At 42.0% G+C, this 243,873-nt stretch overlaps 3 protein-coding genes across 13 annotated transcripts; 1 reads left to right on the top strand and 2 right to left on the bottom strand.

The window, feature by feature from the left end:
• Positions 1 to 49,808: 49,808 nt before the first annotated feature.
• Positions 49,809 to 185,343, bottom strand: BLVRA (biliverdin reductase A). Of its 4 annotated transcripts, none has more exons than XM_065583854.1 (7): positions 185,029 to 185,343; positions 60,486 to 60,613; positions 58,794 to 58,913; positions 57,783 to 57,880; positions 57,146 to 57,253; positions 55,835 to 56,006; positions 49,809 to 53,250 (listed from the first exon to the last, which is right to left on the bottom strand). In XM_065583854.1, the coding sequence occupies exons 2-7, from the start codon at positions 60,602 to 60,604 to the stop codon at positions 52,977 to 52,979; spliced, it is 891 nt and encodes a 296-aa protein (XP_065439926.1). In that variant the 5' UTR covers positions 60,605 to 60,613; positions 185,029 to 185,343; the 3' UTR covers positions 49,809 to 52,976. The 4 variants fall into 4 exon arrangements, with proteins under 4 accessions (XP_065439926.1, XP_065439925.1, XP_005287369.1 ...); XM_065583853.1 differs by lacking the exon at positions 185,029 to 185,343 and adding an exon at positions 176,669 to 176,716; XM_005287312.5 differs by lacking the exon at positions 185,029 to 185,343 and adding an exon at positions 100,267 to 100,650 and having other exon boundaries at positions 58,794 to 58,910.
• Positions 106,889 to 193,275, top strand: LOC101950079 (cytochrome c oxidase assembly factor 1 homolog). Of its 7 annotated transcripts, none has more exons than XM_042842856.2 (9): positions 106,889 to 107,121; positions 135,180 to 135,287; positions 158,345 to 158,527; positions 164,207 to 164,308; positions 168,217 to 168,368; positions 170,747 to 170,823; positions 179,663 to 179,735; positions 181,061 to 181,108; positions 193,050 to 193,275. In XM_042842856.2, exons 3-8 carry the CDS (start codon positions 158,497 to 158,499, stop codon positions 181,079 to 181,081), a joined length of 456 nt encoding a protein of 151 aa, XP_042698790.2. In that variant the 5' UTR covers positions 106,889 to 107,121; positions 135,180 to 135,287; positions 158,345 to 158,496; the 3' UTR covers positions 181,082 to 181,108; positions 193,050 to 193,275. The 7 variants fall into 7 exon arrangements, with proteins under 7 accessions (XP_042698790.2, XP_065439929.1, XP_065439927.1 ...); XM_065583857.1 differs by lacking the exon at positions 193,050 to 193,275 and adding an exon at positions 181,783 to 190,143; XM_065583855.1 differs by lacking the exon at positions 193,050 to 193,275 and having other exon boundaries at positions 181,061 to 190,143.
• STK17A (serine/threonine kinase 17a) lies at positions 186,052 to 243,562 on the bottom strand. 2 transcript variants are annotated; one of them, XM_005287310.5, is made up of 7 exons: positions 243,225 to 243,552; positions 223,474 to 223,686; positions 206,680 to 206,824; positions 193,450 to 193,576; positions 191,993 to 192,041; positions 191,719 to 191,898; positions 186,052 to 190,489 (listed from the first exon to the last, which is right to left on the bottom strand). In XM_005287310.5, exons 1-7 carry the CDS (start codon positions 243,401 to 243,403, stop codon positions 190,156 to 190,158), a joined length of 1,227 nt encoding a protein of 408 aa, XP_005287367.1. In that variant the 5' UTR covers positions 243,404 to 243,552; the 3' UTR covers positions 186,052 to 190,155. The 2 variants fall into 2 exon arrangements, with proteins under 2 accessions (XP_005287367.1, XP_008167875.1); XM_008169653.4 differs by lacking the exon at positions 223,474 to 223,686 and having other exon boundaries at positions 243,225 to 243,562.
• Positions 243,563 to 243,873: the final 311 nt, after the last annotated feature.

Raw genomic sequence — 243,873 nt, 5'->3', positions numbered from 1 at the left:
TGCCCTGAAGTTTGTACCTCTTTTAATCTTAATCTGGGGTAAATGATCTTGAATCCAGCAGAGAAAGGTATAATACAATCCAATGGTTGGAAGTTGAAGCTAGACAAATACAGACTGGAAATAAGGCATACATTTCTAACAGTGATAGTTAACCATTGGAACAATTTACCAGGGTTATGTTGGATTTTCCATCACTGGCAATTTTTAAAATCAAGATTGGATGTTAGATGCTCTAGGAATTATTTTAGGGAAGTTCTATGGCCTACATTATACAAGAAGTCAGACTAGATGATCACAATGGTCCCTTCTGGCCTTGAAATCCATGACTCTATAAAGCCATCTTTAGAAACAGAGAGCTGTACAGTAGACAAATGAAAAATACTGTTGCCCTTTTGGCCCAAGCAGTTAGCCAAAATACAGGGCCCTGCAGGGTGGCTTTAAGAGGTCTGAGATAGATCCAAAGACCAAGCCCCATGGCAATCATTAGCACCTTTCAGCATAACACCCTACCCCCACAGCACATCATCCTCAGTGAAGTTTAAGATAATGACATCCTCAATGACATATCCCAGAAAAAAAGAATTAAGCTTGTATATTTTAAAATTTCTTTTTACATACTGTTTTTCAGGACAATGTCACCATCCCAAATCAATTTTTATCCCATCCAAATCTCCTTGGAACTTCCCCTCCCTGTCTGTTATCCTTTCAGCCAATGGGGAAGGGATGATTTCAATGGACTCCCACAGCGTATCCACTTGTCCATTGTTTCTGTGGTGTCTGCCTGTTGGGATAGACTTCACCAATTGTATTCCAATGGGGATTTTGTTATTGTCACAAAATCTTCCAGCCTCAGCTTCGACAGCTACATGCTGTTTCTAGGGGTAGCCAAGTTGAAATTCTGGTACCATCTCAGATGGTCCTTATGCTCTTGTATCAACACTTCCTGCAATCTGTAAACACAATATTTCCCCTAATCTGTGTCTAATAATGAAAGAGGTTTTGAAACATGTAGGTAGGCTAAGTAGGAGCAGTTACAATAGCCTTATCAATTCTGAAAATACTAAATCCCACTCTGCTGACCACTGAAATGGTTTTCTTTCATCACCCCACCTATACAATGGTTTCACAATATTTGTAAATCTACAAGCAAACCTTCTGTAGTAGGAGTGGAGCCCTCTAAAACTCTGCACATCTGAGACTATTTGGACATTTTTGCACTGTCTCATTTTTATTTTTTATTTTTTGGTCAGTAGAAGTCCCCTTCCCCTGACTGTGTGCCCCAGGAAGGTTACCTCTTTTTGAAACAAGTCTATTTTTTTGAGTTTCAACCAACAACATTGGTTTCAATTTCAGACTCAGCCTTTAACTTATCACAGACCATTTGTAAATGCATCAGTTCCTGCTCAAGGGTTTTAGCATGCACCAAGGTATCATCTAGTTATAACAAGCAGGCTGAGAGAGGCTGCAACACCCTCTTCATAAGCCTCTCAAATTTGGCAGGTGCATTAACCAAGACAAGAGCCATCATTTTAAGTTGCACAAGTCTGGTTTTGCTAGATAAGCAGTCTTTTCCTTGTCTTTTGGATCCACTTCCACTTACCAATATCCACTTTTAAAAGCCCAATGTTGGAAAAAAAAAACATTGAACCTACTACAGCATACAGAGTATCATCTGTTCTAAATAACACTGCTCTACAGCCAAAATGCTTCTGAAATAAATTTAGTCAAACTTTACTAATTCTGGGTCACTGAGAACGAAAATGATGCTTAAAATTGTTGATTGGCTCTAGTTTTCAAGATATGCTATTGGGTCAGTATATACGACCCTTGACTTGGGAATGGCGGAGGAGAAGTGAGTTATAAAGGGAAGGGATCTCAATTTAAACCAGAAATGACTAAAATACATCTTTGACTGGATCTATGAATAAATCTATGACTGGGTTTGGAGTAATTGCTTTTTAAGCAAAACAATGAATGATGCAATCTGAAGCTGGTATTGTGTCATACATGATATGAATTGCGTCATGATATTCGTAGAAGTCATGGATGATGCAATCATAACGAAGCTTACATCACTCTGCTGAACAAATTGCCCTATATCAGCTCTAGAAATCATACAGTGTCGTGCTCTCTTATTTGTCAGTGTTTGATTTTGCAAAGGGACACATTTCTGTTTAGCCAAAGTGAGCAGAGATGCCCCGTACTTGTGTGAACAGTGCAGATAACTTCTGCTATGTTTGTGGTGAAGTGACTTTTGCATCACAAAAGCATAGTATAACCACTATGGTTAAGAAAGCCTATCACCTTTATTTTGGCTGCAAAATTGGAGATCGGGACAAGAGGTGGGAACCACACATATGCTGCAACACTTGTGCAACAAATCTTCGCCAGTGGTTGAACAGGAAAAGGAAATCTATGCCTTTTGCAGTGCCAATGATTTGGAGAGAGTCAACAGATCATACCAGCAATTGTTACTTCTGCATGGGAAAGGTGTGTCAAAGAAGAAAAAGTGGACTGTGCAGTATCCAAACATTCCATCAGCTATACGCCCAGTACCCCACGGAGAAGGACTGCCAGTTCCTGATGCACCAGAATCATTCTCACTTCAGTCAGACGAGGAAGAGGAAGACGATGAAACTTCTGGTCCTGAACTATCAATGTCACAGGACCCACATTTTCTCCCATCCTCCTCCTCTGAACCACACCTCATAACACAAGGTGAACTGAATGACCTTGTCAGGGATTTGGAACTACCCAAGAGTAAGGCAGAGCTGTTGGGCTCCAGACTACAGCAGTGGAATCTCCTGGCAGGTGACGTTAGGGTTTCCATGTTCCGTGACTGTCAAAAGGATCTTGTTCCATTTTTCTTCATGGAAGGTGATCTTGTAGTCTTCAACAACATCGATGGTGTGATGGCAGCCCTCAACATCGTTCATGATCCAGATGAGTGGAGACTGTTCATTGATTCATCGAAGACGAGTCTTAAAGCTGTTTTACTGTACAATGGCAATGTTTTGCCATCAATTCCAGTTGGTCATGCAGTCCATATGAAGGAAACCTATGACAACATGAAACAACTTTTGAGGTGCATAAACTATGACCAACATCAGTGGCAGCTTTGTGGCGATTTGAAGGTTGTTGCTCTCTTGCTTGGTCTGCAGACTCGATACACAAAGTACTGCTGTTTTCTCTGCGAATGGGATAGTGGTGCAAGAGATTCCCACTACATCAAGAAAGATTGGCCACTCCGACAGTCATTGGAGCCTGGGAGGAAAAGTGTTCAGCATCTACCACTTATTGAATCAAGGAAGATTTTGTTACCACCCTAACACATCAAGCTGGGTCTGATGAAGAACTTTGTCAAGGCCATTGACAAAACACAAGCAGCTTTCAAGTACCTCCGTGGAAAATTTCCAAGGTTAAGTGAAGCTAAGATAAAGGAAGGAGTCTTTGTTGGTCCTCAGATTCGTGAACTTCTTCGAGATGATGCATTTGACCATGCACTGCGTGGCAAGGAAAAGACGGCATGGAAAGCCTTCCAGTTAGTGGCAATAAATTTTCTCGGAAATAACAAGGCAGACAACTACACGTTGTTGGTGGAAAACCTCCTCAAGGCATACAAAAGCCTTGGTTGTAACATGTCACTAAAGATACATTTTTTGCACTCTCATCTAGATTTTTTTCCACCGAACTGTGGAGCAGTGAGTGACGAGCACGGCGAGCGATTTTACCAGGATATTGCAACAATGGAGAAACGCTATCAGGACAAATGGAGCCCATCAATGCTTGCAGACTATTGCTGGACAGTGACAAGAGATGCTCCATTTAATGAATAAGAGACAAGCCAAGAAGCGCCGAGTAGACACTGGATAGGACTAAACTATGCACATAATAGTTTTTTGCCTTTTGTTTCATAATAAATTTTATTTATATAACCCTTTTGCTGATTTTTAAAGTGTTACATAAACAGGACAGGTGAAATATTATCATGTAAAGCAACCATAAACACATGAAAAGACCTAGGTTTACAATTTATGATTAAAACTCTACTATCTACACAATATACATAGACATAAAATGTAAAAACTTAAATATCTTAGAAACAGTAGCCAATCAGTTGTTTTAATTGTCATATTTGAATTCAGCACATCAAAATACATAATAAATAGCACATTTTATCTCTGAAGCAGATGACTTTTCAAAAATTGTAGACCAGTGTAATGGACAGGAATCCTTTAAAGTATCTTCATTTACTTTTTAGAGCCCAGACAGAATCTGGTGCCACCATCTTTTTTCTTAATCAGAACTCTGAATGAAGCCCAAGGACTGGTTGGAGGCTCAGTTATGCCTTCCTGATACATTTCCTTGATAGTCTGTAAAGCTTCTTTCCTCTTTGCAACTGGTAATGGGCTGGTTTTCCCAGTAGCAATCCTGGGCTGGACCAGTGCTACATAATCTATATTTTTGTTGGGCCAGAAGAACAAATGAGTCTAACCAGAAAGTCTCTTAAACCATTCTGTTGCTCCTCATTTAAATGCATCATCTTGTGCTGGAACAACTAATAGAAACTCTGGAAGCTCACCTTCACTAGCATTTACGAGAATGGCTGGTCCAACATTTTGCAATTGTGGTTCCCTTTTTACTATTTCCCATTTGTCAGAAACATTCAGCAAATGAACAGAGATCCATTCCTGCTTCAGATCCACAAGCACTTTGTCAGATAAAATTCCCATGAGATCCTGGAGCTCAAAACAGGTCTCAACCATTCCCTGTATTTCCCTTGCTGGAAAGCTACCAGAGCATTTAGCTGTTATGCTTTCTGCCCCTGAAGGTAGGGCAACTTGCTCATTGCAAACCAGTTGCCTAAAAACCACTTGTTTCACTGAGGGCACATCTTTAAATGAATCTCCAGAGACTGAATTGCAGGGCATCTTTCCTGACATTTATTACACAGTAATTAGCCATAATGAAATCCTCTATCATGGCTATCCAGGCTTCTTGCTCAAGCTCCATAAGTCCAATTTTCAAACCCAATTTTTGGATGGGTGTGTATTCCCATTCACTTTCCCCCTTTGAGATTAGTTACATGGTTCAGTTTTGGATCCTCTCCCTCCCTAGTAGTTTACCTTGTCTGGTCCACAATTTGAGCATTTCACAGCTCTTATTACACATTCAATAGCCAAACTCTATTGTTGTATAACTGCCCAGAGCAAAACAAAGATGTGGAGCTGCTGCTTGTACTTGTTTTCTGAACTGGGTGTGGGACTTTCACTAGGCATTTGTGACTTTGTCCTGTCTTGCCTTAAATATATAACAATCCTTCTTTTTTTCACCAATTTTTTCACAATAGCAGCACTTAACTGAACTTTTTCCCTTCATTTTTGCCAATTTCCCTTGTTTCACAAACCTAATTAAACAATTTTTCCAACCATTCAAAAATGTCAAACCAGATTATAATCTCCTTTTTCCATCATCCACATTAGGCACAGATTGATACCTTCAGGGTTCATTGTGGTCACTTACCATGCTCCTCACTAGCAGCTGCTTTCTTTTCTCATGGTCTGCAGCAAGGAAGGATTCACATTCCTCAACAAATTCCACAGCCTCACAAAATGTTCTTGGCCAGCTTTCACTGATCTTGATCTGCAAATCCAACTCCAGCTGAGCATCCATAAATTGAACTATTGCTAATTTATCCTGAAATACCTTGTTGGTATCTGGATATGGCAGGAACAAGTCTTCTTAGATCCTCTACCGCTTCACGTGGAGTCTCTTCTTTCCCCCTGCTCTCTTGCTAAAAAGCAAAAGTGCTCAGAAACTAATGAAAGCAACTAAGAACATAAGAACGGCCATACTGGGTCAGACCAATAGTTCATCTAGCCCAGTATCCTATATTCCAACAGTGGCCAATACCAGGTGCTTCAGAGGGAATGAACAGAACAGGCAATCAAGTGATCCATCCCCTGTCACCCATTTTCAGCTTCTGGCAAACGGAGGCCAGGGAAACCATCTTTGTCCATCCTGGCCAATAGCCATTGATGGACCTATTCTCCATGAACTTCTCTAGTTCTTTTTTGAACCCTGTTATACTCTCGGCCTTCAGAATATCCTATGGCAAGGAGTTCCACAGGTTGACTGTGTGTTTTGTGAAGAAATACTTCCTTTTGTTTGTTTTAAACCTCCTGCCTATTGATTTCATTGAGTGACTTCTAGTTCTTGTGTTATGAGAAGGAGTTATGACACTTCCTTATTTACTTTCTCCAAACCAGTCATGATTTTATAGACCTCTATTATGTCCCTCCTTAGTCGTCTCTTTTCCAAACTGAAAAGTCCCAGTCTTATTAATCTCTCCTTATATGGAAGCTGTTCCATGCCCCTAATCATTTCGTTGCCCTTTTCTAATTCCAATATATCTTTTTTGAGATGGCATGACCAGATCTGCATGCAGTATTCAACCTGTGAGCGTACCATGGATTAATATGGAAGTCATATGATATTTTCTGTTTTATCTATCCCTTTCCTAATGATTCCCAACATTTCTGTTAGCTTTTTTGCCACTGCAGATTGAGTGAATGTTTTCAGAGAATTATCCACATTGACTCCAAGATCTATTTTCTTAAGTGGTAACAGCTAATTTAGACCCCATCATTTTGTATGTATAGTTGGGATTATGTTTTCCAATGTGCATTACTTTGCTTTTATCAATATTGAATTTTATCTGCCATTTTGCTGCCCAGTCACCCTGTTTTATGAGATCCCTTTTACTCTTTGCAGTCTGCTTTGGACATAACTATCTTGAGTAGTTTGTATCATCTGCAAATGTTGTCACCTCACTGTTTACCCCTTTTTTACAGATCATTTATGAATATGTTGAACAATGCAAAAATGAATGATCCCAGTACAGACCCCTTGGGGACACCACTATTTACCTCTCTCCAGTCTGAAAACTGACCATTTATTCCTACTCTTTGTTTCCTATCTTTTAACCAGTTACTGTATTTTCATTTTCTATGCTGTGCAAAATGCAAAAACTAAACATCACAAATGAAAAGTATATTATATTGATTTTTTGTAACTAAATTTTAATAATCTAATATCATTAGCAAAGTTCAGAAGTTAACAAAATTTTTCCATCAACAGTTACAAAAAAACCGAAGGTATCATATGCTTACACCAAAGACATTTGCAAGAAAATAAAGTGCCAGATCTTGCAGTCCTAACACTTCAAAACTTTACTTTATGCTTCTAAAAATGTACTTTAATTTGGAGTTGTACCTGAATGAGGACTGAAGAATTAGGTCTAAAAGTCAGTACAAATTGACCCGCCCTCATCAATAGGGTCCACGCCAAATTGGGTTAAATGCAGTCATAATTTGACTAGCAATATCACCTCTTCTGAATGTTCTCTGATGAAAGCTTAATCAAACAGTAATCATGGGAATAAGAGGAAGGGGAAGGTAGAAGAAAATTAAACACTACCCACAATATCTTTCCATAAGGATTCAACAGGCAATTAATTAAAACAGACTATGAGTGTTACTGGGAAACTTGATCCAAACCAACCAAAATGTGTAAGATTACCAGAGCCTTTGCAGCTAAATCAAAGCAAACAAAACATCAACAGGTGATGTTATGCAGGAAAGAAAGTATCTGACTAATTTATATCCTCAGAGCCTGTTGGAGGATGAAGAGGTTAGCCCCATCCTGTACCCTATGCCTAAGCATAGGTATCTTAGGGCCAGTGATTCTCAAACTTTTGTACTGGTGACCCCTTTCACATAGAAGCCTCTGAGTGTGACCCCCCTTATAAATTAAAAACTCTTTTTAATATACTTAACACCATTATAAATGCTGGAGGTGAAGTGGGGTTTGGGGTGGAGGCTGACAGCTCATGACCCCCCATGTAATAACCTCGTGACCCCCTGTTTGAGAACCCCTGCTTTAGGCCATCCAGCCCTCAAGCTTCTCCCCCTCCCCCCCATATGAAAGACCATGTCACAGGGTAGCTAGTCCTTGTGGATAGACTAACCCCAGTGTCCCTGGACGAGGCCAAATCCAGCTAATTAAAGAGGTCTGAGCTACCCCAGGGCCTATGAAGGGCTGCTGGTAGGTAGCTGGAGGCGGAAAGGCTAAGACAGGTTGAGCCGTGGGAAGGAAAAGCCACACTGGAGCAGAGCTAGCTCCTGTGGTGGGATCCTGGAGCAAGTGGTAAGGGGACCCTCTTGGAGCAACAGCCCCAGGACTGCAAGTGAGGCTGGGAAGCTGCCAGGAGCTGGCGTGCCAGCAGTGCTTAGTTTGTGCCGGAACTTAGCCCTGGCACCTCTAGGCTTAGCAGGTCATAGCCCCAGCACCTCTGGGCAGTGCTTAATTTGTGCTGGGGCTGAGTGCCAGAGACCTGTGGGAGTGGTGGCCCTGAAGCCTGGGGCCAAGGACTGAGTTAAAAAGTTTTCTGTGGTAACTTCTGTGAAAGAAAGACCCAGCTTGATGTATAAGGGTGGTAACAAAATCTTCCTTGATTCAACAAGTGGTGGATGCTGAACACTTTTCCTCCCAGGCTCCAATGACTGTCGGAGTGGCCAATCTTTCTTGATGTAGTGGGAATCTCTTGCACCACTATCCCATTCGCAGAGAAAACAGCAGTACTTTGTGTATCCAGTCTGCAGACCAAGCAAGAGAGCAACAACCTTCAAATCGTCACAAAGCTGCCACTGATGTTGGTCATAGTTTATGCACCTCAAAAGTTGTTTCATGTTGTCATAGGTTTCCTTCATATGGACTGCATGACCAACTGGAATTGATGGCAAAACATTGCCATTATGCAGTAAAACAGCTTTAAGACTCGTCTTGGATGAATCAATGAACAGTCTCCACTCATCTGGATCGTGAACGATGTTGAGGGCTGCCATCACACCATCGATGTTATTGCAGGCTACAAGATCACCTTCCATGAAGAAGAATGGGACAAGATCCTTTTGATGGTGACGGAACATGGAAACCCTAACATCACCTGCCAGGAGATTCCACTGCTGTAGTCTGGAGCCCAACAGCTCTGCCTTACTCTTGGGTACTTTCAAATCCCTGACAAGGTCATTCAGTTCACCTTGTGTTATGAGGTGTGGTTCAGAGGAGGAGGATGGGAGAAAATGTGGGTTCTGTGACATTGATGGTTCAGGACCAGAAGTTTCATCCTCTTCCTCTTCCTCGTCTGACTGAAGTGAGAATGATTCTGGTGCATCAGGAACCGGCTGTCCTTCTCCGTCGGGTACTGGGCGTATAGCTGATGGAATGTTTGGATACTGCACAGTCCACTTTTTCTTCTTTGACACACCTTTTCCAACTGGAGGCACCATGCAGAAGTAACAATTGCTGGTATGATCTGTTGACGCTCTCCAAATCATTGGCACTGCAAAAGGCATAATTTCCTTTTCCTGTTCAACCACTGGCGAAGATTTGTTGCACAAGTGTTGCAGCATATGTGTGGTTCCCATCTCTTGTCCTGATCTCCAATTTTGCAGCCAAAATAAAGGTGATAGGCTTTCTTAACCATAGTGGTTATACTATGCTTTTGTGATGCAAAAGTCACTTCACCACAAACATAGCAGAAGTTATCTGCGCTGTTCACACAAGTACGAGGCATCTCTGCTCACTTCGGCTAAACAGAAATGTGTCCCTTTGCAAAATCAAACACTGACAAATAAGAGAGCATGACACTGTATGATTTCTAGAGCTGATATAGGGCCATTTGTTCAGCAGAGTGATGTAAGCTTCGTTATGATTGCATCATCCATTACTTCTGGGAATAACATGATGCAATTCATATCATGTATGACACAATACCAGCTTCAGATTGCATCATTCATTGTTTTGCCTAAAAAGCAAGTACTGTCCAAACCCAGTCATAGATTTATTCATAGATCCAGTCAAAGATGTATTTTAGTCATTTCTGGTTTAAATTGAGATCCCTTCCCTTTATAACTCACTTCTCCTCCGCCATCCCCAAGTCAAGGGTCGTATATACTGACCCAATAGCATATCTTGAAAACTAGAGCCAAACAACAATTTTAAGCATCATTTTCGTTCTCAGTGACCCAGAATTAGTAAAGTTTGACTACATTTGTTTCAGAAGCATTTTGGCTGTAGAGCAGTGTGACATATTATACAAGGAGTGATCTGGCTCGTGGACAGGAATTATTTAATGGTGCAGAGAGCTATAGCTAAGAGAAATTAGGAAAGGAAAATTTTAGGATGACATGTCAGAATAAAAACCTGTCATATGTATTAGGCTGTGGAATTGCCCCTACAGGGAGTGGTGGAAGCCCTGTTATTTGGGGGACAAAGAATTGAATGATTTGATGAGACTCTTCTATCATTAACTTTTATGATTATATTACTGTGAAAGCCAGCACCTAGAGAATAATTACACACATAAAACAACATTAAAGAGAACATGTAGGTTGCAAAGTCAAGCACTCCAAAGTTAGGAAGTGTCAGAATTAAGGTTACCGGTTTATCCTTAATTCAGCTCCCTTGTGCGTATGCATTATGATACTGTCTTTAATTACATGATCACATTTTTTCCCACAGGACCCATCTCATTCAGTGCACAGAATGGACAGTGTGCACTGAAAGAGCAGCTATTCAGTATTTGTTTTTATCCTCAGCGTGCCTTATATAAGGCACATTATTCGAACCCTGCTCCAAATACAGAATTAGTTTCCTTATGGCCTTTTCTATCGTGCTCATCACTATAGTATCCGAGTGCTTCACAAACTTGAATTAAATATATATTCAGAACACCCCTGAGATGTTAGGAGGTGGTATTATCCCCATTTTACAGATAGGAACCTGAGGCGCAGCAAGATTAATGTCAAAAGTATCAACTAATTTTGGGTGCTAGATCTGAGACACCCAAGACCTGATTTTTCAGCATACTTAGCATTATATTTATATGTTTATAGCACGGCTCCCACTGACTTCAGTTACACTGGGACTGCAATTGGCACTTCTTCAGATCAGACCCCAGGTATCAAGTCAGGCACCCACAAAATGAGGAACATGTAATTAGTGACCACCTGTGAAAAAGGTTTGTTTAAGTAATTTTCCTAGCATCGTACAGGAACTCTGTGGCATAGTCAGGGAGAGAATCCAATTCTCCAGGGCAGCATTCAACTGCCTTAACCATGAAACCATCCTTTCTCTTCCCACAATCCCCTGCCTCATTCCTTACATACCTTCCAAATTCTGAAAAAAATTAAGCAAAGGTTCTGCAGATGACAACCTCTGTTACCACACAACCCTGATTCATACCAAAGTAGGTCCAGCCTGCACACTAAATGAGGCCCGGCTCCTGTGGAAAATTTAGTATGTGATAAATAAATTAGAAATTTCAGCATAATGCACATGCACACACACACAGGCCAAGTTATACAAGCAACCTTAATTCTGGCATTTCCTAACTTTTGAATGCTTCTCTTTTCAACTTTAATAATGTTTTAACAAAGTGTGTGTGTGTATGTGTATGTGTCACGTACACATACACACACTTTCCTAGGTTTTCAACAGAGCAACCTGAAAAAAAACCCCAAAAATTCTATCATGTGGCACCATACTCACACCCACATGGTTCATCAGCAGGGTTGAAACCTTTGCTATCAGAGTAACTGATAGCAGTAGTCAGTTATTCTCTATGTAGATCATCCAAAAGAAGGGCATGGGACATTTTGCCAGTGGGTTTCACAGATATTTGCTGATAGGAGAGGAATGGTGAGGCTCAGGAATACTCAGTTCCATTCCAGATCCCAGAGGGGAATGGTCTCTAGTGGGCAGAGATGATCTTCTGATCATTCCTAAGTGTGACCCCTTCTGTCCAGTCCCCTCCAACCTGTCCTTGTCATAATCCAGTCTCTTCCCCTTCTCTGGTTTCTCTTCCCAGCCTCATTCTGCTCACCTATCCAGTCCTGGTCTCCTTCACTCCTCAAACTTCTCATACCAGTCCCAATCTCCTTGCCCAGCAAACCCTAGTCACCCCTCCGGACTCTCTGGCTGACTCCTAGTTTCCTTGCCAAGCCAGTTCAAGTTTTCCCTGCTCAGCTCCTCATCTGATCTGTCTCTCTCCTCCATCCCATCTAGCTCCCAATCCCAGTCTCCTTCCCTGGGGTCCTAGCCTAATATTAGTTTCCCACTTCCCAGCTCCATGTCCTGTCACCTCCCTACCTGGCTCCTGGTCCAAGTCTCTTTGTCCAGCCAGTTCCAGTCTCTCTTGCTCCCAAGCTCCTCATCTGATCTCAGTGTTCTCTCCCACCCAATCAACTGGCTCCTACTTGTACTTGGGTGGATTTTCATGATAATAGCAATAAATAAATAAATAATCATGCCTCTGATACAAAGGACAGCATCTGCTGGATTTCAAGTCCCTATTACAAAGCATGGTGGCACCAAGCTTTTCAAAGGAAAAGTCACCAGAATGTTTTAATATGGACAAAACAACCTATTTTCTCAAACCTCCTTCTCGGAAACAGTTAAACCATTTTGGCTGAAGTTTTCCAGAAATCTGTCATGGAAAATTTCTGCCCAAACAGCCTCAAAAGCAGACACATATAATAAGGTTGCCTGACACTTCCTAATAGGCAGTGCTAAAGCCCAACTTATAATAAATAATTAAATACTTTATTTATAATTGCGCCCCTCCTGTGACATTGATTGTTCAGGACCAGAAGTTTCTTCCTCTTCCTCGTCTGACACAAGTGAGAATGATTCTGGTGCATCAGGAACCGGCAGTCCTTCTCCGTGGGGTACTGGGCGTATAGCTGATGGAATGTTTCAGGTACTGCTTATAGTGCAGGTAGCTGGGAGAGGAGACAGGTTGTGGTTAGCTGTATATGTTTGTATTTTTTAAGATCTGCCTGGTGCAGAAAATACCTAGAGCTGGAGCTGCCCACAGTGCTTCTGTCAATGTGTGATGTAGGACGGGATTTTCAAAAGTACTCAGCAATGGATGGATTCTGCTTCCGTTGGAATCAGTGGGAGTTTTAACGCCAACAGCATCAGAATTAGCTTAAAAATTCTATAGGAGGAATTGTGTTAAATTCTATAGGGACTTCAACTGAATACATACCCCCATACTGCCTTTTTCTATATAATCAGCTGGGGGGGGGGGGAACTTTGGGGACAGTTCAGATCTGGATGAAAACGTTGGTGGTTGCACACATCTTTATTTATAATCTTTGGCTGTTCCTAATAATTTCTTAACAAATAGATTTTCCTTTTATTTTGCAGTATTGACATCAATAATGAAGAGATTGAAATGAGTATAATAAAAAACAAGTCAGAATGGTACATAGCATAAAATAAATCTCCAATTACATAAACATCTCCAGTACAGCTGCACTTTAAAGATCATACATCAATCAGAGGCTTTGAACGGTGCTTTCCCCATGGCTTGGGTAGATTGTCACTTTTTCTTTTTATTAAAAGTCTAAACCAGGAGCATTAAGATGAGTGATTAATTTTTTTTAGATAATTATAAAAAGAGACCTAGGAGCAGAGCTTTGGTGAAACCTCTACTGGAGATTGGGATATATGACACCGTGAATAGCTGGGAAAGAAGGGAACCAGAATTTTGTGGGGAAAGGTGAAAAGAGGGTAGAAGGCAGAGGAATAGGAAAGAGACATAGAAGGAGAAAGAGATGGAGGACAAAAAATAAAGGAAGAAACACTTAATATAAATACATTCCCATTAAGTACATGATTAAAGCACAGTTCCAGTCTAAAAAGTGACTTGTACAAATGGCACTTTGACTTCTCATGTTTACTATCTCTCAATGCATGCTGTATAAAAGGTGCTCAGTTCACAAGCTGAAAGCTGTCTTTTCAGGGCTTGTCTACACTACCGCGCGGGGTCGATCTAAAATACAGTAACTCCTCACTTAAAGTCGTCCCGGTTAACGTTGTTTCGTTGTTACGTTGCTGATGAATTAGGGAACATGCTCGTTTAAAGTTGTGCAATGTTCCCTTCTAACATCGTTTGGCAGCCGCCTGCTTTGTCTACTGCTTGCAGGATGAGCAGCCCGTTGCAGCTAGCTGGTGGGAGCTTGGAACCAGGGTGGACTGGCAGCCCCCTATCAGCTCCCCGCTCCCCTAAGTTCCCTGTGCTGCAGCCGCCCAGCAGACTATCAATTGCCAGGCAGTTCAGCTGTCCCTCCCCCCACTGCCATGTGCTGATCCTGCCCTCTGCCTTGGAGTTGCTCACAGAGACTCCTGCTTGCTGTGCAGGGGGAGAAGGAGGGGGGCTAATGTCAGGGTGTCCCCCTCCCCCCGCTCCTGCACCCCGCTTACCCCTTCTCCATATAGAGCAGGGAGGGGACACGGAGGGAGAGAGACAGAGAGAGCTTGGGGCAGCAGCTGCGGTCTCAACTTCCTGATCCACTTAAAAAGACAATGCACTTAAGAGTGGGTCAGCTTACTTAAAGGGGCAGTGTGCATCTCTCTCTCTCTCCCACACACAAGGTGTGTGTCTGTCTCTGTCTGCTATGCTGTCTCCCCTCCCTTGTGTTCGTGCTGCCTTGTGTGAGAGGCTACATTAACAACAATGTGTTAACCCTTGAGGACTCAGCCAAGTGCTAGTTCATCATTTAGCAGCAAGGCATTCCCTGGGAAATATCCCTCCCTTTTCCACCCAACTTCACCACCTCAACCAAGCTTCACAATCATCATAGCTGTGAACAGTATTAAATTGTTTGTTTAAAACGTGTACTGTGTGTATATCTATATAATATATAGATTTTGTCTGGTGAAAAAAATTTCCCAGGAACCTAACCCCCCCCTATTTATATTAATTCTTATGGGGAAATTGGATTTGCTTAACATGGTTTCACTTAAAGTCACATTTTTCAGGAACATAACTACAACGTTCAGCAAGGAGTTACTGTACGCAACTTCAGCTATGTGAATAGCGTAGCTGAAGTCGATGTACTTAGATCTACTTACCGCGGTGTCTTCACTGTGTTAAGTCGACAGCTGACATTCTCCCGTCGACTCTGCTTGTGCTCCTCGTTCTGGTGATTACCGGAGTTGATGGAAGAGCGCTCAGCGGTTGATTTATCGTGTCAAAATGCGATAAATCGACCCACGCTGGATCGATTGCTGCCCACCGATCCGGGGGATAGCATAGACAAGCCCTTACTGTCAGCCCTGAAAACATAAGCTGGGCTCAGAGTCATACTGATGTCTTTCCCTCTCACTTATCACCACCAGTAACAAAAAATTTCTAAGATATAGCAGGTCCTTAATGACATTGATGGAATACAATTGCCATCATTGTCTTTTCACGGTTGTGAATGACTGAGATGTAGTACACAATCTCTTGAGGAATAGGCAGAAACAGAATCTGGCTCCCTCTCTCCCATTTGTGATAGCCTTTCAGAAGGAGCTCAGCCGGTTTCATTTTAGGGCACAGGGTAAATGTTTAAAGTACATATTTTTTTAGGGGAAAAACTGGCTGATAGTGGAAAACTGCTGTTAGAGGTTGCAGTGTTAAAAGTAGATGTGACAAAGTTAAGTTAGTGGGCAGAATGCAAGTGAAATGGGTAAAAAAGATCCAAACAAGGACCCAATCCTATAACCATTCTGCACACATAACTCACATTGAAGTTCATGAAAGCACTCCATGCCAATCCAGCCACAGAATCAGAACCTGTGTGCAGTTTAGTCCAAGACTGCAGATCATTGGTGCTTCTTCCATTGTTGCCCTGAATATATGAGTGGTTTAAGTAGAGACAAAGAGTTCTAGTTACTGGCTATGGTGACTTCAGTAAATTCTCCAAATCAGACTCTGTGCACTCCGAGATATTTTCTGTACCAAACATTTTTACATGATGTTTAAATGAAGGACAGAAACTAATAATGCTAAAATAATTGACTGCAAAACTCAAATTAAAAATCATATTTCTGACTTCTAGTAAGGCAAGCTGAGGTCAGATTAAGCGCTTTATCTTTCATACAGCAGAGAAAAAAGGGTGTCTGAAAATCTCTGACTAAATTTTGATTAAAACACACAATGAATGAGATTGAAAAGGGCATCATCTCTCTTCAAAGACATCAAAAGGACCAGCAGATTTCAGAGTGAACATTTTGAAAGCTTGAAATGCTCCCTAAATTGTGACCTGAAATCTCAGAATTTATCCATTTATCCTCAGAATATCTTTAAAGTAACTTCAGCCTACAGTGCCAAGAGATGATAAATAATCAAATTAGATATAATACATGCACTGAGCACCCTCAACTCCCATTCAAGTGGGCCCTCAGCATTTTTGAAAATCTGGCCAACATGGTGGTTTGCCAGCAAAGGAGGTCAAAGGACCTTATAAACATTAATTAGCTGTGAGTGACAAAATGTGTTATACCCAACAATTTATTGAATCTTTGAAGACAGGTCTCACCCCCTATTTTCACAGCTTCCCAAAACCCCCTGATTTTGGTGTCTAGAATAGTGATTTCTACATCCATTTATCTCTGGGTTGCTGTCAGCAGAGTGCTTAGTTCCAGTCTAACGTTAATTATTTAGACTCTCATGTCCTCTCTAATGTATCTCGGTGATCCAATGTTGGCCCACCCTAGGGAACAGACCTCACAAAGTCATCTTCCGTTACTGAATTTTTCACATGCAACAGAAACAGATTTTTAAAAATAAACAGTGTTTATTTGAATCCTTCGAGTAGGAGTTGCTCTCAACCTCATTAGTAAAACTGGCTTCCCCTATTTTCCTCTCCTCCTCAAAATTCTCTTCTTCTTAACCAAAATCCCTGCAATTTATCTTGTTAGTAAGCAGGTGGGACATTCTGTCTCCTGTGAGGCTGCTATCAAAGATACTAGATTAGCTGCTAGAATTGAAGGGAAGCACAGAGTTTAAAAGGCAGCAACCTGTGTTGCAGTCCAGAAAATAAATTCCAACCTGCCAAATACAATAAGAGGAAACAATTACTCTAAGTTTTTAAAAGGTTAAATAGATGTAGTGCTCATGAAAAGTGCTGGACTGATAAACAGAGGCAGCTCATTTCCAGGGTTATCTACAGCACACTGCCTACCTCCCTCATGCTGCTGGTCAATATATCTCACACTTTCCCTCCAGGGACCCCGTACTAGCAGAGAGTGTAGTTCAGTCTATTTAGTCTCTGGTCTCTTTATTGAGATTGCTAATCAGCAAAGAGTGCTGAAATTTTTTAAAAGTTTGCTTTACCCTGCAGCCAAGTTAAATTGAAGAGTGTAATCTTCTATCACAGTCACATAAACCTTGTCTAGACTAGGATTTAAATTGTGATGTTAACACATGCTAAGCTGGTTGGGTTAAAAGCATAGGCTCTCCCCAAGGCAATATACCTTCTCTACACTAGGCTTTTAATACATGTTAATTAGTACAGCCTGGATGCACAAAAGGAGTTAGACACCTAAGTGCCAGTTTTAAGCTCCACTGCAATGCATAAAACCCTGCGGGCACTTAAACTCACTCGGAGCCTATGTTTTTGCAGTAAAAATTCACAGGACATTTATGTTTCTGCCTCTGGACACATGCACTACAGCCTCCCTCTGTGTGTTTCTGAGCACCTATCTCCTGCCTAAGCCTCAGTAATTCACAAACCAGGGGAAGATTATATTCAGCTTTCTAAGTTCTGTGTGGGACCAGATGCAGTAGGCAAGCTCAGAGGGCACAAAAAACAGCCTGGAGAGGGTTGAGGGAGGATAACAATGACTTCCCTCATAACTTTCAGCTTAGTGGCCATAGTGCTCATTGTGGAAGAGCTCTGGTTCAAGTCTCCCTCTGCCAGTGGGGAGAAGCAATTTGAACAGGAATCTGCCACCTCAGGTGAGGGCTCTAACCATTGGACTATAGGATATTTTGATGGGAGACTCCCTCAATCTCTCCTGCTTAAGATGGAACACTGTGGATAAAAAATTAAGCAAATGGTGCAGGGGGACTGGCCCAAATGACTCTTGAGAGCGAGGGGTACAAGCATGAGAATGACTCTTCAGCCTGGTGATTAGAGCACTCGCCTGGGCGGTGAAGAGCCATGGTCCTATCCCCTCTTACTCCAATCTCCCTTTTGTTATTGATCCAGAGTGCAACAGCTCCAACAGGAGAGACTGTTGTGTATTCCCCCAGTGTACAATCTGGACTGTTGAACAGCTGTGTCCACTCAATTCTCCAATCTAGGGTGCCATTTACTCTGCTTTGCTGTGAGAACAACCACTCCTGACCAGTTCTCACACAGCCTCCAGCATGCAAAAAAATCACTCGCAGCTGAATTACATGAATACTCTGGCCAACCACTCATGCAGGGTGACATACAGCAAATTCCTGGTCCCAGACCTTCCCCCAGAAATGTGCGTCTTGTACTGCCCAGCACCTTCCTGGACAATACAAGCTCATAGAAAGTCCATTATTCCATTAATGGAAAATGATATGCACAAGCCTTGTTATCTCATGTGGAGGTTCCCAAACACTTCAATCCAAACACACTGGGTTAGGTAAAGCAAGTTTATTAACTACAGAAAGATAGATTTTAAGTGATTACAAGTAATGAGGCATAAAAATCAGAGTTGGTTACAAAGAAAATAAAAGATAAAATGCAGACTGATATCTAACTTAGCAAGCTAAATGGATTCAAAGCTAAGGATTTTTTTCACAATATGCTCTTTAGTTTTTGCTGGCTGGAAGCCTCCAGACAAGGAACCCTCTCCCAGTTCAGTGTTTCTTCAGACGTTGCTGCTGCTGTGAGCAGAGAACAGTGGAAGAGAGAGATCATTTGGGTTGTGTGTGTGTTCTCTATTCTTATACCATTCTCCCCTCTTTGAGGATTATCTCCAGCTGGGGTTCATGTGACAGCCGGTCTGTTTACATGGGAACCGCCAGTTCTATTTCCTATATGTAAAGTTCTTGCTTACAATCTTCTTCCTGCTGAAGAATGGCTATTTAAATAGATGATTGTCCAATAGGTTATGCTGACACCTGGCTGAGGTGCTGGCTAGCTTTCTGTCTCAGGAACTGGTTTGGGCTGCTTGTCTAAGCTTGGAACAGCAATGTAATACAGTAGAATCTTATAACTTTACATTACAATGTTGCCACACATTTGTCAGGACAATAATGTTCAGAAGATTATGAGTTTTCAAATGATACCTCACAAGTCATACTTTATACAAAATTTATCATGGTATTGTAAAAAGGATGAACATAGGGGTACTGTCTGTCACAACTGTATTTTTAAAAATAATTCCCGCACTAAAAAAAAGATTATAAAACAAATAAGTGGGTTTGTTTTATCTCTATTTTATTTTTCCAGCCCATACTGCTCATGTGTTTAAAATAATTTAAAAGTGTGATTTAATGTTGTAATTCACATCTACTAAAAATAACAAGAGCTTTAATGTTGCACATAAATTCTAAGTCCTAATAATCAAATATCTGAGTTAATGAGCATGCCATCCTCACTCTTATGGGAATGAAATACTTCCCAAACCGTTGCTATTTTTGTATTGAAGACAGAGAATGACTCAATGTTGGGTTTTTGTGCACTGAGGCTCTATTTTTTTTAGCTCATATTGTTGCTGAAACCCATCTGCTATAGCTAGGCCACCTGCTTCTGAAATAATCCCTCACCCCACATCCAGCAGAGTACTTAAGTGCATTCTTAACTTCCAGCATGTGAATAGTCTACACTGAGCAGGAAACCACATTTAGCATCATGTCACCTAACATGATTGTTGACAGCAATGTGCGGACATGGTAAAATTTCATTGTCTAGTAGGCCTATGCACTGAACATAAGACAGAACCTTTCATTCATAGGCTGTTGCCATTAGCTTGAATGCACCTCAAGTTGGTAATGACTGAAATCCATTATTTTGTGCTAGTTGTGTCATAGTCAATAAGATTAAGTTGATGGTTTCAGTCTAATTTTTTGTCTTTTTTAAAATCACAAAACCCACACATATATTGTGGTAGCAGGGCCGGCTCCAGGCACCAGCCCACCAAGCTTGTGCTTGGGGCGGCACCTGGAGGGGGGCGGCGCAGAGTGGTGCTCGGGCTCCGGCCGCCGGGGAGAGCGGGGCCAGGGCCGGGGCTTGCTGCCCTCCCCCCGGTGCTCTGGCCGCCGGGGAGAGCGGAGCCCTGGCCAGGCACTCCGCCCTCCTCCCAGGGCTCCAGCTGCCCTCCCCCCCGGCTCCCTCCTCCCGGCCGCCGGGGAGAGCGGAGCCCCGGCCGGGGCTCGCCACCCTCCCCCTGGGGCTCTGGCCGCCCTCCCCCTGGCTGCCGGGGAGAGCGGAGCCCCAGCCGGGCACTCCGCCCTCCTCCAAGGGCTCCGGCCACCCTCCCCCCCCCCCGGTGCCCTCCCCCTGGCCGCCGGGGAGAGCGGAGCCCCGGCCGGGGCTCACTGCCCTCCCCCGGCCGCTGGGGAGAGCAGAGCCCCGGCCGGGGCTCGCCACCCTCCCCCTGGGGCTCTGGCCGCCCTCCCCCTGGCTGCCGGGGAGAGCGGAGCCCCGGCCGGGCACTCCGCCCTCCTCCAAGGGCTCCGGCCACCCTCCCCCCCCCCGGTGCCCTCCCCCTGGCCGCCGGGGAGAGCGGAGCCCCGGCCGGGGCTCGCCGCCCTCCCCCCGGGGCTCCAGCCGCCCTCCCCTGCCATGCTGGGGCGGGGGGGCGGCCGGAGGCTTTTTTGCCTGGGGCGGCAAAAAAGCCAGAGCCGGCCCTGGTGATAGGCACCTGTCAGCATAATTACTACATTCCCCTGGTGGTCAACCTCATCAGAAAGGCCAAGCATAGAATGGGTTTTATTGTCTCCCCTCTCAAGGAGATCTCTCTGGAAGAATATGGATGGAGTGGCATTGAGGAATTTTCTTCTGTCACTGCCCAGGCTATACCTCATCATTTGACATCACTGGAGACTGAAATCCTTTGGTTATATAATGAATTCAGCAACATAAATTATCAGTTCAGTAATCACATTCAACACTATAAAGAGAGGGAGATTTAGAGCCCACTAAGACAGAGTAAGTGTGGGGCAAACTGTGGTATAAATCTAGTGCACACCAGCATACCACACACCCTCGCTGTCTGCGTGGACCCTGCTACCACCCACTAAAAATTTCTTAGTGTGCATGGACTGATTCCTGTTTGAAATAGGAATACATCAATGCACACTGGTGAACCTTTAGCGCATGACAGCAGGGTTCACATGACAGTTAGTACATGGTCCATTAGAGCGCTGTTAGATTTACATCCCAGCTTGCCATGGACTAACTTACCAGCTAGTCAAGCCCTCGGTCATACACCTTTGCTACAAATACAGTTTTGGCTCATAACTGTCAATACATTTGAATAACTACTTTTATACTGAAGGATCCACAACATGACCTAGGTAAGGAAATAAATGGTAGAGAGATGTCTCCCAAAACAATTATAGTGCTAAAATACTGATGAACTATCTAATGTTGATTAGACCAGGTAGCCATGTCATTTTACTTCCCTCCCCCCACTTTTTATGATTTACACCACTCATGAGAACACACTGTAAAATCAGTTCTATTTATTTAGAGTTGTTAACTGTTTTTAGGGCTTTCATGCTTTTAGGACCCAATCCAGTGCTAATGGGAGTATTTCCATTGACTTCAATAGGCATTGGATTGAGTGCTCAGGCTTTTGTAGGTAGAACAAAAATAACTTAACAGCGGTCAATAGTATTAGTTGTTTCCAGAACAACAAAATGACAAACATCCACTAGTTTCTTACTGTATAGGATTGCTATCAGTTTGTGTGGTGGCTACCAGCTGAGTCTAGTTTCATGCATAGTGTTCCCAAACTTGTTCTATGAAGTGCTGCTCAACTAGCCACAAGACACTGTTCCGTCACTCTTGTCAACTCCTAATCAGGAGAAAGTCAGATGCAATCAATCAAGTGTAATGTTCCACCTGGCATGAACTTTAGCAGACATATTTATACCATGAATTTGCTTGCAGAGTCTCTTTCACTCTGTGGATGTCACAAAGAAAAAAATTGAAGTTAGGCTGCACCATTTCTGGAACTCAAAAATGTCACTTATATTCATATCCCAGACAGGTGAAGGTTTCTGCAAAAGAATTACTGCCTGCTAAAGGCGGAGGAGTGCCAGATTTTCAGACAAGATTTGGGCTGCTTTGCAAAGACAAAGACTGTTTCCTCTTTGGAGAGTCAGTTAGTTCTACGTGAGTGCTAATTGCCATCAATATCCTTAGGTTTCAGGATACTGCAAACATACGTGATAATGAAGCATTATCATTAATTGCCTAGCAAGTAATGTGTCACCAGCAACTATAGTCAGACCCAGGCAGAAAAGAATAGCATGCAAGTCATTGTTCTTTTCTGCCCTCTGTGATTATTAGCCTCCATAGTGACATTAGTGATTACCTCTAGCAGAACCATGATTATTTCACTTAACTGTTGAAGTTTACAGCAAAAACGTTACTCTGTTGAAAAGGGTCAGAAATCTCATTTTGCATAAGTGACACAGAGCAAGACAGAGGGCTCATTGTACAGAATAATGCGCTGCTGGGATGCTGTCATGACATAGTCCAAATGATAGCATTCCACTGTATGAGAACCCAAATCCTGTGCATTACCAACTTCCCAGAGGAGCTGCGAGGCCATAGCTGGGGAACCAGCTCTTCTATGCCTGATACCATTCAAGGTGGAGGGAGGACTGCAAGCTAATAGGTGCTTCTTTAGTCCAAAGGAGCAACTTAGTGATTTACAATTATTTGATTATTTTTATAAGTTTTAATCTTGTGTTATTCATTTTTTAACCTAGTACACCATCATATAACCATCTTTATTATTTTCTGTGTTTTCAATTAACTTTTTAATCTATTTTAGTAATAAAACTGAAAATAACTGCTAATATTCTGTTCTTTAGCCAAGGAACCCTGAGAAATGTGTATGGGCAATTGGTTAACAGCTCGGGTCAAAAGGATTAACCAATTCTCAGGATCTTGCAGGTTGTTTCCACTAGATGCAGAAATTGATGGGAGAGTCAGGTATTTCTTTGATGCAATCCTGTTTATTTACAAAGAACATATATAAAGTCCTGTTTCCCTGAACAGAGTAGAAATCAGACAACAGGAGACAGTTTCTTTGCTCACAGTTCCCAGCCCTATTACAGCCAGCACTCTGCTTACAAGTTCTCTCAGCTTTTTCTCAGGATCATGCTCTAAGTGCTTCTCTAACTCTCTGGTGCCTCTTTGCTGCCTTTTTTGTCTTCCTCTGTAGAGTTTCTGACACACACACTCCTTCCTTCACATTCTTGACCTCTTCTCAACACTCTCCAGCCCCCTGCATTTGCACTCTGTCCACATAGCTGAGCTCTTCATGTGTGGCCTGTGCTTGTGTAACACCGACAGACCCCGGTCATCAGTGGATAGGATCAAACCTGGGACCTCTGGAGCTAAATGCATGAGCCTCCACTGCATCAGGGCCGGTTCCAGGCACCAGCGTAGGAAGCTGGTGCTTGGGGCGGCCAATTCAAATGGGCGGCATGTCCGGGTCTTTGGCGGGAATTCGGCGGCGGGTCCCTCATTCCCTCTCTTCCTCTTTGAGCTGCCGCCGAATTGCCGCTGAAGAGGAAGAGAGGGAGGACCCGCCGCCGAACTAGCGGTGCGATTGAGCTGCCGCCGAAGTGCTGCCGCTCCTCTTTTTTTTTTTTTTGCCCCCCGGGGGCAGCAGAAAAGCTGGAGCCGGCCCTGTACTGCACGAGCTAAAAGCCATGTGGCTCTTAGCTAAGGCTGTAGCAGACTCATTGATTTCTAAGTGGTCTCAGTGCCCAGGGTTACACTTTGGTCAGTGGCTCCTATTGTTTCAACTATGTTATTCCATAGAGGAGCTTAATTGCCTCTTACATTTATCTTGAATGAAGGGGGTCTGGTAGGTACACCAGCTTCAGCAAGGTTTCACCCAACCCCCAGCATAGCACTATATTATAAAAAAGGCCTTCACTGGAGGCTATAGACCAGTGGTTCTCAAACTTTTGTACTGGTGACCCCTTTCACATAGCAAGTCTCTGAGTGCGACCCCCACTTTTTAATATATTAACACCATTCTAAATGCTGGAGGCAAATCAGGGTTTGGGGTGGAGGGTGACAGCTCGCAACCCCCCCATGTAATAACCTCGCGACCCCCTGAGGGGTCCCCACTCCTATTTTGAGAACCCCTGCTATAGACATATCCCAAACCACTTCGCTGTGCTCATGTTTCACTGTGCCAACTATAGTACTGCTGATTGGGTCATTTCAGCCAGTAGAATTGCAGTATGCAAATGAAATAGCGTGGTAGAACACTAATTGATTAAGTTAGACTTGATGTCACAATACCACTACCCTTTCCGCCTCCCACCCGGAAAACTCAATAGAGAGACTGGATTCTGGCTATCTGAAGGATGTGTCAGCTAATAATCCTCTGGGGAAGCAAGCCAATATGGCGAGAGAGAAACACAAGGTAAATTCTGAGCTTCTTCCGGGATGCTCCTCTTCCTGCTTTTTTGTGGGTGGGGCAGGGGTGGGGGGGTCAGTACATGCATATTACATTTATTTGGTGAGTAACAAGAATAAAAAGTAGGGATGCGGGAAATGGGAAGAGGAAAAATGGAGTTGACAATGACAGAAAGACAAGAGGGAAAAGAATAGGTGAAAGAATGGAGTGACAGGAACAGAGGCAGAAGTGGGAGAGATGGGTAACAAGGAAGGCATCAAAGAATAAGGAGAAAGGAGTGGACTGGAGAGATATTAGTTTATCCATTGTTGGTTCCATATTAGCCTCCTAGGCTAGAGAGAAAATTGCAATAGCCCAGTCTGGATATAACAAGATAATCCATGGTTAGCTTGGAGTCTGATAGGATCAGGCACACTCTTCAGACTGGACAGTTTGTATCATTGTGCCTCTTTGGGTATCTGAGCGCAGTGGTAATATGGGGGGATGCCAAGCTGCAGACCAATTCAACTATCTGGGGAGCAAATGATTTTGATAGCTGTGGTTGTTATAGATTATTATTATTTGTATTGGCATAGCACCCAGGAGCCCTAGTCACTGGACAAGGACCCCATTATGTTTTATACAGCACCTAACAGAACAAAAGGATGGCCCCGGCCCCGAGAGGTTACAATCTAAGTAGAAGGTCAGAGATAGACAAGGGAGTACAAGGAAACAATCAGACGATAATGGTCAGTGTGATAGGCTGCTGGCATGCTGAGACTACTCTAACTATTAAGATATTTTGTAGGCATCACTGCAATGGAGAGTTTTAAGGAGGGATTTAGCAGAACATCTGACTTTGCAGATGTTTACTTCCCACCAGATGTTGTCTTCCCACCAACATCATCTCTGTTTTGTCTGGGGTCAGCTGTGGCCAGCTGGTGTTCAGCCACATACTGATCACTGTTAAGCAGTAAGAAAGCTTTGGGATGGTGCAGTATACATCTGGTGGCAAGGAAACATAATTGAGTGTCATCCATGTACATCTGGCCTTTCAGCTGATGTTGTCACTCTAATGGTTTCAAAGAGACATTCAGTAAGTTTGGAGAGAAAATTCAGTCTTGTGGAACCCCACATATGAGACTCCTGGGGGGTAGAAGAACAAATGCTTGCTGCTTCTTGTCTTGTAACGTGCTTCTCATTTTTCCCACAGGAGAAATGTTTATATTCAGCCTGTTGATCTAGTTCAGGACATGGGCAGCTGTGTGCACTGAGATGGGAATTACCCATTTGAAACCACAGGAACAGAATTTGGCCTGTAGAACCTTTGTGACTAGAGAGGTTGCGGAGCTAGAAAGAACCAGGACGCTGTGTTCTGAGAAACATCTTTCTACTTCCAACTCAGTAAATTTGATCTGGAAATCCATAAGACACAGCTTTATCTTAACCCTTTTCTCCTCAGGCTTAGAGGAAGATGCAGTCTTAATTTCCACTCCATCACTATGGACAAGTGTCTACTTCTGGACTTCGATAGGATGCTTTATGAGAGTCACCACCAAGTCTGCCTCTTCCACATGCAGAGATAAAATCCTCAACCAAATCCACACCTTGACCAGCTGCCTGGGGGTGTCTTTACTGAACCGGGACACAAATTTTGTCATTCACAATGCAAAGGAACTATTCCAGCATCAAGACTTCCATAATGTGATCCACTGACCTATTCTCAAGATGGATCAGCATTCTTATTACCCTTTGAGATGCAGATACTGCCCCAAAAGCCACTCACCAGGCACACCAGTATAAGATCTGGTAATGGTCTTGATTTAAATTCCATTTCCAAGATTGCACTAATAAATTTAGTCACAGGCCTCCTGTACTGCTCAGTTCAAATTCAGGTTAGCAACACACATCCACTATGCACTTAGAGGCCACCAAATACTGTGGGTCCATAGCTTTTTGTCCCTCACATTATATGCAGCCTGTAGTAGCTGGTGATAGCACAAGGAGGTATTTAGACTGCTTCCACTTCATACCAAACCAAAAGAAGTTTCAGGGGTTTTTTTTCTTTTAAACTTCACTGCTTTCCTCTTAAGCTGCAACTGTTGCTACAGCCTCTAATTTATTAGCTCTACTGACTAAAGGGACATTCCGTAGATTAACAATAGGAAAACCTGCTTCTTGCATTTTGCCAGATGCCTCTCCCAGAAGTTGCAAATTATCTTCTAATGAATTACTGGAGATGACATCATTCAAAGAATGCTGCTGAAACTTTCACAGTCCTACAGGATTTGGTTCATGAAACGCTGCACAGTTGCAGCATCCACACACAAACCAATAGGCATTCAGGTAGATTGAAACAACCTGTAGGAGTCCGGCATACATTTTACGCCTGGCTTCCCTTGGCTAGGATCACCTATCAATATCCTTTACTCATATACAGTGTAGTTACAGAGGGTAGTGACTAAATCTGGTACTTCATTTAATTTCCAACATCCAACCCATCTTTGGGAACAAAGCCTTGTCTACAGTGGGATCTTTGACTGTTTCATTAGATGTTTTTGCACAGACTGGAGAACAAACAACTCAGAGTGTCTGAATCGATTTAAGATTTTGCCCTGTTCATGTGAAGGCTTGGGCTATGTCTGCACTACACATTTTTGGTATAATTTATGTCACTCAGGGGTATGAATAATTCACCCTAAGGTATACAGACCTAAGCACCATTGTTAGACAGCGTTATGTTGGTGGGAGAGCTTTTCCCACTGACACAGCTATCACCTCTCGCAGAGGCAGGAGTTATTAAGCTGCCGGAAAGCTTTCTCCTGTCGGCTTAGAGCATCTTCACCCAGAAGTGCGGCATGAGTGCAGCTGCACCACTGTAAATGATGTAGTGTAAACATAGCCTCACTCTAAACTGAGGCATGTCTAGTGGGCTGTCATCTTCTCCGCTCCCTCAGCTGCTAAGTCCCTGTGTCTCTCCCAACACATGTACTAAGAGATCCTAACTCTCTTCTTATGCACTCTATTGCCCAGATACTCCAGCCACCTTGACAAGTACTTCCTTTGGATCTCATCTCCATGTACATGCACCACACTGCCTACAATGTAAGGGCAAACCGTACCTTTCCATTGCTTCTGTCTTAAATATAAAGGGAAGGGTAACAACCTTTATATATGCAGTAACATAAAATCCCTCCTGGCCAGAGGTACAGAATTACTTACCTGTAAGGGGTTAATCAGTTCAATTAACCTAGTTGGCACCTGACCAGAAGGACCAATGGGGAAAGAAGATACTTTCAAATTGGGGGGGGGGGTGATTTGTTGGTGCTCTTTTTGTTGGTTCCCTCTCGGGACAAAGAGAAAGACCAAGCAGGTAAACCAGCTCTTAACAAGATCCTGAAATGATGCATCTAAAATTACAGAAATTGTAAGTAATAGCAAGGAAATGCATTAGATTATCTTTTGTTTTAGCTTGTGAATTTTTCCTATGCTAAGAGGTAATTTTATTCCTGTTTTGTAACTGGGAAGCAGAGTCAGAGGGGAATCCTCTGTGTTTTAAATCTTTTTATTTACCCTGTAAAGAGATTTTCCATCCTGATTTTGCAGGTGTGATTCTTTCACTTTTTTTAAAATAAAATTCTTCTTCTAAGAACCCGATTGATTTTCAGTGTCTTAAAAACCAGGGATTTGGTCTGTGCTCACTTTGTTAACCTATTGGTTGGTATATTATTCTCAAGCCCCCCCACTCCCCCAGGAAAGGGGGTGAAGGGACTTGGGGGAATATTTTTTTGGGGAGATAGGGTTCCAAGTAGCCCCTCCCTGAATGTTTGTTGAAATCACTTGATGGTGGCAGCAATACCATCCAAGGACAAGGAAAGGAATTTGTGCCTTGGGGAAGTTTTTAACCTAAGCTGGTGAAATATAAGCTTAGGGGGTCTTTCATGCAGGTCCCCACATCTGTACCCCAGAATTCAGAGTGGGGAGGGAACCCTGACAGCTTCTCTAGATCACTTTACTATATTTTCGTCATATAAAGAAGTTCAGGTCAATGCTACATTACGTTAAAGAGCAATCATTTGGAAAAATTGTAACAAACCCCTTGTCCCTCATAGGCCTAGGCTTGTACTGATGTGAGCAGCGGTGTGCAGAAACTGGATAGAGTCAGACCATGTCTATAGGTACAGCGTTGCAGCTGCACCAATTCAGTTGTGCCACTGCAGCGTTTCTGGTGAAGCTGCTCTATGCTGATGGGAGAGAGCTCTCCTGTCAGTGTAAACAAATGCCTACACAGCTCCACAAGCAGCAGAAGCTACGTCGGTGGGAGAAGCTCTCCCATCAATACAGCACTGTGCACACAAGCACTTATGTTGGTGTAACTTATATTGCTCAAGGGAGTGGTTTAGTTACACCCCCGAGAGGCAAAAAAGTTATGCCGACATAGGTTGTAGTGTAGACACAGCCTCAGTCACTGTCACAATGCAACACAGTCCCTAGGGGCAAGTTCTGTAGGCGCTCCAACTATTTAAGCTGGTTGGGCAGGTAGGTTCATGCAGGAATTAAATGTACCCAAACAGACAGAGAGAGCTTTACTCACAGTCTGTCAGAGAGAAGATCAGACACAGGTTAGAGGGAATGCAGGGTAGTTCAATTAAAAGACTTATACTGAACTGCAGATACCATTAATTAGCGTAGAACCCAATTTTGAATGCTCATGATAATTAGAGACCCCAGACTCTCTCCTCTGCAGGCTGGAACTTGGACCCATACCTGCTACAGTCCTGAGGGAGAGCTTTCCACTCCTTTGGCCAATGATCATGGATGAGCCCTAGCCCAGCCCCCTGATTAACTCAGCTTGTTGACTGAGTTTCCCACATACATCCTCACGGAGCTCCCTTTTCAGGCTGCTTTTCCTGGTCCCTTTAAGAATGGTTCTACACACATAGGGTGACCAGATATCCTGATTTTATAGGGACAGTCCCGATATTTGGGGCTTTTTTTTATATGGGCTTCTATTACCCGCCACCCCCATCCCGATTTTTCACACTTGCTGTCTGGTCACCCTATACACACAGGACTAACTCAGGCCTCACCTTCCTTTGCCTGGATCCCCAGAGCTGCCTCCTCTCCCTTCAAACCTAGGCCGATTCTCTCTCACAGGCCTTTCATTCTTTTGGGCAGATCCCAGGAGCTTCCTCAGCAGAGAAGCTGCTTCATGGGCCTGTCCGTCTTTCTATCTCTCATTCTATCCCCACTGTGATCTGTTAGGCAAAGTAGAAGGGACAGAGAGCTATCTATCAATTCATTAGTCTCTGATGAGTCCTAATGTTGTAGCAGCTCACCCTGCTGCTGCAGAGACAGTATCAGCCCTTTCAAAATCCATTAAAATATTTCCATTATTAGGTTCTCCATAGACAAAGTGAACAAATTCCCCCTCCACACTCATCTCCTCAAATAGCCTTTCTTTCAGGATTGCCTAGAGGGAAGAGAATTAGTTCACAAGACAAAAGATTCCTCTGGGGGAAAAGAAACCATTTTGAGGAGAAAAGAACAAGAGGCACTACCACACAAAGTAAGCCAAATACTCCATTGAAACATCACCGTCTATTGAGTTATTGATATAATGAGTTTCCTCTAGGTCTATTTTAGTGTGGATAATAAAACAAACTGAAAAGAAGTGCAGAGACAAACCCTTGTCAGAGAATATAGCATAAGCAAACTGGGTCATCAAAATTTATTAAACCTCCATCCAGCAGAACATATCAGCATGCAAGGTGTCCTGTTGCCTGATGGGAATAGTTATGCTTAAAGTTAAGCATGTGCAAACATTCTTTGTTGAATTTGGGCCTTAACCTTACATATACAGAGTTTTGGATTATATTCTCCTTTACATTCTTACATATAACTTTTGGGCATCACATTGCATAGATGAAAGCTGCCAGTGAATGGTATGAACTTAACTGAATCTTTATTAATGACTAAAAACAATATATAATATTCTAATATATCCCACCACTAAAAAAGACACAATCTTGAAAAAGAAATCTGTAATTTCTGCTTCTAAAGCACTGCAAAAAATGCATCAAGAACTGGAAAATACATTATAAAACCCATCTTCCTTGTGGTCCAGTATGGTATAAGGATAAGAATATCAAGCCTCCTTATGAATTCATTCCTTATGAATTGAAAAACTCCACTTATGTTACATTTTTAACCAAAAAGAACAAGCTTATGTTAAATTTTTAACCGAAAAAAGATTAAAAAAAAATAAGACTCTTATGCCTCAACAGAACTATATTATCAAGCTAATCTGATCCTCCAAAATACTTAAAAATAAATGCCTCCTTCTAACAAGTGACCCAATTAACAATAATTAATCATTATAAATATTATTTCATGTTTTTCATAGATTCATAGATTCTAGGACTGAAAGGGACCTTGAGCGGTCATCGAGTCCAGTCCCCTGCCCTCATGGCAGGACCAAATACTGTCTAGACCATCCCAGATAGACATTTATCTAACCTACTCTTAAATATCTCCAGAGATGAAGATTCCACAACCTCCCTAGGCAATTTATTCCAGTGTTTAACCACCCTGATAGTTAGGAACTTTTTCCCGATGTCCAACCTAAACCTCCCTTGCCGCAGTTTAAGCCCATTGCTTCTTGTTCTATCCTTAGAGGCTAAGATGAACAAGTTTTCTCCCTCCTCCTTATGACACCCTTTTAGATACCTGAACACTGTTATCATGTCCCCTCTCAGTCTTCTCTTTTCCAAACTAAACAAACCCAATTCTTTCAGCCTTCCTTCATAGGTCATGTTCTCTAGACCTTTAATCATTCTTGTTGCTCTTCTCTGGACCCTCTCCAATTTCTCCACATCTTTCTTGAAATGCAGTGCCCAGAACTGGACATAATACTCCAGTTGAGGCCTAACCAGCGCAGAGTAGAGCGGAAGAATGACTTCTCGTGTCTTGCTCACAACACACCTGTTAAACTACAATAGCAGCATACACTTTTTAAAAGCATACAACACATATACCAACCAAAAATTAATTCTCTCTCTGACAATGAAACCAAGAACAAAATCATATTTCACCTGTCAGGCAACAACTATCTACTGTATAGTTTGGTTATATTAATGGTTTGTGGGTTGGTGATTTTGTTTTGTTTTGTTTTGCACAGATGTAGGAACAAACCCTTCATGGAATTATTGAAGAAATATACTGCCAGCCACACAAGAAACTGCTCTTTGTTCAAACCACTTTCTGTGTAAAAAGAAACAGTTTACTAAAGCAACTTGTGACCAAACAGAAAATCTTTTAAACTGACAAAGGCATCTCTTGGGAAGAAAACCAGCTGCCATACTGGTGTCAGAGAGGAGTTTTCCAGATGTTATTCTTTTTCCCACTTAGTGGAGGGTTGTTTCCCTCTCTTTCCCCTCCCCCCCTTCTGTTTTTGTCTCTTTCTCAGGAAAAACTATGTTACTAAATAAACATCACAATATGAATTCATGCACTCTCTGAATCTTTTTTCAAAAGAGTGTAAAATCCTAGGAACTGTACCCATAAAAAAACCCCACTTTATTTACAAAGAGTTACGGTTACTATCTAATTTCTGACAATTCAAAACACAAACACCAGGGTATATGGTTAAGCCATCACGACTACCCCCTGTAATATACCCCATAACAAAGCACCTGGAAGATCATGACATGGAAGGGTCTAACCAGCACAGATTCTGTAAAGGAAAATCATGTCAGTAATCTCTGAGGCTTTGTCTTCAGTAGGATCAAAGGTGCATCCTTATCACACAGCCTGTAAGGCAGTTAGTGGCTAAAATCCTAGGCTCCCCCATAGTCTTTATTTTCACCTGTTAACACCCGAAAACTGTAAACTGTCTTGTCTTCATTAGGATTTTTCCTTGTGTTAGTTACCACATGCTAGCTAACATGAGGTAAGAACACATCCCCTCCCTTCCCCTCCCCCCCCCAGTGATGACACCCCCTTAGAATTCTTTGATTGTGTTAATAAAACAGTGGATAAAGGAGAACCAGCTGACAAATGTATTTCACTTCCAAAAGGCCTTTGACGAGGTTCCACATAAGAGGCTGTTAAAGAAGCTAAGTAGTCATGGGATGAGAGGCAAAGTAAGAGACAGAAAGCAAAGAGAAGAATTTAATGGTCAATTTTCATCAGGGCAAAAGGTAAGGAGTGGGATTCCTTGAGTGTCTATACTGGGTCCTTTGTTAGTTAAAATATTTATGAATGTTCTGGAAAGGCTCTGAGGGGATGGTGAGGTGGCAAAATATGCAGACAACACAAAATTATTTGGGTTAGGACTAGAGAGGACAATTAACTTTAGAGAGACCTAAACAAGTTAGGTGAATAGGCAATATACTGACATTCAGTGTCAACAAATGTGAAGTAATGTACATTGGAGGAAAAAAATTAATCTACTCATTCACCTTACAGGATTCTAAATTAAATGTATCAACTTCAAAAAGGAACCCAGGTGTCATTGTAGACAGCTCAGTGAATACCTCAGCTCAATGTACAGTATAGTCAGAATGCTAACGCCATTAGAAAACATAAAGAATGGGATGATGAATTATATAAAGAATATTGTAATGCTTTTATATAATCATTAGTGTGGCCCCATCTGGAAGAATGTATATTTTACTGGTCACCCCATTTCAAAAAAGATATTGTAGACCTAGAGGGGGTTCAGTGAAGACAAACAAGAATGATCAAGGGCATGAAAAATCTCTTGTATGAACAGAAAGTGAAAAGAGTGTAACTGTTTACCTTAGAAAGGAGATAAACAAGAGGGGATGTGATAAAAGTATATAAAATACTGAATGGTATAGAGAAGGCAGATCGGGAATTTCTGTTCTCACTATATCGTAAAATTAAAAGATGGGGAATTCAAAATCAATAAAAGAAACATTTTTTGGCACAACATTCAATTAAGCTCTGAAACTCCTACTGCAGGAAGTCATTAAGGCCAAGAACTTACCAAAATTTAAAAAGGGATTGTATATTTATTTCGATATAAAGAATATTCAGAGTTATATAATTACATAATGCAGCTGTACTCATTTGGGTGTACACATGGGGGTGAGGGTGGTAACATCAGGTTGGGCAGTGAGATGGAATACAGTGAAATCCTTTGAAAATATGGTGAGCTTGTCACATAAACTGGAAAGGTTACACACATTTGCACCCAGCCATTTTGGCATATGGCCAGGTTCTTTCATTAGCAATAAGTGATGCAGAAAACAGATTTTATTGCTCGTGCATTAGATCTTTATTGATCATGCAACATTTTTCAATTCCAAAATTGGACAAATTCCAAAATAGACAAATAAGGAATTGCCATATAACTTCTGCTGTACCCAGAGGTACACAGAAATTACTTTGGGATATACACCCCACCAAAACATAGTGTGTAGTAGTATGTTAACTAGCTAGTATGGGAGGGAATCCACAGCGGGGGGAAATTCCTTGGGGAACATTTATCAACCTCACCTGTGAAGTGCAGAAGTTCCTCTTTGATGGGAACCAATGAAATCCTTGCTTAGTACCACCCATCTCTGTTTGCTCAGTCTTCTCAAGGAAGAAGAGATACAGGCAAGCTGAGGGTGACATTTTCCTTCCTTCTATACAAAAGAAATCTCTGCACTGCAACCAAAGACATTACCCATGCTAACTTTAATCCAGGCAGCACAGCTAAAAATAGCAGTGAAGACATGGCATCACGGGCATCAGCAAAGGTTGTCAAGCAAACCCAGGACTCCGGAGACATATTCATACTCCTGGCCTACGCTGACACCTGGTGCTACCGCAACTTTAATCCTATTTTTAGTCATGCTAGCTTGATTAAAGGTAGCCTGGGTATGTCTACCCAAGCTGCAACCACACCTTTGATTACAGCGTAGGCATACCCAAAGAATGTCTGCTGTTGTCTCTGAATCCAGGAGTACTAGAAGTCACGATACGTGTGTGTGTGTGTGTGTGTGTGTGTGTGTGTGTGTGTGTGTGTGTGTGTGTGTGTGTGTAAAAGAGACAGTCAGAAAGAGCAGTCTAACAAAGCTTCATGTGAAATATAATCTAATACTTCTAGAAGAAAAAAAAGAGGTATTTTATAAATGCTGTAGGCAAAAGAGAGCCTTTTATTGGGAAGAGGAGGGGAGAGACAAAAGAGAGAAGAGACCATTATTCATAGGGTTATTATTTCACTCGTTTTAATTTTAACCAGCTCTTGGAGCCAGTATGTCTAGAATGACAGACAAAAGATGGAAGGCGAATAGAGTGGGTTACCATAGTCTATTTTTTGTCATGAAACATTTTCCAAAAATATAAACGTCAGTAAAACAGTCAAGCACAGACAACAAACACTGGCCCAGACAAACTTTCAGCACCTGTAGAGCTAGTAAGACACATTGATGCTGCATCTTGTACACAAAGTTTTGGGTGATTTTTAATGATTAGTTCTCTCTTTTCGGCCAGCCAACAAGCTGAGATCTCATTTTTGCATGTGATTTTTACATGTAGCCAACTGAGCCCGGATACCTTTGTCAAACCATTTGTATGTGTACTCTGACAATCATTTGGATGAACTTAAATAGTAAAAGTAGGAAGTGTATTCTCCTTTTCAAATGCCATGAAGAATAGACAAGTACCCAATGGAACTTAGCATTAGTAAAGATGATCATTTGCTAAACGGGCAATCAAAGGAAAGCATGTGACCAGTCCTTGGATTTTTTTTTTTTTTTTTTAAGAAGAGACTTTCATGCTTCAGGGCATAATGGATCCACAACTTGATGAGAGTTAGGAAGAAACTCCTCCTTTAGGCATGTTATGCCATAATTGTCCATTATGGGTTTCTTGCACCTTCCTCTGAATCATGTGGTACTGGCCACTGACAGAGAGTATAATTTGGTTTGCAAATCCCTATTATTAGCAGTGATTATGGACAAGAATGAAAGAATCAGCTGTTTCCTGAGAGGCTAGTTTGAATCTGCTGGCAGTTACAACCTTTAAACTGAGCATATGTGATCTGGAAGCCATGGAGGGACAATAAACATGGAAGCCTTTGATGCTATTTTCACAGTTACTTTTCAGAATGGATTCACACTTTTAAAAAGACTTCCTCATATTTGCTTCTGACTATAATTAGGGCTTCTGATTTTTGTTTTAATGGATAAACACCGATAAAACACCACCAATAAAAAAATGAAACTGGTGTTTATTCAATAAACACAGGAAAAACACTAGAAAATGATTACTTATATCTGAGGGCTATCTACATGGAGCAATAATGCAGACTGTAGGGGTATGATTTCTGAAGTGAACTAATCTGTTGCACACTAGATGGTCCACGTAGAGCCTGCCAGTGTGGACTAAAGGTTCCTTAGTGCGCTTTATCATAGTGCTGTTTGAAACAGTACTGCATTAAAGAGCACTAGGGAATATTATAAAGAAATTGCTCATTACAGTATATACTCCTGTGGCATGTAATATATTTTACTAATTACAGTATATACAAAAAAAAGCCCGTCCATTAATGGCTATTAGCCAGGACGGGTAAGGAATGGTGTCCCTAGCCTCTGTCTGTCAGAGGATGGAGATGGATGGCAGGAGAGAGATCACTTGATCATTGCCTGTTAGGTTCACTCCCTCTGGGGCACCTGGCATTGGCCACTGTCGGTAGACAGGATACTGGGCTAGATGGACCTTTGGTCTGACCCGATACGGCCTTTCTTATGTTCTTATGTTCTGATTTTTGACATCATTATAAAACTCAAAAATTGAGAAAATATAATGCCAGCTTCTGAAAGAGAGACAAATGTATCCCTCCGTCTCTTCTCTTATATATTGCTGGCCTGCAGGATGCCATCAACCTATCTAAACCAATTTTAGTTTCCTTTCCCACATCAATCTCTTGCCTTGACTTATTTTCAGATGCCAGTTTCTTAAGGCTGCTGGCAAACCGGGGCAAACAGCAAAAAGAATAAATCTACTTTTCTTCTTATTGAAAGCTACAAAAGAAAGATCACCACTAATTCTCTAAGCACTTCCTAGTGTCAAGTAAACTTGAGGCACAGTTATAGTCAAAGCATGGGAGCTACCCCCTGGTTTGAAGTGGTTCCCATTATATGCAGGGTTTACAATTTGGTTCAATGGCTCTCAGCATCCCCACTATAAAAATTGTTCCAGCACCCCTGAGTCAAAGTGACCTTGTAAAACTCCCATGGTGTGGTTTCATGCTCAGTCTCTCTCAGAGACCAGATTAAGGTTACTAGATTACCCTTGTTCTGTATTCAGAAGTCCTGCTGAAATCAGTCAGAGTTTTGTGCAAAGTGCAAAGTTGCGATACAACCCCACACGTTCACTCAGCTTATTCTTAATATTAAAGTAGCAACCACAGGCCACAATTAGGATCAGGAACCCATTGTGCTGGGCGCTGTACGAACACAGGAAGAAGTAGTCAATGAACTTCCAGTCTAATTTAATGCAGAAGTAAAGTGGATTTAACAAATAATCAGAGGGGATGGGAAATGGAAGATGAGGCCAACAGTGACAGCAACACATGGTTACATAGACTGGCTATATGCTAACCAAAACAGGTTAAAGGGTTTTAAAAGACAGATATATAAACAAACATCAGAATTCCCTGTGGGCCATCTGTCTAGTCATTATCAGTTGGCAATTTTCCTCGGATATCATGGCAGAAGTGGGTCTTGAGGAATTTGCTGGAGTACAAGATAATGGCTTTACCAACTAAATTGGGCAGGTTGTTTCATACATAAGGAGCAGCATGTAAGAAAGCACAAAGATTCTTGTGGGAGAAGTGTGGATAAACAGGTGATAGAGACTGACATTGTTAATAGGGTGGGTGAGGTGGGGGCAATGGGAAAAGATACAGGAACTGATGAGAAGGGAGACGTAGAATTCTGAAGCACTCTAAAGGTGAACACAAGCAAGCTGCAATTAGATGCAGTGGAGAGGGCAGAGTCAGTGGAGTGATTCAGAAAGAGAGGCAGTCTGGGCTGAATGATAAAACAGGAAGATTAGCTCAGCAGCAGTGCTTGCAATGGACCCAGTCGGGATGAGGTGGGCATAAGGAAGGCTAGAGCTGTAGTAGACAGGAAGATGGGAGGTGATGAGGCCCTGGATGAGAGTTTTAGCTATGTGGACAGAAAGAGAAGTCTGGATCTTGGAACTGTTCTGGAGGAACAAAGTGGTAAAATTTCGGCCTGGCCTGGATGTGCGCAGCTACAGAAAAGGCAGGGTGTCACCCATGCTAAGCCCCAAGTGACAGGGGCAATGGCAGCGCTGTCAGCAGGGATAGAGATGAGGTAAGAGAGGAATTTGTTTTTGGCCGCCTCAAGCTGAAGTTGGCAAGGAGAGAGCTAATGGAGAATCCAGCACACTCCTCCATTATTGAATAAGCTCAGCAGTGCTAACAGGAGTAAACCTGAGATTTTGTAAATAATTGAGAACAGAATTTAGGCTAGAGTGTCTGCCTCTGTTCTGAGTCCTCCAACTCAGAATATTTCATTTAGGCATATCTGATTAACTACATACATATTTGTCAACTTAATATTTCTCTGAAATGGTTGGGTGGTCTGGGGATACATGAAGGAATATGTTGGTAAGTTAGGGTGACCAGACAGCAAGTGTGAAAAATCGGGACGGGGGCTGGGGGGTAATAGGAGCCTATATAAGAAAAAGACCCAAAAATCGGGACTGTCCCTATAAAATCGGGACATCTGGTCACCCTATGGTAAGTACTCAAGTCACTCCCCTAAATGGGAGGGATTGTAGTTTAGAGCCTGTGCACTAACACATTTGTCTGCCTCTGTGGAGACATCTATGTTATAATAGCTTTACTGGTGCTGTGAATGAGACAACATTATTACTTATTTCAGCAGTGCTCAGAGGCCCTGAGCTTGTGCCAAGCACTGTAGATTCATAGAGTCTAATGCCAGAAGGGACTATTGTGATTATCTAGTCTGACCTCCTATATAACACAGGCCAGAGGATTTCCTTGAAATTAATTCCTGTTTGAGCTAGCACACATCTTTCAGAAAAACATCTAATCTTAATTTTAAAATGGTCAGTGATGGAGAATCTACCTCAACCCTCAGTAAATTGTGCCAATGGTTAATAACCCTCATTGTTAAAAATGTGCACTTTAGCTGTAATCTGAATTTGTCTAAGTGCCAATAATATGTCTTATTTCAACGGGTGTACAAACATGCCTCTCCCTCCCCTGAAGAATGTATAATCTAAGCAGATTAGACAGACAAAGGAGAAACAGAAGTGAAGTGATCTGTCCAACCACACACAGCATCTCAGCAGTAGAGCCAGGAACAGAACTGAGGTCTCCTGAATTGTTGGCTAGCACCCTATCTCTTGGACCACACATATGTTATATAAACCAATGCCTTAGGGAACAATGTTGTAGTCTAGATTGACGCACACACAAAATTATACTTGATCAGTGGGTGGGCTCTTAATACTCTACTAGATGTACTCTGGAAATGCTACCCTAGTATTTTGCTGGTTGTCTAAGCCACAGCAGCCCAGGGAAAAATTCAACTCTTACCTTTGACTTTCCTTGATACCAATTGAAGTTAGAGGGGTTGGTTTGCTCACAAATTTGTATTCTTTATTTGCTTCTTGCCACCTGATGTCCTGTTTCCCATATTCTTACCACCTTCTGATTTATGACACCTTCATAAGAATGTCCTGTTAGTTTGAGTCTATTATTTAGGAGTTTATGTAAATGATAGAAAAATCTAGTTGCCAGCATTTTTAGTGTAGATCACACAAAAAGTGGCCTTGGAGTCTGGATTCTGCAAGATGCTCAACACTTTCAGCTCCCCCTTAAATGTGAGTTGAAAGCACTCAGCACATCACAGGGGCAGGCCCTAACAGTACAGATCACTTGCAGGATCTGAAGGCCTGATGTTCCTCTCTATATACTGATGTAACTACATTTACACAGGTTTACAACCAATGTAAGGAAGAATCAGAACCTAGGTCATTTCAAAATCAAACCTAAAGTGTGTGCTTCATCTAAGGGAATTTAGCATGTATATCTCATGCATCTTTCCTGTAAAATGAGTGGGCTGAATTCTAGACCTATTTGTTTTTTATTACTGAGGACAGTGTACTGCAGTGATTTAATTGCCACTAGCATTTTGGCTGGGTTGAAACACAATTTCTCATACAAGCAGATATGAATCTCTGAATTTAATCCCCAGCAGGTGTTTGTCAACATAACAAAAAACCCACGGTGCAATTTGGTACGATATGCAGATGAAGTTCAGGACTAGAGAAAAAACAGAAGTGGAGTAGGGGGAGGACAGCATTGCAAGTAAACACTCAGGCACAGTAGCAGAGCTGCCTACGGGGGTTTGCACAGTGTCTCCCAGCTCTGTCACTTCCCCATTTTCACAAATACTGAAAATGTCTCTGCCTCAGACAAACATTTATTTAAAGAGAATATAAAAAATCCCCACCTCCTTAGCACAGGAACAAACAGAACAGCACAAAGGGAGCATATTCACATCCCAATTGGGTGCCAGCTGCTATTTCTCCTACTCAAAGTAGCTCCGCTTTGGGGTTAGTTTTGCTTTGGTCTGTCCTTTGTGATTCTCAGAAGGATGGTAATTTCTAAAATAGCCCATCGTTTCAGAGGTTAGATGGAAAATGTGTAGCCATTGTGAAACATGAACAGCAGCGAGAGTACTTAGAAGTGACTCTGAAGTGGGGAGGGAAGATCAGCAACAAGCAGCCAGCAGTCCATTCAAAGCAGAGCGGAGAGGCGCAATCCTGGGACCTTACAAAGCTCCTCTTGGCAAATGAGATCTGCATCAAGTGCTTTGAGCTGCTCTGCATCATGCCTGTCAGAATACAGGGTTCCAAATGCATAGCGGATACAGCGCTAACAACATCATTACATAATGGGCCTAATTCTCCACTGTCTCACACCCTGTGTATTCATTCAAACCTGACCAAAGCAAATCTCAAAATGCTGCTATTCTGATTTGATAGCATTTTACACCCACCTCGAAAGAGAGCAATTGACAAAACAAGGTGCAAGGCCGTGGAGAATCTGACTTTCAAACGTTGTCCTGTTCAGGCTTCTTGATTTCCAGTTATGGTGTAATTATTTAATCAGAGAACAAGTTTGTTTATAACCTAGGGAAAAAAAGAGCTCAATGAACGTAAAGACTTAGTTAAAAATAATAGCGTACTTTTAAACAGTTTGACAAAACAGTGCCCAGCATACTGTGTGCCTGGCAACCAAAATTCTTGTGTGAAAAGCTGTTGGCAGTATTGGCGTGACTAGTTTGATGGAATCTACAAAAACAACAGAATCTGCAAAGCAGAGGCCAGCATATCATTCCCATGCCAAGTTGGAAAGTTTTGGAAAATGCTAATGCTAGTACTTGGAACAGGTTCCTATTTGTGCACTATGACTCAGATCACGATTCCACTTAAGTTAAATTTGCCATGAACTTCAAGATCAGGATTTGACCCCAAAAGACCACCTAAATGACGTCACTAAAACCCCTTCTCAACCATACTTCTGCATCAATGCTTTTCAGCTGTAACCCACCAAAGCTGCTAATAAATATAACAATAAATAGGGGGATAATCTACACCCCTATTTAAACCATTGCAGATTTCTTTGGTCCTGTTCATCTTGTGGTGTATACCGAATCCCTGCACTGAACACCCCAGATATTTGGATCTGGACCTGCACTGCTTGGCTGATCCTTGTCTCTACAATGCGTGAACCCAAACCCCAGACTGAAATGCCTCCAAAGTTTGGATTCCAACTTTGTGGGTTAGGTCTATCTCTAGTTCTAGTTATATGTTTTGAGCATCTCTGCTGAATTCTGACATCGTCAAATGGCGCCTGACCCTCACACATGTACATAGGGAGGAAGGGAGAACATATGTCTTGCGTGGCCAGTTCAAGGGTCAGGCACAGTTGCAGTCCCTGAATGAAGGGGAGCTTAGCACCTCAAATGGAGCAGGGAGGGGCTGGGAGGAGAAGGAGGATTCATGGCCACTCTGCAATAACTCACAAAGCAGGACTGGCACAGGAAATTGAGGGGAACTAAGCTGCACACCACAAAGGGATGTAAGCAGCAGGTGCCCCTGTGCACTCAGGAGCTTGAGGAGGAATTTCCTTCTCAAGGTTCTTCAAGAGCAGTGCTGTTCTGCACTACCCCAACATAGAGCTGTTCCTAAACAGCACAGCTTGGCCCCCAGAGGTAGGGACGATGTGTTGTACAACACTGAGAGTACTGAAAAAATCATGATTACACTGTGCTTCACTTCTATAAAAGCAGCTACGATCGTTTTATCAAATATACGCTCAGTTAGACTCTGACAGCTGGTGGGCTCAGGGTAGCGGTAATAGATGATCGATCCTTTCCCCTCTGGCTCATTGCTTCTAATCCAGCCCAAGTCCTCAGTAATCAAACATGGTTACCCTCTGATGGCTGATTGGCGGCCTGTGTGAAAAGAATTGATAGTCTTAGCTCCAGTTCTTAGAGAACAGCTGTCCAAAGAATAAAAGCATCACCACAACTGACAGCTGGCAGTGTCAGCGGAGACACAAGGATTGAATAGGTACGGAAAATCAACCACCCTATAGTGATGGCCCCTCCATGTCACGCTTGAGGCACATTGGCACAGCAGCCTGGATCACTGCCTCAGCTATACATGACGTGGGGATAAAATAGAGGCTATCAGTCTCCAGAGTAGGACTGGCTGGAACATAATCATTGAACTCTGCTGTTTCATCAAAGCCAAAACATTTCACAGCAAGCACGCAGTTGACTCTATAGCTGGGTGTTTACTGCACTGGCCTGGTACACAGATAACCCTGGTTCAGGTCCTCGTAGCACCAGCTTTAGCATGATCCAAGAGTTAAAAAAAGTCCATTCTGAATCAGGCCGAGCAGGGACTTCTGTGATTGAAAGGTTTGGGGTTTGTTCTAATGCAGAAAGAAAAAAATATTAAAACCTTGAAAATTGCCACAAACCAGAATGGTTCTCCTCTTGTCAGCTCTATTCCATAACTGCCAGGGGGCATCAATTTACTAGGCTCTCTGCAATTGTAGGATCTATTTGCTGTATTGGTTAATTCCTGCATCTGGGCAGATTTCCAATGATTCTCTGACTAATGAACATTGTCTGGGGTTCTCTGTATGGTGTTCCCCCATGAAACACCTTTGTTATACCTTTGACCCCCCACACCTATCCCTGCACCTTCGATTTGTCCCTTATAATCTATTGGCCCATTTCTCCCGTTTTGGTGGGTTGCTAATCTCGTTCCTCTGAGTGGGACCTTGAGGGAGCAGTCACCAGTCCTGGAGGTGGTCTTATGCAGAGCCTCCACTGCCTCCTAACTGGCTTTCTTTGGTTAGCCCCTGGTCAGGACAGTTCTTGGCTCCTGGCCTATAATTAGTGGTCTCCATCAGTCTCTTTTGGCTGCGTTTCTGGAGGCAGCCTGGTGCAGAGGTGTTGCTCCTTCACTATCCCAGGTCTTTCTACCTCCCTTCCATCGCTAAGTTCTCTCCTTTTATAGCAAGCATTCTTACCCCTATTGGTTACAGCTGTGGGTGCCAGCGTTCCTGATTGGCAATAGTGGCAGTTGCATGGGGGTGTAGTCAGGCTGCTTGCTTGTAAGCAGGAGAGGCTCCCCTCCTCCTTCTGCCTCTGCTCAGTATGGGGTTTGTAGGTCCCATTACAGGAGCCTTCCTTCCCCAAACTGCAGGTCAAAGAAGCAGCTGACAATTTATCAACACCATATGTCCATAACGACATGTGATTCTCCACCACCTTGCACTTTGTGCAGTCACTTACACTTATTCAAAGTGAGTGAAAAGTAGGTGTGGTGAAGCACCCTTCTGATATTGTAGGAGCTCACACGCACTTTGCACAGGTGTGAATGACTATAGGAGGTACAAGGCAGTGAAGGGTGGTCACCTTTGTTTGGCTGATTAAAAACAAAAGCGCATTATCAAGAGCCTGTTTAAACTGTGATTATTTTATGAATTAAGAAATGACAAACTATGTTGTTAGGATATTCTGAGATACTGACGTATCATAGCTAGTATCTTGAATTTCCAAAGAAAGGGTGCTACATTGATGGCCAGTATGGCAGCAGCCATTCCATGGCTAAGACTTACCACAGAGTGTAAACTGGGTTAATCATAAAGAGGACGGCCATCAATTGTTCTCCGTTTCCACTGAAGGCACGACAAGAAGTAATCTGCAGCAAGGGAGATTTAGGTTAATGGACTTGGACACACACACACACAAAAGAAATCACACACATGAAACTAATAATCCACAATATAGGAACACCCCTAGAAACAAAGAAAAGAGCCCCCATATGGGAATTCCATTTTCGATCATAACACAGATTCTGCACCTAATTTCACCAAAGCTGTATTTGACCCACAATCTTGTCAATTCATGGCACACTGAACCTGTGCTAATGTCCTGGTCTCATACCTTTAGTTCTCTTATGCCAAACTACTGTAGAATAAACCATCCTAGATGATGGCACAGCATAGTGTGCTGGCTAACGAGATGATCTCTTTTACCATTATGGTCCTGCTGCATTGACTAGCATATGCAACAGACTTTCGAGAGCTTCAGCCATTCAAGAGAGAAGTACAGGGGTTTCTTTTAAGAACTGTAAACTGTATGTTAATCGGTAATTAGAGAGAAGGAAAAGTTGGATTTGTTTATTGTATGTTAATTAGTGAATTTGAATCATTCAGAGAGAGAAAAGGAAAAGATGCATGAGTTCAGTCTATTGCCCTACCAATTCAGAATTATTCTCTACCACAGATTTATGAATACATTCTCTAGTCGGTGTTAGAAGTCCCAAGAGATGGGTCATCTAGAACTTTCCTAGGGCAAGTATTATGCAGCCTAATAGATCTGTGTCAGGAACTTTCCCCGGATACTCAGCCGTTTTGTAAAAGTAATTATTTTATCATCTTTCACTTGTATATCACCTTTAGCATGAGCCAGATGTGTCAATGATCATAAAACTCTTATTCAGAAAATTAGTTATTCATACAATTAAGGTAATCTGGCTTTCTTTTTCAGTGACAGGTTTGTGTGTGTGTGTTAACCTTTATCAGTGAATAACTGTGACTCATCAGTAATCAGACAGGATGGCACAGATTACATCGGGTACAATAGACAGTAATGTTATTAGGCAGATTGTGACATTAACAGGAATGACAAAAACAGGACGTTAGCTCATACTGAGTATGATTTAAAGGGTTTGGAGATTTACCTAACTTGAGTTCATGTCCTGTTCTTGAGGTAATAACCATACAATGGGAGGGCAGTGGGCAGGTCGGTACAGGAAGAATGAGATATTCCCACCCTCCACTAGTCTTGGGGTCACACCTTGAGTAAGTGTGAGTAATTCCTAACCCTCCCTGCCAGGGTTGCAGCAAAGTCTTCAGCTGCAGAGGATGTGGAGAGGATGATGATGAAGTATATGCCTTGTGCTGGCGACCTGAATTATATATGCAAGCATGGGCCAGTCACTACACCTATTGGCAGATGATGCTCTTTAGCTCAGGTCAGTAGCTCATCTAGGAGAAGCACAACTCTGAATAAAACTCCTGCACCCGTATCAGCTGCTAAGCTTGTGGCATCAGTTGCACCAGCGCAATGGATGAGAGTGTGGGAAGGGCTTTGCACAAACCTCTCTCACTTAAATCCATTCATAGTGCAGGTTGTTCAGCTACCTCATTTAACCCAATCAACTCACCGGAGTCCTGTGGCGATGGGGAAGGGGTGACAGGGACAGGTAAAGGATGCTGCTGGCCATCCTTAGTCACAACTCTGCACACAGGCGGCCTTAAGGTGATGGTCATTGTCAACAGGGCACACATGGAGCTTGTATCCTCCTGACGTGACAGAGGCCTTTTTAGGCACAGCGCTGCTCTCCCTAATCCTGAGAAAGGAGACTGAAAAGGAACCCTACACACAACCTGCCCTTTCAGTACCTGTCAGGCTACTGCTCCTACGTGGTCAGCCAAGTAAGCAATCAAAATAAAACTAAGATTTACAGATTGACATTGGCGTCAAGGAATGTCAGAACCCTTCTTGACAATGACCAAGGACCGGAATGAAGAACAGCCCTTATTGCCAAAACACTGAAGAGGTATAACTAGGGCCCCACCAAATTCATGGTCCATTTTGATCAATTTAAATGGTCAGAGGGTTTTAAAATTGGTCAATTTATCCTTTTCAGCTGTTTACATCTGAAATTTCACTGTGTTGTAACCGTGGGGGTCCCAACCCAAAAGGTACCAGGAAGTGGGTCTGAACTCTCCTCCCTCTTCTGCCCCCTGACCCCCCCCCCAGCTGCCATGCAAGGGAAGGACAAGTCCTGTCCCTCCCCAACCCAGCAGGGACTCACAGTTAGGCGCCAGCTGGCTAGGGTGCTTCCAGGAGCAGGGGGAGATCAGACCCACCTCCACAAGTCTCCTCCAGCTGCAGGAACCTCTGGGGCTGGAGCTTCCTGCAGCAGGGGAGGCACTTTGAGGTGGTCTAATCTCCCCCTGAGAGCGCAAGCAGCCGTGCAGGGGAAAGACAAGTCCTGTCCCTCTCCAGCCCAGCGGGGACTTGCAGTTAGGAGCCCCCTGGCTAGGGTGCTCCCAGCAGCAAGGGGAGATCAGATTTCACGGGGAAGGGCTTATTTCACAGTCCATGACACATTTTTCATGGCCATGAAGTTGGTAGGGCCCTAGGTATAACACAGACATCACTACCCTCAGTGAAACCAGACTTGTTGATGAGTCCCAGCTTGAGGATGTGAGAGCAGGCTACACCTACTACTGGATTGGCAAGGCCAAGGATGAGCTGAGACAGACAGGGATAGGATTCGCCATATGGTCTCATGTTGCCCGCAAGCTTGACTTGCTCCCCAAGGAAGTCAATGACCAACTTTAGATGCTCTGTGTAAACTGGTCCAGAGACCAGTATGCCATCATTATCAGCATCTATGCAACAACAATGACTGATACAGTTGAGATCAAGGAGGCGTTATAAGAAGATCTCAGCAGGGTCATCACAGGGGTGCCACACCAAGACAAACTCATTGTCCTTGAAGACTTCAATGCTCATGTGGGAGCTGATTCTGACATGTGGAGCACAGCGCTAGGCCAGTTACTTCTCAAGTGTGCTGAGTTCAATCTCACTATTACCAACCTGGCCAGCATCTTTCAACAGGCCAACAAATATATGACAAAATGGATGCAACCCAGTTCAAAACAGTGGTACATATTGAACTATGAAACTGTAGGGTCTAAAGCAGGGATCTCAAACTCAAATCACCACAAGGGCCACATGAGGACTAGTACATTGGCCCAAGGGCCACATCTCTGAAACCTTTTCGTACAACGAAACAAAAGTATAGTCAAAAATGAAAAAAATGAAGAGTAATATAGAATGCTATTAAAAGTCAATGTATTAACTTTTTAAAAATTGTAATGCAAAAAGTCAGTGCTAATTTTGACAGTCATTTCATTTTTGGCCACTTAGCTGGCAGCGTTTTGCATCAACCAGAGCACCAATATTAGGTTTGATATCCTGAGACGAAACCAATCTCAGTGTTGCTTGCAAGTGTTCATCAGTGAGCCTTGACCTTAATACGGATTTGTTAATCTTCATGGAAGAGAAAAACTGTTCACATATATCTGTACTTCCAAACATTGCCATTACCCTTGTGGAAGCAGAGATAACATAGGAAATCTTTCTTGTGAAAGAAACCGGTAGAATTCTGGAATTCCAACATCTGTATACTTCTGCTTCAAAATGGTATCACGCTGAAGTTCCACTAACTCCATCTGCATTTCCTCTGCAACATTGTCAATTTCCACAGCAAATGGTGTGGAAAAAAGTTGAAAATGTGGTGCAAGTGCCTTGAAATCTTTAAACCGCACATCAAACTGTTTGTGTAAGTTAGAAATGATATCTGCATATTCTTTCAAGGATTTGGGTTCAACTTTTCCTAAGGAATTCAGAGTCGAGAAATGGACCAAGTTGCCAGCAGTCAGCTGTTTCCCCCACAAAGTAAGCTTGACTTTGAATGACTTAACACTGTCATACATCTGTGTTATCACCTGTTTTCTACCCTGAAGCTTCAAGTTCAGTGCATTCAGGTGATCAGTTACATCTGTTAGAAAAGCAAGGTTGCAGATGAAAGAAGAATCAGCAAGCTGTGGAACCTCCTTGTTTTTTATTTTCATGACGGAATCAATCTCCTGTCTAAGTGCAAAAAAACCACTTCAAAACATTTCCACGACTCAGCCATCTAACTTCAGTGTGATACAGAAGTTCCCCATATTCGCTGTCCATACTTGCTAGAAAAGAAGTGAACGGTCTGCGATTCAGCCTTCGTGCACGTATAACATTTATGGTTTTAACATCTACATCCATAACTTCCTTCATTTGTAGACTTTTACTACACAGGGCTTCTTGGCGCAAAATGCACTGTATACTGGTGAAGCTAATTCCTGGTATATTGAGGCTGTTCAGTTTGGTCTTCAATAATCCAACCACACCAATGTTTTCAGAGCACATTGATGGCACACCATCGGTAGCCAAAGATACGAGTTTGTTCCATGGCAGTGCAGCTTTTTCAATGCATTCTGCCAGTCCTTGAAATATGTCCCATCCAGGTACCCTTCAGTGACATTAAGTCTAGCAATTCTTCAGTTATATTCAAATTCCAATCCACACCTCTAATGAACACTGCACACTGTGCGGTATCTGATACATTTTTGAATGCTTGGGCTTGACAATGCTGTTACTTAACTGTAGGGATTTTAGGGAACTAAGATGCACAAATGTAATTGAATTTCAATGGAATTTGAGCACATTTCCCTCAGTTGCCTTTAACGATCCCAGAATTAGTTCCCATTCCCCCTCATTCCTCCTCCTACAAATGGACAAAGAAGCTTTTGTAATACACCAGTGCTATCTAGTGGGCACTAAAAGTCCATTATCTGGTGAGCCTTGGTCTTGTTTATCATCGTACCCCATACCCTGTGTGACTTTCAGAACTGGAGGGAAAAGTACTTTGTCATCTTAAACAAGCAACAAATCTAGCTAGAACCTGCAGGGGAAACTAAAGCAACTTGCATTAGCTGATCCCAGTCCTTGGAAAGCCCAGTGCCTTCAGATCTCTCTTGCTGTCCTGTGTGATCAGCAGCAGACTGCTGGCTCCTGGCGTTTCTGGATGAACTTCAGCGCTAGCCCTGGAGGGGCTGTTGAACCATTGACCAACTCCTTCACTGCTAACTTAAGTCTGGACTGAGCTCCTGCTTCTGTGCTCCACTTGCAGAATTCGCTTGGCCAGCACTGCCTGTTGCGAGCCCTTGCTACAGCCTGACACTTTGTGGCTCATTAGCTGCCTTCGTGCACAAGTTTGGCATTGATGGCGGAGAGCACAAGAGCACCCGGCTCAGGGTGTTTAAAGACATCACGAGTGGCTTCCCTGCTGTTTGAATGACTTCACTCTCTGGGGGCTGGAGCGTGCACCCTGGGAGCTGGGCTGCCATTTTGTTTCCCAGCTTTGCATCTCAATGGCACCAGGTGGCCAAGCCTGACGGGCACTCTGTGCATGTGACAGGAAGCTGACATGGGGACTGATGGGCTAAGAGCCATTGGCCCTGAGCATGCGCTGAACCTCACAGAAGGCAGCTGGCAGCACCTTTCTGCCTCAGGTCACAGCCCAGAACAGCAAGGGGCTGGGATGTAGGTTTTGAATCCACCCCTCCCCCCCCCTTTGTAACCCTCTTGTGTCATCTCTCTGTTAGAACTTCCTTTGTGCGGAGCTGAGGTGCCTTCTCCTCCCACTGAGACCAGTGGGATCTCAGGGTGCTTTCCCTGCAAGGCGCTCACACAATCCCAGTCTTCCCCTGTATCCAGGTGAAAGAGCGCACCCTAGTCTCTTTTGCAGGCTTGGGTCTATTCCACTGTCTTGTCCCCGGACCATCTCCCAATGCCATTTGGCCACCTTAGGTTTTTGTAGTTTCTCTAATCATGAAACACAGCTGTGAGCTGAGCTTCACATCCCAGCAGCCTATTGGGCCAGAGCTGTTAGCTGTCTTCTCCAGGCCTGACACCTTAGGCAGCTTTTGGAGGGGGCCGAGTACGTACTGAGAGGTGGCTCAGCACCTTGGAAGATTGGGTCTTACCGGGGAAGCAATGGGAGTTGTTAAACTTGAAGGATAATGAAAACTACAGAGAATATGCTGGACTCCAACAGCTTTATTAATGTGAACGCAACACATTCATTAACACCTGTAGCTAGAACCACCACAATACATCAGCAAATTCACATCTCGGAAGACATCAAAGCAACTCTAGTGCATCAGACACTGCAGTGCACAGTAAAGGGAGTGCTCAGAGCAGTGGAGGGGCAGGTCACTGGACTGCCATGCGTAATCCAGAATGGTCACAAGTCTGCCTCCATTTTTCACAAATATTAGCAAAAAAATAAGTTGCAAGTCAAATAGAGTTCCACAGCATCACTAATAGCAAAGCGAGTAATAAAACCAAACAACTTAAAAAAAATATTTTAAGGTTGACAGTGTCACTTTAGGCCGTCAGCTTCAGTTTTCACGCGAGGTAAGTTTTCTTTTTAAAAAACATTGATATTTATAATTTTTCTTTAATCAAAGGCCTTTTGCCTTCATCTCAAGAAAATGGAAAAAAGGTGACATGCAAGAAATGAATGCGTGAAGGCTGTCACTGTACCGAGATCCTGCATTTCTAAGGCAGCACCCTTCGAGAGCAACGTGAAGAATTCCATTTTAACACCTCCACATCCCTTTGGAAAAATGACACAGATGCATGTAGCTTCCAATTTGGCCCCTGTGTACAAGTGTAACTACACCAATAGCATGGCAAGGGAAGTTTCAGTTAAGGTAAGCAGGGTAGCATTTCATACACATTGACCTGGCAGTACAAGCCGATAATAACCGGAAGAGCTTCTATAGAATGAATTCACAAGCAAGACATAACAGTGCTTGTTAAGGGCAGAACATTCAAAAATACTCAGCACTGGTTTCTTTCTTCTCTTATTGAAGTTAATGGTAAAATTCCCATTGAGCACAGATAGGACAACACTGAAAATCCCACCTTAAAGCTTTCACTCACTCAAAGTTTATGAAGTATTAGCGTGTAGTGGGGTGGTTATTTTTTTAACCAAAAACTCAACTTCACTGCTAAGTACAGTTTGTTTGATCTATTTTATCTGTTTGCCTCCCTGTTGAGGTTTTTTTTCCAGCTTGTCTAAGACACTCCCCTGCAGTGTGCATTTTTTTTTTAAAAAACAGTCAGGATTATCTGCAAAACGCTTCAAACACACTTAGCGTGATCTGATTAGGAAAGGAGGGACTGAGTCATCAACTCTTGCATCTACAGCATTTTTTCCTTTCTCAGCAAACAGGAGAAGGTCATAAAACCAGAAATATTTTGTGCATTGCTGAATATCCATAGCAGAAGATTTTAATTCTATTTTTAATCAGGGTGGACTCCACACATTTTGTCATAAAACTAGTGAGGATAAAATTTCCCTCCTTCCAAAGATGGCATTGTATTTGCTCCTGCAAAATATGTCCATGTGTAAAAAAGTCATTGTGAATGCAAAATAGACCAGTTTGGGACTCAAGTACCCATTTGGCTACACAATGCATATTCCGCAGGCATGTTTCCTGTTTGTGCACACGTGTATTTAAGGCCTGATCCAAAGCCCAATGAAGTCAAAGGGAGGCTTTCCATTGATTTTTATGGGCATTGGATCAGGCCCATATTTTGCGGTCACAATTTAGAAGCACATTAAAGTAAAGATACTACTAATTAGGTCTGGCTGACCTGATTTGGATTAAAAAAACCTAATCAAACAAACAACATACCCCATCCTACCCATCCCCAATCTCTAGTTGAACCATACCTGCTGTTCAGATGCGTTTGGTTAAAGTTTTATTTGGCCATTATTTTATATTTATTACATTGTATATAATTTATAATATATGTGCTTGGTTTTGGAGTTTATGCCTCCAGTGCCAATGTGGACAAGGGCTGCTGGCTTCCCATGAAGTATGTTCGGGAGACAACAAAACATTCTCCAGAGGGCTCTATTGCTATTATAACAGATGTGTGTTGTAATTAGAATATAATACAGGGAGACAAAGGTATTGCTTCAGTTTTTTCTCTATGTATGCTGATGACTTGGCACTTTTCGGGACTGCAATTTCTTTATGGCAGGGACCAAATCTTGCCATGTATTTATACAGCAACTAGCACCATGGGGTCTCTGGGCACTACTGAAAAACAACAAATAAATAATATCACAGTTGCATGGTTGCTATTTGCAAAAATGCTCTATTTCCTAACACCATGCTATAACTGGCATTACTATATTGTCCCTGTTTCTATAGATGTATTATTTATAGTTTCTATTAAATTAATACATTTCATTTATTCAGAGTGGTCCATTCTCACACTGAGTCACATGCAGAATTCTCATGAACATTAATAGGGGTTATGGGCATGCCTCAGTGTGCCAGTGAGCCCAGAAACAGAGTAGCCAAGGACTGGTTATGGGGAAAGGATCTTGAAAAGGGGCAGGTGATGCAGTGGTTTAATGTATTATACTAACCTTTCGCCTCTGGAAAAGTGGGTTACAACCTGGCATAAGGCAGCAGAGAAATCAGTTTAGTGATCTCGGCATAACGCCCAGTGAGAGGACAGATTCCAATCTAATTTATTCTGTGTTTAAACCAGCGTAAATGCCGTTGTAAGTAATGGATTTGGTTTGCACTGGTGTAAAATATCAGAATCTGGCCCACAGCCAATATACAAAGTATCGTTCAGGGCAATTACTCAGGGAAGGGACAAGACTGGAATATGTGAAGTTTTGCAGGTCAGGCGTGTGGTGCTATAACACCTTTGGAGGTAGAGAGGCTTGTAGAGCAGCTCTATGCCTCATTCTAGACAGTGCTATAAATCTCTTGCTCTCATATATATTAAAAAGAAGGAACTAAAATTATATTTAATAAATTGTAACTTCTGCAGTCTCATTGGGCCTGCTCCCATTGAAGTCAATGACAAAATCTCCCATTGACTTCTGTGGGAGCAACACGTCTGAATGCTCTTTGCCTGGTAGCTTTAAGTTTGACTGGAAAGATGCCATGTACTGGGGACAGCCCAATGCATCATCCAGTTCTGCCATGTTAAATATCTCACACAGCATAAAACACTTGTGGGGCCCAAGCTACTGAGCAAAGCCCCAGGGATTTTAATGGTAAGAACCAATCAAATAGAAGTTAACTGCCAACAAGCTGCTTTAGGGTAACACTAAGCTGCAGCTCTACTCAGCCTCTGACTACCACATTCCCTTTCTCATAAAGAGCGGCCTTAGGAATGGATTTTCGCCGGCCGTTCACAGTGCTGCTGAATCTCCTCTGCGAGGTCCAGGCACCGCAGGATGCGCCACTTCTCAGCGGCCAGCTCTTCTCTGGAGACCTGACCCAACAGTTTTTTGGCAAAGAGGTTCTGATCTTGCATGAAGAGGCCCACAGCAGACTTTGGGGCCTCAGGGAGGTTCTCCAGGCAGCCACTTTTGAAACAGAAGTTGATTTTCTTATCACGTCTCAGCCCTGGTCCCCTTTCTTCAATCCATGTCAGAGGTCTAATGTGAGAGAGTAGAAAAACAAAGGACATTTAGGAAGAAATAAACCCACAGGGTTATTCCGTTTTTCCCATCACTGGTTAACAGTAAATGCCCATCTAAAATGTTTTAAAACTTCGATACAGATGTAATCCAGGGCCTGAATAAGCTCTCCCCTAATGTCTTTTGGTGAACTGGGAAAAGACCTCAGGAGTAAACTAAATTTGCATAGACACACCCATTTTGCCTAAGTGATCAGAAGACAGACCTGCTTTGCCAAAGGGATCACTTTTGGCTATTCTGGGTGTTACGTTACACCCCATATTCTTCATAGAAATATGGTTATGATATAAATATGGCATAACTAAGATATACTTTATGCGAGGTGGCTCATGCAAGATATCATTCAAAAGGTTGTGATCTACTGAATGTGTTTATCCAATTTGTATGCACGTATAATTTTTTTATCTGGAGCTAGGAATATTGACCATGTATGTGTATTTCAAATGTGCTACTTTGGGTGACACCTAATACTAGCCCTTCAGGTACAACAATGAAAAAATCAGACAGGGCTGATGACCCATCAGCAAGGACAATGGCCTGTGAAAGAGCTTAGTCTTCCTGTGGACGCTCCAAACAGCCTGAGAGTAATGGCTGCTACGACCCCGGAGAGACATGTGACTGAGTCACCTGGTACTTTTCCACTGTAGGGGAATGGGGACCAAACAAAGGATTCCCGCCTTAGGTAAATCCTTTTTAAGGGCTGGGGAGGGGGTTGATCGTGACTCTCCTCCATTGCCTACCCAAGAAGAAGGACTGCTGAAAGAACCTGAAAGGACAAAGGAACTAACCTGAAAGGAAAAGCAGGGATGAGTCCAGACTGAGACAGGGGTCCAGTCTGTAAGAAGAAATAACTGGAACTCTCAGCTACTGAAACTCTGCAACTTACCTAAAATAACCTTTAGGTGAGGAATTACTTCTTGAAACCAGTCTCTAAGATCTTACGGTTAGTATGCATGTTTTATTTTATTTGCTCAGTAATCTGCTTTGTTCTTTTTGCTATCCCTTATAATCACTTACAATCTGCCTTTTATAGTTAATAAATTTGTTTTGTTTATTATTAAACCCAGTTTGTGCAATTTCTAATTGGGTGGGGGGGAAAGAAGTTCTGCACATCTCTCTTCACATTGAGGGAGAGGGAGAATTTTTATGAGCTTGCGCTGTGCAGATCTTTCTATACAGCGCAAGACAATATTATTTAGGGTTTATTTCCCAAAAGGGGTGTGCAAGTGAGTGCTGGGTGAATCCCCTCACACAGTGCTGACTTCAGTCTGTGTCTGCAGCTGGGTGTGGCCCTACCTGTCTCTGTGTGTGTGTGTGTGTGCGCGTGCGCACTGCAGGAGGCCAGAGAGCTAATTCAGCAAAACAGGGAGAGAGAATCCCGGTGGTGGAGCAGGAGGGGCTGAATGAAACCCCAGTACATCACGTGGCATCCCAGATGGGGGGTCTAAACCCTCACACTGGCTTAAAATTCACTTTAGTCTTAGACACAGGGGTAATGAAATGTTATTATGCTTATTGTATGAGTAAAGGGCAGCAGAACTGTATTTAATATGCCCTAATAGAGGGGTCACCCTAAACTAACATCACTTGCTAAGTAGGTGCCAAATCCAAGTAAAAGTCAGAGAGGGTGGGGACAGATGTTCCTACCTGGTGGTGTGGATTTCTTTAAAGGGTCCTAAAAGCCATTTGATCCTCCGCTTCTAGTGTATAAAGGCAGAGCTGACTAGACTCAGTTGAGAGTCCTGGTTTCTTCTCAGTGATCACTACAGCTAAAAACACTGACAGGCTCAGACCCTAAATGAGTTTAAGACCTGATAGCATGGACAGTGTTGTGGTGCAAGACAGCATAGAGGGAGCATCAGCAGTGAGGTTCTCTGCTGTGCAGTGAAATCACTAAGGGCTGAAATCACTAGGGCAGGGCTAGGCAGAGGAAGCTCAGAACATGGCATCGCAGCTGAAGGCAGAAGCGGTAGAAGCAGCAACACTGGCAAACGGTGACAGAGGTGGCAGCAGCAGCATTGAGCAGCTGTAGAGACAGCAGTGTCAAGCAGTGGCATCACTGGGTTGGGTCTCAAGTTGGTTCTGTTTGGTAATGCTGAGAGGAACCCCTAGATACTGAACTCATCCTGTGTTGCTGACAACATCGCCTGGCAGAAGGATTACATATGGTGTGTTCAGGTAACAGGCTCGAAGAGCAGTAATTAATGTAACATGGAAGGACTGGGTCTTGAGGTTACAGCAAAGGATTTTGAGTATAATCCCTGGGTACTATTCCCAACTTCTGCCTTTGATTCACACTGTGACCTTGGCCAAGTCCTGTAAACTCTCCCCACCTCAGTTTTCCCATCTGTATAATGGGGCAAATAATATCTAACCACCTCACAGGAGTGTTGTGAAGCTTAGTTCATTAGTGTCTGTAGAGTGCTTTTTGATTCTTGTATGAAAGTTGCTGTACAGGTGCAAAGAAGAGAAAGTGCCGAGTTCCTGCTGAAAATACCTAAATAGCATGGCTAATCTGCTCCTGTATCGTTACATTACTCACTTCTTGTTTGCAGTCTGAAAATGTGCTGTCATTCTGGAATAACTCTTTTCTTTGTGTTCCTCTCTAGTGGCTGAGGTGACAGTGAGGTCTCCAAAGAGGTCAACGAGCCAAGTCAGGCGGGCAATTCCGCTGAAAGCTGGGAAGCCTGATCGCTCTTCATCCAAGGCACCACCTATAGGAATAAGAATGAAAGGACTTGAGAAGTGGGAAAGGAACCCCCACCCCAATCAGCTACATGGAGTCAAGCAAGGGGAAAGCTCTGAGGGTCAGTCTGGGATGGGAGCCTCGCGGTTGGGACCCCAGTAAATCTAGTCTGCTGAAAAGGATCATTTGATGAGCTACACAACAGGATATGCTGCCCCTTTTCTGTTGTTCTTAAAGGTTCAAATCTATCAAACAAACCTTTCAAGTCTCTCTTGCCCTCCTCAAATCCTGATAACTCAAGGAAACTCTCCCACTATAGCATGTGTGTGCCATCTGTCCCATTTGGGCCAGGACCATCTCCGGTTTCTGCAGTCTTGGCCAACGACCCAGAAATCTGCTTGGAGCTTCTATTGGGACCAGGTGGGAAGTTTGAAGCTGCCTGTTTATCCCCTTTTCCAGCCTGAGCTGCTCTGCCCTATGCTGAGGGCTGCAAGAGCCAAACAGAGGGCAGCAAAGAGCACTGCCGGGGAAAGGCAGCAACCACCTACCCAGCCAGCTGTTACAGCTGATGAAGATGGGCAGGCAGAAGAGGGCATGGGAAAATAATTGCCACCCAGATCTCCATCTGAAGGCAGAGAGGAAGACAGACAATGATACAAGGAAAACCCTAAGGATATATTGGGGAGCACTAGTATATGGGTTCACACAAGGGGATGGGGGAATGAAACCTTTAATCTCTCCCAGCTCTTCGAAGACAAAAACAGGGGAGGAGCCTGGGGGTCCTCAGTGGACAGTGGGGTGATTTTCAGCAGCTCTCCATCCTCTCTGGAGACCAGGTGAGGATGAGGGGGCTAAAGGGACCTCCCCAGGTCACTGATACCCCAATGCAGAAAGAGAGCAGACGACAGCTGTGAAGATACTAGAGGGGAACAGGCTTGCTGTCCTCCATCAAAGATACTGGGGAGGGAGTAGCAGGCCACAGAACCTTTCTCTGACACAGGCAACTGCCAGTAGAGGGAGACAGTTGTTTGAAGGTCTCTCTGGATGGGTCCTGACTCCATGACTCAAACTACTACAGAACAAGCCCTCACACGAGTGAGTGAATGGATGAGTGAATGAAGTTGCTGGCATCTCAGCAGGACAGGAAGCCTGAGTTTAACAACCGACCTGTGAAATGTAACGTTCCTTTCACAAGCTCCTTCCCAGCCACCTCCTTTTTCAGCTGCTTGTACTCTTCTGTCAAAAGTTCAATATGCTCCACATGGAGGATTTTACCTGTCATTGAGAAAACGAAGATCAAATGGGATTACTAAAAGCTTTCTGCATGAATCCAAATCCACTTCTAGGCAGTAAACCTTTTAGCAATCATCAGTGTGAGCACACTTGAAACAGCCTTATCCGTGGCTGGCAGAATGGTGCCAAGACAAATCGTCAAGACATTGCACTAGGGATCCAACTTTGGTTCTGTTCTCATTGTTCTCAGGGGGCCACACCTACAGTCCACAGTTACAGCAACTTTAGCAAACAACGGCAGCATTTTAGCGATTGACTTTAATAGGAATCATGTGAATGAACCGACCGTAATACGGTGTTTTGAAAGTTGAGGCACTAGCCTTCAAAATGCAGGTTGGGTGAAGTCCTAAATCTTAGACTGGGAGTTCTGTGGAGCAAGCCCTGTCCTTGTGCTATGCCTCGGATAATGGAGCCCTGCACCTTGTTTGAGGTTCTTAGGCACTACCACAACAGATGTAATCTAACGTTGTTGTACAAAGCTAGTTACAACTTTGACATTAAGGATCATCACCTTTCTGCTCAGCCATCTCCCAGAGCTCACGTGCTGTGCTAGCGGACAGCGCCATGGGGTACTCGACAAGGACATGTTTCCCAGCCTCCAAGAACATCCTAGAAGATATGAGAGAGCGAGAGAGGTCTTTAAAAGATGCTACCTTATTCATCTCTCTTCCTCTGAACAAACTCTTTCTTACTCTTGCAGCCAACCCCATCTCTAGGGATGTGGAAATAGCATGAATGAATGTGTTGAGAGTGGGGGTAATAAAAGGCATTTTCTTAGGGTACGTCTATATTGTGATTAGACACCCATGGCTGGCCCATGCCAGCTGACTTGGGCTCACAGGGCTCGGGCTAAGGGGCTGTTTACTTGCAGTGTAGACATTCAGACTCAGGCTGCAGCCCATGCTCTGGGACCCTCCTACCTTGCAGGGTCCTAGAGCCCAGGCTCCAGCCCAAGCTGGTTAAGTCACATGCTTAGCAGATTTGGATTCTATTTCTGCCTCCACCACGGACGTCCTGCATGACCTTGGGCAAGTCACTTGGTCTCTCTGTGCCCCAGGTCCGTATGAGGAGGATACTGCCCTATCTCACAAGGTTGTTTTGGCGCTTAATTCATTCATGTTTGGAAAGCTCGATGAGATCCTTAGGCAGGTGCTTCAGAAATTCAGGTTACTAGGGAGAAGATGGCATGGATGAGAGTGTCAGGAACCAGTTGGTAGGGAGGGGAGGGGAGGAATTGAAGGAAATGGTATTTTCTGAATCCAATTCTTGTATTTCCTCCAAAATACATGTAAATCCAACAGTACTAATACATGCATGCAGCAGAGCACCTGTCTCATTTTACCTCAGGTGGGTAAACCTCACAGTCACATTTACTTTGAGAATATGGGGATTATTTTACATTGCTAACAAAGAGGAATGTTTCTAGACACGAATTCATTCTTTGATACAGCACGTACCATTGCATAGCAGCGCCTAATGTAAGGAAGTAATAAGCAGAGAAGAGGAAAAGAGAGACACATACCTGACATTCTCCTCATGGCTTTTGTTGTCAGTGCTGATGATGGCCGCCTGGATCTCTTTGTTTCCCAGAGCATCTTGCAAACTAATCTGCTTGACCTCGTTAATATTACCGAGGGTTCTTCTAGTTGTTCAATAGAAAGAAATAAAAAAAACCAAAACATCACAACCGCAGGCCGCGCTCCCCAATTATTATTGGAACCTCAGTCATAGACCAAGATCCCATTGTGTTAGGTGTTGTACAAACATAGATCAAAAAGATAGTTGCTGCACCAAACAGCTTAAGTACAAGACAAGAGACAACAGGGGGATACAAACAGACAAGGGACCAAAAGAAAACAGACAATATCGGTCAGTTTAATGGACAGTGGTCACAGCACACCAGTGGCCTAATCATTGTAGGAATCATGGCAAAGGAGAGTTTAGAGGAGGGATTTGGAGGAGAGATGAGGAGGATGTTTACAGGGAGCTCCTCCCAACATGGGGGGCAGCAGAGAAAAAGCACATAGATGCTTGTTTGAAAATTTAACAGCTGGGTGGTGAAGACTGGCATCATTGCTAGAGAAGAGGCAGGAGTCAACATCTTAATAGTGTATGTGAGATGAAGGTAGGATGAGGATAGGCCATAATGGCCCTTGAAAGTAAAGATGAGTCATTTGTGTTTGATGTACTAGAGAAGGTGAAGCCAATGGAGGGACATAAAGAGAAGGGTGACATGGTCAAAGTGACATGCTAGGAGAATTACCTCTGTAGCAGCATTTTGAATTGTGTGTCAGACTGGCAGTTTCCCAATAGAAGTGGTGGGTATTGCTTGGGTCATTCAATAGTAGATCTAGCACTAGAAAAAACACCCTAGGAACAAGGTTGCATTGGCAAGGAGATTTAATGGATGGCCTAATAGGGCTTTTCTGTCTCAAACAGATATGATTAAATATAGCTGGAAAATACATCCACAACCCGAGATCCCCATACGTTCCACATAACTATTTTAAACCATTATGCTTTGTTGCTATAGTGCAGAAAGACTGATAGGAATGCTCTGAGATAGCAGCACTGTTGTGCAGATTTACTTAAGTTTCAGCCACATGGTTGCTGAGAATAAATGATACTGCCACCTAAAAGGTAACCTTATTGCACAGCCTACATTATGATTTGTTCTTCAAAATCCACATCTGGCTTCAAAGACAAATTTTACGGCAGATTCGCCTTACCAGAGTTCTACAGATGAATTACTTATAGACACTGGCCCATCAGTGCAGCTGCTTAAAGCCTGTGCCATCCTACAGCAGAGTTCAGTCATTTAGTTACATTTCGAGTCTCTTTTAAAGGCCTGATCTTACAGGGCTCTGAGCTCCCTCAACTTTCCCTGAGCTAAGTGAGAACTGAGGTGCACAGCACCTCATTAGAGACACTCAGCATCTCTCTGGACTGAGTCCTAGATCTGCTTGAATGATCTCATTGAGGCACTTTGCAAAGCTTCCTGCAATCATTAATCACCTAACCTGTGGACACTATGCGCTGTCACATAAACTGCATTTACTGTGCACCCAGCAGACCTCCTTGAATTATTATATTGGAGAAATGTATCGTCTAAGATGAGCCTGGAAAGTTATACATGCAAAGGAGAGAGAGTACGTGGGGGGCAAAAATAATCTCTACACCATGCTCATTAAAACACATAACTGAAATATCTAACCTGGATACAAAGCCAAACAGTTTCAGGTGCTCAGAAGGGCTGGAAGGCATCGGATTCAGCATGTCTCTTATCCGCACAGACCCAGCAATTCCGATCCCCACCACCACAGTGCCAAACATTTTGTTAGCCTGAAACAAAACAAAAATAGATAAGTCTAGAAAAAAATGCATTCTGTTAATATGCTCCCCTTCCCCTGCATTCTACTCCCACACTTTAGCATCCAGGCAGCTTGCCAAAGACACCCTGATGTGTTGCATGAGGCTGAGTGCACTCATATCTTATTGAAGTCCATGGGATTTGAGGATGATCAGCACCTCACAGGACTGGGGCCTGAAGAATCTTGTAATTGACAGCCAGTATGTTAGATCCACAGTACAAGGCTGTTCTTTCCCCAAAACGGATAGGCAAATCTTAGAGAGGACAGGGATCTTCTCGTTATATAGCACCTTTTGCCTGGACTGATCCCAAAACATTTTGCAAAACTAACAACATTTGACACAAACTATATTCAGGGTTCACTCCCTGAGCCTCTGCAATGCAGCTTTTTCTGGTCTGAAACAAAGAGCATACAGCAATGTTTCACAAAACTTTAAGACAGGAAGTGAAGAATGCCCTTTTCCAGTTGAAACTGCAGGAGAATTTTAGAGATGCAAAAGGTAATGACCTAACTTATAATTTTGCTGGAATACTGGGGTGACATTTCTACTCTTCTGAAAAGCACCATGATCTCTTTAATGACAAGTGATCATGACCTCAGTTTTCCTTCTCACTGAAAAAACAGCACTTTCAATGGCAGTATCCCCTACTATCATAAAGGAGCATTAGCAGGAGACAGTGTGGTCCAGTGGTAGGGTGCTGAACTAGGAGTAGAGAGAGCTCAGTTCTATTCTCTGCTTTGCCTTTGACTCACTGTGATGATTTAGCCTTTGAGTGGCTGAGTATTCCCCCTGGGGATAATAATGCTTATTCACCCCATGTTCTGCTTCTTCTATTTCATCGCTCTGTCTTCTCCCCTTCTCCTTGGCTTGGTGCAATACGATCTGTTGATTAGTTACTTCCTTTCAAATCTTTCCTAAAACCTCATCTTTTCCTCAATGACTCTTGTCTGATGGGATCACAGCACAACATGGCACAGCTGCAGGCTCTCACTGCAATCCGTTTCTGCGACTGCATTTTCTAACTGTACTGACAATGCTAGAGGTCAACTGCTACTAAGAAATTCTATCAACTGGCACTAAAGAGTCTCACGTTGCGTATATTGCATCTGGGTTTTCGCCTCTATTTATGTATTGCTGTCACTGCCGATATGGCTCATGCCATGTTTATTGTCTGTACTGTATTATCCAGTGAAGTGCTCCGACATACCGTCTTGCTTTAATATAAAGCAAGAAATGATTGATGTTGCAAGAGTCTCCATTAGAATCACGGCAATGTGCAGTTACCAGAGGGTGGCATGTGATGTACTAGCTCGACTCACCAGGGAACAAAGATGTTGATGAGCCCCAGGCTTGATTTTATTTGGCCCACAGAGAGATGAGATCAGAAAGATCACCACCAGCGTAACCCATTTCAAATGATCGACATTCCCTCTGAACAAATTCTGGGCCTGATTCGCATTTACACTAATGCTCCTATAATGCCATTTTCCATTGCCAGGGCCGTGTCCTGTGGGCGTAAATTACACTTACACTTGAAGGGCAGGGTAAATGAGACTTAAGTCCTCTGACAGAGCAGGTGGCGTATCACTTGGTATAATTTCAGTTGATGGTATATTACCCAGAAATCCTACAATACATTCTGTGCCAGCAAGCGTAGAGTCTGCAGAAATGCCCACAACTGGTGAACAGTGGGGAGCTATGCCTTACTGATACTGCACAACACAATATTTTTTCTATTTGAGAAATCAGCTAAAGAAAAAAATATTTGCACATTAAGGCCAAATTTTGTCCTCTGATACATTACAGGAGCTTCCTGGGTGTCTCAACACAGCCAGAGAGTACCCCCTACATACAGTGTGGGCAGCCAGAGCTAATCACCATGTGATGATGGCAGAATTCTGGCAACAGACCAGCTGGTGAAGAGCATGGATATGATGTGTCCATGTAGTTTTGGGACCTGTTTTTAAGGCAACTGGTGTCAGAGGCTGCTAATATTTTTTACTGCTTTCAGGTATCTCCTATCTCAGTTATATCTGCAAGCAAGAGTACTGCTCCAATGGTTGCTACACTCTCTTGAAAGCTCTGTAGGCGTCTCACTCCCAAGCAGTGCCTTTCCCTCTCTAGCTGCTGAACTATATTTCAGTCCAGAAGGGGAGAGAGGGAGGGAGCTGAGCCTCTACTCTCATTGCCAGAAACAAAATACTATTTTTCAACAGATGCATAGGATATTGCACATGAAGCCTACGGCTACCCTTTGAAAATCTTCCCAAATTGTGCCCCATGTAAAATTAATGACCTCCCAAAGTACACACATTTGGTAGAGGCAGGAAAGAAGCTTTCAACCCTGTAACAAATCCTGTTACTAAGCAACCCGTTGTCATAGCAACTAGCCATTCAGAGCAGGTCCCTAGCTCTTTAGGGCTTTAGAGGTTAAAAAGAACACCTCAGTCTTCACCCAGAAACTAACCAATGTAGCCTGCACTTATATGTAGATAAAGGGAATCAATATGCTAGCATTACTGCTACTTGTATTTTATTCCTCTCAGTCCATTCACACACCAGATCCTGAAACTGTTCAACAACCAAAGAAAGATCAATCTGATGTTACTGGGTCCGCCACACATCTCTGAGAGCAGAAATCAGTCCAAATCATTATTTCTGTGATTAATTTTTTTATTGGTTTTCATAAAGAAACAAACAGTGAAAAGTACAAAAAGGCAAATGCCTCACAGCCTGTATACATTTCCAAACACTGCATGCTTCATGGGATCTCCAACAGAATTATGCAATTTGATAATGTGTCAAAGCTGCAAGACCATATAATGCTACATAAGCATAAACGTTAGAGTGGGGGGGGGGGGGAACAGTGTTAAAATAGAAGACATACGTAAATAGGGAAGAAAGAGAAAGGGCTAGGTAGAATGGAGGTCTGGCATTCTTTAAGCCATCTCAAGATTTTTTTATCCAAATGTATGTAGAAATGTGGTCCAAATTTCTTCAAAACCATATAATTGTTCTCTATGATGATAAACTCCTCTTTCTTTGGCTGCTAACTCAGACAGTTCCAAATACCACGGCTCAGTTCTAGGCAAAAGCCTACTCTTCCCCTTTTGTAAAACCACTCCCTTGGCGATCATTACAGCCCTCAAGAATAGGGTTGCCAACCCTCACCCACACCCCCTCCCATACCCCAACCCCCTGCCCCAGCCCTGAGCCCCCTCCTGTACCCAAACTCCCACCCAGAGCCTGCACCCCACATCCCATCTCACACCCCAACCCCCTGCCCTGAGCCCCCTCCTGCACCCAAACTCCCACCCAGAGCCTGCACCCCACATCCCATCCCACACCCCAACCCCCTGCCCTGAGCCCCCTCCTGCACCCAAACTCTCACCCAGAGCCCACACCCCAACCCCCTGCCATGAGCCCCCTTCTGAACCCAAACTTACCCAGAACCCGCATCCCCTCCTGCACCCCAATCACCTGCCCCAGCCCTGAGTCCCTTCCCATACCCCTGAGCCCCCTCCAACACTTTGAACCCCTCAGCCCCATCCCCCAGCCCAGAGTCTGCACCCCAACCCCCTGCCCCAGCCTGGTGAGAGTAAGAGAAGGTGGGGGAGAGCAAGGGACGGAGGGAGGGGGATGGAGTGAGTGGGGAGTCGGGGCCTTGGGGAAGGGGCAGGGCAGGGGTAGGGCAGTATCTAGACCAAATTGATATGTTAGCAAGTCTGGTAAGTACTGCCACTCCACTAAGGGTGGCAAGTCATCACGCTGCTTTAGTGCTAGAGAAGGGAAACACCCTCATGACTGATTAATTGGGAAATCCACATGATGCCCCTGCTCAACCAGTTCTTCCCAATTACAGGCTTGTTCCCAATTTGCAAGTTTGAGTTGCCTCAGATAGGTGCTTTTGCATGACAGTTAGGATGAAATGGTTACCTCATAGCCAGAATAGCCCAGATCCCTTAGCACAGCCACCACGGTAGGCACTTTTGTTTTTCTCCATCAGACAAAAAGAAGAACGGAGGGCACCCTCCGGGGGAACTGGATGCATTAACATATGTTCAATTTCCACCAACGTGAATATAAGGGTGTTAGGCTTTTATCATGTCACGGATGTCTAACAGTAGTTTGGATTTGGGAGGTAGGTCTGGGAGCCCAAACCTCTCCCCCCACCACCTACAGGTAGTTGGATTTTTTAAAATTACAGTTGTGGCCATTGACCAAGGCCCTGCTGGAAGGCTCTACTAATGCTATACATTTTTTAAATAAGACAGAGGGATATATATATATATATATATATATATATATATACACACACACACACACACACACAGGTGGCCCACTTAGAATAGAGGACCCTAGGCAGAATATTGATTCCTATTGTGTTAACTCTTCCCCACAAACATGGGGAGAGAGGATGCCCCCTATCTATATAATTAGCTATTTGATAAAGTACAGGATCCATATTTATCTTCACTAGTTTATTAATATTATTTCTTAGTACTTTTATACCTAGGTACTTGCATCAGTTTATTTGTAGAAATTCCTCTGAGAGAAAGTCCCACTACACGACAACCAGGAAATTGCCCAATAGTTCTGATTTTTCCCCAATTTATTTTGTAACCAGATATTAATCCAAATTTTTAATTAGTGACAAGGGGGCTGCAATTGGAGTTTTTGGCTTGAATATACAAAAGGGCATCATTTACATATAACATCAATTTCTACTCCATGGAACAGAGCTGTCTGCCTTAGATATCTGGATGAGCCCTACAGTTACTGCTAGGGGAAAACCTTTATTTAAATACGAAATACTGGTTCTCTCATTATTTCAAACCTTCATTCTGGGCCAATGGGTCTAGTTTTCCTTTAAATGCTGAAGTGACAAAAGAGAAAGTTCCTGCCACAACAACTGCACTCAGTACCTACCTGGGTGAATAAAAATCAGTGATGAGAATTAAAAAAAAAAAAAAAAATTAAACCATTTTTTAAAATTTAAATTAAATACAGGTTTATTTAAAAAAAAAACTATTTAAAATTAAATTTGAAATTGACAGCCTATGTTAAAAATCTATTAAATTGTTTAAATTAAATACAAAAAATAATATTAAGCATTACACAATTGCCTCCAAGTTTTAAGAGGAGTCAAAGGCTAAGCACCTGGATCCACAATTTGTTGAAGTGCTAAACCAACTTTTGACAGCAGTAGCCTCTTCTGCAGGTGCAGAGAGAATATTTTCTCAAGTTCAGCTGGTCTATACTACAAAGTTAGCTTGACATAAGTCACCTTGAGTCAACCTAGTGGTGTATGTGTATACACTCAAATAGGTCTCCTGCCACTGTAAGCAGCCTGTTATGGCAATGCAGTAATACCTTGTCCTGATTGGCCAGCTTGGAGAAGGGGTACAACACGGAGCTAGCTGCAGCAGTACTGCGTAAAAGTGAAGGAACTGTTAGGCGAATCAGAAGACCAGGAGGCCAACTGTCAATCTGCTGTCGAGCCACAAACCTGCTGTTTTTACAACAAGCTGCATGCCATGCTTGGCAGAAACCCCGCCAGCACTCTGAGAGCACTATGGATACCTCCAAGGAGCTCAAGACACAGATATCCACCTTGAACAGTGAGGAGGAGGAGGAGGAGGAGGAGGAGGAGGAGGAGGAGGAGGGAGGACATGCAATCGGGGGGCAGGGGTGTCCCGCTATGCTACGAGCCAGGATCTGATAGAGACTCCACTACAGTCTAGTCAGTCCTGGCAGTCAAGCACAGGTGAGCCTGATACAGGGGAAGGTAAGTGTGCGAATGCATTTCCCTTCACAGTGTTTAATTGAAGTGCCCAAGGTAGCAGGACACGAGTATCGACTTTTCAAGAATTCACCCATACTAGAAGAGGTACAACAAACAGAGGCAGACTAGTTATCTACTTTTCATTCTCCTGTAGAGTTAGCCCTACACCCCCAACATTTCACATGGCATCGGGGTAGGCATTCCTACCCCTATTGCTCCACCCCGGGGGACAGTAAGGAAAACTACAGCTTCACATATGCTGACCTTTGACAGCCATGGCTGGTGTAAGTGTAGCTGTAATGAACTGAAATATACATGAATGCTCTTTCCCTCTGTTAAAGTTCTGCTCCATTAATTTCACATTTTTTTTATTATATTTGTTTTTAATTGCAATTTTTTTGCACTGATTTTGATACCTAATAAAAATCGGTTTCTGATAAATTCATCTTTATCACTTCACAACAAATGCTGCAGAATACCTAGCGGGACTGAAAGCACTAACTACTTATTATTGTACAGGGCGACAGAACTCATAGGATCAGTGACAAAGAGCGTAATAATTGTGAATGAACAGCAAGCACTGCAAAATGAATAGGTGCATTAACTGTTATATTCACAGATGTGCACCAAACACCACACAGTTCTTAACAGCTCCCAAAACTGCAGGGCCAGATAGAGCACAGTCCACCACCTTACTGTGGCTCACTGTTAAAGTGCTCTTTCAAGGCCTCCCTCAGCCGCATAGCTTCGCTCTTGAACTCTTTTAATAGCCTTTGTGGCTGGCTGTTCAAAATCAGCAGACAGCCGCTCCACCTCCGGTAACCTCCACCGCACCGGTAACCTTTTCTACTTTGCCTCACAGGTATTATGCAGGACACAACAGATAGATATTGCCACAGGGATATTTTTCTCACTGAGCTCTAATCTTGTGAGTAAAGAATGCCAGCATCCCTTCAATCTACTTAAAAGCACATTCAATTGTCATTCTGCACCTGCCGTGCTGGTGGTTGAACCTTTCCTTGGTGCTGTCAAAGGGAGGCAGTGTATGCCTACATGAGCCAGGGGAGCAAGGGGTAGGCTGGGTCCCCTAGGATAACTATTAGCATTTCAACATCCCCAATGGTAATACACTGGTAGGGAAAGGAAGTCCCTGCTTGCAGCTTTCTATGCACTCCTGTGTTCTTAAAGACGCAAGTGTCATGCACCTTCCCTGACCAGCTAACATTAATGTTGGTGACACATCCCCAGTGATCCACCAACGCTTGCATAACCATAAAATAGTAGCCCTTTCTGTTGATGTACTCTGTGTCAAGATGGGCTGGTGCCAAGATAGGGACATGCGCGCCATATATCACCCCACGGCAGTTCGGAAAACCCATTGCTGCAAATCCATCCACTATGTCCTGCACATTACCAAGAGTCACCGTCCTGTGTAATAGGAAACAATTAATGTCCCTATACATTTGCATGACAACAGCCGTCACTGTGGATTTTCCAACTCCAGAATGATTTCCACTGACCAGTAGCAAGCTGGTATTGCACACTTCCACAGTGAGATCGCCACTTGCTTCTCAACTGTCCGTGCACCACTGATTTCACTGTCCCTGTGCTGGAGGGCTGGGGTGAGCTTGGCACACAAATCAAGGAATGTGACCGTATATATTTTAAGTTCTGAAGCTATTTTGCATTGCGATGCGATCCCACCAGTCAATGCTTGTTTCTCAGGCCCAGAAGCAGTGCTCCATCATATGCAGCTGCTCCATGACTGCCATCAAAACCTTGAATTGGCTCTCACTATGTCCCACAGCAATCTGTCTTCCATGAAACTGCCATGTCCCCCACTGCTGCAGTTCTTCCTGCGGATCTGCAAATACAGGAGGATAATTTATCCTGTGTTTGCATTGCTTGTGATGCTAGTGCAGAGCTGTGTGGGCTCCATGCTTCTGCCAGAGATGGCAGACAGCGAGAAGTGCTGCACAGTTTTGTGGGATTTTTAAGAGGCGCGAACATTATGGGATATGGATGGCATTATGGGATATAGAAAGAAGTAACCCCTGCATGACTTGTTTTTGCCCCACCATGCACTGCCATAATTTTCTAAAGAGACAACAAGGAGTCTGGTGGCACCTTAAAGACTAACAGATTAATTTGGGCATAAGCTTTCGTGAGTAAAAACCTCACTTCTTCGGATGCATAGAGTGAAAGTTACAGATGCAGGCATTATATACTGACACATGGAGAGCAGGGAGTTACTTCACAAGTGGAGAACCAGTGTTGACAGGGCCAATTCAATCAGGGTGGATGTAGTCCACTCCCAATAATAGATGAGGAGGTGTCAATTCCAGGAGAGGAAAAACTGCTTCTGTAGTGAGCCAGCCACTCCCAGTCCCTATTCAAGCCCAGATTAATGGTGTTGAATTTGCAAATGAATTCCTCTCCAAATGCAAACAGATGGACATCATACCAAAAGGACTGAAGGTAAAAAATCCATTGCAATCAACATACTACACTGAGTATGGTGAGAGACTGTGCCACACACTCTCAAAGAAACTGAGGAACCACCTGATCAGCATCCTGTACAGCAGACAGGAGAAGATCAAGAATGAGCTCTCAGAACTGGAGACTCTCATACAATACCAGCCTTCTACACAAACTTCCACGTGGCTGGACTTTACAAAAATGAGACAAGCCATTTACAATGCACACTTCACTTCTCTACAGAGGAAAAAGGACTGTAAGCTATCTAAACTAATACCTGCCACTGGGGGCTATAACAATGGTACCTTCAACTCATCTAACAACATTGTCAATCTTCCCAACCACACACTTAGCCCAGCAGAAGAGTCTGTCCTATCTCGGGGACTCTCTTTCTGTCCCACCATCCCCACGAACATGATACAGTTCTGCGGTGATCTGGAAGCCTACTTTCGTCGTCTCCGACTCAAGGAATATTTTCAACGCACCACTGAACAGTGCACTGACCCACAGGAACCCTCCTACCAACACTACAAGAAGAAGAACTCTGCGTGGACTCCTCCTGACGGTCGAAATGACAGACTGGACCTCTACATAGAGTGTTTCCGCAGACGTGCACAGGCTGAAATTGTGGACAAACAACATCACTTGTCCCATAACCTCAGCCGTACAGAACGCAATGCCATCCACAGCCTCAGAAACAACTCTGACATTATCATCAAAGGGGCTGACAAAGGAGGTGCTGTAGTCATAATGAACAGGTCAGATTATGAACAGGAGGCTGCCAGGCAACTCTCCAAGACCACATTCTACAGGCCACTATCCTCTGATCCCACTGAGGAATACCAAAAGAAACTACACCATCTGCTCAAGAAACTCCCAGCTACAGTACGGGAACAAATCTACATGGACACACCCGCAGAACCCCGACCAGAGGTATTCTATCTGCTACCCAAGATCCATAAACCCAGAAACCCTGGACGCCCCATCATCTCAGGCATTGGCACTCTGACAGCAGGATTATCTGGCTATTTGGACTCTCTCCTCAGACCCTATGCTACCAGCACTCCCAGCTATCTTCGAGACACCACCGACTTCCTAAGGAAACTACAATGCATTGATGTTCTTCCTGAAAACACCATCCTGGCCACCATGGATGTAGAAGCACTTTATACCAATATTCCACATGAGGATGGACTACAAGCTGTCAGGAACAGTATCCCTGATGAGGCCACAGCAAGCCTGGTGGCTGAGCTTTGTGACTTTGTCCTCACCCACAACCACTTCAGATTTGGGGACAACTTATACCTTCAAGTCAGTGGCACTGCTATGGGTACTCACATGGCCCCACAGTATGCCAACATTTTTATGGCTGACTTAGAACAACGCTTGCTCAGCTCTCGTCCCCTAATGCCCCTCCTCTACTTGCACTATATTGATGACATCTTCATCATATGGACCCACGGAAAGGAGGCCCTTGAAGAATTCCACCTGGACTTCAACAATTTCCACCCCATCATCAACCTCAGCCTGGACCAGTCCACACAAGAGATCCACTTCCTGGACACTACAGTACAAATAATTGATGGTCACATAAACACCACCCTATACCGGAAACCTACTGACCGCTATACGTACCTACATGCCTCCAGCTTCCATCCAAGACACATCACACGATCCATTGTCTACAGCCAAGCCCTAAGATACAACCGAATTTGCTCCAACCCCTCAGACAGAGACAAACACCTACAAGATCTTTATCAAGCATTCGTAAAACTACAATACCCACCTGGGGAAGTGAGGAAACAGATTGACAGAGCAAGACGGGTACCCAGAAATCACCTACTGCAGGAAAGGCCCAACAAGGACAATAACAGAACACCACTGGCCATCACATACAGCCCCCAGCTAAAACCTCTCCAGCGCATTATCCACAATCTACAACCTATCCTGGAAAATGATCCCTCACTCTCACAGACCTTGGGAGGCAGGCCAGTCCTCGCTTACAGACAACCCCCAAACCTGAAGCAAATACTCACCAGCAACTACACACCACACCACAGAAACACCAACCCAGGAACCTATCCCTGTAGCAAACCTCGTTGCCTACTCTGTCCCCATATCTACTCTGGCAACAGCATCAGAGGACCCAACCACATCAGCCACACCATCAGGGGCTCATTCACCTGCACATCCTCTAATGTCATATATGCCATCATGTGCCAGCAATGCCCCTCTGCCATGTACATTGGCCAAACGGGACAGTCCCTCCGCAAAAGAATAAATGGACACAAATCGGACATCAGGAATGGTAACATACATAAGCCAGTAAGTGAACACTTCAATCTCCCTGGTCATTCAATTACAGATTTAAAAGTCACTATCATTGAACAAAAAAACTTCAGAAACAGACTTCAAAGAGAAACAGCAGAACTAAAATTCATTTGCAAATTCAACACCATTAATCTGGGCTTGAATAGGGACTGGGAGTGGCTGGCTCACTACAGAAGCAGCTTTTCCTCTCCTGGAATTGACACCTCCTCATCTATTATTGGGAGTGGACTACATCCACCCTGATTGAATTGGCCCTGTCAACACTGGTTCTCCACTTGTGAAGTAACTCCCTGCTCTCCATGTGTCAGTATATAATGCCTGCATCTGTAACTTTCACTCTATGCATCCGAAGAAGTGAGGTTTTTACTCACGAAAGCTTATGCCCAAATTAATCTGTTAGTCTTTAAGGTGCCACCAGACTCCTTGTTGTTTTTGCAGATACAGACTAACACGGCTACCCCCTGATACTTTCTAAAGAGAGCGCACCAGACAATAGCGAGCTGCATACTGGGATACCTACTCATGGTGCACCACACCATGCATCGACACAAGCACTGTTGGTGAGTATGCACAGTGCCAATGCAAGAAGCCAAGTATGGATATGCATGAATGATATACTAATTGTGGAAGTTTTATGCCAATGTAAGGTGCATTGACAAAGTTTGTAGCATAGATATAGCATTCAACAAGTTCAGTTTACTGTCTAGTTCCTTCATAGCTGAGACACTGATTGGAAATTAAAAAACGAACAAACTAGAAATCTTGTTTGCCTCTTCCAATGAATAAAAAACTAGGTGAGAGGGCAAAATCTAGTTCTAAAATCTTGAAGGACATGGTGACAAAAACACAATCAGTTCAATTCATTAACTACACTTAACATTTCCTTTGATCAATAAATCATTTAGTTTTAAGTAAATAACGTGTTTTGATAAACTTTTTTCTTATGTATCCAGCACTTTTAAGGTAGTTTTATTTAACCCCCCAAAACAAACAAACAAACAAAAAACCCTTAAAATTGATTTTTTGTACATGGAATGTACATTTTTTTGTCTATGTATAATGGAATTTGAATTTCTATCCAACTAGAGCTTGATGCAAATCACAAATAAAAAATTAATTATCTAGTAAATAAAAAATGCATCATTCACCATTTTCTAACATGTAAATTAAGCTATCTTAAGTAAGTCTTAAACGAATGTGTATAGATATAATGTGTCCTCCTGGTTGGCAAAAAGAACACCAAATTTAGTGTAAAGGCTATATTTAGTTACAAATCAACATGTTTTAATGGATACCAATCAATGAGAATCAACCTCTCTTTAGGAAAATAATTTTAAAAGTTCAGATGCAACACGCTGTTAAAATTGATAATTTAAATGAAAGTTTCCTGCCTTCTGATTTAAATCATGATTGACAGTGATTTAAATTAATCCAGTCTGCTCAGTCCGCTGTATTCGTCAAGCAGTAAAGAAGCAAATACTGTAGTCTGATCTGATGAGATTTGTATTTGATTAATGAGTCAATTCAAATTCTCAGATGAAATTACCTATTAATAAATCTCATGATATTTTGGCATTTACCTGCCATGGGACCAGATGTGTCCAACATAGGGTTGAACAAAAATATCAATGCTCTGAGTTATTTGTTTAAACTGAGAACCTGAATCTATCCATATGTGAATAGTCATTAGTAGCAAAAATAGTGGAAACATGACCTGAATGCCCTTTCTCAGAGTGAGTATTCCCCCTTAGTGGGAAGAAATCATACATACTTGTTCTTGAGACATTTTTCACAACACAGAAGTAGGCTCCTATGTAAGATCATAACTTTACTTGTCCTTATTTCTACAGTTTGAATGCAGGAATACAATGTCTTCAATGTCCCAAATATCTGATGATGTAAACACCAATTGCAATGTAATCCATAAATATAAGTGCCTACTAACCAATGTTGCCAACTCCCGCCATTTTATCTCAAGTTTAGCAATATTTAGCACCTAGACACAAATTGATTACACAAGAATCTTAACATTCCTTTTTGCAGGTTATCAACACTTTTGGAAACCATCTCATAACATAATTTGAAGAGTAAACATCTACCACAGGTTCCAAAAACCAATATAGAGATGCTGGAGTCATAGCCACTGAGGACAGATCCAGCTGAATTAAAGTAAACGTCAAGGTAGGCAGTCATGCCTTTGGTTTCCTACTTGCTGATTTAAAGTGTGATTAAAATCAGTAATTTAAAATCGCTTTGATTAAATCAACCCACCTTGGTACCTGCTCTAGTTTTTTTGTTTATTAGTTTTTATTGTAACAAGAGCTTTGCCTGATGTTAAAGGATTACTGTGATATTGCTGATTCTACCATACCTTGGCTTCTACCATACTGGGAAAAAGTAGAATAAACCATATGACGATACTTCTAACAGCATCAAAAATTCATTTCCCCTGCTAAGTGACCTGTTCAAAGACAAAGTCTATTAAGAAGGACTAACTGGACTAAAGAACTATGCAACCTGTGAGGAAGGAGCACTTTGCATTGTTCAGCAGTAACCTCTCTGGCCTATTAACAGTCACCGCTGACAGCCTGCAAAAGAAGTCCTGTCTGAACTAGAAGAATGGTGGCTACAAAATGGAATGTGATGTCTTGCAGGATTGCAGCGAGTTAAAAATTACTCCCGTAATTGGGAGAAGGGACCACATGGGATGGTGGGAAGTGAAAGGAGGAAAACAAATCTTTTTACTCACTGGTAGCAGTATCTTCAGTTAGTTCTTCATCGACAACAATCCAATTCTCTCATTGAGATAAATTGCTGGGGGCTGTATTATTCTATGTAGAGCTACTGTTACCCATCAATTCTTCTGCTGCTCTTTCTAGGCACTTACTGTGCTCATGATGTCCACTGACACCCCCACTGGGAAATGCTTTATTTATTCAGCAGCAAATAGGTACATAGTACAGGAATATACATGGAAAACTGAGTAGCATAACAGGCATATTCTAGCTCAGTGGTTCTCAACCAGCGGTATGTGTACCCCTGGGGGTACACAGAGATCTTCCAGGGGTACATCAACTCATCTAGATATTTGTCTAGTTTTACAACAGGCTACATAAAAAGCACTAGAGAAGTCAGTACAATCTAAAATTTCATACAGATGACAACTTGTTTATATTGCTTTATATACTATACACTGAAATGTAAGTACAATATTTATATTCCAATTGATTCATTTTATAATTATATAGTAAAAATGAAAAAGTAAGCAATTTTTTAGTAATAGTGTGCTGTGACACTTTTTTGTATTTTTATGTCTGATTTTGTAAGCAAGTAGTTTTTAAGTGAGGTGAAAATTGGGGGTACACAAGACAAATCAGCCTCCTGAAAGGGGTATAGTAGTCTGGAAAGGATGAGAGCCACTGTTCTAGCTGGAGCTACCAGGGATATTCAGCAGCAGAAAAGTCATGTTCTACTTGAACATGCCTGAGAATTTAGTAGCACAACATATGCGTTCTACTTGGATGTAATAGTAATACTTAGCAGTCTTGTTGCACTTTACATCTTCAAAATGCTGTGCAAATACTAATTCTTACAAAACACCTTAAAAGTGAGTGAGTTTTCTTCTCCATTTCAAGTGACTTCCCCAAGATCACAGACAAAGCCAATGCAAAGATAGGATTAAAATGCAGATGTTCTTAATTCTTTGCCCCAAGTTCATTTCTCCAGCCATAAAGCCTCCTCACTGAATCATTAGAAAGTTCAGGAGTGCAGCAGGTGCATTTTGCCCGTACGTACTTAGAACCTTCAGCAACAGTCAGGCATTTAAATGTCTTACACCTCCTTCCTGCAGTTTTCAAATGTTGCTTTTAGTTACTTGTTCCTAATGTAGAAATGAATAATTCAGGACCAAAAAAATCAAGATTTTGCAATTAATGTAAACTGGACCAATTGTAACATGGATTTGTGCCCCCCCCCCGAGATTCTTCCATTTTCATCTTACTTAATGTGCTATTTTAAATGATTACCACATCACTTTCACACTTCTTCAGCGTCACAGATTAGCATACCTCCCACATAAGGTTACCTATCACATGATCATTTAGCTTAAAAATCTGACTAGTGGTGCTCGCTAGCTTTTTGTGCACTTGACAGTAGGTCTCTCGGATGCCCAGCTATTTCCCACAAAATACTCACTATTTTTCCACTCTGACCAAATTTCCCATTATATGGCTTTCATATGTGGGCCTGCCTGATATTAAATCAGTAACCCTCTCAAGCTTCAGTGCTGATGTACATATTTTTGTTTCCATTTTACCATTTAAAGACAGAGGATCTGATTCTCATTCACATTATGGCCATCTTACACTGCTCTGGCAGCATAAAGAGGCCTTAAACTGAGTATGAAGGACATTTACACCTATCTTAAGGCGCCTTTACTAAGTGGACTTTGTATCACTGAGATCAGGCCCAGAACTTTTGAGTGTCAGAATTTACCCTTTTCCAGCTGGTGCCTGTAAGAGAATGACTCACTTCAATTTATTCCTGAATCCTCTGTGTTTCTCTTAGGAACTTGGCAGTCAGACTGATCCAATACAGCATTTACAGTTTCCCCTCAGAAAGGGATCAAATGCAGTTCTCTCTGTAGTAAATTGTAGGAATCCAGTGAAACAATGGAACATTAAGCAATAGTTGTAGTAAAAATGCTGCTTCTAATCCAATTGGAGCAGATAAAGCAGAAGCAGAACTGACTAGTAGTCATTTTTTATTACTACTTAGGACTGTCATACAGCATTTTGTAGTTTTTTGTTTTGATTTTTAAAAAGAGCAGACCTGCTTATAGGCCTCAATTCAGCAAGGTAATTAAGCAGGAATATCCCAATGAAGTCCACGGAGTAGCCCCATAGGGAACTATTCATGTGCGTCAAGTTAGGCATGTACTCAATAACTTTGCTGAGTAAGGGGTACAGAGCTCACAGCAATCTTAACTAGACGGAAGATTAAACTTACATAAAAAGCAGAATGAAAGATGACGCCAAAAAATGTGTTTGAACAGTAACATGCAATGTGAAGAATCTGTTGCTTGCTCCACCTCTGCCGTGCCCTAAACACTTCTGGAAGCAAGAGATAATCAGGAAACAAATTTACACCTGCCCCACCCCCACAACGTACATTTAATATGTTAATGGAACACAAAATAAAAGTCATGCAGAACTTCTCTCCACACCACTGAAAGGGTTTTCAACTTTCAGTTGTTGAAACACCCTTGTATGGTTTCCCTAAGGGGGTTTGTGTGTACGTGCGCGCGCAGCTGTTTTTTATTCTTTGTTTTGTGGTCCTTGTGTATTATCATTCTGAATTCTCAAAAATAAAGTAGTATTACATTACAACCTTCCAGCAAGAGTATTTATGTTTTTATCTACTCTGTTCATAGGTCATGAAACTTAAATTCTATGACAGCTTACAGGAAAGCACATGGGTTATGGTAGGAGTGCTTTGACACTTTGGAGCCCACACTACTGCTCTTGCACGGGTTTGTCAGTAGATAGTACACTAACAATGGCCTTTGAAACAGAGCAAATTATTCCTTCCTGACTATTAATGACCATTTACACAACATACATGCGAATAGTTTAAAGTTTATAGATACACCTCTTTGCCCAGGACTTCCAAACTGATTAAACCCTAGTCTTCTAACTGACTGGCAAAATTGCAGGCAGCACAGTCTGTATTAAGATTTTCAGTGTCTCATCTTAAGCCATGTAATACTATGGTAATAGGTGCCTAAATGCTTGTAATAATAAATATGACTCATTATAAACATCAGCTGTTTCCAATATTAATATTTTAGGCAGATCTTAAGGGTGGAAAACAATCTTAAAAATACGTATCTCTGGAACCCCTCTTTCCACACTTATACCCTCAATTCTCTCCTGAGACAGTCTAGATTCTCAATACAGACTGAGGGTCCATTGCACTATCACTGTGTCCAGACATATGGGGAACATAATAACGGCCGTATTGGGTCAGACCAAAGGTCCATCTAGCCCAGTATCCTGTCTACCGACAGTGGCCAATGCCAGGTGCCGCTGAGGGAGTGAACCTACCAGGTAACGATCAGGTGATCTCTCTCCTGCCATCCATCTCCACCCTCTGACAAACAGAGGCTAGGGACACCATTCCTTACCCATCCTGGCTAACAGCCATTAATGGACTTAACCTCCATGAATTTATCCAGTTCTCTTTTAAACTCTGTTATAGACCTAGCCTTCACAACCTCCTCAGGCAAAGAGTTCCACAAGTTGACTGTGCGCTGTGTGAAGAAGAACTTCCTTGTATTTGTTTTAATCCTGCTGCCCATTAATTTCATTTGATGGCCCCTAGTTCTTGTATTATGGGAATAAGTAAATAACTTTTCCTTATCTACTTTCTCCACATCACTCATGATTTTATATACCTCTATCATATCCCCCCCAGTCTCCTCTTTTCCAAGCTGAAAAGTCCTAGCCTCTTTAATCTCTCCTCATATGGGACCAGTTCCAAACCCCTAATCATTTTAGTTGCCCTTCTCTGAACCTTTTCTAGTGCCAGTATATCTTTTTTGAGATGAGGAGACCACATCTGTACACAGTATTCAAGATGTGAGCGTACCACCGATTTATATAAGGGCAATAATATATTCTCCTTCTTATTCTCTATCCCCTTTTTAATGATTCCTAACATCCTGTTTGCTTTTTTGACCGCCTCTGCACACTGCGTGGACGTCTTCAGAGAACTATTCACAATGACTCCAAGATCTTTTTTCCTGATTTGTTGTAGCTAAATTAGCCCCCATCATATTGTATGTATAGTTGGGGTTATTTTTTTCCAATGTGCATTACTTTACATTTATCCACATTGAATTTCATTTGCCATTTTGTTGCCCAATCAAAATGTTCAAAAACTAATATAAAAGCAATGAGAGAGGCTGCCCTAATCTGACAAGCTGACTAAATGAATGTTCCACCCTTTATAAGATTGCATAGCAGAAGCCTTGCACTAGGTGGCTGGATTCTAAAGTTTATAGTTAGAGGGCCAAATTCTGCTCTTGGATATACACCCAGTTCTTATGTGGAAGTTAATCAGGGCCCACACAGCCATCCAAGGGAAGAATTAGGCCTTGACTAGGGTGAAAGGAGAAGGAAATTAACAAATAGATCTACTTGTATTTTAACAAAAAATCTCTCTTTTCAACTAGTTTTATAATGTAATTTTAAGATTCCATGAAGTACTTTGCATTATAAAATGCCTTATATAAATTCTGGCTGGAAGACAAACAACCCTGCTTACAATAGCTTCCCAACAGCATCCTTTAATTAAGAGGCTGCTTATAACTGATTTATACACACTTCCTGCATTCACATAATATGGAAGCAGAGCCAGTTTGGGTCAACAACAACAAACATATATGAGACTTCTCCTAAATCTGCAAGACCTATATCCATTTTTGCAAACACATTTTGCATTTGTGTGTGGGGAGATGTTGTGATGGATCAACTTCAAACACTTTCTAGTGAGGGTTCAATGTAGATAAGCATCCCAAGCATTTGAGAGATGGCAAGACACCACCAGCTATGGTGCCAGCAATACACCAATTGTGCTTCTCTTCAGAATCAGCCAATGATATCGCAGAGACCAGTACTTGCCTGAAGGCCAGATTGATCAAACTAAACCCAAGCAGGACTAAAGCAATGCCAGTCCAAAGGGGAAATGCTTTAAAGAATTAGCTGAGATGCTAATTCCACCAAAGACATGCTCCACCATTTGTCAAAGTGGTGTGAGGTCTCTGGCTGTGGCTGGACCAAGGAGTAACAGGCAGGTAGAGACAGTGACAAGAAATGCTATCTTTCACCTCTCAAACTGAAAAAGGACCAAGCTCCAGAGTTTCATGTATTTGTCACTTCCAGTGTAGGCAAATGAAATTTACTGTCTAGCACTGAAGATGGTAGCAATGGAGAGCCTCCAGATACTACAGAATGCAGTAGCCCACCTCTCTAATAGGATTGGCCACTGTGGGCACATTATCCTTGTGTTTTGATTCCTCCACGGGCTCTCTGTTCACATCCTGATTTTCAAAGCTAAACAACAGGCAGGATCTGGCTCCATCAATGAATGCATCTTCATCCACAATACACTGAGACAGCTGAGTTCCTCTGGGACAACTCAGATAAACCAGAGAACAAGGTGTGAGAGATCCCGACATAAGACACTCTTCCTTGAGGAGGCTCAGCAGTGGAATGAGCTACCAGAATCCATCAGTTCCTAAACAGGTGGCCCACAGAGTGCTGGAAGGTTACATGGAGCAGGCCCTAACACCCTTGCAAGTACCACAAGGGGCTGCAGCTGCTATTCCAGCCCATATGCTGAAGCAGCAGACACAGAGTTGTGCTGAAGCTCCGCAGCCTTCTCATCGGTTGTCAGAGGATGAGTCCAACCCACTTACTGCCCAACACAAAGTGTGTGTGGGGGTGGCGGAGGACAGGTTTTCATAAATTTCACCCATACATGTCAGTGTCCCTTCAATATACACACAGAACTCCTATTAACATTGTGGCAGAAACAGACATGAACTAGACATGTGGCTGAGGGAAGGGAAGAAGAGACTCATAAGAGGATCTACTTGTAGAATCTCTTTCTCCTGGCCAAACTCACAGGTACCATGGGGAGTCTGATGTCATAGGATTTACAGTAATGAGTCAGAAACTTTCAGGGGCTCCAGCCATTCCTGTGACTATAAGGAAACTGCTAAGTTTGTACGACTCATGCCTGAACCACAAAACTCAAGAAGAATAAATTCTAAATATGTTACTGTAAAATCCAGCTTGGACTGATACCCTCTGCTAGATCCATGTACTGGGCACACGTCTCCTCTCTACTGAGCAATAAGGCTACTGGAGTTTAAGTTTCTGTGATCTACATGTATAAGACATCCATATTCATGTAATTGAACATGTAATCATTTAGACTTCAATTAAGTACCTCCTGTTTCCCACTTATTGTTAATGCAACTTTCAAACAAAATAGCCTTCCTACTTTCCTCAAGAAATTGAAGCACTATGCATCTGCACACACATTTTTTGGACAATGTTATACAAAGGAAAACTGTCACCTTAGCATCTAGTCAAAATCATGAGAGGACTAGTGGATAGGACAGTGTTTCCCAAACGGTGGGTCCCGTTCCACCAGTGGGTGGCAGGAAAGTTCTAGATGGGTTATAGGCCTAGTGTGGAGCGGGGGACCCAGCAGGGGGTAGGGGCAGGATTAAAGAGCAAGTCCACCCTGCACTCACCTCACAGTGGTGGCTCCTATCCTTTGGGGCTGGGCCCAGCTATCTGCTCTGGATGTTGCAACCTGGCGCTGCAATGCCACGTGCAAAGTCGCAGTGCCACTCACTCAGATTTGGCCCGCCTGCCCTGCTGTCATGATGGAGGGGTGGCCAGGTCAAACCTGAGTGATTAGCATTGTGACCCCATTCGCCAAGCCATAATGCCCAGAATGGGGAGCCAGGCCAACCCCAACCGACAGGAGCTGCCATTATGGGTTGATTGTGGGGCAGGCTCACTCTCTAACCCCCTGCCCCTGGACTCCCTTCTGCACTGTACTAGGGGTATAGTGCTCTGTCAAAGGGTACTACTGCAGATTGTCAATGCACCCTCGGCATGGCAAAGAGGAGGCGGCAGTGGCGAAGGACACTGGCCTAGAACACGCCCCCCCCCCCCAATTTGGACCCTGGGTGGGCCACAAAAAAAGACAAAATGCAGTTGGTGGTCACTTTAGTAAAAGGCTTGGGAACCAATGAGATAGGAAAAGCCCTTCAAATCTGCAGATATCTGCTGACCACATTTGTGGATCAGATGCAGATACACATTTTATATCCACGCAGAGCTCTAGAGATAGGTCACTGGCCTAGGAGCTGTCCAAAGTTCTGCAACTGACCTGCTGAAAAATGGAAGGCAAGCCCTTTCCACACACCGCACCCCGTGTCTCTGTTTCCCCTTCCACCTCTCATCTGTGTTGCCTATTTAGATTACAAGCTCCTTGTGGCAGGGACTCTCCCGTCTCTATTTTGCTTAATACAAGGTTGGGGCCTGGCCCCAACCTCAGTTGTGCCCACCGGCCACTACTGTAATACAAATAAAAATAATAATGGTCATTTTAAAATATTATGTGTTAAAAACAGTTTCAGATAGTACAACTGCACCTGAGTGCCTCTGCCAATTTTGGGGGTTTTACCCCAGATTTCCTTTTTAGGGAGACAATGTGGCCTACAGGATAGATCACTGGACTGGGATTCAGGACACCAGTGTTCTATTCCTGGCTCTGCCACTGGCCTGTTGGGTGACTTTGGATAAGTTACTTTGCCTCTCTGTGCCTCAGTATCCCCAATTGATATGGAGCTTCATTATAAAGCACTGTGAAATTTACTGAAAAGCCCTATACAAGAGCCCAGATATTATTTTTAAAATGTTTGTCTTCCCTTTTGTTGTAGAAAATCCCACACAATCATCAGGGAAAACTGACTACAGCAACATTTTCATAGTCAGATAAACTATTCAATTAGTACATTAAAATGCACAAAATAAAGAAACTGAAGAAACAGAGAAAACATTTTTTCTGTAGTCTTGCAGTTAAACTAATCGTGAGCCCTGATCACGTATATACACAGAGTAAGCACAAGTAATCACATTGATATCAGTGAGATTATTCATACATGTATGTGATCCACTAAGAAATAAAGGCCTTAAATATTATCTATCAGATAAGTCAACTGTTGTCTTCTGGTGCACTTAAGGTCATAGGATCCCAGCTCTGTGACAGACTGGTCTACTTTGAGAATCATGCAAAAGAAAACAAAACACTTTACTGCCAAGGGCTGCAGAGTCCCCTTAAACATACTAACAAAGGGCCAGATTCTCCATTGGTGTAAATCAATGTAGTTCTATTGAAGTCAACAGAACAATGCCAACTTACTCCAGTTGAGGACCTGGCCCATATACTTGACATAGTAGACAAGGTACTTGAATAGATTGCAGCTAGTCAGAAATTTGACTTTTTTCATTTAAAAAAATCAAATTTAAAATTGTTTTCTGTGAAAACATTCTCACTACTGTAATATAAATTATTTGTAGAGGAATGAGTTTGTTTTATGTTATGGCTCAGAGTTAAGGTGAAATGGGTCAGGTGAAGTTTTATAGGTCAGTGTTGTCATTAGGGGAACGTGTATACACAGAATAAAGCTCGCGTATCTTGTTTCAAAGACTAGGTTTCTAAGTCCACCACTACCCCAGGACACCTAGAGGCAGTGATGGACAATCTTTGTCTTCATTAACTTTCATAAAACTACTAACACTGGCAATTGCCAAAGAGAAGGGGGGAGAGCGGGGAAGGAAGGGGAAAAGGAAGGGAAAAAGAAAACTAACAATAAGAGTTATTCAAATCCCTCTCAATTTTAGAATCCCATACAGTTTTCACATTGTTGGCCTACATAAAGCTTTAAGTGTATAGGTCAGCTATCGGATCTTACGTCTTGGTAGAAGTCTAGTTAGATTGCAATTCAATGCTACAAGTCAGTTTGTTCATTCTGGTACATCACTCCTTTATCTATTAGGCTACCTTGAGAAACTAAAGACATTTTCACATGTTAAATCAGCCACAAGAGGGAGCCTTTAGAAGCCATATAAATAATAGAGTGAGTTAAATATTTTATACATTGATTACAAAGATACTTAAAAAGTACATTCCTTTCCGTACATCACTCCACATTATACCCACATGCTATTTTTAGAAGGTGCTATTTTATATGTAAACAGGACACATTTTCAAAAGGAACCTCTGAATTTGCCAGGGTAAAGAATGAGCTCCTAAAAACATTTAGACTTGAACAAGGAAACTGCAGTTTTGTATGCAAATCAAGTAGCCAAATAATCTAGTTTTCTTATTTGCATGGATAAATCAGAATTTTGGAGCACTCCAGAATTTGAGCATGAAATTTTGAATACATACGCTTAGGGGCTAGATTGACACTATTTTGAAAGCGTCAAAGATGAAAAAGAAAAATGATTCCATTGTACAGCTAAATGCTCCCCTGCAGACTGCCATACTTATCTTCATCAGCAGCCTATGTTATTACACTACAAAATTGTACCAAAAGGAACAGTTATAATAATTATCCATCAAGTTTAGTCCTGTAGAGAGTGAAACAGAAGTTCTACATTGGCTCAAATTATTCCCACAACTACCAAAATTAAGAACATGAATAAAAAGAAAGTTAAAAAGAGAACATATTGCAAGTCACGAACCACTTTCTTAGCTGTTCCTATTGATTTTTTTAAAACAATGTTAATATTCTGATAACTATCTCCTATATCCTGGGACAGACTAGGTAAAATAATTCTGATATCTTATGCTATATGTTCATACTACTTATTTTTCTTCCCTAAAATAACAGCTCTCTCATGTACTATAAGATAGACTGTTCTGTACTAATTGTCTAGTATACTTTTGCTTAAGGCCTGGCATCTTATGAACCACATTTTTTATTAAACTGCAGCCACAAAAATTGTGGGAACATCCGTTGTGAGCACAAGACTCATATTTGTATGTGAAAATGGACATTTTCTACATGCAACACCAGGTAACTGTAATGCCCAAAGAAGCCCTTATTTGCACAATTACCTGGTTGCAACTTGCATGTACAAATGTTCTCTGACTGGCACAAGGGTGTGTTTTCCATGCACAATATTGAGTGCATACATTTTGCTGGTGCTATTAAAAGGCAGCCAACTTAGGAAATGTAGGCCAAAGATGATCTATAGCTCTGCCCTTGCAAGGTGACGTTCTTCATTCTCTTTTCAAAGGTCTTTTCCATTTTTAACTACAACATTCCTGTAACTGGACAAATGAGGACTGTAAGTTCAGTAAAAAGAAAGAGGTTGTACTGGCTGAGAGTGCTGCAATCCTGTGACTACTTAGCTAATAGCTAAAAAAATGTGAATACCCCATATATTCAAGGGTAATCAATGCTCAGTGGTTTATCCAGCCTTGCCCCCAGAAGCACCATTTTTAAAATCTGAATTTAAAGTCTCTTTCTTCTCATTAGCTTATGACAAACTCTCTCTACAGAGCATTTGAGATATTGGATTGAAAGCACCCTCTGCAAACATAAATTATATTGTGTTATTTAAGTCATGCATATCGCAGCAAGGCACGAGGCCAGCCCTCATACTGGCTTCTACAAAACAGGTTTCATAAGTATATAATTATTTTTACTTATTAGACTTGCTAGCAATGGAAGACACACGAGACATTGTAATATTGTGCTGTAATTATATACACTGCATGTGGGTACTACTAGGTCATTGCTTTTTTACAGAATCCTGCCTTAGATATCTTAAGATGTCACCTCAGTCCTCTCACATGCAATCAAGCTTCTATAGATAACAGATGTAGCAGAACCACAGTGGTTCAAGTTATGTAATTGGTTAATACATGTGATGATCTCTAAAAGCACTCCATTCACATTCACTTACTTTGCTTAGAATTAGATGGAGACAGCAGGGAAGCAGAATTTCCCAGCATTTCTTCTCCCCCATAAAGGATCCCATTCACCACTCTTCTCTTCTCCTATCCTTTCTTGTTCTCTCTTTCTGTATATATTCACAAGTAGCTAGGCTTTACATTTTGGTTCTATCTTTTTTTTGCCAGCTTGTATTCCCACTTGCAGTCAAAGTCCATGCCTCTATTCCAAGTATCATTTGATTAACCCTGTGGAGCCGGCTTTCCATTCACATTGTTTTGTGTAGGATGCTTTAAAAACTGTTAAAGAGCTACTTTCCTCCTAATTCATTTAGAGATAGTTATCCTTATAGATCAGACTTTCTGGAGAGGTCTGTCAGCCCTACTTCTGGGGGCTCGGGAGGGAGAGGAGTTAATGTAATGCTAGTGAAACATGCGAGGTTGTCAGTCCAGCAGAATGAAGTCCTCTACCACAGGAATAGGACAGAATGGGCAGCAACCAAACTACCGGTCAATGAACCTCAATTCCAAACCTGCAGGGATCACCTTTAGAAGCATGGGGGAGCGGGGGAGGGTGGGTGTTTTATTCCCCATGGGCTTTCCTTTGCTCATGCTCCTATTCTCTTTGTTTCATTCAGATTCCAAACTCTTCAGGACGGGGACCATGTCTGTCCTTTTTCTAATCCCTGTAAAAGCAGCAGGAGAAGTTAAGGTTTATGTAAGGGCTCAGTTGTGTCTCTTCGGCACAGGCATGTGCTGAGGTGATATAGACACACTGCTTCCGGCGGAACATACCCAATGCTGCACTCCTTTATGGATATTGCGTACTGCCCGCTGTGTGCCAGTCCTACTCTAAGGTGGGAGGTTGCACGGAGGGAGCAGAAATTTTGATCCTTAACAGTTCATCTGTTCCAAATACATATTCCCAAGCTGAAATCATAGCTGTGTGTTTTATAGGAAAGAGGAGAGAACAAGAATGAAGACTGGATCATCCAGCAGTTATAATCAGAGGGGCAGTGTTGCCTCGTGGATGAAGGACTAGACTGGGACTCAAGGCCTGAGTTCTAATCTTGCCTCTGCCATTGGTCCGCTGGGTGACATTTGGCAAGTCACTTCATCTCTCAGTTCATCACCTCGTCTCTAAAATGGGAACAAAGGTACTCGCCTCGTTTTAAAGTGCTTTGAGATCTACTGATGAAAAACACTACATATTATCATCATCCCAAACATGGCATAATTGGATAGGGCTCCAAACTAACTAAATTGCATGCATATAGGCTTCTCAGCAGCAATTTTACTATTAATTCTTTGGGGTTTTTTGTAACATCAAATTACATTGAATCGTTCTAGTATTTAGAATAGCAGTGTATAATCTTTACTTAAATAGGCATTTCACTGTCATTTATAACAAATAATGTATTCAACACTACCCTTTAGTTTTTCCAGAATATTCAGACTCGCAGTTTTATGCTTATACTAAGTATCTACATGGGTGCAATATGATTTATGTCAGAATTAGAGTATAGCCCCTGTTGTCGATAGAGTTAAATTTAAGAAAAGCAAACCAGTCTCAACTTCTATGTCCAGTTGCTTGTAAGTTGCTTTAAAATATACAATTCCTTTCAGACTGAAAATTCACACGTGGCCTTTTTCCTTAAAGAAAATTTCAGCCAAATCAGTTGGGCTGTTTTTAAATTAGAGACATGTGGAAAATACTCCGCCTCTCCCAGTTTTAAAATTTGTTCCTCCCATTTGCATGTAGCGAGGTAACTCCAAAATGGCCACACTTTAGAATTTGAAACTTGGCAGGTCACTATTTTCTCAGGAAGCAAGTCACTTGACTAAGGCTGAATTACAAGCAATCAAAATGTGACTTTGGGGCATGTGTCATACACAATACTAAATATGTTTTATATTAACTGGGCCTTGCTGTAGCTGGACAGCAGCAGCGCATGTTTCTGCCAGAAAATACACTGGACGCCTGTTACTGATTTAACTGCACAAGCCTGGTGTCAAAGGCACACAGGACCACACAGATGTCGCTCTGCACTTCACAGGATCAAGTCCCTTGCAAGCAATTCCTCCTGAGACCTCTGGGGGATTGCACTGAAGTACCTTCAGCTCCCACTGACTCCTATGAAACCATCTCAGAGAGGGCGCACTGCACCTTGGAGGACTGGTTACCCACTTCATGGCAAGGACACACTTACTAGTGGTTTGAGCAGGGGACTGGGAGTCGGGTGTTCCAAGTGCTATTCTCAGCTCTGCCACTTAACTAGTGTACGACCTCAGGCAAATTACTCAGTCCCTGGGGCTCTGTTTCTCGATGTGTAAAATGAAGATACTATAGCTCAGTGGCTCTCAACTTTTCCAGACTACTGTACCCCTTTCAGGAGTCTGATTTGTCTTACATACTCCCAACTTACACCTCACTTGAAAACTACTTGCTTACAAAAATCAGACATAAAAATACAAAAGTGTCACAGCACACTATCACTGAAAAATTGTTTACTTTCTCATTTTTACCATATAATTATAAAACAAATCAATTAGGATATTAATATTGTACTTACATTTTGGTGTATAGGATATAGAGCAGTATAAATCAGTCACTGACTGTATGAAATTTTAGTTTGTACTGACTTCACTAGTGCTTTTAATGTAGCCTGTTGTAAAACAAGGCAAATATCTAGACGAACTGATGTACCCCCTGGAATATCTCTGCGTACCCCTGGTTGAGAACCACTGCTGTAGCTAACACAGTGTGAGAAGTACAAGAAAAAATGGTTACTTACCTTTTTGTAACTGTTGTTCTTCGAGATGTGTTGTTCATGTCCATTCCATTGTAGGTATGCGCATGCCCACATGCACAGTCGTTGAAGATTTTTGCCTTAGCGGTATCCATAGGGCTGGCTGTGTTGCCCCCTTGAGTGCCGTGCTCATGTACTGGTATATCAGGTGCTGCTGGCCCTACACCAGAGGTGAAAGTAAACCGGTCTGGTCCAGTACGGCATACCGGCAAGAGCTGGTACACAGCGGACCATACCGGCAGGGGGCAGCTTCCCCAGGCCGGCAATTTAAAAGGGCCCTGGGTTCCTGGCAACAGCCGGAGCCCCTGGCCCTTTAAATCACTGCCAGAGCCCCCCGGGCTCCCAGCTGCCGCCGCAGCTACCACTACCATGGGGCTCCGGCGGCGATTTAAAGGGCCTGGCGATTTAAAGGCCCCGCCCCTTCCAGTTGAGTCCCCTCCCTTGCTCAGGACCCCAGCCCTGTGTACCAGTAAGTCCCTTAAGTTACTTTCACCCCTGCCCTATGCCCTCTCAGTTCCTTCTTGCCGACAACTCCGACAGAGGGGCAGGTAATGGAATGGACGTGAGCAACACATCTAGAAGAACAACTGTTACAAAAAGGTGGGTAATCGTTTTTTCTTCTTCGAGGGCTTGCTCATGTCGATTCCATTGTAGGTGACTCACAAGCTCCTTGGAGGCGGGCTCAGAGTTCACAACCTCGCAGATTGTAGCAGCGCTCTGCCAAAGCCAGCGTCTTCTCAAGCTTACTGGGTCAGCGCATAATGTGATGCGAACATGTGGACTAACAACCAGGTCGCGGCCCAACAGATCTCTTGTATCGGCACCTGTGCCAGGAAGGCTGCCAATGACACCTGTGCCCCAGTCAAGTGATTGCTGGCAGGGGAAGCTTAGCCAGCTCACGGCAGTAGCGGATGCAGGCTGTGATCCAGGACGAGATTCTCTGAGCGGACACTGGGTGACCTCTCATCCTATCTGCCACCGCCATGAACAGCTGTGTTGACTTACAGAACAGCTTCATTCTACCTATGTAGACAGCCAGTGCACTTCTGACGTCCAGGGTGCGTAGCCTCCGCTCCTCAGACGATGCATGAGGCTTAGGACAGAGGACAGGTAGAAATATATCCTGGACAGTATGAAACTGGGTCACAACCTTGGGCAAAAACGCCAGGTGCCGGCACAACTGAACTCTGCCCTTGAAGAAGACCATGTAGGGCAGTTCCGAAGTGAGTGCCCTGAACGCCGACACCCAATGGTCTGACGTCATAGCGACCAAGAAAGAAACCTTCTAGGAGAAGAGTAGGAGGGATCAGGAAGCCAAGGGAGGGAGGACTCATGAGCCTAGATAGCACAAAATTCAGTTCCCAAGGTGGGACTGGTTCCCGGACGTGCGGGTATAGGCGCTCCAGCCCTTTCAAGAACCACGGTCATGGGGTGGGCGAAGAGGGACCTACCCTGGACCGGGGGATGTAACATTGAGATGGCCGCCAGGTGGACCTTGACTGAAGAAAGGGACAACCCTTGAAGCTTAAAATGCAGCAAGTAGTCCAGGATATCCTGCAGCAAAGCCTGTGCGGCCCGAATGTTCCAAGGCCCAATATTTGAATCTTTTCCATTTTGCCAGGTAGGTTGCCCGGTCGAGGCTGCCGAACAAAACTTGCTGAACACTGGCCAAACATACTTTTTCATCCACGTTCAGCCGCGCAACAGCCACGCGGTCAGGTGCAGCACCGCCAGGTTCGGATGCAGCAGGTTGCTGTGGTTCTGCGACAGCAGATCTGGTCGAAGATGCAGTGGAAGAGGGACAGCTACCAACAAGTCCAACAGCATGCTGAACCAGCATTGACAGGGCGACAAAGGGGTCCCAAGGATAACTCTCGTCCTCTCCAGCTTGACTTTGCAGAGTACAGTCTCCAGCTATTATGTCCAGGACCCAACAGTCTAAAGTAATCTGCAACCAGGTCGAGCATTAGGGAAAAAGGCGGTTGAAGAAAGGTAGCAGTGGATCTGGGGAATCGGCTGGGGTGTCGCTCTTGATCGTGCCATCAATACGAGTGCTTCTGCCCTGACGACTGTTTAGCCTGGCTATGCTGCACAGGTGAGTGGGAGGAAGAAGGGCGGCAATGACCAAACGTAGTGTCCCTATCCCTTCTCCTGCCAGATCCGAAATGAGGTTGCCACGACCTTGGCGGTGGGAGGCAGTCGCAATGGCTTACGCGCTGACTGCGGCATGTGGATGCCCAGTGAATGGAGGTTGGCTCCGGTGTCATTCATCCCATGCAGCCTCACATCCATTTGACTGGAAAACAGCCCGTTCCCGCCAAAAGGAAGGTCCTGAATGGAGGTCTGCATCTCCTGGGAGAGTCCAGCAGTTTGAAGCCAGGAGCTGTGCCTCAGCACCACCGCAGACGCCACCAACCTGACCGCCAAGTCCACTGCATCCCATGCCACCCGCAGGGGCAGCGGGCTGCTGAAGGTCCCTGCACCAGGGTGACGAATTTCTGGGCCTGATCTTGTGGGAGGGACTCCTTAAAATTTATGGAGAGTGTGCCACAAATTGACGTTATAATGGCCCAGGAGGGCCTGGGAGTTACCCAGCCGAAACTGTAGACTTGCAGTGACATTTTTCTTCCAAACAAGTCTAGCCGCTTGGCCTCCTTATTTCTTGGGGTGGAACTGGAGTGCCCCTGCTTCTCCATGTCATTGGCAGTGGAAACCACCAGCGAGCCGGGGCAGAGTGGTATTCAAGATATTCAAAACTTTTGGCTGGGACAAAGTCCTTTTTCTCGGCCTGTTTTGAGGTGGGAGGGATGGAGAAGGATATCTGCCAAATGGCTGTCGCAATTTCGAGGATCCCTTCATGCACTGGTAGTGAGATACGGACAGAGGTTGAGGCTGACAGGACGTTGAATAGAGTGTCCTCCTGTTCAGCTATCTCCTCCACTTGTAGGCCCAGGTTGTCGGACACCCGCCAGGAAGGCCTAGTGGTCCTTAAAGTCATCAGGCGGGCTGGCACTAGAAGGGCCAGCGATTGCCTCATCGGGTGAGGATGAGGAAGACTTATTGGTGTGGGGGGGCTCCTCCTCCTCCTCTGCCGGGGAGGATGGCTTGGGGGTAGGCACAGCCTCTTGAGACTCGGCCACCGGGTGTGCCTCCAGTACCAGGCCCTGGCGGCCGCTGTTCCGTGGTGGCGGCCAACGAATGTACTGAAGGGGCTATCACCATGACTGGGACCCCCCAGGTATTCTAACATTGCCACTGAGCAGGCCACTGCCCTGCTGCCACCAATGCCGGCTCACATGCCCAATCTCACCACTGAGGTTGAGGTGACGGGCTGAACCGGCCCTCGGTTCCGGAGGAGCCCCCTTCCGGAGACCACGGAGGGGCTGTTGAGTTCTGGGTCTGCCTAGAGACCACTGACACCAAAGACCAGTGCCTCGCCCAAGGGGACCGGTACCAACGGTGCGGTGAGCGGGTCTGGTGCCGAGGAGATTGGAAGTGTGAAGGAGATCATTCCCACAGTGTCAGTGACCAGGATCGGTGCCAGGACGATGAACTTTGGGATGGCGATCAGCATTGGTAATAGGGGGACCGGTGCCTCCCTCTCGGTAAGCCGCATCAACACAATGGCCACCACGACCGCGGAGCCGGTAAACGACGGTAAGTCCACGCCGATCTCAATGATGGCCCTGGTGACTGGCAGTATGGAGGTGGAGAGTGCACCATTGTCTCAAGGGATTGGCGACACTCCACCGCTCCCTCAGGAGCCTTATCAGCTGGCTTGCCCTCTTGGGTAGCCTCAGCCGAAGCCTGTGGCACTGCTAGTGCTGGTTGCACGGGCAGAGGTCTGTGCTCCTTTGATGCCTGGGCTCTTGAAGGCATTGGTGCCGGCAGGGGAGTTGGTCCAGGCCCTCTCACAGGAGTCAGAGAAGGACCTTTCACCAGGCTGACGGCCCCGACCAGAGAGGTCTGACTGCGGGGCTCCGGGGTAGGCGGGCGGTTCGGGGCAGGCTCTTTGCTTACTGCCGACTGGCCTTTTTTGTCAGCGCCAGGGAGCCATGCTTCTTAGACCTCTTCTTTGGCACCAGTGACATAGAGCAGTGCTGGGTGGGCCCCTGGTGACAGTGATGCACTTTACACCGAAGCGGAGGTGCTTAGAGACTAATGCTGGGACGGCTCGGACGCCAGGCAGAGGGCGGACTCCATAAGGAGGGCTCTGAGCCTGATGTTTCTCTCCTGTTACGTGCGACGCTGAAAGTTTTTATAAATCCAGCACCTCTCTTCAACGTGCACTTCCCCCAGGCACTTGACACAGCTGCCGTGTGGATCACTAGCAGGCACAGGCCTATTACAGGATTCTCAGGGATTAAAGCCCAGAGACTGGGCCATGCCCCACTAGGGGCAAAGTCCCTGCTGGGACCTAACTACTAACACTAACTACTACAATAAACAGATAAGTAACACTAAAGATAACTATGTACAAAGCCTAAAGGCACAGAGTCCAAGATAAGAAAAATTGCAAGTCCTCCACGAGCAAGGAAAGGAGGTCCAACTGACCACTATGGGCGGCAAGAAGGAACTGAGAGGGTGTAGGGCTGGCAGCACCTGATATACTAGTGCATGAGCGTGGCACTCAAGGGGGCGACACAGTCAGCCCTACGACTAAGACAAAAATCTCCAATGACTGCGCACATGGACACACACACACACACACCTACAGTGGAATCAACATGAGCAAGCACTCGAAGACGTTGTGATGCTTAATCAATTATTGAACTTTTAAAATAGGTCAAAGGTGCTTAGAGCCTCAGATGGAGGGACTGATTTGCTACCATCCTGCATCTTGTGCAGCCATTTACCTCTGTGCGAAGTGGCTGTAAAGCACTATCAAACTGAAGAAGAGCCCCGTGTGGCTCAAAAGCTTGTCTCTCTCGCCAAGAGAAGTTGGTCCAATAAAAGATTTTACCTCCTCCACCATTTTATATTGGCATAAATGATCACATAAGAGAAAGAGCAACAGAGAAAGAGGCCCAAGTGCTCTTATTTGAATCAATCAAATGTCCCTCAAGCCTTTTGAGATGCTTTGTCAGAAGGCACTATAGAAGTGCAAGGTATTATTTAAAGACACAAATGTCTTTGCCAGTTAAGCTTCTGTTACCTAAAACAAACTACAACCTCTGCAGTCTGCTAAATGTTAGCAGCTCTATTGCTAAAGCTGACTGACTGACTCATTCAGAGGCATTTCCCATGTCCTTTAAAGCTTGTCGTGTAACAGCAAGAAAGAAATTTCTTCCCCTGCTTCAGCTTTATTTTGCTGTCTCCCTCATTCCTTGTTTGTATCAGGTACATGTCTTATAATACAGGCTAAAAATTTTCCCAGACTTCATGAACAATCAGGTTTCCCCAAGTTGAGCCATAAGGATTTAAGGGTTCACACCTGTTTAGTTCAGTCCAGCTGTCGGAAAGCCTAACAGCATTTAAAAAAACAAAACAGTAGAACACAGGAGGACAGGACATACATCTCTTTTGTAAACTGCACTTCCCCCATCTCCTTTTCCCACCTGTTGGTGGCAGCCATTTTGATGAAAAGTGAGAGTCTTTGTGACAGAGGCTGTATGGAAACCCAAAGGAAGAGACTGAACAAATGTGCGGCTTGGTGCAGCAGGGATTTAAGGGCCAGGCAAAGGAAATGTCGAGTCCATTTCTGTAATGCGGTGAGCCTCTGCACTGACTTCACTGGGAGCGGAGGAGACACAGCAGCTGCCAGGAGTTGATCACCACCTTGCAGGATCAAGCCATTCAAGTTTAAAAAGTGCTTCACAGTTAAAGGGCCATGCTGGGGGCAAATGTTAAGGTGCCCTGTCCCAGCAACAGTTCTGACAGCCATTGTCTCCACTCAGGTATGCTCTGGGGAGTACAAAGGGAAGACAACTCTTCCTTCGAAGAGGTGCAGCACATGCTTCCCATGGTCCTCAGCCCAGTGCAGAGGGAGCAAGACCATGGCAGTGCTGTTTTAGGTGTAGCTTCACAGAATCTTGTGCTCAGGGCAGTGAAAGAACCATATTGTCCCCAGCCTCTGAGCAGGGACATAAATGGAACGGAAAGGATGTGGTTCCTCTTCTCCCCTTGCAAAGTGATAGAAGACCAGACACAATCCAAACCCAACATTATTGTTGGGATGATTATAGCAGACGAATATGAAAGCAGACAGATGTTTTTTATGGTTTCTTCTACTAGGCTCTCCTTCTGACATTATCACAAATAGTATTATTTTAAAGCAAGCTGGTTGACCAGGAGTGGCTCAGGGACACCAATCAGAATAACACTATTTTCAAACCACATTCCACTGACTATTCAAGGTGACAAAGCTTATTTATTGGCATTTAGCTGCTAAGGTTATGGGTTCATTAGCAATGCCACCATTACATAGATGGGAATACTTCTTACCTTTGAAAATACTGTGCTGAGCAGAGCAACAGCAGTTTTTCTTTAATATGGAGGATAACAAATGCAAGATATGCTTCCAGTCATGATTATTGATTCCTTACTGCTATTTAAGAAGGTTACAAATCACAAATGAATAATGCCTGAAGGCCAAAATTCTCAACAGTGGCCAGAGATATTGGCTACCTCAATGTTTGGATGAGACAGCTTAGACCTGATTTTTGGATATGCTGTGTTTGTGAGGTCTTCAGTTGGAGTTTTGGGTGCTCAACACTTTTGAAAGTCAGGCCCAAGGTGCCTTGAGTTGGGCGCCTAAGAACTGAGGCGCACAAAATCTGTGGCCACCATTGAAAATGTGATTGCAAATAATATAAACATTGAAAACACAGCTCAAACAAATGCATGCAATCCTACAGCACTTACAGTCAGTGGCCTCAACCATGTTAAAACTTCCATACCAGCTGAGTTGTGTAACTCTATTTGTGGCATTCAAGCTCCTGGTGCATTTACCAAGAATACAGGTAATATGGCACCACTGGCATGTTTAGAAACCTATGGGGCTGACCTGAGAGTCATATTGGCATTTAAAAAAACAAACAACCTGATCTACAGCAATTTAACAATCTGGCTGAGCTCCTGTACAAAACACTTTAAACCAAATGCTACCAAATCTTTATTCATAGTAGATAAATGTATAGGCTATGGGCCAAATCATTCTTGGCTTACTCACACAAACAGGTTCACTGAGAACAATGAGACTACTCAAGGGAGTAAGACATACAGAATTTGGTTCTCTCTGAATGGAAACTCATCAAAAGAGTTATGCTACTGGAGTAAGAGAGTGGACAATACTGTGGTTACCACATTATTCTGTAGCCCTGATCTTCCCCCCTCATTCACCCCTTTCTATGCTTCACTGAAGTGCCAAAGCAGAATCTTTTAGTCTGAGTAGCAATAATCCACCCACCGGGTCATAGTCTGCTCAGGTGTTAAGATCATATGAATGTCATTCACATGCTAGTGTTCAAAAGAGCCTGGGAACAATTATAACAGTTTAACAAAAGCATAGTGCACAGAACCACCTTATTCTCTATTCAAATAGGAAAATGTATTTATTCCACAGCTATGCATTTCTAGAATTTGGGTGCCTGGGGCATTAGAATTCTGGAGCTCTTGGTTTTCATGGTTTTCCTGGACCATGCTTGGTGTATACTTCACCATTGTCTAGATTCTGAGCTCTTCATGGACGAGAGTTTGTGTTTATACTTGTCTGTAAAGAGCCTTACATACTTCTGGCACTCTAGAAGTAATTAATAAGGACATAGAGGTGATGATTTAATTAGCCTTTTCCATCTCTAATTTCTATGAACCTGTGATTTACTTCGTATGAAAAGTCTGTCCTCTACATATTGACATGTGCCCTTAAGAGTGAGCATACAAAAGAATTCTGCTGATTCATAAAGTCATATTGTTCACTCTTTCAGCTAAGTGGAAAGTGAGTACTTCTGAGAAATGTCAACAAGTTAGCCTGATGAAAAGTAAAAGAGCAAACCAGAGTGGTTTCTAAATCCACCACCAAATGCCAAATTAAAAGTCCTCCAATCCCATTCCTGTATTGCTATGTCCTACTGGCAGAGATACAGACTTTTTAATGTGCTGGGGGGTACTCTCCCTGACTCTGCCCCAGGCCCCACCCCCACTTCACCCCTTCTTCAAAGGCCCCATCCCTACCCTGCCTCTTCCTGCCCCCTCCCCCCGAGTGCCTCCCGCACGTCACGGAACAGCTGATCGCAGCAGGCGGGGGCAGCTGATCGGCAGGGCCACTGGAGAGGAGCTGATGGGGGGCTGCTGGTGGGTGCTAAGCACCCACCATTTTTTCCCCCCATGACTGCTCCATTCATGAAGCACCCATGGAATCGGTGCCTATGCCTACTGGAGTCCGTGGAAAATTGTTTAAATACCAGAATAATGGCAGTACTAAGGCTTTGATGCTGTAACAGGATCCACGCACCAGATGCCTGCATGGAGCCCCTTCTCCTTCAGTGGATCAGCTTGGAGGACTGGGGCCTATGTTTGTCCACAAAGCACCTTATATCCTGCACCGCACCTTTAGCTCATCTGTTGTTACTCTAGGTTTCTTGGGTTTTCTTTCCTTTAACAATCTTATAATCTCCCCTATAGCTTTTCATCCATGGGGGGGGCAAGGGAGGGAGGAGGAAGAGAACAGCAAGAACAAAAATAAAACCCCTATGAGGAAAGGAAGGGATTATTTTAAAGTGAAAACAACAGCTAAAGACAGAACACCAACTGAGCAAAGAAGTGGTAGAGGACAGGGTTCTTTACAGACATGTGCAACCCTTAATTTGGAAATTAATGTGTAGTTACCATGGTAATGGGCACATTAAATATGCCTTAGGTTGGCTGAACTATTTGGTTAAAATAGATATATATTTAAAAATAGAAATTCCTTTCCCTGTATTCTTAGAAAAACAATTTTTTAAAATCTAATTTATTCTTCATTATATTTGCCTTTTTAAAAAAATTTCATTCCACTCAAAAAATGAGACCAGACTGGTCAGTTTCATATTTTTTCTACAAAACCCATTACAAATAAATTGTAAACATGGGGCCTTAACACCTGACCACATGCCTTGGAATTTAAGGCTTGATCCTTAATTGCTGAATGATAGGCTTTTAATTGCCTTAGGTCTTCTAAGCTACAGTGGAACACACATATCTGCAATATGCAATTTTGGAAGTAGTAATTAACAGGAATATAAGCACAAAAAGTAAAAAAAAGAAAGAAGGAAAGAAAAGAGATTCTTCTTAGTGGTTCCATGCAATGTGCTCTGCCCCTCCTCTAGGAATAGCATGTACCAAAACAATTCCCTACTGAAGCCTCCTGTTAATCCCAAACGTTCTCAGGATTCATCTCTTAAAGAAGCTACTAGGGCTGGTCTAGGAAAAAGAAATTAATTTGGAAACCAATCACACGTGAACATGAACAAGGCAAGTTCCCAAACAGACTTGCTCTCAAGCGGAAAGGAAGTTTCCCTGTCCCAAAGTAAAGGTAATTTTAATGGTAAATTAATAAATATTATAGGCAGTGATGCCTATGGTTAAGGTTGCTTGACTCTTCACATTATAAGATCCTGTTTGCAGTTGCTTACAACTTAAATCACTTGGGCTAAAACTTTCTGTGCTGGGTGTCTGCCTCAGGTGGAATCTTTTAGGGAAGTTTTCAGCTAAAATACTTCAGCCAGTTCCAGGAAGGTAGTTAGGGAAAAATATAGTGTTCTGCCCATGTTAAAAAACAACAACAACCACCTCATATAACTGTTATGTTGAGAAGCTCTAGCACGTTGGCACTCTACACCAGTGGTTCTCAACCTATTTGCCATTGTGGGCCACATATATAGCTCTCTATGTGTTATGCAGGCCACATCCACACAATATATATACTATCTGTATGGCCCGGAGGCGGTCACATGGGCCGCAGTTGTGTGCTGATTAGGCCGCAAGCTGCCCATGGGTTGAGAACCACTGCTCTATACATATGTCAAAGAATGACATAGTTTGGGCGCTGCCAAATTCATGGCCATGAAAAACATGCCACAAACCATGAAATCTGGTCTTTTGTGTGCTTTTACCCTATACTACACAGATTTCATGGGGGAGACCAGCATTTCTCAAATTGGGGGTCCTGATACAAAAAGGAGTTGCAGGGGGTGGTTGCAAATTTATTTTAGGAGGGTCGCGGTATTGCCACTCTTACTTCTGCCTTCAGAGCTGGGTGGCTAGAAAGCAGCTACTGTTGGCTGGGCACCCAGCTCTGAAGGCAGAACCCTGGCAGCAGCAGCACAGAAATAAGGGTGGCAATACCATACCATGCCATCCTTACTTCGGCATTGCTGCTGGTGACGGCGCTGCCTTCAGAGCTGGGATCTTGGCCAGCAGCCACCGCTCTCCAGCTGCCCAGCTCTGAAGGCAGCGCCAGCGCCAGAGGCAGTGCAGAAGGGGTAGCAGTACCGCAACCCCCCCTACAATAACCCTGTGACCCACCCCCCACACAACTCCTTTTTGGGTCAGGACCCTTACAATTACACCACCATGAAATTTCAGATTTCAATAACTGAAATAATGACATTTATTATTTTTAAAATCCTAGGTCCGTGAAATTGACCAAAATGGACCGTGAATTTGGTAGGGCCCTAGACCTAGTCCATGTTGTATAACATTTTTAGTAACTTTGATTTTTTAATTCTGTTGGTTAGTTCTCTGGCTACAATTTTATAATGTGTTATCTGTTGCTTTTTACTTTGTGTGGGTTATAACTCTGTATTCCTGATGTGTGAAATAAAGAGTCAATTTATTTTCTTTTTCCACCATATTTATCTGAGCACACCAAAAAGATATGCAAACCCATATATATTGATCTTGGCATTTGTGCTGTTCAGTGTTAGCATCGATAACATAGAAGCAGGACAGGGCACCTGCAACACCCACTGGCTCTCCTGGCATCAGGATATTAAAATGGCACTAAATGAGGTGAGCTAGTGCAGTAGTACTGCAAGTTTCATATTATAGTGCTGTCTTCTGCCTTTCTTACCTGTTGACAATCTGTTCAATAAGCTATTGGCTCTAGTTAATACTAATTAGCTATCTAGTTTTGGACAGCTGCTAAGGTAAAGTGCAGTTATCTAGTTTGGCCCTTGGGATATTTCACAAAGGCTCTCAGTCTCCGTGTTTCCTGCCTCTAAAGAGGCAACAACCCAAAATCAAAGTTCTGAATATAACACCTACATAACCTATGTAACCAGAGAAAATAAAGACTTCTCCTTTATTTCTTCCAAAGGTAGTCCAGAAAAAATTATGTAGGCCTCAGTCCTGCAAAACTGTGCATGCAAGTAATCTCATTGAAGTCAATGAGACTCGCTACTCTTGTGTGTAAGCATTTGAAGGGGCAGGGCCTTACACTGTAACCTGGGATGGATGTTGGTGGTGGTGAAAGCACACACTGTGAGGGGATGTACCACCTCTCTCAATTTAAATAGAAAGTAGAAGCAAAATGGTACATTTTTTGCTAACTAAATTGAGTTATTTAAATCTGATTTTTATGAAGTCTTTGAATTTTAGCCATTTAATGTATTTTTTAAAAAAGGGGAGGAAGATCTTGTGACTAAAGCATAAGACTGATAACTAGGTCTGTATTCTGTTACTGACTCTATCAAAGACTTCCCATGTGATGTCAAGCATGGTATTTAATGTCTCTGCGCCTCACTTTGTTCCTGTGTAAATTGGGGAGCTGCCTTCACAGACACGTTGTAAACCTTCATTTATTAATGTTTTGTGGCATACTTTGAGATTCTTGAGTGAAAGCATCAACCAAAGTGTAAATCAATATAAAAATGCCTGTGCATATTCTTTCTACATTCTACTTAAGTCTGAGAATGTAATAACAGAACCACACTTCACACAGCCAGACGACTTTTCATCTGACGATCTCCCAGTGCTTCACAAAATAAGTTAAGCCTCACAAGACTTAGACAGGGTAGTATTATTATCCCCATTTTACATATGGGTAAGTAGAGAGGCAGTAAGGTTAATTTGTCTGATTTTTACATATGCTAAGCACCTGCAGCTGCCTCTGACTTCAAGGGATTTCTGGGAGCTTAGCAACTCTGTGGCCAAGATCAGATGCTACTAAGAGGAATAGAACCAGGAAACTTGACTCACCACATCCTATTCTAACTCCTAAACCACACTCCACTCCTTCTGTATGATGCACTCTTTTAAACTATTAACTACGATTAAAGAGAATATTCCTTTCCATTTCCAGAGGGCACTGGATCTCAGTTTTTCCAACCAAGCTCACTCTCTATCCTTTTTTAAGATTAGCCTGTGTTTTTTTGGGTTCATTTTTGCAGTGTGCATGAGGATTACAAAGTTCAGAGCTCTGGTTTTAGCCCTTTGAATTGCTAAGTGCTCATGTTTTGGTGGCTGGGATAAAATAAGCAGCATGAGCTACACGAATAGCCTCTTATCCTCCCATCCAAAAACCCAAACATGGAACACTATATGGTGGCAATGGCAAACAATTTTGGGGAGGGTGGAGGGACGGCATAATCAACCAGCAACAACCTCCAGCATCCTAATGATGTGAACGGGGCTGAATTAACGCTGCCACCCTCTTTAGTTAACCGAGGAGGGACGAGATCTTTGCTTACCCCTCTGTAGTTCCCTGCAGATCCTGCTTACACAACCAACTCTCCAGCTCCAGCGTATCAATGTGCTGCTCTCACTCTCCCCTTACACAACTCCTGCTGCCAGCGAGGCGCCGCCCCCTTCACAGGCGTCTGATAGAAGCAAGGGCGGGCTGAGAGGGTGACATATTGGCTAGGGGCCAGCGAGGAAGAAATCGGTCCGGAATGGGCACAAGCGGAATCACTTCAGCAGGGGCTGCTAGAAAGCGCTGCGCTCTGGGACTCCTTTAAGTTGCAGAGAAGACACGGTGTGCAAGGGGAAAGCACGTGGGGGGTGTAGCTAATGGGGCCGAAGGAAATGGGAGTATGAGCAAGCCCTGCCCAGCCTAGGCTAGAACGTCCTCCCGGTCGACTGAGCAAACTCAACCCTGCCCTGCAACGTGTGGGCAGGTGGTGCCTTCTACAGGAACCTGTGCAAACCCAGCTGAGCCCTGCAATGCCTGACCCAGGCTGGCTGCGGGCACACTCTACAGTAGCCTGTGCAAGCCCAGTTCTGCAATGCCTTACTCAGGCTGCATCTGCAGAACCTGTGCTTGCCCACCCTAGACAGTGGTGCCAGTCCACGGGCACCTGAGCAAAGCCAGCAGTGCTATTGCTGGGATGTCACAGCCTATGAAACTGCAAACCCAGTTCAGCCCAGCTGTGCCTGGCTCAGGCTGGCATGTTCCACGGAAACCTGCTCCTAGGACAGGCATGGGAGAGGTGGGACACAACCTCTCATTATAACTAGATGGGGGAGAGAAGACTTTACTTCTCTTTTCTTTCCTTTTCTATGGAAACTGATTCTCATCCTCCATCAGCTATCCCTCACATTCCTACTGTCACCCTCCCCTTGCTAATCAGTCTCTCATTTCTTCTCTGCTGAGTTAACTTAGGTGTTGCCCCCAACCCCCATCCTGTCTACACACAATTAAAGCCTCTCACCTGAGTTTAATGGTGCTTTCAAGCCCCGCCGGCCTGGGGCTGTAGGCTAATGCCTAGGTGCTGCTTTCACTGGGGCTTGTAACCCACCCACTGTGCACTGAGGATCCAGGCAGATGCCAAACACCAATAGTTGGATTCTAAATGCCACGGAACTTTCTGAGTTCAACATTCTATTCTCTGCTTCTTTTGAATGGTTGTTGTGTTTTGTATTAATATTTACAGCACTACATAGGTCCTTAGGCCCAGATCCTCAAAGTATTTAGGCATCCAACACTGAAATCAATGGGATTTAGGTGCCTAAATACCTTTGAGGATCTGAACCATGACTACAGACTTTTAGCTAAGGGCCAAATTCTGTTCTTGTTAACCCCAGTGTCCAGTAACTCTGGAGTAACTCCACATAAGTCAGTGGAAGCAGTAGAAGTAATGTACTTTGAGTTCCTCAATGGAGCTCAGAAATATGTTTGCAACTTTAGTTTCCTGAAGGACTGTGTTTTGAAATCATGCAGGAGGGATCAGGGACCATTTTAATGCTCAAAGGAGCATGATAAGCTTGCCTTCTTTTCTACTTCTCCTTTTTTATCTTTTCTTACCAGAGAGTAGTTTGGGCCTCCCTTATCTCTTCTGCCAGCTAAGCTTTAAATGTGCTGTTCTGGAGCAAACCACTTAACTCAGGCAAAACTCCCTTTGCATGAAGGGGGTCTGGTCTAAACAGTTTTTGTAGTGATATGCTGGTTAGGGTGTAATTTTTTTTCTTGAAATGGTTAAAACAATACAACTCCTAGTGTTGGTGCAATTATATCAGTATGTAGTTGCCCTATACCAGTATAACTTATTCCCATTTCTATACCAAAATAAGCCATGCTTATACGATCACCTTTTATACCAGTATAACGGTGTCCAAACTAGGTGGATTGTATAACTAACTCTACCAATATAGTTAAAGCAGTGCAACTTTGTGCAGAGACAAGCTCAAGAGCCTTAGGCTCTCAGCCATTGTCTGTGACTGAGCAGAGGAAGGGTATGTCTACACTACGAAATTAGGTTGTTTTTATAGAAGTTGATTTTTAGAAATCGATTTTATATAGTCGATTGCGTATGTTCCCACTAAGCGCATTAAGTCGGCGGAGTGCGTCCTCACTACCGTGGCTAGCATCGACTTACAGAGCGGTGCACTGTGGGTAGCTATCCCACAGTTCCCGCAGTCTCTTGGAATTCCGGGTTAAGCTCCCAATGCCTCATGGGGCAAAAAACATTGTCGCGGGTGGTTTGGGATACATGTTGTCAGTCGCCCCTCCTTCCGTGAAAGCAATGGCAGACAATCCTTTCACGCCTTTCTTCCTGGGTTACCCATGCAGACGCCATACCATGGCAAGCATGGAGCCTGCTCAGCTCACTGTCACCGCTGCTGTTGTGAGCATTTTAAACACCTTATGCATTATCCTGGAGTATATGCAGAACCGGGCTCAGAGACGCCAGCACGAGGTGGATTTTGATGAGGACATGGACACAGATGTTCCTGAAAGCAATTGGGACATCATGGTGGCAGTGGGGCTGGTTAATACAGTGGAAAGCTGATTCTGGGCCAGGCAAACAAGCACAGACTGGTGGGACTGCATAGTGTTGCAGGTATGGGATGATTCACAGTGGCTGCGAAACTCCGGGCTGTTCGAGCAGCTGCAAGAAGGGACTTACTTCCCAGACCAGAAAATTACCGTTGGGGATGTTGAAATGCCCATAGCTATCCTTGGGGACCCAGCCTACCCCTTGCTCCCATGGCTCATGAAGCCTTACACAGGCAGCCTGGACAGTAGTAAGGAGCAGTTCAACTATAGGCTGAGCAAGTGCAGAATGGTGGTAGAATGTGACTTTGGACGTTTAAAAGCTCGCTGGCGCTGCTTGCTGAGTAGGTTAGACATCAGCGCAAACAACATTCCCATTGTTATTGCTGCTTGCTGTGTGCTCCATATCTGTGAGAGTAAGGGGGAGACATTTATGGTGGGGTGGGAAGTTGAGGCAAATCACCTGGTGTCCAATTTTGAGCAGCCAGACACCAGGGTGATTAGAAGAGCACAGCAAGGTGTGCTGCGCATCAGAAAGGCTTTGAAAACCAGTTTCATGACTGGCCAGGCTTCGCTGTGACAGTTGTGTGTGTTTCTCCTTGATGCAAACCTGCCCCCTTTGTTGATTTTAATTCCCTGTAAGCCAACCACCCTCCCCCCTTCGAAATAAAGTAACTATTGTTTTGAAACCATGCATTCTTTCTTTATTAATTTTAAAAAAAAAGAGAGATAATGGACAACGTAGCCCGGGTGGGGTGGGGGAGGAGGGAAGGACAAGGCCACATTGTTTATTGTAGCCACACTAAAAATCAAACTGTTTGAATGATAGCCTTTTGTTGCTTGGGCCATCCTCTGGAGTGGAGTGGCTGGGTGCCCGAAGCCTACCTCCCTACGTTCTTGGGCATCTGGGTGAGGCGGATATGGAACTCCTCCCACTCATTGTTCCCTTTCCTTTTTCCTCAAGCCCTGTGGGTGTTGCAAGTCCTTGCAAGCTTCAGGTGTGTTAATCAACTCTCTGGCAGTAACTAGTGACCCTTTCATTCCGTGATACCTTTTGTCTGCAACAACAGAGTAGTACTGTAAAAAGCTGTGATCACTATTGAAGTGATTAGGATTTGATTGACACCTGCAATCCTTGCAGGGCCTGCAGTTTAGATTACAGCTATTAGAGGCCTCTCAATGGAGAAGACTTGTCATCATGTCCTAGAGATGTCAACAAGCTGTCAAATACAGGTACCATTAAACTAAATAGAACACCACACCAGAAACAGAAGTTACAACTGAAATATATAACAAGAATTCGGCAACCAGCTATATGAGGAAAGAAAGTGGCTCTGTAAGAAGGGTTTAAAAATACTTGAATCACTTAGTAAACAGCCCAGTGGCAATTATGTGACAAAGATCTAAAACTGCATGATGCAATAAGTAGTAGCAAGGGAGGATGCTTGCTTACTTCAGAAAAATAAAGCTTATTGCAACCTCAGATTCATGATTTCACAATCCTCCTCTGCAGTAACTAGAACACCATAGTCTAAATTCTGATCAGTTATACAAACTGTAAGTTGCTTCAAAGTTACAGTGGTGAAACAGATGAAGATAAATTTGGATTTAAAATATGGATGGGCAAAGGGTAGAGATAAATAAGGCCCCATTCCTACAGACATTTTTGCACCTGCTTAACTTGACTATTGTAAACAGTCTTATTGATTTCAAACATTCACAGTTGTAAAGTTAAGTAATGTCGGTGTATAAATGTGTGCGAGATCAGCACCTAATATTGGATCTGAACCTTCATTTGAAAATTAATGGTCTTTTTGGAGATTTGAAAAAGTTTGGAGATCTTTTGTTAAAAAAAAGTTTCCCTTTGTAACAGGGTCATTAGTTCCTAAGTGCCCCCTTGTGGCCTGGGTTACTCTGCAGCACCCTGCCTCACTTTCCGTTTCTGCTCAGGGCCCCTTAAAAAGCCCACACAGTCTAGATATTCGAAACATTCCCTTCTGGGGTCCAATATATGAAATCCTGAACATCCCTTTCTCAAGATGGGGCCAGATCTTCCCCCCTGAGAGTCTGTCTCCTTCCTTGGTGCTTCTCACAACTTAAGGAGCCAAGCTAATTGTTTCACAGGTGGGGTGGTGGTTCTATCTCCTCCTATTTCTGTGATGTTCCCATTTTGCATGTTTCTGCATTTGGGGGTTCTGGCCAGGAAAAGTAACAAAATACCATGGAAATGCCTGTTCTCAGGAGTTTTTGAGATCTGTTTAGGCTTAGGAAGTTCTGATGCTTTTAAAATACTTGTCTGAACTGAATTGGACATAAGTTTAAAATGCTTTCTTTGAAATGAAGGATTGTTGTACGTACTCAGTTACTTTTTCTATATGAGAGTAATATATTTTACTGTAACTATTTTGCATAAAGACCAGAACCAGCCACTAGTACAAAATATAGCTACCCACTTATTTAAGGGCCTATAAGCACCTCCTCTGTTGGTTTCCAGTTGATTTCCAGATGTAGTTCAATATATTCATTTTAATCTATGAAGCCCTATGTTTTTGGGATTTGGCTACTTAAAAATGGTATCTCCTTTTATGTGCCACCATGACAGCAGATATTAATGAGGGCTCCTTGATGGACCTTAGAATTGGACATCCAGAGGCTGGTAGTTGTCATGATATATGGAATCACAGTTTGGTTAAACAGGAGGCGGTTATTAAAGCCATAACTGGAACTCAAGCTGTGCGTTTGTCTTTGTCTCCCTTGTCTTGTTTAGCAGAGATTAAATCCTGTCTGGAAGTCTTTATTTGCTCATAGAGACATGCAGTTCCCCACAGCCCAGATCCACTTAAGTGTTGTGACACTCTGTGTCGCAACGCCGATCTAGAAAATCACAGGAACAATGTCATCCACAAAGCCTAAGTTAGGTGCCTAGGCACCCTCTACAATGGATGGGGAGAGATAGGCACCTTAAAATGAGATCCACAAAAGCCAGCACCTAGACAAGGAGCTGCCCAAGCTAGCCAGTGGGAAATGCCAATGAGAAGGGTGTGCCCTGTTCCCTAAGCCCAGCCCCCTCACAGAGCTGGGCACCTAAGTCCAGGCTGCCTCCTTTTGCCTGTGATTCACAGGCAGGAATCCCTTTCCTGGAGTCAGCTGGTTTAAGTGCCTAAGTTATTTCTTATGGGAAGGCATGAAGCCCACCTCTCTACTGTAGCTGACCTAGGGGCTGACCCCTCAGAAACCACTGTATTATAATGTATATCTAACCCTGCAAGATCAATAGATTAGGCTACATAACCTATACATCTGCTTGCTTTTGGAGCTGATGGAAGGAAAAGAGAATAAGCAGGAACCCAGTATCGCTACATATATTATGTGATCTCAGTTTCCACCTATTGTCAATTTTTCTTCACTTGTCAAATTTCAGTTTTTAAAAAGATAGGTTAAAAGTTTAAAAGTCCCAACAGAAATATGGGAAGATACAAAGCCCAGAATTGGTTAACTTTCCAAAATTAATTCTTCTGATTACAGGGTTTTTAATTGCAACAGATTGGGGGTTCCTATGTACACTGAACTCTGTCCAGAAATTCGAAAAATATGTTGAATATCTCAGCCATGAAAAACTAACCCAATAAAACCCATACCATAAATGCACTGTTATGGAATCTAGTCACCATGTACTGTGTCTGTTCTCTCACACTGTGGCAATAATTTGACTGAGGGGGAGTTCAAAAACACAGGAGGAGATTGCTTCAAAGGAGACATTTACTTACACAGTACAATCCTCTTCCCTCCTCCCCAAGGAGAGAGAGAGCCTGCAACGCACACAGCAAAATCCTCCTCTGTCTTCTAGCTCATACCTAAAGATGGGGAACAGACTGACATACGTATACCAAAATCTCATACCATCCCCAGAGCAGACACTATAACGTACGTGTGTGTATGTGTGCGTGTGGAATCCCACCTTCAGTCCCAGAGGGGGTGAGAGACTGACACAAAAAATTCCCATCTCCTGCCTAGAATGGAGAGGAGCTGTGACTAAGCAAAGCCCCTTCGCCCTCCACGTGGTGTCTTAAAAGTTCACCCCCTCCCCCATGACTGCTGACTCTCCTTCCCCAGCAGCTAGAGGCTGGGTGAGAAGCAGCAGCAGGCGGTTCTATACAGCGGCTCCCTTGCCAGGCGGAGTCCTGCAGGTGGCAGTGCCCCAAGCCTGTGCATCCTGCAGCTGAGCCCTACCAATAAAGTTATTGTTTATGCTGCCCGGTTACAATATGGCGGCTCCCATGGAGAGAGCGTGAATCTCTGCTGCCTGCTTCGGGTTCCTGCTGCAAGCGCCTCTGTAAGTCCCCGGTGACACAGCATCTGAGGCACGCGAGTGCACGAGGGGCTCTTTCTTACGGGGCGGTACAAGGAGTCAGCAGCTCCCCTGGCTCGGAGGCTTTGGGGGACGACTCCTGAGTGGAGGAGTGGAGTGGGTCTTGCCCAGTCACCATGCTGGTCGCTCGCATGTATAAAGGGAGGAAGCGGCTTGGGCGGGGAGGTTTGGCTTGAGTGTGGTGTATTTATTTTAAAACAGGTTGAATTAGTGAGTCTGGAGGTAGCCCAGAGCGGCTGCTGACCAAGACTCTAGTTTGATGGGAAGAATAGAGATTCACACACACACACACAGGCTGCTGTGTCCCAGGTTGTGGGGACAATTTGAACGAGGGGAGGTCTGGACAAATGAGTAAATCTCTTTCTGAGACGCAGACAGATCTTTGTTCCCCCCACTGGGAGAGGGATTCGCTCTGTCAAAAGGAGGGAGGCTCTCCTCCCAAATGGGTGAGGCCTGGCACTTCTCTGTTGGGGATTAATGCAACGTCTTTCTTTCCAAGGAATTGGGGAGACAGTTGTGCATAGCACTTTTCACTCGCTAGAAATCTCCCTCATTCAGATTGCCCTTGCGCTTTAAGACCAGCATTAGGTGTGTAAAATTATGTGACAGGCTGAACTCCGTGCTCACTTTCATTACCCCCACCCCCAATGCATTATATTGATTCTTTCCCTATCATTTAATTATGTTTTAAATTTAAATATTGAGAAAATATTAATTAAAAGTTGTGGTGTTTACCTGTGCTCATGCTGCTTTTTAGTTTGACTCATACTGGTAAACGCTGAAACTCTTAATTTAAAAACGAAAGTGAAAGGCATTTAAGGGTTTACAGTACATAGTGTGAATGGGAAGTGTGTTGTTTTCCTAAATAGAGATTTGTTTGTTGCAATAAGAGGAAAACGTTGGCATCATTCAAGAGAAATTAGGTTTTTTATGAAAAGGGGATTATTAAAAAAAGATGATGATAAATTGTTATAATTTAACTGGGATATAGTAGTGGCATCAAAATAAAAAACTTAATTGTAATAGAAGAGCCCTGCATTCCTGAGTAGCAATTAGTCTAGCAATTAGTCAGCAACCTTTCAGAAGTGGTGTGCCCAGTCTTCATTTATTCACTTTAATTTAAGGTTTCGCGTGCTGGTAATACATTTTAACGTTTTTTAGAAAGTCTCTCTATAAGTCTATATTATATAACTAAACTATTGTTGTATGTAAAGTAAACAAGGTTTTCAAAATGTTTAAGAAGCTTCATTTAAAATTAAATTAAAATGCTGATTTTACACAGCCCGCTGCCAGCCTGGGGTTCTGTTCACCTAGGCGGGCTGAGTGGGGCCTGCGGTTGGGACGCTGGCTGGCAAGGGGCCGGCAGCCGGGACCCCAGACCCAGGGCCGGCTCCAGGAACCAGCTTGGCAAGCAGATGCTTGGGGTGGCCACTCTGGAGAGGGGCGGCAGGTCCAGCTATTCGGCGGCAATTCGGCGAATGGTCCCTCACTCCCGCTCGGAGCGAAGGACCTTCCGCAGATCGCGATCGCTCCTTTTTTTTTTTTTTTGGCTGCCTGGGGTGGTCAAAACCCTGGAACCGGCCCTGCCCAGACCTGGGGGGGGGGGAGTTCAGGGGTCAGAGCAGAAGGCTGGGGTGTGTGGGGGGAGTTCAGGGGTCAGGGCAGAGGGCTGGGGGTGTATGGAGGTGCAGGACAGAAGGCTGGGTGTGTGTAGGGGTTCAGGGAAGAGGGCAGGGTGTGTGTAGGGGTTCAGGGAAGAGGGCAGTGGAGGTGTGGGGGGGGTCAGGGCAGAGGGCTGGGGTATGTGGGGGGTGTAGGGCAGAAGGCTGGGTGTGGGGCGGTTGTGGGGTCAGGGCAGAGGGCTGGGGGTGTGTGGGGGGTCAGGGCAGAGGGGTGTGGGGGTACAGGGCAGAAGGCTGGGTGTGGGGGGGAGTTCAGGGGTGTGGAGGTGCAGGGCAGAAGGCTGGGTGTGTGTGTGGGGGGTCAGGGCAGAGGGCTGGGGTGCTCAGCTTGTGGAGGTGCTCCCAGCCCCCTGCCCTGAGCGGCTTATGGCAGGGGGCTGGAAGGGATATGCCCTGTTCCACCCTCTTCCCCAAGGTCCCATCCCTACCTCTTCTCTGCCTCCTCTACGGAGCATAGAGCACACTGCCGCTCGGCTCGGCTCCCGCTCCCCCTCCCCCTCGCAAGGGCCATCAGCTGATCAGCGCAGGGAGAGGGAGGGGGGAGGAGGAGGAGGGGCAGGAAAGCACCACACTGGGGGAAGAAGTGGGAGAGGGAGGAAGCTTGGCTGTCGCAGGACCAAGCTTCTGCCTCCTGCCCCCGCAGGGGAGACCAGTGGGCGGGGGGGGGGGGGGGGGGGCTGAGTGGGGCTGGGACCTCGGCAGTGTGCCACTCAAAATTGGCTTGCGTGCCGTAGGTTGCCGACCCCCGGTCTAGCATTTTGAGAGGATAAGGCAGTACAATAATTCGTTTAAAATAATTCAATGTTAAGGTTCCCAGGACAACCTTAATTTTTTGTTTAAAATAAACCTTGCCTATGGTGTTGCTTTGTAGAAGGTAACTATTAAGCAAAAAAACCTATCACACTATGGTCATTTGTTAAATTAAAAATAAACACTCAAGAAACCAAAAATATTGAAGTGGGCATAAAAGTCCAGATTTCACACAACTTTTACACTGTTGTAACTCCACTGATTTTATTGTAATGACTCCTGATTTACACTGGTGTGAATGGAGATTCAGGGTCTTGGAATATATTTTTCTGTTATATTAGTGAAAATTATTTTCTTTCTGAAAATTTCCAGTGAAAAATGGGGAGAATGACTGTTTAATTTGATCCATCTCATTATAAACCCCAGTGTAACCACTAGAGGGGGATTTCTACTGCCAATCCCAAACTGACCATTTTTTTGCTGCAAGTTTAATCTTTTAAAGCCTGTTATACATCATATGTAAGCTACTACAATGCCCATGCTTAGGTGCAAGGGATTCCTTCCTTCCTTCCTAACCAATTGAGTCTTCCGTTTTGCTTGCCTTTTCTTTCTCTCACTGTTGCCCCTCCCCATTTTAACTTTAAAATCTCTTAAAAGCAAAGCTATTTTTTCACTTCACGCATGGTGCCACAAAAACATGAAAACCTCCTGCATTTTTCTCTTATGTACATAATAAGACAAAAGTTCCCATTGTTTAGCTTCTTATGCTTTGCTTTTTCTTGTTTACTGTGTATATTGCTTGTTCAACGATCACATTATGCTATTTTTCTAGTGTTTTTTTGATAAATGCTAATTTCAGATTTTAAAAGCTGTCACATTACATTACATTAACAGCTTAAATTGTTGCATTTATTTCCTAACTGAAAATCCTCTTGAGATAGATGTGTATATATAGATGGAGGTGAAAAGGTTAGAGGAACTTAATAAATTTCATTTTTTTTGGTTAGACAAACTCTTTTTTGGAGTATTGTGTATTAAAAAAATAAATGTGGAAGATGGAGATAAGAAGCTTTCAGGATTAGAAGCAAAATAAAACCCTTCATCAGTATTTTATAGCTTTTTCTAATTTCCTGTTGCAGTGCTGGAGTTGCTCAAGGAGGTTGCATGAGTAATTACTGTATGTATTATTTCATAATTCATATCCCTCTCTAGAAGCTGAACATGTCATTTTAACAGAGTAGTCCACCATTTATATTAAATAAGTCTGTGATTTATGTCTAGGAATGTCAGTTAGAATGGCCTAGAAATAAATTTTAGCAGCAGCCTTCAGGAGTCCATGGTAATCGTCCAGTGAATGACAAAGGGAAAGATGTACAAACATCAAAATAACATTTGTAATTGTAAAAATAAAAAAGCCCACAACCAAAACAAAACCTCATTATCAGAGGAGCAAATATTAAATCATCTATGGCAGGAGTTCTCAACCTTTTTCTTTCTGAGGGCTCCCCACCCCATGCTATAAAAAACTCCATGGCCCAGCTGTGCCACAACAATTGTTTTTCTGCATATAAAAGCCAGGGCCAGTGTTAGGGGATAGCAAGAGGGCAATTGCCCGGGGCCCCACACCACAGAGGCCACTGTGAAGCTAAGTTGCTCAGGCTTTGGTTTCAGCCCCGAGTGCTGGGGCTTGGTACCTCAAGCTGCAGTGCCATGCAGCAGGACTTTGGCTTTCTGCCCTGGGCCCTAGTGAGTCTAATGCTTGGCCGACCCCCTGAAATCTGCACATGGCCCCTGACCCCTGGTTGAGAATCACTGATCTATGGTACATCTAAAAAGAGTATTCCTATTATTTGTTGAGAATTGTGGCATGTATAGTCAATTTACTAGCCGGTTTTCAAGACACATTTTCTGTACAGGTTATTGTAGCAATAGAAGGGCAGGGCAAATTAGTCCAAAAAGATTTCTGTGAATATTTGAAATAGATCATTGCAACATTGTTCCTGCCTCATATGTTAACTTTTCACAAACTTCCAGGTGATAAAGTTCTACTGGCCTGAATGTTCTTGTAAAGGTGTTTTTCAAAACAATAGGACAAATGCTGTCCTACCTCTTAAGAGATACAGCATAGAAAGCACAGGGAACAGTGCTTTACATTTGCACCCCCCCAATTCTGGCCTCCCACATAACGTAGAGCAGCCCTGAGGTCTGATAATTGCAGCATTATTTGGTGCCTGTTTTCTCTGCAGTTAACTTGATTGTTGTCCCTAATTCGCGACCCTTGAGTACGGTGATTCCCTTAACTCAAGGTGGCTGGCTGGTTGAGGTGTATAGCCTATAAATAAGGCTAAGATTTTGTTATGGTTATTTTTAGTAAAAGTCACGGACAGGTCACGGGCAATAAACAAAAAGTCACGGAAGCCGTGACTTGTCTGTGACTTTTGCTGCTGCAGCTCAATGGTTCCCCGCTGCCTGCGGCAGCTGGGGAGTGGGGTGGGGGAGAGAGTCCTCCTCCCACGGCATTTGAGAGCTGCAGGGTGACCATATTTCCCAAAGAGAAAATGGGACAGCCCTAGCCATTCACCCAAGGCGCCACCCGAGGAGGCTGTCGCCCGTCACTGGAACCTTGCAGAGGGCCCTGCTGGCTGCCAGCTCCAGTCTCTCTGCCCCTGGGGCTGAAGCAGAGAATGTCATGGAGGTCTCTGTAAGTCAGGGATTCTGTGACTTCCACGACCTCTGTGACATAAACGTACCTTAGTTATAAAGTTCAAGTTATGCCTGCATCAGCTGCTAACTCAATCAATCTATGTAGCTCGAGTGTTATTTCAGAGTGTGGCTGTTGGCACTTGAGCTAGGCTAACTCAAGAGGAGTAACTCGAGTGTAGATAATTCCAGTTAACTCTGCAGCGAAGACAAACCCTCAGAGTAACTCTTAAGATTGCTTTAATATATGGCAGCCCTCCCTTTGCTGCATCCTGGAATCTCTTCTAGTGCTCAGCATTACACCTTGATCTTACCCTGATTTGTCTTCAGCCCTGCATGCAGCATACCCCCTATACCAAGGGCTATATTTGCTCTAAATTGCTCCTGTGCCAAGGGAACTTTTTCTGAGTCTGTAGTGGCCTGTTTAGTCTGCCGGAGTGGCATAGAAGAGCTCAGGTCAGAATCGGTTAGCCTGTGTGTGAATACGGTATCCAGAAGTGCTTGCAGGTTCTTTCAGTTGGGGAACAAAAATATGATGTGACTTATATAACCAATCTCAACTAGTAACCACACCTGCAATAAACTGTTTCATGAGTAAGCTATAGTTTTAGAAGTATGCATAGTTTTGAATAACCAGTACATTCAAGGAAATAGTGAGCTGTTCATAGACTGACTACAATAAGAAAGAGGTTGAATTATTTTATCAGTTTATTTACTCGGCCCTAGTCATTATTTCATTCTGATCAGACTTGTGAATACTTGCTTGTTAGAGGTGTAAACTGGCAGCATTTCATTTTTGAGGCCTGTGTGTTGTTTGAAATTGGTTTAGAAAATAGTTTCTGAGGAGTGGCTTTTCTCTTGGCAAATTCTCTGTTCTCTGTGCTCACGTATGTAACTTTACTAATACAGATAAGCTTACACTAAATTGGTGTTACATTATCTTAATTTATTTTCCACTGTGAGCAAATTGTAGCATTGTTGCCTGTTTGCACCATGAGCTTTAGATTTTATTCTTTGTTTCTGGAATGTATCCTATTTTTAGAACTACTTTGACTGCATGATAGAGGACACGGATTTTATATTAATGTTATGTGTTTCTGTTACATATTCTGTATAATATAAACACAATCTGGTTTCTTTATAAAAGGGGTAAACTATTGGATTTTTGGTCTCAAACGCCATAATTTATTATTATTGCCTGCAATGTGCTAGATGCTGTACAAACATTAAGGTACAGTCCCAGCCTCTGGCACTCATTGGTAAAATGACTTCATAGTAATTTACAGTTGCCACTATATGTTGTCTTTTCAGACTGATTGCTTCTGGCATTTATCTTTACGTGGTTACTGTTACTGTACTACAGAAACAAATACTTTATCTGGCTATAATCAGGTATGCCAGGAGGTGCTCAGCTGTCCTAATGATAACAGGCCAAGAAAATGGATAGACGGACAGGAGGTTGAAACATTTGTGGCTGTTTCTGCTTTGCAGAACAGTTTTGTAAGCTCCTCCCAGTAGTTTCTAATCTCTGAGTCTGGGCATCCTCCATGTCCCCTCGTACCACCCCGGCACCCCGCAGCAGTAGCAGTCATCCCTCCTTTTTCTGTCCATCTACATTCCCCTATCTTCCCCCCACACTTTTTTTTAAAAACTCTCTATTTTGCCCACTCACCAGAAGCCGATAGACCCCTTGTATGCTCTTGTTGCTGAGCACCATGGAGATAGGAAAAAAAGCAGGCTAAGGCTGGGTCTACACTACCCACCTGAATCGGCGGGTAGAAATCGACCTCTCGGGGATCGATTTATCGCATCCCGTTGGGGCGCGACAATCGATCCCCGAATCGACGTTCTTACTCCACCAGCGGAGGTGGGAGTAAGCGCCGTCGACAGGAAGCCGCAGAGGTCGATTTTGCCGCCGTCCCTACAGCGGGGTAAGTCGGCTGCGATACGTCAAATTCAGCTACACTATTCGCGTAGCTGAATTTGCGTATCTTAAATCGACCCCCCCCGTAGTGTAGATGTAGCCTAAGGCAGTAGGCTGTTGCCTAATCCTGTATTCCATCCATATCAGTCTACGTTTAGGACCACTGTTGGAGCAGGGAGGGGCTTTCAGAGGGTTGTCTGCTGCTTTACTTTCAGTCTCTGAAGTATATATGCAGTAAGGGGTGAGGTAAAGCTGAGGCCAGGTAGATTCCTCCCTATTGTTACACACCTTGCAGAACTGTCTGGCACACCCACACTCAGGAGAAAATATCTCCCAGGAGCTGAAACACTGCGCTAAGCCAGCTGGAATGTCACGGTGTTAGTGTAGACATAATTGTTTTACTGGCAGTTTAGGAATAGTGTCAGTCATAATGTTTAAAAAGGGTAAATAGAATCACCCAAGTAACCATAGGCCAGTTAGCCTGACCTCAGTCCTGAGCAAATCCTGGTTAGGCTGATATGGGATGAAATGAGTAAAGAATAAAAGGATGGCAGCATAATTAATACCAATCAACATAGTATAATGGATAGTAGGTCTTGTCAAACAAACTTGATCATTTTTTGATGAGATCACAAATATAGTAGATAAAGGTAACTTTATAGATATATCAGAGGGGTAGCCGTGTTAGTCTGGATCTGTAAAAAGCAACAGAGAGTCCTGTGGCACCTTTAAGACTAACAGATGTATTGGAGCATAAGCTTTCATGGGTGAATACCCACTTCGTCAGACGCAGTATTCACCCACAAAAGCTTATACTCCAATACATCTGTTAGTCTTCAAGGTGCCACAGGACTCTCTGTTGTTTTTTATAGATATAGCAGATATAATAAACTTCTGTACGGCATTTGACTTAGTCCCTATCTTCCTTGCGGGGTTCGATCTAGTAGGCATGCTCAGAACTTAGTCCTACTTCTTGTTCAGCCAGTCGCTCAGACAAACAAGTTTGTTTACGTTTACAGGAAATAATGCTGCCCGCTTATTTACAATGTCACCTGAAAGTGAAAACGGGTGTTTCCCATGGCACCTTTGTAGCCGGCGGTACAAGGTATTTATGTGTCATATATGCTAAACATTTGTGTGCCCCTTCATGGTTTGACCACCATTCCAGAGAACATGTTGAACAAGAGGTAGGACTGAGTTGACTTTTAGTTTTACATTGTTTTGTTTCTGAGTGCTGTTATGTAAAAAAAAAGTCTACATTTGTAAATTGCACTTTCACTATTAAGAGATTGCACGATGGTACTTGTATGAGGTGGATTGAAAAATACTATTTCTTTTGTTTGTTTTTTACAGTGCAAATATTTGTAATCAAAATAATATAGAGTGAGCACTGTACACTTTGTATTCTGTTTGTAATTGAAATCAATATATTTGAAAATGTAGAAAACATCCAAAAATATTTAAATAAATAGTATTCTATTGTTTAACAGTGTGATTAAAACTGCGATTAATCGTGATTAATTTTTCTTAATTGTTTAACAGCCCTAGTCTGAAGTGAAGTAGGATGAAATTCAGTAAAGACAAATGCAAAGTACTCCACTTAGGAAGGAACAATCAGTTGCACACATACAAAATGGGAAATGACTGCCTAGGAAGGAGTACTGTGGAAAGGGATTTGGGGGTCATAGTGGATCACAAGCTAAATATGAGTCAACAGTGTAACACAGTTGCAAAAAAAGCAAACATCATTCTGGGATGTATTAGCAGGAGTGTTGTAAACAAGACACAAGAAGTAATTCTTCTGCTCTATTCTGTGCTGATTAGGCCTCAACTGGAGTATTGTGCTCAGTTCTGGATGCCACATTTCAGGAAAGATGTGGACAAATTTGAGAAAATCCAGAGAAGAGCAACAAAAATGATTAAAGATTTAGAAAACATGACCTATGAGAGATGATTGAAAAAAATGGGTTTGTTTAATCTGGAGGAGAGCAGACTGAGGCCTTGGCTACACTTGGGGATTAACAGCACTGCTGCGGCAGTGCTGTGAAGCGCGAGTGTAGTCGCGCCGCCAGCGCTGCGAGAGCTCTCTTGCAGCGCTGCAAGTACTCCACCTCTCCGAGGGGAATAGCTTTCAGCGCTGCGAGCGAGCGTCCAGGGCTGCAGGCGCTGATTACACTGGCGCTTTACAGCGCTGCTGTGCTCGGGGGGGGGGGGGGGGGGGGGGAGTGCGTTTTCTATAGTTCAGCTTGCCTGGTTGCTAAGTTAGATTGGAATGCCCAAGGGGACCATCTGTGACTCCATGGTATGATTGTTATAGTGCTTTAGGAGTACACACTTGCTACTGGGTTGGTGAAACCTAATTATAGACTATACAACCAGTTTGGGGTTTCTGCCCTGCTTTTTGACAGTCTGCCCTGACATTGGCATTTAGGATTGTGAGTCACTCCTGACAACGTGACAATGTTTATAGTGAAAACAAGAATGTTTATTTAGCAAAGAACAAGTAGGATGAATGGAAACAAAGGGTTTCATATAAAATAAAATCATAACATTCCTTCTAAAGCTTAAACTAACAAGATGCCCTTTTGTCTGCTAAGGTGCTGCTGCCCCCAAATCCTTTTCACAGTGTTTTGCAACCAGGATGGCTGAGACCCTCCTTCCCTCAGATCAAGCCTGCTGGCAACTTGTCTACCCAGATGAAGGATGTCAGGGCATCTTTTTACACCCCTAGATATATTAAACAAGTCCTTTGTTCTTTGCCTGTAAACAGACTCCCCCTAGTCCCCCCCCCCCATGCTGTTCACCTCTTCCTGTTCATTTCATCTCTAGAAGTCCCTGCAATCTCTTCATTAGCGTTTGACTCAGTAGGCAGCTAGACTCTCATTGTAAGACATACAATGGTCAGCCAGGGAGATAAGAATCTCCCATCTCCTGTCTAGTGGAACCAGTCCTAAGGCATGTCACCTCTAGGTGACCTGCCTTTTACTACCAGGCCCTGAGAACATAATTTTCAATATATACATACCTATCTCCTTAGGTATTATCCACACAAACATTTCACAAAGAGAACAATGGCCAGACTTTCAGTAGAAAGCTTACATGAGGCACTCTGGTGAACTAGAGTGTAAATACCTGACCCAGAGGATCCCTGTAACCCTTTGCATCCCTGTGCTCTTTGCTGGTTGGCTTCAAGAGGTCTTTGAGAGACAGTAAAGTATCCTGTTTTTTGGCAGCAGCCAAAAAAAAAAAAAAAATGATGCTCCAGAGAAAGGCAAAACACCCTCTCCCTAATCCGGTTGCCTACAATACACTTGTTGATGGGAGAAATAAGGTTTCTCCATGATCCTTGTAGTGACCAACTTATAAAACTTGACTTATGAGATTTGAGTGCATCTCTAATACTTAAGGCAGAGTCAATTTTACATTTTATCATGCATGGTGATGAGTTATATGTATGGATGCAATAGTAAAGACAAAAATGGATGCATGGTTCTTTGGCTAGGAGTTCCATGGTCTAATTCAATCAAACCAACAAGTCTGCATTGTTTTTTGTGTTCGGCAGCATCTAGCACATCAGTGTTCCACGGCTGGAAACATCCATTGCAATAGCATTTAAAAAAAAAATGTGGTGGTTTAAGTTTATTTGGGTTTTTAAAAAAAGACTAGGAAAAATTGGGCTACTGGTGTAAAGAGACATAGTCAAAGCTGGTGGATCCAAATTGTAACCATCCACTGTGTTTTAGATCAAATTAACCAAGCAGTCGTTGAGGCCAAGGACTGAGCACGATTCAAAAAAGAGATTGGACATTAATATGGATATCAAGAATATACAGAGTTACAATTAATGCTGATTGATAAATTCTGGATATTAAACCTCATGTCTCAGGGCTTACGCCACTCTAAATATTAGCGATGAAGATGGGACTTAATGGCGGGGGGGAGGGTGTCTGCTGCAGGTTTCTTACGCCTTCCTCTGAAGCTGCCCATTGTCAAGAGGCCAGGATACTGGACGGATCTGGTCTGATCCAATATGGCAATGCATGTGTGCCTATGAAAGTTAAGGGGCTGTATGTCATTCTTCCCTTTTCTTTGTCCAGCTCTCCAAATACAACCCACCCCATTATCAGTACACACATGGAAAATAAAGAGGTGGTGCAAGTTAGACACCTTTCTGGTCCAGCTTCCTTACCCTAATGACACAGACTTGCTGGCTTGTAATGGAATTTAGGCTGGTGTAACTTACATGCTGAAGAGCAAAAACAGAATAAAAATTGCTTTTCTTGTTACATTGTCTCATGCCAGCTAGTGTTCCCTTAGGATACACCTACACTGCGATAGAAACCCTGTGGCACAGCTGCAGCTGGCCTGGGTCAGATGACCCAGGCTTGAGGGCTAAAAATTCTCTGTAGACCTTCGGGTGTGGGCTGGAGCCTGAGCCCAAGTCACCTGACCCGGGCCAGCTGCAGGTTTTTTTATCCCCATGTAGACGTACCCTTAGACTCACTCAGGTGCTGTGACCCAAATTCACATGTAATGGGAAAGGGGTGGGGGAAGTGTGAATGCACATTGGTAACTATGTATAAATGAGTGACTAAATCTAAGGGGGTATGAGTATGTATACGTTACACAAGCAGATCACTGTGGACTTGTAGACTAGCCTCTGAATTTGATCCTTACTTCTCACAACAATAGAGCAAAGAGGGAAAAACTGTTCTGTTTTGGGTGGGGTTTTTTTTGGGGGGGGGGGGAGGGGGGCGAGAAGTTTTATTCTCAGTAAAAGGACCCGTTGAAATCAGTGGAAATTTGGCTAATAACTTCAATAAGAGCAGGACTGGTCATTGGAGTGTATTCAGTGGGAGCTGAGCGTACTCAGGGCTTGATCCTGCACCTATTCAAGTCAGTGGGATAACTTTCATTGACTTGAATAGCTCAGGACCCAGCCCTCAGTACTTCACAGGATTGGTCACTGTGTGAAAACGTTTGAATGGTGTAGGAAGAGACTTTGTTTAGTAGAGAAGGACTCAAGCTACAACATTTAGGTTTGAATCTAACGCCCTTCTGAAGTTTCGATCTGAAATCCTGGGAGCCACTGACGTCAGTGGCAAAATTCTTATTAACTTCAGTGGAGTGTGGATTTTCACCCATGGGTGGGGTTTTTTAGACCCATCTTTGGCTTTTTTGTTTTTTAAGCTGTTTCAGCTCACACTTTTTTCCTCTTACATTTTTTTTTTCTATATTGCTGTGGTTCTCAACCAGGATTCTGGGGCCCCCTGGAGGACTGCGAGCAGATTTCAGGGGGTCCACCGAGCAGGGCCAGCTTTAGACTTGCTGGGGCCTAGGGCATAAAGCCAAAGCCCCACAGCATGGAGCTGAAGCTCAGGGCCCCGAGCCCTGCCACCCAGGGCTGAAGTCGAAGCCTGAGAAACTTAGCTTTGCGGTGCCCCCTATGGTGTGAGGGGCCCTAGGCAATTGCCCTGCTTGCTATCCCCTAACACTGGCCCTGGCTTTTATATGCAGAAAAACAGTTGTTGTGGCACAAGTGGGCGTGCAGCTTTTATAGCATATTAGGGGGGGCCGAGAAAGAAGAAGGTTGAGACCCCCTGATATATTGGATGTAGAAAAACTAAAATGCGGTATACTATAATGGGGTAATCTTTGGACTGATATATAGTTGCTATCAAAATAGTTCTCGAAATCTGGTTAAATATGAAACTTCTAGACAAAAACAGTATAAGTGCAAAGTATATTTTTGTGTGTGTGTTGAGTAGCGCATGTTAAAAATAAAAAGCAACTTGCCTTATTTTCCTACTTCATCCCCACCCCTTGTCTGTTGATCTATTCATATACTTATTGGCAAAGTCCTAGATTATAAAATCTCCGAGGCAGAGATCTTGTCCTTTGTGTTCCTTGTTTGTGAAGTGCCTAGCACACTGAATCTTGGCTCCTGATTTAGGTCCTTAGGCACTACAGCAATACAAATAATTTTAAGTTTTGATTGTCGGAAGAATGTAAGTGTTCATCTCTAGAAGAGAAATGTGTGTCCGATTTGGAAGGCAGGGCTAGGATTTTTCTTATATAATGTGAAGTTGTATTTTGTGTGTAAATATCTTTTATGGTGCTTGCAATTTTTTTTTTAAATTAGACCTGCAGAGGGAGACAGTTCCCACACTGTTGAAGCTGGACTTATTTTCCTGTTTAAAATAAGGACTTTAAAGATTTTTTTAAAACTCTCATCAAACTAAATGGGGAAGGAGATTCTTCATTCCGTTCCTGTTTTCTGAACAGGGACCACCCATAAAACACATTGAAACGCCGCAGGCACATATGGATTTTCTGTCCTTTAAAGCTGTTGTAAACTGGAAATAAAGTAACAAGGTAGAGGGGGAATAGGGTCAGAGTTCTGCTTATAGATTTGGGCTTCAATCATGTTGTCCTTGCACAGGCAAAAGTCCCACTGACTATAATGGGTAAAACCCCCAAGATATCTTCACGTTGCATCCAAACATGTATATTTTGTTGAAATGTCAATACTTAAATATCATTAGCCTCCTGGGAATGTAGTGGTAGCTCAGTATGAAATAATGGGGGCCTGATTCTCCTTTGCTTCTTGAAGTATTAAATCCTGTTAGCAAAACTCCCATAGACTTCAATAGGAGCCACATTTGGCCCTAAAGCAGGAGTAAAAATATTGCAGTCAATGGTGTTCTGCTACCTACTGCTTCCACCAGTGTAATTCACTGATGATTGGTTACTATTGTACATGCAGTAGTTATAAAGGATGTTTGGGACACCGAATTCAGCTGCATTTTGGGGGAGGAATTCTTGATTAAGGGTTATCAATAAGTATTTTCATTAGAGATACAATTCCCCAATTTCATCCTGGCTTCCCAAAAAAACGATTAGTCTGCTGTTACTATAAATATTCAATTATTTTTGGTGCTTTGCCAATACGAGAAGGGGAATAACAGCTGTTTATTTACATTCCATTTCTGAAGCAATGCAATATTGTGCAGTGTGCTGAATGGCACAATTAAAGGCGTCCCATCAGGAAGAATAGAAAGCTGCTGGGGGAGGGAGAGGGGGGCAGAATGACTTAGTAGTGTTAGGGGTTTTACATCTTCAATACACCTGGTGTAGGCTACTGTGGGAGATGGGATATCATGTTAGATGGACTATTGGTCTTTTGCAATATGGTGTTTCCTGGGTTATGTATTTGGAAAGCCTGCTAAAATGTAGTTTGCAATGACTGGTACTTCTAAAATTCCACATCTCTGAGTTCAGTACAGGGAGCACATTGATGTGCTGGCAACAGCAGACACCTGGGCTCATGTTAGTGTGAATAACTGTGATACTAACTCACACATCTTCAGTCTAGTGTGGATGTATTATAGGTGTATCTGGGGGCTTTGTTACTAAAGAATGGGAAAATGTTCCAGCATCATGGTATCCAAAGGATTGTCTTGGGAGGCTGCAACTGGATCAGCAAGTTGGCTTCTTGTTGTGGATGCCTACTGGGGCCTCAATTCTGAAACACAAGCATGTGTTCCAGGCTTTGCAATGAGTACATGTCAGCTGTCTAGGTCAAATGTATTTCCTCCCCCCCACTGATGGATTCAGTATAGATTCCATTAAAACTGCTATGATGTTTTTTGCATGCAATGTATTTGTAGCTGTCTTGGTCCCAGGATATTGGAGAGACACGGTGGGGGAGGCAATATCTTTTATTGGACCAACTTCTGCTGGTGAGAGAGACAAGCTCACCAACAGAAGTTGGTCCAAAAAAAAGATATCTCCCTCACCTTGTCTCTCAGAATGTTTTTGATAGGTGAGCTGAACTCTAGCAGGATGTATATACGTTTTACTAAAAACAAGGGACTTGTTTCCAATTACACATCTACAAATGTCTCAATCCTGCTCCCATGTAAGTCACAGAGTTTTGCTCCTGATTTAAATGGGAGCAGGCTCAAGTCCCAAACTAATTACCCCAATGGAATTATCGATTATAAATGTATGTGGTACTAGAATCAGGGGGTAGCCGTGTTAGTCTGTATCTACAAAAACAACAAGGAGTCTGGTGGCACCTTAAAGACTAACAGATTTATTTGGGCATAAGCTTTAGTTAGCTAGTCTTTAAGGTGCCACCAGACTCCTTGTTGTTTTTGTGGTACTAGAAGAATACTTTGTGGGTGAGCAGCTCGCTTTGCATTGTGGCTCACTAGCCCTTTTTCCTGAACCCAAACCGTAAGCAGAAAACCCTGCAACACAAGAAGAGTTACATATCAATTGCCACATACATTTACAGACGCTCCCCGGGTTACGCAAACCCGACTTACGCAAATCCGCACTTTGGGAAAAAATTCTGTAAGTTCCGTAAGCTAGTTTTTTGTGGGTGTGGTGTTGTGTTTTTTTTTTGTTTGTTTTTTTTTTTTTTTGGCGTAAGTTGGGGACTGTCTGTATAGGAAGGCATGAACAAGGACAATCCTGGAGTGAAATCCTGGCCCCAGTGGAGTCAATGGGATTTTTGCTACTGACTTCAGTAGAGCCAGGATTTCACCTCAGACACTAAAATTTCCTCTTGTCTTGCAGGGGATTTCCTGCACTACAAGGTAGATTCCACTGAAAATTGGAGTTCTGGTTTTTAAAAATCCCCAGCAAACCAAAACAAATTCTCCCCTCCTGCAGGACAAGTGGGATTCAAATGGATACTTTCCTCAGCCTTAGTCTCCTACCTCTCCTTTCAAATGTGAAATTAAATAAATATCTCTCCAGCAATCTGTGTGAGTAATAGCATCGGCATTGATTTTTACACTGGATTGCTCATATGTACTTGTATAGCATCTTCCATCAGAAAATTAACATACTCTATAAATATTAATTAAGAATCATGACCCTGTGAGGCAGGTAAGTAATAAGTTGTCTAAGTTTAATATTATTAAGATGAAAGGTGGATGTTCACATACAATACACCCTCTCGGTGCTCTTTGTCCTGTTAGACATTAATATTCTATTTACATTCATTTTCTGCACAGGTCTCTAGAACAGAACTAAATTCCTAATGCACTATAATAGATAGTTACACTAGTAGCAACACTCAACACTTGAATTTTCAAAGCACTATATAAACACTAATTAAACTGTATAAGACAACCCTGTGCTGTAGTAAAGTATTGCCCCTCCTTTTAGGTGGTGACACTGAGCCACACAGCGTTAAAACAAGTTATCCAAGGTCACAGAATTAGTCAGCGATAGAGGTGAGTTTAGTATTGAAGACCCGATTGCTAGCCCTGAGTTCAGTTCCCTATAGCAAGGGCTCCCAAACATTTTCATAGTGTGGGCTACATCTTGCTAGTGAGGCCATCTTCCTTCCAGTCCCTCTCTCTGCTTCCTCTCAGATTAATAAGGGGTTGCCAGCTATGGAAGAAGTCCCCTTCACTCTTCCCCACAGCCATTTTCTAGCCACTCTCCAACCTGAGCAGCTCTGAGGGCCTCTTTTCCCAGGCAGGGTCCTTGCTCTGGCCTCCTTTCCTGTAACAAGGCCCACTCCAGTTCTCTCTCCCTCTGTGCCCCATGGCCTAACTTTCCTTGAAGTATCTTGTGGTTTACTGCCAGCAGATCCTTCCGCAGCTCCTTCTCTAGATGTTTGGCTCAGTGGCTCCCAATGGAGGTTGTGGCAGCTGCTGATGTAGTCTGGTGACTGCTGCCATTAGTGGCTGGTGCATACTCAGTAAGCCAAATTCTGACTTCAGTGTGACAGAAACCACTTGCCGGCCAGTATTTGGCCCCGCAGGACCTGAAGTTTACTTTGTTAAAGTTCCCTCACAACCAGAAAGCATAGAAAAGGCATTTCAAGAATATATGTAAATAATGACCAAACAGTTCACACATGGCTCAGAGGGCAGGAATGTTCCCTGAAAATCTGGAAAATGCAACACAGTTCAAAGACAGTCCCTGAATCTGAACTCTCCACAGCTTTTGATTGTTTCCATTTGCTAAATTATTGTAATGAACACTGGCCTATTCCTCTGGTTCCATGATCTAGTTGACTGACCGTCCTGGCCCTGGCCAGCAGCCTGAGCAGTTGGGCTGTGTGTTGCAATGTTCTGGGCTGGAGGAAAGGAGTCCTTCCTCTACAAGCAATGGAGCTTAGAGGAGCCAGTCCAGCCTCACAGCTGGAGTAGCCTCCTTGTGATTTGTGTCCTTCTCCTTGAATTGGAGGGGTGAACAGAACCAGTAGCTTCTGCTTTCCATATACCACACAGCAGAACTGCACCTGTTCAGACGCAAGACTTCTCTGTGACTGAGGGGCAAGATTGGCCCTAAATGCTTTCCAAAGGCTACAATGTTGGGTAAATATAGTCAGCTTGAGAGGGTAATATAGTAAGATTATTAGAGGAATCATTAGAAACAGAGTTTAATCATTGATTGGCACTGCTGTAAATTACGGAGTTTTAATAACATTGGCCCATTTATTTTTATTCAGCTGTTATGGCACATTTTATACATTCTAAAACAGGGGTCGGCAATCTTTCAGAAGTGGTGTGCCAAGTCTTCATTTATTCACTCTAATTTAAGGTTTCGTGTGCCAATAATACATTTTAACCTTTTTAGAAGGTCTCTTTCTATAAGTCTATAATATATAACTAAACTATGGGTGTTTGTAAAGTAAATAAGGTTTCAAAATGTTTAAGAAGCTTCGTTTAAAATTAAATTAAAATGCAGAGCCCCCTGGACTGGTGGCCAGGACCCAGGCAGTGTGAGTGCCACTGCAAATCCGCTCGCCTGCCATCTTTGGCACCCGTGCCATAGGTTGTCTACCCCAGTTCTAAAACGAAGTGGTGCCATGTGAACACTTTCCCATAGATATGCAGTGAGTGAAGAAAGTCTGGTTCTGGAATGCTCAATGTCCGGTTCGCTTATAAAGTCAGCTATAAATCCAACAGAGTGGGAAGAATTAAAACTACTATACCACATTTTTTGTTTTGAATTGCATTGTTTAAATTAGCACAACCCTTAAAGTAATCCTAGATCAGATGCTGTACAGCTTTCCACAGTCTTAAAACAAAACTAGAATTACTCTGAGTATATGATGCTGTAGCATTGTGTCAGCATTTCAGTAACACTCAGCTTTATTGTATATTTTATAACTTGGCCTTAAACGTTTGTTCTGGATTACAATTTACTGTACAAAATTTTTGCCCAGTTTTGCAAGAGTTGTAATAATAAAACTATGACTTTGAAGTTGTCTTCGTAAGTCCCGTTTTCAAACGTGTCCAGATTTGAAAACTGTGCTTCCCACCTGCTCCAGTCATAGAAGGTTGAGGTTTAAATGTATGTTTTTACTTAATACCACCCCTTTTGTTTTCTGTAAGTGGAAAAAATAGACATACAATATCCCAGGAAAGTGAATACACACAAAATGCACTATGGAAAAACCCGTAAATCTCAACTCAATCCACGTGGATCTCTCTTTAGGGCTAAATTGCAGCTAAAAAGAAAGGGTTTTATTTTCTATAAATACAGAAAAAATATATAAATATCTTCCTCCACCGCTGATGAATTCACCCTCCACCCTATTGAGAGAGCCTTTAACATAATGCAGATTCCAGACCAAATTAATTCCTGGTGTAATATTGAATTCAGTGGCATTGCTCCAGGAATTAATCTGACCCTTCATCTCTGTACAAGTGAAAGGCTGGTAGCCAATTGTTTCAGAGGTATGTGGTATAATATGCTTTTGGATTGTAGACAGCTAATCCTCTTTATGCTTTGCTGACTGAAGCCTGTTTAGGTCTTATATGAAGTGTCTTCACTTTCTATATTTTGTTATGGGCCCACTTCAATGCCCAGTAAAATCAATGCAAAGGCTCCCAAATTCTCCAACAGGCTTGGATCAGAGCCTATATGACTACAGTCGCTACTCCAGTTCTACTGGGTCTTTTAGTTGAAACCAGGAAAATAAACAGTTTAACTTACAGTTCCTTACCCATAATAGCATCCAAGACCATTGGCTTGAGCAGTATATTAAAGATATAAATGAAATGAATGTAAACTTCCATAACTAGGCTGGATGAAACACCTGAAAACACGAGGTAGGGAATAATCCTGCATTGGCAGGAAGGTAGATATGGAAAATAATTATTAAATAGCTAGTCTAATTCTTTTTCACTATATTTTTTAATCTTAGTATTGATTTTTGGACTATAGCTGCCAAGCAGTGGTATTGAAATGAGAAAGTATATCAGTGTAAACGGCACCGAGCCGTTTACACTGTTGCTTTTAGTTTTCATAACTTTGTTGAGTCCAGTTATGAAATCACAGGTGTTAAACCATTTGGTGCCAGGCCAGAAAAGTAATCACATAGAAATAGCTATAGCCTGTCAAAAATCCACTTTTTATTTATTCTATTAGGTTACTATATTATTAGGGTACGATGCAAAAGGTGTATGGAGGCATACCACCTGCCCTGGAGAACTTAAAGTGTAGAAATGCAGGAGGTAAGATGGATGGGAAGCAATCCAAGTAGTGTGGCTGAATGGGTGAACTTTAGTGTATAGCTTGGTGGTTCCATAATTTGTGGGTAGTTGTTTTTAAATAGTTTAAAAATATTGTCTAGTTAACATTTCAAGGGAGTGTTATTTATTTTTTCTTATTATAGAACCTAGAGACCCCAACCAAAATGGAGGGGCCATTGTGCTATGTGCTATCGCAACACGTGGTGAGAGAGAGTCCCTGCCCTAATGAGCTTACAAAAGATGGGAGAAGAGTAGTGTAGTTATTTCCATTTTACAGATTGTTTAAGTGGTTTGCCCAAGTCACATGGGAAGCCTCTGGCAGAGCTAGGAATTGAACCCAAGTTGACTGAGTTCCACACAGCTTTTAGCGACATGGCCGTGTCACTAAAAGTTGGGCAGTGTAAACTTTTGCCGACAAACTACTTCCACCCCCTACGAGCGGGGTTCGCATTGTTAACAGGAGAGCACACCTGCCGGCACCAAGCCGTTTACACTGCCACTTGCCACGGCAAAACTTCTGTCTTCCGGGAGGGGGAGGGGGCAGGAAGGCTTTTTTAAGCACCTATGAACGACAAAGGTTTTGTCGTTCAATTGGCAGTGTAGACAAAGCCCTAGTAGTGTTTAAAGAGCTAATCGTTCTGCTGCCCATGCCCATGGAAAATCTATTTATAGAATATTTCCCGAAAGGGGGCAGCAAACATTGCATTCACTCCTTTTTCCGTGACATTGTAACAGTACAATGGAACAGACAGAGGCAGTCTCCTTTGCAAAACTGGGGCATGCATTTCTGTCAGTGTAGATGTTAAGAGGCTTATTAAAAGGGCACAGCAGCTGACAAGTGAATCTTTAATCCCTTGAAAATCCCTTTATATTTATGATCAGTGTAAAGCCGTAAATGTAAAAAAAAACCAACCCAATCTTTTACTCATCACTTTGATGTATGTTTCAAGACCAGGCATTGTACTCTTTGGGTAATGATGATCACAAAGCTTTTTCTTGAGACTTTCAATATAAATTTTAAAAAAGCCCTCCAAATTTGAGAATCAAATGCTGTGTATTGTTTATCACGTACATTGGTGTCATTGTTAGTAAGTGGCCTGTAGCTCTAGGGATCTGTGTGTTTTATAACTGCATACTGGGCCAAAATCTGCTCTTAACTTCTTCCAACTCCATTAAAACGGCAGGAGGGAGAGGGAAGAGGAGGGGTTAGAGGCAGGTAACAATGTAAAACTTGTCCTAATCAGGAGATCAGTAAAGGGTTAATCTTTTCCATTAGTTCAGAGAGACTTCCTATTTCTGTCTCTTTTTGCCAGAAAGCCAAAAGATCACACTGCACGTGTGGTTTTTTGTCATGTTGAAATGACTAAACACAAGCTTAAATTCCCTTTTCCCATAATGTTAAAAAAACAAAAACAAACCCAAAACAAAATGAACCCCCCACCCTCCCTATATACAGAGCTATACTTCTCAACAACAAAGGTACAAGATTTATTTATTCCGTAAGCCAGTGGAAGCAACTCATCTGGAATTGCTGAAGAAACAGACCACTGTAATAAATTTGTTAGTTAGCAGCTTTAGGTGTGTGTCTACACTGCAGTTGGGAGCAGCTTCCCAGCTTGAGTAGACAAACACACACTGGCTCTGCTGGAGTTAGCATACTAAAAATGGCAGTGTTGCTGGGAGCAGCATGGGCGGTGGCTCAGGTTTGTGTCTACTCAGGGTAGGAAGCCTGCTCCCAGCTGCAGTGAAGACTGTACTCACTATGTGTGTGTTTTTTATTTAGCCAGATGTTATAACTAAATTTAATTGCCAATCAACTAGCTCAAGCTAACTAACATGTCTATAAATTCTAGTGTAGACACTCAATAAATCTTTGGTCTAGGAGACAAACATGTGTCTTGGTTGTGATTTGTAAGCTCAGCCTCTGGTGAGCCATGACTATGAACAAACTGGTCTGAGTGCCTATACGGAAATTATAGATACCCAACCAAAAGCTCTAGTGTAGACAACAAGCTCTTAAGTGGAGTGGAAGGGAAGGAACATGCACAGGTGGGACAGTACAGAAGAACACCTTAATATGTAGTATACTATCAGGAGAATAAGCTGGTACTGATGACATGAAGTATATAATCAGGGGGATCAGCTGGTATTGTTGGTTTTTGCCACCTCTAACTTCTGTGATTTTTTTGTGTGTGTGTGAATTACAAGGTGGCTTTACATTAAGAAACCTTTGGCAGACAGCATTTTACTATGCACTAAAAGAGTTTTAAAACTGCTCTGCAATACAGTCTCATTTACAGAGGTGACTTTACTTGAGGCAGCAAGCAATGAGTGTATTAGAAGAGAAAGCTCCTATGTCTCATTTAGTTACAGATGTAAACCCAACTCTCTTAGTAGCCTGTTTATGGTACTTATTAGAGAAAGCACAAGAGGAGAAAAGAACTGAAAGATTCATTATAACATAAAGAAAGTGTCAAATAAAAACTAGCATTTCAGAGGATGAAATAACCTTTTGTCTTCTCCATATGATGAAAATCCCTTTACAAGAATAACTGACAGTATTTTATTCATTTTTGTGTTTCACACATTTCCTGCTTAATAAATGTAGAGTGAGGCCTCGTAGTGGGCTGGAGGCTAACTGTAATGTTGGGTCATTGAAACTGAATGACTTGTTTGTTTTTCTGCTTTGAGAATTAGGGAGATCTGGGAAAACACCGTAAAGAAACCACATGGCTAACTGCCATGATATCTGCTGTACTCAACTGCCCAATTTTGCAGAGTAGCCAGACATTGAGTGGGCCAGGTTCCCTAATTAAGAAGATGGTAGATTTGGACATAGGTCTTGATGCTTTTATTCAGCATTTGACAGATACAGTTTAAGAGAAACACACGCATGATTCTATAGCTATTTCATCTTGATTTCTGATTAGCAGTGGAGGTGGATGGGGGGAAGTTTTGTAGTTGAACAAACAATTTTATTACTGAAGCAGAGTCTCACATCAGCACACTGCAGAATTTATGGTTTGTAAAGTGGGTCTAGCAATGAAAAGACCTATGTTACATTCTTCTGAGTTACAGCCCAGGAGATTCTTGAAGTGTTCGTATATGGTTGTGTTTTGAACAATAGCCTCCTATGATTACTGCATACTGTACTTTTATCATAAACATGAGGCAACTTCCTAATAGCCCTTAATGATGACACCATTAAAAAGGAGAAACAAACCTAGAATGAAATCTAAAAAGATAAAAAGCTCTGTCCATGATCAAGCAAACTTTACTGAAGTACAGTTTCCGGTTATTCTTGATGGTACTTTAAGCCAGTCCTGGGAAAACCACTAGGACACATTCTCTCTTTGTAGTGTACTTGGTAATAAGGTTCTGAAATGGTAGGAGTTTTAAAACATTTTAAAGCTGTTGCACAGCGTCATCTTCTGAAAGACGTTCAACCCTCCCTAAATGTCATGCCAGGAAAGAGCTAGTTCCATCATTAGTAATACTTTACACTTTTAGTGCACTTTCCAGCTGGGCGCTTCAAACCACTTTAAAGATGTAAACTAAGTCTCAAAACCCCTTTGTGAAATTATAGTATTCCTATTTATAGACTGGGAAAACAAGTGACTAAACTTCAGACCTCCCAACTCCCAGGGCTTAAGCCACTACATGACATTCCTGTGTGTGGGGGGGTGGGGGGAATGGATAATAATGTCTCCACCTTGCAACACTTTTGGTCCTGTTGTACAACATTGCATTGGTTTTCTGGCCTCTGAAATGCAAGCCCAGATAGTAAGTAAATTTGCAAGGAAACTGAGTGGTGGTGCAGGTTTTTGGCAGGAGGAGCTGAGGATTATAAATAGTAATGCCAGGACAGGACAGGGCAGGGCAGGGCAGAACACACTGAATAAATAGAGCATTGATGGGATTAATATGGAATAAGACTACCTAATTGATTTGTTTTTTATAATTACATGTTACAGTTGACCTAATACAGTCTGATAAGGCAGTGGAGGAAGTTTTTCCAACAAAATATAATTTGGAAGGTATTGATTGGTGTATAAAACACACACGTAGAGAATGTGCACCTGAAATACTCTACATTTGGCCAAAGTAGGACTAGAGCATATTTTCCCCTCCCAGTATAATTCCCAATATTAATAAGAAGTGTGTGCTGCAAGGGGGAGTATACTTTTACATTTTCTTGAGACCTGCATAACCCCCAAGTCAGTTTTAAAAAAATACCTGAATTAAATGCTCAGGAAATCAGGACTCAATGGTACTTATCCATTTGTGTATGCATGTAATTAAGCATTAGCGCCTTTTAAGATGATTGTGTAGAGGAGAAACTACAACTCCAGAGACTAATGCTAGTCCTAGGCTGACTAGTTCGAAGGTCTGTATCCAGTATTATGAAATGGATTTACTCATGCTGTTCTAAGTTTGTATTTGGCATGAAATGGCAACCTGTATAATTTACAGTATCTTTGAAAAAGAAATAAGAATAATTTATTCAGTGTTGAACACCTGGTTAGGCCTCTAGGCATTCTGCAGTGCCACTTTGTGTTTCATTCCAGCTCTAATATTTTTGACAAAAATCAGTGGTTTTTTTGTTTTTGTTTTGTTTTTAACCATTTCTTTGTCATGTGTCCTTCGGAGTGAAATATTATCCATGCATCTGTCCAGACTGGGTTGGCAAAATTCTCTGCTATGGCAAGTGGGCAAAATTGTTTAAGTCAGTTGACTTGTGCCCATTTATCCCAGCAGAGAATTTGGTCCTAGATTTCCATGTCCTCTAATCCTTTCCTCCAAAATTGCCCTATATCAGATGGGTTAAAACTAGAGTTGTTTGGGAATTTTTTTTGCCAAAATGGTGTTTTGTTGAAAAATGCTGATTTGTTTAAACCAAAACTTTTTGCGAATATCTTGACCGGAGTTTTGAGGGGTGTGTGTGTGTGGGGGGGAGAGAACCCCACAAAAACACTGACATTTCAAAATGAAAATTCCAGTTCAAAGTGACTTTTTAAATTTAAGTTTATTGGAATAAAAAAAATTGGTCAAAATTCAAACCAAAAAATTGAGATTATCAAAACAAAATCTGTTTGAACTGATTTTTGACTTTTTTCCCCCAAATTTTTATGAATTTGATTCTGGATGGGATTTTTTTTTATTTTTTTGTAATATCTCAAATTTTCACGAGGTGGGAAAACAGGGTCCCACTCAGTTCCTATCAGAACTGCTCATCTTCATCTAATGGGGCCTATACTGCTGTCAGCTAAGGGAGACTGTCCTTGAATTCATGGGGTAGGAGACAGTGCTTTGGTAGCAGGAAGTTCTATCCCTGTTGTCACACCTCTGCTGCTCACTCTAGTATTGCATTGAGTAGGCAAGTGTGTAGCTCAGGGTGGCTGGGGATTTGTTAAAGTTTGTTATGCGCTTAGTTTTGTATGGACTTGAATATGTTGGGTGAAATCCTGACCCTATTCATATCAATGGAAGTTTTGCCATTGACAGCTGTGGGGCCAGGATTTCGTCTGTTGTTGTTAAGCCAGCAGTGGCTCCACAGCAGATATAGAAGTAAGTGCAAAGATTCTGAATTGAAGGAACTGGTAATCTGGTTTATGCACTTGTCACATAAGCCTTAGATAGCATCACTAGGCTCTTTAGCCGATCTCCATCAAACCCACATCAGAAAGTCAGAGCATTTTTTATTCTATCGTGGATAGATTCCAGCAATGATAGACCTGAATGAATGCATCTGGACCCCGGATTCAAGGTGCTTTTACTGGACCTAATTATAAGTCAGTTGTCTGGAGAAACTGCTTGCTGTGGAAATGCCATGCCTTGTAGTTTAGACACTTGTGCGTGTTTATGTGAGACGGTTGTGTTGAACTTATGCATAACACTTCTCTCTGTCTCTTCTCCCTCCCCCTCTTTGTTATAGGCTTGAGTGTAGCTTTGAATATCCAGAAAAAGCTCTCCAGGCAGATTAGGGGCATAGACAGATTTTAAACAGAGCCTTAATGCATGGACACAAAAGGACAAATATACCAGTGGGAATACTAATGCAAATACTCTGCCTTTGGATCAAAATATATTAAACATTTGCTTAGGAACAAAGGGTTCTTTTTAAGTAACTATATTAACATTGAAGGCTTTTAAATTCATTTTCGTAGGAGAAGAAACACTTTTTAAAGTGATGTTGTAGCCAAAAAAGGGATACCTACATTACTAACCCTATTTTTATTATTCATACAATGGTATCAGATCTGCAAAGGAGAATCCGTATTAATTGCTCTTTTCAGGACTCAGAGAATTGGACAATTGCAATTTACTTCAGATTCACTTTTAGCATCTTTCATGTACAGTTGTATGAATACTATTCTGAGAGCAGTAAGAATGGCTTTGATTTGAGTGAGCTGCTATTTTCATTTTAAATATACGTTTAGTTACACTATTTTAGTGAGTAGGATATTATGTTACTGATTTCAAGAAGACCATATAGTAAAAAAAAATAATCTAGTTTATTGCATGGAAAAGCAATATTACATATATTGGGCTATATGTAAGTAGCTCATGTAAGTAGGTGGAGCTCCACTGGAGTGGAGTTGGCCAATTATGACTCATGTTTTGGACGGGTTACTGTTGCGTTGTATAATCAGAACACAGTAATATCACAGGCAAGACTCTATTTTAAACATTGATCAAGTTGCTACTTAACATTAGTGTGTGTACACTAAGGGTTGTTGCAGTTTAAAAAACAGTAAGCATTTAAAAGTATGAAAATGAGCAGATAATGGCAGTTAAATCCATATTCAAATTACCTCACATTTCATAAAGTTGCTGAAATAAATGTGCAGTGTAAGTGATCACACTGCCCATTTACAAAACTTAAGTCTGACCTCATGTCCCTATCCTACCTCTGCCTATAAACTGGAAACACTGACTGCCATCTGCTCCACACCACATACATTTCTGTGTGGGCCATAAACTATCACCCACCCACCCACCACGTACAGCCCACAGACCATCAGGCCAGTGATTCTAGTCTCTTTCATTTTTATTAGTATTTTACATTTATGTGTCAGTAGCACCTAACGGTCCCATTCCCATTGTATTCAGTGTTGTACCAACGCATAAGAAATGGCAGTTCCTACCTCAAAGAGGTTACAATCAAAGCAAGTCTGACCCTTCCCACCCCAACTTCCCACTCTAGTCAAGATGCCACAATGTACAACTGTGTAGTCTCTATGTACAGTCTCTATGAACAGTCCAGTAATGCTACCATTTCCCCTCCACAATTCCAGTGTGATGTAAAAAGGCCAGTATTACTTGGCCCTACCTTCTCCGGTCTGTCAACCTCCTGCTTCTTCTTTTGTCCCTTCCTTGCCTCTGACTGTCAGTTTCTTTCATCAAGCCCTTCTCTGCAGTCTTCAACCAATCCATCCACTGCCTCATCCCCAGCCCCCCTTTGCCTCCAAGCATCTTAAGCAATGTCTAGACCTGGTGCCTCTACTTCTACTCCCTAAACACTTCCTTGGATCCCATGCAATTTGGCTTGCCCCCTCTCGGCCCTACTGAAACAGTTTTTAATAAGGTCAGTAATGTGCTCTTTCCGCTGGCCAGTTCTAAGGGCTTGTTCAGTGCCATCTGCCATTGACCAGACAGTGAATCACTCCCACTGTGCATCTTTTACATTATATTAGCAAGTCTCCTTATAGCTTGATATGTAAGTGTGATCTATAGGATAGTATAATTATGTAATACAGAAGGCTTTGGGATTCTTTCAGGATTAGATGTTTTATCTAACCTTACATTGTTTTTCAGCAATGTCCATGGTAAAACCACACTCTGCAGTTTGTGGCTTGGAGTTAAATTTTAAAGGGAACAAATCCCTCTGAAAATCCTACTGCTGTGTTAGGACATAAATGGCAAGCCTGCAAGCTGTGTGTATTAATATGTGGAGATTAAGTTTATCTGACAGCAAGACCAGTTGGACTCAGAACAAAATAGTGCTTATTTAAGTGCTTAATATGCTTTGGTCCCTGGAGAGATTTCCACTGGTTATAATGAAGCTTTCCCCTGCTCAAGAACCTGGTGAGCTTTAAGATTTTTTGCCCCGTTTCTTTGGAGGTATTCTATTAAGGGTAAATGCCCAAGGACAAGCAGTTTTTTAAATATTGCATGTTTCTTTTAATAGAAGGAAAAATTAGTGTCTAGCTGTGCAGAATTTCAAAGTCTGTTTTACAGTTAAGAAAGTTATATATTTTGCTGTCACTAACCTGGTGAGAGTACTATCCTATGACTACTTAATTTTTATTTGTGATATACTCATGGCTGTTTACAAAGAGAGAGATGGTGATCTTCATTTGGATTTACACTGATTTGAAGCATTTAATTTTTTGCTTTCAAAAAGGAGATAAATTGATGGACACGAATAATATTTTAAAATCTCTCCACTAGGTGGCACCAAAGTTCTGGAACTTGAAGAGTTCCTATTGCCACAGAAATCTGCGGATTCCTTTCTGTACTTGAACATCAACATTTCATCTTCAGAGACTGCTGTCTCAGGTAAATATTCACATTCCTAAAGACAGTTCTACACTTACATAGATCACTGTCGGTATTTCCCTTTTAATGCTCCTGAGAGCAGAATCTTTGTTTCCTTATTTGAGGTTATAATCCACCATTAGGTGTTGTGGTGATGGCTGTGATGCAGTGGACATGATTTAGGTTTCATGAAAGGAATAAGCCACTAGATCTGAATCCCTAAGCAACCAAGCTTCTGTTTTTTCTAATACAAGTTTCATTTAGTAATTTTAATTAAATAAGTCAGGGGAAGAACTCTGAGAGAACATAAGCAAAGTTTTCTAAATAGAATGTTTTCCCAAGAGGTGTTGGCGGCTCTTTAAAAGTGAGAAGTGATTAGAGAATGCTTCTTAGGTTTGTTTATTTTTTATTTGCTCCTGTCATGCACCCACTTGGAATTGATCCAATTTTCAGAAAAAAATATTATCAGATAACATTTGTATTTCAAGAACCGCACAAGACAAGAGAAGGGCGAAGCTTTGGTCCTTTACAAACAGCAGTGCTTTTGTATCACCCACTCTCATAGGGAGGCACACATGATTCTATTCTTAGCCCCACAGATAGACCACTGGACTGAATGGGGATGAATAAGGCCACCAGATATGGCTCATTGTGCACATACATTAGGCTAATACATAGGAGTCAGAATAAGTGCAGCTTAAAACCATTGTTCAGTGCTAGAAAAAAAATCATTTTTACACACGCACATTCATGGGCCCCCAAACATGCAGCGTTAGATGAAGGATCCTTTAACAATGTAAGATTTGAAAAGTCCAGTAATGTGTTGAATCCCTCCAATAACCAGAGTGAGAGAGGCATATAGTACGCTGCTAACTTACCCAGCCCTTGGCTTAGTCTTAACTTCAAGCTTCACCAGCTTCCACTCCATGTGAAGTCACCAGCATACAGTATGCTGGAACATCATATGCCCTGCTCAGTCAAGAGTCATAAGGCGGGGCACATTTTGCACGCAACTAAGTTTAGTACTCATGAAAGATGATAGATCAACAGCTTTGGATGGGAGGCTTCCATTTAACTGCAGAACTATTACAGGCTGGGCAGTGCCAATGCCTGCTATCCCACATTGCCTGAGCAACATGCCTCCTACCTGGTCTGGGGACTATTTATAGCCATGAAAAGTATCTCTGTGTCTATCTGTTCAGTATTGGGCCTCTCAACTGAGATTCCAACAGTTGTGGTGGCTCTTTGCAATGTGGATAGCACTCCACATGGATTAAGAGATCCACCAGCTGGGTGGGCATTACATGGGCAGCAAAGCAGTTGCTATCTTAAGGGACAGTGGTTAAAATTTTCCAAAGTGGCTTTGGCATTTAGTAGCTAGCGGTCATTGAAAAATCAATGGGACTTACACATCTAAGCACCTATTGCACTTTTGAAAAATTTTACCCACTAATAACCAACAGTGTTAACTTGCTGTTAAAACTCATTCAGTAGCATAATATTGAAAACATGGAGAGCAAAACAGACTTCAGTAGTCTGGTTCCAGTGTGCAGTGAGGTTTCCTGGCGCATGTGATATCACCGGCATAGAGCGTGAAGTCAGGATCTAAGAAAAAGGTACTCCATATGTTTACAGAGAATTTTCCTAGGGTAGTATATGTGCCCTTGCTTTAATGATGTGCTGAACAGACCTTCTTACCCTTGTTCTTTGAGGCATCCAGCACATTACTGGAAAGTAGCCAGATTTAAAGTATAGGCAATTGAAGGATAGGTCAAATTTTTAACCTTAAAAAAAAAAAAAAAAAAAAGGGGTGGGTTGAAGACAGCTAAAGGATTAGAGGAAAAATTCTTCAGAGCCACAAAATAGATTTCCAAAATTCTGCTTTCTTCACATGTGCTCTCATCTTCCACTGATGACAGTTGGAGTTTGACATATGTATGGAAAGCAGACTAGACAACCGGAGACGAACACTGCAGATTTAAGAAGAGAATTGTGCTCTTGGACCATATCTGCAAAGGGTCTATTTCACCCCCCTTCCCTCTCCTCCCCCCCCGGTTCTGGTTTGTTTCCTTTATTTATTTACAAGTAGCCTCTCTTGAGACAATTGCAGGTGTTGAACTAGGCTGGCCTGCATTTTGCTCTTCCATTAGCTTGCACCTTTTGTAATAAATAATCTGTCTGCTCCCTGCAATGCAAACTGGAGGGATATTCCTCTTCTGAAGCAGCTGTGCTGAAGAAACTGCTGAAGAAGAACAAAATGGGAGCTACTGAGCAATCATTTGGAAACTGGCTATTAAAAAAAAAAAAAAAAAAAAAAAAAAAGCCAGCTAATTAAAGCTTTGCGGAAGAGACAGCACTTTGTGCAAAACACCAGAAGGTAATCTCTCCAAATCCCATACACTGCCTCTTAAAAAGCTATAATTAACCTTGTCGTATTCACTTTATGAATTAAAATTTAATTAAATATTTTCTGTCCTTAATGAACATATTTTTTCAGCCAGGAAAACCTACTGACAGCTGTATTTCCTAAGAGCAGCAACAACATGCAGGGGCCAGACAGACTAAATGAGGGCCCTCAGCCCTGCTCCAACACAATGGATGTAAAATTGGCTACCAAATAGATGATTTTTTTTAAGGTCATACCTGCCTCCAGGTGAGGTTGGAAAGTATTATCCCCATTTTACAGATTGGGGACTGGGGCATGAGCGGCTAAGTGACTTGCCCAAGGTCACACAGGAAGTCTGTTACAGGGCAGGAAATTGACCCTGGTCTCTTAAGTCTCAGGCCAGCGCCCCAGCCACTGCGCCATTCCTACTGTCCATGAATTGTATGCTCCCTGAATTTGCCAACACACAAAGCAGTGCTGAGCAATTGCAGTGATGATGTGGGAACCCCCACAAACCAATTGCCCTTCCCACAAGGGGCAGAAAATGGTCTTTATGCCTCAGACCTTTCCAAACAGAGATACACAAACAAGGCTTTCCTCATAACAGTAAAGGGGGTAGGGTGGGAAATGGGAAAGGGGAAGAGACGAGTGCAACATCCTGATCTTACATTTACAACGTTTGCTTCATCACGATGGTGCAACCAAAATGGCAACGTTGAGTCACAGCTATACATAATCCTGTGTTGACACATCATGAAACAAATCTGATCTGTTAGAATACTGTATGTGTGTTACATAGATTTCAATACCAATAAAGGTGATGGTACTAGAGTGCTGCAATTCTTTTGTAATGCAAGTAAACACTAGATGAAACTCAAAGGTTCATATAGTTCTAGACATGACAGATCCTTCAACTATTGCAGTGCTCCTGGGACTATCTCCATTTGTACCCATCATGCAGCATTATTTCCTTATTTAAAAAAAAAAAAAAAAATTCAATGAAATTTTTTTTATGGGAATCAAGAAAAAAAAATTCTTCCAGAATCCAGCAGCCCCTCTGATTTTTATAGAAAGAGAAAGTAGAAAGAACATGGCTAAGTTTTGAACTTTATCTCCAGAAATACAAATATCAGGTCTAAATAGCGAAGCAATTATCTTACATAAGTGTTAGTCATTTGTACGAACCTGTGATTAAAACTTCACATGTCTCAGCAGTTGCTCTCATCTTTTTCTGAAATTACATTTTTCATTTCTGAGGCTTTGACCTCGGGCAATGGATTTTTGAAGCAATCATGTCTTGATAATTTATTAATGTTAAGTATAAACATTGCAACTTTAAGAGAGTGCTTTGTTTAATAAATACCCAGCAATCGAATGTAACAAAAGGAAATGCAAATAACTAGAAGTTGCAGTTTTCACAGGCACTGTACTCTGAGCTCTCAACTATAACAAGTTTTATTTTCCATTGCTGTGTGTGGGTGGACATAGGGTATTTTCTAACTTTTTGTTGTTGCAGTTACTACCACTGCTAAACTGTCAGTTGTCCATACCTTAGAAAGCTTGTAATGCCCTGGTGGGAAGCATCAATTCATCATAACTTGAAAGAGACTAGGTTTTGTCGAATTATGTGTAGTGATGGTAGCTGAAGAATTGTAAAGACGTTTGGGAAAAAAAGGGAAAGAGATAACAGGAAGAGACAAAGAATAAAATCTTTCTTCTCCTTTCTGCCCCTTGACTTGTCTCCCCTCTGCATTTTCTTTCTAAAAGTGGCCCAACCGCCTCCTTTCTAGATTTTTGTCCAGTTAGTCTTATTTATGTTGTTTAAACCATTCTGGTTACGGCATAAGTAATTGGTCCAAGGGAATGGAGGGGGAGGAGTTTGTTAATTCTTGTATCTAGGCTGCCTAGCTGTCATGGTGATAGGTATCACAAAAATTAGTGAAATTTAAATAAAAAAAAATAAAGGGCCAAATCATTCCATCCTGCTTCAAAAACTTGTGGGAGGGGAACAGCTAAGTGGAAAAACTCTACCATTTTGTGGAGTTCCCCGCTGATTATCTCTTTGGGTGCAGATGGGGATTCCAGGGCACATGCGAATATACAAAGAGCCAGAGGATCCTCAGGACATCTGAGGAGGTCTAGGACACTTCAGTGATTTTTATGATACTGCCCCTCTCCCATCCCCTGTGGCAGCAAGTCCCCACTGTTTCACTGTCAGGGCCAAAAATCCTCTTTAGTGGAGGGGTGAGCTTTGAGAGTGCAGAATGGGAGTCCACGTAACAGTATCTGAATGTTCATCTTCTGAGAAGTCCCACACATTTGGGGAAGCTCTGCCCCCAGAAACTGCAGAGACAGCCCTGCCCCACCCACACAGATCACAGGTAGGTGCTTCTCTAGCATGGCAGTAAAGAGAGTAGGACACAATGCCACAGGTTCAACCCTCTTCTCCAAACTTAAGGGCCTGATCCTGCTTTGATTGAAGTCAATGGCAGAACTCTCAATGGAGGTCAGTTGGAGGAGGATCAGATGCAAACTTTGGATTCAGTTTTGCTGTTTTTTGAAGGGCAGAAAAACAAACAAACAGGAATTTGTTATTCAACCCAAAGCTGTCAGATCTGTAGGGCAAGCTCAGAAACAGACTCTTTTGGTGCAAAATTTTTTTTTCTTTGGATTATTCTTTTCTGCTCGGAATTAACTGGAAACCTCTGACCACCCTGAATAGATTCATATTTCAGATTCTTACAGTAAATGTGACAATGGAATCTCCCAATAATTCTTGCCTTCTCTAGACTTAGAACTTCAAGGAAGTATACTAAGAGAAACACCATCCAGCATTAATCATACTATTTTGGTGAAACTAGACTCGTCCCTGCTTGCACTGACTTCTACTATTCATTATGATGTTGCATTAGCTACTTCCGAGGTACTAGTCCCACCTGGATAATCAGTGGAAGATTTCCCATCTGCTTTAATTATTTCCTGTTCTTTTAACTATGTTATTTGGGTAACATCAACAGTACACCAGGCTTTGATTCAACATTATTAGTGTTTCACCCTTTTAACATCCAGTATTTTACCACTTAAGTTATCTGCCCTAATCTTTGACATAAAAAGGATTAGGCTAAACTTATTGAGGATGTTGGTACAATTTATTCTGTACACGGTATGCTTCAGTTATTGAACATAGCCTCACAAGTTAAGCATCTAGCAAACTGTACAGCATTTTGCTGTTTTTGTAGCATTTTGGGGTCTTGGAGGATGGAGAATAATGTAGCAATAGAAGATGATGGTATTTATTTTATAACATATTAAAGATATTGTCATGGTTATTTTTTAGTAAAAGTCAGAGAGAGGTTGCGGTTCATGGAAGTCCAAGCCCCGCTATCCTGAGAGGGGGGAGGGCTGACAGCTGGAACTCCGCCACCTGTGACTCGCTCTACCTCGTGGGGCTGACAGCCAGGGCCCCGCCACACAAGGCTGAAGTTGCGGAGGTCACCAAAAATCATGGAATCCATGACCTCTGTGACGGACTCATATCCTTACTTATATTTAATCAGATAATGCAAATAGGACCTGATGAAGAGCCTACAGATGTTAATAGAGAGATTCCAGTTGATTTCTATGGGCTCTGGATCAGATCCCTAGCACAGCAGTGTTTTAAACACACAGATTATCAATGCTAACAGGGTTCATTTATAATGGTTTCCCTGACCAGTGTGGGAAGGTCTCTTATTTAGGAGGAAAGTCTGATAGAAATCACGTCTCTCAATAAATTCAAAGTAAAATTAAGCCTCTTGAGTGATCTTGCAATAGAACTTTCAAATGTTAGGATTTTTTTCCCCCAGGCGCGGCTTAATTTTACTTAGAAATCGCTGTAAGCTCCAGGCAGCTGGGGCTCCTGCGGTCAGCCTCCCCTGTCCCCTGCTTGTGGAGCTGACAGTGGGAGCCCCAGAAGTGGGACCCCACCAGCCCCCCTGGGAGGGTGAAGAACCCTAAGAGGAGTAGAGGGGAGGCTGGAGGGCTGAACTATGGCCTGGGGGCTGCAGAGGGGTGTGGGGGGGCTGATGGGGTGCAAGGGTGGTATTGATGCTGGGTTCTGAGCAGATGGGGTGAGTGCTGGGAGGGTGAATTGAGGGCAGTAGGGGTTGATGGAGTAGGGGGGCTGAACTGATAAAGTGGTGATGCTGGGGTTTGAACTGAGGGGGGCTGAAGGACAGGATTAATTGCTGGGCAGGAGACAAGCAGATGTGGGGATGAGAGCTCCTGCAACAGGTGCCAAAATCACCTTATCCCGTACCACGTGGGAGAGTGGGGAACACTAATTGTCACATGCACACACCTGGGGATGGGTAGGGGGAGTTAAAAAAAAAAAAATCAAGAGACTGACCTAAACCACACAATCTAATCTTTAAAGAAAAAAAGAAAAAAGATTTTTGATCTCTTGAAGTTAGCAATATGGAGTATGATTCTCAGGAAATCTATACAGTAAGACAGATCAATATAATACACGATCAGGAAATCACATTAGAGCTGGCATGTGTAAACATGCAGTTTTTTTGCATGGCAGCTAGATCACAACTGGCTTTTCTGCCATTTACCTTTCATCAAACAAAGTTCAAATTAATGGCTCAGCCTTTTTTGGCTTGTGTTCTGTAAGGGATAATCCCAGTCTACTTCACCATGCCTATGGAAAACAACAACCTGACATACAATTTTTTTTTCCCATTAAAGCTTTTCAAGTTTACAGATCTGAGCATTGGCGGTCGGAGGTGAAATCTTTTCCTTCCTTCCCCTCCCCCTACCCTGCTTCACACCGAGTTCCTTCAACCTCTGCCCCAAAAGTTTATTATATAGATGGCTCTTACAGGGCCTGATCCAAAGTCTGTGTTGGAGTGAAAGGAAAGACTCCCATTTAATTCAGAGGGCTTTGAACCAGACATTTAATCCAAAGAGCTCCTGAAAGCACTTCAAAAACATTAATTAATGAAACCTCAGAAAGGGACTGATTCAATGCCCATTGAAGTGAATAGAAATCTTAACCATGGTCTTCAATGGCCATTGTATTGGGCCCAATATTTGTAACTAGGCAAGCAAAGAGCACAGTAGCCAAATGGTACGGTTTCTAATAGAATACAAGTATCTGTATTCCCAGTCCCAACCAGACCATGCTAAATATGAAGTCTATTTTTGTTCTTTGTTCACTAAGTTTGTCGCTCTCTCAGGGAAAACAATAGAACCTGTTGTATGTTGGCATCTCTCCTTCTGTCCCCAAACCAACAGCGACTGCTTGAGTTTTTCTGAGAGCTGTGCATTACAGTTTCTCCCTAAGAGAGTGGAGGAAACCAGTTCCAAGAGTAACCCTTTTGCTATGTAATCTTTTCTTAAATGCCATCGACTGAATGCCATCACAAAGAGAAACAGCAAATATTGAAAGAGGAATGTGAAGGACATTATGAAAGGGATAAAGCAAGAAAAGAGGAACTGTTCAGACATGTCTCTCAGGAAAGGTGATGTAATATGTACTGTGGGATATAACTAATAGTTGAAATACCTACTTAGAGCTAGAGCAAGTTGTTACCAGAGGGCGCTGTTGTCAAAAACAAAGTGGAGAGCAAGGAATACAATTGATTATTTAGAGCTTGGTTTGATAGAAATAGGGTAGGTCTAAAGTTTCAAAGACTATTGTTGAGACTTAGGTGATTAGTGACTTGATTAGGGGCTTTAAGATCAATGGACAAAAGACATTTTATTGGTGTTTTAAAGAAGTACTGTTTTATTATTATCTATAATCTGTATTTTGGTAGTGCTCAGAGGCCCCAATCAGGATTGTGCCAGGTGCTGTACACACACTCAGGTAAATGCTGCGTACTGTGTTGGCAAGGGTTAACTGATGTTTAGTTGTATCTTGAAAGTTGCCCTTCATTGCCTGTCTTACCCTCTCATATTTTTTTTAAACAAAATCTTGGCTGCAGCATGAATATTTTATTTTTGAAAATTCCAACTCGTGTACTGAGTGTCCCATTGTAAGCAAAAATGCTACACATGCAAACAGTTAGCTGCCTCTAGAAAAAAAAAAGAATGCATGCATTTTCAGGTAGGCGAATTCATGAATAATGGATAAACAGGCAAACAAACAAGTAGTAACATATGGGCCGTTGTAGATTAATTCATTATTGCAAACATAGCAAGAGTCAGACACCAAGGGCTCCTAGTATGCAAGTTATATTGAGGAGTTGGAAGCTGTATTTAGAAGTAAGACTGAAATTGCTAATTAGTCAGTTACCCTCTTTCTGCACATGTAGTGAAGTTTAATTTTGTAAAAAATCTGCATGTTTTTTTTTCAATTAATTTAAAGTGGTTGGACAAAATTGGGGATTTTTTTCTGTTGTCAGCTACCTGATGTTTATAATGGGACTTTAAACATCATGTTTAGAAATTGCAAGTCATATTTACTAACACTTAGTCCTGCTGCAAAGTAGGCATAGGTAACACACACGTACAGTAGGGTTGATAGTGTTGAGTGTTGCCTGTGGGTGGGGAAAATGAGTGGTTTTGTTGAATCCCTGAGGGTCATCTACTGTCTTCCCCATTCTTGGCGCCCTACACCCTTGTGGCCCTGTGTTGTTGCCACTTTCCTTTTGTTCAAAAGGTGGAAGTTGACTAAGGCCTGGTCTACTTTAGAAAATTAGGTTGGCATAACTTCATCGATCAGGGATGTGAAAAATCCACACCCTCCGCAACACAGTTAAACCAGCCTAATCCCTGGTGTAGACAGTACTAGGTTGACAGGAGAATGCTCCCATTGACCTAGCTACTGCCTCTCAGAGAGGTGGAGTTCCTACACCGATGGGAGAACCCCTCCTGTTGGCATAGGTTGTGTCTTCACTGAAGCGCTACAGTGGTGCCACTGCAATGTTTTAAGTGTAGACAAGCCCTTAGTCTGTCAATATGAATCCTTAATTAGATAATTTAACAATAATACATCCAGTAGCCTACTCTATTATATTGTAATAGCACCTAATGGCTGACCAGGTCATGGCCCCACAGTGCATTGTACAGTGTAACTCACAGTCCCTGCCCCAAAGAGCATACAGTCTCAAAATTATGCATTCGGCACTGAATATACCAGGCCAGGTCCTCAGGCTGCTTTGCGTTGCTCCGGGAGTATACTCAGGCCATAAACCCATTTTAAACCATCCCCTGGCAGGAATCAAGCACAAGGGTGATCCTGCAATTCCATACCATTGACATATGCCTCGCCCTCTCCCTGCTGCTAATTCAGCAGAGAGAAGGGGACATGGCTACAGAAAAGGGGATATGGTCGGGACACCCCTATACTGTGCTGATCCTTGGCTGCATTTCTGGCCCTGCGTCTGTTGCAGGCCTTTGTAAGTTAGAGCAGCATGGGGATCAGGGCAATACAGTGGAGAGCTTTAAATCACCTTTGCACATCACTTGACTTGCACTCTGTGCTTTTGGGCCATGCCAGCGGATCAGACCCAGAGTGTGTGCAACATCCAGCCCCCTAGGGAGTCTACACTGCAATAAAAACACCCGCGACTGGCTTGTGTCAGCTGATTCGGGCTCACGGGGCTTGGGCTATAAAATTGCACTGTAGACATTCAGATTTGTGCTGGTGCCTGGGCTCTGGGACTCTCTAGGACTCATAGGATAGCCAATGATTTTCTCTTTGCGTGGGGATCAAACCATCCCCTTACTTTGCTTGTGTTTAAGGCCAGACCTGAATAAAGCTTTGCTCTTTCACTGTTCCCTTGAAGCTCTAGAGGTTAGCAATCCTCTGTGCTCTTCTTAGCCTCCCCCCACATTCCCTTCCCCAGAAGCCCGCATGCCACTTGAAAAGATTGTCCCCAAACCCTTCTTTTGGAGTCAGAGAACATTTGATACCCTTCTTACAAATCCCAGAACCCTCTCTCTTGTTCCGTTGCTCTCATTCGTCATTGCCTTTTCCGACAATAAGATGCCACTTTTGGCTTTGAATTGTACATTTTAAAGATCAAACCGTCCTGGCTGAGAAAACTGAGGCACAATGCAAGGGAGCTGGAGCCAGCAGGGAGCTCAAACCACTTGATTCTTCATATTAAATCAGTGGCTTATTTGGACTAAGGAAAGATTGGCCCATCAAAAATGATATTGTATCCATTTCCTGGGGAGTGGAATTCTATATCTGCCAGGTTTGCCTCCTACCAGATAATTAACCCTTCCTGCATGTGTAACTGCTGGATAGTGGAGGAAAGATTTAATTTTCTGTCACGCCCATGGGATTAATTAAAACATTCCTATCCGTTTTTAACGAGCAAGTTGTTACTTACAACAGTGTACCGGCTTAGACTCTCAGTCCCATAAAGTACCAATAGCACATATAGAATCACCGTTAATGAGCTGATTTGGGTATGGTTTCCCTCTCTCCCCTTTAAAATAAAGCAGCTTTTTGGCTACTTTAAAAATGATTGGTTGCTTTCTTCCCACTTACCTCAGCTATACTCTACACTGTATATGGTGATTAATAGCCACTTATGGGCATGGGCAGGTAAGACACCCAGACATTGTGGAGCCAATTCTCTCCTCTACTACACCTTTTGGTATAGAGGGTCCTTAAAAAGCAATAAATACCCTCTGGGGAAAACCTTCCACTTAAGGGAGCTCCCCTGCCAGTGTCGAACAGCCCTTGCTAGCCCAACTCCAAGCCCTTGGCATAGGGAGTTGTCAGGGGTGGAGAGCAGAAGGAAAGCACAATGGCCTAGGGGAGGTGTGTGTCCACAGTGCATTCCATTCTGGCTATCTGGGCCAATGGGAAGCAGAGAGCAAGCTGGAGCAACCCCAAGCTGGAATATACTGGATCAGAGTATTGGCAATGGGAAAATGCAGCTTAAAGCCCACTTTGCCCCTTTTCCAACCCCATCCGTGGGCTCTGCACAGGAACAGACTGACTGAGAATCAAGCCCTGCATATCTATAGGCAGACTTTGCTATCTTACTGTTTTGCGTATAAGCCTCACACTGCCACTCTCTCATGCACAGAGACGTATCTTACTGGGGGGTGAGTCCCATTTAAAACAGTGGGACCCCCTCCTGGAGTAAGGAGCTATCACAGTGGGAGTAAGTATGACAAAATAGAGCTCTTAGTTATAAATATTGTAAATGTAAACAATGAGTACAAGTTATTTGCTCAGTGGTTAGAAGCAGAAAGAGAGAGAGAGAGAAAGGGTGGCAGGAGCAGCATATAACACATTTTTGCTTTTTTAAATGTTTCATTGTATTACTAATTATAACTGAATAAATTGCTAAGGGCTCGCCTCCTGCAAACACTCTCCTACCAAACATAGGATCTGATTGTGCTCACTTCCACCAGTATAAAAAAATCAAGCATAACAGAGAGCCATATTACACACACACACACACACACCCTTCCCCCTCTGGTATGAAAGGAGAATTGGGACCATGTGACAATTACAGGATTGGGCCCTCAGTTGTACTGTGAGAACTGAGCCAAATGGTAATCTGTTTTTCCCTAAACTCAGGATGCAGCTCTTGATCTAATTTTTTCATTTGAATCAACTTTAACTATGCAGCACTAAATCTCTTTTCCTACAGTGTAATCTAGTTTCTGTTCCCCATATGGAATTATATTTTCTTTTTTGTAAACACAAACCACATGAGACACACGTTTTGGCTCCTGGGGAAAACCCCCGAAGACCATGGGTTATAGAAAACACAATTTCTGTTTTGAAACAAAGTGCAGTTTTTAGGTTTATCAGCATTTTTGATTCCCAACCAGTTTCTGCATGCAGAAAAACACAGCCTTAAAAGGGCAATGGTACATGCTCTGGAAACTAATTTTTTTTTTTTAAATTACTTATCTAGTAAAGTCAACCTGCATGATGAAAGTGGCTCGTCACACTCGTGAAATGCATTAGTCACAAAACACACCCTTCACCACTTCAAGAGACTGATTACGGTGTACACCGTACTGTGTCTAACAGAGCGGCCTCTCTTTTGTGGGCAAAAAATCTACTCCTCTTTGTGTACACAATGCTATTGGTCACTCCACAGTTTTTCCATTATCTTTTATATATAATCATAATTTCACTCTATCAGTCATAAGCATAAAACCAAACCCACCCGTTCATATTTATGGAATGAGCAATTTATTTTTCCTCTTGCCTCCCCATCCCCCCAATTTAAAACATTTTTAGCTGTGATGTTGAAAGGTTCCAGCCAGCATTGTACAACCTGCAAGGATGACCTTGTCCTTGTGACATCTCAAGGGGAAGAGAAATGCACGTTGTAAGTGTGTTAGCGCTGACAAACTTAATAGAACAGGGTCAGCTGGGCAATGGATACCAGGCATGTTCCTCAGTGTGGAACCTCTGTTTGTTCTGTCAGTTAGTAGCTGGACACTGCAGAGAGCGAGTGCATGTGGGCATGCAGCAAACTGAGAGGATGTAAGGGGTGCTCTCACTTTGGATGATGGAAGAGCTGGCAAGGCCTGGAAAAGCTAGAGCGGCTGGAGTCCTAAGGGAGGGAATAAGGTGAACATGACTGCCTTTCTACTACAAGCTATTAAACCATTTTAGAGAGGGATCCGGGAGGCCAGCCTTAGGCCTGAGAATTTACAACCAACAAAATAGGGGATTAACAGCAGTGTGTTGCTTCCAGTTTGCATACTCCAAGCAGAGTGGAATTGGCATGTTACATCAGGAGGGGCCAGCCATGACATAGCTAATAAAACATTTGAAATACCACCTGAAAATGAGTATTTCTACTTTGTGCCAGAAGAACAGTGAGCATAGAAGGGCTGCTAAAAACAAGATGGGGGAAAAAAAAAAAAAAAAAAAAAAAGACAGTAATGTGCATAGTAAATTGGGGTGGTGGTGGCTATGTTTAACAATTAATATTTTATTCTATCTAATCTTGATCCAACCTACTGAACAGATGAAAATATTCCCAAGGTTATAAAAATATTTTTCAGAGTCAAAAGTTGTTTTCATGAGTAATGGGAAGAGTGAAGTGCAAGGAGAGCCCAGCCCTGCCCATTCTATTGTACTACAAGCTAGAGTACTCTGTTTTGGGCGTTGCCTGGGAATACCAAACTTCAGAGTTGGCAGTCTTGTCACATTGTAGGAAAGTGATGAACATAGGCTTAAAGGGGGAGGTAATTGTGTCTGCGAACTTCAGCACCTAGTAGGAAATGGCTAATACAAACCTGATGAGAGGAAAAGCTAAGAGATTGGTCAAGCATAGGTGTTGGTGCTTTACTTATTACCATAGATTCCAACAATTTTACCTCTTTGGAAGAGCATTATGGGAAGTAGGGGTAAGATGTTGACAAGAGCAGCAGTGTTTTAAGTGTTTAGTGTATATAGAGGACAGCTAGAGGAGACTGGTGTTTTCATAAAATTTAACTTAACACTTCAGAGCTAAATTTCTCTCTCACACTTCAAGTGAATATCAATATTACTCATTCACACTGGCATCAGTTGATCTGACTAGTGTGAAAGGATTGCAACTGAAATTTTTAACATCACAGAAGATGGCAAGTTACGTTCTGGAAAACTAGAGCATCTTGCTGACTTGCAAAGATGATGCTTTGCATTCAGTGTAATTCATTGGCTAGTTATTAAATCCTGTCTAAAGGGCTTTTCTTCACCTTTGGATAGTGCTTTTAGAAACTGAGAAGACTCTCTAATACTTTTTTTTATCATGAATATTCTTCCAAATAATCAAAGTTCCTGCAGTCTGGAGATCTGTGTGCCAAAGTGTAGTATGGTTTGTAGAATACATTGTCTTTAAAATTAAAAAACAAAACAAAAATCACCACAGAAGCACTACTAGGGTTACTGTATTTTATTCCCCTGAACATGTGCAAGCGTATTGCAGAAGACACTATCCAAATAAATGTTCAGTGAGGTTGTAATTTCCTGTTGGAGCAGCAAAGAAAACAGGGTCATCGATTTAAACCAAGAATACAAATGATTTCCTCTACACAAAGCTGCCAAATGCTTGAAGTTATTGATTCCCCTGCTGCTAATCAAACACTTCTGGTTCTGTGATGTGCATCAGATTATTGATAAAGTAAACAGTTAACTGAATTAAAAAGACTGTAGCAGAGACTAGGATCCTTGTAGAAAAGCATCTACATTAAAATAAAAGAGTAAAAATATTCTGAAGTTTAATTATTTTGTATATTCACATTTCTGGAACTTGAATTGATTTAAACAAACATACAAACAAACCCTGAAAGGACTGAAGAGAACCCTTGCCTTGAGAAGCCAAAAAAGAAAAAACTTATAAGAAGAGATGCTCAGAATTTCAAGGCACTGGGAAGAAATTACCTCAAAACAGCGATTGACCCTAAAAAGATAAGTCAGTCGCACTTTAAAAAACAGTTATTTTAATTTTATTTATTTATTTTTATCAGCAGGAGGCCTGCACAGTTGTCTTGCATTGTTGCAGCAAGAGCTGAGCACAGCTGAGGTCTGGCCTTGGAACATGTCATTTTGAAGATAGCACATACGGTATTAATAAAGAACAATAGTTGCTGTCAAGTTGGTTACAACGCAGTAGTTCACTGAAGGGAGCCTGACAGTGTCAAAAACCATTAGAGCAAAGCCTGAGAGTGTTTTATATGCTTCAGCTGAACCCAAAAGATGAATTGATGCCCTGGATCTGGTCTTAAGGCATCTGTCTACTTTAGAGTGTGTATGTTTTTTTTGAAGAAGCAGGCAAACAATTGCTTTCCCCCACCCCCTTTTCTTTTGTCATCTGCATAAACTCAGACAGTAAGAAGACAAGACACAGTGGAACAAATTCTGCTGTGATATAAACAGATGAACTCTACTGGAATCAATTGAGGCTTCAATGAAGTTGCTCCTACTTGTACCATGTCTGAATATGGCCTGCTATTTCTTATGTTGCTAGAGCAGAGTGGCTCACTGGTTAGAGCACTGGCTTGGGACTGGGGAGAATTGGTTTCTACTCTTGGCTCTGCCACTGCGTGACCTTGGGCAAGTCATGTCACCAATCTGTGCCTTAGTTTCCCCATCTGTAAAATGGGACTCCTGGTACTGACATCCTTTGTAAAGAGCTTTGAAATCTGCTGATGAAAAAGTTCTATATAAGAGCTTGATTATAGTATTAGGGAAGAACCAATTGGAAGAGATACTAGCAGGAATTACACAAACAGATTACCAAGTGATGAAAAACAAACATTAAGCTTCCAAACTGACTTAAAAGAAGGTGTGACTGATTCCACCACCTCTGCCTTTGTGCCTGTCTACGGAGGAATACAATTAAGAAACAGTCACTGATTAGTAACAAAGTGTTAACAGGCTTGTCAGTTCTTTAATAAGTACAAACTACAGCTACTATAATTATTCTGCTCCTTTAATAACACACCTCCATGCCATTTGATTTTTATTTTCAAGGTGTCCCATTTCCTTCTCCCCTCCATGGGCGATTATTATATTTTGCTGCTGAAGCAAGCAGTTGTGTCCCTTTATAATGTACATATTATACTTAAACAACTTACACTCGTAAGGATTTCCTTCTAGGATCTCAAAGCACTTTACGTACACAGAAGCCTCACCATCCCAACAGTAAGCATTAGTATGCCTGTTTCTACACGTGGGAACAAAGACACAGAAAGGCTAAGGTTTTGGCCAGAGCTACACAGTGAGTCAGTCAGAACCAGAACTGAGAATAAGACCCAGGAGTCCTGACAGCTCCCTGCCCAACCCCTACTTCCCCCATATGAATTACCTAAGGCACAAATAGATGTAATACTGAATGGGACACAGACACTTCTTTTTTGTAGTGAGTGTATCAAATGGTTTCATATCTAATTTGAGATCTTTTAAAACAACATTTTCTATAGTGATGGTATCATCATCTCAGCTCTCTGGACCCGCAGGATTGCAGACATGGCAGTATGGGATTGAACAGGAGACAATGAATAATAAGAAAACATACATATGGAAATATTTATCTCTTATGGTGGAAAACAAAGTCTTTCCTGTACAGTCTTCAATTTAGGATGTCTGTGGGGATGAGTCTCTTCCACTGTAATTAAAAGAATGATTTCCAGCTCACTTAAATGTTCTTTTGGAACAGAGTAAAAACACACCTTATGGACAAACTTATTTGTAAATATTGGAATTTATAATGAACAAACATTTAAAACCCAAGAAACAAATGCTTGGAAGTTTTATAGCCATTGATATAAGGGGAATAATAAATGCTATTAGCTAGCCCATTCGGATGCAACTGGGTTTGGGTACCTGACTTGAGAGAGTGTCAAAGGCCTAGTTTCAAACTGTTCAGTGCTTTCTGAAAATCAGGCCCCTTTAAGATATCTTCGGTTGAGCACCCACAAACTGGGGCCCCACAAAATCACTTGCCACTTTTGAAAATCTTACCCACTAACAATATTAAGAATGTGCGGTGCTGTTTGCAGACCCCGAAACAGGACTGTAGTACTTTAGATTACACTGCTCTACAGCTAAAATGCTTCTGAAATAAATGTAGTCAAACTTTACTAATTCTGGGTCACTGAGAACGAAAATGATGCTTAAAATTGTTGATTGGCTCTAGTTTTCAAGATATGCTATTGGGTCAGTATATACGACCCTTGACTTGGGAATGGCGGAGAATAAGTGAGTTATAAAGGGAAGGGATCTCAATTTAAACCAGAAATGACTAAAATACATCTTTGACTGGATCTATGAATAGATCTATGACTGGGTTTGGACAGTAATTGCTTTTTAGGCAAAACAATGAATGATGCAATCTGAAGCTGGTATTGCGTCATACATGATATGAATTGCATCATGTTATTCCTAGAAGTCATGGATGATGCAATCATAACGAAGCTTACATCACTCTGCTGAACAAATTACCCTATATCAGCTCTAGAAATCATACAGTGTCATGCTCTCTTATTTGTCAATGTTTGATTTTGCAAAGGGACACATTTCTGTTTAGCCAAAGTGAGCAGAGATGCCTCGTACTTGTGTGAACAGTGCAGATAACTTCTGCTATGTTTGTGGTGAAGTGACTTTTGCATCACAAAAGTGCAGTATAACCACTATGGTTAAGAAAGCCTATCACCTTTATTTTGGCTGCAAAATTGGAGATCAGGACAAGAGGAGGGCCCCACACATATGCTGCAACACTTGTGCAACAAATCTTCGCCAGTGGTTGAACAGGAAAAGGAAATCTATGACTTTTTGCAGTGCCAATGATTTGGAGAAAGCCAACAGATCATACCAGCAATTGTTACTTCTGCATGGTGCCTCCAGTTGGGAAAGGTGTGTCAAAGAAGAAAAAGAGTGGACTGTGCATTATCCAAACATTCCATCAGCTATACGCCCAGTACCCCACGGAGAAGGACTGCCGGTTCCTGATGCACCAGAATCATTCTCACTTCAGTCAGACGAGGAAGAGGATGAAACTTCTAGTCCTGAACCATCAATGTCACAGGACCCACATTTTCTCCCATCCTCCTCCTCTGAACCACACCTCATAACACAAGGTGAACTGAATGACCTTGTCAGGGATTTGGAACTACCCAAGAGTAAGGCAGAGCTGTTGGGCTCCAGACTACAGCAGTGGAATCTCCTGGCAGGTGATGTTAGGATTTCCATGTTCCGTGACCGTCAAAAGGATCTTGTCCCATTCTTCTTCATGGAAGGTGATCTTGTAGCCTGCAACAACATCGATGGTGTGATGGCAGCCCTCAACATAGTTCACGATCCAGATGAGTGGAGACTGTTCATTGATTCATCGAAGACGAGTCTTAAAGCTGTTTTACTGTACAATGGCAATGTTTTGCCATCAATTCCAGTTGGTCATGCAGTCCATCTGAAGGAAACCTATGACAACATGAAACAACTTTTGAGGTGCATAAACTATGACCAACATCAGTGGCAGCTTTGTGGCGATTTGAAGGTTGTTGCTCTCTTGCTTGGTCTGCAGACTGGATACACAAAGTACTGCTGTTTTCTCTGCGAATGGGATAGTTGTGCAAGAGATTCCCGCTACATCAAGAAAGATTGGCCACTCCGACAGTCATTGGAGCCTGGGAGGAAAAGTGTTCAGCATCCACCACTTGTTGAATCAAGGAAGATTTTGTTACCACCCTTACACATCAAGCTGGGTCTGATGAAGAACTTTGTCAAGGCCATTGACAAAACACAAGCAGCTTTCAAGTACCTCCGTGGAAAGTTTCCAAGGTTAAGTGAAGCTAAGATAAAGGAAGGTGTCTTTGTTGGTCCTCAGATTCATGAACAACTTCGAGATGATGCATTTGACCATGCACTGCGTGGCAAGGAAAAGACGGCATGGAAAACCTTCCAGTTAGTGGCAATAAATTTTCTCGGAAATAACAACAAGGCAGACAACTACAGGATGTCGGTGGAAAACCTCCTCAAGGCATACAAAAGCCTTGGTTGCAACATGTCACTAAAGATACATTTTTTGCACTCTCATCTAGATTTTTTTTTCCCACCGAACTGCGGAGCAGTGAGCGACGAGCACAGCGAGCGATTTCACCAGGACATTGCAACAATGGAGAAACGCTATCAGGGCAAATGGAGCCCATCAATGCTTGCAGACTATTGCTGGACAGTGACAAGAGATGCTCCATTTAATGAATACAAGAGACAAGCCAAGAAGCGCCGAGTAGACACTGAATAGGACTAAACTATGTACATAATAGTTTTTTGCCTTTTGTTTCATAATAAATTTTATTTATATAACCCTTTTGCTGCTTTTTAAAGTATTACATAAATAGGACAGGTGAAATATTATCATGTAAAGCAACCATAAACACATGAAAAGACCTGGGTTTGCAATTTATGCTTAAAACTCTACTATCTACACAATATACATAGACATAAAATGTAAAAACTTAAAATGTCTTAGAAACAGTAGCCAATCAGTTCTTTTAATTGTCATATTTGAATTCAGCACATCAAAATACATAATAAATAGCACATTTTATCTGTAAAGCAGACGACTTCTCAAAAATTGTAGACCAGTGTTATGGGTCAGATCCTGGGCTGGGGAAAAATTGTAATAGCTCCATCAAGGAGCTAAGGGTCAGCCCCATCTGCCTAATGTAACTTCACTATAGAAAGTGGACTTTGTCTTTGTTCAGCAAGGCTCCTCTTTCACAGGGTGGTAAGCATCTTTTCAGGAGAGGAAGGATGGGCTAGTTGCAGGGGCAGGCAAACTTTTTGGCCTGAGGGCTGCATCGGGTTTCAGAAATTGTATGGAGGGCTGGTTAGGGGAGGCTGTGCCTCCCCAAACAGCCAGGCTTGGCCCGCCCCCGCCCCCTATCCGATCCCCCCCCGCTTCTCACCCCTGGGACCCCTGCCCCATCCAACCCCCTCTTCTCCCTGACCGCCCCCAGACCCCCCCACCCCTGACTGCCCCCTGCTGCCCCATCCAGCCTCCCCTCTCATTCCTGACTGCCCCCCCCAGGACCCCTTCTCCGTCCACCCACCCTGCTCCTTGACCATCCCTGGAACCCTGCCCCATCCAAGCCTGGAGGGGAGGGGGAGAGAAAGCTTCAGAGCCTGAGCTGTAGCCCAAGTTGCAACTTAAAAATGTTGTCTACGTAGCTCTTGCTAGAATAAATTCTCAAATCTGGGTCTGTCAATTCGGGTGGAGGCTCGCTCCCACTAGCCCTATAGATGTACCCCAGTCTCTCTCTGTCTCAATTCCCCATCTGCGAATGGGGAGTTAACTCATAGGGGTGTAGTAGATTGTGAGTTGCTTAGATACTGTGGCATTTGAGGCCACACAAGCACCTAAGATTCAATTAATTAATTAATTGAGGTCATAAAAATAATGTAACAATACATTTCTGAAATGCTTCCTTTTTATGGAGAGAAGCTGACTCAGAACCAGCTGCCTTTTGTGCGACCAACACACCCTTTTCCTTACACGGTCCATGAATGAAGTTATGCCATTCTTTAGATTAAGTCAAGGTACTGACAACAGATATGGAGTGTGTGAAAAATGATCAGGCGTGTGTGGGGCAGTTTCCTTGCCACTTTCCTGCTCCTCTTTCACCTCCACATCTGATCTCACAAGCTCAGTCTATGAACTTACCAACTTCAGTCTGTCTGAATGAAAAACCTGAGGTTGTAGAGGAATTTTCTAAGTATATGATAGCGTCGCTACTTCTCTGCTTAGAGTAGTGTGTTTCTATGTCACGTTCCCTATTAATCTTGCCATGTTGCTGGTGTTTCAGACTTCTTTTTAAATTGCAGTATATTTAAGCTCTATTTTTGCTAAATCCTATTTTTTCCTTAATAGATTTAGCAGGTATTGAATTGTGGTTTCCAGGCTCCTGGCTCCATAGCAGGGACCCTGGCAACCCCAGTAGCAAATTGGGCAGGGTTCTGTTAGACCCTTGCCTGTGTTTCATAGGAAGTTCATCTAAATAGATACATTTCCATCAAACATATTGATTGGGATGAATCCATGTTTTCCAACAAAAAGCTGTTTCTTTGGATAGTTGCTGACCAGCTTTAGTCAGGATCTTTTGTTGGTGCTTCCGGGCACTTCTCTAATAGAAATATGTAATTTTTAATTTCTTCAGTTTTTCTTGCTCTTTATTGTAAAATTTATCATTTTACAGTAACTTTTCTGTTTATATATTTTCCATATTGGGATTGTATTGGCTGAATTAAAAAGATATGCATCTCAATGCCTTTAATTTTGGAAACTTTTCAGTGTATGTAGCATATCAGTGTATTGGACACAGATGGTTAGTCAGCGAGCAGATCTGAGAACTAAATAGCTATTACTGCATTCCAGGCACCGCAGTTTCTTTGATCTCTCACTCAGAAATGGTTTACAAACTCTTAAATTATCACTCGTCTTGCAGATTCAGTGATCATATTCTAGGGAGCTGTGGACAAATAAGATGTATGCACACATCACATTCTGAAAGTGTCCCTTGCTCGACAGACCATCTCTCTCAAGCTCCTGTTAAGCAATATTTTTCCTCTCATATCGACAGCACAAGATAGTTGCTCAAGTAACATAATCACTGTTTTCTTAAGTAAGTTTTCTATGGTAATTTGAGAGCTGTGCTTTGACACCAGCTCTTGTTAGAGCCAATATGTGGCAGGGATGATTCACTGGTTCTGTGATAGACATACCTGGCAAGTTGGTATCTGTTCAGTTTTCATGGGCATTTAGGGAATTAAATTAGGAGTTTAGAACAGAATGATTCTTTCAAAGTTTTGAGTATGGTTCTTGTGATGTCACTCATGCTTGCAGAGAAACCAGGAAGTCTGCACCTTAGACTTCTCAGGTAAACATCTCAAATATTGTTAAAGTACACATACCAATTACATTTTTAAATCTGACTACAATGGGTACTTTCTTCCTGTTCTGAAATCTTACTCTTTAAATCTTTTGTAATTCACCTTTAAACACAAGAAGCTAATGTTTGTTTTTTTTTAAACAGAGGAATACAATTAGGACTGCTAATGACAGATTAGTAGGTATTAACCTATAATGCCATTCTCCAACAGCAAATATGGGTCACGCTACAGCTATAATTATTCTGCTTCTCCTGTAACACATCATATTTTCAGGTCTTTAAGGTATATCCATATTGTTTCAATATGGGTGACTGGTAGATGCATTTATCTTCAGAAATGTCGACGGTGGACCCCCCTGCTCTAATCTGTACATAAGCCTTTCATCCTAGGATCTGAAAGCACTTTGTAAATTTAGAGATGGAACCTTTGTGTATCAGTGGGATTTGGGAGAAAAACCCAGAAGAATTTGGTTCTTTGGCTCCCTTGTCCCCATTGAGGTAAACAAAATCCATTTTACAGAAGGGTAACCTGGGGTGTGGCAAGACTAAGGAGGGAAGAAGGCACAGCAGTGAATGGAAAGGGGGATAGGTAGCACTGGAAGAAAGGAAAAGTCTGAGAAATGGGAGAAAGCCAGTAAGGACAGAATAGAAGAATAGTCTAGGGAGGGAGTGAATATATGCAGAATGGTGTGAATACAGAAAGCTGAGAGGAAAGAAAAGGAAAGCAGACATGCCAGCTGGTTGAGCCACATAACACACACATTCTCTAGACACATTTCCTTAGATGTGAAATATATCTGCAAGATTTGACAAGAGTGGGATGGGTGGCTATTATGAATTCTTAATAATTATGTTGGCTGCTCTAGTTTTTATAGTTAATTAACTAGAGATAGAGGCAGAAAATAGACTAAAATTCACCAGAAAGAGCACACAATCCTTTCACTGATAGGGGTTATTTATCTCCCTGTTAGATGGACAGCTCCCTTGGAAGCATTTTCAGCTTCTATAGAAGAGTCTGTGGACTGATCCTGGTGAGAATATTTCAAAGTCAAGTCAGCATCTCTCTCTCTAAATGTCAAAATACTCCTCCTGAAATGGGATGGGGAAGAAATGATAATAATAATAATACCCATCCCTTGTTACTCTTCATGTTGATTGTCTGTAAACTTAAGTGACTGTAAACTTAAACTCAAGGTAAATAACTTGTGCAACGGCTTCATTTGCATTTCAAAATGCACTAGCACAATGTCAGTGAAGATATGTGGAAAACAGTGAATTAAAATATTACTGTTGAAACAGACCTATTGCATCTATTTATACTTCCCCTGTTTAGTGACAACACTGGGGAAGAAAGTATTTTGTGGGCATTATCAACAAACCATCTCTGAAGCCCTGTGTCTCCAGACATTTACTGGGAGAAAAACCAGATCAGACCCAGCTGCCTTGTACATACCAAACAACTCACTGTTTCGTCTTACAAGAGTCATGGACAGTTATTTCCATCTCATTCTTCTGGGTAAGCTGAATTTGTCAGTAGCTGGTAAGAGTGAACTACGTGAGGAGATGTATGGTGTTTCCCAGCCATCTCCCTAATCTTCTGTGTCCTTCATACTTAAGTGACTTGTTTTCACAAAAGTTGAATCTGTAACCTGATCAAGTTTGAATTCAGACTTGCTGAATTGAAGAGGCAGAGGGGTTTTCAAAACAAAACAAAACAAAAAGCGCATAGGACATAGCTTCAGCCTTCTGAATTTAGACACTCAGATCATACTTGGGCACCTAAATAAGTCACCTGATTTTCAGACACCAAATGCTTCAAATCTCAACATTTGGCCACAGAGAAAGCACAGGTGCCACTCTGCTCATTTAAAACAGCACTGTTTCCAAATATAAAAACCTCTGGCTGACTGGATTTATGGCACATCTATGCTTGAGTTCCACACAGGTATAGGGCCAATGAGCAGGTCAGAGAATTAATCAGCAATTATTACTTTAGGTTTTGTGCTGCTCCCTCAGTCTTCAGTGTGATGGCTTCCATTATTATATTTGTATTGCAGTAGTTCCTGGAACCCCAGTCATGGATCAGAGCTCTACTGTGCTAGTATCTATATAAACATACTGCAAAAAGATAGCCCCTGCCCCCAAAGAACTGGGATTCTGAGTTTTGTCACTTCAGTGACTGTAATCTGAGACATGTACAAATAAGATGTTATACACACACATCACCTGGTGAAAGTGCCCTTTGTTTCACTGCTACTCTCTACCACACCTGTGGAGGAATGTTAGGCCAATTCAATGAGGATAGAAAGATAAGGTCTTAAGTAAATAATCAGAGAGGTGCATATATATCAGAGTCTAAAATCTAAACCGCCTCAAGTGTCAGGGACTCCCTGAAGCCAAACATCTTTTTCTCTAAAAGGTCCTCCAGCTCAGATTCAAAATAAGCCAAAGTCTCATAAGAACAGTAGCTTTTGAGAGAATTCCACCATTTGAGACAGCCGAAATGAACTTGTGCAATTGTCACCATTCTGGGCTTATTATATTTCAGTGCTATGGAACTCCAACCCTTAGTCGGTCTCAGCTTCAAACCGAACCATAACCACCACCTCCTCCTGAGCCTGTATCTTTACATTATGTTTTCACTGTGTGAAATAAAGTTGCCCAGCAACTGTGCTTTCAGACTGGTTCTCTGGTGAGAACCATACATCCATTCTTTTGATACTGTAGATTCAGTATTCTTTCATGTGCATTAATCTCAGCCTAGCTTTCCTCTTGATGTTAAAATTAAAGACTCTTCCTGCAAAGTAGTTCACTTCCTCCTTTTGTGTCAGTCTTCTTGGAACTTGTGCTTTTCAATAGCAATTGTGAAGAAATCTGCGCTTGTTTTTCACAAGCTGACTCACATGCCCTTTAGTGGTCTTCTTACCCTAGCTGTGAAGACCTTTTTATAGAAAATGGCTGGTAACAGGGAAGTAAAAATACTCATTGCCAATGTCCTAACTTCAGGTTGTTGTGCTTATAGGGCCTGCTCAGATTCTCAGAAACTCATTGTTTCCCCCTTGTTACTGTTACTCCCTGTACTGTGAATGACATGTACATTCTCTCGCTTTCCGAGATTCCTTTATAGACCACAGGGTTCCCAGGTTGTTTGCTACTTTCCACAAAGCATGGCCCCCCCGCCCCCATTAATCTTAGCAAAAACCAGGTAGCTAGCAGAACTAGCATGACAATCCTGATGATTGGTCTTTGTTAATATTCATATCTTAATACATGTTTGGGAACCCAAAATCCTATTTCTCACTTGCATTTTATAGATCACACTTAAAAAGTCACCAGTTGTTGCTTGTTTAAGGGTGTAAAGTGTTTTGATGGGATCTTTTAACCCTATAGTTCACAGGTAGTCATCCTGATTAGGGAAAGGAAATTAACCCCTGGTGAATGAAATAATAAAATTTCATGGAAATGTACACCCTCGCCACTGAACAGAGGTACAGCAGGATGTAGTTTGCCCAACAAACAAGTCCCTGAATTGCTACTGAAAAGTTCTCTCCAAAAGCCCTCTTGCATGTGCATGCCTTGGTTGCACCATTCATCAGTTGACAACATGACAAGAAACTTACTGTCTAATACACTTATAGGGTAGATGGTAGCTGACTGAATTGTATTCTGCACCTGAGTAGTGGTGCAGAATTCCCCCAGGAGTAAAAAGAACTAGCTAGCTTTGGCCTTTTGAATCTCCTACTGTAATTTACTGTCCCAGGTATATATCATCACAGCAGACAAGATGTATGTGGGAGGATGGGTTAGAGTGCTACAGGCTAGGATTTGGGAAACCCTGCTCTCCCACAGGTCCTGTGCGACACGGCCAAGTCTGTGTGCCTCAGTTTCCCATATGTAAAGTGGGGGAAGTAGCACTTCCCTACTTAGAGGGGTGTTGTGAGGATAAATCCATTAAAGATTGTGAAGTGTTCAGACACTCTGCCAATGGGGGGGCATATAAGTTCCTCAGATAGATGGTGTGATTGAGAGGGGGCTGCAGTAACTATTGAGTTCATAATTCACTCTTGCCAAACGGCATTTGTGAATCTCATCTTTTAAAAGATTAGTGAGATTTAAGCAGCTGAGCCTCTTGCTTCCTCGAAGTTCACAAAAGGGAAATGTTAATGTTTGTGTAGACTGCGACATAGCAGAGACGTATAACTAGACCCACTGGATGTAAAGAAGGGTGAACATTATAGCAGGTGTATAAAATAAGTATCCCGTTAATTGACATGGATGCCTCTCTCTCTCCATCACTCTTGTTTGAGAGTTGATCAGACTGTGATGCCTAATGAACCACAGACATTTTGGTTGCAAGTAGCAGATCCTTTGACTACAGCTCTTTGTTAGGTTTATGCAAGACTGATGTTTATTACCTATGATGCTTACTGGTGCTAGATTTCAGTGTCTTTCTGTTTTCCTCAGCAAGCTGTCGTCTGTGCCTAGTGGGCACAAACATTTGCGTACTATTACCTTGAATTTCACTGCAAGAAGAAAATTATGCCTGGCACTTCTAGGCCACGGTTTTAAAAGGGACATAAATGCCTCAGGTCACAGCATGTTACACAACGATCAGCTTTCCAGATCAAAGACAGATTTTTTCTAAAATAGTGGTAGCGTTGGCCAGTTTACAGCTTTATTGTACGTCTGGTTGAGCAAACATCATAATAGGCTGATGGGAACAACTGGACAGTACACCACGTTGGCCATAATAAGAGATGTGAGTTACACAAACATACACCATGAGGTATTTCTTGCAGAAAATTGCATTAAGAAGTATATTTGGGAGAAGTTCTGCTTTTCCTTTCAGAAGAGTGTGTCCTTGTGAATCCTCTAGTACCACTTCTCAACAAGAAGAATTTTATTATTTCCACTCTCTGTGAGGTACTTGAGTAGCATGAGAGGTTGAGGGGAAAAGTGAGCAAGACTAGGGGAAAGATAGGTCAGGAAGAAGAAGAGATGGGGGTCACTTGTGCAGGCAGAGGAACTAGAGAAGGGTGGCAATGACAGGGGAAAAGGACAAGAGTTGAAGAGGGGAGTCAAAACCAACAAAAATCCATTGTCTCTTTAAAAGAGTCAGCAACAGCCTGCATGGGAAAGGTGGGGTAGGCAGGGTTGGAGGATGGAGAGGCTGGGATTGCTCGCATGCTCTAATGGTCTGAGTGCAGACCTGGGGACTGTTCTCAGCTCTGAAACTGGTTCCTCATGGGGACTTCAAGTTACATGATCTTTCTGCCTTAGTTGCGTCATCTGTAAAATGGTGATCATACTTGCCTACTTAAGAGGGCTCTTCTGAAGATTTATATTATAGGAGGACTTGTAGAGTGCTGTGGCTATGAAAGTAATATGTAGTATTCTGATTTCAGGACAGTTCTTCCGCATAAGAAATTACTCTTCAACGTAGCGATCTAATTGGCAAAGACTACTTTAAAATGCTATGGTACAATGTAACAATACACAGTTAAAAGTTGTTTATGCACATTAGGCAATAGACAAAAGTGATATCTGGGTTAATTATTAAATTCCTCCTTTACCTCAGCTAGAAAATTTGAGGGGATAGGATAGGGAAATTCAGGCAAACAATCAATCTCTGAGGCAGGACAGGGAACATACCAGACATCATGCTGATGTCACACACTAGCGTGTAGCATTATGAGAAAGAGTTCTTTTGTTTGTCACTCCACCCTCTTAAACTATGGTTCCTCAGATGATGCAAGGTCTGACTAATGCATTCTTGGGGGATATGCTGACCATTTTCATAAGATGTATTAAGTGGCTTTGCCTCGATCATATTTCTGTAATTGGCTTTGTGCTATGCTTCATTAAACAGCTTTAGCTAAGCAGTCCATTTGCAGAGTTTCAGCAGGGCAAAGGTTTGGGCTTGAAACCTTTAAGACCACTAATTTTATAACTTATCAGAGCATCCAGTAGTAGTGCTCACACTAACTCCAGACATCTACACTCTTCAGTCAACAAGACTGCTTCACATTTGAAATGAGGTTCAGACTGTTTCCCCCACAACAGTCCATTGTCCAGTTTTTGTGATGGAAACACTTTAGGAAACAGCTATTCAGATGCTTGTTTATGGCCCATCCTGCCACAAACTGAAGGAGTGAGCTGGGGAAGAGCGTTAGGCCTGGTCTCCACTAAGCCCCCACTTCGGACTAAGGTACGCAAATTCAGCTACGTTAATAACGTAGCTGAATTCGAAGTACCTTAGTCCGAACTTACCGCGGGTCCAGACGCGGCAGGAAGGCTCCCCCGTCGATGCCGCGTACTCCTCTCGGCGAGCTGGAGTACCGGCGTCGACGGCGAGCACTTCCGGGACCGATCCGGGATCGATTTATGGCGTCTTAACCAGACGCGATAAATCGATCCCAGAACATCGATTGCCTGCCGCCGGACCCTCCGGTAAGTGAAGACATACCCTTAGATAGGATTCTCCTGGCCATATGGTTTAGCAATACTCTTTGGTAGCCTAGCCATAGAACTTCTACTAGGTTGACTCTTTAGGAGGTAGTTGTTACTCTGCTGTGTCATTCAGACAGATACAACAACCATGACTCATCAAATGGGCAGGATGGTAAAGGAAAAGGATTAGAGAAGAATAGGATTGCAAGAATCTTCCTGTTTACCAGTGGCTTAAAAAAAACCCCAACAAACTCAAACCTCAGCAACATTATGTTTACTGGCAGTGATGTAGCTTGGCTCTGTAGCTTAAGACTTCTGGCCAAATTGACTCCGGTGCAAGCATATTTACTTTAGTGGAGTTACACTAGGGATAAATCTGGCCTTTCAAGCCTGAATACTTGCACTGTGTTACTGAGTATGTATGGTAAGCCTTGAGAACAATATGCTGTGTTTCTGGCCATCAGCCACACCAGGGAGGTCATTTTCTTCTTGGCAATTAGTGAAGTGGTGGCATCGCAAAAGGAAGTGAATAAACATATTCTATCCTGTTTAGGTGCCCAGTTCTCATCACAGATTTCCTCTGGATGTACTGTGGGGCCCCAGAGAGAGCTTGATTGCTACATGCAGTGATTTCATTCCGGCTTATTTTGCTGGGATATTGAAAGAACTTTGGCAAAAAAAAAAATAAAAAAAAAATCTTAGTTTTCCTCATACAATAAATGTCTCTCTTTTTTTCTCTTCCTAGGGAGAAAAATGCCAGCCTCTTTAAGAAAACTACAGCAAATGGCTATTTATCTGGGGCTGTTAAGTGGTGGGGGATGTACTGTGATGTATTATCTTATGCAAAGTAAGTCCTGTTGCTATTAGCAACCTTATTTCTGCCCTCTCCACATAATTCCCCTTTGTACAGTTGACAAATAAGAATAGTTCAGATTCTGATAAACATGGATTGGAGGGAACAGCAGCAGAGCTTAAAGATTTTATTAATCACACCTGCCAATTCAATGTCCCTTATTTTGTAGGCTAGGCTTTATTTAATTCCAATACTGGTTCTCTCTGAAACATGGTTACTTTAGTCTCAAAAGGATTTATTTAAAAACAGATGAAGGTTTCTATTCTCAATTGGATTTTAAAAATGGTTGTTGTTGGGAAATGCAGGGGAAGGGGCAGGGGAACACCACTTAAATAGGGAAATGAGAACCGTTAGAATTCTGGTCAGTTTGTAATACATCCAGTTTATGGTGCTGTTCCCTCAAAATGGACCTTGTGAGGTGCTGAGCATCAACGTCTATTGAAGCCAGTCAACAGCAGTTAAGAGTGCTCAGCATGTTGCAGGATTGGAGCCTTAGAAGGAAGCCTAGAGAGATGGACACTGTCAATTAGATGACAGACAAATCTACTTGCTAGATTTAATTGGCCGGGAATTATTAATGTTATTAGTTCAAGCAATTTATTTTCTTTTTTAGTGACTTCCAGACATTTAATAGTCCTGAAGCAACAGGCTTTGTTTTCCATTTATTAGAATGCTCTAGTCCTCGGGGTCTCATGCCTTTCCCTTGTACAATAGAACCTCAGAGTTCTGAACACCTCAGAATTGGAGGTTGTTTGTAACTCTGAAACGTTTGTAACTCTGAACAAAAGGTTATGGTTGTTCTTTCAAAAGTTTACAACTGAACATTGACTTAATACAGCTTTGAAACTTTACTATGCAGAAGAAAAATGCTGCTTTTAAACAATCTTAATTTAAATGAAACAAGCACAGAAACAGTTTCCTTACCTTGTGAGTTTTTTTTAAACTTTTCCTTTTTTATAGTAGTTTACATTTAACACAATACTGTACTGTATTTGCCTTTTTTGGTCTCTGCTGCTGCCTGATTGTGTACTTCCAGTTCCAAACAAGGTGTGTAGTTGACTGGTCCGCTCATAATTCTGAGGTTCTACTGTAGTTACTATCAGTTTATATTGCTTTTTGCCTAGCCTTGTACTCGAGGACATTTGCAGGAAGGGTGGCCAAACTCCTTTCTGAAGCCCTCGGTAGTTGTGAAACCTTCCCTTCATTTGACATATTTTAATAACAAATTGGACAACATTGGAAAGCCAACTTGTACTTCAGACAACTCATGCACTTGAGTTCTGAATTGCAGCTGAGGCAGACTGATAAGCCTGACATGTTTTAAAATAGAGAGGCTGGATTTTACAGGGATATTAGCATTTTCTCTTAACATCCCTTGACAGATTTACTTTCTCCTTTCCCAAATCATTTAGCTAACAATCCACTTAATTTATGTGGCTATTGATCATCATTAAAACCATTGTCTGGTGAAATGTTCAAGTGAAATATGCATAGCCTATTAAGGACCATTGCTTTGGTGTGATGTTGATAGCCACATAATGTTTTTGATATTTTGATTACAGGCCAATTGGGCTTTTAATCACTAAAGTACAGCCTTTAATGAGAGTTACCCTCTTTGTTAGCATCAAACAGAAACAGAAGCTACTGTTTGACTCGCAAGCTAATACAGTTTCATATCTCTAACCTTAAAGGCTTGTTAACCCAGGAGAACTAAGCACCAGTGCCAATCATGTGGATTCAATGAAGTTCTGGTTCCCCTTCCTCATCTTCATGTGTACAGCCAAGATGACTGAAGTGTAAGGAAGTCCTGGGACTTCCTCCATGTTGTACATTGAATAGCTGAGTAGCATTTGAATCTAGGATCCTCTGACTTCTCCCTTTGCTGTACCCAGTGGTTTACATCACTTCCTTATATATCTGCTATATATAACTTCCTGTTCTGGACCTTTTCTACAAAGATTCTCTTTGCTTTGTCAGAGCCCCGAAGACAGTGCCAGGGAGAAAACAACCCAACCAGGCTTCCACTGCTCCCACCATTTAAGTTTTGTGTCATGCTGAAATAGTTTCAGACACAATAATTGAGAAGCTTTTTGTCACTACAAACCACTGAGCTCCAATTTCAGGCTCTCTGTGAGGAGATAAACAGTAGTCCTTATAGCCAACTGTTGTGCCCTTTAGAAACCCCTGCTCTGGGTTCATGCTATAGATATCTAAGTTCACACACATTTAGGCATTTATGTTAATACTTCAGGCAAGATAGTCATAAGATACCACTGTCTACTGTGCACAGCTGAGAAGCAGGGTGAAGAGGGGGACTGGCTGCAGCTTCCTGATTCAGTCTGCTTCTATGCTGGGGATGGCCCCTAAGTATTGAAAGCAGCCTGGCTGACTGCTATCCATGGCCCTCAGAGGCTGTCATCCCTCAGAAAATGGCCAGCTCCAGCCCTCATTAGTGGCTATGGGAGAACTTGGGCTAGAAACCAGCAAAGCTGCCTCTGTCAACGGGGGACAGCCTCCAACCCCGTTGCACTCCCAGAGCAATATAAAGAGGTGGACAAACAAAAGATTTGGGTCCTCTGTTTTAAATCTAAGGTGGGAACTAGATATTCAGGGTGGGATTTTCAAAAGTATTTGGTGTTAGCCTAACCCTAACCCTCTTCTCATTAAAGTCAGTGGGAATGAAGCTAGGTCAGTGCTGAAAACATCTGAAAATCCCGCTCTCAGCATGCACAGCTTGAAAAGTTTGCTTCAAGATTTTTCTAGCACTAGAAGGTCCACTAGTTCCCTCCTCCTCCACCCCCCCACACCCCGACAACTCTATTTTATACATTGGTCACCATTGAAAAGAATATTTTCCAGTTTTCACCTCAACTGCCACACTATTTCACTGTATTTCCTTGCTATGATACTACATCACAGTATGTGATGTAGTAACTGGGAGCACATTGACTTTGATGGTGACAACTGTATATGTTTCATGATACCCTTTTAAAATTAATGTTTCCTCCACTTGTGTTATAGGATTAAGCAAGGTTTAAGCAAAAGTCCCTAAAGCTAAAACACAAGGTTCTGTAGTAGCAGCTGCTACTGCCATCCTAGAGCAATGTAAGAAGTTCTCTCAGTTCCTACGTGTTTTCCAGAATTCCCTTTAAAGTTTAGAAACCATTCAGAATGTTGTTGAATGCACCTCCTACTGCTCTACAAGTGTCAGAAAAGCATGGAAGCTTGCCTATAATGCCACTCTTACGTGTACAGGACATTTGAAAGGTCTTAAATCCAGGGCCTATTTCACCTAAATTTGCTACAGAACAACACTTTCCTTCTGCTGCAACGTTTCTGATTTAGGGGGTTGGGATCATCTTTAGTCAGTAGTTGTCCATCTAGTTGTTTTCCCCACATTTAGAATTGTTTGCGGTCACCACTGAAACGGGTGGTAGTGCAGACTTGGGATTCTCTTTTTGGCAATCCACAAATGTAAAAGTCTCAGATTTTGGAATCATGTCAGGTATCTCATGGCTGGTTATTACTATTTATAGCGTTGAATTATTTTTCTGGAGGGTTTTCTGTGTGCATATTTTATTATATATATATATATATATATTAAAAAGTGGGGGGTACAGGGTGGGAGAATGTCTTTTCTTTTATTTGCAGTGTTGTTATAACCGTGTTGGTCCGATATAGGAGAGACGAGGTGGGTGAGGTAATAACTTTCATTAGATCAACTTCTGTTGGTGAAAGACGAGCTTTCGAACTACACAGAGTTCTTCAAGTTATAGCTCAAAAGCTCATGTCTTTCACCAACAGAAGTTGGTTTAAAAAAAAAAAATCTTAGGTCTCCTTTTATTTGTTTTTTTCAACCCCATATTGACTTCCTTCCACAATGGTCTGTTTCTTTGATCTAGAAAGTTTTGCCAGGACACAGCATTATCAGCTGGCTATTGAGCAGCTTAAGAATGACCCTGTAGCCTTGGAGGCACTGGGGGCCCCCCCTCTTAAAGTTCACAACATCAGACTGACAGACAAGAGTAATCGCGTTGACATGGCCAGAGCACAGGTAAGAGCAGTGAGCCTGCCTGCCAGTGAAACAGGACTCTGAAAGATGGATTTTAAGTGTATAGTAATGATGGGGAGGAGAGTGAGGAGGAGATTTTTCAAAGGCGACTAAGTGATTTAGGCGCACAGGCCCCATAGATGAGTGTTCATTGCCCACTTAGGGTGAAACTTTCAAAGGCATTTAAGACTCTTGATTTGAAATATGGTAGAGGAGTGAATAGCAAGAATTACTCCTCCATGTTGTGCTAATTAGTTTCATACAGGAAAGAAATGGTGTGTGCACCCACTGATGCTTCTTTATACTGTATAAAAGGTTCACCATCCCCACCCAAAAGGATTTTTTTCTGCTTATTTTTTATTTTTACATAAGGCCTTGCCTATCTTGGGGATTTTAGCTACTGGAATAGCTATGCCACTAAAAAAGCCAGAGGATACAATTTTCAAAAGCAGTTGCATCACTTAGGCATCTAAGACCAATTGACTTTCAATGTAGCTTATGTACATAAGTCACTGAGGGTGCTTTTGAAAAGGTTAGTCCTGGTGTGGATGTGTTGCACAACTGTAAAGTGTGACTAGCACCAGCACAACTTGTACTAGTTTGAAGCAGAGTGAAGCCAGACTGATAAAGGTCACTGTTTATGCTGTGTCTGCACTAGGGCTTTGTATCAGTGGAGATCAGTGGCTCTCAACCTTTTCAAACCATTGTACCCCTTTCAGGAGTCCAATTTGTCCTGAGTACCTCCACGTTTCTCCTGACTTAAAAACTACTTGCTTACAAAATCAGATATAAAAATACAAAAGTGTCACAGTACACAATTACTGAAAAATTGCTTACTGTCTCATTTTTACCATATAATTATAAAATAAATCAATTGGAATATAAATATTGTACTTACATTTCAGCGTGTAGGATATAGAACAGTATAAACAAGTCATTGTCTGTATGAAATTTTAGTTTGTACTGACTTCACTAGTGCTTTTTATGCAGTCGGTTGTAAAACTAGGCAAATCTCTAAATGAGCTCATGTACCCCCTGGAAGACCTCCACATACCCCCAGGGGTACATGTACCCCTGGTTGAGAACCACTGGTGTAGATAGCAAGTGGCTTTTTAAAAACAAAGACAAAAACAAAAACGAAGGTCAAGGGTATTTAGTCTGGTCTTCCCTGCTTTTGCTAGAGGTTTCAGATGCATCCGGAGAGTTTTCAAAGCCATTAATGAAAGGAGCACAGGGTTTTGAATCTTTGACAAATACCTTCTTCCAGCTGGCTGTAGGGCATTTGAGTTAAAGGTGTTAACCAAGAAAATAAAAAGCAGCAAGTTTTAAACAGACTGAATAAAATTCCCTTTCCCTTTCAATTAAATCAGGATCCAGTTGCAGGATATCGGTAATGTTATGAATTTCCTAGTTCTCCAGTTGCCCTTAGAGTCTTCCAGGCAAGAGCTGAATTTCCAATATAAAAAGCGTAGACAAAAAATGTCAAGCTTCCTTTATATAGATCAGAAGTGGGGATCCACCAACCTCCAATTCATTTTTTCCTTTGTAAGTCACCTTTAAGAATGTTACAAAGATTGAAATGTCTCAGGATGAAGTCACATTTCATTCCTCTGACTAACCAACTGCTTTCTTATCCACCATGTCACTCAATGCCCTCTATGATGAGGAGCATTATTTCATCAGAGATATGAAACCAGTGAATGATCCTTCATCAGCCAGAGTGGGTTGCTACAGCATGGTCCAGGGACTATTGTACCACCTCCAGAGCATACCCAACTCCTGCCAGCTAGACCTGCTTGAGAAGGCTTGGTGATGTCATTTTTGATGGTCTATCAAGAATAGACAAAGCGTATTTATTTTCTTCAGCCTTGCTGAAGTTTTAGCAGAAATGCAATACTGCAGCGGTAGCCTAATTTATTAAATTACAGTATTTTAATGGTAGAATTTTCAAAGCTGCTGCAGGATTTTACTATCTAATTCCCATTAATTTAATGAAGGGTAGCTTTGACCATCCCAGCCTTCGTGCCTGTATTTGTTATAATAAACTCTTATGTAATACTTGTCATCCATGGATCTCCTAGAGCTTTGCAAAGAAAGGGTGTTAGTTCAAATATTTCAGAGAGTAAGTGACTTTCTTTATACGGCTGCAGTCATAACATAGAACATGCTTTTAACACCAATTTGTGTATGAAAAAATTGATACACTCACACCCCATTAACAAAGTTTAATGAAACTCTCTAAAGTGCTGAAAAGCTGAAGTATCCATGTTAAAATTGTGGGAGTGATTCAGTTTTATCTTATTGACTAAGGAAGGAATAAAACATTCATTTCACTAACATCAGCCATTGAAAGTGTTCAACTAACTTTTATATATCTGCAGTTAAAGATACCAGTATCTGGAACAAAATCAGCTGGATATCTCCATACCAATTCAGTAAGAGACCTCTCCCTTAACTGGTGAGTATGAATAAAAGGCTACTCTGTGGAGTGTTCAGGTTAGGAGGAGAATCAGGGGCAGCAGGGCCAGATTTTTGGTTTATAGTCATCAAAATGGCTGAGATTATAGAAATAAGAAATCTGCCTTTGAAGAGCTTATGAAATATTGTGTTCACATGCTGTCATTATGGAAGTGACAATATCTATTAACTAATTTACATTTCTTATCCGCAGAATACAAAAGGATGAGGACATTAGACTGAGAACTTTGTGCTGAAAACGGTCCTCTATTAACTGTAACCCAGTATACTGGAGTGCATAATTGGCCCCCTGAGTCTAATTTACCCCCTTTTTCTCCCCCTTCACACAAAAAGAAAAATGCTAAGATAGTTGGGCACCAGGTTTAACACTGATTGTCCCTAGTTATTTTAACAGGCCTGTGATATCTTCTACTGTTCTCAGACCACAGCAATGCCATGATGCGATGGGTACGTCTACACTGCAGCTGGGAGTGAGCCTTCCACCACTGGTAAACAGACTTGTGCTAGTGGAGCTCAAGTTAGTGCGCTAAAAACAGCCCTGTGGGCACTGCGGCTCGCCACCTGAGTTCAGACCCAGAGGGTTAAGTGGGTTTGAGAGCCAGAGCTGCCACCTGAGTGGCAATGTCCACTGTGCTAGTTTTAGCGTGGTAGCTTGAGCCCCGCTACCAGGAGTATGTTTAGCAGGGTTGGGAGGCTCCATCCCAGGGGCAGCACAGACGTACCCAGTGAGGTGAGCTAAGGATTGTGTCATTTTCTTCAAGTACCTGGCTAATATGGTCTCTCTTTGTTCAAAGAAAGGCTGTATTGGGGTGAAATGGAAATTTCTTTGTACTCCAAGATACTAATCTGTGTTATGGATGTGGGGCTTTCAGTATTAAACCCAGACCCCCTCTTTCTCAAGGCCAAACTGATTTCCAGAACTGAGAGAATAATTAGGAACCAATAATTTATTCAGCAAGTTTGATCTCTATTGCGGATTGAAGAATTTCTGAACAATCTACAGTTTCCACTTCTATTTGTTCTTGAAAGTCGGTACAAAACATTTGTTAGTTCAGTTTTCCCTGCGTCTTGTGGTTAGATCTCCAAAACCAAAGCAGTTTTGCTTAGTTGCACCTGGCACTATGGGATTGTCTCTGTTACATAATTAGATAAGACTTACCAAGAGTAGTTGAAAATTCTTGTGGAAACCAAATTTAAAATTCAGTGGTTAGGGTACTAACCTAGCCTAGCACTTGGGAGACCTGGGCTTAAATCTCTGCTCTGCCACGACCTACCTACAGGTGACCTTGGGTAGGTCACTTAGTCCCTGTGTGCCTCAGTTCCCCATCTGTAAAAAGGAGATAATAGTACCTGCGTATCAGATAGTAGGTGAATGGGGCCATACAAGTACGTAAGGGCTTATCTAGACAGTTAGTGCGCAGCAAGCTGGGGTGTAAATCTACAGCACGCTAACTGTCCACATGGACGCTGATTCTGCACTTTGATCTGGGGAACTTTTAGTGCGCAGTAGCAGAGTCCACACAGACAGCGTGTGGCATGCTGCTGCGACAGACATTTACACTCCAGTTTGCCGTACACTCACTGTTCGTCTTGACAAGTTCTCAGATAAATTTCAAGTTCACTCTCCAAACATACCCCAGTGCAAACTTAAAATATATTTCCCAGAAACATTCATGCCAGTAAAATTTCATCACGCAAGTATTTGGCCACATTTGTGCCAAGCAAATGGTAGCAATATAGTTGGTTCCTGACAGTTCCATTTTGTAATAGACGAGACATGAATGTGTCCTTGAACCAGATCTCGGTGATTCAAACACAGGTGCTCCATAAAACAGAACAGCATAAGCCATTGTTGGGAATAGCTATATTATACTTGAGTTATCGGACATGGTTCTTGATAATGGGCAGACAGTCTAGAATCTAGAAAGAGAAACAGCAATGACAAGACACTGAAGGTCAAATTTTCAAAAGTGACTTAGATTCCTAAGTCATATTTTAAAAAATGACAGACACATAGGAGCTTAGATCACTTTTAAAGAAGAGACTTAGGCCCCAGTGTCTAAAGCCACTTTTGAAAATAGGAGTATTTGAAAATTGGACCTGGAGTGACCAGACTATAGATTCATCATACAAAGGTGCAGCAACCTAATTGTATTACGGTATGTGTGGGATTTTTAAAAGTGATCAGCATTGGCCTGACACTACTCCTCTCACTTAAGTTAATGGCTACTGCTGACTGGAGCTGCTCAGGAACTTTGATAGAATGTTTTTCAGAAAATGCTGATGGATTGAAACCAAACCTGTCTGCAGAAATGTTATCTGTTTACCTAATTTACTGTTGTTCTAGTTTTCATCAGAAAGGTTTCTCAGCCCTAGGATGGAATTTCTGATAAAACCCAGAGAGAGTGAACAATCCCCTATAGCCAGCAGCCCAATGGTTAGGCCACTTGAACCTGGGTCTTCCACATCCACGCAAGTCCCTGCTGCCTGATTCATCCCAAGATGAGTGCTCTAACCTCCTGGCTATTCTGGGTTTTTTTCTTTCTCTGTCAAAATTTTGAAAGGTCTTTTTGTTCTGTTCTGCATCGGAATGGAAACAAATTCTGAAACCTCACACGTTTTTCACAAAATGGAGTTCTTGTTTTCTGGACAGCCCTGCTACTTCAATGGGCACAGTTAGGCCAATGGAGGCATGAGGGTCTGCTCGGTGCAGGCCCATGGACATGGCTTTGCATTCTCCAGTCGAGCGCACACAGGTGGGTGTGCTTCCTACAGTGGAGCACCCATAGGGACGTATACTTGAAGGAGAAAAAGTTATTTGTAGCTGGCAGATTAACACTGATAGTCCTCTCAGAAAGTGGGCTTGGAGCAGAACTTTGAAGAGCAGAGGGTACACCTTTGCGTATCCCAGAAGTACAGCTTTCTTTCTCTAAATGGAGTCATTTTATTCTCTTTGCATACTTGCCTCCTCCTATGAGCTTCTATACTTGTATCAACAATCACATTCAGTAACAATGTGGTATCAAAGCCTTCCTAACTAAGATAATTCTTTAGCAATGTGATCTAGATCCAATACCAGAGATTAGCGAAGGACTACCTAATTGCAGTCTTGATAGGCAGAAGTGGCTGATTGTAAAAGGAAAAAGACAAGTGATTTAAAAAAAAAAATTTAAAAAAGCACACGCCAATCACCCTGTCAGGATTTTATTGGTGTTGCAGAACCATGATATGTAGTTTCTTGGTCCGTTAAGCCATCAAGGAAAGTGTCTTTTAGAGGTTTGCATCTGCAAACCTTTTTAAAGCCACTTTAATTACACTAAATGATTTGGTTCTTGCTGTCTAGTGTTTTTATACTTGACATCACCACAGTATGAAATTGGTCAATTAAAGTCAAATGTTCTTTCGGTTTGTATCAGCTGGTGTCTCCGAGATGTCACCTTGCAACTCAGGGATGGTCAGAATATTCCAGTGTATCATTCGTGTGTGGAGAGCACCAACACACAGGAGGGGTGAAAAAGAAAGACAGCTGCTTTGCACATCCTGTCACTTGAGGATCTATTGATTGGTTGCATATTACTGTGTACATTCAGTATTGTCACAAATGGACGATTTCAGTTAAGGGGACAATCTTACAGTCCAATTATTTCTCTAGCACTGAGCTCAGTGTTGGTATTGTTAATTTCATTCTTTATTTGTGTGTATGGCAGAAACCCAAAATAAAGATTTTACAGTACTATTACTGTTCCAGAGTATCACATTGTTATATCTTGTATGTGCTGCTATGATTTTTTTTTCTTGCTGGTAAATTGCATTTCTTTATGATTATGAACCTCAAATCTGGACAGCTGATTTGCTTTCTAAGTCTAGGTGACTAGTCAAATTTTCAGATAAACCAAATAATAGGTGGTTTTCCCTTTTTAGGTGATGTAAGTCAGTGGCCATACCTTCACTGAACTATCTTTACAAGGAAAGACAACGAGACCTAGGCTGGAGAGAGAAATCACTATTATATGATTTACTAAAAATGAAATATGACTTGCAATTTAAAAAAAATATATTTGCACTCCTATAGCTCATTTAGTGAATAAGGCAGACTATAGGCACAATATATGTCTATCAATGTTTCAAAAGCCACCATCAAAGTAGACTGAGAAATACCAGAAGTCAGTCAGTCATTTTACTTATCTGGGGAGCGAGCCGTGCAGTGATAGTGACACCATGCTAGATGCCAAGCGACTAATATCAAACGCAACAAACAACTTCCAAATCTTTTCAAGTTCATGAAAAGGTAGCATGATCAGCACCGATACAAAAATACATTTTTTTTTAATTTAATTTTTTAAAACACTGGCATCATGTCTGGCCTACTCTATGGAGCAGAGACATGGAAATCTACAACAGCAATTGATGAGAAGTTCAACTTATTCCAAAGTAAATGCCTACAGAAGATGTTCAGAATCTATTAGAGTTTATTACAACATCAGATATTCTAAGCAGAACACACCAACTTAAAACTTCAAATGTGGCAAAAGGATGGACATATTTAGGACATGCTTTAAGGATGCCATCAGCTTGACTTCCACATGAAGTGATAACATGGATACCAACTGGCAAGAGAGGTAACCTAGAGAAACATGATGTAGAACAGTAGAGAAAGAAGCTAAATTCATCAGCATGACACTCAGAAGCCTGAACAGACCAGCACAAGACCAAGATAAATGGCAAAAACTGATGGATAACCTCTGCATCTCAGGGTGCAGGAGTAGAAGGAAAGAAAAGATAGGCACTTCTGAGACACGCAGTAGGACTAGTGGTGATAGTGAATGAGTCAAAACAATCCCTCCTAGTCTAAACTCTGAAGAACTGTGTGAGAATTTAAATATTGCCATCCAAAGGTCATATTGCAATTTTGAAACAGTTGAGCCAGCCTCTCTTTCTGTCAGGTGACCCTTTCATAGCCACAGATACAAAGAGTATTGAAGTCTTCTTAGAATGAAATGGTTTAGGAAACCAAACTCCAGTCTGAACCCCATTCTACACTGTTCCTCTCTATTTCCATGTATAACTTCATGTTATACCCTGAACTTACACACAGAACAGTTCCACTCATTTCTATCACCATTCTCTGCTCATTCATACTGGAATTTTCAAGAGAAGCCTTAGGAAGTTAAATCACTGAGAGTTGATCAACTAACTTCGGTAGGCCCCTTTGAAAATCCCAGGCTTAAGTACTTTACATCTTCCCTGTGATCATCCCATTGCCTTTCAATTCCCTTTTTAAAGAAAGTGACAAGATGTATACTATGTTCCAGCTGCAGCTTCGCAAGGGTCTCAGGAGAGCCATTATTTTGGATCAGAACAGGTTAACACCACGGTACCTGGGTTCCACCCTCAGTTATCCAGGACCCTGGAGGAAGGGCTCTCACACAGCTTTTGAGGACAAACTAGGAATTTTAACCATCTTAGTTTGTTTTATGGAATCAGGATTCCTAGAAACAAAGTTCCCTCTATTTCCCTGTAAGATTCTGGTAATGCTTCCCTTTAATTTTAATGGCGTCTCTTCATCTTCTCTGATAGATGAACATATGTTCATTTAAGGGCTCTCAATAGTCCATGTATTATTCCTTCACACACCTTATTTCCTCTAAATCTTTTTTTTTTTAAAGCCAGGGAATGGAGATTGCCTTGGAGACACTATAAGTAGTGGCAAGTAACTGTAGTATAACAATTGGGAGCAAACTGGACTGTGTGTCAATTACATTTAAAAGCCCTACTTTTGGTCTTTCCTCCCTTACAAATCTATTAGTATACATAAACTTGCATACCTGCTGATCTTGAAAGAGGTAGAGTAGGGTCATAGCAGTACAGTACCTTCCTCTCCCCTGCATGTACTGGGGAAAAAAGGAACCTGACTTCTTACCCAATCAGTTAATTTCTACATATGGTTTCCATTAGGCACAGCCCATCCCACAGCTGCTAATTTAAAGAGGGACACAGGTGCATTAGGAGGAAGCCAAAAGAACTGGGGAAAGATTTGAAACAGCTAACAGTTGCTAAAAGGCAAGATAACCTCAGTAAAGGCTCCTGCATGACACCCCCTCCTTTGGTCTTTCCTTACAATGAAGTAAGAGAATCTGAAGCAGAAATCCTAGGTTTGCTACTTCATTTTGTTAAATAATTCATGCATCGTAACTATATTGTGTTAGCAATTGCTAAACAAACCTAATCCAGTCCTTGGCCACTAACTAGTTTTTATTTCTAAAACAATCTTTTAACAGTGCATTTAGAAATGACAGAATCACTAGTCTGGTAAATAAAATTCACTCTTTGTCACCCATACAGTTCAGAAGTAACAAACGCCTCATCTTGCAAAATACTGGATTCCCTTTCCCATCAGTTCTACTAAAATGGGTTTATTCTTTAGGGGGGTTTGCCTCATTCCTGTGCAGGATCTTACTAACTTCCATAGTAGAAAATTTATAACCCTTGCAGAAGGGAGGTAGCAAGACAAACAGCCTGACAATCGAGGCAAGATTATCTTTATTTAGAAGCAATTGTATTAATATTTATTGTCTCTTTGTAAATATAATTTGCTGGGATGATAAAATATTTATATCCATATTTGTTTGCTTAACTAGGACCTGGATGATTGCCTAGTTAATATTTGCAGTGTTGTTGTAGCCATGTTGGCCCCAGGATATGAGACATTAGATGGGTGAAGTACTATCTTTTATTGGACCAACTTCTGTTGGTGACAGAGACAAGCTTTGGAGCTAACAGAGCTCTTCAGGTCTGGGAAAGATAATCAGCTTGTCATAGCTAAATACAAGGTGGGACAGATTGTTAAGCCTAAGGAATAGCTCGTTGCAAGAGACCATTTAAGATGAAGTGGGCAATTAATGTCTGCAGTCATAGGACAAAGGTGGGTTAGTGAGTTACAGTGTTGTAATGACTTAATGTCTATACGGTACTTTGATCACATATAGCACCATATAAATGCTAAGTAGTATAACATGGATGCCTTTTCAGGCCCACATCTCTAGAAGAGGAAGGGCATTCTTGTAGCTAAGGGTATGTCTTCACTACCCGCTGTATTGGCGGGTAACAATAGATTTATCCAGGATTGATATAGCGCGTCTCGTTAAGACGCGCTATATCGATCCCTGAACGCGCTCACCGTTGACTCCGGAACTCCACCCAAGCAAGCGGTGGTAGCGCAGTCGACGGGGGAGCCGTGGTCGTCAATCCTGCGCCGTGTGGACCCCAGGTAATTCGATCCAAGATACTTCAACTTCAGCTATGCTATTCGCGTAGCTGAAGTTGCGTATCTTGGATCCATCCCCCCCACAGCGTAGACCAGCCCTAAGACATGCGACTGAGATGCAGGAGATGTGTGTTCAATTCCCAACTTTGCCACAGACTTCCTGTGTGATATGGGGCAAGTCACTTAATTTCTGACTTAGTTCCCTATGTGTTAAATGGGGCTGATCCTACTGTTTTCCACCCTTTGTCTCTTGGCTCTTTATCTTGTATGCTCTTCAGTGCAAGGACTGCCTCTTACTATTCGTACAATGAGGTGCCAGTCACAGCTTGGGTCTAAAGGCACTCTGTTAATATCACTAGTAAGCTAGTTATGGCTCTTCTGTTCCGCATAGCCTCCTCAAACTGCCATCACCAGTTGGGGTCCAGTGCTGCACTGCTTTGTACCTTTTCTATAGTCATTTTCCCCTGTGCAAAGTGGCTCTGGCAACATGTTTACACCCACTTTGCACGGGTGAAAAAGACTACACAGCACAGTTGCCAACTTTCACGCGGTAAATAAGCACCCCGACTTTCACAATAAGCCAAAAATCAAACTAATTCCATTTCATAACAAGGCCAAAACAAGCCAATATCTAAGAACCCCAACACTCTATGTGACTAGATTCCCCCCGGTGTGTAGTAGGCCTGCTGTACACCCCTTGCCTCTACTTGCTCCTGCTTTCCCCTGCTTGCCGGGAGCTGATTGAAAAAAAGAAGCAACAAGCTACGAGCGGCAAGCCAAAAACTGGCCAACAAGCAACTCACAAGCCAATTAAACCAAAAACAAGCCCAATTTCTGCATTTTTTTCGTGGGTTTGGCATGTCTGCTACACAGGGTGTCAGACAGGAGAGAATCAGGCTGTTTTTCAAAATCTTAATTCAGCTTCTTCATAAATCTGTCAGCAAACTGTTTTAGCTATTTAATATATTATGAGTGAAAAAATCAGCTACTTTGTTTAAATATCAAAGCAGTTGTTTTACAAAGGCTGTGGCAGTTGGTCCACCAAGTATGCCAATTCAGTTTCACCTGGAGATTTGCCAGACAGAAAAAAACCACTAAGTAGATGTCCCAACAGTTCAGGAGGGTTTCTTACATTGTGCCAGCACTAGCTCACAAAGCAGACAGGTGCGCCTCCTAAGGAACTACTCAACCTAATTGTCAGGAAGACCGCAACAAAATAATCCACACAGGAAAAACTTTTGCAGCCACTTCTGTTCATATCATGAAAGAGTGAACATGCAGTATCTTTGGGAACTATTGTATTAATATTATGGATTGTTGGGGGCTAGGCATTGTATTCTAATTCTACTCCAGGGGGAGAGTTACCACAACTCCTCTAGAACTAAATATAGTGGATAATTACTGGGATCCCTGGCATCGTAATCCGCTCCTGATTCAGGCAGGAACCATAGGCCCAAGAAGACAAAGGGCTTTTGGTATAAAAGGCTGAGTTTAACCTGACAGAGGAGCAATCATTTTGATTCAGCAAACAGACATGACATTTTGTCCAAGGTAGGCTAACCCTGCTGAAGGATTGGAAGGACTTGAACCCGCTAACCTCCCCCCTGGAAGAAAAACAACAACTTCTGGTATGTTGACAACCTTTTATCATTTTGTGTTCTCTTTGTGTGCTTTTGCCCTTAAATAAATGTACTCTGCTTTGAAAAAGCTGTTTGGTCACTTATAACTGCTGGTATACCCTGGTCACAGCCTTTGAAGAGAAAGCAAAGATCATGTTAGTCAGACCTGCTAGGTTAAGCACAGTGAATTGCAGGGGAGCTGTAATCTAAAGCTGTGGTCAGAAGAGGGATGCAGGCATCTCTTATGAAAGGTTGTGGCTAGAGTGCTGAGAGAGCATTCCTGGAGCAAATCACTGGGGCATGGGAGGGTCAAAGGTGCAAAGACCAAATCTGCTGTAATCACAGCATCTCAAATAAGCAGACAATTGCCTCATTACTAGCATGGTTTACCAAACCTGTAGGGGAAGCATTCCTTGAAAAGGAATAAAAGTTACCCCTCCCCCCCCATTTTACTAGGGTAGACTGTAGCAAGTAAATGATTATGGAGCTTCATCTTATTACCTATCATAAAATCCTCATTGTTTCTTCTAGTCATTTATTATTTAACCTCCTTATAGTTTTTTCCCTCATGAATAGCATATAGCATCTAATTGTATGTATCTTATGGAAACAGAACATTATCAAAATGTTACTTTGGTGTGTGGCTGCATCGGTCTTACCACGCAGGAATAGTAAATGAAGTGACAACTTCAAAACAGAAAAGGAAGTACTTCCCTTCTACCCCCAATGCATAGTTGGACTGTGGAACTCATAAGCACACAAATTCAATGAGACCAAAATATGGTTCAAAAAGGGATGGATATGTATATAGTGTGTGAGCATGATTATTATTGCTAACAAATTCTGGAAAGTCAATTAAACCTCAGCGTTTAAACCAATCTAACTATTAGCGATCAGGATTAGCGCTAATGTAGGGGGCAAATTATCACTCAGTTAGCTGTATTTTTTTCCTGAAGCATCTGCTATGGGCCACTATTGGAGACAGGATACTGAACGAGGTGGAGTTTAGGTCTGATCCAATATATTTATTTTGTTATAGACTGATGTGTCTTAAATACATTATATACACAATTCACCAACACTTAATATTTTGAACTTGACTTTTTCCAGTGAATTACACCCTACAGCTTCAGGGATTTTTGTAATTCAATACAGTTCTGAAATAATGGTCCTAAATAGGGTAGCTAAATATTTCTAGGCTTAGCAGACACTAACAGAGGGAGAATTTTTGTAATTATTACATATTTATTAATCCCTAGGTCAGTTTAACATTTGTAAGTACTGTACTGTATTGCAAAGCTCTCTAACATACATAAGTGACAATTTTCCCATAGAAAGCTGAACACACCATCTGAAGAAATGGAAAAGAGAAGTGATGCATGGTGAGTAGCACATACAAAGGAATTATACAAACTATTACCGATGCCTATTTCAGACAAGCAAAATCTTAGTGCGATCCTGCTGTACTGCGCATGAGCTGACTGACCTTATGCAAGGGATGCTTGGAGAGAGCGCATTTAAACAGAAACCTGTTCTTATACCATATTGCCCTCCCATTCAAGCAACATTCTTGCATTCAGATGTGATTATCAGCCAGTAGGTCTAATGGTGAAACTGAGACTGTACAATCACTGCACATGGAGAGGCAATTCTAAGGTTGTGAGGTAGTTATGTATAGCCAACATCAACATACACCACTTTGAGGGTGGGAGAGATTAAGTCAGCACGGAATCAAAATCATGGTAATAAATGAGTTAGCTTTTGTAATCCTGCTTCTCAAAGAAAGCACAAGAATTAACAACTTTAGTGTGTTTTTTGAAGTTGTTTTGGGTTCCCCTGCCCCAGTGTTTTTAATATTTTATTTTTAAAAAATGCTTTGCTCTTGGTGCTGCTCTGTGAGAACCCCACATAACACAGGAAACAAGCTACACTGACACCCGTCTCAAACAAACCGAATTCTCCTGTATTTTTAGTCACTTGTATTATTTGAAATACTAGTAAATAAGAAAATTGACAGAAGAGCAATTTAACCTGACAATGTCCTTCTAAACTGCAGAATCGTCTTCCAAGAACAGCCGTGGGAGCTGTGATGTCTTGTGGGTTCATAAGGAGGCAGCACAGTCTGGCCTCTAAGAAGTAAGGCTTGTTTAGAACTAAAACAGTTACATACGACAAAAGGAGAGCCATGTATTCCTAGCTGTGTGTCTGGTGAAGCTGAATGCTTCCCGCTGGTTCTTCCTAGCATGTGCTCTGCTGATAAAGGTCCAGCACATGCTTCTAACGCCTCCCCTTTCCAGCAAAAGCAATTCCAAACAATTTAACATATATACCAACTGTTTCTTTACAAATACCATGACACACTCAACTTTGTTAGCAGTGCTCAATGACCTTTAGGGGGGAGGAATAGCTCAGTGGTTTGAGCATTGGCCTGCTAAACACAGGGTTGTGAGTTCAATCCTTGAGGGGGCCATTTAGGGATCTGGGGCAAAAATCGGTACTTGGTCCTGCTAGTGAAGCCAGGGGGCTGGACTTGATGACCTTTCAAGGTTCCTTCCAGTTCTATGAGATAGATATATCTCCATATATTATAATCTTTCAGGCACTCTGCACTGTTTCTTAGATCTACGAGGTACCACTTCAGTCCTTGCACTAGCTGAATCAGCAAACTGCTCTGTTTGTTGATCTGAAGGATCCTCTTTCAGTGCTTTGTCCTGTAGCTGTCAGTAAAGTATTTGCCTCCTTATCCTCCTGTATTCTTTAGAAAGATGTTGTAGATGTCTCTTGTGCCTCCAAAATCGATGAGTCTGTACTTCTGCAGATCATGGGGCAACCTCACAAGTCACTACTGCCCTCTGTGCCCAGCAAGTACCACCATGAATCCGCATAGCATCTCTGGGCTTCAAAGGCTCTAACACATAAGAAAGGCCATACCGGCTCAGACCAAAGGTCCATCTAGCCCAGTATCCTGTCTACCGACAGTGGCCAATGCCAGGTGCCCCAGAGGGAGTGAACCTAGCAGGCAATGATCAAGTGATCTCTCTCCTGCCATCCATCTCCATCCTCTGACAAACAGAGGCTAGGGACACCATTCCTTACCCATCCTGGCTAATAGCCATTAATGGACTTAACCACTATGAATTTATCCAGTTCTTTTAAACGCTGTTATAGTCCTAGCCTTCACAAACTCCTCAGGTAAGGAGTTCCACAAGTTGACTGTGCGCTGCGTGAAGAAGAACTTCCTTGTATTCATTTTAAAACCTGCTGCCTATTAATTTCATTTGGTGACCCCTAGTTCTTGTATTATGGGAATAAGTAAATAACTTTTCCTTATCCACTTCACTCATGATTTTATATACCTCTATCATATCCCCCCTTAGTCTCCTCTTTTCCAAGCTGAAGAGTCCTAGCCTCTTTAATCTCTCCTCATATGGGACCCACTCCAAATCCCTAATCATTTTAGTTGCCCTTTTCTGAACTTTTTCTAGTGCCAGTATATCTTTTTTTAGATGAGGAGACCACATCTGTAGGCAGTATTCGAGATGAGGGCGTACCATCGATTTATATAAGGGCAATAATATATTCTCAGTCTTATTCTCTATCCCCTTTTTAATGATCCCTAACATCCTGTTTGCTTTTTTGACCACCTCTGCACACTGCGTGGACATCTTCAGAGAACTATCCACGATAACTCCAAGATCTTTTTCCTGACTTGTTGTAGCTAAATTAGCCCCCTCATATTGTAGGTATAGTTGGGGTTATTTTTTCCAATGTGCATTACTTTACATTTATCCACATTAAATTTCATTTGCCATTTTGTTGCCCAATCACTTAGTTTTGTGAGATCTTTTTGAAGTTCGTCACACACTGGACCCTCTGTCAGAATACATCTTTTTTCTACACTTATGTTGGTTATTATACAAAAAGTCAGTATTGCCATTAGGGATTACTACTAAACTAGGGAGTCTTGTTCTCAACCTCCTGCCAAACACTCTGTGCAGATGACAGTCCATGAGTCGTTGGTGCTGCTCTCTATATAGTCCAATGGAGCCAAATATGGAACTGTACCTGAGTCAGTGGCCTTTTTAAAGAAGTCTTAACTATCACACCATTAGCCACAAGACCATTGGATTGAGGATACCTGGGACTCAGTGTTACTGGATTAAACCCATCCAGTTTAATGGAGGGATAGGTCAGTGGTTTGAACATTGGCCTGCTAAACCCAGGGTTGTGAGTTCAATCCTTGAGGGGACCACTTAGGGATCTGGGGCAAAAATCTGTCTGGGGATTGGTCCTGCTTTGAACAGGGGGTTGGACTAGATGACCTCCTGAGGTCCCTTCCAACCTTGATATTGTATGATTCTAGCAAATTTTTAAAATCTGTGTCTAAGCTGTCAGTCATGATCCAGACAGGATAACTTCAGAGATTCCATGCTGGAAAATATGGCTTTCATGCCCATATTACAATGTTTTTTAAGAAAGTACCACATCAAAACAATTTCTGGTAATGAGAATAATAATCCAATATCAGAACAATCTTCATATGTAAATAAATCCACACCAGCTTTAGACAATGCTCTTAACTATTCATTGTTTATTAACATAGGTGCTTTTTTCTGTTTAGGTTGGTATTTTTGATGTTTCACACCGTAAGTTCTCTCTCTCTCTCTGTGTTCATTTATGGTCAGTACAGTATCCCTCTTGCTTCTGTTTACACATTTCTCCATACACAAGTGTCCTTCGTGTTTTCTTGTGAGCATGCCAGCTTGTAACATCTTAGGCACTACTATTCTCTCTAAATAATATGCCACAGCAGACTGTTCTGCTTTGAACTGGAAATATGGACTTGGTATGTAATATCCTGGCCACCCCTGGATAACAGCCCTAATTACCCTCTGTAAAGTCTCATCATTAGCCGTAGCCTCAGCTAATTCATTCCACGTCCTGAGATAGGACAATACTTTATCAAGTTGACATACACTAGGTCTGACTCCCCCCACTGCTGCTTCAGTTTTATCAAATGCTCTGGACAACGTGTCCCTTTATCTCCTCTACCCTGTGTAGATCCTTGTATCAGCTGAAGGGCTTGGCATATTTTTAAGCCCACTATAGGTGCTTTATTCCATTTTAACAATCACAAAGTTTAGCAATTCTATTTGATTTTTTATCTTCCCTTCTTGTATACACATACCTCCAGTAGGAATGAGTTCCCCATTATAAGCTTTCAGTTTAACCTGTTTGATCACAGTGTTCCCTATTTTTTCTTCCTTCAACCTTTTAATACTAAAAATCTTGAAACATTTACCTGAGCACCAGTGTCCAGTTTAGAGGTTGTAAGAGTCCCATTAGTCTCTAAAGAAGTTGTGCATTCATCTGTTCCTTTCCCTTACAGCTCCTAGATAGAACTCCTCTTCTGTTCTGCTGTCCGCTCTGTCTGGATTACTGCTCACCATGAATGCTTTGCTTCCTCTTCTGCAGTTGTTGATTCTGGTTGCAGACTTTGGTAAATGATTGTATTTCCCACAAATATAGCACTGTTCACCAAAATCTGGGCATTGTTGAGGTCTGTGCTTGTGTTCACATCTTGTGTAATCCTTGAAGCTATCCCGTGCAAACTCTATTGCTTTGCTTTTTTCCTGCTTCTGTTTTTTGTGTAGTGACTTACTGCTTGCCAGCTTTCTCCTCCCCACCCCCCACTATCCAGAGTGGCAGGGTCCTGTTTTTCTTCCATTATTTGTATTGTTCAGAATGATTTCTACCACCCTGACACTGCTTTATCCAAAGTCAGTTATATCTTCCAATAGTCTTTTTTGCAGATTTGGATCTCTGATTCCTCTTACAATTTGATCCCTTATAATTGAATCTGTCAACTATCCATACTTGCAGGTTTGGCTCATTAGCTTCAGCTCTGTTAGGAGAGTCCTTTGAAGAATTCCTTTCTTTTGTCTAAGGTAAAACTTACACTTTTACAATGTTTCATTTTTGAGGTATGCAATACTTTTCATTTTTCTGCAAAATTGTGTCGTAACTTGCTTTCTCTGCCTGACTTAGTTGTATGCTGCTAAAGACTCAAGTTCTGCAGTGGTTTAAGAAGACTGCTATATTCTGCTGATCTTCTTTCTCACCAAAGCCAGCTGCTTGCATTCATATATATCAAAATTTGAATTTCTTCCAGAATCTGCTGCACTGAGTGTCAACCCCAGGGGAGCTTTTAGTTACTCCATCTCCAAGATGACCCCTTTATTCCTTCACCACAGTCCTTTCTCTGTCCTCACTCTGGTACCATGAAGCGTTTTGTGGATTCATAAGAAAGAGGCAGAGTCTGGACTCTTAGAAGTAAGGCTTTATTAGAACTAAAACAGAGTTACATAAGACAAAGGAGAGTCATGTGCTCCTAGCTAGGTATCTGGCGAAGCTGACTTGACTGCATCCAACTGGTTCTTCCTAGTGTGTGCTCTGCTCTTAAAGGCACAATACATACTCCTAATAGGCGCCTCTTTGGCTAAGTCACTGTGGAAAAAATCTTGACACTAGGACACAGGACTGGAAGTGAGGCCGGGGTGCTGGAACAACTTTTAAAGGGGGGATACTGAGAGCCATTGACCCAAACTGTAAACCCTGTATGTCATGGAAACCACTTCAAGCCAGGGTGTCCAGCAGCACCTCTAGTTCCTGTACATATTAGTTAGGCAGTATGGGTTCTATTTCCAATTCTGTCAGTGTCTTTATGAGAGAATGGGCAATTCACTTAACTTTGGTCTCTTTTTCCCTATCTATAAAATGGGTGCAAGGCTCACGCAACTCATGAGTTATGAAGAAGCTAAAATTCACTAATGTTTATAAAGTGTTGGGATCCTTGGTTGGAAGATGAGAATATGCCAAGAGCTAGTAATTTAAAAAGCCTGGACTTATCAGATTTATTGTAACAATCTTGCACTGGCCAGCAGAAGATTATCTAATTAGGTCTTTTCTGTGTTTAATAGCTATAATTCTGTACAAATGCTGTAATTACAGAAGACAAGTAGAGACATAGTGCTGTATCTCTGAAGTCTGTTCTAGAACCAGCTAACACTGCTATGTGCTCTCTGTGGCTTATTCCAGCCATGCTCCAGTTCCTTTATGCCACTATCACCTTTTACTGTTTATTATATAGCATACACAGTACTTACTATATGGCAGAACAGACCAGAATATCAGTGCAGGTCTCTAATACCAGAGACCTAAAATTGCTAAGCATTATCTAAATTTCTAAAAGTCAACTAAGCTATTTGTTTTCCAACACTTCCTTCTGACAGGTCCCTCCAGGCAGCCCAATGGTTAGTATGCTACAAAATTTATCCAGGCAACACCATGGTACCTGTCCCCTAGGAAGCTGCTGAAATACTTAGCATGAGAACACATCACTGACCTGTAGAAATAAGTTGATTCTTTGGACTGGAACTGCAGTCCCCATTCCATTTTAGAGACCTGAAATTTTGCTTAGTTTTTTCAAATTTGTACCTTGTCATAGTGAGTCTCTGAAATACACACTATTAATACCAAATAAACTGAATAGATCCTTCTATGCCTTAGAACTAGCAATACTTCAGTTACAGCTGTACATATTTACAATGGAATGGAAATAACTATGAAAGCTTCAGCTGTGTGTGGAACTGGCTCGCAGCCCTTCAATAATACATTAATAGAAACTTTATTTTTTCCATTATATAGACCAACTTAACATGCTTTGTTTAACTTACAAACTAATAAACTTTTACATAAATCTATACAAATTCAGAATGACGACTTTAAAAAGTATTGTACAAATCCACCTTAAGGCACAAAAAGTTAACAAAAAAATGCAGCACATTGGAAATCTCAAAGCAGCCAATTCAAAGGAAGCTGGCCTTGTAACAAACATTATAACTCATTTAGTTTAAATATGTTTTCAAGTTTCACTACCATACAATAGAAACTAAAAGGCATAGGACAAAAGATATGCAGCTCAATATCTCTCCTTGACCTGCATTACTGAAAATCTGCTATTAACCAGCCTACTGTATAGTTACATGCAGGAATTAAAATAGTTTTAAGGGTCCTGCGTCAAATGATTACGTAATGAAATACCATGAACGGAAATTACAAACTGTTAGTTGGTATTCAGATATCTGAACATGGCAAAGTCAGATGTTCCCTCTTCAGTATCTTCTATTTTAGACAGTGTAGATTTACAGTATAAGCATATGTTCAAACATCCCAGTCTTACTGCTCAGTTTGTGTTAGTCAAGGAAGTGTAAAAAAATAGTTAAATTTTCCCCAGATACTATGGGTGTGGGTCAGAAATTGTCATTTTAGTTGTGCTTGATGTGAGTTTTGAGAGTTGACATATCCTGACCAACGCAGCTGCTTTGGTCAAGTGATCCAAGTGTAAGAACAAGAGATACTGAGAAAGAACTTCAGCTCCTGAATCCATGCAATAATGTTTGATGGGGATCAGCACTGAGTTCACCAAATAACATGCCATAATCTGACCACTGCTGGTCATTTCCATAGTCTAGAAAGACAAATCTAGAATGTAGGCTAGGACACAAGTAACCTTCCTTTGTTAGAACTTTGTTTTTATTATTAGTTTTTCCATAGCTATCCAAAATCTTGCTTGAAAGCTTAACTCTGATGATATAAAAGCTTGATGGGTATTGTCTGCAGGAGGAGTAATCTTAATGTAACAAATGTACAACTCTAAATGCTTCAAACAAATCAATCACCTGACTGTTACAATATGAATAAGTTATTCAGTTTGGATCAGTTTTGAGTACACAACTACTGTACATTAAATGAAAGGTCTTCACGGAATGAGATGCTGCCCTATCTACATGAATATTCAGTTTATAATTCAGCAGGGACAAAGCAAGCTAAGTATGATGGAATATAGTAGTTTATAGATGCAATTTTCCTGATGTGCTTCAGCTGAAAGCAATCAGACCAACTGCTGGCTCGGCGCCATTAAGGAAAGAGACATACAGCTTCTCGCTCTATGTCACACTGCTTTTCATGCCGTTTTCTTCTAGATGTTTGTAACATCTCTTCCCTGCTTTATTACAACCACATTAACAGCTAGCTCAGAGAAACATTTATAACGAAACCTACTTGTGCTTATTAGTAAACTACCATTTATCTTTTGTGTGAAGATAGAATTTTCAGGATTAGCACTTAGAACTGGGAACTCTGGGTTGGTAGTACCAAAGAATTAAATGGTAAGCACATTCTGGTTTGTGTTCAATTTTTTTTTCTACTCTCATAGGAGTATTGTGGAAGTGAAGAAGAATCTAATTTAGCAGAGTTCCTATTTGTGGTGTCACAGCAAGAAAACTTTATAAAGGATTTATTATCAAGGAATTGTGACTAACATGGGGAAACAAAATAAATAGTTGAACAGTTAACAGTACATGAGATAATAGCAGTAACTTCAATTACACAAAAATGGAACTTTGGAACTGGAACTGCATTGATTTTGAAACATCTCAGAAAACTAAGGGCTCAATCTGAGGTCCTGGCATCTGTAAATCACAGAACCTGTCAGAAGTTTGCTGCCCAGTTGGTCCCTAAATTATCCTAAAGAGGGACCATCCTCACTGACAACTGTGTCACATCTATACAGCTGCCCAATCCTACATTTTGTCCAGTCATAGATATACCACCTTATCCTGGTATCTGAAGGATAGGTGCTTCCCAGACCTCAATTTATTCTATTTAGGTAATAGGGAGTTCCTTCCTCAGCTAATGGGTAAATAGAAAGGGGTCAACTGAGTCTACGGACTTTCTCTCCTCCACAGACGGCAATTAGAGGAATGAGAAGAAGTCACAACAATGACTCTTCCAGGAGAACCCCAACTCCAAAATTCAGAATTTTAAAAAAAAATTGAGTGTAGATTCAGTTGGCCTGACTCTTCTGACACTATTCTTAATCAGAACTTAGCCACTGAAATCACTGGGTTATATCAATGTAAAAAGGAATGTCAAAGGCAAATCTGGCCTTGTGTATTTACATCTAATGGAAAATTAATAAAAAAAATCTTTTAGCATTTCTTTTGTCATTGATGAAACTCCTCATACCATCAGCTTCTCCAGAACATGAACAGCTAGTAAGTATTCCCTACTATCTGAAGACAACGTTTGAATGAATCAAATATCAAGAACAGTATAAACTCCCCACCTTCCCTAACAGAAAGTAAGCCATTATTGCTGTTGCACTCTTGTCAGCCATCTTGGAAATCTTGTTTAAGCATCCTATGAAGTTAAAAGCTTGGCATAGTTTTCTTAGCTGCCTTTTATCAACATTTTTCTTTTTACCTAGAAAGTTTGTTGCACATCAAGGCGAGATTCACTTGGACGTGAACTTTTTTTTTTGTAGGAATGATTCCCTTTAAGTTACAGCTACAAAGTCCCATACAGTTCAGTAAATGAATTCTCCTGGTATTTCTTGCAGCAATGGTTCTTCAAATTTAAATCGTTTGGAAATGGCTTTCTGCTCAGTTATTTTTTCTTTTTCTGACTGCCTACATTGTCCCAGTGTATACGAAGCCACTACAATTAGTTCCTCTGTCACTATTGATTCCTCTCCTTCAGTTTTCTCAGCATCCGTAGAATTTTCAGAGGCAGAATCTCCATCTTTTTGGATGACAGTATTTACCTCATCTGCTGTACTCTTAATGCTACACACAGGGTCTGGAATATCACTTTGTGCTAGCCATGGGTGTTGCAGACATTCTTCAGCTGTTGCCCGTTCCCTATGGAGAAAAGAAGGCTCATTCAAAAGAATGTCAGAAGTGTCAAAAGAGGAACACTAAACTCAAGAACTTGGATAAGAACTAGAAAGATTAAGAGCTTCTTCTAGGGATATGACTTTGCATTAAATAGGACCGATCAATTATGGAACTGACTAACAAAACAAAACATCAATTGTAAAGAAAAAAAATCAGGAGCAACAGCCACCCAGTAAAAGAGCTGAGGGTTTTAAATCCTCTAATCTCTTTGTTTTATATACCTTGCTAACTAGCAAATCCTATGAAATCTAAAATTTAGAGCAGCAGTCTAATTATACATGTAATGATTTATACCAAGCTGTGAAATACTTGCATCCTTGATATTGCTCACTGTTGTTTTTCCTATGGAACTATGCAGACAGTTGCTGAGCCAAAGGGAGGAATAAATAAAATACTACAAATACTTTTCAGAACAGAAGCAGCATTGTGGGGCTCCAGATTTGCCTCCCAATGGCAGCCAGGTCAAATCTGCTCAGTTCACAAGTAAAAATATATTTTAATAACAGTCAGCCCAACAAAAGACAGTAAAACACGTCACTAATCCACAGACTGGGAACGTAACTGCAAACTCACTAACTTTGCAAAAGTAGTCAGTGAACAAATGCAAAACAGCAAGGGTACTACACCACACATTTTACTTTATTCAGTTAGTTTTTGACGAGTAAAGTTCAATTTTAATTATTTAAATTACTGCTACTACAATTTATGTAGTGTATTTTGTAAAAAAATAATAATGAAGTCTTAGCAATACAAGTATCAGAGGGGTAGCCGTGTTAGTCTGAATCTGTAAAAAGCAACAGAGGGTCCTGTGGCACCTTTGAGACTAACAGAAGTACTGGGAGCATAAGCTTTCGTGGGTAAGAACCTCACTTCTTGCATCTGAAGAAGTGAGGTTCTTACCCACGAAAGCTTATGCTCCCAGTACTTCTGTTAGTCTCAAAGGTGCCACAGGACCCTCTGTTGCCTTTTAGCAATACAAGACTCATTACAGCATTCATTTATGAGAAATGGGAAATGTGTCTTTTTGTAGACACAAAACATGGTTATACATAATGAAGTGCCAATTAATGTTTTGCTGCAGGTCTTCATCTGCACCCTCTCTAATCTATGAGTGACTCAGACAATGCTCTAGTTGATAGCAGTATTTAGAACTCATGTAGTCTTTGGAACAGACTGCTTTTTACTGAACTTACTCAGGTTTCTTAACCAAAAGGGTTTTGATGAAATCCACAGCAGACTCTGATATAAGGTCAAAATCTTCCTCAGAATAATTTATGTTCATTTGTGCTATATTTAAGAATGTTTCTTGTTTATCATCTCCCAAGAAAGGCGATATCCCTGTTAGCATGACATATGCTAGTACTCCAATGCTCCTAAATTAAAAAAAAAAAAAAAAAAAAAAGTAAAGTAAAAAGACTTTTTAAGTTCAATTTTGTAAAAGTTGTAAATATTAAAGGCTACACTTACCACATGTCTGTTGCTGTACTGATTGGGTCATAACTCAGAACTTCAGGCGCTATTATGAAAAAAAGCATAAGGTAGATTCTATTTGTTCAAAATTGAACTAATCTATATTTACTCATTTATATGCAAAGTCATACTTTACAAGCCAGTATTACAATTCAAAACTAGGCAATTTCGAAGACTTAACAATGCAACCCGTCTTGCATAATCTGGAATATGACGAGAACATTTGAAAGAAAATCTGGACCAAATTAAATTTAAAAAATCTATAACAGATTACAATTATTTGATTTTTACTTTTTTTTTTATTCTGCATACCTAAGACTGGCTAATCTTTCCTACTAGCAACTAAAATGATTCAGAATGTGAGTGGTCATTGGTAGCTCCACTCCTGTGGAAAGGGAAGACTTTTACAAAGCTACCTCCTATCATGTCAGTTTGGCAAGCACTCTCAACTCTGTGGTGGAGTGAACAGCTCTAAAAATCCACATTGTGGTTCTACCACCCAGGCCCAGGATCAGTTAACAGAGCATTAATGAATATGCTACCAATAGCAGTGCGGATCTCACTACTGAACATGGTACAAAAGCCGTTTTCCCAGAAGGATATTCGTTCTACAGCCAGATGTCAATTGCCCCCCCCCCCCACACACACTTCCACAGCACTGCAGGAAACTCAGGGACCAGCTCATATTATAGATTGCAAACAAAGCAGACAAATGTTTCTTTCACTCTCAGAACATAAGTTATTTCCAAATAATTCTGACAGTGTAAGTTCAAGTTATATTTTTTTAAATGCTAAGGGCCAGGGTGTTAGTGGCTCCAGTGATTTCATTTTAAAGCTATAATTTAATGTATTAAGATTTTTCTTATGGTCCTGTATTTGTACTGGATTTTTCTTAATGTCTAATGATGCCATACAGAAACATTTTATCTTCTAGCATTTGGATCTGTATAGACGGTAAAGGCATCCATCTTTTGTATTGTTACAGAGTAATGTATATGATTATGATTGTCTAAAGTTGAAGGTTTTCCCTTTCTTTTGTAAATATTACATCCAGACAATATCCAAATCCAAAGAGGCAGCTCAGAGTTATGAACAGTTCGGGAATGGAGGTTGTTCGTAACTGAACAAAACATTATGGTGGTTCTTTCAAAAGATTACAACTGAAGATTGACTTAATAGAGCTTTGACTCTTTACTATGCAGAAGAAAAATGCTGCTTTTAACCATCTTAATTTAATGCAACAAGCACAGAAACAGTTTCCTTACCATGTCAAATTGTTTTTTTTTTTAAACATTTGTAGTAGTTTACATTTAACGCAGTTACTGTACTGTATTTGCTTTTTTTCTGTCTCTGCTGTTGCCTGATTGCGTACTTCCAGTTCCAAATGAGGTGTGTGGTTGACTGGTAAGTTTGTAACTCTGGTGTTTGCAACTCTGAGATTCTACTGTACTTACCCACATATTCAGGAGTTCCCATAATTTCTCTTAGCTCTTCACTGCTTTTCAGTATTCTGGAAAGGCCAAAATCAACTATCTTAATGTCTCCCAAAGGAGATTCACTAGTTAGCAGAATATTCTGGGGCTGAAAAACAAAAGAATCAAACAAATGACCAGGCTTTTTAAGCACTCAAACCTACACTTGACTATAGTATTGTAGGAGTGCAGTGTTGTTTTGAGCACAAAAATAAAGAGGATGCATTTTCCAGTACATTTTTTTTAAAAAAAAAGGTCCATTAGTCAAGGACTTACACTGGAAAAAAAAGACCAACAGTAGGATGCATTTGTATGGCTGAGAAATCAAACGTCTGCCATTCTCAGACTATTTATGAAAATACACCAGTACCTACAGTTTAACACCATCTATATGTGGAAACTCCATCAATAGTTTTGCCATCACATACTTGCTTTTGTTACTGTGGAGCTCTAATTTATTAGAAGACATGTTGACATTTTAAGCCATTTTTATTTCAATGTCTTCAACTCAAGATATAAAAAAAGCATGTTAGTTATTTTGGACAGTGTTTTGAAATACAGCAATTTTATCTATTGTGTCTGACCTCCATTCTGCTTTTGATATTAGAACTAAAGACCATTTTATTTTAGAACATTTCAATTTGTTACCATCTACAAGAACATAAAGTATTAAACAAAACAGCTATTGTTCAGACACTTGGACTGTTTACTTTAACAATCAACATGTAAGTCAAATGCTAACCTTGGATAAACTTGTGTTTTCTCCTGAAGTACTGAATTCCTTGTGTGTCATCCTTGAAAATTATGTTTGTAATCATTAAAAAAAGCTCCATGGTAAAATATTATGAGTACTACCAGAGTCAGTCTTAGGGGACCATGAAGACCAAAATTATGGATCTTCAGGATTTTGATGACCTAAATATGTCAGGAATACTCGTTTTCATAACTTTTTCTCTTTTCTTTGCAAAGATTAATTTATGTTTGTCACTGATATTTCCAAAAGATCACATATTATTCACAGTCCCCATCTAGTTGATCTTTGGGTCCTACGAAATCCACACAGTTACAGATTCCTATATTTCTGGAAGACCTCCCACATCAATCTGTGAATTGGGAAGGTTGTAGGGACAAAGAGAGAAGCAAGCATCAGCCAACCAACTGCTGGTGGTTCTAGAATCTGCACAATAACCTTCTCCAAAATCTCCAGGCCAATTCTGTACAGTGGTATGGTCGTGGTGGAAAAATGTTAGGAGGATGAGGTAGACGAGGCTTTCTTCGGACAACTAACAGAAGTTTCCAGATCACAGGCCCTGGTTCTCATGGGGGACTTCAATCAACCTTACACCTGCTAGGAGAGCAACACAGCAGTCCACAGACAATCCAGGAAGCTTTTGGAGAGTGTTGAAGACACTGGTGTAAGTGTTGGAGGAACAAACTAGGGGCCGTGCTCCTCTTGACCTACTGCTCACAAACAGGGAAGAATTGGTAGGAGAAGTAGAAGTGGGTGGCAACCTGGGTAGCAGTGACCATGAGATGGTCGAGTTCAGGATCCTGACAAAAGGAAGAAAGGAGTGCAGCAGAATACAGACCCTGGACTTCAGAAAAGCAGACTTTAACTCCCTCGGGGAATGGATGGGCAGGATCCCTTGGGAGGCTAATATGAGGGGAAAAGGAGTCCAGGAGAGCTGGCTGTATTTTAAAGAAGCCTTATTGAGCGCACAGGAACAAACCATCCAGATGTGCAGAAAGAATAGAAATATGGCAGGATTCCAGCTTGGCTTAACAGAGAAATCTTTGGTGAACTTAAAGGCAAAAAGGAAGCTTACAAGAAGTGGAAACTTGGACAGATGACTAGGGAGGAGTATAAAAATATTGCTCGAGCATGCAGGGGTGTGATCAGGAAGGCCAAAGCACAATTGGAGTTGCAGCTAGCGAGGGATGTGAGGGGTAACAAGAAGGGTTTCTACAGGTAAGTTAGCAACAAGAAGGTGGTCAGGGAAAGTGTGGGACCCTTACTGAATGAGGGAGGCAACCTAGTGACAGATGATGTGGAAAAAGCTGAAATACTCAATGCTTTTTTTTCCTTGGTCTTCAGACAAGGTCAGCTCCCAGACTGCTGCACTGGGCAGCACAGTTTGCGGAGGAGGTGACCAGCCCTCTGTGGAGAAAGAAGTGGTTCAGGACTGTTTAGAAAAGCTGGACATATAAAAGTCCATGGGGCCAGATCTAATGCATCCGAGGGTGCTGAGGGAGTTTGCTGATGTGATTGCAGAGCCATTGGCCATTATCTTTGAAAACCCGTGGCGATCAGGGGAGGTCCCGGACGATTGGAAAAAGGCAAATATAGTGCCCATCTTTAAAAAAGGGAAGGAGGAGAATCCGGGGAACTATAGACCAGTAAGCCTCACCTCAGTCCCTGGAAAAATCATGGAGCAGGTCCTCAAGGAATCCATTCTGAAGCACTTGGAGGAAAGGAAGGTGATCAGGAACAGTCAACATGGATTCTCCAAAGGCAAGTCATGCCTGACCAACCTGATTGCCTTCTATGATGAGATAACTGGCTCTGTGAATATGGGGAAAGTGATGGACGTGATATATCTTCACTTAAGCAAAGCTTTTGATACAGTCTCCCACAGTATTCTTGCCAGCAAGTTAAAGTATGGATTGGATGAATGGATTTTAATGCGGATAGAAAGCTGGCTAAATCATTGGGCTCAATGGGTAGTGATCAACAGCTCAATGTCTAGTTGGCAGCTGGTATCAAGCGGAGTGCACCAGGGTCTGTCCTGGGGCCGGTTTTGTTCAACATTTTCATTAATGATCAGGATGATGGGATGGATTGCATCCTCAACAAGTTTGGGGATGACACTAAGCTGGGGGAGAGGTAGATATGCTGGAGGGTAGGGATAGGGTCCAGAGTGACCTAGACAAATTGCATCCAGTTTTGGGCCCCCCACTATAGAAAGGATGTGGACAAACTGGAGAGAGTCCAGCGGAGGGCAACAAAAATGATTAGGGGGCTGGGGCACATGACTTATGAGGAGAGGCTGAGGGAACTGGGCTTATTTAGTCTGCAGAAGAGAAGAGTGAGGGAGATTTGATAGCAGCCTTCAACTACCTGAAGTGGGGTTCCAAAGAGGATGTAGTTAGGCTGTTCTCAGTGGTGGCAGATGACAGAGCAAGGAGCAATGGTCTCAAGTTGCAGTGGGGGAGGTCTAGGTTGGATATTAGGAAACACTATTTCACTAAGAGGGTGGTGAAGCACTGGAATGGGTTTCCTAGGGAGGTGGTGGAATCTCCTTCCTTAGAGGTTTTTAAGGCCTGGCTTGAGAAAGCCCTGGCTGGGATGATTTAGTTGGGGTTGGTCCTGCTTTGAGCAGGGGGTTGGACTAGATGACCTCCTGAGTCTCTTCCAACCCTCACCTTCTATGATTCTATGTTATTGGGTAGGAAAGTAAAGCATTATGCAAGCACGTTTAAAAATACTCAGGCCCGTTATGCCTGCTACATTTTTAGGACACTTTAGGAAGTTTTAAATACTGTACTAGCCTTAATAAATTCCTCCATTCTCGCAAAAGTGAGAAGTCAGAAAGAAGGAAATACATAGAGCATGCTAACTGCATATATCAATAATAAATTCTCTCACCAAGTGGAACTAGGTTGTCACACTGAAGCTTATGGCACTGTACAGGAGCCTGTTTTATAATTCTGGTTTGTTCTGTACTAATCTGTACTGAAAAAAAAACCAAATATACTCATCTCCATGCCATGGCAATCGGAGGTGTGGCTGCAACATGTGTAGATGTACACAAGCTAGCTTTGACATAGCAAGGTCAAATGACAACAGGGAAGTTGCAGCAGCACAGGCTAGCCACTCAGGTACGTACCCAGGGTCCCATACGGGCTTGCACAGCCTGTCATGGTTTCATTGCCACTGTTATTCAAGCCAGCTAGAAAAAAAGCTAGCTCAGCAGTGTAGCCCAGTGGTTCTCAACCAGGGGTATGCAGAGATCTTCCAGGAGGTACATCAACTCATCTAGTATTGCCTAGTTTTACAACAGGCTACATAAAACGCACTAGCAAAGTCAGTACAAACTAAAATTTCATATAGACAATGACTTGTTTATATTGCTCTATATACTATACACTAAATATAGCACTTAAATTTCATATTCCAATTGATTCATTTTATAATTATATAGTAAAAAGAGAAAGTAAGCAATTTTTCTTTAATAGTGTGCTGTTACACTTTTGTATTTCTATGTCTAATTTTGTAAGCAAGTAGTTTTCAAGTGAAGTGAAACTCGGGGATATGCAAGACAAATCAGTCTCCTAAAAGGGGTGTCTGGAGAGGTTGAGAGCCACTGCAATAGCCACATCTCTGATTGCAGTGTAGACATATCCTTAGACATACCTCCTAGTGGGCAACTGAGTTGATATATGAAAGGGAAAACAGAGAAAGCAACATTTAAGGGAGAAGTTTTTACTGGCAATATTTCATGAGAACTGTAAGCCTTATAAGAAAAGTCATCAGGATTTTAGTAAATGAGGTATAGTTGCCAAAATAAGTTAACTTTTCAATGACATCCATTGCTTTTTACAAACAGGATACAGTTATACTAGGGTTACCATACGTCCGGATTTTCCCGGACATGTCCGGCTTTTTGGGCTCCAAATCCCCGTCCGGGACATGCCAGCCGGCGGTGCGGGTGCTCGGGCCGGGGGCTCCAGGGCCGGGCCGGCGGGGCCGGGGGCTCCGCCGGGGGCTCCACCGGGGCCGGGCCGGTGGGGCCGGGCCGGGGACTCGGGGGCCGGGCCGGCGGTGCCAGGCCGGGCCGGGGGCTCGGGGGATGGGCCGGGGGCCGGCGGTGTGGTGCTGGGGGTGCTCGGCCGGGGGCCGCAGTGCTGGGCGGGCCGGGGGTGGTGGGCCGGGCCCGGGGCCGGCACCCCAGGGCCGGGGACAGTCTGGGCCGCGCCTCCTCCCCCCACACTCCCCCTTACCTGCTTCAGGCTTCCACTTCCCGCGACTCAAATGTTCGCGGGAAGCAGGGGAGGGGGCGGAGACTTTGGGGAGGGGGTGGAGTTGGGGCGGGGGCGGGGCCCCGTGAAGTGTCCTCCTTTGGGAGGCACAAAATATGGTAACCCTAGTTATACTGCTCAAGATAGCGTGACAGACCCTGACCAGTGGGGTACAGGAGTCTGGTAGAGGGCAAATATACTGGTCACTGGATGAGTAGTTTTCTGTTTCCTGAGTGACTACAGCAGGGGCTGCACTAGAGTAATCAGGAACCTGCTAGAACCAGTTAAGGCAGGTAGGCTAATTAGGAGACCTGGAGCCAATTAAGAAGACGCTGCTAGAATCAATTAAGGCAGGCTAATCAGGACACCTGGGTTTTAAAAGGAACTCACTTCAGTTTGTGGTGCAAGTGTGAGGAGCTGGGAGTGAGAGGGTGTGCTGCTGGAGGACTGAGGAGCACAAGCGTTATCAGACACCAGGAGGAAGGTCCTGTGGTGGGAATAAGGAAGGTGTTTGAGGAGGCCATGGGGAAGTAGCCCAGGGAGCTGTAGCTGTCATGCAGCTGTTACAGGAGGTACTATAGACAGCTGCAGTCCACAGGGACCTGGGCTGGAACCCGGAGTAGAGGGCCGACCCGAGTTCCCCCCAAACCTCCCAATTGACCTAGACTGTGGGTTCTTCCAGAGGGGAAGGTCTCTGGGCTGTTCCCCAACCCACATGGTGAATCTCTGAGGCAAGAAAATCCGCCAATAAGCGCAGGTCCCGCCAAGATAGAGGAGGAACTTTGTCACAATAGACAACATACCATTTGTGCTACACAGCATGAAATGCACCCACAAAACAAGTTAAAATCATCATAATTCTAATTAAGTCTTACTGAAATATCAATTAACTCCAAGCTCTTTTGAAAAGGCATCATTGGCTTCTAATGAAGTCAGAAGCTCTCTCAAAGTCCAGTATGAGTTCTTTAAGGCAAATAAAGTAGTGTTGAGTTTGACCTTGTCTCCTCTTAATTCACAATTCAAGTTTAATGTAAATAATTTAATATATATTCTCTTTTCTACAAAATGTTTTCATCTAATTTTCACACAACTTGTTTTCTGTATTTAAAACACTGACTGAGTTTGAAAAGGTTTATCCACTGAAGAGCTTGCCAGCGCAAGGTAAAAAATACCCGCACTACCAAGTGTTCCCCTCCCCAAAGGCCAAACCCCCTGCAATTAAAAGGACTGAAATAGGTTTTATGCAGTTTACAATATGAATAACGACAGGATGCAACAGATGGGCGTAGCTTACAACAGAGAGGGTGGGGAAAAAGAAAGGTAATGGCAATAGGTAATGTAGATAAGCCAAGCACATAATATGTAGTTTTGCTTTCATTGTTATTTATTATGACAGCGTCTGTCATGGTTCCATAGTTAAGGTTAAGTTGAATTTTGCACTTAAAGCAGGGATTCAACCACTTATGTATGAAGAATGAAGCGTATCCTCCCCAACTCATAACAGTTGAATGCAAAATTTGAGTGTTAACAGGGAAATTAGTTTATTAATTTAGTCAAAAATTTAAAAATGGGTCCTTTTAATAAATTAAGCACCCCATCAGACCATTGCTTTGCCCCAAAGGGTCTTTACAGAATAATGCAGACTCTTCAAAATTCCCCTATGGTTATAACTCAAATCTTGTGCATTGGTTACATTTGAATATTAAGGATTAAATGGTTATTAATTTGCCATTTTTTGTAACTGAAAATTACTTTGACAGGGGTTGAAGAACAACATTCTTCTACAGAGAAGACCATTATTGTACTCAATGGGAGTGAAGCTAGAAGTATGCATAGCAAATACCCCGCTTTCAAAACAAAGATAAGCCAAGCTGTCTCAGGGAAGACAGTGAATCCTGAACAACATACAAATTAGAGCTTGGAGGGGAACATGGACGTCAGGAATTGGGGGGGAAAACCTGTCAGTATGTTCTGGTCACTTTGCATTGCTTCAGCAGAGTAAAGCAAAGTGTACTGGTGAATCTGGCCCTAAAAGTTCAAAGGAGATTGAAATGTTGATACTATATATATATCTTCAAATAATTAGAAATATCACAGGTAAACATTCTATGGGGGCTTCTTGATTCATGTTCATTTATGAAGTTTTTAATATTCAAAAGAAAAAACAAGGCTTTTCCTAGATAAAGACTACACTGAACTGGCAATAAAGTGGATTACATATCACTCACTCAAGAGTAAACACACAAACATGGCAAACTCAAGAAATTCAGAGTTAAGGTTATGCTTGAAAGAATGGAAATGCAGGTAGGGTACCAATATAACCTTAATTCTACCCTGTAGTGATGCCATGCTATTACTAAATAATTTAAAACTATTATACACAAAGTCATATAGTCCCAGATTAAATTTATTTCTTCTTCATATCCTCAAACTTAACATTTTTAATTTCTTTTAAGTTTAACCTTAATTGTGAACTTGAGTTTCTAGTGCTTGTTTTTTGAGATAATTACAACACGTGTATAATGCTTTACCTTTATCTAAGAGAGATGCATTCTGCCTTAAGAACTCAAGTTTCATGTAGTTATCTGATCATTCTAAGAGACTGATTAGACCACTTTACGGTAGGCATAGCAGGAATGGAGTTGCAGCACTGATGTGAAGAATGCAGTAATTTTGGTTTTGGGGGAGGGCATTTCATGCAGAGAAGAAGGTGCCCAAGCACTTACAGGAGAAGTAGATAAACAGGATGAAGGATGGTGCTACATGTAGAGCATTACTTGACCTTTTTCCTTCCTGACTTCACTCCGTTTTCTCATTTCTTTCTTACAGATAAATGGTGCATCTTTTCCTATGTTTTTATTTCTTACTCCCTTCTCCCCCCACCTCCACAGATTGGGTTCTCTTCCTCCTTCCCTACATTTTCTCCTTTTTCCATAGGCTTCTCCATTCACAATTCCCCTCCCCCAAAACATCCCCACACCCAGAGATTAAGTTTATCAACCAAACACCAATATAAAATAAACTACTCTGGCTCTTGTATCCAACATAAATGGGCTCGGGTGCAGGGGAGAGGGAGTGAAAGAACTTCAGCCTAAACCTATGCATCAACTCCAGATTAAAATAAAAGCAGTACAGCAATGTTGTGATGTTTGATTCTACGTTTGTGATCCAATTTATTTACTCTCATTTCAAGTCAATAAAATCATACTGCATTATTGCATTTTGCTTTTTTAAAAAAGGCAGAAAACCTCTACTGAAGTCAGGATATGATAACCACTCAGTAGGACAAATGACAAATCCTGCAGGGGAAAAGAGGGACATGTGGCAACTCTGAACCCATGGTAAGCCAACTCAAAGTTAGACTTTTCTACAGTGTAAAATGCAACAGCATTTATTCTCACAGTGGAAGTATTGCAAATATCATGGGCCAGACATGGTGTGAAGGAGGCTGTCAGTGCCATAGACTGGTTTGAATAGAGTTTAACTTGATTCTTAGAAGACAATTCTTCTAAACTGTAACAATATCAGTCACATATAGACAACTGTTTTGATTAAATTCTTTTGGATGTAGTCTGACCTAATGTGGAGGTGTCAACCACCACAAAAAGCTGGATAGATCTTTCTATAGCTCTTTGTTTGGTCCAGACAAAAGAAATGAAAGTAGTGTTAGAATAAGGAAAACATTTTAGGCCAGATTCATTAACTCTTTGGCCATTGGAGTTAGACACATCGCTTGCCAAATATGTTCTGTGCAAGCAAGCCTCCCAAATGCCAACATAAATTAGTAATACTTAATAAATCTCAGAGTGTTTTAAATTACTGGATAAGCTTATCGTTCCCACTTTCGAGATGAAGGAAGAAAGAGTTCAAAGTCACGTGGTAATCAACAGCACAGCAGTGAACAGAACTCAAGTTTGATTTCCAGATATGTACCTTGTAAAACGGACTATCCTGCATGCCCTTAGGAAACTGTTACCATCCAAAGGAAAAAGTGTCAATGGATCTTCAAACACACTGCTTTGTTAGCTTTTAACCTAACCTAGAGCTCATTGGCCAATATTATTAAAATGAGACATTATTGGGCTCTCCAAAAAAGGAGTCAGAACACTGGTCTTTTCCCCCTTCAAAGACTTAACAGACTGTAAAAAGTTAGTTAGTAAGACTATCCATGTTAGTAAGACTTCATTACTTTCACAAAATATGCTAAAGAGGAGTTTACTAGAAGTGAAGATTAAAATTCAAATACACTTGTAAGTTAATTTTGTGATGCATTCTTCTTGCTTTTTGTTGATCTACTCACTAATCTGCCTCTGGCCCAAGGCAACAAATTTGAGCTGCCAGTCAGAGGGTCCTGGGTTGGAACCCAATGAGCAGGGAGGGCCCAGGTTCCCCTATTGCTGGCCCCACAGACTCTCGCCATTGGGCCACACTATGGGTTCAGATGCACAACCCCCCATCGTGATGTTACATAATTTGTCACATTATGACATAACAAATTGTATTGTGTATGGCCAAATACCATGCTTACACATGCAAAAACAACAGAGGGATCGTATATCTTGTGTAAATATACTCACCTGATCAGTCCTTAGGAGTCTTATAAAACTCTAAAAACAACACAGCTCAGAGAGGAAACTGTTTCTTTAAGTTGTTGCTGATTACTAGAAGTATCCAGTGAATGATTGTTGGGACAGAGGACTTATTTTATATTTGGGATTAGAGTTTTGAGTTAATGGACTGTAGACAAAAAACACAAACCCAAAGATAAACTGAATAAAGGTTTAGAAAGAAAATCAGATTGGCCAGGATCAAACAGCCCTATGGACGCATCTCTGATAGTAAATATTGTGAGACATCTGCTTAAGCTGATCAACTAGTTTTCCAGATGGCGTTGTACGTTCAATGTTGTTCAATTTAAGACTTAAATCTGCTGGTAGCATTACTTACAAAATACAATAAGGTATAGATAAACAAGATCAGCAGCAACAGAATATAGCTGAAAAATTAATATTCAACATTCACAAACCATCAGCAGATGTTTACACTAGAGATTTTTAAAGTATTCTTATGCTGCTGCTTCACTTAGATATAAACAAGTAGACAAGTCTCAAAAGTTCCAATTCATTTCGGTTTGATTTACATGGTGCTATAAATACTCACCCCCATTTGGGGGTGGGGCTTTTGTGGGGCCAGGAGCAGTGGAGACTGTGGCAGGGGGAAGAGAATGATTTCCAAAGGGAGCAGCTAAAGAAGTGCTCCACATGACCCCTCCCCTTTGATCCTCACCATTCCTTCACCCTCATTGTTTGAAGGCTGATCTTCTCCACCTCCCCTCCCCCACTTCCTTGTGCCATAGGGTATGGGGAGGTCATCTGGGCCAGATTCTAGGGAGCATCCTGCCCAATGCTACTGGGGGGTGGGGGTGGAACAGGATCAGGTGATTGGCTCCCATCTGGTGGAGGATACAGTTTGCTACTTGGGTAGGGTAGCCATTGTCTGCTCCCTGTTTCAGCTCCACCTTTCCCACACTTAAACTGGTCTGCTGGATTTCCTATAATGCTGGGGACTAGGCTATTCACCAGTTTTGCGGTCTGAAAGCATATTTTCCCATATGGCAAAAATGGCAGATTGTCGAATGACTTTTTCCACCTTCCATCCAACATCCAGAAGGTTGGATTTGGGATTTAAATTACAACTGCTGCAACTATGGCAGGTTCCAGTGCAGCTGGTGGTGTGAGAGCCTTAAGTAACCCAGTAGCTGCTTGGGATTTGGGGCTGGACAGTCACATTGCATAGTAATTTTGTATGCCTCTGTCGTGCACAACTTGTGACTCATCTCATCTCAACCACTCTACTTCTGGCATGGAAGAGAGGAGGTGGGTCAGGACTCAGGCGTCCAACAGGGTCCCTCGGCTGGGCTGAGGACTTAGAGGGCACTGGTTCCAGTTGAGACCCACACTGGAACAACCTTACCAGCCAGTTTGAGGTGGTTACGCCAGTTAGGCAATCGTTGGTAAATAAGATGCAGCCTCCACGTTTAACCACGTTACATGGCCACACTGTTTCTGCATCCATGTCACTTAGATCAGGTCATCAAATTTCCTTTGCTTTAAAAGATTTCAAAACTTAGTATGTGTGACAGCCTGTACACTCCTATGTTCAATCCTTTTACAAGATTATGATAAATTTCATACAAAAGTATGCCTTGTTAGGAATAATCTGAAAATTCATAATTTACTGATCATTATTGTTCTGGTAAAATATGTGTGGCAACACTGTATGCAAAGTTAAAGTTATTCTACTGTAGAATATTACTAAAGACATGTTCTGAGTCTGGGGAAGAGTCTCAAACCAGTTCCCCAGAGACAAAAGGTTAGGCAACACATTAGCCAGGTGTCAACAAAACCAAAGTATCAGGGGGTAGCCGTGTTAGTCTGTATCCACAAAAACAAGGAGACCAGTGGCACCTTAAAGACTAACAGATTTATTTGGGCATAAGCTTTCATGGGTAAAAAACCTACATCTGAAGAAGTGAGGTTTTTTACCCTCAAAAGCTTATGCCCAAATAACTCTGTTAGTCTTTAAGGTGCCACCAGACTTCTTCTTGTTTTTTAACAAAATCAAATGTATTATTTTCTGTTAGGAATTTAAAAGAGCATGGTACTCATTCAAGGTGTATGCCAGGACAGATTCTTTGTCTGACATGGCAAGATCTCTTGGACCCAATAATCTCCTTGACTAATCTTCCTGAGTTCTCATGCTCCCCTGTCATTTTTGGCTACTATCCCCAGAACAAATTATATCAGATTTTGCTGTACAGTAAACAAGTTAAGCCTATCAGAATGCATAATATATAAATGCAGTTAACTAGGCTACTTCAGGGTAGGCTGGAAGTAGTTTTATAGTAGTTCTACATTCAGATTTGCCAAGTAGTTTTATCATTCTGTACTTCAAGATTATATTGCTCAACAACCCACAATAATCTCGATAAAACCAGACAAGTAACTATGGTATTTATTTTGAAAAACAACAAAAACAAAAAACTTTCCACCATTGAAAAATGAATTCCATCATTAAAAATTGTGCAGAAAACTCAAGAAATTCTAAGTTAAGACTTCCACAGAAATGTCTTCTTATAAATAGGTAGCACCAGACTGTATATAGTCATGTAAAATGATACTACCTATGCAGAAAAAGTACCAGCTTATAATTGCCATGGGAACCATAAATGAGTTTCCTGACCAAATAAACCTAATCTCAGTCAAGGTTTTATCACATGGTTGAACTATTCAACCTGAAGTCAGCCTTAGCCAGCAGTTACTACAGTTTATACTTCAATCTCTGCTTAACGAATGGCAACAGTTGGCAAATGTTGACTTAAGTGGCTTTTGAAGTTTTTTTAAAATACTAAATTGTCAAATGCAGTATCATAATGCAATGCGTCAGTCCATATGCATCCAAGTACAGCTGCTTAGCAGACTTTTGTGAGCACTTAATACTGGAATGATAAGTTTATTTTCAATGCAGTTACAGCATGCTGTGTTCAATTAATTTTTAACTATTTCTTAACCAATTTTTTCCAAATTTCACAAAGCACAAACTGTCAATGCCATATTACTTTTTAAAAATGCCAATTTACTTTTTAAGAATGTTACTAGAGCACAAAAAGATACTTAAATTCCATTTTAATGAGGGAACACTGCATGAAGCTTAGTTTTGTTTTTAACAACAGTAAAACAGAAACTTCATCCCTTTGGTTGTGTAACATATTAGCAATTTAAGGTCCATATTTCATAGACACTTTGTAACTTTCAGAAAGTTATCATGTAAGGCAAAAATTGCTAATCTCTACTGTATCCCCAAAAGGTGAATTTTGTGCTTTGGGAAGTACATAGACGTATATGAACTTTGTTTTTATTTATAAATTAGCATTAGTAAGGCATTATAGCACTGAGTCAGCATATATTAACAAGTAACTATGGATATGTCTACATTGCAATCAAAGGCCTGTGTCACCTGACTTGGGCTCATAGGGCTCAGACTGCATGGCTATAAAACTGCAGTGTAGACATTTGGGCTCAGGCTGGACCTTGGGCTCTGGGACCCTCATGCAAGCCCAAGTCAGCTGACCCGGGCCAGCCAGAGTGTTTTATTGCAGTGTGGACATACTCTATGAGAAAAGTAAACACTTACCTTCAAGTCAAGATGTACCACATTATTTCTGTGTAAAAATGAAACTCCTTCTAAAATCTGCCTCATAAGCCGCTTAACATCTTTTTCTTTGAAGGCTTCTTCCCTTTCAGCCACACACTGGTCAAAGATTTCACCTCCAGCAGCACTACGGAAGAAAAAAATCTATTTTAATTTCAAAAGAAATGACACTGTCGAAATCTTCATTCTATTCTGGTTATGGTACTATTTACTGTTCTTTAGAATGAATGACTTTTACACATCAGCCTTACAAAGTTCTGCTTGCCTAAAGCAAGCAATTTTGGCAAGCAAATTCTCTCAATATCATGGTATCATCTCTCAATATCAACAGCATGCTCACCATAGTGTGAGCATTTAAAGATGCGAAGAGTGAGTGAATGAACTTTGTACATAAGCTCAAATTTTCCCTGATAATTACATATCGATACATCTGTAAAAATGTCAAGTGTTTACAAATCCCTAATACCATATAATTCTAGTCTTCTCAGTGTAATAGCAATGGAACTCAAGGAGAAGGAATTACTGTTCTACAATACTGTTCTTCTACTCCATTGACATTTTCTATGTTTTTTCCTGTAAAAAAATCTTTATTTACAACTGGACTGAGCAATCTGGAACGATAATTATTAGTATAAGATTTATATTTCAAAATAAGGCTACAAATTCAAAAAATATATGACTACATTAAGTGCCACATGTTATAATATTAAAAAGTTAATTTGTTCTCTTTATAGAAAATTATTTTTTAAAAGATTAAAATGTACATCTGATTAAGCAATGTGAATTAAAAACATACATAATTTACACAACTGATAAGGTCAATGAACTATAAAATAAAAGAGGGACAAGTTAGTCTACAATGAGCCTTTAAAGCCATTAATTTCTAGATCAAGTCTTATCAGACATAAAAACAAACCAAAAAAAGGATTTTTAAAATCTTTAACTGCATACTAGGACTTACAAGAACTAATGTAGAGCTCTGTATGAGAGTATCACCAACTAGCAGATGACAGGCTTAAGCAAATCCTGTTAAACCATGATTTATGCAGACCATTCTTGGCATTCTGTTTTGTCTGTTTATAGGTTTCTCACAAAATTTTACAATATATAGTTAGGGCCCTACCAAATTCACGGCCATGGAAAATGCTTCATGGACCATGAAATCTGGTCTTTTGTGTGCTTTTACCCTATATTATATGGATTTCATGAGGGGAGACCAGCATTTCTCAAATTGGGGGTCCTGACCCAAAAGGGAGTTGCAGAGGGGTTGCAAGATTATTTTAGGGGGTGTAGCAGAATTGCCCCCCTTACTTCACTTCCTTCAGAGCTGGAGAGTGGTGTCCATTGGCCGGGCATCCAGCTCTGAAGGCAGTACCCACCAGCAGCAGTGCAAAAGGGTGCCAATACCATACCATGCCACCCTTAGTTCTGTGCTGCTGCCTTCAGAGCTGGGCAGCCAGAGAGTGGCAGCTGCTGACTAAGGGTACAGTTCTGCAGGCAGCAGCAGAGAAGTAAGGGTGGCAATACCATACCACGCCATCATTACTTCTGCACTGCTGCTGGCAGCGGCTCTGCCTTCAGAACTGGCCTCCCGCAGCCAGCAGCCACCGCTCTCCAGCTGCCCAGTTCTGAAACCAGTGCCACCGCCAGCAGCAGTGCAGAAGTAAGGGTAGCAGTAACAAACACACAACTCCTTTTTGGGTCAGGACCCTTACAATTACACCACCATGAAATTTCAGATTTAAATAGCTGAAATCATGAAATTTATTATTTTTAAAATCCTATGACTGTGAAATTGGTAGGGCCCTATATATAGTGGTAAGTATACTGTTTGCTGGCGTTGTCAGCTAAACTGTAGAAAAAAGAAAGTGAAGTAGTAGGAAAGATATGGTCATCAAAAATGACTAGCCACCTATTATAGTTGTCTTTTACATTCAGGGGGAAAAAAGGGTTGCAGGTTCAGGAACTGAAGCACTGGGAGAAAGATCCCCTTATTGCAGTTACACTAACATGAAAATCCTCCTCTATTAAGACAGTATTTCCACACAAAAAGATCTCTGCACTGAAATGTAGAGCAATTATAGCACTTAAACCCAAGAGCTGTTTTATTAGATTCTGCCATTTTTATAGGTTCCAAGTTATTGTAATCTTAGACTATGAAAACTTCATAAAAAGCTAGATTTTCTCATCTTAGTATATTCAAAGTCTGAGCTCTCAACATATTAATGTAAAGTGAAAATCCAGTGATGCACCAGGCTCCTTGTAGGGTATGTCTACACTTTAAGCTGGGGGTGTGATTCCCAGCTTGAGAAGATATACTTAAGGGCTAGCTCTTGTCAAACTAGCATGCTAAAAATAGAATACTGCTGCAGCAGTGCAAATAGTAATGAGTGTCTATCAGAGATGCTAGATACGTACGCAACACAGCTAGCCCTTCCGGCTGCTTGTGCTCCCGCAGCTACATTCTATTTTTAGCATGCTAGCTTGATGAGAGCTAGCTCTTGAATATGTCTTCTCAAGCTAGGAATCTCACGCCCCCACCCCCGCTTGAAGTGCAGACATACCCTTTGAAGTGCACCATTTCCTTTCCTTCCATCAGCACCATCCATAAGACCACTCTTTAGAAAATTACTTCTTTGCTTTGCAGAAGATTAAGGGCCTAGGCCAACTTCCTTTTGAAGTCAATACAGAGGCTTCTGTTACTTCAGTGGGAGATGGATTGGGCCTTTACACATAAGGAACTGATCAGTCCTAATGCCTTCCCTGGAAAGGAAAGTCTTGATGGCACATCTCTGGGTCAGCCATAGTGATGGGCTGAATTATGAAGAAAGGCACAAGATGCTGGAATATTAAAATACACTATGTCCACCAGTTTCTCAACCGTTGAGTACTTACATGTTAAGACTTCTAAGAAACATTAAAAATGCCGTCTACCTCAGACTTCTGAGATGAAGATTGATTGTACCAAGGGCACCAGAGCACTCAACGATTAGCTGCATTAGTGGGAATACAAATGGCATGATTGGTAATCTACACTCTTGCACCTTCCCGATGTTTTCTTATTTGCAGAAGAGGAGGTATGAGGGGAATGAAGAGAATTATATCACTTTCTGAGAACTGCCTTTGGAGTCTAGGCTTTCCTTTCCTCCTTTTTGAGGACTTTATATACACCAAACTACAAACATCCTGAGTCAAAGTTGCAGCACTACTACACATTTTTCATAATATCTGACTTGTAACATATTTTGCCATCACTAGAAGGATCTGATGGAATAAACTATGCTGTGGCTGAATTTTAGTGGGATTTTAAGTTAAAAATATTCAAAGTTTCACAAAAGTTACAAAACCCAGAAACTCATTATTTAAACAAATCAAAAGACAGAAAAATGTATTGGTGAATAAAGCAAGAAAGGTCAAGGTACTTGGCTGTCTTGCAGCAGAGTAAGCACACTGCAGTAGAAAAGTCAGCTCCATCTGCTGTGATGTTTGGGAAAGATCTCTGATTTGCTGCAAGTCCTCACCGAATGGACTTGACCCATGAATAGTCACTGAGGGGCAAGCCAACTTTAAGGGGAGTAAGTTTTCAATTGCTACAAATTTTCTTTGGTTATAGAGCTGCTTCTCCTCCCCCCTTTTTAGGAATTGGTAGAAATTGGAGTCTACCTCAAGGTACAAACAAGCAAACGATGTTAACAAAAAATGTTATATAAGTGCAACCATATGGACAAAAACATATTTGAAATCTGATTATGCTTGTGCAGATCAGTACCTCAGAGGTTCAGCTAGGCATGTAAGTGAGGTTGCAATTTTTTTTTTAAAACACATTTATTTTAAATTATCACTATTTTCATGTAAAGATGCAGTTCAAGACTCCAGCTAAAATGTGTGCTTCAGATACATTTTTGAACACTGAGCCCTCCTGCTTCTTAATACTTTTTAAAAGTTGAACACAATGGAAGTTAGGCTCCTACGTGTTTTTGAAAAATCACACTAGGTACCTATTTGCATCTTTAGGTCCCCAAATACTTGTTCAAATCTGGCCTTTAGTATCATCTGACGAAAACTTAATGTGCTGGGATTTTCTCTTATGCTTTGGACACGCTATATAATTTCAGAAGTCTTATAAAAGAGCAGTTGCAAATATGAAGCAGAAATGTTTTCAAAATTCACACAAAGCTTTTCTTGAATACTAATTTTTGCTCTTTAGAGGACAGAGAGGACAACTTCTTCCAGGCAATTCACTCTCTGAATATGGTGGTGACATATTTGTATAGAATTTAAACACACTGTGATGTGTTGTTGAATAAAATAACTAGTGACCCTTTACAGAAATACGAGAGGAGAAATTTTTGCAAGACTGTTTTGTGTATCATTATGGCACAGTGAGCATAATGATGCCCTTAAGCAAAAACAGTCTGCTAGCCATGAGCCAACACAGTCACAAGTCATTAGAAGTACAATGTCATAATGAACTCCAACAAAAGTCTACTGACTATTCATGCCAAGTTGTGCCAACTGCACTACAGTACATTGTTTTACGTATTTCCTAGCTATACTACAGTTCCGTTTTTTGGAAGCAAAAACAATAGTATGCTTAAAATAAATTTACAGCAATGTCAGATTATTATCATAGCTAATTTATAACATCACACAATTTGCACATATATATCTATAATGAATTCATTATACATCTCCTAAATAAAAATAAAGTTGCTTGAATCCAGTATTAACATTTACCCATTCTTACTTCCAACAAGAGAGTTTCCTTTTCTTTTCCTACAATTTAAGTAGGCCACACAAAGCTCAGAAATCCATGCATGGTTCGCAGTAAGTATATGTGCGTATACTTCAAAAGTCAAATGGTCTAAACACACAGGACGACTTATATAGACACTGCTGAGATATGGAAGCAAACGGGGACATCTTGTATATATTATTTTTGGTGGTGGGGGCAGAGAAGTCTTTTTGCTTTGTTTCAGATTGACAGTATAACCTTTTCACGGTCTTTAACAAATAAATGTTCCAGGATATATATACTGGGGGGAGAGAAGAGGGGTTTGGTTTCACTAGGTAAAAAGTTTTTACACTCAGACTTTAAAGCACTATTTAAAGTGAGACCCCCTACACGGATAAAGCGTACTCAGGTCCTAACTATAAATGTCTACACTACAGACATGGTGTAACCCCATAAGTTGGTTTATTTAGACAGGTAGTTATTCTCTTATGTAAAAAGGCTCTATTGGTACAAAATGGTGTAAATCATTGTTTCAAAGCAGTAAAGTGAAGTAGAATTAACAAGATCACAATATCATTACTTAATGAAGCACTGATGGATTTACACCTTAGTTTGCAATATTAAGTCCACTCAATGTTGATAAAAATAATTAAGAATAGTACCATATACCCAATTAACATACAGAAATATTTATCACAACAACACTTACTCTTCAAGAACTTAACTGCCTATTAAATTGCAGCTTGTTGAATGAAGAGTCATAATGGAATTACAGTTTTGGGAGCTTCTCCCAACCCCCTCATCTACCTCCACAAGAAATGCTCATGGGAAAACAAAGCATAAACTGCAGTGTAGCAGTATCTTCATAATAACTGGTGTTATACATACAATTTAGATAGAATGAAAAAAAGAGTAACGAGCACAAGTTTTGGATGCTTGTGTCTTCAACACTACACCTGTAATTTAACTAACAGGCTCAGAGGAAGTAGAACAACTCAAGAGGTGAGTCTTTTTCAAAACATAAAAGCTATAGCAGTTGGAGTTGCTTTCATAAACAAGACAGTATAGTAGAGGCAAGTAAGTACCAAGCAGTACTTTTTCTGAAATTTCAAATGAAATCTTATTGCTAATGATTACTAAAATGTAAATATGTAGTCAGTTTACCAGTGAGAAATGAAGAACTAAAAATTCAAAGGTATCACTGATTATGGCTACAAATCAAAAACATTTTTGCCTTTAAACTCAGCAAAGGAATGTGCTTACTCCCCCCCCCCCAACCACATTTTAACAGTGCGCTAGATCAGAATTTAATAAAGTTTACAATAATGTAAAAAACTCATTTCCCAACTCACAATATACTGAGATCCTTTGTTAATCCATCCCATCAGAAAAAGACTGAATTAATAAAATATGCCTCAATGTACTTGGAAAGTTAAACAACTCTAGTTTTGTTGCACAAGAGAGTAAAGGCAATGCAAGATTACAGGGCAATCCACTGAGAAATGCTTGGCCTCAAGTCTACAAATCTAGGGAACATCAATGCAAGTATCCCACCCTGGTCTTAAATACTGTGTGAGGTTGCAAAGGAAGAGATAGTCTGTAAGATGCAAAGGATCCAGAAGAAGCTTTAATAGACCAAAAGCCACCTTTAATTTAACTTGGAAGGTAACTGGAAACCCATGTAGTTTCTAGAACGCACGAGTCTGTGCTCCATGATCCTCACATCACTTAGTGTATGTCTCTACAAGAACACAGGGTCCACATCGACAATGCGCAGCATGGTGGAATGCTGTAGATTTGCTGAGCAATAAGTGCTTGAGACAGACCCTTAGAAGCATGCAGGCAACTGCATTCTATACTAGCTACATTTACTGAGTGTTCCTTAGGTGTAACCTCATACAGCACACTGCAGTAGTCTGAAGATGACAGAGACAAGTATATAATTCAGGGAAGTCTGCATCTGATGAGATGGCATAAGGAAAGAAAGCATTCAGGGATATCTAGAATCAGCCAAGAATACAACATGACCTCAAGATTGCAAAAAACTTAGTTTAAATAGACAATCACGATGCAATTGACTCAAATCTAAGAGCCAGAAGTTATCACTGTGATCCGCTAGTCTCGACTTCATACAAAACAAAGGAATAGAATTTCACCCAGTAATTCATGATCAGTCTCAATAATCTATGGTTAAACTGGAGTGAGTATCTTCCAGAAAGATATCCAATCTTCATTTAAGAGCTTTCAAGAATCTACATCTCTAAGTATGTTGACCTGCAAAAATTTGCATCTTATTTCCTATTTGAAATGGTCTTGCTTCAGCTTCCATCCATTAGATCTTGTTCTGCCAATAGAGAACTCATGCATCACTTCTGTAACTTCCGGGAGCCCACCAACACATTTTATCCAGTCAGAGCTTCAACCAGCTATGTCAGCAGAGGCAAAAATCTGAATGATCACAGTATCCAGGTCCAAAGAAATAGATGGAAAACAATTTCATCAGCATACTGACAGCATCACAATATGAACCATCTCATTTTGTGTTAGTGGGCTCATACACTCAATTAATAGGAAGGGAGACAACAAAAGTCTGTTGTACCCTGTCCATCAGAGCCTTGCAGATAACTACCCAATTTAGGTGACCTCTCAGAGAAGAAAAAGTGCGTCATTCTAGTGCAACTCCATCTATCTCTACATGTATCCAAACACTCACTGGGGTCAAGTACAAAAAGGAAGCTAGAACTAATGTTCATCTCTTACCTGAATGAGGCCAGCAGTTTCCATATAAATACCCAGTCCTAAAAGCTGGAGTGAAACAGAGCAAGGAAGTCTGAGGACTCGAGGTATTGCCAGAATTGTCCCACCACAATTTTTCAGTAGCTCCCTCCCCCCCTCAAAATAGAAAGATTAGAGGGTTTCTGTTCCAAAAGATGATTTCTGTACTCTCCTATTCAACAATACAGATAAACGAGATTCACATACTTGTTTCAACTTTGGATCTAGTCCCACTAATCAACAGGAATCAGATCATCCCTGTCCAACTGAGCTCCTCCCTTAAGTCTTGTTCTTACAAAAATCTTCAAATCAACTATTTTTCTCCAGGAGAGAAAAGCCCCTGCTAAGAGAAAACAGCACAGATATGGCCAAGTATCTTCAGCGGCAGGATTGTGGGGCTAGAACTCCATTCCTCCCCATAGCGCAGACAGTAAGGTTTACTGATACAACCTCAAGTTCCTGTTTCCCGTCCGATCAGGCATCACCCTAAAGAGAGCCCTTGACCTGGTATTACAATTTCCCTTTTGGAAGGCAACATTCCAAAATGAATAACTGATCCAATGTCAACAAGATTTTAACAGCTAAGATGGCATAGGTCTAAATCATGGTCAGTACACAGAACTCAGCAAGTAGCTCCAGAACCTTAGTGAGTAAAAAGCAACAAAGAGTCCTGTGGCACCTTATAGACTAACAGACGTACTGGAGCATAAGCTTTCATGGTGACTAACATAGCTACCCCTCTGATTAGTGAGTAAAGTGAGCCAAATAAATCAAAGCAAGTGTCTTGTTTTCCTCCATTCCCTGACATATCTGCCATTACAGATTTTCAATCTTGATCAAATAAGTAATTTTATTAATGAGCCTGTGAGGGTAAACTACTGGATGAGGAAAGTGGCCAGTGGAAGCATGTGATTATGAGAATAAGGCAGAAAAAAAGACTGGCTAGTGAAGGAGAAATAGAGCTGAGGAACAGGTTTGCTGAGGTGCAAAATGAAGGAGACAGAAGCAGTAACAGAAGATGGGAACGCAAGGAAGAAGAGAAGAGTGACTAGTCCTACAAGAAGAGGGGAAGAGTCAATGGAGGTAGCCAGAGTTTGGAGCCCCAGGAGGATAGCAAATGACTCCAAGAAGAGGACAAGATTACTTGCAGCCAGAAAGAACAGAAGGGGGAATGCTGGAGAATTACACCAACACCTGGAAGAGACAGGTCTATGTGATTGGGACTCCCTATTGAGAAGGGCACAAGGCTATCACCAGAGCCGACAAAGAAAACTGAAGGGTGTGCTGTCTGGCGGAAGCTAAGATATGGAATTTGGATCTGAGGCTAAAGAGAAGCTTAATGGGAGTAGGAAAGAATCCATGTATAGTCCTTCACGTTGGAATAAGTGATACTGCTAGATTCTCGCTGGAATGCATCAGGGAAGACAGCGCCAGGCGGGGGAAGATACTTAAAGAAATGGAAGCTCGGGTAACCTTCAGTGGCTTTCTATCTGTCTCCAGAAGAGAGTGGCGAGACAAGATTATGATAATCAACAGACTGTTCAGGCAATGGTGCTGTAAGGAGGGCATTGACCACTGGGAGGCATTCACAGACAGAGGACTGTACTCTGAGATGAAAACTGGCACAACTGATTAAAAGACCTTTAAACTAGAAATCTGGGGAAGACAGCTGGGAGATGCTCATGTAATCTCCATACCTGATTCTAATGCTGAGTGGGAGGAAAATCAAGAAAGAGTGGATACACCTTCCTCTGCAGTGTGGGGCATGGCTCACCCACTGGTTTGAACTAGAGTAAATGGTGTAACTTTAAGTCTTTGAGTCAAGATTAGAGGTCTTCAGTAACTCAACCAGAGGATAATGGCCTACTACAGGAGAGTGAGGTTCTGTGCCCTGTGATGTGCAGGTGGTTAGACTAGATTATCATGATTAAGGATACAATTCTTTCACAGATTATTTGACTTTCCAGGACCTCCGTGACTACTTCTGGGGCAGCAGTCCCCAGGGTCACCAGAGCAGCAGCAGCTGGGATTGGGTCATCCCCCCTGGGGTTGGAGCAGCAGAGGTCAGCCCCTGGTACAGGAACAGCAGCACGGCTAGAGCAGCTGCAAGCCCCAGAATCGCTCTCTTTGTCCACACACACAATATTTTAGTAAAAATATGGGACAGGTTACAGGCTTCTGTGAATTTTCGTTTATTGACCGTGACCTGTCCCTGACTTTTACTAAAAATACCTGTGACAGAATCTTAATCTGTATCATGATGGTCCCTTCTGGTCTTAAAGTTTATGAGTCTAAACACTACTCTGTATCAAAGTGGTGAAGATTCATTACACTGTGTACCACCCAAAACAATTCTGGTGGTTGGGACTTCAAAATGCACTGTGATGGTGAAGTTCTTTTGGCCTCCATGACTAACACAAGATTTCAACATCTTTTGTTGAGCTCATTTGAATTCTAAGCATAATTTCATTCATTGGTGCTCTAACTTTTCTCCCCACTTCATTATTATAGATCATTATATACTGAGGTGACAGAAACCAATACAAAGCAAAGGGACATTTCTCTTTACAATTGACAAATGCAACAGCATGGATAATCAGAATGGAGAGACTGCTGACTGGCACATTAGTCATATATCAATTCCCATCTCCCAACACACAACCTACATTTCTCTATTCCAGTGTTATCTGCTGGAAGTAGAAGTGAAAGCCTTATGGAGTAGTTTTCATGTCCATTGTCAATATTGTTGTAGACTATATGAAGCTAGAAAAGAACATATAATTCCCCTCCCCCCATTAACTTATTTCCATTCTTAAAGTTTTGCATGGATGAAATGTATCCTGCCTCAACCTTAACTACCACTTCATGTAGTTTACTAAACAGATAAAGGAGTCAGCATCAGCTACTGGTTAACTTATAGTACCAGTGAAGATATGTTACAGTTCCTCTTCACCTTGGACTTTCCACTAGGGATGCGGAAGAACATTATGATCCTATTATATTAGAGCAGAGGTTCCCAAACGTTTCTTACTGCGTACCCCCTTCCAAATCTACCAGCTGCCCGCGTACCCCTACCCATCTCATTACTGATACTTTTTGTGTTCTTCTTAACACTACCTGCCTTTAGCCATCTGTCCATATTTCACTATTTATAGTGTGACATATACAACCAAAAAAACCCTAAGTTCTGAACTCAGACTGGACAGTTGCTGGACAACTGAACCCACGCTGTACCATGATTGGAGTTAGGGCTCTGTACGTCAGCATCTCTGTATATCTGTGTTCTCATTGGTACATATTGAAGTAAATTAACTACTGTATTTTATATAACAAATTCCCACAGAATTTTAAAGCTTCGCCTGAGTAGCCTATTAGGAAAATGTAATAAATAAATACACCTCTACCCCAATATAATGCTGTCCTCCGGAACCAAAAAATCTTACCGCATTATAAGTGAAACTGCGTTATATCGAACTTGCTTTGATCCGCCGGAGTGCGCAGCCCCCCCCCCCCCGAGCACTGCTTTACCAGGTTATAGCCGAATTCGTGTTACATCGGGTCACGTTATATCGGGGTAGAGGTGTAATAAGTAAAATCCACTGTTGCACAATTTCTCCCACGTACCCCCCAGAGATGTCTCTCATACCCCCAGGGGCAGGCATACCACATTTGGGAACCCCTGTATCAGAGGCAACTGTTACCTTGTTCCCTGTATTGGAAATAAAAAGGTCACCTTCTATAGTAGATAATAACCTAATACAATAAATATGTACTTTTTTGCACACAGGAAGTTTTCAGTTCTATGGCAGTATGCCTTGTATTTAAATGAAAAAAGTACCGAATTTATTTTCTTCCCACAAATTACATAAGGCAGCAGTTAAATACCATGCTGCATGAGTCACACTTATTTTATATTTCTACTGGAGTCCTTGCAAGTACAAGAAAGAGAAAAAAGGAATCTGCAGTGTCCAATTTTAAATAGCTCTACAAGATACTTCGTAGAAAAGTGGATTTCCTTTTAAGTTTAAAAAATCTTGTACTTTATCTACAAGGGATATTTTATTTACTTTTGACTTCTTTAAAAATAGTGTTAAAAACATAAGACTGCATTTGAGGCCAGAATTCACAGGTGTGTTTAGGACCAATTATAGAAAAAAATGTCACCTTTTACATTCATGTAACTATCAGTGTCTTAAAACAATGCAAATTTTGTCATTAAACTTTAATGAATTCATAACATCATGCACAGCTTAATATGAAAGAACAGTCTTCATGTGTATTGCACTGCAAAAAGATATATTCTCATGAATTCATTTTATTCTTCATGAAGTGCTAAGACTGTACTACAGTCTCATACTACATAAGGCACATATTGACTGTTCTTGGTCTGAGAAGTTTAGTCTAAATACAGCCAGCCAGCACAACCTAGTATATCAAAAAATATTTTCTAGAAAATCAGTTGTTTAGAGACAGCAATGTGAAGCAGCAGAGATATACCCAGAGGAGCCATATAATTCAGAGTATTTTAATTAGAAAGTTTCATTTCCACACTGACATAGTGACATACAATTGGCATAACATTACTGTTTCTGGTACAGTGTAGCCAAACTGTTCTGATGTGTAAGCTACACAGTGATTAATCTGAAGCTCCTGACTGGAACTTAATGGCTGCAGTTAAGCCTCGCTGTCACTATCTGTTTGCATGCAGTGTTGTTGCAGCTGTGTTGGTCCCAGGATATTAGAGAGACAAGGTGGGTGAGGTAATATTTTATTGGATCAGCTTCTGCTGGTGAAAGAGACAAGCTTTCAAGCTTACACAGAGCTCTTCATGTGAGAAGATTAGAAGGACCCCTTACAATAGTTAGAAGGGTAGTCATGTGTAAATGGATATGATGAATTGGCAGGAGTGACATCCAAGGAAGACATGAGTAGCAATTTGGGGCCAAAGTGAACACAATTTGCCTCAGTTCAACTTTTGTACAAGAAAACTAGATCTGATGGAAGTCAAACTGTCCACTGCCAGAAAAGCCTGGCTTTCCACATAAAAAATGACCCACAGGAGGGAGTGTCAATTTACTTTGTACCCATTGATAGAAGATCCCAGACGGAAATATGAAAACTATATACCATTATTTCCACTCTGGTGGACCCTATTACTTTTAAACTTAAAACAATACTTGAAACTTTTCATGCTACATGTTCACAACTAGCTGCACTCAGTACTTTGTTGGGATCCTTGTGAAAGTTGAAATATTATGTGGCAACAGGTCTCACCTTGGCCACCACCATAAAGCAAGTGGACTAGACATTTATATTTATACCTCAAATCCATTTTTTCTGGATTAGACAAACTAATTACATCCTATTTAAATGATGTTAGGCATAAATGGGCACCTATGCATCATGTCAACAGGTGCATTATAAATATCTTGATGAAAATAACTAACTTGTTATTTGCGTTAAAAAATGCTGTTGAAACCACTTAAGGAAGGAAGGATTTATAGATTTGGACAAAGTTTCCCTCTCCCATCCTTCAAAGACACTGCAAAGGTATTAATAGATGACAGAGGTGGCATGGTTTTTGAGACTATTTCCTAAATATTCTTCCCTCAGAAAACAATTTAAATCACCACTTAATACAAGGATTTATTCATATTATATATATATATATAAATAAAAAAAATACTGTGGATTTGTTTGTATTTACTGCAGTACAGGGGGTTCCTGGTACATGTCTCCTCTTCATCTGTTGTTTCGCGTATCCGTCGCTCATCAACAGGGGAACATGTTCCGATTCACGTCGGTCCCAATCCGCATATCCGTTGCTTCACCTTTTGTGTGTTTTTTCTGTGGGTGCTTAGTAACCACCGGCAGCCAGCGTCTGACAGCACCTCCCGTCCGCCAGTGGCCCTGTGGGCCGCCAATCAACTCTTCCCCCTCCCTCCCAGTGCCTCCTGCACACCGCAAAACAGCTCTTCCCCAGTATGCGGAAGGCGCTGTGAGGGAGGGGGAGGAGCAGGGACAGGGCGCACTCAGAGGAGGGGGCAGAACTGGGCAGGAAGAGGCGAGGTGGGACAGGCTATTATTTCTTATGGGGAAAAATTCCCCAGTATCCGTCATTTCGGTATCCGTCGCCCTTTTCAAGAACGCAACCCTGACATATACCAGGGACCCCCTGTAGTGTCCAACCACCCCAATTAAGATCGGGGTGCCACATTTTGCTACATGCTGCACAAGAGCGTATAGAGACAGTACCCTGCCCTAAAAAGAGTTTGCAGTCTAAACTGTATGTTTATTAATCCCCTGAATCCAGAAGGTCAGAAGTTTACAAACACTCAGACCAGTTTTGTTTCAACATGTCACTGGAACATGCTGACATTAGAAAAGTGTCCAGATATATTTGCTGAAGTCAGTGGAAGTGTGTTTTTGTAGTTTACAATCCTAAATGTGCTTTGTATGTGTAATGAAGTATTAACTCCTCCTATCAAAAATCCAGCAGTTCTGTATTACATGTGTCACCAAAAAAAAAAAAACCACCCCAATTGTTTACTTCTGGATTTGGTGCCTAAGCATACACCACATCCCTGTTGGATTCATATTTTGTAACTAGCTATTCTGTTTAAATATCACTGGCAATAAACTAAAGACAGACACCACTCCAGTTTTCTATACCTCACTCAATTACAATCCATAGACAATCTACATACTGTAATGCAAGTAAAGAATATATAAAAAGAGTTGACATTTTTTAGAAAATACCTGTTATAACGAGGTTCTACAGTAGAACCTCAGAATTACGAACACTTTGGGAATGGAGGTTGTTAGTAACTCTGAAATATTCGTAACGCTGAACAAAACATGGTTCTTTCAAAAGTTTACAACTAAACATTGACTTAATACAGGTTTGACACTTTACTATGCAGTAGAAAAATGATGCTTTGCTTTTTTTTAAATAGTTTAATGTTTAACACAGTACGTACTGTATTTGCTCTTTTTGGTCTCCGCTGGTGCCTGATTGAATACTTCTGGTTGCAAATGAGATGTGTGGTTAACTGGTCAGTTCATAACTGGTGTTCGTAACTCTGAGGTTCTTCTGAAGTGTACTATTTATTTTAAAAACAAATCCCTATTAATCTTCTACAGCTTCTCTTCAATTTAATTGAGCTTCTCAGATGGATGGGGATGGGTAAGCGCAAGGTCCTGATCACAATTTCATATAATCCACATTCTAGCCTATGAACAAGAATCTGAGAAACTTGAAAACCAGGCTTCTCACCAAGGCAGGCAATGAGTTATACTAATAACAGATAATGTAAATGGCTTCTTAACTGCCAGCACCATAACTACTCTCCCCTAGTCATTTAACGAACATCTAGAGGCACAAGAGGCTTGGGAGAAACCATAACTTTTACAGTTTAGCCGCAACAAGTATTTATTTCATCACCTTTTTGGCAGTGATCTATGGACATTTTAACATAATTAAAGACTCAGGACTAAAAAGGCTCCAGTCACTGCAGATTTATCTTGTGAAACTTTGGTTTTTGTTGTTTATTTTTTTTTTGTAGAGAGAGGAGAGAAGTGGAAAAAGGGAAGAAGAATGGGCAGATGATAGGAGTCTCAAGTTACTCAGACTGGTCTGATCCTGAACCTCCCTGCCCACACTTCTGATAGGTTCTCTCCCAATAGGGTACTGTTGGAGCACAGACTTTTGTTTCTGCCAGACAAGCCATCTTAAAAAATTGTTGAAGCTGCTGCTCTCACTTTTGCCCAGAGAGCTAAAGACTAGAAGTTGTCTTGAGCATCAAGGTGACAAGAGTCATTTTAAAGAATTCTTATGTTTCAAACTGCTTTATCTAGTGTTTAAGAAGATAAGGAGCTAGAACTGTCTGACAGAAGAAGTAAAGTTTTGACTGAACTGCCAGACCACAAGTTATTTAGCTAGCATTGGTTCAGCTAGAATAATTCTACTGGAAGAGCATAAACAGAAGGGATTTTTATTATTTGTACTAAAGTAGCCGATGGAGAATTTAATGGAGATTGAGACGCTGTTATGCTAAGTAAGGTATATACATGTAGTAAGAGCCCCAGCATTGAGGGGGTTACAGTCTAAACAGATAAAATTTCTAGAGAGCACGGGGAGAACATATATTTTACCCCCAATTTACAGAAAGGGAAACTAAGGCTCAGAGAAATTGTGTGACATTAGGAAAGTCACTTGAAGTCTGTAGCAGGGCAGGAAATTGAATCCACATCTCAGAGTCCCAGCCTAGGGCCTTAACCACAAAACCTGCCTTCTTCTCTGGTGCACAGGGAAAAAAACCAAACAGTCTTATTAGCAGAACAATCCAGTGCAGAAGACATACTACAAATGGGACATCAGCAATATCTGTTAAATAGGAGGGCTTCAAGATGCCATGTATCTTCAGTGGCAGAATACAAACTGGAAGCTGTAGTTGAAGCACAGTGCCATTGCTAACTTCTTCCTTCAAACTAGCTTTTATTTCAATCTGACTAGCAAGAAAGAGGCAGAGACTCCAGATGGATTTGCAGATCCAATGAATAAATCTTTTCTGTAAGAGGCTTATATTTCTACTTGAGAGAGAAAGATAATTGAAGTTTCAGCTCTCTCTAGGAACCTGTCTGCAATAATGCTGTAAGGCAGTGGTTAAAGTACATCACTATAAGAAGGGGCACTCATTGGCAGATATCAGCACAGGGAAAAATGAGTTGTATTCAAAAGGGATATACAGGCCCATAGTCAACCAAACCAGTACATTTATGTTTGAGCCCATGTATGTGCAGGCACATGTCTGGCATCTTCCACCCCAATTTCTACCAAGAAAGAGAATCTACTGTCTTGTGTCTTCACATGATATTAATTTTTCTAATGAAATAATGTATCTAGAGAAGTTAGTGTATCACATGACCACAAAGCTACAAGTATATTACAAACACGTCAACCTATTACAAATAGATTATAAATTCAACTAGGTTAGGGAAATTGATATAGTCCACAATAGTCACTTGATCCCACAAACTGCTTGTAATTCCTGATTTAATCATTCTTTCTTTCAGATCTGAAAACCAGGTGATTATAGCAACTCAGCAGTGAAATATCAGTTTTCAAATTTCTTGTCTTTTGGGTGCACATTATTTAGATTTTTCATTTTCAGCAAATAATTCAGGAAATTAGTGTGTGAGTATACACCACACACACACACACGGGAAAAAAGCGTAAGACCCCACAATATGAAATTAGTACTTACTATTCCAGAACTAAGATAATCTCTGTTGCAGTCTCATAAACTTCATGTAAATTAATGACCCAAAGGTTGCATTGTGCCAACTCAAGGACAGCTATCTCATGGATTATTTCCATTCGACAGTCTTGGCCCTTTCTTCTTTTTCGCATGAATTTGGCTGCAAACTCCTTTTCTGTATCTTTCTTGACACACTTCTTCACCACTGCAAACTTCCCTCTGGAATTAAAGCAAAATATTAAATCAGATGGATGATCCTTAAGTATTAAAATCACTAGTCAAATTTTAATATTTTAGAAAACTCAAAAGAAACTACAGTGGGAACATTTAGAATATGTTCCAAATTTAGAGTTTTTACCCTGTATCAGTGATATTCCCTACATTTAAAACAGGGGATACTGCTGGAACCAGTAACACCTCAAACTGGAAAATATTTTAAGTTTATTCACTGTACCATAGTGTATCCACAAAAATTTAGCCCTTCAGTAGGGGGGAAAAAAAATTCAGGAAGTGAAGGTTACTTATTTGTAACCAGAGTTCTTCAAGATGGCTCTGCATATTCCACTTATATGTAGTGTGCCGCACAAAGATGCCTAACGGGAGAACCATCTCCAAGCAGTGTCTGTTAAAGTGCTTGTGCTCTTATTCCTCCCCAACCCCAGCATCCCTGAATGTTCTGAAGCAAGGCTATATAAGGAGGCACAGTGCCCTCTACCATCTCATCTCTTTCCTCCACCAAGCCAGAAATACAGAACAAAAAGACGGGGGTTGGGGGGGGGAGGTTGGGGGGAGGGACGTATGAGTATGCAGAGCCATCTCAAAGAATACTGAACTGACCTTAATTTCTGCTTTGAGTAGTTCTGCATATTCCCACTTATGAGTAGTATGATGAGTAATGCTGAAAATAGCCTGGAGGAACCAGAGCCTGAACTTAATAGAAATTGAAAAACTACTCTGTCAAATCTAGCATCAGCCCCTGAAGCAGGGGTGCACAATAATTTTTGCCAGGGGGGGGGGGGGCACTCCATGAATTTTGGTAAGTTGTCACAGACCGCACATTTCTACCGTATTAACGGAGTGAGTATCCCCATTTGTTGTGTTTTACAGCAGCTGTGTTTTACATCACTACTTGAACAACCTTCCCATGTATGTGAGGGAGGAACAACGTGAGGGTCACACAAAGTTTCTCTTAACTCCAATATGTTTATGTGCAAGCCCCTCTACTGAGAAACCCAGTGATCTTCAAACTGTACAATTACTCAGTTGTGCCTATTCCCCCAACCATTGTTTGACACATCTGAAGTTACCCTCACTGATGGCGAAGGGGGATTGAACTGGAAGTCTGACATTAGCTCTGACTGCCTACCACATCAGCGAGTCCGGAACATTTCAAGAAATGTTGACTAACATTTGAAGATGGTCTCAGGTCAACGAGCCAAAGCTGGACATCCAATGATGCACTGGCCTAATTCCGAGACACTCAAGGAGATTCACACAAGTAGTAGCAGCCATGAGACTCAGAAAGACAGTTACTTAGAGTTCTGACATATTTGAAAGTTTAAAATATAGTGCACTATTAAAAACAACATGTCCTGTGGTAAAAAGGCTTTTCTGAGTCCAATATGGCACCTAAAGAATAAAATATTGAGTTGAACGGATTCAACTTGACATTCAGTAGTTGTTCCAGGTCTGAAAAAAAAGGGCGATTGTATAAGCAATATCGTTTAATAGATTTTTGTGAACAGCAGCCTTCAACAGTCAATCATCCAGATATAGGTAAACAAAAATACCCTGCTTTCTCAGCTGAGCTATATCACAGACAGGCCAAATGGGAGCACCTTGTACTGGAAATGGTGTCCTGCCACCACAAAAGAAAGGTACTTTTGATGACTGTCTGACAGAAATATGAGAATATGCATCCTTCTGATTAAGAGTCGCAAACTAATCCACAGTTAAAGTGAACGGATTATAAAGGTCAGAATTAACATACAGAACCAAAGCTTCTAAATATATTTGTTCAAGTTCCTTAAATCTAAAATTGGATTAACTCCTTCCTCCCCTCACCCCCTGCATTCTTCTCCTGTACTACGAAGTATCGAGAATAAAACCCCTGACTCCTCAAGGTGTTTGGACACCTCCCTGACAGCCCCTATCAGAAGCAATTTCTGCACTTCTGAAAGTAGAACAGCGTTGTGAGAGGGTTCCCTGAAAGGGAAAGGTAGGGGGAACTGAAAGTGCGTAGTTTCTCATACTGAATATAATAGCCCTTTTCTGTAATTTCAGGGACGTAATAAACCTCCATTTGCTGATAAAAATGGACTAGCCCGTCTCCAAACAGAGGAAGGGAAGGATCCTTGCTGATTGGTTCTCAATTCTCAATCCTCACATCAAATCTGAGGCTTGGTGTTCAATGAAGATGACCGGGAGGAAGCAGATTGTTGAGATTTAGGACTTGATTTGAAAGACGACTTCTTCTGGCGGCTCTGGAAAGTCACAGCCTGCTGATGTCTTTGATTTGACAAGAAATAAATCAAGGAAGACTATGGATAATACTGTCTCTAATAATGGGAAGAAAGAGTAGGAAGTCTTCCAGTAGAAGGAATCAAGCCTAAAGAACAGAGCATTGATCTTGTCTCCTATAGCTTTTCCAGTAATTCATGTCTTTTCAATGACAAGGCCATCCCTATCAAAGGCGAGATCTTCCACCTTAATTCTAGTATCCAGAGCCAGAAGAGAGGAGAGAAGCCAAGCATGTCTCCTCTGAGTAACTACAGAAATCAATGTTCTAGCAGAAGAGGCCGAGGTGTCAAACGAAGCCCTGAGAGCATACTTAGCCACATTTTGACCCTCCATTTGGATCACATTTGCCAACATCCTTTTATTATCTGGCAAATCTTGTACAAACAATAGCATCATTTCCCATAGGTGGAACTGACAGTGAGTCATAACTGCTTAATAATTTACCACCCTAATACTAACAGTGGGAGAAGAGAACACATTTCTTCCTAGGGAATCAATTTTCTTTCTCCTATCAGCAGGAATGGAATATGCTTGTCCAGATCTCAACCATTGCTGGCAGCAGGCACCAACAAATTATATACAGGGTGTGTATGAAAATACAACCCCTCTGCCCCCCGAGAGGGGGGAATATATATCAAAATTATTTGATATAATTTGTCTGCCATCTTGGAAACAGGCTGACAAGAGGAAGGAGTGGCTCAAATAGTCTGAACAGGCTGCAGCAGACCATGGAGAATTGGTAACAACATCCTATTCTTGGAGACAGCCCCAAGAATGTCAAACACCAGATAGAAGGTTTCCTCCACTACTACTGAAGGTAAATTCAATGCAGATGTCATTCGATCCACCAGGTCATAGAACTGCAGAGTGTCATCAGAAGGGGAAGAGGCAGAAGCCACACCCCAGGTGCTCATCTGGTGAAAACTCAGGGTCATGGTCTGTGTCAGCAAGCTCTCTTTTAGAACAATAAATTGTCTCCTCTTCATCTTCTTCTTCTTCAGAGTATCTGGCACCCCTGAGACACAGATGGATCCGAAGATTTCTCCACCACCAGTCCCTTTATAAATGAAACAGCTGTTCAGTCATAAAGGAGGATGTCATGTTGTGGGGCGTAATCCAGCCCAGTGAGAGGTTGTCTCACTGCCTGCCCTGTAACCGAGTGCCTTAAACGCTATTCTGCTGTGGCTCACAGCCTGTACACTGCCAGCCAGCAGACAAGCATACACTGAATGGGTGTTAAGCAGGTTTGACTCAGTAACTATGACTGCAGCTGGATGCTACAGCCCAGCCACACTCTGGCATACAGGAGCTCTGGTAATACCCAGTAGAGATGACCCCAACACTTCACCCTCCCCGAATCTTCCCAAAAGCATGTGTTCTGCAATGTCCTTTCCTCGACTTTTCAGAGGAATAATAAGGTTTGTATGCTCCTATATAGAGCCAAAGGACAGCTTATCACTTTAACTAGAGTTAACAATCACTAAGTCAAAACTAGACCTGATTTTGTTTAGATTAAAAATAAAAACAAAACAAAAAGAAAAGGATATTAAGTGATATCAAGTATAAGTGATAGAGTTAGAAATGGTTACAAGCAAATAAAAGTGAAAACACATTTTCTAGTGGCCAAGACCTAACATGACAAGCTACAGCCTTTGCTTTAAAACAAAAGCTCAGACTGTATGGAAAGTGATGGCACTCGCCAAGTGAAAAATCCATTTGCAAGCCCTGTGTATACAACTATAAAATAAAATGCAACAATTTTTGTGTAATACAAACAGTTCTTACAAAAAAAAAACAGACCTATAAGTGTCTGATTAGTTCTCAGACTATGATAATATTTTCTAATACAAAACTTCTAAGGGTATCTCTGCTTTTAAAAATAAATGCTACACTAGGCAATAACTAGTAAACTAGATCAATACAAAGGGGCAAGTGTAAGTAACGACTTTAAAAGCCACCAGTGAAATTAAGTTTTTTTAAAAAGAGGCAAAGTTCAAGATCTGGAGGTAGTGCCTTTAAACTGGTTATTTTTAAATTTGATTCTTATTGAAAAGCACCTCAAATACAACATGCTTTGCTAATCTTTCCGCACAAACACCTTAAAAATACTTAAGGTAGTTTCTACATATTCTCCTCTCAACTCTCTGCCCCATGCAAGAGCTCCCTTGTGTGGGTTTTAAATAAGCTGTGCTTTCAGCTTCTGAAATTCATGAATTGATGAAGTCCTTTGACTTAATCCATTCTTTGAACAAAATCTTTTGCCACAGCTTGGTAGAAGTGATATTAAATAATGGTAGTAAAAACTTGTTAAACTGTGCGACCTGAAAGTAAATGGATTCCTCTAGGGGTTAGAGAAGGTTACTCATCTTGTGCAGTAACTGAGGTTCTTTGAGATGTGTCCCCCTGTGGGTGCTCCACTTCAGGTGTCAGTGCATCCCGGCGCTGCTGATCAGAGATTTTTGGTAGCAGTGCCTGGTAAGGATGCACGTGTGCAGTAGCTGTATTGCGGTACCGTTGGCGCTTTATCTAGCGCTCATGCATCCCGACCTCCTCAGTTCCTGCTCTACCATAGAGTCCTTTCTGCGAACTGCAAAACAAAGGGGGATGGGGAGAGGGCGGGTAGTGGAGCACCGACAGGGAAACACATCTCAAAGAACCTTAGTTACTGCACCAGGTAAGTAACCTTCTCTCCTTTGAGTGCTGTCTCTATGGGAGCAGTACCCCATTATGGAAGGATGGGTTTCGGAGTTGACTGTACTGTTGAGGCTAGTACCGTAAGGCCAAGCATATCTGTCTCTGAACTCTGAGTTATTGCATAGTGGTTTGTGAATGTGTGTATGGAAGCCCAAGTAGCAGCTTAGTATAGTTCTCCGATTGGAACGTTATGTAAGAATAGGCTCTGATCCCTGTCGGGGGTTCTATATTTTGTTATTGGTAACATAAATGGATGCAATTTGAAATCCATTTTGATAGTCTTTGTTTCGAAATGGCTGCGCCCTTCGATCATTCAGTGGTGGAAATGAAGAGTCTCTGTGACTTACAGAAAGGTTTTGTTTTATCTAGGTAGAATGCTAGTGCTCTTCTAACATCTAGAGTGCGGAGATTCCTGTGTAGACCCATGTGGCTTAGTGTAAAACGTAGGTAGATGGATAGGTTGATTGAGATGGAATGATGAAGGTACCTTCGATACAAATTTAGGCTGTGGTCGCATAGTCACTTTGTCTTTAAAGAATATGGCATAAGGAGGATGGACCATGAGGGCCCCAATTTCACCCACTCTACGTGCTGAAGTGATCATAACCAGGAACGCTACCTTCATTGATAAATGTAGTAGAGAACAGGTAGCAAGTGGTTTGAAAGGGGCTCTGGTAAGGCCTCTGAGGTCTAGTTTTAGGTCCCATGCTGGTGTAGGGTTGCAGACTTCATGTACATGTTCTGAATACCTGTGAGGAAGCATTTTGTAATCAGATGGTTTTCAGCCTTCGTGCATCTATCTTGTTGTGAAAAGTAGCTATGGCTGTGAGGTGCACCTTAAGTGAACTAATAGATAGCCCCATGTGTTTCTAATGCAACATGTACTCCTAAATCGAATGTATTGGTGTTGTAAGTGCCGGTATGTGTCTGTCGTGACACCACGAGGAGAACCTCTTTCATTTATGGAGGTAAATGGTATACATGGTAAGTTTCCTGCTGTTTAGCAACACCTTTTTAGCCTCTTCCAAATAGGTTAATTCGTCGTGATGGAGCCATGCCTTCAGGTGGAGTTTTCCTAGATTCGGGTGAAGAACATGACCCTCGTCCTGAGAGAAAAGATCCTGATAGAGAGGAAGGGTGTACGGGGGGCAAAGCACCATGCTATTCAGGTATGGAAACCACCTCTGTCTGGGCCATGTCGGAGCCATCAGTATGATCCAAGCTCTGTCGATCCGTATCTCGTGTATTACACTGGATAATAACGGTATCGGTGGGAATGCATAAAAGATGGGCGTGTTCCATCGGATGACAAAGGCATATCCTGGGAATTGCGGTCCTAGTCCTGCTCGTGAGCAAAACCTTGGACATTTGCAGTTTTGTGATGTTGCGAACAAATCAATATGTGGTGACCCCCACCTGCGGAATATGCGTTGAGCGATGTTGTTGTTCAGTTCCCATTCATGTTCTTGGGAAAACTGTCTGCTCAACTTGTCTGCCATCATGCCTGGGAGGTACGACACAGTAATGGTAACATTGTGGATAATGCCCCAGTTCTATAATGTTATGGCTTCTGTGCACAGGGAACGAGATCGAGCGCCTCCCTGTCTGTTTATGTAGAACAAACAGGCTACTTTGTCATTACTCTTACTGATTTGTTTATCATCAGTAGGAAATGTTGGCACATGTTTTGAACTGCTCGTAATTCGAGTAGATTGATGTGTAATAACGACTCCGCAGGAGACCATTTCCCTTGGATTGTGTGCTGGTTCAAGTGTGCACCCAATCCAATCAGTGAGGCATCTGTAGTGATCAGGATAGATGCTGGGTCTTGGTGAAACGGGACTCCGCACACACACTGTGTGGGTTTAGCCACCATTGCAGTGATTGTATGACTTCTGGTGGTGGTGACAGGAGTCTGTTTAGACTGTGCTTGCATGGTACGTAGACTGTGCTCAGCCATCCCTGGAGACAGCGCGTGTGTAGTCATGCGTGCTTGACCACAAAGATAGAGGCTGCCATGTGTCCTAATAGTTATAGGCAAGTGCATGCAGAGCCCCTAAGACTGATTGTGACTACCACTAGGAGAGTGGTCATTGTGGAGAATCTGGTCATTAGTAACGAAGCTTTGGCTTCTATCGAGTCTAGGTAAGCTCCGATGAATTCTAGTTGTTGAACTGGAAGTAGAGTAGATTTCTTCTGATTTATTTGTAACCTTCGGGTATGGAAAAGTGTCTGCTTGAGTGCAACCTTTCAAGAGACAATCATCCAAGTATGGGAACATCATAATTCCTTGTCTGTGTAGGTGTGCTGCTACTACGGCCAGGGTTTTGGTAAAGACTCTCTGAGCTGTCAAGAGTCCGAATGGTAACACTCTGTATTGGAAGTGGTCTCTCCCTACTGCGAACCGTAGGAATCGTCTGTGTGCAGGGTGTATAGTGATATGAAAATACGCATCTTGTAGGTTGAGGGATGAAAACCAGTCCCCTTCTTCTAGTACTGGAATTATTGACGTCAGCGTGACCATCCTGAATTTGTGGGTACATACAAATTTGTTGAGTTTTCGGAGATCTAAAATGGGTCTCCATCCTCCATGTTTCTTTTGAGTCAAGAAGTAGTGGGAATAGAACCCCTTCCCCCTGTGTTGTACTAGAACATGTCCCACAGTACCTAGCTGTACAAGACAGTTTACTTCTTGTCATAGAAGATGCTCGTGAGAAGGGTTCCTAAAGAGGGACGGGGAAGACAGATGGGTAGGTGGGATGGAGATGAAGGGGATGATATACCTAGAATGTCCTATCTCCACTACTCAGTGATCTGTGGTGATGGATGCCCACGCTTGGTAAAATGGCCATAGTCGGTGGACAAACATCTGGGTAGGTTGTGTAATATACGCTAGTTGTCGGGGGAGGTTGATCAGACCTTTGACCAAATCTTCAAAATTGCGTCTTGGATGGTGGTGCCTGTGACACAGTCAACTGGGACTGAGGTGGTCAGAACCTGGAGGGGGACAGTAGCACAACACCCAATGCATGACCACAGAAGTTGCCATCAAGAAGGACGTTATATCTGCTGCATCAACTGAGGCTTGATGGTCTTGGCTGATTTTAAGATGGCTTCATTAATGGTACCAGTTTCTGGAAAATGTCCAGTAATTTATGAGGAATGGAATGCGTCTGCAATCTTCCTCAGTAAATCTTCAAGTTGCCTGTTACCACTAGGCAGTGATGGTGAGGCTAGTACAATTATCACATCTGGAGATGAAGATGACAATCTCATCAGGGCTGGTGGTTCTGCCTGATCTAGTTCCTCCTCTTCCTCCACTAGTTCTTGAGGAGGTTCGAGATCTTCTCTGTGAACGAAGGGTTGTTTGGCTTCCCAATGGGATCATCTGGATTCAAGATATTGCATGTATGGATCTGATGGTCTCCAGTAAGGCCAATTTGAGGGGTCAAATACAAATTGGGACAATCACCATGGAGGAGAGTATCACTGGTCTCCAGGTACCACAATCCCTCCTCCAGGTGCACAATCCCTCTTATGAAATCAGGATGGTACCTATGAGATTCTGGGTCCTCTGACTGAACTGATCCTTTGTCTCTATGGGAGTGGTGATCTCCTTCTACCAAAACCTGACTTTCCAGAAGCAGTGGCAGTTTCGAATTCTATGGATGGTGCTGTCAGTGCCAGAGGCCTTATTATGCCCCAACTGGTAGACTGTACTGGTGAGTGGCTCTCCCTATCTTGCATGCTCTGGACCAATGGTGCGGAGACCTTCCTGGTCAGAACAGGTTCCAACAGAATTGGGGATTCCAAGTCCATATAGATGGACATGTCCTTGGGGTCCTTGTATGTATCCCCTGATGCAAGTGAACAGACTGGCTTGTCTTTCTGTGCGGCCATCTCATTGCTGTCTTCAGTACCAACAACTCCTTTTCATGGTGCATTGATACCATCAGAGTAAGAGAAATCTACTTTTGTTATTCCCTCATCGGTATTGGGAACAGTACAGCTCCTGCACTTAGCATTGGTTTTGGGACGCTTCTGCCCTTCAGAGCCAGGAGAATGGTACTGTGCTCCTTGTGAGCTTCTGAAACTCCCTACAGGGGTGTAGAGTCTGTCCTAACTTGGAGATGGAAATATCGTTTAAAAAAAGAGAACCAATTTAAACTATTAAAATTATATCAGTTAACCGTTTAATTGTTAATTGTTAACAAGTTCACAATCTACCCCTGGCTTGGGGGGGGGGGGGGGCGGCACCCTGCTGTCTCTCCTTGGAAGTGGAGTACTGTGGGCTGGGGGATCGTTTGCGTGCGCAGGGCTAAGCACTGTGCGCCTTGCTCTGATCCCAGTTACTAGGTGCTGCCTAGTGCGGCTAGTTTGGCAGATCACTGCCAGGAGAGCAGCAGTGCCAGGGCAGATCCAAATGTTCTGGCAGATCCAGTGGTTCCTGGGCAGACCCACCACTGCAGCCAGCTGCAAGAGAAGCAGAGTCAGGTGGGGGGAGGGGGTTGCAGGGCTGCCCCCAGCAGCGCCCTCTCTGCCGGGCATGGGCTGATCCAGCGGTGCCCTGAGCTGTGAGAATGCTGCAAGCTTCAGTGCCCTCCTCTTCTCAGGTATTGCTGTGGCGTTTTTAATGTGCACATTAAGTATTACAATGTCACAAAATTATTTTATCAATCTTACTCCTGGGGGAATTCTGCACCACTGCGCAATGTCGAATTTTGCAGAAATTAATGTGGTACGTGCAGAATTTCCTTTCACCCACAGAAATGGGCTGCAGTGCTGTAGAGGCATTTGAGGTGGTCATCGCTGACCAGGAAGGCCTGAGGGCAGGACATGCAGTTTTAGAATCTGCAGATCTTGGGAATAACTAGGCACTCCATGGAGAGGTGTGGAGGGGGAAGGGTTCAGGTAGGTAGAGACCCACCAAACCCTATTAAGAACTATGTGAACTATAAAAAATATAAACTACATTTTAAACTATTTACTGTTAATTACAGTTAGATGCAGAACCTAGCTAATGAAGAGGTTCCACCTCAGACCACAGGCAGCAGAAAAGAACTGGAGAGCTGGTCAGTCTTGCACTGCCCCTTTTGTCCTCAGTTTGGAACATAAAGAGAAAGGGGTAGGTGTGGACTTAAGGATATGGTTAGCAAGAATCTTCTGATCTCAATTATATGGAGCACATACCGCCACCACCCATCCCATGGAATACACATAAGGACCATAACTCAAAAAGGAAAGTAAATTTTCCCCTTACCAAAAAAACCCCAAAACAACAGTGGGATGTCCCAGTTCACCAACAAACAATCTGGAAATGAGGGTATATAGGAAGATAAAATTATCTTCAAATATTTTATATAAGACAGACTATAGAAGACGAAAGAAATCCCGAGAGGAACCTAGCAAAGATAGATGAATAGGCAGCACCTTTACTGTTGACTAATGAAAGTGAGTGCACATCAGAAGGAACTATTTCTACATATTGGTGGCTTTTAAAGTTACCTCTAACCTCTCTGGAACAAGACCGTTGTGTTATTCTGAATACAGGTCTGTTGCATCTTACGCGCATTTAACATGCGTGATTTCAGCTTTACGCGGTCGGCAAAAACAAAAAACAAAAAAAAGGAAAAATAACAATTTTAATATTGTACCTGTAGTGCGGGCAATTTCGCCCGCCATTCAACTAAATGTAATTTTGACTATACGCGGTTTTCGCTTTACGCGCTAACTGCGGAACGGAACCCCCACGTAAGATGAGACTCGCCTTTACCCTGATGAAAATATCTGCTTTTTTGACTGCCCCTGTGCATTGAGCACTCTCATATTTACTAATGCAATTAGATAAGTCAATGTTGGCACAGTATTCCAGGTAAGGGTGTAAATTCACTGTATTTCAGAGATACAGAAGAAATAAATGAGATCCAAAAAGAGGTGATAAAGATTAGAGGCATGGATAGAGATTGAAAAGACTGGGTCTGTTTAATTTATAGAGGAAACAAATTAAAAAGCGATGGCAGAGATACACAAAATAATGAATGTTAAATAAGCAATCAAACAGACCTAGTTAAACAGACCTCTCATAACAGAACCAGGGGACGTGATAAAAGGTTTCAAGTTTTAAAAAAAACAGAAAATATTTTTCCACAAAAAACATGATTAATCTATGGAACTTGTTTGCCCAAGGTATCTTTGAAACTTAGTCTTTTCTCCAAGACTAAACTCAAAAGGATGAGCTGGGTCATTGTTTCTCCATGTCCAGAGTCCTCTCCTATTAAGTCTTGCAAGGGTCAATCCTGTACTCTATCTTATTCAATACTTGTCTGAAGTTGCTGGTTAGACATATGGGCTGAGGTGTAGAGCTGGTATTGTTTGTGTATTGCTGACCTCTCCCTTGCCTCAGATGTCAACATTACTATTTGCCAGCTGTCCAAATACCTGGATGAGGAGCAGCTGGCTGAAACTAAACCCAAACAAGAGAGAAAAGAGAAGATGTTTGGAGAAGGCAAGGTCTTGAGACATCTTCCTTGGTCAAATGCATCTGCCTGAAGATTGCAGAGTCAGTGAATAGCATTGGGGTACTCTTGACTATCCATGATTGTGAAAGACACCCGTGTTCTCTCGTAGCTGGCCAGAACACTGTGCCCTATCCTATCAAACTGATCTGGTCACAATAATCATGTTTTCATGACTTCCAAATTAGATTATTGCAAATCCTACCTATAAATAAAGGCAAACAGCCTAAGAGCTTCAACTGGTAAGAGAAAGAGCCCATCTGCTCAGCAACTGACACACTGGCACCTCTGGGTTCCACTCATTACACTAGCTCCAATGAATACAAAATCCAATTCAAAACGTCTCATTCTTAATATCAGCAGCTCCTCACAGGCCTGACCCTAGTTCCTCGAGAAACTGCATCTCTCCCCATGACCATGACCTCTATCAAATGGTCTATGAACAGGAGGAGAACTGAAAGCACGAGAGAAAACTTTGTCATGAGATGGACTTAGACCATGGAATTAATTCCTACTACTCTCTGAGCTTTCAGAACCAAATGCAACACACACTGCTTTAATCTTAGCTATCCCCAGCCCACCCCCATACGGTAAAAAAAAAAAAAAAAACCTGCCATGTTTCAAGCTACTCTTTACAGTTGCAGAAAATACAGTTTCCCCCCCCCCCTCAAACAAAACTTGGGGGGTCAGAGATGAGACACTGTGGTGAGATGAGTCAAATACATATATAGTAAGATCTTAAAAATGAATTAGATATGTAAAAAGGATGAGAACAGCCACGGTTGCATTAGATGACAAGCAATTAAAGATGAAAAATCCCTCTTGCTTCAGCATACAAGTCAATTCTAAACTGAGTTTGGCAGAAACTTCTCATATGGCACATTATTCCAGAGTTGTTCACTATGAAGTTTCTTGCTCTTCTCTGAAGTATCTGGGAATGGACTGATCACTTTCAGACTGCATACTGGGCTAGACAGACCACTGGTCTGATATAGCACAGCAATTATGTTCCAGCATCAAGTATTGTTTTTATAAAAACTTTATTCAGTACCGTAAAGGCAAGCTCCTCAGTGGACTCCTGGTACCTTTTGAAAACTAAAGTATTTCAGTTTCAGGATTGCTAATTCACAATCAATTAAGTGAAACAAAATAAAAACCACAGACATTTAGGCTCCCCAGCCCAAAAAAGTAATCTGAATTGCAACCATTGATTTAATAAGGTATATTTATCATCATTATTCCTCAAATATACCATTTGCAAAAATTAACTGAAGTACAGTAGACTGACCAGATGTTCACAAAAGCACATGGACAGTAACATGTGGGTTTCTGAAGCACTGGGAGGCCCAAAGTAAGTATTTTCTTGAGAAACTTCTTCATATTTAATACATGTGTCAAGATAATGTTATGGTTTTTTAAATGCAGAGTGTCGGGAAATACAAAGCTACCTGATAGAACTATTAATAAATTTAATTGTGCAAGAAACAAAATCTCAACTACAAAATAACATTACTGTATTTCACTGCAAAAAAAAATCCCACAAAAATGCTAAGAATATTTTAAAAGATTGAAACCAACATCTATTTTTAAAAGATCATTGTCAAACAGCACCTTTGGAATTGGCCACTCAGGGCCTAGAATAAAAACTGCCCAATGTGCTAAGCACTCTGAGATGGACTCAAAAGCATGCTTGGAAGGGGTAGGGGAAGAAAAGGAAGAACAAAAAGCAAAGGGCAGGGAGGTAAGGATATCATGGGAATCACGTGGAGAGGATCAGAAGGCTGCACATCTAAAGAGCTAAGTAATGTATGCATAGTGGTTCTTTTTAAAAAGCTAATGTCATAACATGTTAAACATATAGTCGGTTAAGTAAAAAGTGCTCTCAAGTTTAAATTCTGATCATGAATGACAGCAACTCTGCTTAGAGAACCATTGGAAAGGACTCTAAATTGCTTCAAAATGAAGCCATGTAAACTTGACAAATTTGAATGCCACGTTTACAATATGAAGTATTGCAGCAAACTAATTTTCAACAGTAAGTAGTTCTAATCCATGCTGATGCTGCCCCTTTACAGCAGCAAAAGATCAGTTCTTTGTAGGAACAAACCTAGCATGGCCTAATGGTATTTGTGACAGAGCCAAAAATCAATTAAATCAATGGGAAGATTTCCATTGGGTTTGGATCTGACCCTTTAATAGCACATCCTGTAAAAAGTTCTAATCCTCATGATTTAAATACTGACTGCTGGAGTCACAATGTGTATAATCTCAATGTATAATTTTCCTCAAATTACCACAAAGTCAATACCACTCACAATTTAGCACACACTAAACTCTTAACCGAAGTAGTTTGTCATACTTCATCTCTCTCTAAAAACAAGATATTGATTTCATGACGCACAAGAAGCTGCTCAGACCTGCATACAAAAGCTGTTTTGGAAGCAAAGAGGAAGTCTAATATAAATACTGGTATTGCCAGATTAACCAAAACATTTGTCACTATGGAAATACAATATCTATTCACAAAGAAGGAAAATAAGACACAGTGTGTGCTACACATTTACAGCACAGTTGAGCTAGATAGACACCCGATGCACCACTTAATTAAAAGGGTCAGGTTACATAGACATTTAGACTGTTTACAAATATAATTCTTAAAAACTAGTTACTATGCAACTAGTAAGATTCATGCTTGAGGCAACTCCAGAGCAAAAATCCAGCAAAAATGTGCTGGGCAATCTAAGTTGAAGTTGATTCAATATTATGAAACCTGATATAAATTTGTACTTTGAGAGAGATATACCAGGACAGGTTTTTAAAAAATAAGCATGGCGTTATATTACCAAGTGTTCAGAGAAGCTCCAAATTGGATTCTCCTCATTTTCCCTTTCTTCAAAGTCTTATTTTGAAGTCTTAACAGGGAATTCTTGAAAAGCAAGTGAATTTACTGTTGAAAATACAGTAACAAGGGGAGAAACCAAGAGAAAGTGATAGTTCAGGGCACCATATGATTAAGAGAGGGGGTAATTGTGATGATTAAAGTTAGAAAGGAACGGATTGGGGGTGGGGGAGAATACTAGGTAAGAAATAAAGACATCCACACTCCAACATGACAAAGAACGTGTTTAAAAGCAAACTAATTTTTAGTCTACAGTTCATCTTTTATCACACAATCTTCATAATAAAAATCCTACTTCAAACTGAAAATGATTTTCTCTGAAATAACACAACTAAAAAGCCCAAGGTCACTTCTTCACACTACCACCATCATTAGCATTATTTAAATTGGCACACATCCTGGCTTACAGAAAGGAAACAAAAAAGTCTTAGTAATTGCAAATGAAGCAAGAACGCTTTACATCATATGTTTACCCACATTTTGGGTTGTCATGGGTTCTGCTAGGGAGCAGCAGAGAATCTGACATTACTTTAAGTAATCTTTTCTCAAAGTGATCTGCAAAACCTCCTGTCACTACTGTGGGTGCAGTATTAATAGTGACTTCTATGAACATATTCATCTTTTAGAAAGCTTAAAAAGAGATTGTCTGAAAGGAACGGAACTGCATAAAATTAGCTATAGAATTAATTCATCACAAGTGCTATTTGTCTAGCGTGCATTTCCTCCCACACCACACTTTTTCTGTTGTTACGGGTAAGAGAGAAGACTGTTTTTAGCAAGAAGGTTTTAATCTCAGAATTTCTTTTCAATGGATGGGTCCAATTGCCAGCAACTTCTCTCTCCATTCCCGTCTCTGTCCATCACATCCCTAGAGTCTGTTCCACACCTGTTATATTTGTATGAAGGTGGTCTCAGATAACTCAGGCATAAGACAAAAATGTGGCAAACATACAGCGTATGTTCTAGTTACAAATTCTTATTGCTGGGGGTGGGAGAGGGGGGACAACAAGCATCCAGTAGCACAGACCAAAACTGAGACTCACAACATTAAGATAGATTAAGTTCATTATACAGCTGGGTACTATCATGAAGGCATGTGTCAGTCTGCACATGAAGTCACATCTCTACATTTGAAATGTCCAGAGTGTGAAACCAAGTTTCCTTATTATGCTGTTCCACCTGCTCAGTGCTTCTTTAGAGCCTGTTATTCTCAGTTCATGATAACTGAGACTCAGTATGTCCTTTTTATTCAAAAGAAAAAGTGAACTGAGGAAATCAATAGAACTTTACTTTAGAGTCCCATATGTCTTCAATCTTTTGTCAGGGAAAACCTATTCTGAGGGCAATTGAAAGAACTAAAACAAACTGCCTTTCTGATGAGAAAGCAGCACAGTGTCAGGTAGACACTACTTGACCAATTTGAGAAGCCAGAACAGTTTTTGACATTAGCAGATGATGAGCTTTGATCTGGTGCATGGCAAGTTCCAGGCCACTTAAAAACATCAATAAACTTAAGAACTGTATAAGTTTGCCTAGAAATTTAATAAGCATATTATTGTCTGCAAAAGTACTATTAGTCTGACGGCTACACTCCTCTCTTCCTCGCAAAAAGATTAGGATCCATGTAAATCAACACTGCAAGTCAGCACCTTTAAAAAGGAACTTTAGACAAAATAAGAAAGCAAACCTGTAGGAAAATTAAGGTTGAGGTTTCCTTTTTGGATATGCTTTTGGCTTCACAATATAGAATGGGCTCGTGACAAAAATCGAAACAGTAAGTATTCAGACCTGTAATAGCTATAAAACCATTTAACATCTCTACAAAGAAATCTTATTAAAAAGCATATTGCTCCCCATTTTACAATGGAATTTCTATTACAATGGTCTTAATTGCAATAGGTAGTAGACTCATGTTACGCCACTTGAGGTACCCTACCTCCAGTGAGAGCAACCATACTTCAAAACACTGTCACACTATCACTGAAGCTACAGAGGTCTGATTACCAGCACAGAACAATTTGATTAGCAGATAAGTTGTAACTCATCCTGCTGCATCCCCACTGCATTACTAGTTTCAGCAGCAGCATCACTGGAGCTTTAACTCACCACCCCCAAATCTGAGGGTGTCTCTCCACCAGATGGGTATAATGGTATGCAACTAAAAGTTCCCCAGTATTCATTAATATAGTTCCATTTCAAACAGTCCTACTTCAATGCACAGTAAATATTTTTTTCTGCACACCAGCAACATTCACACGGGCCAGTTAATGCACGACTTGCTAGTGTGCCATAGAATCCTCTGGTGTGGACTAATGCACTGCATAGATAAGCCCAAAGATGCCACCTAACTCAAACTAGAGATTTTTGTGTGTGGATGGGAGTGGGGGCTAGGGACAAAACTTAATTATATCTTGAGCTAACAATACAGCCATAAATGTGTCCATGATTTCAAGTGAAAGACCTGTTGCATGCTAGTGTAATTTTATAAAAAGAACAAAAACTGCCACTAGCATTCCAATCAAGGGAATACAAAAAAGATTAGGAGTTTCTATAAAGTCTGCAATGCAGTTCTATCTCCTATATCAGCTCAAGTAGTTTTAAAATGGCAGAAAACATCTGAACATAAAAATTTGCTTTCAAAGTCAACAGTACTGATATTTGAACAGTACTTGCAATATGGAAAGCTTCACATTAGTAAAATCATTCTCATTCTTGAACTTCTCCAATCTGTGTGTTGAAGGAGGCAGCACAAAAACAAATAAGAACTCTTTTGGTATTTCTTCCTGAACTAGTCTTCTTATTCCAGCATGTGCTGTATTTGGTCAAGGTGGGATTGCTGCCTGACCCAGTAGCTGAACAGGTAATCTTTTGAAACACATAAATCTAATGTATTCCCCCTTCAAAAAAACAGGGATTAAAATAGACACAACATGTTTGTGTGCACAGGGGATGCTTTTTGCCTGAAAAATAAGATTGCTATTCATCTGCAGAATTATTGTTAGACACATTAACAAGTGTTATAAAAAACTCATACTCTTAAGTCATTAAGAAAAATAAGCATTCAATTTCAGAGCCAAAGCACCTTTTATGAACTGACACAGATGAAATTTAGCATGCTTTATCATCAGTTTTTAATAACGATATGGTCACAAATGGCAAAGAGCCTTTTAATTTCACTACATTTGTTTTGCAACGGTGAGCAAAAATTCCCTCTTTATGAATATGCTAGAGTTGAATCCAGGATCCAACAATTTAAATTTTTCCACTACTTTAAAAAAAATCTTCAGAATTAAGCTAAGAAATTAAATCTACAAATACTCAAGTATATGATCTCTTTACATTATGAGGAAAAAGGATCTCAGAGACTTTTGTGGTGTTGAAAAAGGGACAGTATGAACCAAAATTTCTGCAGACTATTGCAGAACAAAAAAGCCAAAAAGGCATTATTAGTTTTATTTTGATCAGTTCATGAAAATCGCAGGTATAGAATCACAGCAGTCATGGAAAAAAATGTCTTAAAGTACAGGTTTGATCAGTAAATGACTATGTAAAAAGACATCTTGTTGAGATTTGCTTGTCCTAATTATACAATACAAAGTTTATTGCAGTACTTTCCCCACCCAACCCCCCATTAACAGGGCAAAGGTATGAAGCCCCATTAACCTTAAATTAACAATTTTTTTATGCCAGGATGGATCATCATATAGTCTGAACTTCCTGTATAACACAGGCTAAAGAACTTCACCCAGTAACTCCAGCATCACAAGCCCTTATCTCATGGTTGAACTAGAGCGTGCTTTCTGGAAAGACACCCGATTTTGATTTTAAGATTTTGGGATGGACAATCCAGCTCATTCCTTGTTAAACTATTCCAATGGTTAATTACGGTTGCTTAAAATTTGTCCATTATCTCTAGCCTGAATTTACCTAGGGTCAGCCTCCAGTTGCTGGATCTTATTATACCTTTCTTTGCTACATTAAAGACACCTATATAGAAACCTTCTCCTTATATAGATATTGATGTCTGTTATATTTTGCTGATATTATTCTGATTAATTAGATTTGTTAAAATGCCAAAGTTAACTTGAAGTCTAGACAATTTTTAAGAGTTTTAAAAAAGTAGTTAACAGCAACTATACTTGTTCCTGAGTCATAATCTTCTCTATTTTGCCCCCCTCCAAAGGAAGTGTTTCTTTTCCCTACTGCTGTGTGAAAGACCCAGGCAAACAAAAGGATTACTGACTATACAGGAACAAATGTGTCATTGACTACACAGAGTGCTGTCAAATGAAGCCAACTAAAAAAAAAAAAAAAAAAAAGAAAGTAACTTCTCTCTCTAATCTCTTTCAGTGACAGTCATCATATATGATCAACACCCTGATGTGGTAAAACTTTCAGACAGAAGTGTTATTTTTAATATGAGTGTCTCCAAGTTCAAAATGCAAAATGTATGTGTACACTGAGGAAGCTTAACATAAAAAGAGCTGAGCCACAAACATGAACACAATTCAAGAGTCACTTTCCAGAACAAAAAACTTTTTATAACTTATTTTCTTTTTGAGGAGTGGTGAAAATCCCACGCTGAGAGAAAAGTATAATTGGAAAAAAAAAAAAAAAACGCCTTCGCCACCCTGCTCTAACCATTTGCTTCCCTTAAATAGTCTTTTTTTCCTTGTGTCACATTTGACCTAGTTTAGGTAACACCTAACAACACCAACACACACCCAGGTAAATTAAGGAGAAGTGTTTTGCATTGGCTGTTTGGGGGGACACAGGAACGGCGAGCGGCTCCCGTGCAGAGAGGGCCCAACACGACTTGCCCTTGACTACACTGACCAGAGCCAATCGCGGGGCCAGCGGGAGCGCCCCCATACTGGGCTGCGTGGAGCATTTTCCCACCTGCGCCCAGGCCAGTGACACCGATCAGGGGAGAGTCGGCACGGAGCGCCCGGCGCGGGCAGAGCGGAGCCGGGGGGTGCACCAGCACCGGAGCCCACCGGGACCGTCTCACCCCTTCCCCGGGAGTGTTGGGGGGAGAGAAGCTCCCCGCGGGCCGGGCTGCCCCCGTAGCTGGAAGGGGTTTGGGCGCCCCCGCAGCGGGGCGCTCTGTCGGCCGGCTCGTCGCTTACCTGCCGAGCTCCCTGCCGGGGCTGAGGCTGTAGCGCTCCTGGAAGGGCTCGGTGCGGATCGCGGTGCGGATCTCGCTCAGGAAGCCGCCCCGCCGGCGGCCCCGGCCACAGGGAGGTTGCGACGGTGGCGCCCGGCTCCCGCGGGAGCGGCCCGGCGGGGGCTTCTCCTCGGGGCTCATGGCGGGGAGCGGGGGCACGAGCGCAGCCCTTGTCGGTGCGGGTAACAGGCGAGGCGCGAGCCAGCAGCACCCGAGCCGGAGAGCCGAGCGGACAGCTGTGCAGGCAGCCAGCCGGGCCGCACGCGCTGCCCCGAAAGGAGGGGGCGGGGCGGGGCGAAACCCCGCCCCTCACTGCCTCACCTTTGCCAGAGGGGGCGTGGCTGCCGCGACGCCAGAAAAGCGGCAGGGCTGAAGTGGCGGTTGGCGGCGCCACCTGCCGGGCTCCGCACGCGCCGCCTCGGCTCATGGTGGGTTGTGTGTGTGCGCGCGCGTGCGCGTGCCCAGCCTGGCGGACAGCCACCTGCCTGAGCCCAGGCTGGCAGCTCGCCCTGGGCTCCTGCCTGCACCTGCTGGGCTCATCCCGTTCACGCAGGGGACCACAATGAAAGCAAACGAGAGTGCTGCGTTTCCCCCAAGCAGCCTCCTCCCGT

Source organism: Chrysemys picta, chromosome 2 (assembly GCF_011386835.1).
Source record: "Chrysemys picta bellii isolate R12L10 chromosome 2, ASM1138683v2, whole genome shotgun sequence".
Lineage (NCBI taxonomy): Eukaryota > Metazoa > Chordata > Testudines > Emydidae > Chrysemys > Chrysemys picta.
Note: the sequence above shows the minus strand (reverse complement) of the source record. Positions and strands in the feature narration are given on the sequence as shown.

What these genes read in the sequence shown, in the direction of transcription:
- LOC101950079 (XM_024106428.3), top strand. Translation starts at nt 158,497, where the DNA reads ATGGACAGTTATTTCCATCTCATTCTTCTGG. An exon ending in TTGACATGGCCAGAGCACAG is followed by an intron (nt 168,369 to 170,746) that starts GTAAGAGCAGTG and finishes ATATATCTGCAG; the next exon opens with TTAAAGATACCAGTATCTGG. An exon ending in AGAGACCTCTCCCTTAACTG is followed by an intron (nt 170,824 to 174,259) that starts GTGAGTATGAAT and finishes GGTTTGTATCAG; the next exon opens with CTGGTGTCTCCGAGATGTCA.
- BLVRA (XM_065583853.1), bottom strand. Translation starts at nt 176,701, where the DNA reads ATGACCCTACTCTACCTCTTTCAAGATCAGCAG. An exon ending in AGCCATGAGGAGAATGTCAG is followed by an intron (nt 57,881 to 58,793) that starts GTATGTGTCTCT and finishes CATATCTTCTAG; the next exon opens with GATGTTCTTGGAGGCTGGGA. An exon ending in AGGAACGTTACATTTCACAG is followed by an intron (nt 56,007 to 57,145) that starts GTCGGTTGTTAA and finishes TTATTCCTATAG; the next exon opens with GTGGTGCCTTGGATGAAGAG.
- STK17A (XM_005287310.5), bottom strand. Translation starts at nt 243,403, where the DNA reads ATGAGCCCCGAGGAGAAGCCCCCGCCGGGCCGCTCCCGCGGGAGCCGG. An exon ending in CCCGGCAGGGAGCTCGGCAG is followed by an intron (nt 223,687 to 243,224) that starts GTAAGCGACGAG and finishes CTTTAATTCCAG; the next exon opens with AGGGAAGTTTGCAGTGGTGA. An exon ending in CTTTTGGTTAAGAAACCTGA is followed by an intron (nt 190,490 to 191,718) that starts GTAAGTTCAGTA and finishes TTTTCTCCATAG; the next exon opens with GGAACGGGCAACAGCTGAAG.